The sequence below is a fragment of the Lampetra planeri genome, chromosome 82 (assembly GCF_965212315.1).
Source record: "Lampetra planeri chromosome 82, kcLamPlan1.2.h2, whole genome shotgun sequence".
Classification (NCBI taxonomy): domain Eukaryota; kingdom Metazoa; phylum Chordata; class Hyperoartia; order Petromyzontiformes; family Petromyzontidae; genus Lampetra; species Lampetra planeri.
Genome location: NC_136186.1, coordinates 1,609,100 through 1,897,457, shown reverse-complemented (window position 1 = coordinate 1,897,457; position 288,358 = coordinate 1,609,100). Strand labels below are relative to the sequence as shown.

General features: G+C 48.3%; 1 protein-coding gene, 2 long non-coding RNA genes and 2 other non-coding genes across 6 annotated transcripts; 3 read left to right on the top strand and 2 right to left on the bottom strand.

Annotated features, from left to right (window-relative positions):
• Nucleotides 1–1,293: 1,293 nt before the first annotated feature.
• LOC144738354 (uncharacterized) lies at nt 1,294–12,569 on the bottom strand. Of its 2 annotated transcripts, none has more exons than XR_013589229.1 (4): nt 12,432–12,569; nt 9,892–10,007; nt 5,257–5,421; nt 1,294–2,660 (listed from the first exon to the last, which is right to left on the bottom strand). It is a non-coding gene; the product is annotated as an uncharacterized LOC144738354 (long non-coding RNA). The 2 variants fall into 2 exon arrangements; XR_013589228.1 differs by lacking the exon at nt 1,294–2,660 and adding an exon at nt 3,465–4,206 and having other exon boundaries at nt 12,432–12,568.
• A 43,154-nt stretch (nt 12,570–55,723) lies between these two features.
• TRNAA-UGC (transfer RNA alanine (anticodon UGC)) lies at nt 55,724–55,795 on the top strand. Its single transcript has one exon. It is a non-coding gene; the product is annotated as a tRNA-Ala (tRNA).
• A 1,654-nt stretch (nt 55,796–57,449) lies between these two features.
• TRNAA-CGC (transfer RNA alanine (anticodon CGC)) lies at nt 57,450–57,521 on the top strand. Its single transcript has one exon. It is a non-coding gene; the product is annotated as a tRNA-Ala (tRNA).
• Nucleotides 57,522–94,385: 36,864 nt separating this feature from the next.
• On the top strand, nt 94,386–229,527 carry LOC144738384 (uncharacterized). Its single transcript, XM_078621423.1, has 11 exons — nt 94,386–94,391; nt 95,252–95,858; nt 137,198–137,799; nt 215,890–216,237; nt 222,748–222,915; nt 222,996–223,380; nt 224,877–224,905; nt 225,681–225,803; nt 227,340–227,536; nt 228,865–228,973; nt 229,480–229,527. Exons 1-11 carry the CDS (start codon nt 94,386–94,388, stop codon nt 229,525–229,527), a joined length of 2,622 nt encoding a protein of 873 aa, XP_078477549.1.
• Nucleotides 229,528–230,368: 841 nt separating this feature from the next.
• Nucleotides 230,369–237,854, bottom strand: LOC144738355 (uncharacterized). Its single transcript, XR_013589230.1, has 3 exons — nt 237,717–237,854; nt 234,012–234,127; nt 230,369–230,521 (listed from the first exon to the last, which is right to left on the bottom strand). It is a non-coding gene; the product is annotated as an uncharacterized LOC144738355 (long non-coding RNA).
• Between the last annotated feature and the right edge of the window lie 50,504 nt (nt 237,855–288,358).

Genomic DNA, 288,358 nt, shown 5'->3' with positions numbered 1-288,358 from the left:
AAGGTTAAATTATAATGGAAAGATTAGCTAAGCTATGTTGCTATATATGCGGATTGTTAATGTAAAAAAATTAACAATTGAATGCAAAGTCCATGATAGGCCAAGACGAGAACAAAGGATTTGGATGCTAGAGGGGAGTTATAAGGGGCTTAAAATCAGACCTCAAGACCATTTCGAGAGGGATTTCACTGAGGATAGACGTTCGACTCCTCGCTCTGCAGATTACCCTGTGATCATAACTTTGCTCAAAAACAAAATCATTTCCCTCATTGTTTAATAAAAAACTACTGCAGATGATCGGTTTCAGGATGTACATGGATTTCACGTTCGTTGTTCCTGTGTTTGATGGCTTTCACTTCAGGATGAATAACTTCAATCGATAAGGACGTCAATGGGGAATGATAAATCGACCTTTACTTGTTGATTTTGAGAATACTTTTTAACTATTAAATTCCTGAAAGTAAAATAATTTGTCTCGTTCCAAGATCTGAGTTTCAGCCATATTTGTTTAAATGGGGGTCTCAATTCTAGATTTGAAGCTTTCGTGACTGCAAGGATTCATACTCTTAGGTTTTTTCGGGAAAGTCACGTAGGTAAAAAAAAATTAAATTAATAAAAGTAAAATAAAAATCACGACGTTTCGGAGGCAACACAAGCTTCCGTCTTCAGGTGGAACCGTCACAGCACGCTTGCTGTATCAAGTAAAAGTCATTTACTTAATACAGCAAGCGTGACTTTACCGAAAAAAACCTAAGAGTATGGGGGTCTCAAGTTTATGGAGTTGATGATCTCAACATGCTTACAAAAATACGACGCGTAAAGTTTTACTGCCATGTGATGAATATTTCTCAATAGCAGGTCCTGTTGTGTGGTCAGAGGTAATTACAGGGACCTCAGAATTAGTTCTGTGAATCTTCATGTGCTTCGTTCTCCAATTCATTACTCGTCCTTTGAATGCATTTTCTGTTCTCCATAAACCGGGAGTCGTGGCGCCAGTCGACCACGTGGGGGGACATTATGGATGAAGTGGACCCTTTCCCAGGCCAAAGCTACGAGCATCGCTCCCCAAAGGTGGGTATGGGATATATGGGGGTCAAACACACCATATTCACTCCACACTCGCACACCATTTCACCACACCATTGCACCAAAACATCACTACACCATCACACCACCACCAACTCAATAGACCATCATAGATCCTCAAAATGCGTCTATACAGTGAGGGAAAAAAGTATTTGATCCCCTGCTGATTTTGTACGTTTGCCCACTGACAAAGGAAATATCAGTCTATAATTTTAATGGTAGGTTTATTTGAACAGTGAGAGACAGAATAACAACAAAAAAATCCAGAAAAACGCATGTCAAAATTTTTATGAATTGATTTGCATTTTAATGAGGGAAATAAGTATTAAGGCCATTATGTCCAAGGGATCAATTAGAATACACATAAAAAGATACATTTACTACAAATGATTCGGCTAAATTGACACAGCAAGGTCACCCACTACTGTGAAACCACAACAGTCTGTGTGAGACACAGCTGAACCTATCTCAAGGATAGCCTTGCCCCATGAGAATGACAGCACCAATGTTAAGCACACTCACTGGCCATGCCAATACTAAGCACACTCACTGGCCATGTTGTTACTGCTGTTCATATTAAGCTTGAATGAATCCGCCACACATTCCACCCACGGACGATGGAGAGATGGCGATGTCTGCCGTAGTAAGAATGTGGAACGGTGTCGTGTTTGTCTCTTCACAGATCTGAGCAAGCGCAGCACTCCTCACTCCTCCAGGCCTTTGAAGCGAAGTCAGAGGTTGTGGAGAAGGAGACGAAGGAAGAGGTGAAGGAGATGGAGGATGAGGTAGAGACGGAGGAAGAGAAGGCAAAGGAGGACAAGATTGTGATGGTGACAATGGAGGAGAGCACGGAGGGAGAGGATAAAGACAATACGGAGATGGAGGACAAGGAGACAACAAAGGATGAACAGATGGTCGTGGTGGAGGAGATGGAGACTACGGACAAAGCGGAAACAATGGCAGTGGTGGAGGAGGAAGAGAAGAGGGTGGAGATGGTGGTGCAGGAGGGTGAGGAGGAGAAGATGGAGGAGGAAGAGATGGTGCTAGTGGAGGAAGAGAATATGGAGAAGACAGAAGACAGAGGTGGCACAGGAAGAGGAGGAGGATGAAGAAGAGGGGATGGAGGAGGATGAGACAGAGGAGAAGATGGAGGAGGTGCAGGTGGAGATGCACGAAAAGAAGAGGAAGCGAGGGAGCTTCGCTCGCATGGCGAGAGTGTTCACCTCACTCCTCCGCCACATGCTACTTTGTGGAGGCAGGTCCACCGCCCAGTAGGGGTGGTGGACGTGGATGGGTGCCAACCGTGACTGCTATCACCACACGACCCACAGTGCCACTGGGACCACAGCTGGGGAATGAAACTGAGCAGCAGATGCCAGCACTGCAGCGGAGAATGTCTGCTGCCAGGAGAACTCACATCACACACACATGGGGCTATTCCATTAGCATAGCCGGCCCCACACTGGGCCCCTTCCATGCTGGTTTTCATCCAGGCGGTCCTCATGCGATGACCTTGCCATGGTGTCCAGGACATGGAAGAGGCAGCTGACCCAGAATGAGACAGCTGCAGGGGTCTGGTGCAGACAATGAACAAAACCTGCACGTGACAAGACTTAAGGCCACCCGGTTAAGAATTAGGATCAATATTTTTGTTGCTGTTGTCACTATAAACTTTGTGAAATCAACCCATGAGGACACAACGTAACGTTGCATTGCTTGCGAGTGCTACCTGGGTTGGTTAAATGTGCCTTGGCTCGTGTGTGCGGTGTCCCGGCTGTGTGTGTGGCGGGACAAGGATATAGATAGAGACGTTTTGGGAAATGGTTCTTCTTCAGAGCACATATTCAGGTGATTCGCCTTCTTCACGACAAATCCACCCCTCATCTGCCCCACTGATCCACTGCTCCAATGCCCCACTGCTCCTTTGCTGCACTGCCTCATTGCTCCATTGCTCCTCTGCTCTATTGCCCCACGTCTCCACTGCGCTCTGCTTCACTGTCTTGCTCCACTGCCAATCTGCTCCACTGCCCCTCTGCTCCACCATCTGCCACAGCAGTTGAAACAAGTGTAAAAATGGGTGCACCACAATCGAGCAGCAAGTTGCATTTGGTGGATTAAAGAGAAAGCAAATGCAGAACTGTGCCACTGCTCCACAATCCCAATTGCTTTGGAAAATATTCAAAGAATGCTGCTGCTGCTCACTAAACAGGTTGCTGCTTATGTCTTTAACGTGGGGGGTGTTTAGAGGTGGCCCATGGACCTTGCGGTCATAGCACTGAATTGGCACCACGGAGTACCTGGGATTGAATCCAGGCAGTCACCTGTGATCAAAGCAGATTCTCAAGTCTAGCGAGTCACTGGTCTCAGCCCGGTCATCATTCACTGCACAACATCAACTATCACATGGCTGCAATGTGGTTCTCCATGTACTTAGGATAAATTCCAGCTGTAAGAAGTAACAATATTGTTGTGACCAACGTTGCTCTTAAATAAAGAAGAGGGGGGAAAGTCCTGCCCTTTACAATGTGGACCAGACAGCACTTGAAGGGTACTCAGAAGTAGCTACGTGATATTAGTTTCAGTGTGCCATTCTCGAGCACAAGGCATGCATCATCATCACCCATCAACATTGCCAGCCATCTAACACACCCACCCACACACTCACCATGATACTCACACACCCACACACTCACCATGATACCCACACACCCCTACCATCCTACTCTCACACACGTCATGAAAGTCACACACGCACCATTACTCACACACAAGCCTACAAACTCACAACGACAACAGCCGTAATTCGCCACTACATGACGGTGATATCATCACAACAACCCAGGTGCCACGGGTTGACTGCTGTGCCAGGCTAGGTGCAGGAGGAGGTCACGGGACAGAGCCAGGTGTCATGGGTTGACTGCTGTGCCAGGCTAGGTGCAGGAGGAGGTCACGGGACAGAGCCAGGTGTCATGGGTTGACTGCTGTGCCAGGCTAGGTGCAGGAGGAGGTCATGGAACAGATACTGATGCTATGGCTTGACTGCTGTGCGACAATCCCACTTGGGCGACAGCCAAGGCCAAAGGTCGGAGTGCAGCCAGTAAACTCCTGAACCTGCCCCACCTAGAGAGAAGGGGACATGGAGACATGGGGAGAGAGAGAGGATGGAGACACGGGGAGAGAGAGGAGGGAGACACGGGGAGAGAAGAGGGAGACACGGGGAGAGAGAGGAGGGAGACACGGGGAGAGAGAGGAGGGAGACACGGGGGGAGAGAGGAGGGAGACACGGGGAGAGAGAGGAGGGAGACACGGGGAGAGAGAGGAGGGAGACACGGGGAGAGAGAGGAGGGAGACACGGGGAGAGAGAGGAGGGAGACACGGGGAGAGAGAAGAGGGAGACACGGGGAGAGAGAGGAGGGAGACACGGGGAGAGAGAGGAGGGAGACACGGGGAGAGAGAGGAGGGAGACACGGGGAGAGAGAGGAGGGAGACACGGGGAGAGAGAGGATGGAGACACGGGGAGAGAGAGGATGGAGACACGGGGAGAGAGAGGAGGGAGACACGGGGAGAGAGAAGAGGGAGACACGGGGAGAGAGAGGAGGGAGACACGGGGAGAGAGAAGAGGGAGACACGGGGAGAGAGAGGAGGGAGACACGGGGAGAGAGAGGAGGGAGACACGGGGAGAGAGAGGATGGAGACACGGGGAGAGAGAGGAGGGAGACACGGGGAGAGAGAAGAGGGAGACACGGGGAGAGAGAGGAGGGAGACACGGGGAGAGAGAGGAGGGAGACACGGGGAGAGAGAGGAGGGAGACACGGGGGGAGAGAGGAGGGAGACACGGGGAGAGAGAGGAGGGAGACACGGGGAGAGAGAGGAGGGAGACACGGGGAGAGAGAGGAGGGAGACACGGGGAGAGAGAGGAGGGAGACACGGGGAGAGAGAGGAGGGAGACACGGGGAGAGAGAGGAGGGAGACGGGGAGAGAGAGGAGGGAGACACGGGGAGAGAGAGGAGGGAGACACGGGAGAGAGAGGATGGAGACACGGGGAGAGAGGAGGGAGACACGGGGAGAGAGACGAGTGAGACAAAGCAGGCACCTGTGGGCCAGGTGCCTCCTTTGTCTCCCCCCCACCACCGCCACTTCTGATGTGTCAACACCGCGCTGGGTGCTCACCTTCTTCTGGCTGAGTCGACGTAGAGGAGGCCCAGCCAGCGAGCCGCCACTTCAGAAGGTCGCGAGCCACCGACGGTGGCCGTGAGAGGGAATCCAAATCAGCCTCTCGCCACCCACAATGCACAGCGCCGCCTCCACTCGCCCCGGCCTCAGCAGAAGTAGCAGCTGAGGGAGGCGAGGGGGGAGAGGGGGGTGAGGGGGGTGAGGGGGGACATGGGGGGTGGCGCAGGGGGAGTTATGGGGTTGAGGGGTTATTCATAATAAAGGTTAATTTGGGTTAGTCTCCAACACAGCGATGTGCTAAAGTAGAAACTAATTGGCACTTTTTGTTCACGTGACAAACTTTATTAATTGGCTGTGTCGGTGTGGTGACGGGTTTTAAGACACATTTATATTTACACGATTTTACCGCAAAAAAAAACCCTTTATTATGGGATTGGAGAAAGTTAGGGGTTCAAAGGGTTAGTGAGTTGGATTTAGAGGCATAGGGGTTTAGAGGGTGAGGGGTTTAGAGGGTGAGGGATTTAAGGGTTAAGGGGATTAAAAGGTTAGGGTGTTAGGGTGAAGGGGATTAGAGGGTTATAGTTTTCGGAGTATAGCGGTTTAGAGGGTTAGGGGTATAGAGGCTTAGGTGTTTATAGGGTCAGGGTTTTAGGAATCTATGGGTCTGTGATTAACAATGAACCCTATGGGAGACCCAATGATTAACACTGAACCCTATGGGAGACTCAGTGTGTAACACTGAATCCTATGGGAGCCCCAGTGATTAACACTCAACCCTATGGGAGCCCCAGTGATTAACACTCAACCCTATGGGAGCCCCAGTGATTAACAACGAAATCACGACGTTTCGGAGGCAACACAAGCTTCCGTCTTCAGGTGGCACCGTCAGCAAAATTACTGCTGTGACGGTGCCACCTGAAGATGGAAGCTCTTGTTGCCTCCGAAACGTCGTGATTTAATTTATTTTTATTTTATTTTGTAACCTACGTGACTTTACCGAAAAAAACAAAGAGTATGGACCCTTGCAGTCACGAAAACTTCAAATCTATAATTAACAACGAACTCTATGGGAGCCCCAGTGAGTAACATTAACCCCAAGGGAGCCCTAGTAATTAACACTGAACCCTATGGGAGACCAAGTGGTTAACATACTCTTAGTACTTTCGGTAAAGTCACGTAGGTAAAATTTTTAATTTCATTTTTTACCTACGTGACTTTACCGAAAGAACTAAGAGTATGAATCCTTGCAGTCACGAAAGCTTCAAATCTATAAGTGATTAACACTCAACCCTATGGGAGACCAAGTGATTAACATTTCGATTTAAAGCTTTCGTGACTGCAGGGATTCATCTTCTTGGTTCTTTCGGTAAAGTCACGTAGAAGGGAAGTAAGCAAGCCATCTGGCTATCATGAGAGATTCGTACATGAGGCGATCCACATTTACAAACACAGAGACAATTTTAACCGAGAAGATGGATTCTGGCTTAGCAATCACTGGAAGGACGTAATAAACCATTTTGATACACATTAGGGTGGGTAGAATAATACATAGTGTTATATTAAAAATGTATAAGGTATAGGGTGGTTTATAGCAATACAGTATGTAATTTAATGTTGGTTTTGCCTATGGAAGTATATAGTACGGTATAGACGCGTGTGATGTAAGAGAATAAAGTTTAGATGGAAGCATATTATATAATTTTTTACAACGTAGAATTTTTCATGTATTACTTACTGTTAGTAACTCAGCTTATTGTAGAGTATAGTAAGTTTACTGATGATGCTATGTAGTTTATACTTTAGTGTGTCATGCAGTTTATACTGTAGTTTTTTACGTGGTTGTTTAGTAACTACAGCTACATACTATTAACATTCCTTTCCTTTGTTAATGCTCCCCCACTTCCCCCCCCCCCTTTGATGCTGCTAATCCTGCATAATGCACGGGCATAGTATTGATTTGGAACCCCCCCCGCCCACCTCCTACGCATTTTCCATATGCTGAATTCCTCTTGATATGCAAATTATTTTGTTTAGGCGCTCTTCTTCCCACCTCCCCCCCCTCTAACCCAGCTTAAATATACGCTCCAAGCTTGGGGTGTTTCATTCTTCGCCTGAGGATGGCTGCTTGCGTTGTGGCCGAAACGTCGTGAGAATTGTTTTATTGTGTTTTATTTTTATTATTTTATTACTTCCCTTCTACGTGACTTTACCGAAAGAACCAAGAAGATGAAGTGATTAACACTCAACACCATGGGAGCCCCAGTGATTAACACCGAACCCTATGGAAGTCCCAGTTATTAACATTAACCCTAAGGGAGCCCCAATGATTAACACAGAACTCTATGGAAGCCCCAGTGATTAACACTCAACCCTATGGGAGCCCCAGTGATTAACACTCAACCCTATGGGAGCCCCAGTGATTACACCGAACCCTATGGGTGCCCCAGTGATTAACACTGAACCCTATGGGAGCCCCATTTATTAACATTGAACCCTATGGGTGCCCCAGTGATTAACACTGAACCCGATGGGAGCCTCAGTGATTAACACCGAACCCTATGGGAGACCCAGTGATTAACACTGAACCCGATGGGAGCCCAAAGTGAGTCACACTGAACTCTATGGGAGACCCATTTATTAACACTCAACCCTATGGGAGACCCAATGAGCAACACTGAATCCTATGGGAGTCCCAATGATTAACATTGAACTCTAAAACCACCCACTCCCGAGTGTAAGTGGGTGAGTGAGTGTGTGGGTGAGTAGGTGAATGAGTTTCTGATTGAGTGGGTGAGAAAGTGGGCGAGTAGGTGATTTATTCAATGAGTGGATGAGTGGGTGAATGAGTGAGTAGCTGAGTGAGTTTCTGAGTGGGTTAGTGGGTGAGTGAGTGGAGGATGAGTGAGCGAGTGAGTCTCCGAGTGAATGGGTGAGTGATTGAATTAGATAATGATTGACCGAGTTGCTCAATGAGTGAGTGACTTAAGGAATTATTTTGGAAACGAGTGAATTGGTGAGGAAGTGGGTGAGTAAATAAGAAAGTGAGCGAGAGAGTAGATGAGTGAGTTTTTGAGCGAGTGGGTCAGTGGTTGTAGGAGTTTCTAAGTGAGTGGATGAGTGATTTTCTGAGTGCATGAGTGAGCGAGTTAGTGAGTAAACGTGGCCGATTGAGTAAATGAGTAGATAGGTTAGTGAGTGAGTGCGGATGAGTAAAGGAGTTTTTGAGTAGGTGGTTTGGTGGTTGACTGAGTTTCTGAATAGGTTAGTGGGTGAATGAGCTTCTTCGTGTGTCTGTGAGCGAGTGAGTCTGAGAGTGAATGGTTGAGTGAATGGGTGAATGAATGGGTGAGTGAGTCAGTGGGTGAATGCTTGGGTGAGTGAGTTTCTGAGTCAGTCTGTGAGTGAGTGGATGAGTGAGTGGGTGAGCGAGTGGGTGGGCGAGTGGGTGAGCGAGTGGGTGAGCGAGTGGGTGAGAGATTGAATGAGCGAGTGGATGAGTGAATGGATGAGTGAGTGGATAAGCAAGTGAGTCCACGAGTGAGAAAGTTGTTGAATGAGTGGGTGAGCGAGTGGGTGAGTAAATGGTTGAGTGAGTGGAGGAGTGATATTCTGAGTTGGTGGTTGAGGGAGTGGGTTCTTAAGTGAGTGGAGGAGTGGGTGAGTGAGCGGGTGAGTGAGTTTCTGAATGAGTGGCTAATAGACTGGGCGAGTAGGTGAGTCAGTGGGTGGGTGAGTCTCCAAGTGAGTGGGTGAGTGAGTGGGTTGTTGAATGAGTGGTTGAGTGAGTGGATGAGGGGATGAATGAAATTATTGAGTGGATGAGTTAATGGTTGCGAGTGAGTCGGTGGGTGGATGAATGAGTTTCGGAGTGACTGGATGAGTGAGCGACTGAGTCTATGAGTGAGTGAGTTAGTCAGTGAGTGGCTGAGCGAGTGGATGAGTAAGTAGGTCAGTGAGTGGGTGCGGATAAGTGAGGTAGTTTTTAAGTAAGTGGGTCGGTGGTTGAGTGAGTTTCTGAATAAGTTAGTGGGTGAGAGCTTCTGAGTGAGTCTGTGAGTGATTGAGTGTGAGCGAGTGAGTCTATGATCGAGTCTATCAGAGAGGGAGTCTGTGAGCGAGTAAGTTGGTCAATCTGTGCGCGCATGGGTAAGTGGGCGAGTGAGTGCACGAGTGAGTGGATTCATTCTTTTGTGAGTCAGTTTCTGAGGTGTGAGTGGGTGAGTTTACGAGTTATTCTGTGAGTGGATGCACGAGTGGGTGAGCAAGTGGGTGGGTAAATGGGTGAGCGAGTTCTTGAGTGAGTTTCTGAGTGAGTGGCTGAGTGAGTAGGTGAGGGATTGGGTGGGCGAGTAAGCCTGTGAGTCGTTGAGTGTGTGGGTGCACGAGTGGATGAGTCTGTGTGAGTCTATGTGTCTTTTTGTAAGTATGTTGTCCGTGTTTTGGACGGGTCTTTGTTTGAGTTAATTGGTTTCTGTGTGAGTCAATGGGTCTGTGTGAGTCTATGGATCTATGTGCGAGTCTTTGGGTCTCTGTGTGGTGCACATAGCCTGGCATGTGAGTGGGGGGTACCGTACCCCTGTGCGTATGTGTAGCGGGGGGCACCGTAACCCCGTGTGTATGTGGGTGGGGTACCGTAACCCTGTGCGAGGGGATCTCCCCACCCGGGGCAGAGGGAGGATCCTGAAGGTGGACCCGGAAGCGCTCGGCTTGGGAGACAAACCATCCTCCTCCTGCTTCTTGTTGTTGTGCTGGGGGGGGAGGGGTGTGGAGAGGGAGGAAGGGAGGAGGAAAAGAGGAAACTAAACTATTTCAATTTTTCCAGGTAATGCCCACCGAGCTACACAGCTCTTCTTCGGAAGGGAAAATGCCACAAATGATAGGTCAACGAAGTTGCCTATCATCACGTCGACATTTATAGAAACCAAACACTCTGAACGCGACCACGGGGAGAGAGGGAGACACGCAAACTCGAAATATATAGCAGGTGTGAGGGTAGGGATCGAACCCACGACCTCCTGTATAACAGGCGAGGTAGTTATGGGAGAAAGGAGAGGGATAGATAGTTCCATAATTCTTTAGAAGTAACCACTCGGCCACGCCGAGAGGGATAGAGGCAGGGAAGGTGAGGGAGTTAGAGTGGGTGGGGGAGAGTGGGGGGAGACAGGGAGAGGGAGGAAGAGTGGGTAAAGGGAGGGGGGGGAAATAAGTCAAGCTCACAGTATTGCTTGCACTCACCATGATACAATCACCATCAAACTCACACTGTCACATACCATCACTCACATACTCACCATAATACTCACACATCCACACACACTCACCCTCATAAACACACCCCTACCATCCAACTCACATAGACACGACATGATAGTCACACACTCAATCACCATTACTCACACACAAGCACACAAACTCACAACGTCAATGGCCGTCATTCACCACTACGTGGCGGTAATGTCATCACAACAAACCAGGTGCCATGGGTTGACTGCTGTGCCATACTAGGTGCAGGAGGAGTTCATGGGACAGACCCAGGTGCCATGGGTTTACTGCTGTGCCAGGCTAGGTGCAGCAGGAGGTCACGGGACAGATCCGGGTGCCACAGGTTGACTGCTTTTCCAGGCTAGGTATAGGAGGAGGTCACGGGACAGATCCTGATACTATGGGTTGACTGCTTTTAGATAATCCCACTCGGGTGACAGCCAAGGTCAAAGGTCAGAGTGCAGCCAGTCAACTCCTGACCCCTGAACCTTCCAGAAAGAAGAGGGGGGATGGAGACACGGGGAGAGAGAGCAGAGGTAGGAGGAGAGTGCGTGGAGGAAGTGAGAGCTCCTAGAGATGCAGGAGGTAAAGATGGCCCAGAATCAATGACGACTGCAAGGTATGCTGGGAGGCAAGGTCATGTGACCACAGGGGCGGCAATGCTGGCTGGAGCAATCGTTGTTGGAGCCGCATGGGCAGAGGACACGGAACACATCCTTCATCCCAGCACCTGCACCAACCACAATCACCACCACAACTAAAACCAAAACAACCATAAAATAACCACAACGATAACCACACCTCCAATTAGCACGGTCGGCTGGGTAGGGTGCGATTGAAGTTCAAAATAATACAACTACCATAACAACCATTATAACCACCTACACCACAACTATGACCACTACAACCACAACCTACACAATTATAACAAATATAACCACAAACACCACAACCGCACATATAACCACAACCTACACAACCACAATTATAACCACAACCTAAACCACCACAACCAGAGCCACAACTACCATAACAACCAACATAACCACCTACACCATACATGTAACCTCCACCACCACTACAACCACCTATAAAACCAAAACTAAAGCCATTATCATAACCACAACCACCACAACCACCACCATCACAACCACCACCATCACCACCATAACCACCACCATAACCACCACCATAACCACCACCATAACCACCACCATAACCACCACCATAACCACCACCATAACCAAACAACAAAAACATTGACGCAGATACTACACAACCACTGCATGAAGGGTCGTTATCCCTCTGTGGGTGAGTGAGTGGCTGAGTGGGTGAGTGAGTGAGTGGCTGAGTGGGTGAGTGAGTGGCTGAGTGAGTGGCTAAGTGGGTGAGTGGCTGAGTGAGTGGGTGAGTGAGTGGCTGAGTGGGTGGGTGAGTGACTGAGTGGGTGAGTGTGTGGGTGGGTGAGTGGGTGAGTGGCTGAGTGGGTGAGTGAATGACAGAGTGGCTGAGTGGGTGAGTGAGTGGCGGAGTGGGTGAGTGGCTGAGTGGCCGAGTGACTGAGTGTGAAATGGACTCGAACCTGCACCTCTGCATTGCAAGCCCAGTGAGCTCACGCCCCGCGTGTGTATCGGGGTAAAGTGTGGGCACGCCCAGCGTGGGAGAGTAGACCAAACACTCCACATCGCGGCCTCTAGTCGAGGCCATTACTGCCACGACAACAAATCCGCCCCTCCAGAGACACAAACAACTAAATGTAACTCATCCCATCAGCCACAATCTGGCAGTGCCTCTCATCATCAGCAGCAGCAGCAGGGGCCGTGAACTCAACAGGCGCCTCCTCTGCCCCCCCCCCCCACCACCACCGCCACTGCTGCTGCTGCTGCGTCCACAGCGTGCAAGGTGCTCGCCTTGTTCGGGCTGAGTCGACGTAGAGGAGGCCCAGCCAGCGAGCCGCCGCTTCAGAAGCTCGCGAGCCACCGACGGTGGCCGCGAGCGGGAATCCAAATCGTCCGCTCGCCACCCACAATGCACAGCGCCGCCTCCACTCGCCCCGGCCTCAGCGGAAGTAGCAGCGGGGGGAGGGGCGGGGTGAGGGGGGTGAAGGGGCGGGGCGAGGGGTTGGGCATGGGGGGGTAGGAGCTCCGGTGGGGGGGAGGAGCTCCGGTGGGGGGGGAGGAGCTCCGGTGGGGGGGAGGAGCTCCGGTGGGGGGGAGGAGCTCCGGTGGGGGGGAGGAGCTCCGGTGGGGGGGAGGAGCTCCGGTGGGGGGGAGGAGCTCCGGTGGGGGGGAGGAGCTCCGGTGGGGGGGAGGAGCTCCGGTGGGGGGGAGGAGCTCCGGTCTGCGACGTCACGATGGGCGTGGTCACTTGGTACCGCCCCCTCGTGTCTCCCTCAGGCAGTTTGTCCGTTAGAGAGTCGGGGGGAGCATCTGGCGAAGGTGAGAAATGGTGTGAGTCTGTGTGTGTGTGAGTCTGTGTGAGTCTGTGTGTGTGTGAGTCTGTGTGAGTCTGTGTGTGAGTCTGTGTGTGTGTGAGTCTGTGTGTGTGTGAGTCTGTGTGTGTGTAAACACAAAGACGGCCGGGCGTGGTGCTGGCCACCCACCCCCTCGTGTGCCGTTCTGCCCTTCATAGGTGCTGCTGGCAAACAGCACTTGCCCCAACAGTCTATTTCAGCTATAAGGGGGATCTTTATCTTTGTTGTTAGTGGTGGTGGTGTTGGTGGTGTTGATGGTGGTGGTATTGTTGGTGTTGGTGGTGGTCTTGGTGATGTTGTTGATTGTGGTGTTGCAGTTTCTTTTGGTTGCATAAAGGGGGCTAAACGGGCACGACATGGGCTGTCAAAAATATGGACTGATGCTGTATGGGAGGATGTGGAGCTGAGTGGACTTGCAGAAGACTGGTATCAGCGGTGTGGATAGCATCCTTCACGAGGAAGCTCGTGAAGGATCCTACCGGGCAGTAGGAGGCAGTCGCCTTCCAACAACAACTGAGGACAGAGGAGTGACGCTCACAACGAGTAGCGGATAAAATTCAACAAGTTGGCACAGTTGGGGATACAGCTGGTGTATCTACCAGTCATCTCAGCCAACCTTTGGAACCTGGGTCTATCCCGTGACGTCTTGTCAGCCTTCGACACTTCACGTGGACTAAAAGTGCACCTGGCCCGGCACATGCGCCGTGGTGTCATCACCCCTACTTAGTGGCGAATGTCGGTTGTTGTTGTTTTTGTATTTCGTGTTGTGAGTGAGTGGTGATGATGTGAGTCTGTGTTGATGATGTGGGCTCATGGTGAGGATGTAAGCCCGCGTTGTGACTTGACTCATGTAGAGATCTGGGAGCACTCACGCCCCCTCGACTCTTTGTGATCATCGCCTTCGTCTCCTGCCCCGCACGCAGAGACCCGGACTGTACGAGAGACGCTGTGAGTTCTGTGCACCCTGCTCTGCAAGTTGCTGCCATGGAGGTACGTGTGGCTCTTCGACTCGTGTGGTGAAGTATTGATGGACGTGTGCTCTCCACTCTGCGTGTGGCTACCTGTTGCCTATCCATATACCTGAGTGTGCAACTACTTGCCTGCCTGAGTGTGTGTGCATCTATCAGAGTATCTCCCCTGAGATCCTGTCTGTGTACCTGCCTGTCTACATGTGAATAATCTACAGTACTGATAATTGGTTTTTTACCCTTCTATCTGGCAACAAAACTGACGCCTTTTTACAAGGAGTCATGTTTGCATAGACCGCAATACCTGCAGTCATAATACAAACAAAAGACATAACTCTGATAATGTGAAGTTTATTGTGGACCAATCAACTTCAAGGACAGTGCACATTATCAGAGTTATGTTCTTTTGTTTGTATTATGACTGCAGGTATTGCGGTCTATGCAAACATGACTCCTTGTAAAAAGGTGTCAGTTTTGTTGCCAGATAGAAGGGTAAAGAACCAATTATCATATTTTTACTGGTAAATGAGGTTCCCATAGAATCTACAGTACTTTTATCTATCCACTACTGGATGAAGGCCTCCTTCCCTGAGTTCCTGCTACCCCTCACGATCCTGCGATGGCATAATCCACCAAGCACCGATTTTGTCGCACCATCTTTCTGGAAGCTGTCCTCTCAAACGTCAAACGTGCTCCGATACTTGGCTGCAGCTCCGTTATTCTTCTTGACCATCGGCCATCGTTGTTCCTCCTGGCCGTGGCATGTCCTGGCCCAGCCCCTCTTCTCTTAACAGTTTGAAGGATGCCATTAACCTGTGTGTGTCCTCTAAATCCACACGTGTCTCATTGTAAATCCAAGTGTGACATCAGATATTGGCCAAATATCCCAACGCTGAGAACTGACACAACATCTTGGCAGGACCCTCCTGATTGTGGAGCCCAGGATCTCAGAGATCCTGGCTCAGTGCTCGCCTCCTGCCCTTTCCCCAACATCTTGCTAAAGTTTACATGGTGGACCTTTGTCTTTGTGTGTGTGTAGATGAGCCGAGCTGGAGAGGCGAGGAGTAAGGGCGAATCTTGCACCACGTGGAGTGCGCTGTCCTCAGAGGGCACCGCCTCCATCTGCAGCAAATCACCGCAAGGTAAGGACAGTAATGAGGGACGTCACAGAGGGCCATGGTGAATGGTGGAACATCACAATGGCCATGTTACATGGTGCATGTCACAGTGGCCGTGATGCATTGGAGATTTCATAGCGGCCATGATGCATGGGTGATATCCAGGTGGCCACGTTGCGTGAGGGACTTCATGTTGGCAGTGTTGCATGCGGGACTTAATGGTAGCCATGTTGCATGGGGGACTGCATCATGGTGGCCATGTTGCATGGGGATGATTATCTGTGCTCTGGCCTCAGCACATCACATGCTTTCAGATGCACTTCCGATATTAGGAAGCCACTGGAGCTATACACTTTTAAATCATCTAGATTGAAAACTACTTTCTTTAGAACTTTTCATGTTTAGAATAATTTTCCTTCCCCCGCGTATCCATTTGGCACCATTGCCTACGTACGGTGCAAAAGAAGTTCAACATACATACAGACATGACTGGTATTGGCCAAAACATCCCAATCCTGTAATATTTTCCTACAAATTGCTCAACTTTGGGATCACACAGATGTTGTTGTTATTCTCATGTCTGCAGAAATCATGGCTCTCTTTGGCCCTCACTTGACCCACCGTGAGAAGCTAGAACTCGCAGCCATGCAGGAAGTGTGGTACTTTGCACTCTACAACAAATCTGAGGGATGCAACAATGATGGATACGACGACCAAGAACGAAATTACATTCTGGTGAGGCTCGCAACAAAACACCGGCTGTGGGGGCGGTCACAGGCCCATCGGTAGCGGGGTTTGTGGCTTCTTGTCATTGCACCTGAAGTACCAACCAAGGCTATCACACACACCAATGCACTTCAGAATCAGGATTTTTTTTATCGCGAGTAAATCCCATTGAGGGGGTGACTCAGCCAGCAGACATCAGAACATTCCACAATGACAGATTTAAATAAAGGATTTAAAAACAAAGATTTTCACTATAAATCCTTGATATGCATGGCATCGGTTTTATTTTATTATTCATTTCTGTTTTTCTTGAGTAAGAGTTTCATTTTTATCACATTGGTATTTTCAATTAAATATGAAAAAAAAAATTCCCTAAAAAGTGGAAAATTTTGGAAAAAAATTTCACGAAAATAAATTGTCACGCACAACGAGTCTGTGTGCAACATGTCAGCTCGATTGGATCACGGCAAGTGGGTTAAAATACGACCGAAAGATTTGCATGGTTGTAAGCGCGCAAGCAAGCAAGTGAACTTAATATAAAGGATTTAAAAAACGTAATCATTACAGAAAATATATTAGAAAATTACATTCTCACTTAAATCTTGACTTAAAGCTTTCGTGACTGCAAGAATTAATATTTTTTGGGTCTTTCGGTAAAGTCAAGTAGATAGGTTCAAAGAAAATAACAAAAACTAAAACTACAACGTTTCATCTTCTTGGTTCTTTCGGTAAAGTCACGTAGAATGTAAACAATAAAAATAATAAAATAAAACATAATAAAAGAATTCTCAAGACGTTTCGGCTACAACGCAATCAGCCGTCTTGCGTTGTAGCCGAAACGTGAGAATAATTTTTTTATGTTTTATTTTATTATTTTTATTGTTTCCATTCTACGTAACTTTACCGAAAGAACCAAAAAGATGAATACCTGCAGTCACGAAAGCTTTAAATCGAAATACAACGTTTCAATCGCAACAAAATCGGTCGTCTTCAGGAAAAGGGGGGTTAGCTTCCAAAGGCAAACTGTTTATTAGGGTTTGAAATGGGCATAGCCCAAATGTCAGTAGCCAATATTAATGCAAGTGGTAGGCAGCCAACCCGACAGTTTCAGATCTGCCTTATGTTCGTGAACATAAGGCAGATCCGAAACTAGGTAGGATCTGAAACACGGTAGGACCAATACCTCAGCCGTGGCTGATCATTGTTTTAATGCGGTGGGCTCACACGAAATGTATTTCTCTAAGACGAAGGTACTTTGCAAACCCACTTGTCTATCAACAAAGATTCATTCATGAAGCCATCCATTTTTATCGACACAGACACAATTTAAACCGAGAAGATGGGTACAAACTGAGTAATCATTGGAAGGACGTTATCAACCAGTTTAAGTCATAACTGGCTATGATCTTCCCATCCTACCACCTTCTGATGATAGTCGTGCTTTATGCCCATTTCAAACTTGCGCTTTCACACTAACACAGCCACTTTGCGTGCCGACCCCTCGGTTGCGGCTATGCAATACCGTACCACGTCGTCGTCCACTCATTGACATGCAAATTTTTTCTCTGCCCCCTCCCTCTCTCCGCCCCCGCCCCCTCTCTATATTTAAGGCCTCGTCACAGAGACGATCCCTCTCTCTTTGTGCCGATACGTGTTCTCTCTCTCTGTGTGTCTGTGTGATGTTTGTCTGCTTATATGTCTGTCTATAGTTTTCTGGTTAGATTTTTGTTGCTATTTCTTTTATACCTGATGATGATTGCTTGTGTTGCAATCGGAACGTCGTAGTATGCTATTATTTAATTTATTATTTTATCTTTATACGTGACTTTACCGAAAGAAGCAAAGAATACTAATCTGTCATTAACATGATAATTTTCACCCGGAAACCCTTTGATTGTTTTTTGTTTTTTGTTATTTTCTTTCAATCTATGTACGTGTAGAAAGGAAATAATAAAATAATAAAAATAAAACATAATAAAATAATTCTCACGACGTTTCGGCCACAACGCAAGCAGCCGTCCTCAGGTGAAGAACAGGTCTGTCGGGGAGACAGCGTCTGAATGAACACCACCACGCTTGGCAGCGTATATTTAAGCTGGGTTGGAGGGGGAAGATCGCCTTGACAAAGGAATTTGCATATCCCAAAGAATATAAATTCTCACTTCTTAAACTTTGTGATTTTAATTATATTCACTTTAAACGATTGTACCTTTTGTGCAGTTCCGGCATGAGCACCTCCGCTATCGCTATGAGGTGCTGAAGAAGATTGGAGAAGGAGGTCAAGGCCAGGTGATCCAGTGCCTTGATCACAAAAGGAACATCCTGGTGGCCATCAAGATCCTGGTGTCACCATCGAGGTAAGAATTCAGAGCCGCGCCGTCACGAGGCCGATGTTGTTAAGTCCGTTGCCACGGGCAGCCGTGCGATGCAGTGATGACACTCGTGCATCAAAGCGAGAAGGGGGGCCTGGGTTCGACTCCTGATTCGGGTGCCCTCCTGTATGGAGTTTGCATGTTCTATTCCTGTTCTGCATCAGTTCCTTCTGGGTTCTCAGATTTTTCCTCCCTAAAGCTTAAAATACACACACACAGTGTAAACTAATATGGGGGCAAACATCCCATTGCTGAAAGATTACCTGCACATTACGGTAATTTCTCATTTAATGCTGTAGATACATTCCTGAAAAGTTCCGCGTTCAGTAAAAAAGTATTGAGCGAAAATAATTTTCCCATAAATAATGTAATAATAATGTTTGGCGAGATACAATGCACTCATACACCTTGAGATGACGAGATCAATAACTTTATCATTGCGAATAATGTATCATTGCAGCTCAAGAAAGTAGTCTGTTGTCGACTACTCACAGATCGTGTTATAACGGGCGGGTTCCGTGCTTTAACAGGCGTGTTCTACGTTATAACGAGAAGCGTTCCGTGTTGCAATGGGCGCGTTCGTGTTATTACGGGCACATTCCGCGTTATGCGAAAAGTGTGCCCGAATGGAAGAACCACATTGCAGTGAGAATGCGTTGTGTTAACATGCGTTTGCATTTAGATTTCTCAAATGACCAATCCGATTTGAATGGCTCTTCACTTCCAAATCCTGATAGACAGCCAGTTCTGTTTTAGCAGGTTTAGCTTTCTTTTTTCACACTTTTGTCATGTAGGCCAGGCTTAGTCACAAACCGAACCTCTCCATAATAAAGGCTCAGTCTTTTGTTATGTAGCCTATTACCATCTACATGGCAGAGGCTCGGTCTCATTTGCATCATTTTGTTATGTAGGCTAGGCGTTAGTCACAAACCGCACCTCTCCATAACAAAGGCTCAGTCATTTGTTCTGCAGTCTATTCTTAGTATTAAGCCTCACCTTACCATATTAATAAAAAGTGTGTCGTACTTGGCCCTTCCCCTCTTCAACCATTATATATACGGAGTGGTAGCTCTTGTAATCTCTCATTTACTTGATACAGCTGTCGTGGCTGTGACGGTTCCACCTGAAGACGGAGGCTTGTGTTGCCTCCGAAACGTCGTGATATTTATTTTATTTTTATTTTACTTTTATTAATTTTAATTTTTTACCTACGTGACTTTACCGAAAAAACCTAAGAATATGAATCCTTGCAGTCACGAAAGCTTCAAATCTAGAATTAATGCGTTGTGTTAACATGCGTTTGCATTTAGATTTCTCAAATGACCAATCCGATTTGAATGGTTCTTCACTTTCAAATCCTATTGGGTGCCCTACGCCGGCTCCTGCTCCCTCTGTGGGAGCTCCTCACCAATGTTAGTCGAGTGTGCTACTGGAACTCCTGGTGCTGTTAGACCTGGTGAATTCATATTTAATTATTTTATTGTGAGTATAATTTGGCTCTGGATATCCCTTAAGCAAATGTAGGCTCTTCATTTGTGGACTTCCTCTGTGCAGCTCCAAGCAGGAAACATACCAGAAGATGGAGCTCCAGATAGCTCTGGAACTTCAGGGCGAGGGCAGTGATGAAGATTTCAACGTCATCGAAGTCCTGAACAGATTTCATTTCAGAGGACACTACTGTATCGTCATGGAGCTGTTGAAGTATGTAGCTCATGCCCCCCCCCCTCCGCCAATAGCGTGGTCAACTAACTTAACATTCTTTCGTTATTTTTTAGAAGCGACCAGACCACAAATAAAAGCTTAACAAAGTAGCATTTTTCTTCTTGGTTCTTTCGGTAAAGTCACGTAGAATGGAAATAATAAAATAATAAAAATAAAACATCATCAAATAATTCTCACGACGTTTCGGCCACAACGCAAGTAGCCATCCTCAGGTGAAGAACAGGTCTGTCGGGGAGACAGAGTCTGTCTTCCCGACAGACCTGTTTTCCTGTCTTCCCGACAGACCTGTTCTTCACCCGAGGACGGCTACTTGCGTCGTGGCCGAAACGTCGTGAGAATTATTTTATTATGTTTTATTTTTATTATTTTATTATGTCCCTTCTACGTGACTTTACCGAAAGAACCAAGAAGATGAATCCCTGCAGTCACGAAAGCTTTAAATCTAAAAGTAGCATTTTGATTATAAATGTGGAGGGGAAAACCAGTGAACCCACAGAAAAATTCACATGCCCACGGGGAGAACATGCAATCTCCAAATCTACAGGCATCACGGTCGGGATCAAACCTAGGACCTCCTCCATACCAGGCAGGGGAGATGTCATCTCGCCACCGCGGCAAGCTGTTAATTTCATAATTGTGGAGCTTTCGTGACTGCAGGAATTACTATTTGGTTCTTTCGGTAAAGTCACGTATAAAGATAAAATAATAAATTAAATAATAGCATACGACGTTTCGATTGCAACACAAGCAATCATCATCAGGTATAAATGAAATAGCAACAAAAATCTAACCAGAAAACTATAGACAGACATATGTATCTTGGTGATATCTGTCTGCTTATATGTCTGTCTATAGTTTTCTGGTTAGATTTTTGTTGCTATTTCATTTATACCTGATGATGATTGCTTGTGTTGCAATCGAAACGTCGTATGCTATTATTTAATTTATAATTTTATCTTTATACGTGACTTTGCCGAAAGAACCAAAGAGTAAGCTGTTAATGTTGAGATGCCCACGCCACCACCCATGCATTGTAATCCTGTGGAGCTGCCATGTGCCACGGGTGCATTGGAGGCCACTAGTCTTTTCTCCATTAGCCCTGCCACTTTAACCAACCCACGCCTCCACTCAATCAGCAGGGTGGCTGCATGGCAGTGGTGATGCTCGTGCCTCTCGGCGAAAATCCCGAGCTTCTGTTCTGTGTGGAGTTTTTATCTTCTCCCAATGGATAACCCTCCACCATCCGGCAACAAAGCCAATGAAATCAAGTTGTCAAGTGGGCAGATATGCCAACTGATTTGGTTTATGGGTAAATTGACGACCACAACCCACACGGAACTATAACTCTTAATATTGGTCATAAATGTGCACGTGAACGTACAATATGAACATGATTATCGTTTACACCATGGGAACCTCATTTGCCAGTAAAAATATGATAATTGGTTTTTTACCCTTCTATCTGGCAATAAAACTGACACCTTTTTACAAGGAGTCATGTTTGCATAGACCGCAATACCTGCAGTCATAATACAAACAAAATACATAACTTTTGTTTGTATTATGACTGCAGCCAAAGACATAACTTTTGTTTGTATTATGACTGCAGGTATTGCGGTCTATGCAACCATGACTCCTTGTAAAAAGTTGTCAGTTTTGTTGCCAGATAGAAGGGTAAAAAACCAATTATCATGATTATCGTTATCAGAATCAGTGCAGCATTGTAGGGGATGGTACTGATGCCGTGTTTTTGTTGCTGCTTCTGCCTCTCTCACAGGGAGAGCCTTCATGAAGTGATTAGAAATGCGGGGCTCCGACGGTTGGACATGGCGATGGTGAAAACCTACACCAGGGGCATCCTCAAGTTCTTGCGCCACATACATTCCAGGAAAATCGTCCACGCGGACATCAAGCCAGTGAGTGGACACAGCGTTCAGCTTTCACTTTGGTGCAGAGGTGTATCACTCTTTGGTTCTTTAGGTAAAGTCACGTATAAAGATAAAATAATAAATTAAATAATAGCATACGACGACGTTTCGATTGCAACACAAGCAATCATCATCAGGTATAAAAGAAATAGCAACAAAAACCTAACCAGAAAACTATAGACAGACATATAAGCAGACAGATATCGCAAAGATACATAGAGAGAGAACACACATCGGCACACAGAGAGAGAACGTCTCTGTGACGAGGCCTTAAATAGAGAGAGGGGGGTGGGGGCGGAGAGAGGGAGGGGTTAGAGAAAAAATTTGCATGTCAATGAGTAGGACGACGGTTGACAAAGTACGCAAGCTTTATACGTGACTTTACCGAAAGAACCAAAGAGTAATTCCTGCAGTCACGAAAGCTACAAATTAAGATTGCAGAGGTGTATCTTTATTGGGGACTCGTTCCACAGAGAAAACCGGCCATGTTGGTCACAGGGTCGATATGTAAGCTCTGCCCATCTCACTGGAAGGAGGCAGGGCCATGCTCCTCTGGTGAATGTGATCTGGTATGAATTAAACTATCGTGTAGAGTCGTGTCGCTCTTGGGGACTCACCAGAGAGAAAACCGGCAACGTTGATCAGCGTTGCCCCAAACCCTGGGAGACATGAAACAGAGTCAAAAATACATTTTCTCAAAACGTGCGAAATGTGCATTTTGGCCTGACAACTGCTCGTTATCGAATTCCAATCTGCAAATTAAAAACGCCCAAAGACAAAGGTGCAGTGGAAAGCGTCACGGAATCCGTGCACTCTCTTGTGCGTGGCTTTTTGTCTCTAACTCGTTAACGGGCACTCATCCAGCTGTGAGCTCCATGCAGCTCTCCTGTTGGAGCAACGGCACTCGGTTGTCAATAGAGCCACCCCCCTTCACTTTGATGGTGCCTGAGAGTGCGTTGAACGTGACACGCCTCTACTCACATCTACAATTTTGACATATTTGAAAGGGGCAACGCCCAGTGACAGCTGTCAGAAAACAGTGAATATTGCACTTGACTGACGCTTGTCGACAGGGCTATGCCTCATCTAGTTCCCCTGTTTAGCGTGTGTCGTGGTATGTGATTGATCCACTGCTGGCTGAATGATATCGGCATAACCTCTGAGTTTGAATTCATTCTACCCCTCCTCCAGGAAAATGTTCTCGTCAAAGACACCGTGACTGGCACCGTGAGGATCACGGACTTTGGCACGAGCTTTTTCGTGGAAAGTCAACGTGAGTGACCTCACCTGGGTGTGTGAGTGTCTGCGTGTGGGTGTCTGTATGGCTGTCTTTATGCATGGGTCTCTCTGCGTCCGTGTGAGTGTCTATATGTCAGTGTCTGTCTGAGTGTGTCTGTGTGTGAGTATCTGAGTGTCTGCACATGTGACTGTTTATGTGTTTGATGATGATGCTGTTTAAGACACAGTGTGTACACACGCACACATGTTTGTTGTCCTTGTGATTTTTGTACAGCTATGAATGTTGGTGGCACCCTAGAATACTTGGCTCCGGAGCTGTTGCTGGGCTATAGCTTGACATGTGGAGTGGATATGTGGGCGCTGGGCTGCACGGTGGCGGAGTTGGCGACGGGCAGGGAATTATTCCGGTCCAACAGCCACGAAGATCACCTCCCGCGCTGCATAGAGGTATTTCCCACACGGCGTCTGTCCGCTTGTGATCCCCCTCTCTTTCCTTGGAGTCGTGGGCTATGGGGGTGGCAGGAGGGGGGGTGGCCACTTGGTGATCTGTGAATAACGGCCGTCGTATGTTGCGTGTAAACGTGTGTGTCTTGTATGTGTGGAGGAGCGGTAGTGTAGCGGTCAGCCTGCTGTGCTAGAAACTGAGTTTGATTCCAGCTCATGGGCAACACCAGTGACGATTGTCTGAACTGGTCCTGGGCCTCCTCTAGTTCGAGTCAGCCTCAACTGAGTACCTGGTGGAGTGTGTAAAGTACCTGGGTCAATTCTAGATTTGAATCTTTCGTGACTGCAAGGATTCATATTCTTAGGTTTTTACGGTAAAGTCACGTAGGTAAAAAATAAAAAAATAATAAAAGTAAAATAAAAATAAAATAAAAATCACGACGTTTCGGAGGCAACACAAGCCTCCGTCTTCAGGTGGAACCGTCACAGCCACGACAGCTATATCAAGTGAGAGAAATTCCAAGAAACAGTCCTTGTATATATACTGGTTGAGGGTGGGAGGAGCCAAGGTAGGCCCTGAATATTATTTGTGTGAGGTTCGGTGCGGCTGAAGCACGCTGTTAGGAATGAGCCTTTGTTGTGTAAACTAGGTGCTGATGAAGTAAAGGTGCGTGTAAAAGGGACTGAGCCTTTTTGTTATGTAGAGATGATGCGGCTGAAATCAGCCGCCACTCCTGTCTCTGTGTGCCACAGTGCTGGCCCTCAACAAACGCTGCTAATTTTGCTACTCGATCTAACAGCACTTGTCCCTACAGTGTGCCAAAGCTGTACGGGTGACCTTTGTCTTCATGTCAACCATGTGCAGATTCTGGGGATGCCTCCAAGGTACATGGTGAATGGAGCACCCGACAGAACGCAGTTCTTTGGTGAGTTGAAGCGTGGGGTGAATGACAGGCCGGATTCAGTTTTAGGGAGTGGCCTCAGGCTGTTGTTATTTTGTTTTGGAGGGGGCGTCTTTGTATTTTACATTACTTGGGTGTGTGGGTGGGTAAATTGGTGTGTGGGCAAGTGGATGGGTTTGTGGGTGAGTTGGCGAGTAGGTTGGTGGGTAATTGGGCGAATGGGTGAGTGGGTGGGTAGATGAGTGGGTGGGTGAGTGGGTAGGTTGATAGGTGAGTGAGCGATTGGGTAGGTGGAAGAGTGTATGGGTGGGTAGGTGGATGAGTGGGTTGATGAATCGGTCAGTAAGTGGGTAGATGGGCGATGTGGTGGTTGGTGACTTCATCTCTTCCGCTGTGTATGGCTCCTGCAGACCATCGGGGGAAGATGTTCTGCCCAGGCAAGAAAAGGGTTCCGGGGAGCTTCCCACTTCACAGGGTGCTCAAAAGCGATGACCCGGAGTTTGTCGAATTCATCAGCTCCTGTTTGCGGTAAGAACCACCCACCACTCCCACGCCCTCCCCACGAGGATTCCCCCCTCCAATTGATCGGCGACCGCTCTCCACCGATCACCAGGAAGATGTGGAGCTGAGTGGACCTGCCAATAAGCGGTACCACTGGCCCTCTGTGGAGTTAGCCCTCTGTGGAGGAGTGGGAGGTCTGTCCAAGCCACTGCTGGTCATCAGAGGACTGCCATTGCTACTGTGGCTTCCGCTGCTGCTGTGCGTTCCTGGACCCCGTGGGAGAAGGGAAGGAACATCAAAGCTCTCACCATGCCTCTCTCACCACGTGGCCGCGTGTGTCCCCCGTGCATCTCTCAACAGATGGGATCCGAATTGTCGTATGACGCCAGCGCAGGCGCTGGCTCATAACTGGCTCCGGACCGCGGCCACCAGCACCACCACGGCCAGCAAAGCCACCACCACCGTTGCTGCTCCTGGCAGTGTGAAGCGCTCTGGAGCTGCTGAGCGACGGTAAGCCACCATCTGCTTGTCCAGTGGTCAAGGCAGTCTATAGGGGGGTGCGGGGCCTGGGGCAAGTTACACGGTGTGGGCTTTCGAATCGTGGAGAAATCCTCCTCTTTCAGTCTTAAATAGAGCGATAAATGTGATGTCATCACTTGTGAGCCAATCCGGAGCGATAGCCTACGTGTTAAACGGAAGTATTACGTCTGACACCGTGACATCGAAGTGCAGGGCCCCCCAAAGCGCGGGGCCCGGGGTGGTCACCCCCCGTACACCGTACCCAGGGGACGACTCTGCTCCTGTGTGTGTGTGTGTGTGTTTAATATCGATTTATCTTCATTGCTACTACTTCTACGCTTATTTAGCCAGCATGAGCCTCACTCAGTCTCAAGACTTTGTTTCAGGAGGGTCCTGCCAAGTTTTTTGCAGTACAGAACAAATGTACTGCTCTTTCAACACTGGTGGAGATGTCCATCCAACACTGGTTGCACGGCGTGTTTGTGAGGCTTCAGTTGCCAAACCCCGAGGAATGGAAGTTACATTTTAATGTGCAATTTTATTGAAGGATCGTGTTGTCTTGGTGTGGTGTGAGGCTGTTTTTGTTGCTGTTTCGCTGCGTTGCCCAAGCTTGCATTTAGTGTTGAAAAACTGACAGGATTTTATTTACTTATGCCATTTGTATTTATACGCTTTATTTGTTTTTGTATACTTTGTACTCCTTTTGTTTTGTTTGTTGTTGTAACCTGCTGACCCTGTGACTTGACTGGACATCTGTGAAAGAAGAGCTTCATAGCTCATCAGACTCCTCTTCATCCAGTTTAAATAAAGATTCTGATTCTGGAAACCCATGCAGGGGGGGGCGGGGGGGGGGGGGGGGCGGGCATGGTAGGGTGGTTGGTAGAACACACTCCACACTCCACACAGAGAAAGTGGCCCACGTATGGGACTCAAACCCAGGTCCTCTCTGGCTGTGCGTTCCAGCCAAAGAGAACGTGTAGATTCGGTTATATACGGATTTATTTTTCCATAATTGGTTTCTGGGTGAGGACAGATAATGAAGCGGCAACATCTTTCCCAAGTTGCCCTTCATCCACTGAGACACCGCCAGACTAATGCCCATTTCGTAACCAGACTCACCGTGGGCAAAGGTATGCTGCATTATTGCGGCACTGTTAATTAGCTGGGTTAATCTTCTGCGGCACACAGTTAGTCCACCCATAGACGATGGGGGGGAGGGGGGGGGACTGATTTCTGCTGGAGCAGGAAGTTGTAACGGTGTCGTGCGCATCTCTTCACAGAGTGGAGCCGGCACAGCGCCCATCCTCCTTGCTCGCCCAGGCCTCTAAAGAGAAGTTGAAGGTTGTGGAGGAAGAGATCATGGTGGAGGAGCTGGTGGTGCTGGAGGAAGAGGAGACTCTCGTGGCGGAGTTGGTGGTACAGGAGGAGGAGGATACTCTGGTGGAGGAGTTGTTGGTACTTGAGGAGACCCTGGTGGAGGAGTTGGTGGTACAGGAGGAGACGCTGGTGGAGGAGTTGGTGGTACAGGAGACTCTGGTGGAGGAGTTGGTGGTACTTGAGGAGACGCTGGTGGAGGAGTTGGTGGTACAGGAGACTCTGGTGGAGGAGTTGGTGGTACTTGAGGAGACCCTGGTGGAGGAGTTGGTGGTACAAGAGGAGACCCTGGTGGAGGAGTTGGTGGTACAGGAGACCCTGGTAGAGGAGTTGGTGGTACAGGAGGAGACCCTGGTAGAGGAGTTGGTGGTACAGAAGACGCTGGTGGAGGAGTTGGAGGTACAGGAGGAGACCCTGGTGGAGGAGTTGGAGGTACAGGAGGAGACCCTGGTGGAGGAGTTGGTGGTACAGGAGACCCTGGTGGAGGAGTTGGTGGTACAGGAGACGCTGGTGGAGGAGTTGGTGGTACAGGAGGAGACCCTGGTAGAGGAGTTGGTGGTACAGGAGACCCTGGTGGAGGAGTTGGAGGTACAGGAGGAGACCCTGGTGGAGGAGTTGGAGGTACAGGAGGAGACCCTGGTGGAGGAGTTGGTGGTACAGGAGACCCTGGTGGAGGAGTTGGTGGTACAGGAGACCCTGGTGGAGGAGTTGGTGGTACAGGAGACGCTGGTGGAGGAGTTGGTGGTACAGGAGGAGACCCTGGTAGAGGAGTTGGTGGTACAGGAGACCCTGGTGGAGGAGTTGGTGGTACAGGAGGAGACCTTGGTGGAGGAGTTGGTGGTACAGGAGGAGACCTTGGTGGAGGAGTTGGTGGTACAGGAGGAGACCTTGGTAGAGGAGTTGGTGGTACAGGAGACCCTGGTGGAGGAGTTGGTGGTACAGGAGGAGACCTTGGTGGAGGAGTTGGTGGTACAGGAGGAGACCTTGGTGGAGGAGTTGGTGGTACAGGAGGAGACGCTGGTGGAGGAGTTGGTGGTACAGCAGGAGAAGAGGAAGCAAGGGAGCCTGGCCCGCATAGGGAGAGCCATCCGCTCACTCCTCCGACGTGTGCTGCTTTGTGGTGGCCGGTCCACTGCACAGTAGGGGTGGTGGAGGTGGTGGATCGGTGTGAACCCTGACGACTTTCACCACACTCACCACACTCACAACACTCACCCTGCACCCACCCACCCTGTGATACCCTCCACCCACCACCCACACCTTGCACCCACCCAGTCCTTGATACCCTGCACCCACCACACACACCCTGCATCCACCACACACACCCTGCACCCACCACACACACCCTGCACCCACCACACACACCCTGCACCCACCCAGTCCGTGATACCCTCCACCCACCACCCACACCCTACACCCACCCACCCTGTGATACCCTCCACCCACCACCCACACCCTGCACCCACCCAGTCCGTGATAACCCGCATCCACCACACACACCCTGCATCCACCACACTCACCCTGATCCCACCACCCACACCCTGCATCCCCCACCAACACCCTGCACCCACCACCCACACCCTGCACCCACCACACTCACCCTGCACCCACCACACACACCCTGCACCCACCACTCACACCGTGCATCAACCCACCCTGTGATACCCTGCACCCACCACACTCACCATGCACCCACCACACACACCCTGCACCCACCACACTCACCATGCACCCACCACCCACACCCTGCACCCACCACACTCACCATGCACCCACCACACACACCCTGCACCCACCACACTCACCCTGCACCCACCACACACACCCTGCACCCACCACCCACACCCTGCATCCACCACACTCACCCTGCACCCACCACACACACCCTGCACCCACCACACACACCCTGCACCCACCACACTCACCCTGCACCCACCACACTCACCCTGCACCCACCCACCCTGTGATACCCTCCACCCACACCCTGCACCCACCCTGTGAAACCCTCCACTCACCACACACACCCTGCACCCACCACACACACCCTGCACCCACCACACTCACCCTGCACCCACCACACACACCCTGCACCCACCACACACACCCTCCACCCACCACACACACCCTGCACCCACCACACACACCCTGCACCCACCACACTCACCCTGCACCCACCATACACACCCTGCACCCACCACACACACCCTCCACCCACCACACACACCCTGCACCCACCACACACACCCTGCACCCACCACACACACCCTGCACCCACCACACACACCCTGCACCCACCACCCACACCCTGCACCCACCACACTCACCCTGCACCCACCCACCCTGTGATACTCTCCACCCACCACCCACACCCTGCACCCACCACACACACCCTGCACCCACCACACTCACCCTGCACCCACCACACACACCCTCCACCCACCACACACACCCTGCACCCACCACACACACCCTGCACCCACCACACACACCCTGCACCCACCACCCACACCCTGCACCCACCACACTCACCCTGCACCCACCCACCCTGTGATACCCTCCACCCACCACACACACCCTGCACCCACCACACACACCCTGCACCCACCACACTCACCCTGCACCCACCACACACACCCTGCACCCACCACACACACCCTCCACCCACCACACACACCCTGCACCCACCACACACACCCTGCACCCACCACACACACCCTGCACCCACCACCCACACCCTGCACCCACCACACTCACCCTGCACCCACCCACCCTGTGAAACCCTCCACTCACCACACACACCCTGCACCCACCACACACACCCTGCATCCACCACACACACCCTGCATCCACCCAACCTGTGATACCCTCCACCCACCACACACACCCTGCACCCACCACACACACCCTGCACCCACCACACTCACCCTGCATCCACCCACCCTGTGATACCCTCCACCCACCACACACACCCTGCACCCACCACACACACCCTGCACCCACCACACTCACCCTGCACCCACCACACACACCCTGCACCCACCACACTCACCCTGCACCCACCCACCCTGTGATACCCACCACACACACCCTGCACCCACCACACACACCCTCCACCCACCACACTCACCCTGCACCCACCCACCCTGTGATACCCACCACACACACCCTGCACCCACCACACACACCCTGCATCCACCACACACACCCTGCATCCACCCACCCTGTGATACCCTGCACCCACCACACTCACCCTGCACCCACCACACACACCCTGCACCCACCACCCACACCCTGCACCCACCACACTCACCCTGCATCCACCCACCCTGTGATACCCTCCACCCACCACACACACCCTGCACCCACCACACACACCCTGCACCCACCACACTCACCCTGCACCCACCACACACACCCTGCACCCACCACACACACCCTGCACCCACCACACTCACCCTGCACCCACCACACACACCCTGCACCCACCACACACACCCTCCACCCACCACACACACCCTGCACCCACCACACACACCCTGCACCCACCACACTCACCCTGCACCCACCACACACACCCTGCACCCACCACCCACACCCTGCATCCACCCACCCTGTGATACCCTGCACTCACCACACACACCCTGCACCCACCACACACACCCTGCACCCACCACACTCACCCTGCACCCACCACACACACCCTGCACCCACCACACACACCCTCCACCCACCACACACACCCTGCACCCACCACACACACCCTGCACCCACCACACACACCCTGCACCCACCACCCACACCCTGCACCCACCACACTCACCCTGCACCCACCCACCCTGTGATACCCTCCACCCACCACCCACACCCTGCACCCACCACACACACCCTGCACCCACCACACTCACCCTGCACCCACCACACACACCCTCCACCCACCACACACACCCTGCACCCACCACCCACACCCTGCACCCACCACACTCACCCTGCACCCACCCACCCTGTGATACCCTCCACCCACCACCCACACCCTGCACCCACCACACACACCCTGCACCCACCACACTCACCCTGTACCCACCACACACACCCTCCACCCACCACACACACCCTGCACCCACCACACACACCCTGCACCCACCACACACACCCTGCACCCACCACCCACACCCTGCACCCACCACACTCACCCTGCACCCACCCACCCTGTGATACCCTCCACCCACCACACACACCCTGCACCCACCACACACACCCTGCACCCACCACACTCACCCTGCACCCACCACACACACCCTGCACCCACCACACACACCCTCCACCCACCACACACACCCTGCACCCACCACACACACCCTGCACCCACCACACACACCCTGCACCCACCACCCACACCCTGCACCCACCACACTCACCCTGCACCCACCCACCCTGTGAAACCCTCCACTCACCACACACACCCTGCACCCACCACACACACCCTGCATCCACCACACACACCCTGCATCCACCACACACACCCTGCATCCACCCAACCTGTGATACCCTCCACCCACCACACACACCCTGCACCCACCACACACACCCTGCACTCACCACACTCACCCTGCATCCACCCACCCTGTGATACCCTCCACCCACCACACACACCCTGCACCCACCACACACACCCTGCACCCACCACACTCACCCTGCACCCACCACACACACCCTGCACCCACCACACTCACCCTGCACCCACCCACCCTGTGATACCCACCACACACACCCTGCACCCACCACACTCACCCTGCACCCACCACACACACCCTGCACCCACCACCCACACCCTGCACCCACCACACTCACCCTGCATCCACCCACCCTGTGATACCCTCCACCCACCACACACACCCTGCACCCACCACACACACCCTGCACCCACCACACTCACCCTGCACCCACCACACACACCCTGCACCCACCACACACACCCTGCACCCACCACACTCACCCTGCACCCACCACACACACCCTGCACCCACCACACACACCCTCCACCCACCACACACACCCTGCACCCACCACACACACCCTGCACCCACCACACTCACCCTGCACCACCACACACACCCTGCACCCACCACCCACACCCTGCATCCACCCACCCTGTGATACCCTGCACCCACCACACACACCCTGCACCCACCACACACACCCTGCACCCACCACACACACCCTGCACCCACCACACACACCCTGCACCCACCCAGTCCGTGATACCCTCCACCCACCACCCACACCCTGCATCCACTCACCCTGTGATACCCTGCACCCACCACACACACCCTGCACCCACCCAGTCCATGATACCCTCCACCCACCACCCACACCCTGCACCCACCCACCCTGTGATACCCTGCACCCACCACACTCACCCTGCACCCACCACACACACCCTGCACCCACCACACTCACCCTGCACCCACCCACCCTGTTATACCCACCACACACACCCTGCACCCACCACACACACCCTGCATCCACCACACACACCCTGCATCCACCCACCCTGTGATACCCTCCACCCACCACACACACCCTGCACCCACCACACTCACCCTGCACCCACCCACCCTGTGATACCCACCACACACACCCTGCACCCACCACACACACCCTGCACCCACCACACACACCCTCCACCCACCACACTCACCCTGCACCCACCCACCCTGTGATACCCACCACACACACCCTGCACCCACCACACACACCCTGCATCCACCACACACACCCTGCATCCACCCACCCTGTGATACCCTCCACCCACCACACACACCCTGCACCCACCACACTCACCCTGCATCCACCCACCCTGTGATACCCTCCACCCACCACACACACCCTGCACCCACCACACACACCCTGCACCCACCACACTCACCCTGCACCCACCACACTCACCCTGCACCCACCACACACACCCTGCACCCACCACACTCACCCTGCACCCACCCACCCTGTGATACCCACCACACACACCCTGCACCCACCACACACACCCTGCACCCACCACACACACCCTCCACCCACCACACTCACCCTGCACCCACCCACCCTGTGATACCCACCACACACACCCTGCACCCACCACACACACCCTGCATCCACCACACACACCCTGCATCCACCCACCCTGTGATACCCTGCACCCACCACACACACCCTGCACCCACCACACACACCCTGCACCCACCACCCACACCCTGCATCCACCCACCCTGTGATACCCTGCACCCACCACACACACCCTGCACCCACCACACACACCGTGCATCCACCCACCCTGTGATACCCTGCACCCACCACACTCACCCTGCACCCACCACACTCACCCTGCACCCACCACACACACCCTGCACCCACCACACACACCCTGCACCCACCCAGTCCGTGATACCCTCCACCCACCACCCACACCCTGCACCCACCCACCCTGTGATACCCTGCACCCACCACACACACCCTGCACCCACCCAGTCCGTGATACCCTCCACCCACCACCCACACCCTGCACCCACCCACCCTGTGATACCCTGCACCCACCACACTCACCCTCCACCCACCACCCACACCCTGCACCCACCACACTCACCCTGCACCCACCCACCCTGTGATACCCTCCACCCACCACCCACACCCTCCACCCACCACCCACACCCTGCACCCACCACACTCACCCTGCACCCACCCACCCTGTGATACCCTCCACCCACCAACCACACCCTGCACCCACCCACCCTGTGATACCCTCCACCCACCACACACACCCTACACCCACCCACAGCGTGATACCCACTACCCAACATACTCCACACAGAGGGTTAGTGGCTTAAGAGGGTTAGGGGTTTAGGGGTAAAGGGATTTAGGGCTATAGGGGTTTAGAGGGTGATGGGTTTAGAGGGTTGGAAGTTTAGAGGGTTCGATATTTATTGGACTAAGAGTTTATGGGTTGACAGGTTTAGAGGATGATGGGTTTAAGGGTTTAGAGGGAGGGTTTTAAAGGGTAAGGGGTTTATAGGTTTAGGTGTTTAGATGGCTATTGTTTTAGGGGTTTAGGGACTTAAAGGGTTAGGGGTTCAGAGGGTTAGGGTTTTAGAAGGTTAGGGTTTAGAATATTATGGGTTAAGAGATTTAGATAGTTAGGTGTTTAGAGGTTTAGAGGCTTTATGGGTTTCGGTATGTAGTGGTTTAGAGGGTTAGAAGTTTATAAGGTTATAGATTTTAGAGTTTAGGGGGATTTTAGGGGTTTAGTTTAGGGGTTCAGAGGTTTAGGGTTTTTGGTATAGGTGCTTAGAGGGTGAGGGGTTTAGAGGGTTAGGAGTTCATTGGGTTAGGGTTTAGAAGATTATGAGTTTAGAGAGTTAGGTGTGTAAGAAGTTTAGAGAGTTTATGGGTTTTGATTGTTAGATGTTTATTGGTTTGGAGGGTTTGGATTTTAGAAGGTTATAAGTTTAGGGGTTTAGATGTTTGGGGTTTAGGAGATTTGGGTTTTCGAAGTTTAGAGGTTTTGAGGGTTAGAGATTTATAGGGTCATGAGGTTTAGGGGTTAGGAGTGTAGAGGATTTAACACCTAGACTTTCACAACTAATATTATCCATAATAAAGGTATTTTTGGGTTAGTCTCCAATACACCGGTGTGCTAAAGGAGAAACGAATTGGCACTTTTTGTTCATGTGACAAACTTTACTAATTGGTTTTTGATTCTTTTGGTAAAGTCACATAGTTAGAAATAAAACAAATCACGACGTTTCGATCGCAACACACGCGGTCGTCATCAAGCAAAGGGGTCAGCCTTTAAAGGCAAACAGTTTATAAGGGTTTGGGATGGGCGTAGCCCAAGTTTATCAACAGCACCAGGAGCATGGGCGGTGCACGAGTGCCAATGCAGCAACAATGCTCATGCAACAACAATGCCAATGGAGTGGGCGAGAGCTGCTGTGGCAAGAGGTTATATAGGTAAGAAAGAGGAGAGGAGCAAGGGGGGGGGGGGGGATGGGGGCATGAGGGGGCGCTGCGTGAGCACTAACGAGAGAGAGGACGTGAAGCTGGGGGGGAAGTGGGCGGGGCTGCAAGTGGGAGGCTGGGAACGCTGGGGATGCGGGGGGAAATTAACTCAGAAAAATAAACTAGTACCCGGCAGATATGATGGAACAACCATAAACAGTAAAGATTTTACCTGGTTAATAACATCCTTCCAATGATTGCTCAATTTGTATCCATCTTCTTGGTTAAAGTTATGTCTATGCTTATATATCTGGATGGCTTCATGAACAAACCTTTGATAGTAGCCCGAAGGTTTGCAGAGTACCTTGGTCTCGGAAGAAACAATATCATGGGAGCTCACAGCATTATAACAATGTTTCAGCCATTGCAGAGGTATTGGTTCTGCCGTGTTGCAGATCTCCCTTGTGTTCGCGAACACCGTCCGAGACATGTCGTTTCGTTTCCCCAATGTAACTGCTACCGCAGGTACAAATCAGTTTGTAGACTCCAGATGGGATTAGATCACGGATTTTGTGTACTGTATTGAATTGGACCTGGATCTTGTGTTTGTTTAAGATTTTGGAAATCTTTTTGGTAACACCTGCTATGTATGGTAACGTGATGGTTTTGATTGGCTTCTCAGGGGGTTGTTTCTCCATGGTTAGAGAAACAGCTTTGCGAATAATGCGGTCCGAGTACCCATTCATCTTGAGGGCCTGGTGTACGTGTTCCAGTTCACTGGCTAGGTGGTGTTGGTCGGAAATGCAGTGGGCCCTATGGTGTAGTATTTTGATGAGGGAATTGTTCTGTGCCGGATGGTGGTGGGAATCAGGTTTCAGAAAGGAATATGTGTGGGTGGCTTTCCTATAGACAGTGTCCCAACGAGCTGTCAGGTCTCTTCTCAAACAAAACATACAGGAATGGTAGCTTACCATCCTTCTCCACTGCCATGGTGAATTTGATGGATGGGTGTATGGAATTGATGTGGTTGAGAAATTGGTTCAATGCTGGCAGGCCATGTGGCCAAATGACGAAAGTGTCATCTACATATCTCTTCCACAAGGAAGGGTGGATGTCTGGATGGCATTTGTTTCTAATTTCTCCAGGAAAACATTCGCTATCACTGGTGATGATGGAGAACCAATGGGGGTACCTTCATTTTGTTTGTAGAAAGTACCATTTCAGGTGAAGTAAGTGTTGGTAAGGCAGTGCCTAACCAGAGTAGGTACATCAAGATTCAGTCCATGGTGGACTAAATCGTAAATTATTGCTAAAGTGTCAGGTACATGAACCTTGAACAACAGAGAAACATCAAAGCTGACAAGCAAATCATCTGGGGACAGTGAAATGCCCTTTATTAGAGAGACCAAGTGAGCTGAGTTACGTACTGCTGAGGTAGTCTTGCCCATGAATGGAAGCAAGGTATCAGACAGAAAACGGGCCAGTTTGTAGGTAGGTGAGTTGATAGTGGAAACGATTGGCCGAAGTGGATTACCTTCTTAATCCATGATCTAATCCCATCTGGAGTCTACAAACTGACTTGTACCTGCGGTAGCAGCTACAGTGAGGAAACGAAACGACATGTCTCGGACCGTGTTCGCGAACACAAGAGAGATCTGAAACACGGCAGAACCAATACCTTTGCCGTGGCTGACCATTGTTATAACGCTGTGGGCTCGCATGATATTGTTTCTTCCGAAACCAAGGTACTCTGCAAACCTTCGGGCTACTATCAAAGGTTTGTTCATGAAGCCATCCAGATTTATAAACAGACATAACTGCAACCGAGAAGATGGATACAAATTGAGCAATCATTGGAAGGATGTTATTAACCAGGTAAAACCTTTACTGTTCATGGTTCCATCATATCTGCCGGGTACTCGTCTATTTTTTCGAGTTAATTTCCCCCTGCATCACCAGCGTTCCCAGCCTCCCACTTGCAGCCCCGCCCACTTCCCCCCCGCCCCCCCCCCCCCCAGCTTCACGTCCTCTTTCCCCTTAGCGCTCACGCAGCACCCCCCCCTCATCCCCCTACCCCACTCCCCCCCCTCTCTCTCCCTCCTTGCTCCTCCCCCCCTTTCTTAGCTATATAACCTCTTGCCACGGCAGCTCTCTCACCCACTGCATTGACATTGTTGCTGCATTGGCACTTGTGCACCACCCATGCTCCCGGTGCTGTTGATACACTTGGGCTACGCCCATTCCAAACCCTTATAAACAGTTTGCCTTTAGAGGCTGACTCCTTTGCCTGATGACGACCGCTTGTGTTGCGATCGAAACGTCGTGATTTATTTTATTTCTAACTACGTGACTTTACCGAAAGAACCAAAGAGTATGGATTCCTGCAGTCACGAAAGCTTCAAATAAAGATTCACTAATTGTCGGATGGTGGCGGGTTTAACGACACATTTATATTTACACAATCTAACCCAACAAACCTTTATTATGGTATGAGAGGGTTAGGGTTGTAAAGGGTTATGGTTTTAGTGGTTTTGGGGTTTAGAGGGTGAGTGGTTAAGAGGAGCGGTCCTCAACCTTTTTGGTACCAGGGACCGGTTTCGTGGAAGACAATTTTTTCACGGACTGGAGGGGGGGGGGGGGTCACCATTGGGTCTTTCTCCCTTTTCAAAGAAGCTCTGCAGCGATGTTTGTTTTTTACTCATTTTGGCTAGGGTTCGCTTGTGAGCTTACCAAAACTGCGCAGTGCGGGAAAGAGGCGCAGACGGAAGTGGGCGGGCCATGCGCGGACAAAAACAAGTGTCGGATTCTGACTTCTCATAGGGAGTGTGCAACCTCGATCCCTCGCATGCGCAGTTTACAGTAGGGTTCGCGCTCCTATGATAATCTAATGCCGCCGCTGATCTGACAGGAGGCGGAGCTCAGACAGTAATGCGAGCGTTGAGCGGCTGTAAATACAGATGAAGCTTCGCTCGCTCGCCCACCGCTCACCTGCTCTGCTGCCCGGTTCCTAACATGCCACAGACTGATACCGGTCCGTGGCCCGGAGGTTGGGGACCTCTGGTTTAGAGGATTGGAGTTTAGATGGGATTTAGAAGGTTGGGGATTTAGCATTTTAGAAGGTTAGAGTTTGAGGTTAGGGGTTTGGATGGTTAGGTGTTTAGAGGGTTGCTTTTTAAAGGTTTAGAAGGTTAGGGGTTGAAATAGTTAGGGGTTTAGAGGGTTCGGGGTTTAGAGGGTTAGGGGTTTAGAGGGTTAGAGTTTTAAGGGTAAAGGGGTTTAGAGGGTTAGGTGTTATGAGGGTTCGTGTTTTAGATGGTGAGGGGTTTAGATGGTTAGGGGGTTTAGAAAGTTAGGTATTTAGAGGTGTCGAGGGTTTATGGATTTCGGTTGTTAGAGGTTTAGGAGTTTAGTCGTTTATAAGGTTATTGGTTTATGAGTTTAGATATTTCGGGGTGTTTAGGGAATTAGGGATTTAGAAGGTTATGGATTTGAGGATTTTCAAGGGTTAAGGGGTTAGAGGGCCAGGGATGAGAGGGTTTAACACCTACACTTAATATTATCTGTAATAAAAGGTTTTTTTTTTGTTAGTCTCCAACACAGCGGTGTTCTAAAGTAGAAACAAATTGTAATTTTTTGGTCACGTGATAAAATGTACTAATTGGCTGTCGGGTGGTGGTGGGTGTAATGACGCATTGACATTTACATGAACTTACCCCCAAAACCCTTTATTAAGGGGATTAGAGAGTTGAGGGTTTAAAGAGTTAGATGTTGAGAGGGTTAGTATTTTAGGGTAATACGGGTTTAGAGAAGGTTAGGTGTTTCAGAGGGTTGGGGTTTTGATGGTTTGGGATTTAGGTTAGGGATTGAGAGTTTTAGAAAGTTACGGTTTTGAGGATGAGAGGGTTAAGGGTAGAGTTTTATGGTTTAGAAGGTTATGGGTTTAGAGGGTTATAGGTTTAGAGGGTTAGGTGTTTCGAGGTTTAGCCGTGGTAAGATAAAAAAATTGTTTAGTTTCATTTGTATATTTGTAAATAATTTGTTTACCTCTCCTGTCGTGTTTTGTATTCTATTTTTGTTGTTACATTTTGACCCGCCTGACTGCTCATCTGTGAAAAAGATCTTTATTGCTCGTTAGATTCCTTCAGTACAAAATAAATACTTTTTTATTTTTATTCTTATTGGCCTCTGTACGAATCTATGGATTTCGGTGTGAGTTTTTGGGTCTCTTTGAATGTATGGATCTCTGTATCTCTGTGTGAGGCTATGGGTCTCTGTATGAGTCTATGTGTGTGTGTGTTGGAGTCTATTGATGTCTGTTGGAATCTATGGGTCTCTGAGTATGGATGTTTGTGTGAGTAATTCTGAAACCTATGGGAGCTCCAGTGAGTCACACTGAACTATATGGGAGCATCAGTAAGTAACACCGAACCCTATTGGAGTACAGTGAGGAACACTGAACTCTAGGTGATTTCTAACAGCACTTACCCATACAGTTTCTTCAGGCTATACGGTAAATCCCATACACGGAATGTATGTCTTTGTGTGTGAGTTTGTGAGAGTGAGCTTGTGTAAATGTGAATGAGTCATTGAGTGTGAGAAAGTTTGCAAGAGTTTGTGAGAGTGTGTGTGTGAGTTTGTGAGAGTAAGTTTGTGCGAGTGAGTGTGTAGTGTAGTCTCAAATGAGTACCTATAATGGTGTGAAAACATGGCCACTAGTGAGACCAAGGCGGCCGTGCGTGGTGCTGGCCACCCACCCTCTCGTGTTTTGTGCTGGTATTCATACTGTAGGTGCTCATGAACAGCACTTGCCCCCAACAATCTGTTAAGGCTATACGGGGGGGTCTTTGTTTTTGTATGTGTGTTTACGTGTTCGTGTTGTTTTTTTTTGCGTGCGTTTGTGAGTGAGTGAGTCTGTGAGTTAATTATTGAGTAGATAAATGGGTGAATGAGTGATGATGGGTGGATGAGAGAGTGTGAGTGAGTGGTTGAGCGAGTGGCTGCGTGAGTATGAGTGAGTAGGTGAGGGAGTGGGTGAGTGGGTACATCTGTGCATGAGTGGGTGAGTAGGTGAGAAATTGAATGAGTGGGTTGGTCAGTGAATTTCTGAGTGAGTCGGTGCGTGAGTGAATAGATCAGTGAGTGGATGATTGAGTTGGTAAGTTAGTTTTTTGTGATTGGGTGGATGGATGCATGTGTAAAGACAGTACAGGGGACTAGCTGTCACAGGGTGTAATGACAGGTTAATGAACAGGGTGAACGATCTGCGGTCTACGAGAAGGATCGAGAATAAGGCTGTGGCCAAGTGACAAAAGGGAGCAGGTGTGGATCAGGGACCAAGAGCCATCGAGAAGGTTCTAGAGAGGGGGCGTGGTCACAGTTGAAGGGATGGCCACGCATAGGATAAAACGTGTTGAAAACGAGAGGCTCGGGGCTGCTGAAGCCGGGGTCTTCGCCTGTCAAGTGTTCGTGCCTTCAATGAAGATCAATGACAAGAAACGTGTCTCCTGGGGTCAATACAACTGGTGTCAGAAGTGGGGTACCATCATGTCACGGTATAACCGAGGGAAGAACCCACCTGAGACGACCTTTGACGAAGGAGAGGACGAGGGGAGACCCGCCTTCAGTCAGCCCCGGGAGGCGGGGTCCTGGTCAACAACCCCGTAGGTGAAGAGGAAGCTGCGGCGGCAACGAGGGGGGGGGGGGGGGGTGACCGACAGCAGCTACAAATCATGGAGGGGTGGAGCGAGGTGATGGGATGGCTGACCAACTACTGGCAGCAGTCGCACAGCTCACCTTGCGGTTGGGCAAGGCTGTGGTGAGAGGGGGAGCCACGGACAGCGTGGAGGGGATCGTCGCGGTGGGAGCTGCGCGATCAACAGTTGCAGTCGTTCGCGTGGTGTAAACCAAGCAGGAGAGCCTTACTGAGTCTCAATACATTATCAGGAGGCTCCTGCTACATTGGAATGTTTGGCCAATTGCATTGAGTGGTGCATGTGGGAGGAAACGGTACCAAGTAGAACGTCATGAATACGACGAGGATGCACCTCAATGACAAGGATAGATGGAATCAAGAATCCATCCATGTACGCCTTCGACTAGTCACCTTGTGGCCTAAGCCCACAACACCCGGTATTCCCAGGGAGTCTCCCATCTAAGCACTAATCTCAGGTCTGCTTACTCTCTCAGAGCCAATGAGATTGTGTGGTGTATTCAAAGCCATTGGGTTGAAGGCAATCGACAGGCAGGCAGAGCGAGTGGTGGGTGCATGGGTGGCAGTACAAGCGGCCGATGTAGACCGCTCTGATTGGATAGAGGTGGTCGAGCCAGATGATTGTGTAAGCAGTAGCGGAGTGGTGCATCGTGGCCGTGATCGGACATCAAGTGGTCAAGCGGGTATTGTGTGCAATGCAGTAGAAACCAGTTCTGAGCCGTCACACCGGTGGTGAGAGGCTGCTGACTTGGAGACGTTTGCCCCATCTCGGGGCGCTGGCGCTGCGAGTCGGCCACGGCGAGGGTCTGGAAGTAAGGGGACGTCCGCTTGCGGGCGGCCGCCAGACGAGATGCCGGGTCTCTGAGCGGTAACAACAATTTCGATTGAAAGCTTTCGTGACTGCAGAGATTCATCTTCTTGGTTCTTTCGGTAAAGTCACGTAGAAGGGAAAGAATAAAAAAATAAACGTAATAAAATAATTCTCACGACGTTTCGGCCACAACGCACGCAGCCGTCCTCAGGTGAAGAACAGGTCTGTCGGGGAGACAGCGTCTGAATGAAACAGCACCATGCTTGGAGCGTATATTTAAGCTGGGTTGGAAAGGGGGGAAGGGCGCCTTGACAAAATAATTTGCAAATCAAGAGGAATTTAGCATATTTAGGGGAAATGCAGGTATGTGATTAGTATTACTTATGCCCGTGCATTATGCAGGATTAGCAGCATCAAAGGGAGGGGATATGGGAAATGCAGGTATGTGATTAGTACTACTTATGCCCATGCATTATGCAGGATTAGCAGCATCAAAGTGAGGGGATATGGGAAATGCAGGTATGTGATTAGTACTACTCATGCCCATGCATTATGCAGGATTAGCAGCATCAAAGGGAGGGGATATGGGAAATGCAGGTATGTGATTAGTACTACTTATGCCCATGCATTATGCAGGATTAGCAGCATCAAAGTGAGGGGATATGGGAAATGCAGGTATGTGATTAGTACTACTCATGCCCATGCATTATGCAGGATTAGCAGCATCAAAGGGAGGGGATATGGGAAATGCAGGTGTGTGATTAGTACTACTTATGCCCATGCATTATGCAGGATTAGCAGCATCAAAGGGAGGGGATAGGGGTAGCAATAAATAAATAATTCCAAGCGTTTGCAGTTGAAACAGAAACTTAATTAGAATTGCATGCTTTTCTGTCATTAGAATAACGTACTTCAGTGTTGTGGGGCATCTAAGATTCATATCGTCAGCTTAAACTGTGAAAATAATCACAAAATTCTGCTATCCAAGTATACTACTGTTTTTATACGTACACTGCTGTGTATGTACACTCGTGTGTGTATGCGCACTTGTATGCATGTGCACCCGTGTGTATGTGTAGTGACAGAGAAAGGTCACTACTGTGTCGGCCCGTACGAAGGCTGGGGGCCCCAAGGGGGTGCCTGGGGGGTCACGTGGTGGAGGGATCCGGACCCTCCCAGAGGTGGGGGAAGTGAGGCGTGTCCTGGGAAGGGAGGCGTGGCCTGAAGAGAGCCAGCCACGCCAAACCAAATATAAGCGTGGTGTGAACGCAGAGCGAGGCTGCTGTTGTACTGTACTCCAAGGTGAAGACATCTTCGGTCGTCAAGTCCCGAGTCGTCGTCCTGGGCCAGGCAGGCCGTTGCCTGCCTGGTCCAGTCTGTGTCGTGTTCCAGAGTGTTAGTGAGTTGAGGAAGGTGGTCACCACCTCATGTAGAGTGTTATATTATTTACCGTTTAATAAATAGTGTTGCCTCCAAGTTGCGTGTGTGTGCACCTAATTCGAACCTACTACATTTGGTGTAGAAGTGGTCATCGAACTTTCGCTGATTAATTTGAAGAAGCTGTACCCTTCGCTGCCATGGTGTAAAAGCTGGCAGCGAAGTGCAAGACCCAACCGGAGGTGCGGATGGACGGTGTGGGTTGCACCTGGCCTCTCCCTGCGACGACCACGGAGTCTGGGGCCTCGGTGATGTGCCCGGGGGATGGGCGACTGCAGCCTGCATGGGAGGAGGCTGCGAGCCCGGGCTGGTCGCCATCGACGGCGAGTTGGAGCGACGTCGCTCGTCAACTCGACCAGCTGCTGGTGGCAAGGGAGTGGCCGGGTGTTGGTGAGTGGCGAAATTGCAAGATGACGCAGCTGTGGCGTTCGCGCCGTTTCGGCGGTGCCGGCGTTCCTGCATTTCACTGCGGCGGCGTTCCCGCCATTTGCACCATGCCGGGGGTTTCCCGCCACTTCAACGTGCCGGCGTTTCCCGCCACTTCAACGTGGCGGCGTTCCCGCCATTTCAACGTGTGGGCGTTCCCGCACTTCCCACAGCGGCGTTCCCGCCATTTTCACCGCGGCAGTGTTTTCGCGATGGCGGCGTTCCCGCCTTTTGCGCCTTGTGTGTTGCGCCGGCCTGGCGGCGCGCCGCTGCAGCCCTGTGATTACGGGCCTCCCTCCCCACATTGAAGTAAGAAGAGCGGGGGAGGGCATCGGTGGTGAGAGCGAGAGGGGCCCGTGATTGAAGAGAGGGTTTCGACGTTGGAGACACTGCTGGGAGGGACTTTTTCAGTTTGACTCTCCGGTTTTGTGTTCCTCGCGGACGGTTAAATACGGCGTCGAGATCGGTATCTTCTGGGTGTAGTTAATGATTAATTCGTTGTTGGTGTCCCGAGCTCCGTTGATATGCTGTAGGTTGCCGTGTTAACGACTCGTGTTGTTACATCGTTTTGTTGCGAAATCGCCATTGTTATTGTGTATACTGTATGGAGTTTCGCTCGTGATTGTCACGTGTAACTGTAAGAAACTTTGATCGTCATTGTTGCCAAGGTACAGACCGTATGGAGCTTTGCTTGGAATTGTTAACAGTGTAGGGACTGTTGGGTACTTGCTTGTGATTATTTACTATGTACGGATTGTCTGGAGTATTGATTGTGTGTGTTGCCATGTGGGGACTGGATGGAGCATTGCGCCAAATGATTCACTGTACGAATTTCATATACTGCATATACTGTATTAATCAATTTGGCGATTCTTGGGGTTTGTGTATAGTTTTATTGCTCTCAAAATTCGAATGCCCTGAGTCCCATGGTTAATGTTGAAGGAGATTTTGAAATGACAGGTTCGATTCGTTTCAAACTCACTGGTTGGTTCCTGTCCGTTGTTGCACAGATGATGTCTTTTGTGCGAGAATGCTCCTTGTGTTCTACATGGATCGGGGGTCCGTTTCCGTTAATTGCCGTCAAATTGCGTTGCTCTCCACTCGGTTGGTACAGCTGCATGCTGCAATGCGAGTCTCGGAGATGATGTGTACGGATACGGGATGTGAGGTGTATTGTTGTGACCCATTGAATATTCGGGATCGTCACAAATTGTGCGTACCTGTTCGGCATTGGATCAGTTCTGTGGGGGATCATAATTCAAATTGTATGTGTTGTGATGGTGTTAAATTGCGATGGTGACATGCGGCCAGGGATTTGGAATTGTGCTGCTGGCTGTCACCTATCTTGGGGCGCAGGTCCTGACCAGGATGGCCCAGTGAGTGTTGCGTGTCTAACATGAACGTTGTGGTCCCGTCATGCAATGGCTGACGGCTTGACCTGACAGCCCGGAGATTGAAACACTCCGTGGTATGTCTAGCCTAGTGGGCTGTGTGCGCTCACAGGGCTCGGAGAGTGTGGTCCCGTCATGCAATGGCTGACGGCTTGACCTGACAGCCCGGAGATTGAAACACTCCGTGGCATGTCTAGCCTAGTGGGCTGTGCGCTCACAGGGCTCGGAGAGTGTGGTCCCGTCATGCAATGGCTGACGGCTTGACCTGACAGCCCGGAGATTGAAACACTCCGTGGTATGTCTAGCCTAGTGGGCTGTGCGCTCACATGGCTCTGAGAGTGTGGTCCCGTCATGCAATGGCTGACGGCTTGACCTGACAGCCCGGAGATCGAGACACTCCGTGGCTTGTCTAGCCTAGTGGGCTGTGCGCTCACATGGCTCAGAGAGTGTGGTCCCGTCATGCTGTCTGACAGCTTGACCTGACAGCCCGGAGATCGAGACACTCCGTGGCTTGTCTAGCCTAGTGGGCTGTGCGCTCACATGGCTCAGAGAGTGTGGTCCCGTCATGCTGTCTGACAGCTTGACCTGACAGCCCGGAGATCGAGACACTCCGTGGCTTGTCTAGCCAAGTGGGCTGTGCGCTCACATGGCTCAGAGAGTGTGGTCCCATCATGCTGTGTCTGATGGCTTGACCTGACGGCCCGGAGAGTGAGACACTCCGAGGTGCGTTGAAACAGTGGGCTGGAGATTCGTAAGGTTCAGGTGGAGTTGTCCTGTTACGTTGGGACTGTATCCCTCAGTTGTTAGGGTGCATGTTGTGCAATGAGTGAACGTTGGGTCGTCTCAGCTCGGTCGGTACAGTTATATGCTGCGATGCGAGTCTTCGAGAGAGACTGGCTCGTCTCAGCTCGGTCGGTACAGCTATATGCTGCGATGCGAGTCTTGGAGAGAGACTGGGTCGTCTCAGCTCGGTCGGTACAGCTATATGCTGCGATGCGAGTCTTGGAGAGAGACTGGGTTAAAATCCCACCGATATGGCCGACGCGTGCTGCTGGTTGTGACGCCGCGTCGGAAAGGCGGTGGGGTGGTAACATGGAAATTCTCCCCCCGATATGGCCGACGTGTGTTACTGGTTGTGACGCCGCGTCGGAAAGGCGGTGGGGTGGTAACATGGAAATTCCCCCCCGATATGGCCGACGCGTGCTGCTGGTTGTGACGCCGCGTCGGAAAGGCGGTGGGGTGGTAACATGGAAATTCCCCCCCGATATGGCCGACGCGTGCTACTGGTTGTGACGCCACGTCGGAAAGGCGGGGGGGTGCTAACGGGTGACTGTCATTGCATGCGTGATTCTAACGGGTGGGGGGGCTGTGCTGGAGCGTAAGTGGGTTAGCCAGTTTTCATGTATAATTGTTGTTAATTCCCCGTTTTCTATGCGGTTCCCTTTTACCCTCGTCGATTCTGTATATATTACGTGATTGTATTTCTTATCGGTCGCCGGTCATTTATTGATGTTGTTGGTTCGGAGGCACACCTTTTCGATGTTTCACAGTTGTGTTACAGCCGGGGACGGCTGTGTGTTTATACAGGGGGGGGTGATGTAGTGACAGAGAAAGGTCACTACTGTGTCGGCCCGTACGAAGGCTGGGGGCCCCAAGGGGGTGCCTGGGGGGTCACGTGGTGGAGGGATCCGGACCCTCCCAGAGGTGGGGGAAGTGAGGCGTGTCCTGGGAAGGGAGGCGTGGCCTGAAGAGAGCCAGCCACGCCAAACCAAATATAAGCGTGGTGTGAACGCAGAGCGAGGCTGCTGTTGTACTGTACTCCAAGGTGAAGACATCTTCGGTCGTCAAGTCCCGAGTCGTCGTCCTGGGCCAGGCAGGCCGTTGCCTGCCTGGTCCAGTCTGTGTCGTGCTCCAGAGTGTTAGTGAGTTGAGGAAGGTGGTCACCACCTCATGTAGAGTGTTATATTATTTACCGTTTAATAAATAGTGTTGCCTCCAAGTTGCGTGTGTGTGCACCTAATTCGAACCTACTACATATGTATGAAGCAGTGTGTATGCACATTCGTGTATGTTTCTACCGCGCTGTGTATGTCCACTCGTGTGTGGGTGTGTACATGGGGGTGTATATGTGTACTCGTGTATGATTATGTATTGGAACAAACACATTATTTTTATATTGTGTCGTACAAAGAATTGAGGGGCAACGTGGTAGGAATGCGCCAACACAACAGGGAACTACAGGGATGAGACTCCCCGCTCGTGGTGCTAAATGAATGAAAACAGCGCCACTGAGCAGACAGAGCCCCGCCCCTACAGCTCGTGAGTGTGACGTAGTGAGTGTGACCAGCGGACTGCCACGATGCTGCCAGGTAAGGGTAAACTTGTGTGATGGAGATGCTTCACCTGAAACTCGCCTCCACACGTGTTCGCTATGAACATTGTAGCAATAAGGGACGATCAGTCATTTTTAACATAGCAGTTCTTTATTGTTTTGCAAGTATATCAACGTTAAAACTCGTAGAAACACATGCACACTCGTGTGTGAATGCACACCGCTGTATATACAGTCGTGTTTGGATGCACACTCGTGTGTGTATGTCTTCTCGTCCGTGTTTTTTTAAGGAAAGATGTGAGAGCAATAACGTGCGATCAGTCATCTTTAAAAACAAATCAGGTCTTTATTAATCTGCAAGAAAACTCACGTTAATACTCGTATCGAAATCTTTATTAATACGCATGATCAAACAGTTAAAATATATTCTTAAAATCAAACACGTAAACGTCGATTTCCCCTTTGACGTCCTTTTCGCTTGAAGCCATTCGTCCATAGTTTAAAATTGTTGTGAGAAGATGACAACACATGCCACCTTCTACAATATGATGATGCCTGTGAAATGTTGCTGACCGTGAAAATGCTTCCAACACACAGGGCAATCAAATTGTTTTTATTAAAATAATTACACTATCTTGGAGTAGTGCTGGAAATCACTGATATAATCAATTGCACCTAATAAATTGATCTAACAGAGACACAAACGTGCACATGCCAGGACTTTAACAGAAGTACTCAATACTTTGATTATCCAGCCACTCCAGCAGCCATTTCTCATTATCAACATGCATGCGGTCGAAATAAGAATTGTCGTCAGGGCTCAGTACATCCAGCCATCTCGCAGGATCCAAATGCATGGGGTCGAAGTAGGAATTGTCGTCAGGACTCGTTACATCCACTACATCCACGCAACTCTATGGATCCACCTGCATAGGTTCAAAAGATGCATTTTTTTCGGGACTCATTGCAGCACTTTGTTTCTCACCTTTTGATTTCACTTCCCTATCATTGCTGATCTTCTCATGCTTGTTTCGGGGTGATGACCGTGTTCTCTCCAACGGAGAACAATTGAATGGCTTCTCGCCCGTGTGTGTTTTCTGGTGACTGTGAAGATGTGATTTCTGTACAAATGCCTTCCCACACACAGCGCAATTGAATGGCTTCTCACCCGAGTTTGTTTTCTGGTGCCTGTGAAGATGTGATTTCCATGCAAATTCCTTCACACACGCAGAGAAATTGAATGGCTTCTTAACCGTGTGTGCGTGGCGCTGTGGAGAGTTTATCTGCTCCATGTGATTGATTCTTCAGAGCAGAGGAACAGTCGCGGGTGTTGTTGAGAGTTAAAGGTACCCTTTAAGCTGCGTGGATGTCTGGCTCCAATCGCCAAAAAGCAACTCTCACTAACGTCTAACCGAGACACAGTAACGTCTCCTCCTGTCAGCGGGCATTCAACAATTCACGTGGCCTCAAGGTGCACATGGCCTGGCACAAGCGTCGTGGTGACGTCACCGCCACTTAGTGGCGAATGGCGGTTGTTGTTATTTACACTCGTTTATGTGGATATGTACATGCGTGAATGTGTGTATAGGTATGTACAATAATTTGTTTGCACATTTGTTCGTGTAGTAGAACGCAATCCCTTTGTACGTCTACTGCTGTATATGCACACTCATGTGTGTATGCGCACTTGTATGCATGTGCACCCGTGTGTGGATGTATGAAGCGGTGTGTTTGCACATTCGTGTATGTTTCTACAGCGCTGTGTAAGTCCACTCGTGTGTGGGTGTGTGTACATGGGAGTGTATATGTGTACTCGTGTATGATTATGTATTGGAACAAACAAATTATTTTATATTGTGTCGTACAAAGAATTTAGGGGAACGTGGTAGGAATGCGCCACCACAACAGGGAACTACAGGGATGAGACTCCCCGCTCGTGGTGCTAAATGAATGAAAACAGCGCCACTGAGCAGACAGAGCCCCGCCCCTACAGCTCGTGAGTGTGACGTAGTGAGTGTGACCAGCGGACTGCCACGATGCTGCCAGGTAAGGGTAAACTTGTGTGACGGAGATGCTTCACCTGAAACTCGCCTCCACACGTGTTCGCTATGAACATTGTAGCAATAAGGAACGATCAGTCATCTTTAACATAGCAGGTCTTTATTGTTCTGCAAGTATATTAACGTTAAAACTCGTAGAAACACATGCACACTCGTGTGTGAATGCACACCTCTGTATATACAGTCGTGTTTGGATGCACACTCGTGTTCGTATGTCTTCTCATCAGTCGTTTTTTTAAGGAAAGATATGGTATAACACGTAGGCTTTCGCGACCAATGTTATTCATAATCAACGTTTTTGGGTTTAGATCGCGTTATTTATAAATGTGTCGTAACCCTCCACCACCCGACACGGCCAATCAGTAAAAATGTGTCACGTTGACAAAAGTCGTACTCAAATTGTAAATGTTGTGGCTTCAACACACCGGTGGGCTAAAGCAGTGAACTATTTGTCTTTTGTCAACGTGACACATTTTTACTGATTGGCCGTGTCGGGTGGTGGAGGGTTACGACACATTTATAAATAACGCGATCTAAACCCAAAAACGTTGATTATGAAAGATATGGTAGCAATAACGTACGATCAGCCATCTTTAAAAACAAATCAGGTCTTTATTAATCTGCAAGAAAACTCACGTTGATACTCGTATCGAAATCTTTATTAATACGCATGCTCAAACAGTTAAAATATATTCTTAAAATCAAACACGTAAACGTCGATTTCCCCTTTGACGTCCTTTTCGCTTGAAGCCATTCGTCCAAAGTATAAAATTGTTGTGAGAAGATGACAACACACCTTCTACAATAAACAACACACATTTAACAGCCCCGATGATCCAACGACGAGACGAGGCAATGTATCTATCGAAGTATAAAATAGTTGTCATTCTGAAATCAGTGAACTCTTCTGGAACTTCAAAGGAAGACATTCATCTGAACACATTATAGTGCATTCACAACATCACTCTCCCTTGAAGTCCTAGAAATCACCGACATATATATATAAGAGACACGAATATGACTCTCCAGGCACTCCACTACATCAAGCAATCTCTCAGGATGCAACTGCATGGGGTCGAAAGAGGAATTTTGTTTAGGACTCATGACAACATTTTTACTCTTTGTTTGATGATGCCTGTGAAGTGTTGCTGACTGTGAAACTGCTTCCAACACACAGAGCAATCAAACAGTTTTGTTAAAATAATTACACTAGCTTGGAGTAGTGCTGGAAATCACTGATATAATCAATTGCAACTAATACATTGATCTAACAGAGACACAAACGTGCACATTCCAGGACTTTAACAGAAGTACTCAATACTTTGATTATCCAGCCACTCCAGCAGCCATTTCTCATTATCAACCTGCATGGGGTCGAAATAAGAATTGGCGTCAGGGCTCAGTACATCCAGCCATCTCGCAGGATCCAACTGCATGGGGTCTAAAGAGGAATTGTCGTCTGGACTCATTACATCCACTACATCCACGCATCTCTCAGGATCCACCATGCATAGGTTCCAAAGATGGATTTTTTTCAGGACTTTTGTTTTTCACCTTTTGATTTCACTTCCCTATCATTGCGGATCTTCTCATGCTTGTTTCGGGGTGATGACCGTGTGAGGATCTGACTTCCTTGAAAATGCCTTCCCACACACAGAGCAATTGAACGGCTTCACGCCCGTGTGTGTTTTCTGGTGACGATGAAGATTTTGTTTCAGTGAAAATGCCTTCCTACACACAGAACAATTGAACGGATTCATGCCCGTGTGTGTTTTCTGGTGATTGCGAAGAGTTGATGAATCTGCAAATGCCTTCCTACACACAGAACAATTGAACGGCTTCATGCCCGTGTGTGTTTTCTGGTGATTGCGAAGAGTTGATGAATCTGCAAATGCCTTCCCACACACAGAACAATTGAACGGCTTTTCACCCGTGTGTGTGTTCTGGTGAGTGTGAAGATTTTGTTTCAGTGAAAATGTCTTCCCACACACGGAGCAATTGAACCGCTTCTTGCCAGTGTGTGCGTGCCGCTGTGGAGAGTTTTTCTGCTCCATGTGACTGATTCTTCAGAGCAGAGTAACAGTCGCGGGCGTTGTTGAGAGTTAAATGCACCCTCTAAGCTGCGTGGATGTCTGGCTCAAATCGCCAAAAAGCAACTCTCACTAACGTCTAACCGCGACACAGTAAGTCGGACTACACACGCGATTACCAGTTTATCCACTAACAAAGACACTTACTTGTGGATGCACGGCGTATCGATGTCCCTGTAACCCGACTGAAGAGATTGCCACGAACTCTCCCGAAGCGAAGTCGCCAACCAGTCGCCAAGCAATCGTGCTCGCCAGGCTGGTCTCGTGGAAGAAGGGTTATCTGCAGAGCGGTGAGTAGAGCGTCTATCCTCAGCAAAATCCCTCTCGAAATGACTTTGAGGTCTGATTTTAAGCCCCTTATAACTTCGCTCTAGCATCAAAATCCTTTGTTCTCGACTTGGCCTATTATGGACTTTGCATTCAATTGTTAATTTTTACATTAACTATCCGCATATCTAGCAACATAATACGTATGTACATCTCACTGCACAATTGTACACTTCCGTTTGAATAAGGATGTGCATCTCCCTGCATAATTCCATGATTCGTGTTAATTTTCTAATATTCATCCCTCAATGTCCTCAAAACTGCTGCAAGTTTAGAGGATTATAAAGCGACATGCAGCCTGAAATATCAAAATTGGTGATCTTGAGATTGATTTAGAATAAGATGTGCAAGTTTATACTGTACTGACTTTGTTTCATAAATATATTTAAGGAGAATCGTGATGAGCGGGGTGCTTTTAGAAAAGAGCATCTTATATTATAATTTCTGCCATGAACTTTAAATGATCATCTGAATGGTTTAGCTTGTAAGCGTGGTTTATTATCATGTGCATATTAAAGGTTTTGTGTGTTAGATCGCTTAAATATATAAATGTGTCGTTGAAACCCGCCACCACCCGACAAAGCCAACTAGTTAGGGTTGTCACGTAAACAGAACATGCAAATTTGCCACTAGTACAGCATACCGGTGTGTTGGAGAGCCAAACCACAATATTTACAATCTGAGTACGACGTTTCGTCCGTAATTAAAACTAGCTTCATCAGTCGACAGCCAGATTTGGGAAGTCTCACTGTTTCGTTCTTTAAATAGAAGCATATATGTGTTGACCACGCAGCTGCGCTCTTGAACAATGTGGGGGTGGGCGTGGGATTACTGAGGCAATGTACATTAAGCGTGTGCATTATGCGAGCCCTTTGAACGTGTCCTTCCTGTCTTTTGTGTTTAATTTAATAGCCCTACCAACGGTAATCTCTATTGAAGTATGCTGCCCATTGTCGGCATGCATTTATTTAATGTTTTATTTTAAAGACACATTTATATACTTCCGCGATCTAACCTAACAACCTCTATTATGGATGATATTGGTCCCGAAATCCTACGTGTTAAACTCGTGTGTATGTGTTTAATATTTTGGATGTTTTTTTAAATGATAATTGCATTGAATATGGAGATGTTACCAGCGCCTCGCACCCGTCAAGAGACCTCGTGGGCCTCTGTGGTGGCTACGAGCCTTCCTTCCAGGACATTGCTCACATCCACCGCAGCGTTAACGTCCGGCACCGCCGATGAGGTAGCGGATTGTTTTTACAGAACTTTACTCGTGGCTGGAGAATGCCAAACAACAGCGGGCTCTTCTTCTGAGAAAAAAACGAATCAAGGGGGCGTGGGAGCGTGGCGTAAGGTGTGGAAAGCTCTCAGCCTCAGGCTACCGTGGGCACACCTCCCAATCAACGGGAGGCGAGGAGTGGTGGTTGCTCATGCATCCACCGAAGATGAATATCAGTCGAGGGATGAAAGCAAGGCAAATGAGTTAGATTCATTCTATGACCTCCTACATAATAATCCCATGATACTCGTATGTATGGATGTCATATGTTTACATATGCGAACCTAGAGACGGAAATGCGAACTGGGGGTGAGGGATTTGAATTGCACTATAATTATTAGAATCGCATTGTGGCCGCATTAGAATTTGCCGAATGTGCAATCTCAATGAATTTGAATAGCTATTTACAGTATTTAACCACACAATCCAAATCAAAACTCGATGAGCATATTTATTGTTTCAGTTGTAACGTGTTCATTCGTTTATTTGTTAGATCTAGTAATATGTTATTCATCATCATCACGATCAATGGGCTAAGGGTGCATAGGTGTGAACTGCACATTTTGTACTTCTGCATTTAAGTATACCAAAAACCACAACATAGGAAACACCACAACCAGATGAGCACTCGAGTGTGTACGTACACGTATGTGTGTGCATATGTATGTACAATCGTGCGTGTTCGCAGTGGAACGCAACCCTTGTGTGCGTACACTGCTGTGTATGTACACTGCGTTGTATGTCTGTATGTACACCCTGTATATGCACACTCGTGTGTGTATGCACTCCGCTTTTTAAATGCAGCAGTGTTTGGATGCACACTCGTGTGTGCATGTCTACTCGTCCGTGTTTTTTTAATGAAGGATATGGTAGCAATAACGTACGATCAGCCATGTTCAAAAACAAATCAGGTCTGTATTGATTTGCAAGAATATTAACAGTAAAACTCGCATTAAATGTTGTTATCAATTCGCTTGGTCAAACGGTTAACACACTAGGAAATTTATATCACTTTCAGGAATGCAACAGTTATAAAATATTCTCAAATCAAACACGTAAACATCGATTAATCATCTTCTTGGTTCTTTCGGTAAAGTCACGTTTAAGGGAAATAATACAAATAAAACATAATAAAATAATTCTCACGACGTTTCGGCCACAACGCACACAGCCGTCCTCAGGTGAAGACCAGGTCTGTCGGGGAGACAGTGTCTGAATGAAACACCACCACGCTTGGAGCGTATATTTAAGCTGGGTTGTAAGGGGAAGAGCGCCTTGACAAAATAATTTGCATATCAAGAGGAATTTAGCATATGCAAGTTAGTGATTAGTACTACTTGTGAAATGCGTAGAAGGTGGGCGGGGGGTTTCAAAGTCATATTATGCCCGTGCATTTATGCAGGAATAGCAGCATCAAAGGGAGGGGATAGGGGTAGCATTAATAAAGGGAAGGAATGTTAATAGTATGTAGCTGCAGTAACTAAACAACCGCGTAAAAAACTAAAGTATAAACTACATAGTATCATCAGTATACTAAATATACTCTCCAATAAGCTCAGCTACTAACAGTAAGTAATACATTACAATTCTCTGTCGCAAAAAATATAATATGCTTTCAGCTAAACTTTTTTTCCCTTACATCACACGGGTCTACCCCGTTGTATATGCTGCCATCGACAAATCCCAACATTAAATTATATACTGTTCAGATAATCGTCGCTGGTGTTGGCCGTGAGCATGAATTTAACTTGAGGGAGAATTGAGCTGTGCGCTAACCACTACACTACCTCTACACACACGCGAGTGTGCATGCACAGCAATATTAACGTCAATATTTTTTTGCAGATTAATAAAAATCGGATTTTTTTAAAGTTATCTGAGCGTCCGTTAACTGTACAATGCTTACAACAAACACGTACACACACGAGTCAAAGTCAAGTGTACTTACACAGCAGTGTAAATACACGCACGCTTACAGGCAATACCATGTCGATTATCATTAAAAGTGTATGACAGCAATCGTAATAATTTTCGTGGATTAAATGAAATAAATCACCTTGATTGTTCTGTCGCGCTCATATCAACACAAGTACTTCAATATATTTATAAAACAAAGTCAGCACGGTATAAACTTGCACCTCAAAGTCCAAATCACAATTTTAATTCTTCAGTCTGCATTTCCCTGGTAACGCATTTGAACTGGCAGCATTTTGCAGCATATTACAGGGCGAATATTAGCAAATGAATGCAAATTATGCGGTGAGATGAATATACGTATTCAGGCTTAAGCTCAATGGCAAGATTAGCGAAGCTCTGTTGCTAGATTTGCAGATTGTAATTTCCAAAAATAACAATTGAATGTAAAGTTCATGAAATGCAACGTCGAGAACTTAATCTTTCATCAATGCAACGTCATTCCAAACGACCCCACCATTCGTGTGCTGGTGTCATTGACCCAATTCGAATGATACCTGTGACTTACAGCTTTCCACACCTTACACCACGCTCCCACGCCCCCTTAATTCGTTTTACAGGTAGGAACAATGTTCCACACTGCCCACCAGGGATTTATTGTCTGTCTGACTGTCTGTCTGTCGTGCATAAATAAATATATAACATAAACAGCTCTTTGATTGGTGGAGACCTACTGCCGGGTACGGAGAGGGGAGGAGCCTAAGGGAGGAGGGTCAGGGGAGGGGTCTAAGGAAGGGGGGGTAAGGGGAGGGGCCTGAGGGGGGTGGGGGTTCAGGGGAGGGGCCTGAGGGAGGGGGAGTAAGGGGAGGGGCCTAAGGGGGGGTCAGGGGAGGGGCCTAAGGATATGGGGGGGGGTGTTCAGGGGAGGGGCCTAAGGGAAGGGGGGTCAGGGGAGGGGCTTAAGGGAGGGGGGGTCATGGGAGGGGCCTAAGGGAAGGGGGTTCAGGGGAGGGGCCTAAGGGAGGGGGGGTCAGGGGAGGGGCTTAAGGGGGGAAGTGTTCAGGGGAGGGGCCTAAGGAAGGGGGGGTAAGGGGAGGGGCCGATAGTTCAGGGGGCTGGCTACCTGGCTGGCTGCCAGCGTGGTGGGGATGTAGCGCAGTGGAAGAGCGCACACTTTGCATGTGTGAGGCCCTGGGTTCAATCCCCGGCATCTCCATCTCGGAAGCTTTTATTTAAATATTTTTTCCAACAAAGTTTGAATTCCAAAATCAATTGGCTGTGTCAATGTCCCTGTAATAGGGGTGCACATGAACTCTCGTAAATATTACCCTATATGAACGATACCTTCGGATGAATTTGTGTTGATTTCAGGAACTTGCTATTTCTATAACTAGCGATGCACACAGTGATCAAATGGTTTATTTAAACATTTGTAGATGAAAGCCAGTGATTAAAAGTATCCAGAACACTTTTATTTCCGAATTAAAGATTTCCAAGAATAAATTAATTAGGACAGCATTATAGTATCCATCCACATGTATTCTTGTTATTTCTTTTGTTTCAAAAAAATACATTTTGCTTGGACTCTGTGCAGACTCGATGTGTCCAGGATCTAAGGCCAACAGGAGAGTGAGTGGGGTGACAAGGGAAAGGAAGAAGCTGATGACGAAGTTTCACCCCGCACCGAGGTGGAACTGCGCCCCGGTAGAACCAGAATGGAGATGTAGCTCAGAGGTCGAGTGCACGCTTCGCATGTGTGAGGCCCTGGGGTCAATCCCCGGAATCTCCATGTTGGATCTGGAATCCATTATTCTTTGGTTCTTTCGGTTAAGTCACGTCTAAAGATAAAATAATAAATTAAAATAATAGCGACGTTTCGATTGCAACACAAGCAATCATCATCAGGCATAAAAAAAGAAATAGCAACAAAAATCTAACTAGAAAACTATAGACAGACATACAAGCAGACAGACATCACAAGGACACAGAGAGAGGACACATATCGGCACAGAGAGAGGGGTCGTTTCTGTGACGGTCCCTTAAATATAGAGAGGGGGGCGGGGACGGAGAGAGGGAGGGGGCAGAGAAAATTAGCATATCTGGAATCCATGTTGGAAGTTTATTTATTTATTTATGTTTCCAACAAAGGTTGATTTTCAAAATCAATTGGCTGTGTCCATGTCCCTGTAATCGGGGTGCACATGAACTCTCGTAAACAGATTCCTGCAGAGGGAGCTGGAAGGAACGTTGGTTTACTCGGTCAATGGCCAGGGTCAACGGCGGCGTGGTGTATTTCGCAAATATGGCCAACAGTGAGGTTGGGCACAAGCCGGCGTGAGTCGGTTAAACGTTGAGTTTTATAAGGGCACCACGGGGTGACCAGACCTTCCCCACCCCACCTTCCCCCACCCAGCCCCTCACCACCCTCCCCTCTCCACACAATAATCCCCTGTGGGCTGGTGGAACCAGGTGCTTCCTACCAGTATAATCCTATATGAACGATACCTGAGGGTGAATTTGTGTTGATTTCAGGAACTTGCTATTTGTATAACTAGCGATGCAAATGGTTTACTTAAAATTTCGGAGCTGAAAACCAGTGCTTAAAAGCATCCAAAACACTTTTGTATTTCCGAATTAAATATTTCCAATAATAAATAAATTGGGAAAGCATCATAGTATCGATCCACATGTATGCTTGTTATTTCTATTTCTTTCAAAGAAATACATTTTGCTTGGACTCTGTGCAGACTCGAAGTGTACAGGGTCCAGGGCCAACAGGAGAGTGAGTGGGGTGACGAGGGAGAGGAAGAAGCTGATGACGACGTTTCACCCCGTAACGAGGTGGAACTGAGCCCAGGTAGAGCCACCATGGGGATGTAGCTCAGTGGTAGAGCGCACGCTTCGCATGTGTGAGGCCCCGGGTTCAATCCCCGGCATCTCCACGAGGTGATATTTTGCCAGTAAACAATTTTGCTCGAAGGAATATGCGTGGCCTGCACAAAACGTCTGCTTGTTTTCATTCGTTATGGTTGCTGAGCATAGATCCAGAAGACCAACATGTCATACGGTCAGCAATGAACAGCACGACAATCAAAGTTGTAGTACATAAGAGTTAACATGTTTATGGCATTCATATTATTGTTTTTTTCGGGCAAAGTCACGTAGAAGGGAAATAATAAAATAATAAAAATATCAAACAAAATTATCACGACGTTTCGACTGCAACACAAGCAATCATCATCAAGTGTGAAATCAAAATATTTATAGAAATTAGCAAGATAATTAGAATTAAAACCGTAAGATGGACTTCCAAATTTGAACAGTGCGTGGAGGAAGCCGAGAGAAAATTGCTGTGACCTGCCGAGTGGTGGTCGAACGGAGTGGGTGAGAAGAAAATCGGTATGGAGTCCTCATCGCTGAAGGATAACTCAACGAGTGCAATTATACAGGTAGGAGCAACAGTTTCACACTGCCCACCAGGGATTATTTGTCTGTCGTGCATCGCCCCTCCCGAACATGTACGTTCAGGGATTGGTTGAAGTGCATCACGTGACCGCGAGCTTTCTGTCGTGCACGAATGTGCTGTCCAACCAAGTTCCTACCTGCCCACTCCGACGGAACGTGTTTAGAATCGCATTGTGGCCGCATTAGAATTTGCTGAATGTGCAATCTCAATGAATTTGAATAGCTATTTACAGTATTTAACCGCACAATCCAAATCAAAACTCGATGAGCATATTTATTGTTTTAGTTGTAACGTGTACATTCGTTTATTTGTTAGATCTAGTAATATGTTATTCATCATCATCACAATCAATGGGCTAAGGGTGCATAGGTGTGAACTGCACATTTTGTACTTCTGCGTTTAAGTATACCATAAACCACAACATAGGAAACACCACAACAAGACGAGCACTCGAGTGTGTACGTACACGTATGTGTGCATATGTATGTACAATCGTGCGTGTTCGCAGTGGAACGCAATCCTTGTGTGCGTACACTGCTGTGTATGTACACTGCGTTGTATATCTGTATATACACCCTGTATATGCACACTCGTGTGTGTATGTGTAATGTAGTAACTCGGCGGGAGACGACTTCACGGGTAACACACTCTTTATTTTATCAAACTCGTTCACAGGTGACTAACACCTACTTTGTATCTCGGGTGACAAACACCCACTTAGTATCTCGGGTGACAAACACCCACTTAGTATCTCGGGTGACAAACACCCACTTAGCTACTTGGCGACTAACGCCCACTGAGCTACTCGGATGACCAACATCCACTTAGTATCTCGGGTGACAAACACCCACTTAGCTACTCGGCGACTAACGCCACTGAGCTACTCGGATGACCAACATCCACTTAGCTACTCGGCGACTAACGCCACTGAGCTACTCGGGACACTCCCTGCCCGGGGTATCCGTCTCGACTGTGGGTCCCCAGCCCGACCCACGGGGGCGTCGGACCCCGGGTCCCACAGCCTCGCCTCCGAGCCACACAGGGCCCCGGTCCCCACAAGGACGGCGGGACTAGGGGTCTCGGGGCACTAGGTCTTCAGCTCCGTCTTCGGGTCTTCAACTGGGTAACTCTCCCCGAGTGCTCTCGCGCGTCCCCCTTTATACCCCACCTGCGGACGTCGCTGCGAGCACCCACTTATTCGACCAATCGCTGGGCGCTGGCTACGATCCTCTTTTCCCACATCTCATCGTGCCTCACCACCCACGCCGCGCCGCCCCGTCATCTGTCACTCCCGGCGCGCGCGTCCACACCACGCCCACAACGCGTGCCCAACCCCGCACCCCGCGCCGCCCCGTGATCCATCACTGTCACAGTCGGCGCACGTCAATACCACCACTACATATGCACTCCGCTTTTTAAATGCAGCAGTGTTTGGATGCACACTCGTGTGTACATGTCTACTCGTCCGTGTTTTTTTAAGGAAGGATATGGTAGCAATAACGTACGATCAGCCATGTTTAAAAACAAATCAGGTCTGTATTGATTTGCAAGAATATTAACAGTAAAACTCGCATTAAATGTTTTTATCAATTCGCTTGGTCAAACGGTTAACAAACTAGGAAATTTATATCACTTTCAGGAATGCAACAGTTATAAAATATTCTCAAATCAAACACGTAAGCATCGATTAATCATCTTCTTAGTTCTTTCGGTAAAGTCACTTATAAGGGAAATAATAAAAATAAAACACAATAAAATAATTCTCACGACGTTTCGGCCACAACGCACACAGCCGTCCTCAGGTGAAGACCAGGTCTGTCGGGGAGACAGTGTCTGAATGAAACACCACCACGCTTGGAGCGTATATTTAAGCTGGGTTGTAAGGGGAAGAGCGCCTTGACAAATTAATTTGCATATCAAGAGGAATTTAGCATATGCAAGTTAGTGATTAGTACTACTTGTGAAATGCGTAGGAGGTGGGCGGGGGGTTTCAAAGTCATATTATGCCCGTGCATTTATGCAGGATTAGCAGCATCAAAGGGAGGGGATAGGGGTAGCATTAATAAAGGGAAGGAATGTTAATAGTATCTAGCTGCAGTAACTAAACAACCACGTAAAAAACTAAAGTATAAACTACATAGTATCATCAGTATACTAAATATACTCTCCAATAAGCTAAGCTACATACAGTAAGTAATACATTACAATTCTCTGTCGCAAAAAATATAATATGCTTCCAGTCAAACTTTTCCCCCTTACATCACACGGGTCTACCCCGTTCTATATGCTGCCATCGACAAACCCAACATTAAATTACATACTGTTCAGATAATCGTCGCTGGTGTTGGCCGTGAGCATGAATTTAACGTGAGCGAAAATTGAGCTGTGCGCTAACCACTACACTACCTCTACACACACGCGAGTGTGCATGTACAGCAATATTAACGTCAATATTTTTTTGCAGATTAATAAAAATCGGATTTTTTAAAGTTATCTGAGCGTCCGTTAACTGTACAATGCTTACAACAAACACGTACACACACGAGTCAAAGTCAAGTGTACTTACACAGCAGTGTAAATACACACACGCTTACAGGCAATACCATGTCGATTATCATTAAAAGTGTATGACAGCAATCGTAATAATTTGCGTGGATTAAATTAAACAAATCACCTTGATTGTTCTGTAGCGCTCATATCAACACAAGAACTTCAATATATTTATAAAAGTCAGCACGGTATAAACTTGCACCTCAAAGTCCAAATCACAATTTTAATGCTTCAGTCTGCATTTCCCTCGTAACGCATTTAAACTGGCAGCATTTTGCAGCATATTGCAGGGTGAATATTAGCAAATGAATGTGAATTATGGGTGAGATGAATATATATGTATTCAGGCTTAAGCTCAATGGCAAGATTAGCGAAGCTCTGTTGCTAGATATGCAGATTGTAAATTCTTAAAACAAAAATTTAATTTAAAGATGATGAAATAAAACGTCGAGAAATTCATATTTCATTAATGCAACATCATTCCAAACGACCCCACCATTTGTGTGCTGGTGTCATTGACCCAATTCGAATGATACCTGTGACTTACAGCTTTCCACACCTTACGCCACGCTCCCACGCCCCCTTAATTTGTTTTTTGTTGATTAGAAGGAGGCACTCCCTATTTTTTGCCATTCCCCTGCCACGAGTAAAGTTTTGCAAAAACAACTCCCTTCCTTCATTGACGGTGCCGGACGGTAACGCTGCGGTGGATGTGAGCAATGTCCCGGAGGGAAGGCTCGTAGCCACCACAGCTGCCCACGAGGTATTTGGACGGGTGCGAGAGGCTGGTAACCCCTCAATATTCAATGGAATTACCGTAAAAACACGTCCAAAATATTAAACACGCGCAAAATTTTGAACACAAACACACTGGTGTATATACACACCGAAGGTCGTATGTTACAGACCAAAAGGTGACAATTGTTTTTTTTTTTTGCGTAACTTTATTATAATCCACGCTAAACCATTCGGATGATTGTTCAAAGTTTTTGACAAAAATTATAACAAAACAACCTCGTTTTCTAGAAGCACCCCGCTCATCACGAGTGTCCTTAAATGTATTTATAAAACAAAGTCAGTAAAGTATAAATTTGCACCTCTTAGTCCAAATTAAACTGGACAACATCATTTTGATTCTTCAGACTGTAAGTTGTTGTTTAATCCTCCAAACTTGTGTAGAGGTGTAATTGTGTATGGGAGCGGATTGCCAACAAACACAAGGGGCGTGGTTAGGGCCGTACACATAGGAGGTGCTCACACCGACGTCCGCACCTGCATCCCCCACGGGCCCCTCCCGGGGGTCGAGTACTATAAAAGGTGGTGAGCCGGAGGGCTCGAGGTCGGGGGGTATCAGCTTTAACCAGCGAAGACGGAAGACCAGCTAGCATAGGCCCCAGAGCTCCCCTGGCTCGCTGTCCTTATCAGGGCCGACCAGGGCAAGCCGGTGGCGTGGCCCCGAGAGCCCAGACTGACGAGCCGGTCTGGAGACTCAGGGTGCCGGGATCCCAGCTTGACCAGGGCTGGGATAGGTAGCCTCCCCTAGCTCCGTAGTGGAGGACTTGGGCATAGGTTAGCGGGGTTAGAAGTTGTGTATCCCTGTAGCCGAGTGAAGGGGACGATACCCCCTTAAGTATTGTGTGTACCCATTACTGTGCACAAGTTGGTGTCAATAAATAAGTGTGCCTCCGACCCCGTCGTCAAGCCTCCTGATACTTACTACATCTGGGGTCAGAAGTAAAACGTTCAACGATGGACACACGAGGGACGACACGTACCAGGGAGTCGGAGATGGAGGACACCGCGGCCGAATCGCCACCAGAGATGGCCGAGGTCGGATCGGAGCAGCCGGGGCCGAGTACACCCGCGCTGCTACGACAGGAAGGGGGGGATGCGTCGGCCGAGAGACTTCGGCTGGCTCACTCCCGCCTGGCGGAGCTGCTCTACGCTGCGGCCGCCGCGTTGGAAGAGATCACGCGGCTGGGGGCTGGAGGGGCTGCGCGGGACGACGACAGCAGCCGACGCGCGGTGACATTTCCTGCCACCCCGACGCGGCTCGCGGTTAAATTTCCCGCCATCACTACAGTGCGGGCAGAGGGCGGGGCCGGCCCGCGTCAGGTGACTGCTGAGGGCCAAGCACAAGCCGTGACATCATCAGCACCGGCCAGCGCGTCAACATAAGAGCGACCGGCGATGCCATGCTCGCAGCCCGCCCACACTGTAACATCTGCTGGGAGCGACGGAGCGCGATCCGCAGCCACGGACGTCGCATTACAGCAGCGACTGCCGCCTCTCAAAGAATTCGTGGGTGCGGACGGAGACTGGGACGGCTTCAAAAGGCGGTTCATCGCTCATCAAGAGATGGCGAACTGGACGGACGCCGAGGCACTACGCGCGCTGCCGGCGATGCTGGACAACGACGCCCTGGCATCTGCTGTCAGCCGTCTATGGGCCGCCTTCGGACTGCAGGCAGCTGTTCCACGATCGGCATCGGGGCGCCAACGAATCGCCCCTGGCCTTCCGGATGGCTCTCCTGGCCCTGGCAAAGGCAGCTTTTCCGCGGATGGACGAGGAGGGAGTGGACGCCATGGTGGCTGAAAAGCTGCTGCTACTCGCTGATGAGCTGGACGTCGCCGTCTTGGCTCAAGACGACGCAGAGATGTCGTCCCTGCTGGTCGCGCGCCACATCCACGGGGGCTTGCGGTCCCTGCGTCGCAAGGCCGCCAAGGGGGTGGCCGGCCATGCCATGGCGGCCACCACCCTCCCATCGGAGGAGGTCTGCGGGGTGGAGCGGCGGGAGGAATGGAGATCGGCGGCACCACAGGCTCGGAATGGACCGAGCCGCCAGGAGCAGCCCAGGCCATCTGGGGCGCTCACACGCTGCTACAACTGTGGCCTGCAAGGCCACGTTGCTTCAGGATGCCGGGCTCCCCGTCAGCGTGGGGCGACACCTCGTCAGGACGCCGCGCCGTCTCCACCCAAGCTCCAGCAGAGAAATACGGCGAGTCGTGGCACCTCACACGTTTGGCCCATGCACACATCCGACACACACTCACGCGCTCAACTGAACAGGGCTCGAAAATCGCCGGCCGTTGCGCCCGTTTGTTCTGAAATGCGGCGAGCGCTCCAACCGGGTCAGTGGTCGGAGCTCGCCCATCGTGTCGTTGCAGCGTCGGCGGGATCGTCGGTTGTGGTCGGTCATATTGATGGGGTAGAGGTGCGGATTTTAATTGACACAGGGGCATCGGCGACCATTATATCTGATTTGATTTATAACATCCTTCCCGTTCAAAGTCGTCCCTTGCTCCCCGTTGACGTGCCATGCTATGCTGCTAACGGGGGCTCGCTGGGCATTATTGGGCAAATCCGCGCCAAAATTTGCATTGGAGACATTAAATTATCCGGGCCTGTTTTGGTTTCCTCCTCACTCGCGGTTCCGTGCCTGTTGGGGACGGATTTCTTGGCCAAAATGCCCATTCGTATCTTGATTGACCAGGGGTGCATCGAGCTCCCGTCGGGCCGACGTGTTACATTTTTGTCTTCCCCCACCACGGAGCGTCGGGCGTTTGCCACCGTGCAGGCGCTCGTGACAAAAACTGTGCGCGTACCCCCGGGGGCGCAGATGCTCGTCCCTCTTAGGTTGCGTCGGCCGTTTGCTGAAGGAGTTGCGGATCGGGGGGTCTTGTTGGGACCATCTCGGGCCGGGGTCAATGGACCCGATTTGCTAGCGGCTCAGACCATGGTGAAAGGGGATGGGGACCCCTTCATTGCAGTCCTTAATGTAGGATCGCGAACGGCCGTGGTTCCTCAAGGGACCGTGCTTGCACACGCAACGCCGGTACCCTATGAGGAACCACTCGTGGGTCAGGTAAACACCGATCCTCCGTCGTGACCGCATTCGGACTGTGATGACGGATGGCTGGATGCGCTTTGCGCGGGATCAGTGGACCTGTCCGACTCGCAGCGTGCGCAGCTGCGAGTTCTCCTGAACGAATTTGCCGACGTTTTTAGTCAACACAAATTTGATATTGGTTGTACTAAATTGCTGCGACACCAAATTGACACGGGTGACAGCGCGCCAATCCGCCAAAATCCCTTTCGGTTGAGCCCCGCCGAAAAGGATCATGTCAAATCGGCTGTTGATGACATGCTAGCCGCCGATATCATTTCCCCTTCCAACAGCCCGTGGGGCGCGTCGATCGTTTTGGTGAAAAAACACGATGGCTCACTGCGGTTTTGTGTCGACTTTCGGCGATTGAACAAAATTTCTGTGGCAGATGCGTACCCGCTTCCTCGAATGGATGAGTCGCTCGATGCCTTGGCGGGGGCGCGATTCTTTTCCACCCTCGATTTACTATCTGGATTCTGGCAGCTTCCTCTGGATGACGAATCAAAACCTAAGACTGCTTTTCGTACACAGCAAGGTCTCTTCCAATTTAACCGCTTGCCGATGGGCTTACGTTCTGCGCCGGCAACTTTTCAGCGGTTAATGGAACTGGTCTTGGCAGGCTTGCAATGGGATTCGTGTTTAATTTACTTGGACGATGTCATCGTCTTTAGCAAATCCTTCGAGGAACACCTCCAGAGGTTGCGTGCTGTTTTTCTCAAAATGCGGGCTGCCAATTTGAAATTTAAACCGCAGAAGTGCCATTTGCTCCGCGAATCGGTGCGGTATTTGGGTCACATTGTTGGGCGCTCGGGGATATCCACTGATCCCGCCAAAACGGAATGCGTCAGCTCCTGGCCGACTCCCACCTCGGTGGGAGAGGTCAGGAGTTTCATTGGGTTCGCGTCGTACTATTGGCGGTTTGTGGCTGACTTCGCTACGATCGCGAAACCATTGCATGCCTTGACGTCCAAGGGAGTCAGGTTTCATTGGGGGCCGGAGGAGGAGGCTGCTTTTCACGCCCTCCGGAATGCCCTGGTGGAGGCTCCGCCGTTGAATTACCCCGATTTCTCACAACCCTTCTTGCTCGATACAGACGCAAGTAACACGGGCATTGGGGGCGTGCTGTCCCAGCTCGTTGGGGGCGTAGAGCATGTGGTGGCTTACGGTAGTCGGGTACTGTCTCCAGCAGAACAACGGTACTGCGTTACCCGTCGGGAATTATTGGCAATTGTTTATTTCATTCAGCAGTACCGCCCGTATCTGTACGGTCGGCGTTTCACCGTCCGTACAGATCATGCGGCTCTACAGTATGCTCTGTGGGTTCAACAACCATCGGGCCAGTTGTCTCGATGGTTGGAGATTCTCCAAGACTACGACTTTGTCACCACATATCGTAAGGGCGTCCGCCACACGAACGCTGATGCCCTGTCGCGGTTGCCACCCACTTCGGAGTGCGCTTGCCTCTTGGGTTCGGGGCGTTGTAGGCCCCCGAACGTCTCCACCGATTCGGTCCTCGTGGCCGCCGCCGATGCGCCTTCGGCTTCGGGTCCTATCGAGCAAGAAGTGAGGGATTTGTTGCTGGGGTTGTCGGTCGTGGAATGGGGACGCCTCCAAATGGAGGACAACTCCCTCCTCGCTCTGCGCCGTCGCACTGGGGGGGTTGGTCAGGGGGTAGCGAACGTTGACTCGTGGGGGTTGTTCCAGGGTCTTTTAATGCACTGGGACGGAAAATCCCGCCGCCAACGGCTCGTGGTGCCTGCAGCATTAAGGGGTAAGGTGGTATGGGCTGTTCATGAGCGGCTTCTGCACTTGGGGGTTCACAAGACCTTTGCCACGCTCCAGCTCGATTTCTTCTGGCTGGGCATGGCAAAGGACATGGGGGATCTCCTGGGGTCGTGCACGCAATGCGCGCAGCAGAAGCCACCTGCAAGGGGGTCCAACCCTCCGCTGTAGTCCATAAAGGTTTCCCGGGTTAACGAGCTCGTTGCTCTAGACATTCTCGGGCCATTTCCCGCTACACCCAGGGGGAATAGGTATTTATTGACAGGGGTCGAATACTTCACGAGATGGCCTATGGTCTGGCCCCTGGCCAACCAGTCGGCGGCAGCCATCGCGGAGGCCTTTGTCCAGGGCTATGTCCTCGACAAGGGTGCTCCGGAACGGCTGCTTACTGACCAGGGTAAGAATTTTTCGGGGAAACTCCTCCGCGAGGTGTGCGACCTCTTGATTACGGAGAAAATTCGGACCTCCCCGTATCACCCACAAACTGACGGGATGGTGGAACGGCTGCATCGGACCATCACGTCCATGCTGTCCCAGCAGGTATCAGAATCCCAGACAGATTGGGACCTTCGCATTGCCGGTTTGTTGCAAGCCTACAGGATGGCTCCCCATGCGGCCACCGGATTTTCCCCTTTCTTTTTAATGTATGGCCGCGAGGCTAACCCCCCTGTGACGACCCAGCTGAAGCTCTCGGCGCCTCAGGCAAAGTCTACATTGTCCGAACACGTTAAATTTAATATCGGCAAATTATCTGAGGTGCGGGAAGCGGCCGTGCAAAATTCTGAACTCCGCCAGCAGGCGAACGAGAGGCTTCGGCTGGGGCGGGTACATGTGTTCAAATGGAAACCAGGGGACAGGGCATGGTTGCACTGTCCCCAGGTGCCGCTGGCGACCTCGTCAAAGTTGGTACGGCCGTGGCGGGGGCCCGTGGAGGTCGTACAGGTCTTGCGGCCGCAATGTGTACGCGTCAAATGGGGGAGGCGTCGGTGGTACGTGCACCCCTCAAGGTTGAAACCGTTCATTGCGCCGCCCCGTGGTTCGCACACACGCACGCATGGCCAAACGTGTGAGGGGTCCGCCGACTCCCCGACGTCGCTGCTCTCGCCTAACCTGACATCAACTGTGCCATCTCCAGGTGCAACTGGAGTGACGGCTCCGCGACCGCCAACCCCCCCCGGGGGGGTCGGGGGTCGCTCGGCAGCGGCACCAGACTCTCTCCCACCCGGACCGTCAACAACCGCCACTGAGCAGGCCGAGACGGGCCCTTGTGACGGGCCCGCCGCGAGAACGCGCGCCAAAACGCGCAGACTATTGTGAGGTCAGCCGTTGGGGGGCCATTGCGGACGAGGGGGGAGAGGCGCCTGGGGCGCATGTATATATATGGTGGTTTTACGGAATGGGGTATTTATTCGGGAGGGTGCGCCGGGTTATATTTTTTCTTTTCTTTCTTCTTCTACCTGTTTCTTGTTGTTGTTGTTGTTGTTATGGTTGTCATTGTTCTTGTTAAAATTACGCGAGGCACACACGGGTTTGAGGAGGGATGCACCTTTATTCTGATTTTGTTGCAGCCGGGGACGGCTGCGAGCTGTACAGGGGGGAGGGTGATGTAGAGGTGTAATTGTGTATGGGAGCAGATGGCCAACAAACACAAGGGGCGTGGTTAGGGCCGTACACATAGGAGGTGCTCACACCGACGTCCGCACCTGCATCCCCCACGGGCCCCTCCCGGGGGCCGAGTACTATAAAAGGTGGTGAGCCGGAGGGCTCGAGGTCGGGGGGTATCAGCTTTAACCAGCGAAGACGGAAGACCAGCTAGCATAGGCCCCAGAGCTCCCCTGGCTCGCTGTCCTTATCAGGGCCGACCAGGGCAAGCCGGTGGCGTGGCCCCGAGAGCCCAGACTGACGAGCCGGTCTGGAGACTCAGGGTGCCGGGATCCCAGCTTGACCAGGGCTGGGATAGGTAGCCTCCCCTAGCTCCGTAGTGGAGGATTTGGGCATAGGTTAGCGGGGTTAGAAGTTGTGTATCCCTGTAGCCGAGTGAAGGGGACGATACCCCCTTAAGTATTGTGTGTACCCATTACTGTGCACAAGTTGGTGTCAATAAATAAGTGTGCCTCCGACCCTGTCGTCAAGCCTCCTGATACTTACTACACTTGCAGCAGTTTAGAGGACATTGTCGGGTGAATATTAGCAAATTCACAGGAAGCACGGACTTATGCATGGAGATGTAGATCTTTATTCAAACGGAAGCGTACAATTATGCAGTGGGATGTACATACATATTAAGATTTAATTACAATGGGCAGATTAGATAAACTATGTTGATTGATATGTGGATTGTAAATGTAAAAAAATATTACAATTGAACGCAAAATCCTTGATAGGCCAAGTCGTGAACAAAGGTTTTGTGCTTGCTAACAGCACTTGTTCCAAAAGTCTCACGAAGGCTATATGGGTTTTTTTGGTCTTTGTGTGTGTGTCGACATGCTTCTGGTTGAGTGTCTGTGTGAGAGACACTGATCTATCAACGCTGCGATCCTTAATGCTCCCCCCAGATTTGACGATCTCACGTTGTTCGTAATGACATTGTTGGACACTTGGACAATTCCATGCAATGGGTGTGTTTTATATTTAATCTTAATTTTGGAGCTTTCGTGACTGCAGGAATTATTCTTCGGTTCTTTCGGTAAAGTCACGTATAAAGATAAAATAATAAATTAAATAATAGCATACTACGACGTTTCGATTGCAACACAAGCAATCATCATCAGGTATAAAAGAAATAGCAACAAAAATCTAACCAGAAAACTATAGACAGACATATAAGCAGACAGACATCATAAAGATACACAGAGAGAGAACACGTATCGGCACAAATAGAGAGGTCGTCGCTGTGACGGGGCCTTAAATATAGAGAGGGGGCGGGGGCGGAGAGAGGGAGGGGGCAGAGAAAAAAATTAGCATGTCAATGAGTGGACAACGACGTGGTACGGTACACAAGCTTACTATCCACATACATATTTGTATGTGGATAGTAACGATAGTGGATGTACATCCACTCTGAATCTTTACTTTGTCGTTAAAAAGGACGGGTACACAATGTTATTAAACTTCACATCTACCCTACCTACATGCCGAAAAACCACTGGAGTGATAATACAACTGCAACGTATGTGATTCATAAACCCGCATGTTCGAATTTTTCCCAAATTTTAACCCGGGTTGGGATGTCGCCATCCTGCCATGGAACCAATTATCCATTAGTGTCTCTAGCAGACCATTGCAAGCCTAGTGTTGGAAAATGGCCCACTGAAGCTGATATCACAGAGCTAATTCTGAGTACACTGCAAGTGCCCTCTGGTCCGCATAGTACAAAGCAGGACTTTCCCACCTGTTCTTTAAGTAGGAGTAACGTTGGTCGAAACAATGTTCTTCTTATAGATGGAAATTATCCAAATTAAGTGTAGAACCACATTACAGCCATGTGATGGGTTATTTTGTGCAGATGTAGTGACTAACTCGGAGACGATAAGACTTGGAAGGACTTATTTATTAACGAGCACCGACGGAATTAACACACTTAATACTTCGACCATCTATTATATGGCGACGCTACTCAGCCAGGAAAGACGGTAGGCTGCCTGACTAGCGGCGCTCCGAGATGGTGGAGACGGAGATGACGATGAGAAGAATGGCGACGATGGACTACAGCAGCACAACGGGGTTCACATTCCAAACACAGCCCCAAGGTGCCCCACAGGGGCCTCTCTTACACTGTCACGTGGACTCGCTCCACCCCAGCCACGCCCCCTTTCTGGAACCTACTAGCGGGTTCTGGTGGGCCCCTCTGTGACATTTCCCCGAGATCCTCCTCGTGCACATCCTGGCTTGCTGACGACAGGACTGCCGTACGCCACAGATCTTCTTTTCTGCCAGCAGCAAATGCTTTGCCACTACAGAGTCAATGCCAACTGGGCTGAGATCCTTAACTTGCTAGACTAGAGAACCCGCTTTGATCACTGGCGGGTGCCAGGTTTCAAACCCTGGTTATCCAGCAGCAGCCTGTATCGTGAGCAGCAGCATTCTTTGAATATTCTGTCAAAACAATTTCGATATTTGAGTGGTGGCACAATTCTGCAATTGCTTTTTAATAACTCTGGTGGCAGGAAGAATTTCTACAAGACCAAGTTCTAGAGAGTCCCTTTAGACGATATTTTGGTCTACTCTTCCACATTGGGCAGGTGTTTTAGAAGAGGAAGGAGTACCCAAACTTTAACCCACCACACACACCTTGCTGCTCGATTGTGGCATACCCATTTCTACTGCTAGGTGGACAGAGGCAGGGGGGTTTAAGAAACTCAACTATTTGTTTCAACTGCTGTGGCAGAAGGGGGGCAGAGGTGCAGTGGAGCAGAAGGGCAGTGGAGCATTGGACCTGAGGAGAAGTGGGACAGTGGAGCAGAGGGAGCAGTGCGGCAAAGGGGCAGAGGGAAATAGGTCATTGGGGCAGTGGGGTAGTGGAGTAGAGTGGCAGTGTTGTGCAGGAGGCGATTCACCTGAATATATTTTCCCACCACTATTTGTATTTGCTCTGAAGAAGGACCATTTCCCAAAACGTATCTCAAATGTGTGTCCTTGTGTAATGATAGGGTTACACCTGTCGACATGACAAAGTGACACGTGCTGTCCTGGGAAGGCATTTACGGGTACAGGCACAGAAGTAACAGCCAATCAGGGAAGGAGGCGTATCTGGGGCAAAGGAAACAGGTGGGGTTAGTCGAAATGCTCTGGGAACCTGCTTGAAGGTTCCACAAGAGGGCGTGGCTGGATGCGGGGCTTAGCTACGTCACGAGAAGGCGTGGCTGGAGGCGGGGCTTAGCCACACCTGGGGGAATATAATGGGGAGCGGACCCGGAGCTCGGGGCTCGTGTGGGGTCCTGGGTCCTGGCTGTGTCGCTGTTCACCGAAATCTCTCTCCGTCGTCTGGCCACGTGGAAGATCTCCTGAATGGTTCCATCGCCGTCATTATCATGCCGCCAGCCAGCGGCGAGACGAGTGAGGGCGAGGGGACCACGCTGAGTGATCGGCTCTGCGTGAAGCCACTAGAGGTGTTATTCCCGAGAGTTCTATTCAGTGAGAGGAAGAACCAGTGTTGGCCTGTATTGTGCCCACTGTGAGAAAAAAAGAAGTACCCTCTATGTGACGTTTCGTGGAAGTCGCTAATTACACTTGTACTGCCACACACACAGCTGGGACACCTCGCATCCGAGCCAAGGCACATTTACCCAACACAGACAGCACTTGCAAGCAATTCAACGTTATGTTGTGTCATCATGGGTTTATTTAACAAAGTTTTTATAGTACCAGCAACAACAAGTGTATTGAATCTTATTCTTTACATGAGTGGCCCTGGGGCTTGCCACGTGGCAGGTTTCGTTTATTGTCTGTACCAGACCCCTCTAGCTCTCTCATCCTGGGTCAGCTGCCCCTTCCATGTCCTGGAAACCATGGCAAGGTCACCCCATGAGGACTGCCTGGATGAAAACCAGCATGGAAGGGGCCCAGGATGGGGACGGCTATGTTTTTTGGCTAGTCCCGTGTGTGTTTGTTGTGTGAGGTGTCTTGATAGCAGTCGTTCTCCACTGTAGTCCTGGCATCTGCTGCTCAGATTCCTTCCACAGCTGTGGTCCGTGGCCCCGTCTCTCCAGGAAACAATGTGGTGTGTGTGTGACGAGTATCACGGGGTGTGTGGGTGGGTGGCATGTATCACGGGGTGGGTGGGTAGTCTGGTGGTAGTGGTCATGGTTGGCAGCGATCCACGACCACAACAACCACCCCTACTGTGTGGTGGACATGCCACCACAAAGCTGCACGCGGCGGAGGAGGGAGGTGATCGCTCTCGCCACGCGAGCAAGGCCCCCTCGCTTCCTCTTCTTTCTCTGCATCACCACCTCCACCACCTGCACCTCCTCCACCTCCTGCTTTGTCTCGTCCTCCATCTCCTCCTCTTCATCCTCCACCACCATCTTTTCTCCATTCTCTGTCTTCTCCATTCTCTGCTCCTGTTCCTCCTCAACCTCTTCCACCACCTCCACCTCCGCCTTCTCCTCTTCCTGTTCCACCTCTGTCTTCTTCTCCATCTTCTCTGCTTGGAAGCACTCTTTTCCAAAGCTTGGAGCAATCAGGCCCTGCACAGGAGTGTCAGAGGTGGATGCGGTGGCGGTGGTGGCAGCGGTGGTGGTGGTGGATGCGGTGGTGGCGGCAGCGGTGGCAGTGGTGGTTACTGCGGTGGAGGCCATGGTGGCGTTGGCGGTGGTGGTGGCGGCGGTGGTGGCGTTGGCGGTGGTGGTGGTGGCGGTGGTGGCGATGGTGGTGGTGGTGACGGCGGTCGTGGCGGTGGTAATGGCGGTCGTGGCAGTGGCGGCGGTGGTGGCGGCGGTGGTGGCGGCGGTGATGGCAGTGGTGGCGGTGGCGGTGGTGACGGCGGTCGTGGCGGTGGTGGTGGCAGTGATGGCGATGGATGCGGTGGCGGCGGCAGCAGTAGCGGTGGTGGTTACTGCGGTGGTGGTGGTGGCGGAGGTGGCGGTGGTGGTGGTGGCGGCGGTGGCGGCGGTGGTGGCAGTGGTGGTGGCGGGTTTTGTGGCAGTGGCGGAAACAGCGTCAGTGGCAGTGGTGGCGGTGGTGGTGGCAGTGGTAGTGGTGATGGCGGTGGCGGCGGTGGTGGTGGCAGGAGTGGGGGTGGAGGTGCCGGCGGTGGCGGTGGTGGTTATGGTAGCAATGCTGGCGAGGCGCTGCTCCTGCTCAAGGCGCTTCTCCTCCTCGACGCGTTTCACGTTGGCGAGACACTTCTCCTCCTCTTCCTCCTCCAGATTATTCTCCTCAGCACACTTCATCTCGAGATGATGCTTCTCATCAATGAAGTACTTCACTTTAATGAGGCGCTTTTTGAGGAGATAGTCTCGGAAGCATTTCTCCTCTGTGCGGCACTTCGCCCTGGCAATGCGCTGCACTTCAAAGAGGCGCTCCTCTTCCATGGTGCATCTTTCTTTGCCAAGGTTCTTTTCCTGGAGATGCTTCACCCCGCTGACGTCCTTCAACTCCCCAATTATCCTCTGATCAAGCAAAGATAAGCAAAGGAACATTCAGACATGCACATGCAAGCAGACATTCATACCCACAGGCATGCAAACGTGGACGTGCACATGAACCCAAACAAAAAAACAAACTCACACATGTAGGTACAGATGCAGCCATCCACATTCAGTCATTCAAACCTGCTTAGTACACACTTGAATATACACTATCACCTGATGTTAACACAATGTCTTATCCATCAATACTTGTATCACATTGTACGTGTAGTACTAACCCCTAAATATCCCAACTCCTATAGAATGAAAATACATCTCACATCCTCATATATCCTCATAAACCCCATGCATGCACTCAAGACTTTGCTCGATTGTGACGGTTTCATAGCAATTGTTGGCAATAATCATCACTGGCAATAGTTTTCACAGAATGTCTCATTATAAATATCTGGAAGCCCATACTCTGGACAAACTTCACTGCAGCGCCAATAGTGGGGAACTGTAATGGCAACTTCCAATCAACTCACAGACATAATTCATGTGACTGCCTGATATCATTCTGTCTTCATTGGTAATAAATGGCCACTTCAAGTGCCTGCATGAGTGGGACGGTGAAGAGATGCGGTGATGGTGTTGGGACATGGTGTTGTGATATGGAGAGGAGAAGTAGTGGAATGTTCTCGAGAGATGGTGTATTGTGATGGTATAGAGGCATGATGAGGCTCTAATATGGTGTATTGAATTGGTGGTCGTGTAGTGTGATGAGAAAGGTGATGGGGAGAATTGGTGTCGTGATATTTTGGTGTGATGGTGTGGTGACATGGTGTGCTAGTTTTCGAGACAATGTCATGTGTTTTAACCCTACAGACCCCATACACATCGTGCTCTCTTTTAGCCCCGCCCCCTCCCAATACGTTCCATTCATTGGCTACCACATTCTGATAAGCTCCTCCCCCCTCCTCCCTCCTTAACTTGTATTTAAGAACTTGCATCTTAGAATCCCTGCCTCACTTGATACAGCAAATTCAGCTGTGACGGTCCCACCTGGGATGGAGACTTGTGTTGCCTCCGAAACGTCGTGATTTTTATTATTTTATTTTTTATAAATTTTTATTTCATTTTATACCTACGTGACTTTACCGAAATAACTAAGAGTATGAATCCTTGCAGTCACGAAAGCTTCAAATCTAGAACCCATACACACCTTTGGGGAGCGATTCTTGTAACTTTGGCCTGGGAAAGGGTCCACCTTATCCATAACGTCCCCCCACGTGGTTGACTGGCACGCCGACTCCCGGGCTATGAAGAACAGAAAATTCATTCAAGGGACGAGTAATTAATTAGAGAACGAAAAACATGGAAACTTACAGAACTAATTTTGAGATGCCAGTAATTACCTCTTACCACACAACAGGACCTGCTATTGAGAAATAGTCATCACATGGCAGTAAAACTTTACAAGTCATGTTTTTGTCGGCATTTTGAGACCGTAAATTACGTAAGCTTGAGACCCGAGTTTGAACAAAGATGACAGAAACTCAAATCTAAACCCATCCTCTTTGCCACACTCGATCATTATGTCTTCCCATTACCACCAAGCTATGTCTACGAAAAGTAATTCATCAAGGAGCCTCCTCCTCCGCATATAATCCATGTGATGCAGGTATCTGGGACTTACCCTCATAGTCATCCAAGATCTCAGCCCACGTGATTTGTCCGTCCATGTTGTTGGGAAGGAGTAGATTTTGTTTGAAGTTGGATGGCCTGTGGAGGTTGGAACAACGCTCAGATTTAGCAATCTTTTGAATTCTAGATTTGAAGCTTTCGTGACTGCAATGATTCATATTCTCAGGTTTTTTCGGTAAAGTCACGTAGGTAAAAACATTAAAATTAATGAAAGTAAAATAAAACAAAACAAAATAAAATTCACGACGTTTCGGAGGCAACACAAGTCTCCGTCATCAGGTGGGACCGTCACAGCCGAATTAGCTGCATCAAGTGAAGCAATGATTCAAGATGTAATCCCTTATAAGCAAGTTGAAGGGAGGTGGAGAGGGGGGGGGGAGAGCTTATCAGGCTGTGGTAGCCAATGAATGGAAACGTATCGGGAGGGAGGAGGAGCGGTGATCAAAGACTGCACACAGTGCTCAACACAATGAATGGAGACGTGTCGGGACGGAGGGCGAGCGGCGATCAAAGACTGCACGCAGTGCTCAACACAATGAATGGAGACGCGCCGGGACGGAGGGCGAGCGGTGATCAAAGACATCACGTAGTGCTCAACACAATGAATGGAAACGTGGCGAGCGGTGATCAAAGAACAATGAAGAGATTACTGTTAAACACTGTGGATGTTAACACTCGGTGAAGTAAATTAAAATAGTGCCTGTCAGATAAGATGGTCCAAAAAGTGTAATTAAGTCTTTTTTGCGTGGTTAATAACATTTTTCCAGTGATTACTGAGTTTGTACCCATCATCACGGTTGAAATTATGTCTGTGTTTGTATATTTGTATGGCTTCGTGTACAAATCTTTTGAATCACTCATCCTCCTAATTAATACATATTTGACCACTCATTGTACCAATCCAATCACTATCATGACTATACTCTTAGGTTTATTTTCAGTAAAGTCACGTCGGTAAAAATAGATAATAAATAATAAATAATAAAAATAATAGCAATAATAATAGAAATAAAATAATAACTCACGACGTTTCGGATGCAACACAAGCTTCCTTCATCAGGTGTAAAAAGGCACCGCAAAATAACTGTAGTTAGGTGTAAAAAGGCAAACTAACTACAGTTATTTTACAGTTATTCTACAGTTATTTTGCTGTGCCTTTTTACACCTGATGAAGGAAGCTTGTGTTGCCTCCGAAACGTCGTGAGTTATTTTTTATTTATATTATTATAAATAAAGTAAAAGATAATTATTTATTTATATTATTATAAATATTGTAAACGCTTTTTATTTATTTATTTCCCCCTACGTGACTTTTCCCGAAAAAAACCTAAGAGTATGAATCCTTGCAGTCATGAAAGCTTCAAATCTAAAACACTATCGTGACTTTTTTGTTGTTGCTGCTAATCCTACATAATGCACGGGCATAATATGACTTTGAGACCCCCCCCCCCCCACCTCCTACGCATTTCACAAGTAGTGACTAATCCCATATCTGCATTTTCAATAAATATGTTAAATTCATCTGTTTATATGCAAATTCCTTTGTCAATGCGCCCTTCCCCCTCTAACCCAGCTTAAATATATGCTGCCAAGCTTGGTGGTGTTCTTTTCGACAGCCCTGTTCTTCACCTGAGGACGGCTGCTTGCGTTGTGGCCGAAACGTCGTGAGAATTATTTTATTATGTTTTATTTTTATTATTTTATTATTTCCATTCTACGTGACTTTACCGAAAGAACCAAGAAGACTATCGTGACTGTTGCTTTAAAAGCCCACTCACTCGCTTGTTTGCCCACTCCTGTGTGCGCCCGATCACTCACTCATCCACCCACACGAACATGTTTATTCCAACTGCCTATTCCATTAAACATAATCACCAGACTTAACAATGATATTTCACCTCTAATCCCGACATGCATGTTCATGTACAGCCCATTTGTATTAATCGACTGCTTGATAAAAGACCCATATGCCTTGTGGGTCATTAGGGTCATATGACCATACTTAAATAATTTTTTATTACTGCCACATGTGATTCATATTGTATGAGATTTAAACGGGTTAGTTATGCTCGTTTTAAATTCTGACTCGCCTGGGGTCTAAACAACGACAGTAACAGCAACATTTCAGGGCATGTCAAGTAACCCATCTAACCTCGTTGAGGATTCGCTCTCAAAAAGCTTCTTCTGCTGCTCCCTCGTGTGCATTCCTCTCGACTGTGGGCGGAGGCGTGGCTGTGACGTAACAGAGGTGACGTCACTAGCGCGAAGCTCCGCCCCCCCTGATCCCGGATGGCGCATCACGTGGTGCAGTGCTGGATAGCGGGGTTTTGTGATTATTTTCACAGGTTAAGCTGACGATATTAATCTTAGATGCCCCACAACACTGAAGTACGTTATGCTAATGACAGAAAAGCGTTCGATTCTAATGCCTTTGTTTCCACTCCAAACGCTTGGAATTATTAACAATATTCGGAATATTAGTCTCATATTTAACAAGTGTATTGAAGTCATAGGGTTAGGTTATTTGCATGAAGTCTTTTTCAAGTTCATACTTCCATTTGCTTGCCATTGCTACGGCACACTGGTTCGGATTATTCTTCCCATTTATGAAATCTCGCTAGAATCATTTGCATTTTCTTCTTGAACCTTAATCCACCACACACACCTTGCTGCTCGATTGTGGCATACCCATTTCTACTGCTAGGTGGACAGAGGCAGGGGGGTTTAAGAAACTCAACTATTTGTTTCAACTGCTGTGGCAGAAGGGGGGCAGAGGTGCAGTGGAGCAGAAGGGCAGTGGAGCATTGTACCTGAGGAGACGTGGGACAGTGGAGCAGAGGGGGCAGTGCGGAAAAGGGGCAGAGGGAAAGAGGTCATTGGGGCAGTGGTGTAGAGTGGCAGTGTTGTGCAGGAGGCGATTCACCTGAATATATTTTCCCACCACTATTTTTATTTGCTCTGAAGAAGGGCCATTTTCCAAAACGTCACTCAAATGTGTGTCCTTGTGTAATGACAGGATTACACCTGTTGACATTACAAAGTGACACGTGCTGTCCTGGGAAGGCATTTACGGGTACAGGCACATAAGTAACAGCCAATCAGGGAAGGAGGCGTATCTGTGGCAAAGGAAACAGGTGGGGTTAGTCGAAATGCTCTGGGAACCTGCTCGAATGTTCCACGAGAAGTGGTGGCTGGAGGCGGGGCTTAGCCACACCTGGGCGAATATAATGGGGAGCGGACCCGGTGCTCGGGGCTCGTGTGGGGTCCTGGGTCCTGGCTGTGTCGCTGTTCATCGAAATCTCTCTCCGTTGTCCGGCCACGTGGAAGATCTCCTGAATGGTTACATCGCCGTCATCATCATGCCGCCAGCCAACGGCGAGACGAGTGAGGGCGAGGGGACCACGCCAAGTGATCGGCTCTGCGTGCAGCCACTAGAGGTGTTATTGCCGAGAGTTCTAGTCAGTGAGAGGAAGAACCAGTGTTGGCCTGTATTGTGCCCACTGTGAGAAATAAAGAAGTAACCTCTATGTGACGTGTCGTGGAAGTCGATCATTACACTTGTACTGCCACACACACAGCTGGGACACCTTACATCCGAGCCAAGGCACATTTACCCAACACAGACAGCACTTGCAAGCAATTCAACGTTATGTTGTGTCATCATGGGTTTATTTCACAAAGTTTATATAGTACCAGCAACAACAATGGTATTGAATCTTATTCTTTACAGGAGTGGCTCTGGGGCTTGCCACGTGGTAGGTTTCGTCAATTGTCTGTACCAGACATGCCACCACAAAGCAGCACGCGGCGGAGGAGTAAGATGATCGCTCTCGCCACGTGAGCAAGGCCCCCTCGCTTCCTCTTCTTTCCCTGCATCACCACCTCCACCACCTGCACTTCCTCCACCTCCTCCTTTGTCTCGTCCTCCATCTCCTCCTCTTCATCCTCCACCACCATCTTTTCTCCATTCTCTGTCTTCTCCATTCTCTCCTCCTGTTCCTCCTCAACCTCCTCCACCACCTTCTCCTCTTCCTGTTCCACCTCTGTCTTGTTCTCCATCTTCTCTGCTTTGAAGCACTCTTTTCCAAAGCTTGGAGCAATCGGGCCCTGCACAGGAGTGGCAGAGGTGGATGCGGTGGCGGTAGCCGTGGTGGCGGTGATGGCGGTGAATGCAGTGGCGGCGGCAGCGGTGGCAGTGGTGGTGGTGGCGGTGATGGCGGTGGATGCGGTGGCGGCAGTGGTGGTGGTGGTGGCGGTGGCAGTGGTGGTGGCGGCGGTCGTGACGATGGTGGTGATGGCGGCGGCAGTGGTGGCGGTGGTGGCCGTGGTGGCGGTGATGGAGGTGGTGGCGTTGGTGGCAGTGGTGGTGGCGGTGGTGGCCGTGGTGGAGGTGATGGCGGTGGTGGTGGCGGCGGTGGTGGTGGTGGTGGCGACGGTGGTGGCAGTGGCGGCGGTGTTGGCGGTCGTGACGGTGGTGGCGGTGGCAATGGCAGTGGTGGCGGCGGGTTTTGTGGCAGTGGCGACAACGGCGTCGGTGTCAGTGGTGGCGGTGGTGGTGGCGGTGGTGGCGGTGGTGGCGGTGGTGGCGAGGCGCTGCTCCTGCTCAAGGCGCTTCTCATCCTCGACGCGTTTCACGTTGGCGAGACACTTCTCCTCCTCCTTCTCCTCCAGATTGTTCTCCTCAGGACACTTCATCTCGAGATGATGCTTGTCATCAATGAAGTACTTCACTTTAATGAGGCGCTTCTTGAGGAGATAGTCTCGGAAGTACTCCTCCTCTGTGCGGCACTTCGCCCTGGCAATGCGCTGCACCTCAAAGAGGCGCTCCTCTTCCATGGTGCATCTTTCTTTGCCAAGGTTCTTTTCCTGGAGATGCTTCACCCCGCTGACGTCCTTCAACTCCACAATTATCCTCTGATCAAGCAAAGATAAGCAAAGGAACATTCAGACATGCACATGCAAGCAGACATTCATACCCACAGGCATGCAAACGTGGACGTGCACATGAACCCAAACAAAAAAACAAACTCACACATGTAGGTACAGATGCAGCCATCCACATTCAGTCATTCAAACTTGCTTAGTGCACACAGACATAATTCATGTGACTGCCTGATATCATTCTGTCTTCATTGGTAACAAATGGCCACTTCAAGTGCCTGCATGAGTGGGACGGTGAAGAGATGCGGTGATGGTGTCGGGACATGATGTTGTGATATGGAGAGGAGAAGTAGTGGAATGTTCTCGAGAGATGGTGTATTGTGAAGGTATAGAGGCATGATGAGGCTCTAATATGGTGTATTGAATTGGTGGTCGTGTAGTGTGATGAGAAATGTGATGGTGAGAGTTGGTGTCGTGATATTTTGGTGTGGATGGTGTGGTGACATGGTGTGCTAGTTTTCGAGACAATGTCGTGTGTTTTAACCCTACAGACCCCATACACATCGTGCTCTCTTTTAGCCCCGCCCCCCCTCCCAATACGTTCCATTCATTGGCTACCACATTCTGATAAGCTCCTCCCCCCTCCTTAACTTGTATTTAAGAACTTGCATCTTGGAATCCCTGCCTCACTTGATACAGCAAATTCAGCTGTGACGGTCCCACCTGGGATGGAGACTTGTGTTGCCTCCGAAACGTCGTGATTTTAATTTTTTTATTTGTATTAATTTTTATTTTATTTTATACCTACGTGACTTTACCGAAATAACTAAGAGTATGAATCCTTGCAGTCACGAAAGCTTCAAATCTAGAACCCATACACACCTTTGGGGAGCGATTCTTGTAACTTTGGCCTGGGAAAGGGTCCACCTTATCCATAACGTCCCCCCACGTGGTCGACTGGCACGCCGACTCCCGGGCTATGAAGAACAGAAAATTCATTCCAAGGACGAGTAATGAATTAGAGAACGAAGGACATGGAGTTTCACAGAACTCATTTTGAGATCCCAGTAATTACCTCTTACCACCAACAGGACCTGCTATTGAGAAATATTCATCACATGGCAGTAAAACTTTACAAGTCATGTTTTTGTCGGCATTTTGAGACCGTAAATTACATAAGCTTGAGACCCCAGTTTGAACAAAGATGGCAGAAACTCAAATCTAAACCCATCCTCTTTGCCACACTTGATCATTACGTCTTCCCATTACCACCAAGCTATGTCTACGAAAAATCATTTATCAAGGAGCCTCCTCCTCCGCATATAATTTATGTGATGCAGGTATCTGGGACTTACCCTCATAGTCATCCAAGATCTCAGCCCACGTGATTTGTCCGTCCATGTTGTTGGGAAGGAGTAGATTTTGTTTGAAGTTGGATGGCCTGTGGAGGTTGGAACAACGCTCAGATTTTGCAACCTTTTGAATCACTCATCCTCTTAATTAATACATATTTGAACACTCATTGTACCAATCTAATCACTATCGTGACTATACTCTTGGGTTTTGTAGGTAAAAATAGATAAATAATAAAAATAAATAACAAATATTTATCGAAATAATAATAGAAATAAAATATCACGACGTTTCGGAGGCAACACAAGCTTCATTCATCAGGTGTAAAAAGGCACAGCTAAATAGCTGACTTAACAATGATATTTCACCTCTAATCCAGACATGCATGTTTATGTACAGCCCATTTGTATTAATCGACTGCTTGATAAATGACCCATATGCATTGTAGGTCATTAGGGTCATATGACCATACTTAAATGATTTGTTATAATACGAGCATGACGTCGTAGGTCACTTGATGTCAGAGGTACCACCCATGTGGGTGTGACATCACAGATTGGAGGCAACTATGGCAGCGTCTTGGGTCTGAACTTAAAGGCAGATTCCTCCCCAATTGTTGAATAACATTCAGTACATATAATGTAGGGCACAATTGTACCAGCAATCAGAACACAATAATTGTAGACATGTTATTAATATTCTATGAGATTTAAACGGATTAGTTATACTCGTTTTAAATGCTGACTCGCTTGGGGTCTAAACAACGACAGTAACAGCAACATTTCAGGGAATGCCAAGTATCCTAACAGTTCTACATTGAATTTTTATTTAAAGCATTCGTGACTGCAGGGATTCATATTCTTGGTTCTTTCGGTGAAGTCACATAGAAGGGAAACAATAAAATAATATTAATATAAAACAATACAATTATCACGACGTTTCGACTGCAACACAAGCAATCATCGTTAGGTGTGAAATCCACAGCAAGATTGCTGAAAATTGAATTGTGAACATATAAAAATAATGAAGCTTTAGTTTGTAGTCGAAATGTAAAATAAAAAGAAACCACATTCATCGTCAACAGGGTCGCTCACCTCGTTGAGGATTCGCTCTCAAAAGGCTTCTTCTGCTGCTCCCTCGTGTGCATTCCTCTCGACTGTGGGTGGAGGCGTGGCTGTGACGTAACAGAGGTGACGTCACTAGCGCGAGGCTCCGCCCCCCACGATCCCGGCTGGCGCATCACGTGGTGCAGTGCTGGTTGTGCGCGGGACCGGAAACAGTTTTTTATGTAGTTTATACTTTAGTTTTCTACGTGGTTGTTTAGTAACTGCAGCTACATATCATTAACATTCCTTTCCTTTGTTAATGCTACTTCCTGCACCCCCCTTGGTGCTGCTGATCCTGCATAATGCATGGGCATAATATGACTTTGAAACCCCCCTGCCCACCTCCTACGCATTTTCCATGAATATGCTAAATTCCTCTTCATATGCACATTCCTTTGTTAAGGCTCTCTTCTTCTTCCACCTCCAACTCAGCTTATATATAAGCCCCTAGCTTGGCATTGTCTCATTCTTCACCTGAAGACGGCTGCTTGCGTTGTAGCCGAAACGTCGTGAGAATTATTTTATTTTATTATGTTTTATTTTTATTATTTTTTTACTTCCCTTCTACGTTACTTTACCGAAAGAACCAAGAAGATGAATCCCTGCAGTCACGAAAGCTTTAAATCGAAATTTAACCCTCACCCCCAGTTCGCATTTCCGTCCCTAGGTTCGCATATATATATACATATGACATCCATACATACGAGTATCATGGGATTATTATGTAGGAGGTCATAGAATGAATCTAACTCATTTGCCTTGCTTTCATCCCTCGACTGATATTCATCTTCGGTGGATGCATGAGCAACGACCACTCCTCGTCTCCCGTTGATTGGGAGGTGTGCCCACGGTAGCCTGGGGCTTAGAGCTTTCCACACCTTACGCCACGCTCCCACGCCCCCTTGATTCGTTTTTTTTCTCAGAAGAAGAGCCCCCTGTTGTTTGGAATTCCCCAGCCACAAGTAAAGTTCTGTAAAAACAATCTGCTACCTCATCGGCGGTGCCGGACGTTAACGCTGCAGTGGATGTGAGCAATGTCCTGGAGGGAATATTCTTAGGTTTTTTCGGTAAAGTCACGTAGGTAAAACATTAAAATTAATGAAAGTAAAATAAAAATAAAAATCACGACGTTTCGGAGGCAACACAAGTCTCCGTCATCAGGTGGGACCGTCACAGCCAGATTTGCTGCATCAAGTGAGGCAATGATTCAAGATGTAATCCCTTAAGAGCAAGTTGAGGGGGGAGGAGAGGGGGGGCGGAGCTCATCAGAATGTGGTAGCCAATGAATGGAACGTATCGGGAGGGAGGGGGGCGGGGCTCAAAAGAATGCACAACGTGGTACAGGTCGGCGGCTTGGACGTTGTGCATTCTGTAAACTAATATTAATATATCGGCCATAACTGTGAAATACCATCTAAAATATCACAATGTTGATCGTGGTATACTTAAGTTAAGAGGTGCATGTGTTGACGTGGTTTAATGAAAATATTTAAGGACCACTGTGTGTCTAGACAACGAAAGTGAATTGTTATATTTGATCAATTTAAATGGTTAGAATTGCTATGGATACCCATCTGGATGGTGTAGTTTGTAAGTGTTGTTTATCATTATAACCATTATTAGTCTATAGCAGAAAGTCTCGTGTGTTTTTACACTGCTGTGTATGTACAGTGCTTTGTGTACGTATGTGTTTTAATTTTCCACGTGTTTTCACGGTAATTGCATTGAATGTGGAGCAGTTACCTATCGGATTACTTGTTGATGTGGTGTGATGTGCAGTGGTTGTGAGGTGGTTCAATTCCTGATTTTACTCTCGTAGTTAAGTGGTCTTGTGGAGCCAAAGTTTGAGAAAGACTGTGATCATATCTTTGCTCAATATTAAAAAATATATATTTCATTTTCCTCATTGTTTAATAATTACTGCAGATGATCGGTTCCAGGATGTATACGTGGATTTCATGTTCGTTGTTCCTGTGTTTGATGGCTTTCACTTCTGGATGGATAGCTTCTATCGATAAGGACGTCAATGGGGAATGACAAATAGACGTTTACGTGTTTGATTTTGAGAAGATTTTTTAACTATTGAATTCCTGAAAGTAAAATAATTGTCTCGTTCCTTAACTGTTTGACCAAAAAAAGATTGATTAATATTTTGATACGAGTGTTAACATCAATATTCTTGCAGATTAATAAAGACCTGATTTGTTTTTAAAGATAACTGATCGTTCGTTATATCCTTCCTTAAAAAGAACATGGACGAGTAGACATGCACACACGAGTGTGCTTCCAAACACGACTGTATACATATATATATACAGCAGCGTGCATTCACACACTAGTTGTAATATACAGGGGTGTACATACAGACAAAGCAGTAGACGTACACACACGAATGCTTCTCTTGTTGTAGTGTTTCTACTGTTATGGTTTATCGTATACGTAAAGTTATCTAATAGTTTGTTAACTGTACAATGCTTATATCACACACATGTCCACACACACACGAGCCAAAGACAAGTGAACATACACAGCAATGCAAATGCACACAGCCTTACAAGCTATACCATTTAGATGAGTATTAAAAGTTGATGACAGTAATTGTGATCTTGATTTGAAGCTGTCGTGACTGCAGGAATCCATACCCTTGGTTCTTTCGGCAAAGTCACGTAGATAGAAAAATTATCAAATAAAACAAAAAATAATGAATCGCGGAAAATATAATCCAGCTGGATAATTTTAATAATATATCACAACGAAACCTCGTGATATATATGTTTTTGTTAAATTTTTTATGTTTCTACCTACGTGACTTTACCTAAAGAACCAAAGAGTATGGATCCCTCCAGTCATGAAAACTTCAAATCTAGATTGAGTGTAGTAAAGTAATCAGTTTTGTTTATTTGCTTCCATTTGTTTACTTCTGATACGGCACACTGGTTCGGATTATTCTTCCCATTTATGATATATCTCTAGAATCATTTGCATTATCTTCATTAACTTCCTTGCATTCAATTGTTTTTCTCGGAAGTAACGCTCCTCATATCTAGCAACATACCTAAACGGCCAAACCATACACAGCAAGGCATCGGTGTCTGTTTGTGGAGCCGGCCACGCCGGAGCGGTTATATGCGGGGTGTGAACACATGATTATACATACCTATACACGCACATGCACGCATGTACATATCCACATCAAAGAGTGTAAATAAACACACGAGTGGACATACACAGCAGTACATATCCATGGACATACACACAGTAGCAGACTCGGATAGCTGGGTTTTGTTATTATTTTCACAAGTTAAACTGACGATATGAATCTTAGATGCCCCACAACACTGAACGTTATGCGAATGACACAAACGCATGCGATTCTAATTCCACTCCAAACGCTTGGCCTCATGTTTAATGCGTGTTGTGAAGTTATTATTTTAGTTTATTTGCATGAAGTATGTTTAAAGATCATACTTCCATTTGTTTGTCTTTGCTACGGCACACTGGTTTGGATTATTCATCCCATTAATGAAATCTCTCTAGAATCATTTGCATTTTCTTCATAAACTTCCTTGCATTCAATTGTTATTCTTGAAAGTAATGCTCTCCATATCTAGCAACACACCTAAGCTCATGTAGACATTGTGCTTAAACCTAAATATTAATGTGCATTTCACTGCATTATTGCTGGCTTCTGTTTGAATACAGATGGGCATAATTATGTGCATGTTGTTTGTTTGCATATTTATAATGGTCTGTAAACTGCTATCAATTTATCGGACTTACCTCTGAAATACATCCATAATAGAGGTGTTTGGGTTAGATTGCATAAATATATAAATGTGTCGTTCAAACCCGCCACCACCCGACACATCCAACTAGTAAGGGTTGTCACCTAAACAAAACATGCCAATTCGTCACTAGTACAGCACACCGGTGTGTTGGAGAGCCAAGCCACAACCTTTACAATCTGAGTACGACGATTCGGCAGTAATTACAACTAGCTTGATCAGGCGACAGCCAGATTTGTGAAGTCTTACTGTTTCGTTCCTTATATTGAAGCGAAAATGTGTTGACCACGCAGCTGCGCTCTTGCACAATGTGGGGGGGGGGGGGGTTACTGTAGCAATGTACATTAAGCGTGTGCATTATGTGAACCCTTTGGACTTGTTCTTCCTGTCTATTGTGTTTATTACTTCAGGACGAATGGCTTCAATCGATAAGGACGTCAATTGGGAATGATTTATCGATGTTTACGTGTTTTATTTGAGAAGATTTTATAACTGTTGAATTCCTGAAAGTGAAATGATTTTCCAAGTTTCTAAACCGTTTGACCAAGCGAATTGATGAAAAAATGTAATGCGAGTTTTAATGTCAATATTCTTGCAAATCAATAAAGACCTGATTGGTTTTTTAAAAAACACAGACGAGTAGACATGCACACGCGAGTGTGCATCCAAACACTGCTGCATTTATAAATCGGAGTGCATGCCGACAAAGGGCAGCGGACTTCAATAGAGCGCAGCTGCGTGGTCAACATATCAATGCTTCTATATAAGGAACGAAACAGTGAGACTTCCCAAATCTGACTGTCGACTGATGAAGCTAGTTTTAATTACAGGAGAAACGTCGTACTCAGATTGTAAATGTTGTGGCTTGGCTCTCCAACACACCGGTGTGCTGTACTAGTGACAAATATGCATGTTCTGTTTACGTGACAACCCTTACTATTTAGCTTTGTCAGGTGGTGGCGGGTTTCAACGACACATTTGTATATTTAAGCGATCTAACCCAAAAAACCTTTAATATGGACATTATAATAAACCACTTACAAGCTAAACCATTCAGATGATTATTCAAAGTTCATGGCAGAGTTTTTAATATAAAACACTCGTTTTCTAGAAGCACCCCGCTCAACACGATTGTCATTAAATATATTTATAAAACAAAGTCAGTACAGTATAAACTTGCACATTTTATTCCAAATCAAGCTTGAGATCACCAATTTTTATATTTCAGACTGTATGTCGCTTTATAATCCTCTAAACTTGCAGCAGTTTAGAAGACATTGGGGAGTGAATATTTTCAAATTAACACGAAGCACGGAATTATGCATGGAGATGCACTTCCTTATTCAAACGGAAGTGTACAATTATGCAGTGAGATGTACATACGTATTATGTTGCTAGATATGCGAATTGTTAATGTAAAAATTAACAATTGAATGCAAAGTCCATGATAGGCCAAGTCGAGAACAAAGGATTTGGATGCTAGAGCGAAGTTATAAGGGGCTTAAAATCAGACCTCAAGGTCATTTCGAGAGGGATTTTGCTGAGGATAGACGCTCGACTCCTAGCTCTGCAGATCACCCTTCTTCCACGAGACCCAGCCTGGCGAGAACGATTGCTTGGCGACTGGTTGGCGACTTCGCTTCGGGAGAGTTCGTGGCGATCTCTTCAGACGGGTTACAGGGACATCGATACGCGGTGCATCAACAAGTAAGTGTCTTTGTTAGTGGATAAACTGGTAATCGCGTGTGTAGTCCGACTTACGAGACGTTACTGTGTCTCGGTTAGACGTTGGTAAGAGTTTGCTTCTTGGCGATTTGAGCCAGACATCCACGCAGCTTAAAGGGTGCATTTTACTCTAAAAAACACCCGCAACTGTCACTGAAGAATCAGTCACATGGAGCAGATAACCTTTACACAGCGCCACACACACACGGGTGAGAAGCCATTCAATTGCTCTGTTTGTGTGAAGGCATTTGCACGTAAAGGATATCTTCACAGGCACCAGAAAACACACTCGGGTGAGAAGCCATTCAATTGCTCTCTTTGTGGGAAGGCATTTTCACTGAAACAAAATCTTCACACTCATCAGAACACACACACGGGCGTGAAGCCGTTCAATTGCGCTGTGTGCGGGAAGGCATTTGCAAGGAAGTCAGATCTTCACACGGTCATCACCCCGAAACAAGCATGAGAAGATCCGCAATGATAGGGAAGTGAAATCAAAAGGTGAAAAACAAAATGCTGCATTGAGTCCTGAAAAAATGCATCTTTCGAACCTATGCAGGTGGAACCTGAGAGATGCGTGGATGTAATGAGTCCTGACGACAATTCCTCTTTAGACCCCATGCGGGTTGATAATGAGAAATGGCTGCTGGAGTTGCTGGATAATCAAAGTATTGAATACTTCTGGTAAAGTCCTGGAATGTGCACGTTTGTGTCTCTGTTAGATCAATTTATTAGGTGCAATTGATTATATCAGTGATTTCCAGCACTACTCCAAGCTAGTGTTATTATTATAACAAAACCGTTTGATTGCTCTGTGTGTTGGAAGCATTTTCACGGTCAGCAACACTTCACAGGCATCATCAGTTCGGATGAATGTCTTCCTTTTAAGTTCCGGAAGTGTTCACTGATTTCAGAATGACAACAATTTTATACTTTGAACGAATGGCTTCAGTCGAAAAGGACGTCAAAGGGGAAATCGACGTTTACGTGTTTGATTTTAACAATATCCTTTAACTGTTGAATTCCTATTGGGAAAGAATTTGCCTAGTTCCTTTCCTGTTTGAGCATGCGTATTAATAAAGATTTCGATACGAGTATTAACGTGAGTTTTCATGACTGATCGTACGTTATTGCTACCATAGTTTTCCTTTAAAAAACACGGACGAGTAGACATACACACACGAGTGTGCATCCAAACACGACTATATATACAGCGGTGTGCATTCACACACGAGTGTGCATTTGTTTCTTTAATATTCTTGCAGAACAATAAGACCTGATAGGTGAAAGATGACTGATCGTCCCTTATTGCTACAATGTTCATAGCGAACACGTGTGGAGGCGAGTTTCAAGTGAAGCATCTTAATCACACAAGTTTACCCTTACCTGGCAGCATCGTGGCAGTCCGCTGGTCACACTCACTACGTCACACTCACGAGCTGTAGGGGCGGGGCTCTGTCTGCTCAGTGGCGCTGTTTTCATTCATTTAGCACCACGAGCGGGGAGTCTCATCCCTGTAGTTCCCTGTTGTGGTGGCGCATTCCTAATACGTTGCCCCTCATTTCTTTGTATGACACAATATAAAAATAATTTGTTTGTTCCAATACATAATCACACACGAGTACACATACACTCCCATGTACACACACCCACACACGAGTGGACATACACAGCACTGTTGAAACATACACGAATGTGCATACACACTACTTCATACATACACACATGCATACAAGTGCGCATACACACACGAGTGTACATACACAGCAGTTTACGTACAAAGGGATTGAGTTCTACTACACGAACAAATGTGCGAACAAATGATTGTACATACCTATACACACACATTCACGCATGTACATATCCACATCAACGAGTGTAAATTAACATAGGAGTGGACACAGAAGTACAGATCCATGTACATACAAACAGTAGTATACTTGGAAAGTGGGGTTTTGTGATTATTTTCACAGGTTAAGCTGACGATATGAATCTTAGATGCCCCACAACATTGAAGTACGTTACGCTAATGACAGAAAAGCATGCGATTCTAATTAATTTTCTGTTTCCACTGCAAACGCTTGGAATTATTAACAATTTCGATGTATTGAATGCTTCCCCTATCCCCTCATTTTGATGCTGCTAATCCTGCATAATGCACGGACATAAGTAGTACTAATCACATACCTGCATTTCCCATATCCCCTCCCTTTGATGCTGCTAATCCTGCATAATGCACGGGCATAAGTAGTACTAATCACATACCTGCATCTCCCATATCCCCTCTCTTTGATGCTGCTAATCCCGCATAATTCACGGCCTTGCTTTCATCCCTCAACTGATATTCATCTTTTTTGGATGCATGAGCAACCACCACCGCTCGCCTCCCGTTGATTGGGAGGTGAGCCCACGGTAGCCTGGGGCTTAGAGCTTTCCACACCTTGCGCCACGCTCCCACGCCCCCTTTATTCGTTTTTTTTCTCAGAAGACGAGCCCCCTGTTGTTTGGCATTACCCAGCCACGAGTAAAGTTCGGAAAAAAGAATCCGCTACCTCATCGGCGGTGCCGGACGGTAACGCTGGATGTGAGCAATGTCCTGGAGGGAAGGCTCGTAGCCACCACAGAGGCCCACGAGGTCTCTGGACGGGTGCGAGGCGCTGGTAACATCTCCATTTTTAATGCAATTATCATTAAAAAAAACATCCAAAATATTAAACACATACACACGAGTTTAACACGTAGGATTTCGGGACCAATAGCATCCATAATAGAGGTTGTTAGGTTAGATCGCTGAAGTATATAAATGTGTCTTTAAAATAAAACATTAAATAAATGCATGCCGACGAAGGGCAGCGTACTTCAATAGAGCGGAGCTGCGTGGTCAACACATCTATGCTTCTATATAAGGAACAAAAACAGTGAGACTTCCCAAATCTGGCTGTCGACTGATGAAGCTAGTTTTAAATACAGGAGAAACGTCGTACTCAGATTGTAAATGTTGTGGCTTGGCTCTCCAACACACCGGTGTGCTGTACTAGTGACAAATTTGCATGTTCTGTTTACGTGACAACCCTAACTAGTTGGCTTTGTCGGGTGGTGGCGGGTTTCAACGACACATTTATATATTTAAGCGATCTAACTCAAAAAACCTTTAATATGGACATCATAATAAACCACGCTTACAAGCTAAACCATTCAGATGATCATTCAAAGTTGATGGCAGAAATTATAATATAAAACACTCGTTTTCTAGAGTCACCCCGCTCAACACGATTGTTCTTAAATATAATTATAAAACAAAGTCAGTACAGTATAAACTTGCACATCGTATAATGGTAGGTTTTTACCCTTTTAACTGGTACAAAACTGACACCTTTATTCAAGGCATCATGTTTGCAATGACCACAACACAAGTAGTCAATAAAGCAAACAAAAAGAAGCAACTCTGATAAGGATAATAATATGCACTGTCATTGAAGTTGATTGGCCCACACCTATTATCCTTATCAGAGTTGCTTCTTTTTGTTTGCTTTATTGACTACTTGTGTTGTGGTCATTGCAAACATGATGCCTTGAATAAAGGTGTCAGTTTTGTACCAGTTAAAAGGGTAAAAACCTACCATTATATTTTGCCACTGGTAAAAGAGATCTCATATTGCACATCGTATTCCAATTCAAGCTCGAGATCACCAATTTTGATACTTCAGACTCTATGTCGCCTTATCATCCTCGAAACTTGCATCAGTTTAGAGGACATTGGGGGGTGAATATTAGCAAATTAACACGAATCATGGAATTATGCAGGGAGATGCACATCCTTATTCAAACGGAAGTGTACAATTATGCAGTGATATGTACGTACGTATTATGTTGCTAGATATGCGGATTGTAAATGTAAACATTTACAATTGAATGCAAAGTCCATTATAGGCGAAGTCGAGAACAAAGGATTTGAATGCGAGAGCGAAGTTATAAGGGGCTTAAAATCAGACCTCAAGGTCATTTCGAGAGGGATTTTGCTGAGGATAGACGCTCGACTCCTCACTCTGCAGATAACCTTTCTTCCACGAGACCCAGCCTGGCGAGCACGATTGCTTGGCGACTGGTTGGCGACTTCGCTTCGGGAGAGTTCGTGGCAATCTTTTCAGACGGTTACAGGGACATTGATCCGCCGTGCATCCACAAGTAAGTGTCTTTGTTAGTGGATATACTGGTAATCGCGTGTGTAGTCCGACTTACGAGACGTTACTGTGTCTCGGTTAGACGTTGGTAAGAGTTTGCTTCTCGGCGATTTCAGAATGACAACAATTTTATACTTTGGACGAATGGCTTCAGTCGACAAGGACGTCAAAGGGGAAATCGACGTTGACGTGTTTGATTATAAGAATATCTTTTAACTGTTGAATTCCTATTGGGAAATAATTTGCCTAGTTCCTTTCCTGTTTGAGCATGCGTATTAATAAAGATTTCGATACGAGTATTAACGTGAATTTTCTTGCAGATTAATAAAGACATGACATGTTAAAGATGACTGATCGTCCCTTATTGCTACAATGTTCATAGCGAACACGTGTGGAGGCGAGTTTCAGGTGAAGCATCTCTATCACACAAGTTTACCCTTACCTGGCAGCATCGTGGCAGTCCGCTGGTCACACTCACTACGTCACACTCACGAGCTGTAGGGGCGGGGCTCTGTCTGCTCAGTGGCGCTGTTTTCATTCATTTAGCACCACGAGCGGGGAGTCTCATTCCTATCACATTGCCCCTAAATTCTTTGTACCACACAATATAAGAATAATTAGTTTTTTCCAATACATAATCATATACAAGTACAGATATAAACCCCCATGTACACACACCCACACACGAGTCGGCATAGCGCTGTAGAAACATACACGAATGTGCATACACACTGCTTCATACATTCACACACGGGTGCATATGCATACAAGTGCGCATACACACACGAGTGTACATACACAGCAGTGTACGTACAAAGGGATTGCGTTCTACTACACGAACAAATGTGCGAACACATCATTGTACATACCCATACAGTTGGCTGTGTCGGGTGGTGGCGGGTTTCAACGACACATGTATATATTTAAGCGATCTAACCCAAAACACCTCTAATATGGACATCATAATAAACCACGCTTACATTCAGATGATTATTCAAAGTTCATGGCAGAAATTATAATATAAAACACTCGTTTCTAGAAGCACCCCGCTCAACACGATTGTCCTTAAATATATTTATTAAACAAAGTCAGTACAGTATAAACTTGCACATTTTATTCCAAATTAAGCTCGAAATCACCAATTTTGATATTTCAGACTGTATGTCGCTTTATAATCCTCTAAACTTGTAGCAGTTTAGAGGACATTGGGGGGTGAATATTTGCAAATTAACACGAAGTACGGAATTATGCATGGAGATGCACATCCTTATTCAAACGGAAGAGTACAATTATGCAGTGAGAAGTACATACGTATTATGTTGCTAGATATGCGGATTGTTAATGTAAAAATTAACAATTGAATGCAAAGTCCATGATAAGCCAAGTCGAGAACAAAGGATTTGGATGCGAGAGCGAAGTTATAAGGGGCTTAAAATCAGACCTCAAGGTCATTTCGAGAGGGATTTTGCTGAGGATAGACGCTCGACTCCTCCCTCTGCAGATAACCCTTCTTCCACGAGATCCAGCCTGGCGAGCACGATTGCTTGGCGACTGGTTGGCGACGTCGCTTCGGGACAGTTCGTGGCAATCTCTTCAGACGGGTTACAGGGAAATCGATACGCCGTGCATCCACAAGTAAGTGTCTTTGTTAGTGGATAAACTGGTAATCGCGTGTGTAGTCCGACTTCCGAGACGTTACTGTGTCTTGGTTAGACGGTAGTGAGAGTTTGCTTTTTGGCGATTTGAGCCAGACATCCACCTTTAACTCTCAACAACACCCGCGACTGTTCCTCTGCTCTGAAGAATCAGTCACATGGAGCAGATAAACTCTCCACAGCGCCACGCACACACGGTTAAGAAGCCATTCAATTTCTCTGCGTGTGGGAAGGCATTTGCAGAGAAATCAACTCTAAACAGTCACCAGAAAACACACACGGGCGAGAAGCCGTTCAATTGCTCTGTTTGTGAGAAGTCATTTTCACGGAAATCAAATCTTCACAGTCACCAGAAAACACACACGGGCGAGAAGCCATTCAAGTGTTCTCCGTTGGAAAGGACACGGTCATCACCCCGAAACAAGCATGAGAAGATCCGCAATGATAGGGAAGTGAAATCAAAAGGTGAAATACAAAGTGCTGCAATGAGTCCTGAAAAAAATGCATCTTTCGAACCTGTGCAGGTGGATCCTGAGAGATGCGTGGATGTAGTGGATGTAATGAGTCCTGACGACAATTCCTCTTTAGACCCCATGCAGTTGGATCCTGCTAGATGGCTGGATGTACTGAGCCCTGACGCCAATTCTTATTTCGACCCCATGCAGGTTGATAATGAGAAATGGCTGCTGGAGTGGCTGGATAATCAAAGTAATGAGTACTTCTGTTAAAGTCCTGGAATGTGCACGTTTGTGTCTCTGTTAGATCAATTTATTAGGTGCAATTGATTATATCAGTGATTTCCAGCACTACTCCAAGCTAGTGTAATTATTTCAACAAAACCGTTTGATTGTTCTGTGTGTTGGAAGCATTTTCACAGTCAGCAACACTTCAAAGGCATCATCAAGCAAAGAGTAAAAATGTTGTCATGAGTCCTAAACGAAATTCCTCTTTCGACCCCATGCAGTTGCATCCTGAGAGATGGCTTGATGTAGTGGAGTGGCTGGAGAGTCATATTCGTGTCTCTTATATATATATATATATTTCGGTGATTTCTAGGACTTCAAGGGAGAGTGATGTTGTGAATGCTCTATAATGTGTTCAGATGAATGTCTTCCTTTGAAGTTCCAGAAGAGTTCACTGATTTCAGAATGACAACTATTTTATACTTCGATAGATTCATAGCCTCGTCTCGTCGTTGGATCATCGGGGCTGTTAAATGTGTGCTGTTTATTGTAGAAGGTGTGTTGTCATCTTCTCACAACAATTTTATCATTTGGACGAATGGCTTCAAGCGAAAAGGACGTCAAAGGGAAAATCGACGTTTACGTGTTTGATTTTAAGAATATATTTTAACTGTTTGAGCATGCGTATTAATAAAGATTTCGATACGAGTATCAACGTGAGTTTTCTTGCAGATTAATAAAGACCTGATTTGTTTTTAAAGATGGCTGATCGTACGTTATTGCTACCATATCTTTCATAATCAACGGTTAAGAAGCCATTCAATTTCTCTGCGTGTGTGAAGTCATTTTCACTGAAATCAATTCTTAACCGTCACCAGAAAACACACACGAGTGAGAAGCCGTTCAATTGCTCTGTGTGTGGGAAGTCATTTTCACGGAAATCAACTCTTAACAGTCACCATAAAACACACACGGGCGAGAAGCCGTTCAAGTGCTCTGTGTGTGGGAAGGCATTTGCAGATTTATCAACTCGTCGCAATCACCAGAAAACACACACGGGCGAGAAGCCGTTCAATTGGTCTGTGTGTGGGAAGTCATTTTCACTGAAATCAACTCTTAACCGTCACCAGAAAACACACACGGGCGAGAAGCCATTCAATTGCTCTGTGTGTGGGAAGTCATTTTCACGGAAATCAACTCTTAACGGTCACCATAAAACACACACGGGCGAGAAGCCGTTCAAGTGCTCTGTGTGTGGGAAGGCATTTGCAGATTTATCAACTCGTCGCAATCACCAGAAAACACACACGGGCGAGAAGCCATTCAAGTGCTCTGAGTGTGGGAAGTCATTTTCACAGAAATCAACTCTTAACAGTCACCAAGAAACACACACGGGCGAGAAGCCATTCAATTGCGCTGTGTGCGGGAAGGCATTTGCAAGGAAGTCAGATCTTCACACGGTCATCACCCCGAAACAAGCATGAGAAGATCAGCAATGATAGGGAAGTGAAATCAAAAGGTGAAATACAAAGTGCTGCAATTAGTCCTGAAAAAAATGAATCTTTCGAACCTGTGCAGGTGGATCCTGAGAGATGCGTTGATGTAGCGGATGTAATGAGTCCTGACGACAATTCCTATTTCGACCCCATGCGGGTTGATAATGAGAAATGGCTGCTGGAATGGCTGGATAATCAAAGTATTGAGTACTTCTGTTAAAGTCCTGGAATGTGCACGTGTGGCTCTGTTAGATCAATTTATAAGGTGAAATTGATTATATCAGTGATTTCCAGCACAACTCCAAGCTAATGTAATCAATTTAATAAAACCATTCGATTGCTCTGTGTGTTGGAAGCATTTTCACAGTCAGCAACACTTCACAGGAATCATCAAGCAAAGAGTACAAATGTTGTCATGAGTCCCAAACGAAATTCCTCTTTCGAGCCCATGCAGTTGCAACCTGAGAGATGGATTTATGTATTGGAGTGGCTGGAGAGTCATATTTCTGTCTCTTATATATTTTTTGTCAGTGATTTCTAGGATTTCAAGCGAGAGTGATGTTGTTAATGCTCTACATTGTGTTCAGATAAAAGTGTTCCTGATAAGTTCCAGAAGTGTTCACTCATTTCAGGATGACAACAATTTTATACTTCGATAGATACATTGCTTCGTCTCGTAGTTGGATCATCGGCTCTGTTAAATGTGTGGTGTTTATGGTAGAAGTTGCCATGTGTTGTCATCTTCTCACAGCTACTGATCTGGGTGTGCCGTCTTCTTTTAAGATTTGCCCATTCCTGTTATTCATTTTGTCGTAGTGTTTGTGTTGAATTCCGTGTCTTGAGTGTTGAGGTTTATTCTAGACTTCGTCACGTTAAGGTGGTGCTTTGTCGTCCGATCGGATTACTTGTTGATGTGGTGTGATGCGCAGTGGTTGTGAGGTGGTTCAATTCCTGATTTTACTCTCGTGGTTAAGTGGTCTTGTTGAGCTAAAGTTGGAGAAAGTCAGTGATCACAACTTTGCTCAATATTTTAAACATGTTCATTAATTTTCATCATTGTGTAATAAATTAATTCACTTCAAATAATAGGTTTTAGAGTGTGCGTGGAATGCACGTTCGTTGTTCCTGTGTTTGATGGCTTGGACTTCTGGACGAATAGCTTCAGTGGAAAAGAATGTCAAAGGGGAAATCGACGTTTACGTTTTTGATTTTAAGAATCTGTTTTAACTGTTTAATTCCAAATTGAGAAATAATTTGCCTAGTTCCTTTCCTGTTTGAGCATGCGTGTTAATAAAGATTTCTATACGAGTATTAACGTGAGTTTTCTTGCAGATGAATAAAGACCTGTTTTTAAAGATGACTGATTGTACCTTATTGCTACAATGTTCATAGCGAACACGTGTCGAGGCGAGTTTCAGGTGAAGCATCTCCATCACACAAGTTTACCCTTACCTGGCAGCATCGTGGCAGTCCGCTGGTCACACTCACTACGTCACACTCACGAGCTGTAGGGGCGGGGCTCTGTCTGCTCAGTGGCGCTGTTTTCATTCATTTAGCACCACGAGCGGGGAGTCTCATCCCTGTAGTTCCCTGTTGTGTTGGCGCATTCCTACCACGTTGCCCCTAAATTCTTTGTACGACACAATATAAAAATAATTTGTTTGTTCCAATACATAATCACACACGAGTACACATATACACCCCATGTCCACACACCCACACACGAGTGGACATACACAGCGCTGTCGAAACATTCACGAATGTGCATACACACTGCTTCATACATACACACACGGGTGCACATGCATACAAGTGCGCATACACACACGAGTGTACATATTGAAGTCATGGGCTTAGTTTATTTGCATGAAGTCTTTCTCACGTTCATACTTCCATTTGCTTGCCATTGCTACGGCACACTGGTTCGGATTATTCTTCCCATTTATGAAATCTCGCTAGAATCATTTGCATTTTCTTCATTAACTTATTTGCATTCAATTGCTATTCACGGTACTAAAGCTCCTCATATCTAGCAACATACCTAAGCTCATGTGGCCATTGTGCTTAAGCCTAAGTAGGAATATGCTGAATCATCGTTCGCTTCAGTTTGAATAGGGATGGGCATCTCCTTGAATAAGTATGTGCATGTTGTTAGTTTGCACATTTACAATGGCCTGTAAACTGTGATCAATTTATCGGCTTTATCTGTGAAAATAAATGTAAAATGTTGCAATGCTGATGGAGATATACTAAGAGGTGCATGCTTTATAGCGCGGTGACTTGATTTTATGGATATTTTTAAGGACTCTTGTTGATGGTGTGTCTAAACAACGAAGGTTATTTGTTATATTCGATCAATTAAAATGGTTACAATTGCTCTGGATACCCATCTGGATGGTATAGTTTGTAAGTGTTGTTTATTATTATAACCATTATCAGTCTATAGCAGTGTGTATTTACACTGATGTGTATGTACAGTGATGTGTGTGTTTTTATTTACCACGTGTTCTCACGGTAAGTGCATTGAATGTGGAGGGGTTACCAGCCCCTCGCAACAGTCCGGAGACCTCGTGGGCCTCTGTGATGTCTATGAGCCTTCCCTCTCGGACATTGACCACAGCGTTACCGATCTTTACCGCTGATGAGGTAGGGGGTTGTTTTTACATAACTTTACTCGTGGGCAGCGGAATGCCAAACAACAGGAAGAGTGGCTCTTCTTCTGAACAAAATAATGAAGGAGCATGGGATCGTGGCGGTGAGCTGTAGGAAGCTGTATGCCCCACGCGTGGAATGGTGATTGTTCCTGCCTGCAATGAAGGTGAACTTCAGTGTAGGAATGCAGGCAAGGCTGATTAGTCATATGCCTTTCATAATATCCCATATTAGAACCATACTGCTCGAATGAATACGAACTGCGGGCTGCGGGATTTGAATTGCATTATAATCACTCGTATCACATTGTGGTCGTTATTAGATTCACACAATCCACTGCTGGATCTGCCTCCTCAATGGATTCGAGAGTAGGATGGCGACAGCGCCGCAGCAGGCTGCAGTCCCGGATCGCTCTCACAATTTATCAACCGTAACTACACCTCGTACCTTACCCACTTCTTTACTCACCACCGCTCTTCTTACTTTCATCTTCCATCATATAATTTATTTTATTATTTTCATTATTACTTTGGCGGCAGATCCCTGCACCCAACCCCGCCAGCCTCCGTGTTCACTGCACGCGCCCCGCGGCGCTACAACAGCTGACAAATGCCGGCTGCTGCAGTGTCACACAACCCGCTTAAACTGCCGAATCGCACAGAAGATTGTATGATAATAAATAGTATAAAAGTGTAATGTTTAATATAATGTATAAGGTAATATATAGTATCGTAATTGAATAGTGAATATACAGCAGTGTGGTATACAGTAGGGTGGGTAGAATAATACATACTGTAATATTATAATGTATAGTCTAAGGTGGTGTATAGCAGAGGTGTGGACTCGAGTCATGTGACTTGGACTCGAGTCAGACTCGAGTCATGAATTTGATGACTTGCGACTCGACTTGGACTTGCATAACAATGACTTTGTCCCACCTATGAGATGTGGACTCGAGTCATGTGACTTGGACTCGAGTCAGACTCGAGTCATGAATTTGATGACTTGCGACTCGACTTGGACTTGCATAACAATGACTTTGTCCCACCTCTGGTGTATAGTAATACAGTATATATTTTAATGTTGGGTTTGTCTATGGCAGTATATAGTACGGGGTAGATTCGTGTGATGTAAGAGAAAAAAGTGTAGCTGGAGGCATATTCTATTTTTTGCGACGTAAAATTGTAACGTATGAATTACTGTTAGTAGCTCAGCTTATTGGAGAGTATATTTAGTATACTGATGATACTGATGTAGTTTATATTTTAGTTTTTTAAGTGGTGGTTTAGTTACTGCAGCTTCATACTATTAACATTCCTTCCCTTTATTAATGCTAACCCTACTCCCTCCCTTTGATGCTGCTAATCCTGCATAATGCACGGGCATAATATGACTTTGAAACCCCCCGTCCACCTCCTACGCATTCCACAAGTAGTGACTAATCCCATATTTGCATTTCAACATAATACGTATGTACATCTCACTGCATAATTGTACACTTCCGTTTGAATAAGGATGTGCATCTCCATGCATAATTCCGTGCTTCGTGTTAATTTGCTATTATTGACCCCCCAATGTCCTCTAAACTGCTGCAAGTTTAGAGGATTATAAAGCGACATGCAGCCTGAAATATCAAAATTGGTGATCTCGAGCTTGATTTGGAATAAAATGTGCAAGTTTATACTGTACTGACATTGTTTTATAAATATATTTAATGACAATCGTGTTGAGCGGGGTGCTTCTAGAAAGCGAGTGTTTTATATTATAATTTCTGCCATGAACTTTAAACAATGATCTGAATGGTTTAGCTTGTAAGCGTGGTTTATTATAATGTCCATATTAAAGGTTTTTTGGGTTAGATCGCTTAAATATATAAATGTGTCGTTGAAACCCGCCACCACCCGACAAAGCCAACTTGTTAGGGTTGTCACGTAAACAGAACATGCAAATGTGTCACTAGTACAGCACACCGGTGTGTTGGAGAGCCAAGCCACAACATTTACAATGTGAGTACGACGTTTCTCCTGTAATTAAAACTAGCTTCATCAGTCGACAGCCAGATTTGGGAAGTCTCACTGTTTTGTTTCTTATATAGAAGCATAGATGTTGTGACCACTCAGCGGGGCATCTAAGATTCATATCGTCAGCCTAACCTGTGAAAATAATGACAAAACCCCGCTATACAAGTATACTACTGTTTGTATGTACATGGATCTGTACTTCTGTGTATGTCCACTCGTGTGTGGGTGTGTGTACATGGGAGTGTATATGTGTACTCGTGTATGATTATGTATTGGAACAAACAAATTGTTTTTATATTGTGTCGTACAAATCATTTAAGGGAAACGTGGTAGGAATGCGCCACCACAACAGGGAACTACAGGGATGAGACTCCCCGCTCGTGGTGCTAAATGAATGAAAACAGCGCCACTGAGCAGACAGAGCCCCGCCCCTACAGCTCGTGAGTGTGACGTAGTGAGTGTGACCAGCGGACTGCCACGATGCTGCCAGGTAAGGGTAAACTTGTGTGATGGAGATGCTTCACCTGATACTCGCCTCCACACGTGTTCGCTATGAACATTGTAGCAATAAGGGACGATCAGTCATCTTTAACATAGCAGGTCTTTATTGTTCTGCAAGTATATTAACGTTAAAACTCGTACAAACACATGCACACTCGTGTGTGAATGCACACCGCTGTATATACAGTCGCGTTTGGATGCACACTCGTGTGTGTATGTCTACTCGTCCGTCTTTTAAGGAAGGATATGGTAGCAATAACGTACAATCAGTCATCTTTAAAAACAGTCTTTATTAATCTGCAAGAAAACTCACGTTAATACTCGTATAGAAATCTTTATTAACACGCAAGCTCAAACAGGAAAGGAACTAGGCAAATTATTTCTCAATTTGGAATCAAACAGTTAAAACAGATTCTTAAAATCAAAAACGTAAACGTCGATTTCCCCTTTGACATTCTTTTCCACTGAAGCTATTCGTCCAGAAGTCCAAGCCATCAAACACAGGAACAACGAACGTGCAATCCACGCACACTCTTAAACCTATTATTTTAAGTGAATTAATTTATTACACAATGATGAAAATTAATGAAAATGTTTAAAATATTGAGCAAAGTTGTGATCACTGACTTTCTCCAACTTTAGCTCAACAAGACCACTTAACCACGAGAGTAAAATCAGGAATTGAACCACCTCACAACCACTGCGCATCACACCACATCAACAAGTAATCCGATCGGACGACAAAGCACCACCTTAACGTGACGAAGTCTAGAATAAACCTCAACACTCAAGACACGGAATTCAACACAAACACTACGACAAAATGAATAACAGGAATGGGCAAATCTTAAAAGAAGACGGCACACCCAGATCAGTAGCTGTGAGAAGATGACAACACATGGCAACTTCTACCATAAACACCACACATTTAACAGAGCCGATGATCCAACTACGAGACGAAGCAATGTATCTATCGAAGTATAAAATTGTTGTCATCCTGAAATGAGTGAACACTTCTGGAACTTATCAGGAACACTTTTATCTGAACACAATGTAGAGCATTAACAACATCACTCTCGCTTGAAATCCTAGAAATCACTGAAAAAAATATATAAGAGACAGAAATATGACTCTCCAGCCACTCCAATACATAAATCCATCTCTCAGGTTGCAACTGCATGGGCTCGAAAGAGGAATTTCGTTTAGGACTCATGACAACATTTGTACTCTTTGCTTGATGATTCCTGTGAAGTGTTGCTGACTGTGAAAATGCTTCCAACACACAGAGCAATCGAATGGATTTATTACATTGATTACATTAGCTTGGAGTTGTGCTGGAAATCACTGATATAATCAATTTCACCTTATAAATTGATCTAACAGAGACACAAACGTGCACATTCCAGGACTTTAACAGAAGTACTCAATACTTTGATTATCCAGGTTCGAAAGATTCATTTTTTTCAGGACTAATTGCAGCACTTTGTATTGCACCTTTTGATTTCACTTCCCTATCATTGCTGATCTTCTCATGCTTGTTTCGGGGTGATGACCGTGTGAAGATCTGACTTCCTTGCAAATGCCTTCCCGCACACAGCGCAATTGAATGGCTTCTCGCCCGTGTGTGTTTCTTGGTGACTGTTAAGAGTTGATTTCTGTGAAAATGACTTCCCACACTCAGAGCACTTGAATGGCTTCTCGCCCGTGTGTGTTTTCTGGTGACTGTTAAGAGTTGATTTCCGTGAAAATGACTTCCCACACACAGAGCAATTGAACGGCTTTTCGCCCGTGTGTGTTTTCTGGTGACGGTTAAGAGTTGATTTCAGTGAAAATGACTTCACACACGCAGAGAAATTGAATGGCTTCTTAACCGTGTGTGCGTGGCGCTGTGGAGAGTTTATCTGCTCCATGTGACTGATTCTTCAGAGCAGAGGAACAGTCGCGGGTGTTGTTGAGAGTTAAAGGTACCCTTTAAGCTGCGTGGATGTCTGGCTCAAATCGCCAAAAAGCAAACTCTCACTACCGTCTAACTGAGACACAGTAACGTCTCGTAAGTCGGACGACACACGATTACCAGTGTATCCACTAGCAAAGTCACTTACTTGTTGATGCACGGCGTATCGATGTCCCTGTAACCCGTCTGAAGAGATCGCCACAAACTCTCCCAGTCGCCACGCAATCGTGCTCGCCAAGGCTGGGTCTAGCAGAAGGGTAATCTGCAGAGCGAGGAGTCGAGCCTCTTTCCTCAGTGAAATTCCTCTCCAAATGGTCTTGAGGTCTGATTTTAAGCTCCTTATAACTCCCCTCTAGCATCCAAATCCTTTGTTCTCGTCTTGGCCTATCATGGACCTTGCATTAAATTTATTTTTTTACATTAACAAACTGCATATCAAACAACATAGCTTAGCTAATCTGGCCATTGTTATTAAACCTTAATATGTATGTGCATCTCACTGCATAATTGTATGCATAATTCAGTGTTTCCTGTGAATTTGCTAATATTCGCCCGGCTATGTCCTGTAAACTGCTGCAGGTTTAGAAGATCTAACAGCCACATACAGTTCGAAATATAGAAATGAAGATGTCGAGTTTGATTTGGACTAAGAGGTGCAAGTTTATACTGTGATGAACCTGTTTAATAAACATATTTAAGGACACTCGTGTTGAACGTGGTGCTTCTAGCAAACAAGTGTGTTATATTATAATTTACGTCATAAACTTTAAATAATCATCTGAATGGTTTAGCTTGTAAGCGTGGTCTTTAATAAAGTAATGCAACAAGAACAATCAACCACCTTTTAGTCTGTAACATACGACCTTCGGTGTGTATATACACCAGTGTGTTTGTGTTCAATATTTTGCACGTGTTTAATATTTTGGACGTGTTTTTACGGTAATTGCATTGAATATTGAGGGGTTACCAGCCTCTCGCACCCGTCCAAATACCTCGTGGGCAGCTGTGGTGGCTACGAGCCTTCCCTCCGGGACATTGCTCACATCCACCACAGCGTTACCGTCTGACACGGTCAATGAAGGAAGGGGGTTGTTTTTGCAAAACTTTACTCGTGGCAGGGGAATGGCAAAGAACAGGGAGTGCCTCTTTCTGATTAACAAAAAACGAATGAAGGGGGCGTGGGAGCGTGGCGTAAGGTGTGGAAAGCTGTAAGTCACAGGTATCATTCGAATTGGGTCAATGACACCAGCACACAAATGGTGGGGTCGTTTGGAATGATGTTGCATTGATGAAATATGAATTTCTCGACGTTGTATTTCATGATCTTTAAATTAAATTTTTGCTTTTAGAATTTACAATCTGCATATCTAGCAACAGAGCTTCGCTAATCTTGCCATTGAGCTTAAGCCTGAATACGTATATTCATCTCACCGCATAATTTGCATTCATTTGCTACTATATTCACCCTGCAATATGCTGCAAAATGCTGCCAGTTCAAATGCGTTACCAGGGAAATGCAGACTGAAGTATTAAAATTGTGATTTTGGAATTTGAGGTGCAAGTTTATACCGTGCTGACTTTGTTTTATAAATATATTGAAGTACTTGTGTTGATATGAGCGCTACAGAACAATCAAGGTGATTTGTTTAATTTAATCCACGCAAATTATTACGATTGCTGTCATACACTTTTAACGATAATCGACATGGTATTGCCTGTAAGCGTGTGTGTATTTACACTGCTGTGTAAGTACACTTGACTTTGACTCGTGTGTGTACGTGTTTGTTGTAAGCATTGTACAGTTAACGGACGCTCAGATAACTTTAAAAAATCCGATTTTTATTAATCTGCAAAAAAATATTGACGTTAATATTGCTGTGCATGCACACTCGCGCGTGTGTAGAGGTAGTGTAGTGGTTAGCGCACAGCTCACTTCTCGCTCACGTTAAATTCATGCTCACGGCCAACACCAGCGACGATTATCTGAACAGTATGTAATTTAATGTTGGGTTTGTCGATGGCAGCATATAGAACGGGGTAGACCCGTGTGATGTAAGGGAAAAAAGTTTAGCTGGAATGTATTACTTACTGTTAGTAGCTCAGCTTATTGGAGAGTATATTTAATATACTGATGATACTATGTAGTTTATACTTTAGTTTTTTACGTGGTTGTTTAGTTACTGCAGCTACATACTATTAACATTCCTTCCCTTTATTAATGCTACCCCTATCCCCTCCCTTTGATGCTGCTATTCCTGCATAAATGCACGGGCATAATATGACTTTGAAACCCCCCGCCCACCTCCTACGCATTTCACAAGTAGTACTAATCACATATCTGCATATGCTAAATTCCTCTTGATTTGCAAATTAATTTGTAAAGGCGCTCTTCCCCTTACAACCCAGCTTAAATATACGCTCCAAGCGTGGTGGTGTTTCATTCAGACGCTGTCTCCCCGACAGACCTGTTCTTCACCTGAGGACGGCTGTGTGCGTTGTGGCCGAAACGTCGTGAGAATTATTTTATTATGTTTTATTTTTATTATTTCCCTTATACGTAACTTTACCGAAAGAACCAAGAAGATTATTAATCGATATTTACGTGTTTGATTTGAGAATATTTTATAACTGTTGCATTCCTGAAAGTGATATAAATTTCCTAGTTTGTTAACCGTTTGACCAAGCGAATTGATAAAAACATTTAATGCGAGTTTTACTGTTAATATTCTTGCAAATCAATACAGACCTGATTTGTTTTTAAACATGACTGATCGTACGTTATTGCTACCATATCCTTCATTAAAAAAACACGGACGAGTAGACATGCACACACGAGTGTGCATCCAAACACTGCTGCATTTAAAAAGCGGAGTGCATACACACACCAGTGTGCATATACAGGGTGTACATACAGACATACAACGCAGTGTACATACACAGCAGTGTATGCACACAAGGATTGCGTTCCACTGCGAACACGCACGATTGTACATACATGTGCAGTTCACACCTATGCACCCTTAGCCCATTGATCGTGATGATTATGAATAACATATTACTAGATCTAACAACTGAAACAATAAATATGCTCATCGAGTTTTGATTTGGATTGTGTGGTTAAATACTGTAAATAGCTATTCAAATTCATTGAGATTGCACATTCAGCAAATTCTAATGCGGCCACATTGCGATTCTAATAATTATAGTGCAATTCTAATCCCTCACCCCCAGTTCGCATTTCCGTCCCTAGGTTCGCATATATAAACATATGACATCCATACATATGAGTATCATGGGATTATTAGGTAGGAGGTCATAGAATGAATCTAACTCATTTGCCTTGCTTTCATCCCTCGACTGATATTCATCTTCGGTGGATGCATGAGCAACCACCACTCCCCACGGTAGCCTGGGGCTGAGAGCTTTCCACACCTTACGCCACTCTCCCACGCCCCCTTGATCCGTTTTTTTTCTCAGAAGAAGAGCCCCCTGTTGTTTGGCATTACCCAGCCTCGAGTAAAGATCGGAAAAAAGAATCCGCTACCGCATCCGCGGTGCCGGACGGTAACGCTTGGATGTGAGCAATGTCCTGGAGGGAAGGCGCGGAGCCACCACAGAGGCCCACGAGGTCTCTGGACGGGTTCGAGGCGCTGGTAACATCTCCATTTTTAATGCAATTATCATTAAAAAAAACATCCAAAATATTAAACACATACACACGAGTTTAACATGTAGGATTTCGGGACCAATAGCATCCATAATAGAGGTTGTTAGGTCAGATCGCTGAAGTATAGAAATGTGTCTTTAAAATAAAACATTACATAAATGCATGCCGACAAAGGGCAGCGTACTTCAATAGAGCTCAGCTGCGTGGTCAACACATGAGACTTCCCAAAGCTGACTGTCGACTGATGAGGCTAGTTTTAATTACAGGCGAAACGTCGTACTCAGATTGTAAATGTTGTGGCTTGGCTCTTCAACAAACCGGTGTGCTGTACTAGTGACAAATTTGCATGTTCTGTTTACGTGACAACCCTTACTAGTTGGCTTTGTCGGGTGGTGGCGGGTTTCAACGACACATGTATATATTTAAGCGATCTAACCCAAAACACCTCTAATATGGACATCATAATAAACCACGCTTACATTCAGATGATTATTCAAAGTTCATGGCAGAAATTATAATATAAAACACTCCTTTCTAGAAGCACCCCGCTCAACACGATTGTCCTTAAATATATTTATTAAACAAAGTCAGTACAGTATAAACTTGCACATCTTATTCCAAATCAAGCTCGAGATCACCAATTTTGATATTTCAGGCTGCATGTCGCTTTATAATCCTCTAAACTTGCAGCAGTTTAGAGGACATTGGGGGGTCAATATTAGCAAATTAACATGAAGCACGGAATTATGCATGGAGATGCACATCCTTATTCAAACGGAAGTGTACAATTATGCAGTGAGATGTACATACGTATTATGTGGAATGCGTAGGAGGTGGGCGGGGGGTTTCAAAGTCATATTATGCCCATGCATTATGCAGGATTAGCAGCATCAAAGGGAGGGAGTAGGGTTAGCATTAATAAAGGGAAGGAATGTTAATAGTATGAAGCTGCAGTAACTAAACCACCACGTAAAAAACTAAAATATAAACTACATCAGTATCATCAGTATACTAAATATACTCTCCAATAAGCTGAGCTACTAACAGTAATTCATACGTTACAATTTAAGTCGCAAAAAATAGAATATGCCTCCAGCTACACTTTTTTCTCTTACATCACACGAATCTACCCCGTACTATATACTGCCATAGACAAACCCAACATTAAAATACATACTGTATTACTATACACCACCTTAGACTATACATTATAATATTACACTATGTATTATTCTAACCACCCTACTGTATACCACACTGCTGTATATTCACTATACAATTACGATACTATATATTACCTTATACATTATATTAAACATTACACTTTTATTCTATTTATTATCATACAATCTTCTGTGCGATTCGGCAGTTTAAGCGGGTTGTGTGACACTGCAGCAGCCGGCATTTGTCAGCTGTTGTAGCGCCGCGGGGCGTGTGCAGTGAACACGGAGGCTGGCGGGGTTGGGTGCAGGGATCTGCCGCCAAAGTAATAATGAAAATAATAAAATAAATTATATGATGGAAGATGAAAGTAAGAAGAGCGGTGGTGAGTAAAGAAGTGGGTAAGGTACGAGGTGTAGTTACGGTTGATAAATTGTGAGAGCGATCCGGGACTGCAGCCAGCTGCGGCGCTGTCGCCATCCTACTCTCGAATCCATTGAGGAGGCAGATCCAGCAGTGGATTGTGTGAATCTAATAACGACCACAATGTGATACGAGTGATTATAATGCAATTCAAATCCCGCAGCCCGCAGTTCGCATTCATTCGAGCAGTATGGTTCTAATATGGGATATTATGAAAGGCATATGACTAATCAGCCTTGCCTGCATTCCTACACTGATGTTCACCTTCAGTGCAGGCAGGAACAATCACCATTCCACGCGTGGGGCATACAGCTTCCTACAGCTCACCGCCACGATCCCATGCTGCTTCATTATTTTGTTCAGAAGAAGAGCCACTCTTCCTGTTGTTTGGCATTCCGCTGCCCACGAGTAAAGTTACGTAAAAACAACACCCTACCTCATCAGCGGTAAAGATCGGTAACGCTGTGGTCAATGTGAGCAATGTCCGAGAGGGAAGGCTCATAGACATCACAGAGGCCCACGAGGTCTCCGGACTGTTGCGAGGGGCTGGTAACCCCTCGACATGCAATGCACTTACCGTGAGAACACGTGGTAAATAAAAACACACACATCACTGTACATACACATCAGTGTAAATACACACTGCTATAGACTGATAATGGTTATAATAATAAACAACACTTACAAACTATACCATCCAGATGGGTATCCAGAGCAATTGTAACCATTTTAATTGATCGAATATAACAAATAACCTTCGTTGTTTAGACACACCATCAACAAGAGTCCTTAAAAATATCCATAAAATCAAGTCACCGCGCTATAAAGCATGCACCTCTTAGTATATCTCCATCAGCATTGCAACATTTTATATTTATTTTCACAGATAAAGCCGATAAATTGATCACAGTTTACAGGCCATTGTAAATGTGCAAACTAACAACATGCACATACTTATTCAAGGAGATGCCCATCCCTATTCAAACTGAAGCGAACGATGATTCAGCATATTCCTACTTAGGCTTAAGCACAATGGCCACATGAGCTTAGGTATGTTGCTAGATATGAGGAGCTTTAGTACCGTGAATAGCAATTGAATGCAAATAAGTTAATGAAGAAAATGCAAATGATTCTAGCGAGATTTCATAAATGGGAAGAATAATCCGAACCAGTGTGCCGTAGCAATGGCAGGCAAATGGAAGTATGAACGTGAAAAAGACTTCATGCAAATAAACGAAGCCCATGACTTCAATATGTACACTCGTGTGTGTATGCGCACTTGTATGCATGTGCACCCGTGTGTGTATGTATGAAGCAGTGTGTATGCACATTCGTGAATGTTTCGACAGCGCTGTGTATGTCCACTCGTGTGTGGGTGTGTGGACATGGGGTGTATATGTGTACTCGTGTGTGATTATGTATTGGAACAAACAAATTATTTTTTATATTTTGTCGTACAAAGAATTTAGGGGCAATGTGGTAGGAATGCGCCAACACAACAGGGAACTACAGGGATGAGACTCCCCGCTCGTGGTGCTAAATGAATGAAAACAGCGTCACTGAGCAGACAGAGCCCCGCCCCTACAGCTCGTGAGTGTGACGTAGTGAGTGTGACCAGCGGACTGCCACGATGCTGCCAGGTAAGGGTAAACTTGTGTGATGGAGATGCTTCACCTGAAACTCGCCTCCACACGTGTTCGCTATGAACATTGTAGCAATAAGGGACGATCAGTCATTTTTAACATAGCAGGTCTTTATTGTTCTGCAAGTATATTAACGTTAAAACTCGTAGAAACACATGCACACTCGTGTGTGAATGCACACCGCTGTATATACAGTCGCGTTTGGATGCACACTCGTGTGTGTATGTCTACTCGTCCGTCTTTTAAGGAAGGATATGGTAGCAATAACGTACAATCAGTCATCTTTAAAAACAGGTCTTTATTAATCTGCAAGAAAACTCACGTTAATACTCGTATAGAAATCTTTATTAACACGCAAGCTCAAACAGGAAAGGAACTAGGCAAATTATTTCTCAATTTGGAATTAAACAGTTAAAACAGAATCTTAAAATCAAAAACGTAAACGTCGATTTCCCCTTTGACATTCTTTTCCACTGAAGCTATTCGTCCAGAAGTCCAAGCCATCAAACACAGGAACAACGAACGTGCAATCCACGCACACTCTTAAACCTATTATTTTAAGTGAATTAATTTATTACACAATGATGAAAATTAATGAACATGTTTAAAATATTGAGCAAAGTTGTGATCACTGACTTTCTCCAACTTTAGCTCAACAAGACCACTTAACCACGAGAGTAAAATCAGGAATTGAACCACCTCACAACCACTGCGCATCACACCACATCAACAAGTAATCCGATCGGACGACAAAGCACCACCTTAACGTGACGAAGTCTAGAATAAACCTCAACACTCAAGACATGGAATTCAACACAAACACTACGACAAAATGAATAACAGGAATGGGCAAATCTTAAAAGAAGACGGCACACCCAGATCAGTAGCTGTGAGAAGATGACAACACATGGCAACTTCTACCATAAACACCACACATTTAACAGAGCCGATGATCCAACTACGAGACGAAGCAATGTATCTATCGAAGTATAAAATTGTTGTCATCCTGAAATGAGTGAACACTTCTGGAACTTATCAGATCACCCTTCTTCCACGAGACCCAGCCTGGCGAGAACGATTGCTTGGCGACTGGTTGGCTACTTCGCTTCGGGAGAGTACGTGGCGATCTCTTCAGACGGGTTACAGGGACATCGATACGCGGTGCATCAACAAGTAAGTATCTTTGTTAGTGGATAAACTGGTAATCGCGTGTGTAGTCCGACTTACGAGACGTTACTGTGTCTCGGTTAGACGTTGGTAAGAGTTTGCTTCTTGGCGATTTGAGCCAGACATCCACGCAGCTTAAAGGGTGCATTTTACTCTAAAAAACACCCGCAACTGTCACTGAAGAATCAGTCACATGGAGCAGATAACCTTTACACAGCGCCACACACACACGGTTGGCGGGGTTGGGTGCAGGGATCTGCCGCCACCCAAAACTCGGGCGACGCCAAAGTAATAATGAAAATAATAAAATAAATTATATGATGGAAGATGAAAGTAAGAAGAGCGGTGGTGAGTAAAGAAGTGGGTAAGGTACGAGGTGTAGTTACGGTTGATAAATTGTGAGAGCGATCCGGGACTGCAGCCAGCTGCGGCGCTGTCGCCATCCTACTCTCGAATCCATTGAGGAGGCAGATCCAGCAGTGGATTGTGTGAATCTAATAACGACCACAATGTGATACGAGTGATTATAATGCAATTCAAATCCCGCAGCCCGCAGTTCGTATTCATTCGAGCAGTATGGTTCTAATATGGGATATTATGAAAGGCATATGACTAATCAGCCTTGGCTGCATTCCTACACTGATGTTCACCTTCAGTGCAGGCAGGAACAATCACCATTCTGTTGTATCCTAAGCCTTCTTCCAAACTTGATATTTTTATATATTATCTTTTTACTTGATATATAATGAATGAAAACACCCCAAAAAGCAGCAGGCTGCAAAAACCAGGTGTTGTTAAGTAATGAACTGGAGGAGGGCTAGGATGACAGAATTTGCAACCTTGCTTCAAGGAAGGAGGGGGCCTGATGAACGGGCATATGTCACCCGTGCAGGCGGCAGAGACAGTGGGAGAGTCAGCCAGACATAATTAAGGCAAAAAGCCAACCATCCTGCATGGTTTTAAGGAATTAAATTATTAAATCCAGGGTGAGTGGTCAAATGAAGTGGGTCAGCAACGCTGTGTGCACAGGGGAGGGAGCTGATTAACAACCCTGCGCGTCTGAACGTGAGGGGGCCTTTGACCTGAAATTAAGAATAACACTCCCAGAGCAGAAGGTTGGATGACCACAGTGAGACGAATAAGAGCGTTGTATATCAAGGATGCAGACTCAGCTGAATAACAAGGCTGCGGAGGTCACCAAAAGTTCGCGTTCGCCTAGTTAAGTCGAAAAGCTCAATTATTCTGTATTGCTATTAAAGTAACGTTAAAGTCAGAATTTAACAACAGGGTAGGCTAAAGTTATTGATATTCACACCCACTCCAATTAAACCAGGCCACAAGTTACGCCTACTGAACCATCACCATCATTAAGTCAATATGAAATGTTATTTCCATACTTTAAAATACAACTCGACCCAAAGCATATGACAATCAGAACCTTCCTAAGTCAAAATTGAAGCGCACCCAGACAGGAGCGAATAGTCGATATAAGGTTGAAGAGGGAAGGAAATTAAGAGCACGGCGAACTGCAAACGTAAGCAAAAAGCCGGGAACAACACACCAGCCAGCAACAGCAAGTCGGGCTTCGACAGGCCATAAAAGTAGGAATGATAACTCCCGGGGTCAGGGGACATCAGAAAAAGCAAGCAGACAAAAACCAGAACTGACTCCAAGGTTCAACCGCCCTCACCTACAAGGAGTGACGGAAATTAATGAGGCCTTGAGTTAACGGCGTCAGCTGGACAGCAACAACAACGGCGAGCAGAGACAGAGTGAGGCAAAAACCTGCGAGGCTATGAAATGCAACTTCATGTCAGTGAAGCCTGACCAACAAGTTAAGTTAATGACATCACAATACATAATATCGTACATAACATCAATGTTAACGCTATTCACCGTCAACTATATTCCGCTTATATAACCATGCAGACACCAAGGAATACGAATTCCTAGGATCAAGAAACTTACCCCTTAACCTAAGATATCGGAAATAAATTAATAATAATAAGCCTATGCATGAAAGACAAAAGTAAAACTTATGAAAAGCCAGGATAGCGGGATAAATCACCACCAGGTCGAAATAAAATACATAATAAAAGAGCGATGTTAAACCCAGGGTCGGAGAGAAAGGGAGATCCCGGCCGTCTTTGTATCCCCGCAGCGCGGGATGGGAGTGTGTATGTGCTCGGGGAGGCACCTCCACTTGGGTCAAGCACCACGATGGGAAACGACACACCTTAGGCTACATACAGAATCATAACTGGGAAATGGTAAGGGACAAATGTTAATTTAAAACTTTTTAACCATGTCTGTGTGCGTCTGTGAGGGTCGGAGGGAGTGTGCCCCTCCCTCCAGGTCGTGCACCCAGACAGAGAGACGACTTCGAGGCAATTTGTAACATCTGATTGTTTGCTCATGGATTTTATGGAGGGAGTATGACAACGGAAAATACCATGGGTGATGCACACAAGGACACACGGACGTACGGACACACACATGAACACACCTACACACGGACAAATCCTGACACAGTAAATCAAAAGAAAACCCCGCCTTGTGGGCAGGACCCAAAGGGATTTTTCGGCATAAAAGAAAGGACCCTGAGCATTGGAAACCAGTTCGACCAGGGGAGTCAACTCATCACGAGTTCGACCAGCGGGTCGGCTCCGGAGCGAGCTCGACCGAGCGGGTCGGCTCGACTCATCTTCAGCTCGACCGAGCGGGTCGACTCAAGGGCGAGATGCGACTAACGGGTCGGCTCGACTCTTCAGCTTCTGGGACTCAGCCGAGTTCAGACGGCTCTCGGGGCTCGACTCAAGCGGCTCCCCGTCTCCTCTGCAGGCGGGCAAGACCCGCTTGACAGCTCAACTCGGCCGCGACAGGCCAACCTCTGCCGAGTCGGTTTCCCTGCTGCCGCGAGAATCGCGGTTTGGCGACGACGCTGCGAGCGAGCTGTGGGCGCCACCTACCGACCGGGTTCCGAACTACGACAGCGTATCAACAGGCATCCAACCAATTCACCACGGTGACAGAGGAGCGACTAATACGTATGACGCGCACCGCCCCCTCACCACACGAACCCCAGGCGTCTGTTTGACATAAAGAACAGACTCCGAACATTGACTATTCAAGACCACTCTTACCACTCAAACACACTCGAACCCATAAGCCGTCCGTGGCTGTGAAGGCATCCCAACGACCGAGTGATGGCCATCCGTCATTTATAAGAGTATTCGTAATTTTTATCTTTAATATTTAGTGGGCTGTACTCTTAATCGCATAAATTCCCAACAGATCCATCAATACGAATTGATTCTTGGCACCTCCTTCCGCCGAGCAACGCTCACGTGGGGAGTGGTGGCCCACCAGATCCTTATCAGGTGATCTGGTCCCCAATTAGTAAACTCTGTATAAGATAACGATCTTCGGAAAAGGAGCGCCGTCGCAGGTCCTTACTCCGAGCCATTCTGTTGTCAGATAACCTGCCGATGTATCTGTTGAGATTGGTGCCTTTAAGAATAATAACTGTTTTTGATTGTGTTTTTATCGCCGTATAATCTTTCAAGTATAATCATTCATTAACGTTAAGGTTTTCTTAGCATAGTATTTGCATGTTTTAACGACTCTCTCTCACTAACAACCATCGCGTTACGCGGGATCCATGTGCCGTTGTCAAGTGAAATCAGACAATCATTGATGATACTGTATTGATGCCGTGTTGACGTTCCGGGATTGAGAGTTCGCATACTATATCATAGTTAAGGTTGAATTAGTAATAAATTGATTAATACAGAAGTGGTTGTGTGATTCTTTCCTGAAGTCTATGCATAAGATCTGCTTCTGCGTTGAGATCTGAACTTGGTGACCTTAATAAACACACTAACACATACTCAATAAATGTTAAAGCGATAACGGGGTGAACCGGGGACCTAAAGATAAGCGAGAATAAGACGAACCTAGACAACGATGCCGAGTTAATCTAAGTTAATCTTGTATACTTACACCACACCTGCATAACTGCATACGATTAATTGCCTTATTCCGATCGATAACCCACCCTCGTCACCGAGGCGGGGTCTGGTTATCATAACGACTTGCATTATCATAATTACACCCACTCGCATAATTACTACGATTACCTCTCGAATTGGCATAATTAAATGTGCATAATTACATAAATTAATATATTTCCGGATAATTACACATTTGGCCAAATTTCATTTGATTACTATTATTTTCACTGAATATTCATAACCCACATATACAACATAATAATTTCACCCACGCACGCATACAACATATCAAAATTTTCACACCCAACATATACAACATAATGGGGGCTCGGGTCCGGGATTTCTCGCAGACAGTTTGTGCATGAATTCAGGAACGAATCACTGTTGTGTTAATCAAAGTGGTGTGAACTAACGTTGCCTTGTGATTATAAACGGGGGTATACACGCGCTCTGAAGGGAAATACCAGAGTAGCAGAGTATAACAAAGACAGCTGGGCTGAAATTATTTGCTCGAGTTGAACTGACGCATCCTGTGATACAATTGTTTATATGTGCGCTGAAGGGGAATTCTAGAGTAACTCACGCCGCACATGAGATGTTAGAATTAAGATACACTCTTAAGTCTGTTAACCACACTACGTAATAGAGATGGCGCAGGATCCACAACATTCTGAGGTTGACACACCAACGCATAACACTGATACAGAGTGGACCTCTGAGGAGGAGATGGAATCTATGGAAAAACAATATCGGGAATTTGTGTTAAAAGTACTGGACGGACTGCTAGCCAGCAGACGGAGCAGAGAGATATATGGGAGGGGTGCCATACAGAAGATGTTAAAGCCCATAGAAGGAAACTACTTAAGGACGTGATGAAATGTGGCAAAGCCAAACGTGACGTAAAAATTGCAGAAATAGCGAGGGTAGACTCGTATCTCCTCGCACAGACAGACAGAGAAAGATTATGGAATGAGGAAAAATTTGAAAGGGAAAGACAAGAGAAACTGTCCTTAATGGTGCAGGTAGAGCGTCTGCACGCCCTCATGAGAGAGAAAGAATCCGCACTAAATGCACCAGTGAAACACCCAGACGCTGATACACAGAACACATACGGGAGTAACAATTTACCACACTCCGAGCCACGTGGACGTAGCCCAGGGCCAGATCCCACAATGAGTATGGCTACTGTGCAAAGCAATTTTGATGAAGTAACACCCTCGCAAATCGAGGAGAGAGAAGAGGAAATAGTAATACAAACGGGAAAACATGAGGCCGACCACCCCAACGTTAGAGAGAGACAAATAATTAACCTTAAGTCATCAGGATACACTGTAATGATAGGGCGGAAAAGGGCGGAGCTGGTGCAAGACGGGAAACATGACCTAAACAGCACACCAGGCAGACGCACGCTACGCAAGTATGACCGACATGATGCAGATGACAGGGACAGCTCACCAGAGAAACGCACCTCGCACAAACACGACCAACATGACACAGATGACAGACACAGCTCACCAGAGAGACACACCTCACGCAAACATGACAGACACAGCTCACCAGAGAGACGCACCTCACGTAAACATGACAGACACAGCTCACCAGAGAGACGCACCTCACGTAAACATTATCAACACGACAGGGGTAACAGAGAGAGCTCACCAGAGGAACACACCTCACGCAAACATGACCGACATGATGCAGATGACAGACACAGCTCACCAGAGAGACGCACCTCACGTAAACATTATCAACACGACAGGGGTAACAGAGAAAGCTCACCAGAGGGACGCATGACCCGTGAAAATCACCCACGCAAAACCACCCGCACCACAGATGACAGAGACAGGAATCCCGATAACCATGAAGCACGAGACAAACGTAAATACAACACCTCACCTAGCAGGCACTACACACGTAGTAGGCAGCATGAAGGTCAAGGACAAAAACACTCACCACATAGACACCGCTCAAGGAGATCACGCACACCAACCCACAAACACGAATCACAAGACCCACATAAGGAAAACAAGAGACACAGACACGGGAAACATGACAACAGGGATAGTGGAGACAAGGGTAGCTCAAGTGAGCACTCCTCAGGAACCGACACCACTGATGACGAACAACACACTTTTAACAGTAAGACACTAAAACTAATGGACAAAGCACTCGTGAGAATTCCCTACTTCGATCCACATAACAAGAACAGGGACATACACACTTACATAGCTACGGTAGAACAGGAGGCTAAGATCCGGGGTCTGGGTAAATCAGCAGAAAAGGCATGTTTATTATCAAGGAGCCTACATGAACCCGCCAGACCATGGGTAGCCTCCCTGCCAAATAGGGTGAAGAGTGACTTTAAACAATTGAGCCGAGCAGTAGTTAAGAGATTTGGGGAATACTTCACACTATCCGAAGGATTGAACGCGGCAAAGTTGATGACCCAGCGAGTAGACGAAGACCCACGAGATTATCTCCTACGCCTTAAGAAAGCATATTACGCAGGAGACGGGGACAATGCCCAGGGAGATAAGACAGTTTTAAAAGTGATGTTCTTTCAATCATTGAGACCTGAAATAGTGAGAATAGTAGGAATGATGTTGGACCCCGAGACTGCCTCCCTACGCCAGATTGAAAGCAAGGCCCACACGGCCTGGGTGAACGGACGGAAAACCACTAGCATAGCCAAAACCCACATCGTCACCAGAGATAAAGAATGCCTCGATCTGGAGGGAAGCGAATCTCCAAGGAATAATATTAGCGCCACACGGGGTGGACATGAATTCCCCCAGGAGAGGGCGCCTAACCCAATAGAATCAACACCCGTCTACAACACGCTGAACCACGTTCCACGTGGGGGGAGGGACGAGTCAAGGGGAACCTGGCACCCACAGCCGCCACCACCATGGAATGCAGGAGAGGGCGGAGGCTGGAATTATGGAGGAGGAAGAGCGAGTGACGGGCCATACCTACCCCGCGGAGGCCGACGCCCATTAAACCAGTCACCATATCGTCCCCCACTGCCGCCTCCACTAACAATAGAGCATAGACCACCGTTAGCTAACAGGAATCGATATGCTCACCACATTAGGATGGAAAAAGAGCTCCTAGGGAGTATGAAGACTCCCATGCAAATAGCAAAGGGAAGAATACCAACTATACCCACACAGGAGGAGGACACACCCAGCGCAAAGGTAGCCCAAGTGAACGTAGGGAAGACAAGAAGCCCCGAAGCAATCACCGAAGTGGTACCAGAGGGAAAAGGGTACCATCTGGGGGAATTGATTCCCGTAGGACCAGTCGGACGAGTCCACGTGGAAGTAATACTGCAAGATACCCTGACCAGCCAGGGCCTTTGTGATACTGGAGCAGAAATATCCATGATATCCAGAGAATTATTTGACGAACTCCAGACTGCCCTCCAGAGGAAGAATGAAACACTACAGATGATGCCAAGTAACCTTACCTACTCAGGATGTGAAGGGACCCACATGCGACCATTGGGCAAAGTTATGACGAAGTTGACGTTCAACAAAATCAACATGAACCATCCCCTATATATCGTACGGAGCCCCGGAAAAGAGTTGATCATTGGGATAGAACTACTGAATCGCCTGAAACCCATTATGAACCTTGAATCCCGACAAATTTGGGCACAGTCAATGCCGGAGCAACAGAGGGACTCAGAAGATGAAGACGTTATGAGAGACTCCACGGGAATCCAAGTGATAACACAAGAGCTCAACGACCTATCAACGACAACCAGGAACGAAGACGAGCTCCCAGCAGGAGTTCGGATCACTCAGCTAATGACTAACAGACTGAGAGAAGACCGAAAGGAAGCCGACTTAGAGTCAGTATCACCAAATGACCGTCCCCTCATGGAGTATATACCGCCCCCTGGAGGCCAAACCGACGAACTGCAAACTGATGAAGGAGAACACGAGGGCAAGAGCGTATTGCCCTCGGATGAAGCCAAGGCAACTCAACCGATAGTAACGCAAAAGGAACTTTCAACCGAGCCGCCCGAAACCACGAAGGCCTTGGACCCAGACCCAGGACAAGGAGTCTCCTTAATAGAAGAACAAATCGAACAAATTGAAGCAGCAGACGCCCTCGAGAACGACACTCAACGAAATGAGCTTCGTCAACTGCTCCACAAATACCACTCCCTGTTCTCAGAAGACCCCTATGATTGCGGCAAAACCGACCTACACGTGGTATCTATTCCCACACTGGAAGGAGCGCCAGCGGTATATGTGAAACAATACAAGGTTCCACTGGCTGCCTACGAATCAATCCAAGAAACCTTGGAGAACCTACTCAAGAAGAATATAATTCGAGAATGCAACTCAACCTACAACTCACCGATTTGGCCTGTATTGAAACCCACAGGCAAGTGGCGACTCACCATCGACTATAGGCAACTCAACAAAACGGTTCCCCTATCTCGATGGCCAATGGCAGAGATCGACCAGAATCTCAACCAAATAAAAGGCGCAAAAATTCTCACCACCATGGATCTATCAAATGGCTTCTGGACCATGCCCGTGAAAGAAGCGGATCAATACAAGTTGGCATTTACATTCAATGGAATACAGTATACTTGGAACCGATGTCCATTTGGATACTCAAATTCACCTGCGGACTTTAACATATTCCTACACAAGGCAATGGACGACGCAAAAGAGCGAGGTACCATCGTCTATGTCGACGATATACTGGTCAAGGACTCCTCATGGGAAGAACACCTCGAGAGCCTCCAGCATACCCTCGAGCAGTTAAAGGAAGCAGGCGCAAAGATTTCAATACAAAAAGGACAGTTGGCACGCAAAAGGGTGGACTACCTCGGGCTCCAGGTCGGCACTGAGGGAATGTTACCCCAAACCAAAAGACTTGGAGCCCTCCTCACACTCAAATCGCCCACCACAGTCACGACCCTTCGGAGCTTCTTAGGGATTTGCAACTACCTTCGACAGTTCGTGGACGACTACGCAGGAATCGTTCGACCCTTAGTCAAACTACTGCAAAAAGACGAACCATGGGAGTGGGGACAGGAACAGGAAGCCGCAGAAAAAGAATTAAAACGACAGATCACAGAGGCATCCTGCCTAGCATACCCAGAGAAAGGGAAAGAATACTACCTGGAGACCGCATACTCAGATCATAGTATCAGCTCGGTACTGTGCCAGAGACAGGAAGCAGAGAAACGAGTTATTGCCTATGCCAGCAAAGCCCTCCGGGGAGTGGAGATGAAGTTCTCCGAGTGTGAGAAGGCGATATTTGGAAACATCTGGGCCATACAACATTTTCGGAACTTGTTGCACGGAGAGAAGATCATCCTGGAAACGAATCATGCATCCTTGGCATACCTCAACAGTAAGAAGATTCGAGAGGGCCGCGTAACCAGCAGCCGAATAGCCAGCTGGGCACTGACACTCCAAGGCCTACCAATCACAGTGAAATACGCAAAAAACAAGAAAAGTCCAATGGCCCAAGGTCTTGCCGATTTACATGATTGTACCTTTGACAGCGTAGAAGCAGAGGACGAAAAGATACCTCCGGAGGACAACAGGTACCTGCCCTTCAGGAAGGAGACATGTGCCGACCTACCAGTGGTATACATCGATGGATGCTCCCAGATGAGGGAGAACAAGCTTCACGCTGGGTCAGGAGTCATTTGGGAAACTGGCCCACTCACAGGGATTCAAGAGGGATTTCAGCTGGGACCAAAGTCAAACCAGTATGCAGAGTTGGTCGGGGTACACATCGCTGTCCAAATGGCATCCGATAACCAAATACGGACCATGGTGGTGTGCACTGATTCCAACTACGTACAGCACAGCTTCCTGCACCACCTACCCATATGGAAAAAAAACGAGATGAAGAACCATAGGAATAAACCAATTCACCATCGAGAACTATTCGAGGCCATAGATAAGATGGTTCAGAACAAGGATATGAAGATATTTTGGAAGAAAGTCAAAGGGCACTCCAAGATACCTGGTCAAGAGAAAACTGGGAACGACCAAGCAGATGCCATAGCAAAAGTGGGAAGCCTGGAAGGCACCCCGTGGAAGCTAGAAGACCAAACCGACAGACGGACAACAAGAGTCGACGAACCAAGACATCGCCGTGATAAGACTGGTCACAAGAAGTGGGAAGAACCCGGCAGAAGCTGGAACCAGAGCCCAATTGAACAGTGCCCAGCCTTCCGAAGACCTGATCAGAATGCAACAAGAGGACGAAACACTAAAGACACTCGCCGATCATATCCAAGATCCATCAGGAAAACCAATCACTACTGACAACTTGAATGACAACAAAGAGCTCGAGATCATGCATAGCCAAATCAAAAGGTTCTCAATGTGGAAAGGGCTACTGGTATACACAAACGAAAAAGACGGTCGACCTAGATGGGTAGTCCCCTCTCAATATCGGGAAATAATGTTACAACACGCCCACAATGAACCGTGCAGCGGCCACCGATGCGAGGTGAATACGGGACAGATGCTGCGACAGGTGGCCTACTGGCCAAAAATGGGGGAAGACATACACAAACATGTGTCCAACTGTCTCGTGTGTTGTAAGTACCAGCCAACGACCTCACAGCATAGGGCACCCCTACAGAGGAGGGGAACAGATTATCCTTGGTCCAACCTACAAATCGACTGGATAGGACCTGTCAACCGATCAACCAAAGGGAACAAGTACATGCTAACTGTGACCTGTGCATTCTCTAAATGGACAGAGTGTTTACCAGCACCCAACAACACCGCGGAAACGACCGCTATCCTACTGATCAACCAAATATTCAGTAGATGGGGCCTACCGTCAACGATCGATTCAGACAAAGGAAGCCACTTCACAGCCGAGGTCATCACAGAAGTGTGGAAGATGTTGGGAGTAAAAAGACAATTACATGTCGCATACCATCCACAATCCTCAGGACAGGTGGAAAGAGCCAACAGGACCATCGTCAGCCTCCTAAAGAAATATGTGTCTACCACGGGCCGCGACTGGGATACGAAACTACCCCTAGTCTTGATGGCCATGCGAGCCACACCCAACCGAGCTACAGGCAGGACACCCTTCGAGATCATGGCAGGGAGGCTAATGACCCTCCCAGTACACCTGTTATATGTCCCAGCGGAGGACGAGACCCTGACGGCAATGACGCCAACTGAATACCTGACGGGACTTAATAGTCACCTACAGAGCACATTCGCTATGGTCAGGGACCAGTTGCAAGTAGAGGCTCAGGGGAGCAAAGCATACTATGACCAAAAAGCCAGCCACGCAGAATACCAGCTAGGAGACCAGGTGTGGTACCTCAATTACGAGAAAAGAAAACAGAAGTGCAGGAAATTCCTGCCTTCCTGGACAGGACCACACGAGGTTGTTGACAAAATGTCCCCAGTAGTATATCAGCTAAAAATCACAAAGACAGGAAGAGAGCAGCAATACAAGTGGGTGCACATCAACCAAATCAAACCGTACCCTGTGCTGGTGGAGCAAGATGAGGAATAAAGGTGGAAAAAGGGGGGGGGGGAACTAAACTAATGGGCATATCACACTACAATAATGTGTAACATGTTTTCCAGGAAATGGCAGCCCTCCTGCTCACGCTCCTGCTAACGTACCTTGCCAAGCTAGAAGGGAGCCAAGGCCTGATGATGCCACCCAAGAATAACCGTAGAAACTATCTTTTTAACGATATCTCCTATAACACGTAGTCAATAGAATAATTTCTCCCTCCCTTATCGTTTTACCTTCCTTTAGAATATTTTTTTTTCCTCTCTCTTGTCACATATAACCATGTTAAGTTGTGACACGTACGCGCGCGTTGTAAGGAAATAGCAGCAAAACTTGAGGACAATCGATGGTTCATGATGGAAGAAGGGTATACATTTTTTTTTTAAAATAACCCGTGGCCATTTGACCACTGGTCATTTTTAAAAGGGCGGAATGTTGTATACTATCCCTTCTTCCAAAATTGATATATAATGAATGAAAACACACCAAAGCGCAGCAAACTGCAAAACACCAGGGGTTGTTAAGTAATGAACTGGAGGGAGCAAAGATACCCAAAAAGGCCAAGGAATTAAATTATTAAATAAGTGGGTCAGCTCAAGGCTGTGTGCACAGGGGAGGGAGCTGATTTAAACAACCCTGCACGTCTGAACGTGAGGGGGCCTTTGACCTGAAATTAAGAATAACACTCCCAGAGCAGAAGGTTGGGTGGCCACAGTGAGACGAATAAGAGTGTTGTATATCTCTCAAGGATGCAGACTCAGCAACAACAAGGCTGCGGGGGTCACCAGAAGTTCGCGTTCGCCTAGTTAAGACAAAAAGCTCAATTATTCTGTATTGCTATTAAAGTAACGTTAAAGTCGGAATTTAACAACAGGGTAGGCTAAAGTTATTGATATTCACACCCACTCCAATTAAACCAGGCCACAAGTTACGCCTACTGAACCATCACCATCATTAAGTCAATATGAAATGTTATTTCCATACTTTAATACTTTTTATACAACTCGACCCGAAGCATATGACAATCAGAACCTTCCTAAGTCAAAATTGAATCGCACCCAGACAGGAGCGAATAGTCGATATAAGGTTGAAGAGGGAAGGAAATTAAGAGCACGGCGAACTGCAAACGTAAGCAAAAAGCCAGGAACGACACCAACCCAGCGACCCACCAGCCCAGCAACAGCGAGTCGGGCTTCGACAGGCCATAAAAGTAGAAATAATAACTCCCGGGGTCAGGGGACACAAGAAGAAGCAGGCAGACAAAAACCAGAACTGACTCCAAGGTTCAACCGCCCTCACCTACAAGGAGTGACGGAAATTAATGAGGCCTTGAGTTAACGGCGTCAGCTGGACAGCAACAACAACGGCGAGCAGAGACAGGGTGGGGCAAAGACTGCGGGGCTATGAAATGCAACTTCATGTCAGTAAAGCCCTGATAAACAAGTTAAGTTAAAGACATCACAATACATAATATCGTACATAACATCAATGTTAACGCTATTCACCGTAAACTATATTCCGCTTATATAACCATGCAGACACCAAGGAATACGAATTCCTAGGATCAAGAAACTTACCCCTTAACCTAAGATATCGGAAATAAATTAATAATAAGCATATGCATGAAAAGACAAAAGTAAAACTTATGAAAAGCCAGGATAACGGGATGAATCACCACCAGGTCGAATATAAAATACATAATAAAAGAGCGATGTTAAACCCAGGGTCGGAGAGAAAGGGAGATCCCGGCCGTCTTTGTATCCCCGCAGCGCGGGATAGGAGTGTGTATACGCTCAGGGAAACACCTCCACTTGAGTCAAGCACCACGATGGGAAACGACAGACCTTAGGTTACATACCGAATCATAACTGTGAAATGGTAAGGGACAAATGTTAACTTAAAACTTTTTAACCATTTCTTTGTGCATCGGTGAGGGTCGGAGGGAGTGTTGCCCCTCCCTCCAGGTCGTGCAACACGGACAAAAACGCCTATGAGACGATTTGTAACGTCTGTGTTTTGGTTCATGAAGAAGGCCAGACAAGAGATAATATCGCACCCAGACAGAGAGACGACTTCGAGGCAATTTGTAACATCTGATTGTTTGCTCGTGGATTTTATGGAGGGAGTATGACAACGGAATATACCGTGGGTGATGCACACAAGGACATACGGACGTACGGACACACACATGGACACACCTACCTACGGACAGATCCTGACACAGCAAAAATCGAAAGAAACCCCGCCTTGTGGGCAGGACCCAAAGGGATTTTTCGGCATAAAAGAAAGGACCCTGAGCATTGGAAACCAGCTCGACCGGGAGGGTCGACTCAGGAGCGAGCTGCGACCAGCGGGTCGGCTCGACTCATCTTCAGCTCGACCGGGAGGGTCGACTCAGGGGCTCGACCGGGAGGGTCGACTCAGGAGCGAGCTGCGACCAGCGGGTCGGCTCGACTCTTCAGCTCATCTGGGACTCAGCCGAGTTCGATCGGCTCACCGGAGCCGGCTCTCGGAGCTCGACTCAAGCGGCTCCCCATCTCCTCTGCAGGCGGGCAAGACCCGCTTGACAGCTCAACTCGGCCTGCGTGGGTCAACCTCTGCCGAGTCGGAGGTCTCTGCTGCCGCCGGAGTGGTGAGAATCGCGGTTTGGCGACGAGGCTTCGTGCTCACCCTGGTCGACGACCCAACACTGCACGCTGCGAGCGAGCTGTGGGCGCCACCTACCGACCGGGTTCCGAGCTGCGACAGCGTATCAACGGGCATCCACCAGTTCACCACGGTGACAGGGGAGCGACTGATACGTATGACGCGCACCGCCCCCTCACCACACGACCACCAGGCGTCTGTTTGACATAAAGAACCGACTCCGAACACTGACTATTCAAGACAACTCTTACCACTCAAACACACTCGAACCCATAAGCCATCCGTGGCTGTGAAGGCATCACAACGAGACCGAGTGATGGCCATCCGTCGTTTATAAGTGTATTCGTAATTTTTATCTTTAATATTTAGTGGGCTGTACTCTTAATCGCATAAATTCCCAACAGATCCATCAATACGAATTGATTCTTGGCACCTCCTTCCGCCGAGCCACGCTCACGTGGGGAGTGGTGGCCCACCAGATCCTTATCAGGTGATCTGGTCCCCAATTAGTAAACTTGGTATAAGATAACGATCTTCGGAAAAGGAGCACCGTCGCAGGCCCTTACTCCGAGCCATTCTGTTGTCAGATAACCTGCCGATGTATCTGTTGAGATTGGTGCCTTTAAGAATAATAACTGTTTTTGATTGTGTTTTTTTTATCACCGTATAATCTTTCAAGTATCTTTCAGTCATAATCGCCGCACGTACTCGCATCCTCTACAGAATATTCAACTGTCCCGTGACCCAAGGTGCTAACAACGTGATAAGGGTTGCGTATGATCGATAAGGAGTGCGGTACTGCGTGAACAATATTGAGTATAATCATTCATTAACGTTAAGGTTTTTTTTAGCATAGTATTTGCATATTTTAACGACTCTCTCTCTCACTAACAACCATCGCGTTATGCGGGATCCATGTGCCGTTGTCAAAGTGAAATCAGACAATCGTTGATGATACTGTATTGATGCCGTGTTGACGTTCCGGGATGGAGAGTTCGCATACTATATCATAGTTGAGGTTGAATTAGTAATAAATTGATTAATACAGAAGTGGTTGTGTGATTCTTTCCTGAAATCTATGCATAAGATCTGCTTCTGCGTTGAGATCTGAACTTGGTGACCTTAATAAACACACTAATACATACTCAGTTAATGTTAAAGCGATAACGGGGTGAACCGGGGACCTAAAATATAACCACGAATACCCACTCTGGGAATGTTAAAGCGAGAATGAGACGAACCTAGACAACGATGCCGAGTTAATCTAAGTTAATCTTGCATACTTACACCACACCTGCATAACTGCATACGATTAATTGCCTTATTCCAATCGATAACCCACCCTCGTCACCGAGGCGGGGTCTGGTTATCATAACGACTTGCATTATCATAATTACACCCACTCGCGTAATTACTACGATTACCTCTCGAATTGGCATAATTAAATGTGCATAATTCCATAATTAACATATTTCCGGATAATTACACATTTGGCCAAATTTAATTTGATTATTATTTTCACTGAATATTCATAACCCACATATACAACATAATAATTTCACCCACGCACGCATACAACATAACAAATTTTGATAACCAACATATACAACACAAGCTAGTGTAATTATTTCAACAAAACCGCTTGATTGCTCTGTGTGTTGGAAGCATTCTCACGGTCAGCAACACTTCACAGGCATCATCAAGAAAAGAGTAAAAATGTTGTCATGAGTCCTAAACGAAATTCCTCTTTCAACCCCGTACAGTTGCATCCTGAGAGATGGCTTGATGTAGTGGAGTGGCTGGAGAGTCATATTCGTGTCTCTTATATATATATTTCGGTGATTTCTAGGACTTCAAGGGAGAGTGATGTTGTGAATACTCTATAATGTGTTCAGATGAATGTCTTCCTTTTAAGTTCCAGAAGAGTTCACTGATTTCAGAATGACAACAATTTTATACTTCGATAGATACATAGCCTCGTCTCGTCGGTGGATCATCGGGGCTGTTAAATGTGTGCTGTTTATTGTAGAAGGTGGCATGTGTTGTCATCTTCTCACAACAATTTTAAACTATGGACGAATGGCTTCAAGCGAAAAGGACGTCAAAGGGGAAATCGACGTTTACGTGTTTGATTTTAAGAATATATTTTAACTGTTTGAGCATGCGTATTAATAAAGATTTCGATACGAGTATCAACGTGAGTTTTCTTGCAGATTTAATAAAGACCTGATTTGTTTTTAAAGATGACTGATCGTACGTTATTGCTACCATATCTTTCCTTAAAAAAAAGACGGACGAGAAGACATACACACACGAGTGTGCATCCAAACACGACTGTATATACAGCGTTGTGCATTCACACACGAGTGTGCATGTGTTTTTACAAGTCTTAACGTTAACATACTTGCAGAACAATAAAGACCTCATATGTTAAAGATGACTGATCGTCCCTTATTGCGACAATGTTCATAGCGAACACGTGTGGAGGCGAGTTTCAGGTGAAGCATCTCCATCACACAAGTTTATCCTTACCTGGCAGCATCGTGGCAGTCCGCTGGTCACACTCACTACGTGACACTCACGAGCTGTAGGGGCGGGGCTCTGTCTGCTCAGTGGCGCTGTTTTCATTCATTTAGCACCACGAGCGGGGAGTCTCATCCCTGTAGTTCCCTGTTGAGGTGGCGCATTCCTACCACGTTGCCCCTAAATTATTTGTACGACACAATATAAAAATAATTAGTTTGTTCCAATACATAATCATACACGAGTACACATATACACCCCATGTACACACACCCACACACGAGTGGACATATACAGCGCTGTAGAAACATACACGAATGTGCATACACACTGCTTCATACATATGTAGAGGTGTAATTGTGTATGGGAGCGGATGGCAAACAAACACAAGGGGCGTGGTTAGGGCCGTACACATAGGAGGTGGCCACACCGACGTCCGCACCTGCATCCCCCACGGGCCCCTCCCGGGGGGGCCGCGGACTATAAGAGGGGGTGAGCCGGAGGGCTCGAGGTCGAGGTATCAGCTTTAACCAGCGAAGACGGAAGACCAGCTAGAATAGGCCCCGGAGCTCCCCTGGCTCGCTGTCCTTATCAGGGCCGACCAGGGCAAGCCGGTGGCGTGGCCCCGAGAGCCCAGACTGACGAGCAGGTCTGGGAACTCAGGGGGTCGGATCCCAGCTTGACCAGGGCTGGGACAGGTAGCCTCCCCTAGCTCCCTAGTGGAGGACTTGGGCTTAGGTTAGCGGGGCTTAGATGTTGTGTCTCCCTGTTAGCCGAGTAAGGGGACGTTACCCCTTAGGTCCTGTGTATACTCGCTAACTGTATACAAGTTGTGTTAATAAATAAGTGTGCCTCCGATCCCGTCGTCAAGCCTCCTGAGTAATTACTACATCTGGTGTCAGAAGTAAAACGTCCAAAGATGGACACACGAGGGACGACACGTACCAGGGAGTCGGAGAGGGAGGACACCGCGGCCGAATCACCACCAGAGATGGCCGAGGTCGGATCGGAGCAGCCGGGGCCGAGTACACCCGCGCCGCTACGACAGGAGGGGGGGGATGCGTCGGCCGAGGGACTTCGGCTGGCTCACTCCCGCCTGGCGGAGCTGCTCTACGCCGCGGCCGCCGTGTTGGAGGAGATCACGCGGCTGGGAGCTGGAGGGGCTGCGCGGGAAGACGGCAGCAGCCGACGCACGCCGGCAATTCCCGCCACCCCGACGCGGCTCGCGGTTAAATTTCCCGCCATCACTACAGTGCGAGCAGAGGGCGGGGCCGGCCTGCGTCAGGTGACTGCTGAGGGCCAAGCACGAGCCGTGACATCATCAACGCCGGCCAGCGCGTCAACAACGGAGCGACCGGCGATGCCATGCTCACAGCCCGCCCACACTGTAACGTCGGCTGGGAACGAGGGAGCGAGATCCGCAGCCACGGACGTCGCCTTACAACAGCGACTGCCGCCTCTCAAGGAGTTCGTGGGAGCGGCTGGAGATTGGGGCGGCTTCAAAAGGCGGTTCATCGCTCATCAAGAGATGGCGAACTGGACGGACGCCGAGGCACTATGCGCGCTGCCGGCGATGCTGGACGACGACGCCCTGGCTACCCTCACCTCGGCGCCTAAGGAAAAGCGCGCCACGCTGCACCTGGCGCTGCAGCTGCTGTCAGCCGTCTATGGGCCACCTTCGGACTGCAGGCAGCTGTTCCACGATCGGCATCGGGGCGCCAACGAATCGCCCCTGGCCTTCCGAACGGCTCTCCTGGCCCTGGCAAAGGCAGCTTTCCCGCGGATGGACGAGGAGGGAGTGGACGCCATGGTGGCTGAAAAGCTGCTGCTACTCGCCGATGAGCTGGACATCGCCGTCTTGGCTCAAGACGACGGAGAGATGTCGTCCCTGCTGGTCGCGCGCCACATCCACGGGGGCTTGCGGTCCCTGCGTCGCAAGGCTGCCAAGGGGGTGGCCGGCCATGCCATGGCGGCCACCGCCCTCCCATCAGAGGAGGTCTGCGGGGTGGAGCGGCGGGGGGAATGGAGATCGGCGGCACCGCAGGCTCGGAATGGACCGAGCCGCCAGGAGCAGCCCAGGCCATCTGGGGCGCTCACACGCTGCTACAACTGTGGCCTGCAAGGCCACGTTGCGTCAGGATGCCGGGCTCCCCGTCAGCGCGGAGCGACACCTCGTCAGGACGCCACGCCGTCTCCACCCAAGCTCCAGCAGAGAAATACGGCGAGTCGTGGCACCTCACACGTTTGGCCCATGCACACATCCGACACACACTCACGCGCTCAACTGAACAGGGTTCGAAAATCGCCGCCCATCGCGCGCGATTGTTCTGAAATGCGGCGAGCGCTCCAACCGGGTCAGTGGTCGGAGCTCGCCCATCGTGTCGTTGCTGCGTCGGCGGGATCATCGGTTGCGGTCGGTCATATTGATGGGGTAGAGGTGCGGATTTTAATTGACACAGGGGCATCGGCGACCATTATATCTGATTTGATTTATAACATCCTTCCCGTTCAAAGTCGTCCCTTACTCCCTGTTGACGTGCCATGCTATGCTGCTAACGGGGGCTCGCTGGGCATTATTGGGCAAATCCGCGCCAAAATTTGCATTGGAGACATTAAATTATCCGGGCCTGTTTTGGTTTCCTCCTCACTCGCGGTTCCGTGCCTGTTGGGGACGGATTTCTTGGCCAAAATGCCCATCCGTATCTTGATTGACCAGGGGTGCATCGAGCTCCCATCGGGCCGACGTGTTACATTTTTGTCTTCCCCCACCACGGAGCGTCGGGCGTTTGCCACCGTGCAGGCGCTCGTGACAAAAACTGTGCGCGTACCCCCGGGGGCTCAGATGCTCGTCCCTCTTAGGTTGCGTCGGCCGTTTGCTAAAGGGGTTGCGGATCGGGGGGTCTTGTTGGGACCATCTCGGGCCGGGGTCAATGGACCCGATTTGCTAGCGGCTCAGACCATGGTGAAAGGGGATGGGGACCCCTTCATTGCAGTCCTTAATGTAGGATCGCGAACGGCCGTGGTTCCTCAAGGGACCGTGCTTGCACACGCAACGCCGGCGCCCTATGAGGAACCACTCGTGGGTCAGGTAACCACCGATCCTCCGTCGCGACCGCATTCGGACTGTGATGACGGATGGCTGGATGCACTTTGCGCGGGATCTGTGGATCTGTCCGACACGCAGCGTGCGCAGCTGCGAGTTCTCCTGAAAGAATTTGCCGACGTTTTTAGTAAACACAAATTTGATATTGGTTGTACTAAATTGCTGCGACACCATATTGACACGGGTGACAGCGCGCCAATCCGCCAAAATCCCTTTCGGCTCAGTCCCGCCGAAAAGGATCATGTCAAATCGGCTGTTGATGACATGCTAGCCGCCGATATCATTTCCCCTTCCAACAGCCCGTGGGGCGCACCGATCGTTTTGGTGAAAAAACACGACGGCTCACTGCGGTTTTGTGTCGACTTTCGGCGATTGAACAAAATTTCTGTGGCAGATGCGTACCCGCTTCCTCGAATGGATGAGTCGCTCGATGCCTTGGCGGGGGCGCGATTCTTTTCCACCCTCGATTTACTATCTGGATTCTGGCAGCTTCCTCTGGATGACGAATCAAAACCTAAAACTGCTTTTCGGACACCGCAAGGTCTCTTCCAATTTAACCGCTTGCCGATGGGCTTACATTCTGCGCCGGCAACTTTTCAGCGGTTAATGGAACTGGTCTTGGCAGGCTTACAATGGGATTCGTGTTTAATTTACTTGGACAATGTCATCGTCTTTAGCAAATCCTTCGAGGAACACCTCCAGAGGCTGCGTGCTGTTTTTCTCAAAATGCTGGCTGCCAATTTAAAATTTAAACTGCAGAAGTGCCATTTGCTCCGCGAATCGGTGCGGTATTTGGGTCACATTGTTGGGCGCTCGGGGATATCCACTGATCCCGCCAAAACGGAATGCGTCAGCTCCTGGCCGACTCCCACCTCGGTGGGAGAGGTCAGGAGTTTCATTGGGTTCGCGTCGTACTATCGACGGTTTGTGGCTGACTTCGCTACGATCGCGAAACCATTGCATGCCTTGACGTCCAAGGGAGTCAGGTTTCATTGGGGGCTGGAGGAGGAGGCTGCTTTTCACGCCCTCCGGAATGCCCTGGTGGGGGCTCCGCCGTTGAATTACCCCGACTTCTCACAACCCTTCTTGCTCGATACAGATGCAAGTAACACGGGCATCGGGGGCGTGCTGTCCCAACTCATTGGGGGCGTAGAGCATGTGGTGGCTTACGGTAGTCGGGTACTGTCTCCAGCGGAACAACGGTACTGCGTTACCCGTCGGGAATTATTGGCAATTGTTTATTTCATTCAGCAGTACCGCCCATATCTGTACGGTCGGCGTTTCACCGTCCGTACAGATCATGCGGCCCTACAGTACGCTCTGCGGGTTCAACAACCATCGGGCCAGTTGTCTCGATGGTTGGAGATTCTCCAGGACTACGACTTTGTCACCACATATCGTAAGGGCGTCCACCACACGAACGCTGACGCCCTGTCACGGTTGCCACCCACTTCGGAGTGCGCTTGCCTCCTGGGTTCGGGGCGTTGTAGGCCCCCGAACGTCACCACCGATTCGGTCCTCGTGGCCGCCGCCGATGCGCCTTTGGCTTCGGGTCCTATCGAGCAAGAAGGGAGGGATTCGTTGCTGGGGTTGTCGGTCGCGGAATGGGGACGCCTCCAAATGGAGGACACCTCCCTCCTCGCTCTGCGCCGTCGCGCAGGGGGGGTTGGGCAGGGGGTGGCGAACATTGACTCGTGGGGGTTGTTCCAGGGTCTTTTAATGCACTGGGACGGAAAAATCCGCCGCCAGCAGCTCGTGGTGCCTGCAGCATTGAGGGGTAAGGTGGTATGGGCTGTTCATGAGCGGCTTCTGCACTTGGGGGTTCACAAGACCTTTGCCACGCTCCAGCTCGATTTCTTCTGGCCGGGCATGGCAAAGGACGTGGGGGATCTCCTGGGGTCGTGCACGCAATGCGCGCAGCGAAAGCCACCAGCTAGGGGGTCCAACCCTCCGCTGCAGTCCATAAAGGTTTCCCGGGTTAACGAGCTCGTTGCGCTAGACATACTCGGGCCATTTCCCGCTACACCCAGGGGGAATAGGTATTTATTGACAGGGGTCGAATACTTCACGAGATGGCCTATGGCCTGGCCCCTGGCCAACCAGTCGGCAGCAGCCATCGCGGAGGCCTTTGTCCAGGGCTATGTCCTCGACAAAGGTGCTCCGGAACGGCTGCTTACTGACCAGGGTAAGAATTTTTCGGGAAAACTCCTCTGCGAGGTGTGCGACCTCTTGGGTACGGAGAAAATTCGGACCTCCCCGTATCACCCTCAAACTGACGGGATGGTGGAACGGCTACATCGGACCATCACGTCTATGCTGTCCCAACAGGTGTCCGAATCCCAGACAGATTGGGACCTTCGCATAGCCGGTGTGTTGCAGGCCTACAGGATGGCTCCCCATGCGGCCACCGGATTTTCCCCTTTCTTTTTAATGTATGGCCGCGAGGCTAACCCCCCTGTGACGACCCAGCTGAAGCTCTCGGCGCCTCAGGCGAAGTCTACCTTGTCCGAACACGTTAAATTTAACATCAGCAAATTGTCTGAGGCGCGGGAAGCGGCCGTGCAAAATTCTGAACTCCGCCAGAAGGCGAACGAGAGGCTTCGGCTGGGGCGGGTACATGTGTTCAAATGGAAACCAGGGGACAGGGCATGGTTGCACTGTCCCCAGGTGCCACTGGCAACCTCGTCAAAGTTGGTACGGCCGTGGCGGGGGCCAGTGGAGGTCGTACAGGTCTTACGGCCGCAATGTGTTCGCGTCAAATGGGGGAGGCGTCGGTGGTACGTGCACCCCTCAAGGTTGAAACCGTTCATTGCGCCGGCCCGTGGTTCACACACACACACGCATGGCCAAACGTGTGAGGGGTCCGCCGACTCCCCGACGTCGCTGCTCTCGCCTAACATGACATCAACTGTTCCATCTCCAGGTGCAACAGGAGTGACGGGTCCACGCCCGCCAACCCCTCCCGGAGGGGTCGGGGGTCACTCGGCAGCGACGCCAGACTCTCTTGCACCCGGACCGTCACCAACCACCACTGAGCGTGCCGGGTCGAGCCCTTGTGACGGGCCCGCCGCGAGAACGCGCGCCAAAACGCGCAGACTATTGTGAGGTCGGCCGTTGGGGGGCCCTTGCGGACAGTGGGGGAGGGGCATCCGGAGCGCGTGTATATATGTTGGGTTTGCGGAATGGGGTATTTATTCGGGAGGGTGCGCCGGGTTATTTTTTTTCTCTTTCTTCTTCTACCTGTTCCTGTTGTTGTTGTTGTTATGACTGTTATCGTTCTTGTTAAATTTACGCGAGGCACACACGGTTTTGGGGAGGCATGCACCTTTATTCTGGTTTTGTTGCAGCCGGGGACGGCTGCGAGCTGTACAGGGGGGGGTGATGTAGAGGTGTAATTGTGTATGGGAGCGGATGGCAAACAAACACAAGGGGCGTGGTTAGGGCCGTACACATAGGAGGTGGCCACACCGACGTCCGCACCATCATCCCCCACGGGCCCCTCCCGGGGGGGCCGCGGACTATAAGAGGGGGTGAGCCGGAGGGCTCGAGGTCGAGGTATCAGCTTTAACCAGCGAAGACGGAAGACCAGCTAGAATAGGCCCCGGAGCTCCCCTGGCTCGCTGTCCTTATCAGGGCCGACCAGGGCAAGCCGGTGGCGTGGCCCCGAGAGCCCAGACTGACGAGCAGGTCTGGGAACTCAGGGGGTCGGATCCCAGCTTGACCAGGGCTGGGACAGGTAGCCTCCCCTAGCTCCCTAGTGGAGGACTTGGGCTTAGGTTAGCGGGGCTTAGATGTTGTGTCTCCCTGTTAGCCGAGTAAGGGGACGTTACCCCTTAGGTCCTGTGTATACTCGCTAACTGTATACAAGTTGTGTTAATAAATAAGTGTGCCTCCGATCCCGTCGTCAAGCCTCCTGAGTAATTACTACACATACACACACGGGTGCACGTATACAAGTGCGCATACACACACGAGTGTACATACACAGCAGTGTACGTACAAAGGGATTGCGTTCTACTACACGAACAAATGTGCGAACAAATGATTGTACATACCTAAACACACACATTCACGCATGTACATATCCACATCAACGAGTGTAAATAAACACACGAGTGGACATACACAGAAGTACAGATCCATGTACATACAAACTGTAGTATACTTGGAAAGTGGGGTTTTGTGATTATTTTCACAGGTTAAGCTGACGATATGAATCTTAGATGCCCCACAACATTGAAGTACGTTATGCTAATGACAGAAAAGCATGCGATTCTAATTAATTTTCTGTTTCCACTGCAAACGCTTGGAATTATTAACAATTTCGATGTATTGAATGCTTCCCCTATCCCCTCATTTTGATGCTGCTAATCCTGCATAATGCACGGACATAAGTAGTACTAATCACATACCTGCATTTCCCATATCCCCTCCCTTTGATGCTGCTAATCCTGCATAATGCACGGGCATAAGTATTACTAATCACATACCTGCATCTCCCATATCCCCTCTCTTTGATGCTGCTAATCCTGCATAATTCACGGCCTTGCTTTCATCCCTCAACTGATATTCATCTTTTTTGGATGCATGAGCAACCACCACCGCTCGCCTCACGTTGATTGGGAGGTGAGCCACCGGTAGCCTGGGTCTTAGAGCTTTCCACACCTTACGCCACGCTCCCACGCCCCCTTGATTAGTTTTTTTTCTCAGAAGATGAGCCCCCTGTTGTTTGGCATTACCCAGCCACGAGTAAAGTTCGGAAAAAAGAATCCGCTACCTAATCCGCGGTGCCGGACGGTAACGCTGGATGTGAGCAATGTCCTGGAGGGAAGGCTCGTAGCCACCACAGAGGCCCACGAGGTCTCTGGACGGGTTCGAGGCGCTGGTAACATCTCCATTTTTAATGCAATTATCATTAAAAAAAACATCCAAAATATTAAACACATACACACGAGTTTAACATGTAGGATTTCGGGACCAATAACATCCATAATAGAGGTTGTTAGGTTAGATCGCTGAAGTATATGAATGTGTCTTTAAAATAAAACATTCAATAAATGCATGCCGACAAAGGGCTGCGTACTTCATAAGAGGGCAGCTGCGTGGTCAACACATCTATCTTATATATAAGGAACGAAACAGTGAGACTTCCCAAATCTGGCTGTCGACTGATGAAGCTAGTTTAAATTACAGGCGAAACGTCGTACTCAGATTGTAAATATTGTGGCTTGGCTCTCAAACACACCGGTGTGCTGTACTAGTGACAAATATGCATGTCCTGTTTACGTGACAACCCTAACTAGTTGGCTTTGTCGGGTGGTGGCGGGTTTCAACGACACATTTATATATTTAAGCGATCTAACCCAAAAAACTGTTTAAAATGGACATTATAATAAACCACTCTTACAAGCTAAACCATTCAGATGATTATTCAAAGTTCATGGCAGAATGTTTAATATAAAACACTCGTTTCTATGAGCACCCCGCTCAACACGATTGTCCTTAAATATATTTATTAAACAAAGTCAGTACAGTATAAACTTGCACATCTTATTCCAAATCAAGCTCGAGATCACCAATTTTGATACTTCAGACTGTATGTCACTTTATCATCCTCTAAACTTGCAGCAGTTTAGAGGACATTAGGGGGTGAATATTAGAAAATTAACACGAAACACGGAATTATGCATGGAGATGCACATCCTTATTCAAACGGAGGTGTACAATTATGCAGTGATATGTATTATGTTGCTAGATAGGCGGATTGTTAATGTTAAAATTAACAATTGAATGCAAAGTCCATGATAGGCCAAGTCGAGAACAAAGGATTTGAATGCGAGAGCGAAGATATAAGGGGCTTAAAATCAGACCTCAAGGTTATTTCGAGAGGGATTTTGCTGAGGATAGACGCTCGACTCCTCGCTCTGCAGATAACCCTTCTTCCACGAGACCCAGCCTGGCGAGCACGATTGCTTGGCGACTGGTTGGCGACTTTGCTTCGGGAGAGTTCGTGGCGATCTCTTCAGACGGGTTCCAGGGACATCGATCAGCCGTGCATCAACAAGTGTATTTGTTAGTGGATAAACTGGTAATCGCGTGTGTAGTCCGACTTACTGTGTATCGGTTGGACGTTGGAAAGAGTTTGCTTCTTGGCGACAGTTTCTCTGCTCTGAAGAATCAGTCACATGGAGCAGAAAAACTCTCCACAGCGTTACGCACACACGGGTAAGAAGCCATTCAATTGCTCTGTGTGTGGTAAGGAATTTGCACGGAAATCACATTTTCACAGTCACCAGAAAACACACTCGGGCGAAAAGCCGTTCAATTGCTCTGTGTGTGAGAAGTCATTTTCACAGAAATCAAATCTTCACACTCACCAGAAAACACACTCGGGTGAGAAGCCATTCAATTGCGCTGTGTGTGGGAAGGCATTTTCACTGAAACAAAATCTTCACACTCACCAGAAAACACACTCGGGTGAGAAGCCATTCAATTGCGCTGTGTGCGGGAAGACATTTGCACAGAAATCAGATCTTCACAGGCACCAGAAAACACACTCGGGTGAGAAGCCATTCAATTGCGCTGTGTGTGGGAAGGCATTTTCACTGAAACAAAATCTTCACACTCACCAGAAAACACACTCGGGTGAGAAGCCATTCAATTGCGCTGTGTGCGGGAAGGCATTTGCACAGACATCAGATCTTCACAAGCACCAAAAAACGCACTCGGGTGAGAAGCCATTCAATTGCGCTGTGTGCTGGAAGGCATTTGCACGGAAATCACATCTTCACAGGCACCAGAAAACACACAAGAGCGAGAATCCATTCAATTGTTCTCCGTTGGAGAGGACACGGTCATCACCCCGAAACAAACATGAGAAGATTCGCAATGAAAGAGAAGTGAAATCAAAAGGTGAAACACAAAGTGCTGCAATGAGTCCTGAAAAAAATGCATCTTTCGAACCTATGCAGGTGGATCCTGAGAGATGCGTGGATGTAGTGGATGTAATAAGTCCTGACGACAATTCCTCTTTCGACCCCATGCAGTTGGATCCTGCGAGATGGCTGGATGTACTGAGCCCTGACGCCAATTCTTTTTTTGACCCCATGCAGGTTGATAATGAGAAATGGCTGCTGGAGTGGCTGGATAGTCAAAGTATGGAGTACTTCTGTTAATTGTTGAAGTCTTGAAATGTGCATGTTTGTGTATCAATTTATTAGGTGCAATTGTATATCAGTGATTTCCAGCACTACTCCAAGCTAGTGTCATTATTTTAACAAAACCGTTCGATTGCTCTGTGTTGGGAGCATTTTCACGTTTAGCAACACTTCACAGGCATCAGGAAACAAAAGGTGAAATCGACAGTGCTGTAATGAGGGCCTAAAGTAAATTCCTCTTTCGACCCCATACAGTTAGAGATGGCTGGATGTAGTGGAGTGGCTTTAGAGTACATCTGTTAACTGTTACATTGTGTATATTCATATCTCTGTTCCATCCTAGATAGAGTGATGTTGTTAATGCTCTACAATGTGTTTAGATAAAAGTGTTCCTGATAAGTTCCAGAAGTGTTCACAGGATGACAATAATTTTATACTTCGATAGATACCTTGCTTCGTCTCGTCGTTAGATCATCGGGGCTGTTAAATATGTGGTGTTTATGGTAGAAGTTGCCATGTGTTGTCATCTTCTCACAGCTATTGGTCTTGGTGTGCCGTCTTGTTTTATGATTTGCCCATTCCTGTTATTCATTTTGTCGTGGTGTTTGTGTTGAATTCCGCGTCTTGAGTGTTGAGGTTTATTCACGTTAAGATGGTGCTTTGTCGTCCGATCGGATTATTGTTGATGTGGTATGATGCGCAGTGGTTGTGAGGTGGTTCAATTCCTGATTTTACTCTCGTGGTTAAGTGGTCTTGTTGAGCTAAAGTTGGAGAAAGTCAGTGATCACAACTTTGCTCAATATTTTAAACATGTTCATAAATTTTCATCATTGTGTAATAAATTAATTCACTTCAAATAATAGGTTTAAGAGTGTGCGTAGATGGCACGTTCGTTGTTCCTGTGTTTGATGGCTTGGACTTCTGGACGAATAGCTTCAGTGGAAAAGAATGTCAAAGGGGAAATCGACGTTTACGTTTTTGATTTTAAGAATCTGTTTTAACTGTTTAATTCCAAATTGAGAAATAATTTGCCTAGTTCCTTTCCTGTTTGAGCATGCGTGTTAATAAAGATTTCTATACGAGTATTAACGTGAGTTTTCTTGCAGATTAATAAAGACCTGTTTTTAAAGATGACTGATTGTACGTTATTGCTACCATATCCTTCCTTAAAAGACGGACGAGTAGACATACACACACGAGTGTGCATCCAAACGCGACTGTATATACAGCGGTGTGCATTCACACACGAGTGTGCATGTGTTTCTACGAGTTTTAACGTTAATATACTTGCAGAACAATAAAGACCTGCTTTGTTAAAAATGACTGATCGTCCCTTATTGCTACAATGTTCATAGCGAACACGTGTGGAGGCGAGTTTCAGGTGAAGCATCTCCATCACACAAGTTTACCCTTACCTGGCAGCATCGTGGCAGTCCGCTGGTCACACTCACTACGTCACACTCGAGCTGTAGGGGCGGGGCTCTGTCTGCTCAGTGGCGCTGTTTTCATTCATTTAGCACCACGAGCGGGGAGTCTCATCCCTGTAGTTCCCTGTTGTGTTGGCGCATTCCTACCACATTGCCCCTAAATTCTTTATACGACAAAATATAAAAATAATTTGTTTGTTCCAATACATAATCATTCACGAGTACACATATACACCCTCATGTACACACGAGTATAGTATGTATTGGAACAGCGGTAGTGTAGCTAAACGCTAAACGCTACACTACCGCGCTTCATAATAAATACACACACGAGTGTACATATACAGCAGTGTACGTACAAAGGGATTGCGTTCGACTACACGAACAAATGTGCGAACAAATGATTGTACATACCTATATACACACGTTCACGCATGTACATATCCACATCAACGAGTGTAAATTAACACACGAGTGGACATACACAGAAGTACAGATCCATGTACATACAAACAGTAGTATACTTGGGTAGCGGGGTTTTGTGATTATTTTCACATGTTAAGCTGACGACAGGAATATTAGATGCCCCACAACACTGAAGTACGTCATGCTAATGACAGAAAAGCATGCGATTCTAATTCCTTCTCTGTTTCCACTCCAAACGCTTGGAATTATTAACAATATTAGGAATATTGGCCTCATATTTAATGAGTGTATTGAAGTCATGGGTTTAGTTTATTTGCATGAAGTCGTTTTCAATTTCATACTTCCATTTGCTTGCCATTGCTATGGCACAATGGTTCGGATTATTCTTCCCATTAATGAAATCTCGCTAGAATCATTTGCATTTTTTTCATGAACTTATTTGCATTCAATTGCTATTCACGGTACTAAAGCTCCTCATATCTAGCAACATACCTAAGCTCACCTAGTGTAGAAATGCAGGCAACGCTGATTAGTCATATGCCTTTCATAATATCCTGTATTTGAATTACACTAGGCTCGAATACATACATTTTGTATGTATCTATAATGGTACCAGATATGCGAGCTGCGGGATTTAAATTGCATTATAATCATTAGTATCACATTGTATTCGTATTAGAATGACACTATCCACTGCTGGATCTGCCCTCGCAATGGATTCGTATATACATATATACAGACTATGATTATTTTGACGTATTGATTCTTTAAATGTTGAATTCCTGAAATCTTCCAGCTGTAAGTAGCAGCTCGGCAGGACTGTGGGGTTAGAGCGGGGATATGCCAACTTTTGCAGGCTCAATTTATCGCCGCCACAAATATATTTTTTAATCGGCCAAAACTGAGTCATTTCAAGAGGGGTTGGTTTGTTTAGAATATTTTAGATCACCCACCCTGCGTCTCTCTGGGACCACCCGATTCGCACGCGATACACCGCAGGATGACCCCTTCATCCCGACATTCACACCTGAGCCTACGTGTTCCCGAACACTCGCACACCCTGAAGGCACTTGTAGCCTTGCGTGGCGTCTGCCACCCACTGTTGGGCCACATTCCCTAGAAAGCCGACTTCAAGGTGAAGCTCGACGCCGAGCGTCGTGGGCCACCGCCGGCCTGACACCGTCGTCGTCAGGGGAGAGGAAGCGAGACGGCGCCTCCTGGCTCCTTTCCACCGTAGGGAGGTGTCAGAGGCAGCCTCATTGAGGCCCACGACCGGTTCACATAATCGTCGCTGATGTTGAGCAAGAATTTAACGTGAGCGAGAATTGAGCTGCGTGCTAACCACTACGCTACCACTACGCTACCACTACGCTACAACTATGCTACCACTACACTACCAGTACACTACAACTACACTGCGCATGTTCATACGCACAGCTGTGTAATAGGTTTTGTGATCATTTTCACTGGTTAAACAGAAGAACGCTGAATTATCTTCTTGGTTATTTCGGTAAAGTCACGTAGAAGGGAAATAATAAAATAATAAAAATAAAACAAAATAAAATTATTCTCACGACGTTTTGGCCACAACGCAAGCAGCCAGCCTCAGGTGAAGAACAGGTCTGTCGGAAAGACAGCGTCTGAATGAACACCACCAGGTTTGGCAGCGTATATTTAAGCTGGGTTGGAGGGGGTAGAGCGCCTTGACAAATGAATTTTCATATCAAGAGGAATTTAGCATATTTATGGGAATGCGTAGGAGGTGGACGGGGGGTTTCAAAGTCATATTATACCCGTGCATTATGCAGGATTAGCAGCATCAAAGGGAAGGAATGTTAATAGTATGGAGCGGCAGTAACTAAACCACCACGTAAAAAACTAAAATATAGAATATGCCTCCAGCTACACTTTTTTCTCTTACATCACACGAATCTACCCCGTACTATATACTGCCATAGACAAACCCAACATTAAAATATATACTGTATTACTATACACCACCTTAGACTATACATTATAATATTACACTATGTATTATTCTACCCACCCTACTGTATACCACACTGCTGTATATTCACTATACAATTACGATACTATATATTACCTTATACATTATATTAAACATTACACGTTTATACTATTTATTATCATACAATCTTCTGTGCGATTCGGCAGTTTAAGCGGGTTGTGTGACACTGCAGCAGCCGGCATTTGTCAGCTGTTGTAGCGCCGCGGGGCGTGTGCAGTGAACACGGAGGCTGGCGGGGTTGGGTGCAGGGATCTGCCGCCACCCAAAACTCGGGCGACGCCAAAGTAATAATGAAAATAATAAAATAAATTAGATGATGGAAGATGAAAGTAAGAAGAGCCGTGGTGAGTAAAGAAGTGGGTAAGGTACGAGGTGTAGTTACGGTTGATAAATTGTGAGAGCGATCCGGGACTGCAGCCAGCTGCGGCGCTGTCGCCATCCTACTCTCGAATCCATTGAGGAGGCAAATCCAGCAGTGGATTGTGTGAATCTAATAACGACCACAATGTGATACGAGTGATTATAATGCAATTCAAATCCCGCAGCCCGCAGTTCGTATTCATTCGAGCAGTATGGTTCTAATATGGGATATTATGAAAGGCATATGACTAATCAGCCTTGCCTGCATTCCTACACTGATGTTCACCTTCAGTGCAGTCAGGAACAATCACCATTCCACGCGTGGGGCATACAGCTTCCTACAGCTCACCGCCACGATCCCATGCTCCTTCATTATTTTGTTCAGAAGAAGAGCCACTCTTCCTGTTGTTTGGCATTCCGCTGCCCACGAGTAAAGTTATGTAAAAACAACCCCCTACCTCATCAGCGGTAAAGATCGGTAACGCTGTGGTCAATGTGAGCAATGTCCGAGAGGGAAGGCTCATAGACATCACAGAGGCCCACGAGGTCTCCGGGCTGTTGCGAGGGGCTGGTAACCCCTCCACATTCAATGCACTTACCGTGAGAACACGTAGTAAATAAAAACACACACATCACTGTACATACACATCAGTGTAAATACACACTGCTATAGACTGATAATGGTTATAATAATAAACAACACTTACAAACTATACCATCCAGATGGGTATCCAGAGCAATTGTAACCATTTTAATTGATCGAATATAACAAATAACCCTCGTTGTTTAGACACACCATCAACAAGAGTCCTTAAAAATATCCATAAAATCAAGTCACCGCGCTATAAAGCATGCACCTCTTAGTATATCTCCATCAGCATTGCAACATTTTATATTTATTTTCACAGATAAAGCCGATAAATTGATCACAGTTTACAGGCCATTGTAAATGTGCAAACTAACAACATGCACATACTTATTCAAGGAGATGCCCATCCCTATTCAAACTGAAGCGATCGATGATTCAGCATATTCCTACTTAGGCTTAAGCACAATGGCCACATGAGCTTAGGTATGTTGCTAGATATGAGGAGTGTTTTCTGGTGCCTGTGAAGATATGCTTTATGTGCAAACGCCTTCACACAAACAGAGCAATTGAATGGCTTCTCACCCGTGTGTGTGTGGCGCTGTGTAAAGGTTATCTGCTCCATGTGACTGATTCTTCAGTGACAGTCGCGGGTGTTTTTTAGAGTAAAATGCACCCTCTAAGCTGCGTGGATGTCTGGCTCAAATCGCCAAGAAGCAAACTCTTACCAACGTCTAACCGAGACACAGTAACGTCTCGTAAGTCGAACTACACACGCGATTACCAGTTTATCCATTAACAAAGACACTTACTTGTTGATGCACGACGTATCGATGTCCCTGGAACCCGTCTGAAGAGATCGCCACGAACTGTCCCGAAACAAAGTCGCCAACCAGTCGCCAAGCAATCGTGCTCGCCAGGCTGGGTCTCGTGGAAGAAGGGTTATCTGCAGAGCGAGGAGTCGAGCGTCTATCCTCAGCAAAATCCCTCTCGAAATAACCTTGAGGTCTGATTTTAAGCCCCTTATATCTTCGCTCTCGCATTCAATCCTTTGTTCTCGACTTGGCCTATCATGGACTTTGCATTCAATTGTTAATTTTAACATTAACAATCCGCCTATCTAGCAACATAATACATATCACTGCATAATTGTACACCTCCGTTTGAATAAGGATGTGCATCTCCATGCATAATTCCGTGTTTCGTGTTAATTTTCTAATATTCACCCCCTAATGTCCTCTAAACTGCTGCAAGTTTAGAGGATGATAAAGTGACATACAGTCTGAAGTATCAAAATTGGTGATCTCGAGCTTGATTTGGAATAAGATGTGCAAGTTTATACTTTACTGACTTTGTTTAATAAATATATTTAAGGACAATCGTGTTGAGCGGGGTGCTTCTAGAAACGAGTGTTTTATATTAAACATTCTGCCATGAACTTTGAATAATCATCTGAATGGTTTAGCTTGTAAGAGTGGTTTATTATAATGTCCATATTAAAAGTTTTTTGGGTTAGATCGCTTAAATATATAAATGTGTCGTTGAAACCCGCCACCACCCGACAAAGCCAACTAGTTAGGGTTGTCACGTAAACAGGACATGCATATTTGCCACTAGTACAGCACACCGGTGTGTTTGAGAGCCAAGCCACAATATTTACAATCTGAGTACGACGTTTCGCCTGTAATTAAAACTAGCTTCATCAGTCGACAGCCAGATTTGGGAAGTCTCATTGTTTCGTTCCTTATATATAAGCATAGATGTGTTGACCACGAAGCTGCGCTCTTATGAAGTACGCAGCCCTTTGTCGGCATGCATTTATTTAATGTTTTATTTTAAAGACACATTTATATACTTCAGCGATCTAACCTAACAACCTCTATTATGGATGTTATTGGTCCCGAAATCCTAAATGTTAAACTCGTGTGTATGTGTTTAATATTTTGGATGTTTTTTTTAATAATTGCATTAAAAATGGAAAGGTTACCAGCGCCTCGCACCCGTCCAGAGACCTCGTGGGCCTCTGTGGTGGCTACGAGCCTTCCCTCCAGGACATTGCTCACATCCAGCGTTACCGTCCGGCACCGCGGATGCGGTAGCGGATTCTTTTTTCCGAACTTTACTCGTGGCTGGGTAATGCCAAACAACAGGGGGCTCATCTTCTGAGAAAAAAAACTAATCAAGGGGGCGTGGGAGCATGGCGTAAGGTGTGGAAAGCTCTAAGCCCCAGGCTACCGTGGGCTCACCTCCCAATCAACGGGTTGCTCATGCATCCAAAAAAGATGAATATCAGTTGAGGGATGAAAGCAAGGCCGTGAATTATGCAGGATTAGCAGCATCAAAGAGAGGGGATATGGGAGATGCAGGTATGTGATTAGTAATACTTATGCCCGTGCATTATGCAGGATTAGCAGCATCAAAGAGAGGGGGTATGGGAGATGCAGGTATGTGATTAGTAATACTTATGCCCGTGCATTATGCAGGATTAGCAGCATCAAAGGGAGGGGATATGGGAAATGCAGGTATGTGATTAGTACTACTTATGTCCGTGCATTATGCAGGATTAGCAGCATCAAAATGAGGGGATAGGGGAAGCATTCAATACATCGAAATTGTTAATAATTCCAAGCGTTTGCAGTGGAAACAGAAAATTAATTAGAATCGCATGCTTTTCTGTCATTAGCGTAACGTACTTCAATGTTGTGGGGCATCTAAGATTCATATCGTCAGCTTAACCTGTGAAAATAATCACAAAACCCCACTTTCAAAGTATACTACTGTTTGTATGTACATGGATCTGTACTTCTGTGTCCACTCCTATGTTAATTTACACTCGTTGATGTGGATATGTACATGCGTGAATGTGTGTGTATAGGTATGTACAATCATTTGTTCGCACATTTGTTCGCACATTTGTTCGTGTAGTAGAACTCAATCCCTTTGTACGTAAACTGCTGTGTATGTACACTCGTGTGTGTATGCGCACTTGTATGCATGTGTGAATGTATGAAGTAGTGTGTATGCACATTCGTGTATGTTTCAACAGTGCTGTGTATGTCCACTCGTGTGTGGGTGTGTGTACATGGGAGTGTATGTGTACTCGTGTGTGATTATGTATTGGAACAAACAAATTATTTTTATATTGTGTCATACAAAGAAATGAGGGGCAACGTATTAGGAATGCGCCACCACAACAGGGAACTACAGGGATGAGACTCCCCGCTCGTGGTGCTAAATGAATGAAAACAGCGCCACTGAGCAGACAGAGCCCCGCCCCTACAGCTCGTGAGTGTGACGTAGTGAGTGTGACCAGCGGACTGCCACGATGCTACCAGGTAAGGGTAAACTTGTGTGATGGAGATGCTTCACCTGAAACTCGCCTCCACACGTGTTCGCTATGAACATTGTAGCAATAAGGGACGATCAGTCATTTTTAACATAGCAGGTCTTTATTGTTCTGCAAGTATATTGACGTTTAAACTCGTAGAAACACATGCACACTCGTGTGTGAATGTCTCCTCGTCCGTGTTTTTTGAAGGAAGGATATGGTTACAATAACGTACGATCAGTCATCTTTAAAAACAAATCAGATCTTTATTAATCTTCAAGCATCTTAACGTTAAAACTCGCACCTAACCATCACCACCACCCATCATAAATTAACACACAGACAGCTACAAACATAGATATGTAAACTGACACAAACATAACAGACACACAAATAAACAATCTCTTTCACGACTTAATAATAACAAAGTCCATTTTACCCGTGACAGGCTAGGTGCACACAGACAAACCATTGCACAATAATTTACATGTAACTCAAATTCACACTTAGTACTACCACCTTACTCACTTAAACATAACTACATAGATTAAGAAAACCATGAATTTAATAGTGAATAAACCAACAAGATGGTGTTTATACGCTTGCAATTAAATGAATGAAATACAAGTTAATAATTCAAATAAATAATAATGAATATGAAGCCTGAGGCCGAGGTGTATGGCAGGCCTAACGGCCAGGCCTCCCTTCTGTCCTCGTCGCAGGAATGGCGACATCAAAGAGCACAAAGCAAGGGGGCAAATGTTTAATTTCTGTAGCGTAATTTAGACTAATTAGAGACTACAAACACTATGTACACGATGTACACACAGCTACACAACGCACACACACATTCTATCACACTCACTGACTCACTCTGCCACTCTCACTCAAGCTCTAACGCACTCAATCTCTCATCCACTTATTCACTCACATCCACTCACTCAATCTCTCACCCACTCGCAAATCTCTCACCCACTCACTCATTCACTCAATCTCTTACCCACTCACCCACCCGCTCACTCAAACTCTCACCCACTCACCCACCCACTCGCTAATCTCTCATCCACTCACTCACCCACCCACTCGCTAATCTCTCACCCTCTCACCCATTCACTCAATCTCTTACCCACTCACCCATTCACTCAATCTCTTACCCACTCACCCACCCACTCACTCAATCACCCACCCACTCACTCAATCTCTCACCCACTCACTCAATCTCTCACCTACCCACCCACCCCCCCCACCCACTCACCCACCCCCCCCACCCACTCACCCACCCCCCCCACCCACTCACCCACCCCCCCCACCCACTCACCCACCCCCCCCACCCACTCACCCACCCCCCCCACCCACTCACCCACCCCCCCCACCCACTCACCCACCCCCCCCACCCACTCACCCACCCACCCACCCACTCACCCACCCACCCACCCACCCACTCACCCACCCACCCACTCACCCACCCACCCACTCACCCACCAACTCACCCACTCACCCACCCACTCACCCACCAACTCACCCACCCACTCACCCACCAACTCACCCACTCACCCACCCACCCACCCACCCACCCACTCACTCACTCACTCACCCACTCACTCACTCACTCACCCACTCACTCACTCACCCACCCACTCACCCACCCACCCACTCACTCAATAACCCACCCACCCACTCACCCACCCACCCACTCACCCACCCACTCACCCACCCACTCACCCACCCACCCACTCACTCACCCACCCACCCACTCACTCACCCACCCACCCACCCACTCACCCACCCACTCACCCACCCACCCACCCACTCACCCACCCACTCACTCACCCACTCACTCACCCACCCACCCACCCACCCACTCACCCACCCACCCACTCACTCACTCACCCACCCACCCACTCACTCACCCACTCACCCACCCACCCACCCACCCACTCACTCACCCACCCACTCACCCACTCACCCACCCACCCATTCACTCACTCACCCACTCACCCACTCAATCACTCACTCACCCACCCACTCACTCACCCACTCACTCACTCACCCACCCACCCACTCACTCACTCACTCACCCACCCACCCACTCACTCACTCACTCACCCACCCACCCACTCACCCACCCACCCACTCACTCACTCACCCACTCACCCACTCACCCACTCAATCTCTCACAACACCCACTCACTCACCCACCCACTCACTCAATCTCTCACAACACCCACCCACTCACCCACTCACTCACCCACTCATTCAATCTCTCACCCACTCACTCAATCTCTCACCCACTCACCCATTCACTCACCCTCGCTGTGTAGACCACGGAGTCTGAAGTCGAACCCAGGACCTGCTGTTTCCGGTCCAGCGCACAACCAGCACTGCACCACGTGATGCGCCAGCCGGGATCGTGGGGGGCGGAGCCTCGCGCTAGTGACGTCACCTCTGTTACGTCACAGCCACGCCTCCACCCACAGTCGAGAGGAATGCACACGAGGGAGCAGCAGAAGAAGCCTTTTGAGAGCGAATCCTCAACGAGGTGAGCGACCCTGTTGATTTTACATTTCGACCACAAACTAAAGCTTCATTATTTTTATATGTTCATAATTCAATTTTTAGCAATCAAATTAGAAAAAAACGCCACTTTTTTCCAAATTTTCTTGCTGTGGATTTAACACCTGATGACGATTGCGTGTGTTGCACTCGAAACGTCGTGATAATTTAATTGTTTTATGTTTTATTCTTTTATTGTTTCCCTTCTATGTGACTTCACCGAAAGAACCAAGAATATGAATCCCTGCAGTCACGAAAGCTTTAAATAAAAACTTCAAATTAGAACTGTTAGATAGGATACTTGGCATGCCCTGAAATGTTGCTGTTACTATCGTTGTTTAGACCCCAGGCGAGTCAGCATTTAAGACGAGCATAACTAACCCGTTTAAATATAATAGAATATGAATAACATGTCGACAATTATTGTTTCTAGATTTGAAGCTTTCGTGACTGCAAGGATTCATACTCTTAGGTTTTTTCGATAAAGTCACATAGGTGATTTATTATATTATTATTATGTTATTCTTTTATTTCTATCATTAATTATATTATTATTATTATCTTATTATTATTTATTTTTACCTACGTGACTTTACCAAACAAACCTAAAAGTACAATTATAATGTTCTTATTGCTGGTACAATTGTGTCCTACATTATATGTATTGAATGTTATTCAACATTTGGAGAGGAGTCTGCCTTTAAGTTCAGACCCGAGCCGCTGCCATAGTTGCCTCCAATCTGTGATGTCACAGCCACATGGGTGGTACCTCTGACATCAAGTGACCTACGACGTCATGCTCGTATTATAACAAATCATTAAAGTATGGTCATATGACCCTAATTTCCCACAAGGCATATGGGTCCTTTATCAAGCAGTCGATTAATACAAATGGGCTGTACATGAACATGCATGTCGGGATTAGAGGTGAAATATCATTGTTAAGTCTGGTGATTATGTTTAATGGAATAGGCAGTTGGAATAAACATATTCGTGTGGGTGGATGAGTGAGTGATCGGGCGCACACATGAGTGGGCAAACAACCGAGTGAGTAGGCTTTTAAAGCAACAGTCACGATAGTCTTCTTGGTTCTTTCGGTAAAGTCACGTAGAAGGGAAATAATAAAATGAAAAAAAATAAAACATAATAAAATACAATTCTCACGACGTTTCGGCCAAAACGCAGGCAGCCGTCCTCAGGTGAAGAACAGGGCTGACGACAAGACAGCGTCTGAATGAGCACCAACTAAGCTTAGCAGCATATATTTAAGCTGGGTTAGAGGGGGAAGGGCGCATTGACACAGGAATTTGCATATCAACAGATGAATTTAGCGTTTTTATGGCAAATATAGATATGGGATTAGTCACTACTTGTCAAATGCGTAAGAGGTGGAGGGGGGGTCTCAAAGTCATATTATGCCCGTGCATTATGTAGGATTAGCAGCAACAACAAAAAAAGTCACGATAGTGTTTTAGATTTAAAGCTTTCGTGACTGCAAGGAATCATACTCTTAGGTTTTTATCGGTAAAGTCACGTAGGGAAAAATAAATAAATAATACATTTTGATAATATTATTAATATAAATAATAATAAAAATTAACTAATAAATCACGACGTTTCGGAGTCAACACAAGGTTCATCAGGTGATAAAAGGCACAGTAAAATAACTACAGTTATTACAGTTATTAACTACAGTTATTTTGCTGTGCCTTTTTACACCTGATGAAGGAAGCTTTTGTTGCCTCCGAAAAGTCGTGATTTATTATTTTATTTCTATTATTATTTCTATTTTGTTTATTATTCATTTTTATTATTTATCTATTTTTACCTACGTGACTTTACCCAAAAAAAAACTAAGAGTATAGTCACGATAGTGATTGGATTGGTACAATGAGTGGTCAAATATGTGTAATGCGGGCGTAAGCGACCTTCCGGATGTGACGTCACGGGGGGTGGAGTCATGTGACGTGGGTGGAAGGTTCGGGTCCTTAAGCGGGTAAACCGGAAGGGGAAGTCAGTCGGGGTGTGAGCGGAAAAGAGTGAGGCCACGCGGGCGAGTGTGGAGAGGGGGGCACCGACGGCCATCGGGAGCCAACCCCGAAGACAAGAGGAAGCTGCGGAGTGGTGTGCAGCTGCAGAGGAGACAGCCAGAAGGGCTGCGTGTTAGAGGCAGCGGTGTGGCTGCCAGGAGGAGCTGCGGAGAGAGAGAGAGACAGCACGAGGCTGTCAGAGCTGCGGAGGGAGAGAGGGAGACAGCACGAGGCTGTCAGAGCGGTGGAGAGAGAGGAGTTGCAGCGAGTACAGCCAAGGGGGGCTGTGTGAGAGAAACAGCAGCGGGGCTGCTGTTGTGGATCGGGCCGACATTGGAGTCAGCACCGTGGAGAAGCTACAGAGTAAAGACAGCCGTGTGGGTGTACAGCACGAACCGAATAAAGGACACTGAGCCAGACATCGTGGTCCAGTCGTTTATTACACTGGTGTCGGAAGTGCAACGGCATGTCGAAACAAGTGAGGAAGAAAGATAATCCGGCGCCTGCATCGGCTTCTTCGTCCGACGACGACGAACTCCCTCCAACCACGGATCCTGTTGGGGTGGTGGAGGAGAGCCCGGCTGAGGCGACCACGGGAACGGGAGTGGAGGATGTTGGCGCGGTGGCGGGTCCGTCGACATCATCAGACGCGGATCAACGATGGCAAGCGATGGCGGTACAGCTGGAGGCACTTAAGGACGTCCTGGCGCATCTATGCCATCTCGTCGCGCCAGGGACGATGGATGATGCAATTGGTGCTCCGCGGGCCGCCACGTTGCCTGTCCTGCCGCCGCCATTGCCCACGCGGCAAGAGGCCGCCATTTTGCGCGCTCCGTGGCGCCAAACCGCCATCTTGGCCACGCCGCGGGCCGACGCCATTTTGAATTTGCCATCACAACCACCACCATTGGAAGACGGCGGGAAGAGGAGTCGGAGTCGCCACCTTACAACGGTTAAAGAATTTTCCGTCGGTGGGGACTGGAGCGCGTTCGCCTGCCGCTTCTTGGCGGCGGTACGCACAGCAAGATGGACCGATGCGGAGGCTTTGGAGGTGTTGCCGACTCTCCTGGACGACGAATCTGTCCGATTCTTCCGTTCCATAACGACCGATAAGAAGGCAACTTTATGTGGTGTTTTTCAAGAAATGGCCGATGCTTATGAGCCACCAGATGATGCGCATCGGCGATTCGCTCAACGGCAACGAGCACCAGAGGAGTCGCCCGTGGCGTTCAGGGGTGCGGTGCTGGAGCTGGCCATGGCAGCTTATCCTGAGACGCCACAGGACCTGCTCGAGCCTCTCATATTAGGGAAAATGTTGGAGCTGTCTCGGGATCTAGGGATCCCCATGCCTGTGTGTGGGCATGAGAAGCTAACTTCCCGGACGGCTGCTAAGTGTCTCGATGCGCAATTCAACCTCCGTCGCTGGAAACAAGTGACGGCGTGGACGGGGGGGCCCGTCAAAGAAGGGGATGCGCTGGGGTGGAACCCTGCGCAGGCTGTCTATGTTCCGGATGACCGGGGCCCTCAACAACTGACGGCCGCCTCCGCTCCATGGACGGGACGCGGCGGGCCGAGACCGCGCGCGGCGCTACCAGAACGGGGCCGTCAGGAGGCGAGGCCTGCGCTTCGGCGCAACGAGGCCGAATGTTTCCGCTGCGGGCGTAGGGGCCACTACGCCAGAGACTGCTGGGCCCGCTTCCCGGCTCCGCCGCAGCAGGAGGCCTCGGCACCGGTCAAGTCGGCTAAAGATCCTCCGAAACAGGCATGTCGGCACGCACCAGACACTCGGCAAGGCTTTACACCTCACCCATCACCGTCGTTGCGCCATCCTAACGTTGTGGTTAAAGCATGCCCTTCGACGGGGCCTTGTCGCTCGGTCACGCAGTGGCGCAAGTTGGCACGGAGAGTCGTCGCGGCCGCTACGGGCTCGTCCACTGTACCGGGGTCTATACAAGGGGTGGACGTACGCATTTTGGTCGACTCCGGCGCGTCTGCGACTATTATTTCGGATGTCATTTTCCATCTGTTGGGCATCCCGCCGGGGGCTGTGCGTCCGGTTTATGGGTCGTGCGTCGCTGCGAACGGGGGTAGCATGGGTATCGTGGGTCAGGTGGATGCTAAGATATCTATTGGGGATGTGTCGGCCTCGGGTGTTGTGTTGATATCGAGATCTTTGGCGGTTCCTTGTTTGTTAGGCACCGATTTTTTGGCTAAGATGCCCATTTTGATCAAAATCAATGAGAATTGTATTGAACTGCCGGGGGGCCGTCAAATCTCGTTTCTGCCGTCGCCCTGGGGGCGACCTGCTTCGGCCGTACAAGTGCAGGCGCTGTCCGTCGCATCTGTGGACATCCCACCTGGTACACAGATGCTTATACCCTTGCGGTATCGGAAGCCCCTGCCTGATCGGCTAGGAGCAGTAGGGGTCTTGTTGTCACCGTCCGCCACGATAACAACCGGGTTGGCGTTAGTGGGGGCACAGACCATCGTCCGGCCGGATCAATTACCGTTTTTACAGGTGCTTAATGCGGGGGGAGAAAACGTCCGTGTCCCGGCCGGTACGGTTGTGGCACATGCCACTACGGCGTTTGCGACCCATGATTGTCCACATAGCCGGGGAGTTGTTGCTGGGGTTTCCGAGCCAAGGAGTTCGGATGATCGTTGGGTTGCTCATTTATGTGACGGAAATTCTTCCCTGTCCATGGAGCAACGTGGTGCGCTGCGTAAATTGTTGTTGACATATTCCGATGTGTTCAGCTCCGATGATTTGGATTTGGGCCGCACTTCGTTGCTTTACCATCACATTGAGACGGGCGATGCTGCCCCTATTCGATTAAATTCGCATCGGATGAGTCCTGCGGAGCGAGAACACGTACGGGGGGCAGTGGAAGACATGTTGGCTGCGGACATTATATCGCCATCTAACAGCCCATGGGGCGCTCCAGTCGTCTTGGTTAAGAAGAAGGATGGCAAATTGCGATTTTGTGTTGATTTCCGCAAATTGAATAAGATATCGGTGGCAGATGCGTACCCCCTGCCGCGTATGGATGACTCCCTCGACGCATTGTCGGGGGCTAAGTTCTTTTCCACACTGGACCTCTCTTCGGGATTTTGGCAGCTTCCCCTTGTCGAGTCCTCACGGGAGAAAACCGCATTCCGTACGCCGCAGGGGTTATTTCAATTCAACTGTCTCCCGATGGGATTGAATGCGGCCCCTGCTACATTTCAAAGATTGATGGAGCTCGTTTTGACGGGGTTGCAGTGGGAGACGTGTCTTATATATTTGGACGATATTATTGTCTTCAGCCGCACATTTGATGAACATTTGACGCGGCTGGAGACAGTGTTCACGAGGATGCGTTCTGCCAAATTGAAATTCAAACCAAAGAAATGTCACCTACTGCAACGGTCCGTCCGCTATTTGGGGCACATTGTGAGTGCTGAGGGAGTGTCCACGGATCCGGAAAAGACGGCGTGCGTCCGGGATTGGCCGACTCCGGCCACCGTGGGGGATGTTCGGCGGTTTTTGGGATTTGCCTCGTATTACCGAAGATTTGTGCCGGGTTTTGCGACGATTGCGAGGCCCTTGCATCTCCTTACGGGTAAAGGACGGAAGTTTGTTTGGGGACAGCCGGAGGAGGCGGCCTTTCGGAGTCTGCGTGATCTATTGGCCACGGCCCCAACATTGGATTATCCCGATTTCGATCACCCATTCATTCTTGATACGGACGCGAGTGACACAGGTATTGGGGCGGTGTTATCACAGTCTAAAGGGGGTGTAGAGCGTGTCGTGGCGTATGGTAGCCGAGTCTTGTCTCCTGCGGAAACCCGCTACTGTGTCACTCGCAGAGAACTATTGGCGGTTGTTTTTTTCCTACGGCAATTTCGACCATACCTCTACGGTCGTTCTTTTATTGTGCGTACGGATCATGCGGCCTTGCAATATGCCCTTAAAATTGACCAGCCATCCGGACAGTTGGCACGTTGGTTGGACACGCTACAGGAATTTTCCTTCCAAATTCAACATCGGAAGGGAGTGCGCCATGCGAACGCTGACGCACTCTCCAGATTACCGCGGCGCGCCCCTTGTAAATGTGAGTCGGGGACGCATAGGTGTTCGCCGATTCCAAACCCCCCTCAGCCGCTTACGTTGGCCGTCGAGAAGTCGGACACTCCGATGGAACCGGGACCGGCTGACGGGGTTTTGAATCTGCCGCGGTCTGTCTGGATCCGGGAACAGATGATGGATGAGTCATTGGTGTCCTTGCGGAAGCGGTCTGCTAGGGACAATGGGAGTCCGAGTACGGCTATGGGGCCGCAAACCGCTCTCCGAGATGGTCTGCTTATGTGGCGGGAGGGGTTCCAGGAACGTTGGCGCCTGGTGGTTCCAACGTCCTTGCGATTCGAGTTGATTAGAACCCTCCATTGTGACACTCTCTTACATTTAGGGGTGCAGAAGACCTTGTTGACGTTGCAACGTCATTATTTTTGGCACGGCATGGCGACAGATGTCGTAGGGCACGTGCGCGCGTGCCCTGCGTGTGCACGACGTAAGCCGCCGAAACATCCTTACGTGCCGCCTCTCCAGTCGATTCAGGTGTCTCGAGTCAATGAATTGGTGGCACTGGACATATTGGGACCTTTTCCACCATCGGCGAGGGGTAATAAATATTTGCTGGTAGGGGTCGAGTACCTCTCCCGTTGGCCGATGGCCTGGCCGTTGCCCGATCAGTCGGCCGCGGCCATTACCGACGCCTTTTTGTTTGGGTATATTATGGATAAGGGGGCGCCTGAGAGACTCCTCACGGACCAGGGCAGGAATTTCTCTTCTAAATTATTGGCGGAAGTGTGCGCGGGCCTTGGGACTAAGAAAGTACGGACATCCCCATACCATCCGCAGACGGATGGTATGGTTGAACGGCTGAACAGGACATTGTCTGCCATGCTTTGCCATACCGTGAGTGAACAACAATCAGATTGGGATCTGCACATCCCCGGGGTGCTTTCGGCGTACAGGATGACGCCTCATGCGGCTACAGGATATTCGCCGTTTTACCTTATGTATGGTCGGGAAAACGTGCCGCCGGTGGATGTGCAATTGGGAACTGGGGTGAAGGGACCTCGTAAACCACTTCCTGAATACATTCAGGACACGGTTCGCCGAGTCACGGAGGCGCGGGAGAATGCCCGCGTGGCTACGGCCAAAGCCCAGGCCCGGAACGAGCGATATGCGCGACGGTCTGAGGGGGAGTGCCCTTGGAAGGTTGGGGACCTAGCCTGGCTTCATTGTCCACAGGTACGTCCGGGGACCTCGCCGAAATTGCACAAACCCTGGCATGGTCCCGTACGCCTCATTGCGGTTCCCAACCCACAGTCAGCACGCGTCCAGATTGGGTCTCGTCGCTGGGTTGTGCATACGTCGCGCTTGAAACCATATGTTGCTCCCTTACATGATGCGTCATCCCCCAATGTTGCCTTGCCGGGGTCTGTTGCTGCTGACTCCCCCCTGCCTGCGTCCATTGATCTTGCTAGAGCGCCTGTCGTACCTGTTCCAGACAGGCCGGCCGTGACATTGCGGGGGACGAGGGGCCCTGCTCGGAGGACGCCTGCCAGGTCTGCGGGACCTTCGAGCCCTGCAGCCCTTCCGACCCAGCTGCGGGCACGGTCACAGGACAAGCCCAAGACTAACTCTTTAGGGACACGGGACGGCGGTGGACTTCCAGCTGCGACAGGGGGATTACCCCCTGTCATTCCTCGACTTTCATCGCGTTCCCGTTCTGCGAGTGGGCCGCCGACCGTCCGGGACGGGCCGGCGACCCGCACACGTTCCAAATCGCTTACGTTTCGTTGATTGTTGCTGTCTTGTTATTTTTTTTTTTTTCTTACAGTTGTATTTATTGCATGCTTTTTGTACGTTCGTTGATGTTAATTGCGTTGTTGTTGTTGTTCTTGCTGTTACATTGTATGCTTAGTGTCCTTTAGGGGGGGAAGCTCGGTTCGCCGCATTACGATTTGCTATTGGTCAGCCGAGGTCGGCTGGGATTTTTCTACGGGGGAGGGTGGTGTAATGCGGGCGTAAGCGACCTTCCGGATGTGACGTCACGGGGGGTGGAGTCATGTGACGTGGGTGGAAGGTTCGGGTCCTTAAGCGGGTAAACCGGAAGGGGAAGTCAGTCGGGGTGTGAGCGGAAAAGAGTGAGGCCACGCGGGCGAGTGTGGAGAGGGGGGCACCGACGGCCATCGGGAGCCAACCCCGAAGACAAGAGGAAGCTGCGGAGTGGTGTGCAGCTGCAGAGGAGACAGCCAGAAGGGCTGCGTGTTAGAGGCAGCGGTGTGGCTGCCAGGAGGAGCTGCGGAGAGAGAGAGAGACAGCACGAGGCTGTCAGAGCTGCGGAGGGAGAGAGGGAGACAGCACGAGGCTGTCAGAGCGGTGGAGAGAGAGGAGTTGCAGCGAGTACAGCCAAGGGGGGCTGTGTGAGAGAAACAGCAGCGGGGCTGCTGTTGTGGATCGGGCCGACATTGGAGTCAGCACCGTGGAGAAGCTACAGAGTAAAGACAGCCGTGTGGGTGTACAGCACGAACCGAATAAAGGACACTGAGCCAGACATCGTGGTCCAGTCGTTTATTACATATGTATTAATTAGGAGGATGAGTGATTCTAAAGGTTGCTAAATCTGAGCGTTGTTCCAACCTCCCCAGGCCATCCAACTTCAAACAAAATCTACTCCTTCCCAACAACATGGACAGACAAATCACGTGGGCTGAGATCTTGGATTACTATGAGGGTAAGTCCCAGATACCTGCATCACATGGATTATATGCGGAGGAGGAGGCTCCTTGATAAATAACTTTTCGTAGACATGGCTTGGTGGTAATGGGAAGACGTAATGATCGAATGTGGCAAAGAGGATGGGTTTAGATTTGAGTTTCTGCCATCTTTGTTCAAACTGGTGTCTCAAGCTTATGGAATTTACGGTCTCAAAATGCCGACAAAAACATGACTTGTAAAGTTTAAATGCCGTGTGATGACTATTTCTCAATAGCAGGTCCTGTTGTGTCGTAAGAGGTAATTACTGGGATCTCAAAATTAGTTCTGTGAGACTCCATGTCCTTCATTCTCTAATTCATTACTCGTACTTTGAATGAATTTTCTGTTCTTCATAGCCCGGGAGTCGGCGTGCCAGTCAACCACGTGGGGTGACGTTATGGATAAGGTGGACCCTTTCCCAGGCCAAAGTTACAAGAATCGCTCCCCAAAGGTGTGTATGGGTTCTAGATTTGAAGCTTTCGTGACTGCAAGGATTCATACTCTTAGTTATTTCGGTAAAGTCATTTAGGTACAAAATGAAATAAAAATTAATAAAAATAAAATAATAAAAATCACGACGTTTCGGAGGCAACACAAGTGTCCATCCCAGGTGGGACCGTCACAGCTGAATTTGCTGTATCAAGTGAGGCAGGGATTCCAAGATGCAAGTTCTTAAATACAAGTTAAGGATGGGGGAGGAGCTTATGAGAATGTGGTAGCCAATGAATGGAACGTATTGGGAGGGGGGGCGGGGCTAAAAGAGAGCACAATGTGTATGGGGTCTGTGGGGTTAAAATACACGACATTCTCTCGAAAACTAGCACACCATGTCACCACACCATCCACACCAAAATATCACGACACCAACTCTCACCATCACATTTCTCATCACACTACACGACCACCAATTCAATACACCATATTAGAGCCTCATCATGCCTCTATACCTTCACAATACACCATCTCTCGAGAACATTCCACTACTTCTCCTCTCCATATCACAACATCATGTCCCGACACCATCACCGCATCTCTTCACCGTCCCACTCATGCAGGCACTTGAAGTGGCCATTTATTACCAATGAAGACAGAATGATATCAGGCAGTCACATGAATTATGTCTGTGTGTACTAAGCAAGTTTGAATGACTGAATGTGGATGGCTGCATCTGTACATACATGTGTGAGTATGTTTTTTTGTTTGGGTTCATGTGCACGTCCATGTTTGCGTGCCTGTGGGTATGAATGTCTGCTTGCATGTGCATGTCTGAATGTTCCTTTGCTTATCTTTGCTTGATCAGAGGATAATTGGGGAGTTGAAGGACGTCAGCGGGGTGAAGCATCTCCAGGAAAAGAACCTTGGCAAAGAAAGATGCACCATGGAAGAGGAGCGCCTCTTTGAGGTGCAGCGCATTGCCAGGGCGAAGTGTCGCACAGAGGAGGAGTACTTCCGAGACTATCTCCTCAAGAAGCGCCTCATTAAAGTGAAGTACTTCATTGATGGGAAGCATCATCTCGAGATGAAGTGTCCTGAGGAGAAGAATATGGAGGAGGAAGAGGAGTGTCTCGCCAACGTGAAATGCGTCGAGGAGGATAAGCGCCTTGAGCAGGAGCAGCACCTCGCCAGCAATGCTACCACCGCCACCACCGCCATCACCGCCACCACTGCCAACACCACCGCCATCACCGCCGTCACCACCACCGCCACCGCCGCCACCACCGCCGTCACCACTGCCACCACCACTGCCACCACCGCCACAACCTCCCCTGCCAACGCCACCATCGCCAACGCCACCACCGCCACCACCACCGCCGCCACCACCACCACCGCCACCGCTGCCGCCGCCACCACCGCCACCACCACAGTAACCACCACCGCAACCGCTGCTGCCGCCACCGCATCCACCGCCATCACTGCCACCACCACCGCCACCACTGCCACCGCCACTGCCACCGCCACTGCCACCGCCACCACCACCGCCGCCGCCGCCACCACCGCCGCCGCCACCACCACCGCCACCACTTCCGCCACCACAACCACCGCAGTAACCACCACCGCCACCGCTGCCGCCGCCACGACCGCCACGACCGCCACGACCGCTACCGCCACCACCGCCATGACCGCCACCACCACCGCTGCCATCACCACCGCCCCCGCATCCACCTCTGACATTCCTGTGCAGGGCCTGATTGCTCCAAGCTTTGGAGAAGAGTGCTTCCAAACAGAGAAGATAGAGAAGAAGACAGAGGTGGAACAGGAAGAGGAGAAGGTGGAGGTGGTGGAGGACGAGGAGGTTGAGGAGGAACAAGAGGAGAGAATGGAGAAGACAGAGAATGGAAAGAAGATGGTGGTGGAGGACGAGACAGAGGAGGAGATGGAGGACGAGACAGAGGAGGAGATGGAGGACGAGATAAAGCAGGAGGTGGAGGAGGTGCAGGTGGTGGAGGTGGTGATGCAGGGAAAGAAGAGGAAGCGAGGGGGCCTTGCTCGCGTGGCGAGAGCGATCACCTCCCTCCTCCGCCGCGTGCTGCTTTGTGGTGGCATGTCCACCACACAGTAGGGGTGGATCGCTGCCAACCATGACCACTATCACCAGACTACCCACCCACCCAGTGATACATGCCACCCACCCACCCACACACCCTGTGATACTCGTCACACACACACCACATGGTTCGCCGGAGAGACGGTGCCACTGGGACCACAGCTGTGGAAGGAATCTGAGCAGCAGATGCCAGGACTACAGTGGAGAACGACTGCTATCAAGACACCTCACACAACAAACACACACGGGACTAGCCAAAAAACATAGCCGTCCCTATCCTGGGCCCCTTCCATGCTGGTTTTCATCCAGGCAGTCCTCATGGGGTGACCTTGCCATGGTTTCCAGGACATGGAAGGGGCAGCTGACCCAGGATTAGAGAGCTAGAGGGGTCTGGTACAGACAATTGACGAAACCTGCCACGTGGCAAGCCCCAGGGCCACTCATGTAAAGAATAAGATTCAATACCATTGTTGTTGCTGGTACTATATAAACTTTGTGAAATAAACCCATGATGACACAACATAACGTTGAATTGCTTGCAAGTGCTGTCTGTGTTGGGTAAATGTGTCTTGGCTCGGATGTGAGGTGTCCCAGCTGTGTGTGTGGCAGTACAAGTGTAATGAGCGATTTCTTCGACACGTCACGTAGAGGGTACTTCTTCTTTATTTCTCACAGTGGGCACAATTCAGGCCAACACTGGTTCTTCCTCTCACTGAATATAACTCTAGGCAATAACACCTCTACTGGCTGCACGCAGAGCCAATCACTCAGCGTGGTCCCCTCTCCCTCACTCATCTCGCCGCTGGCTGGCGGCATGATGATGACGGCGATGGAACCATTCAGGAGATCTTCCACGTGGCCAGACGACGGAGAGAGTTTTCGGTGAACAGCGACACAGCCAGGACCCCACACGAGCCCTGAACTCCGGGTCCGCTCCCCATTATATTCCCCCAGGTGTGGCTAAGCCCCGCCTCCAGCCACGCCCTCTCGTGGAACCTTCAAGCAGGTTCCCGGAGCATTTTGGCTAACCCCACCTGTTTCCTTTGCCCCAGATACGCCTCCTTCCCTGATTGGCTGTTACTTCTGTGCCTGTACCCGTAAATGCCTTCCCAGGACAGCACGTGTCACTTTGTCATGTCAACAGGTGTAACTCTGTCATTACACAAGGACAAACATATGAGAGACGTTTTGGGAAATGGTCCTTCTTCAGAGCAAATACAAATAGTGGTGGGAAAATATATTTAGGTGAATCGCCTCCTGCACAACACTGCCACTCTATCTTCTTGGTTCTTTCGGTAAAGTCACTTAGAAGTGAAATAATAGAATAATAAAAATAAAACATAATAAAATACAATTCTCGCGACGTTTCGGCCACAACGCAAGCAGCCGTCCTCAGGTGAAGAACAGGTCTGTCGGAAAGACAGTGTCTGAATGCCACTCTACTCCACTACCCCACTGCCCCATTGACCTCTTTCCCTCTGCCCCTTTGCCGCACTGCCCCCTCTGCTCCACTGTCCCTCTGCTCCACTGTCCAACTTCTCCTCAGGTCCAATGCTCCACTGCCCTTCTTCTCCACTGCACCTCTGCCCCTCTGTTCCCCTTCTGCCACAGTAGTTGAAACAAATAGTTGAGTTTCTTAAACCCCCCTGCCTCTGTCCACCTAGCAGTAGAAATGGGTACGCCACAATCGAACAGCAAGGTGCGTGTGGAGGGTTTAGGTTTGGGTACTCCTTCCTCTTCTAAAACAACTGCCCAATGTGGAAGAGTAGACCAAAATATCGTCTAAAGGGGCTCTCTAGAACTCGGTCTTGTAGAAATTATTCCTGCTACCAGAGGTATGATAAAGCAATTGAAGAATTGTGGCACCACTCAAAAATCTATTTTTTTTACAGAGTATTCAAAGTATGCTGCTGCTCACGATATAGGCTGCTGCTTATGTACAGTGAGGAAAAAAGTATTTGATCCCCTGCTGATTTTGTACATTTGCCCACTGACAAAGAAATAATCAGTCTATAATTTTAATGGTAGGTTTATTTGAACCGTGAGAGACAGAACAGCAACAAAAAAATCCAGAAAAACGCATGTCAAAAATGTTATAAATTGATTTGCATTTTAATGAGGGAATTAAGTATTTGACCCCCTCTCAATCACAAAGATTTCTGGCTCCCAGGTGTCTTTTATACAGGTAACGAGCTGAGATTAGGAGCACACTCTTAAAGGGAGTGCTCCTAATCTCAGCGTATTACCTGTATAAAAGACACCTGTTCACAGAAGGAATAAATCAGATTCCAAACTCTCCACCATGGCCAAGACCAAAGAGCTCTCCAAGGATGTCAGGGACAAGATTGTAGACCTACACAAGGCTGGAATGAACTACAAGACCATCGCCAAGCAGCTTGTGAGAAGGTGACAAAAGTTGGTGCGATTATTCGCAAATGGAAGAAACACAAACGAACTGTCAATCTCCCTCGGCCTGGGGCTTCATGCAAGATCTCACCTCGTGGAGTTGCAATGATCATGAGAACGGTGAGGAATCAGCCCAGAACTACACGGGAGGATCTTGTCAATGATTTCAGGGCAGCTGGGACCATAGTCACCAAAAAAACTGTTGGTAACACACTACGCCGTGAAGGACTGAAATCCTGCAGCGCCCGTAAAGTCCCCCTGCTCAAAAAAGCACATATACATGCCCGTCTGAAGTTTGCCAATGAACATCTGAATGATTCAGAAGACAACTGGGTGAAAGTGTTGTGGTCAGATGAGACCAAAATGGAGCTCTTTGGCTTCAACTCAACTCGCCGTGTTTGGAGGAAGAGGAATGCTGCCTATGACCCCAAGAACACCATCCCCACCGTCAAACATGGAGGTGGAAACATTATGCTTTGGGGGTGTTTTTCTGCTAAGGGGACATGACAACTTCACCGCATCAAAGGGACGATGGATGGGGCCATGTACTGTCAAATCTTGGGTGAGAACCTCCTTCGCTCAGCCAGGGCATTGAAAATGGGTCTTGGATGGGTATTCCAGCATGACAATGACCCAAAACACACGGCCAAGGCAACAAAGGAGTGGCTCAAGATGAAGCACATTAAGGTCGTGGAGTGGCCTAGCCAGTCTCCAGACCTTAATCCCATAGAAAATCTGTGGAGGGAGCTGAAGGTTCGAGTTGCCAAACGTCAGCCTCGAAACCTTAATGACTTGGAGAAGATCTGCAAAGAGGAGTGGGGCAAAATCCCTCCTGAGATGTGTGCAAACCTGGTGGCCAACTACAAGAAACGTCTGACCTCTGTGATTGCCAACAAGGGTTTTGCCACCAAGTACTAAGTCATGTTTTGCAGAGGGGTCAAATACTTATTTCCCTCATTAAAATGCAAATCAATTTATAACATTTTTGACATGCGTTTTTCTGGATTTTTTTTGTTATTCTGTCTCTCCATGTTCAAATAAAGCTACCAATAAAATTATAGACTGATCATTTCTTTTTCAGTGGGCAAACGTACACAATCAGCAGGGGATCAAATACTTTTTTCCCTCAGTTTAACACGTAGGCTTTCGCGACCAATATTATTCATAATCAACGTTTTTGGGTTTAGATCGCGTTATTTATAAATGTGTCGTAACCCTCCACCACCCGACACGGCCAATCAGTAAAAAAGTGTCACGTTGACAAAAGACAAATAGTTCACTGCTTTAGCCCACCGGTGTGTTGAAGCGTGAAACCACAACATTTACAATTACCAGAGAAACGTCGTACTCAAATTGTAAATGTTGTGGTTTCACGCTTCAACACACCGGTGGGCTAAAGCAGTGAACTATTTGTCTTTTGTCAACGTGACACTTTTTTACTGATTGGCCGTGTCGGGTGGTGGAGGGTTACGACACATTTATAAATAACGCGATCTAAACCCAAAAACGTTGATTATGACTTTTTCCCCTCACTGTACCATCACAAGACACCATTTCTCCAGAACATTCCACAATTTCACCTCCATATCACAACACCATCTCCAGACACCATCACTCCATCTCTCCATCACGTCCTGCCATTTCCACTCGTGCAAGCACTTCACGTTGCCATTTATTTTGCCAATGAAGACAGAATGATATCATGCAATCTCATGAATTCCGTCTGTGAGCTGATTGGAAGTTGCCATTCCAGTTGCCTACTATGGATGCTGCAGTAAAATTTGTCCAGATTATGGGCTTCCAGATCTTTACAATCGAACGTTGTGGAGATTTTTTTGCCCGTAATGATTGTTGCCAACAATGGCCATGAACTCGTCGCAGACTATCACAGCATTAAGTACATTTATGGAACTTGTGAGAATATATGATGTAACATGTATTTTTGATAACATTAGGTGGTGTATATTCACGTGTTCTAGCATGTTTGCACGAGTAAATGTTCATGTTTGCATTCGTACATAGATGTGCGAGTATGCATTTTTGTTCGTGTACGTGCCCGTCCATGTTTGCGTGCCTGGGAGTATGAATTTTGTCCTGCGTGTGCATGTCTGAACGGTCCTGTGCTTTTCTTCGCGTGAACAGAGGAGCATTGGGGAGGTGAAGAACTTCAGCGGGGTGAAGCGTCTCCAGGAGAACAAGCATCTTGCGAAGGAGAAACGCACCATGGAAGAGGACCGCCTCATTGAGATGAAGCGCTTTGCCAGGGTGACGCGCATCCCAGAGGAGAAATGCCTTCGAGACAATCTCCTCAAGAACCGCCTCATGGAGAAGCGCTTCATGGAGGAAAAGCGCTTCATGGAGAAGCGCTCCATGGAGGAGAAGCGCTCCATGGAGGAGAAGCGCTTCATGGAGGAGAAGCGCTTCATGGAGGAGAAGCGCTTCATGGAGGAGAAGCGCTTCATGGAGGAGAAGCGCTTCATGGAGGAGAAGCGCTTCATGGAGGAAAAGCGCTTCATGGAGGAGAAGCGCTTCATGGAGGAGAAGCGCTTCATGGAGGAGAAGCGCTTCATGGAGGAGAAGCGCTTCATGGAGGAGAAGCGCTTCATGGAGGAGAAGCGCTTCATGGAGGAGAAGCGCTTCATGGAGGAGAAGCGCTCCATGGAGGAGAAGCGCTTCATGGAGGAGAAGCGCTTCATGGCGGAGAAGCGCTTCATGGAGGAGAAGCGCTTCATGGAGGAGAAGCGCTTCATGGAGGAGAAGCGCTCCATGGAGGAGAAGCGCTTCATGGAGAAGCGCTCCATGGAGGAGAAGCGCTTCATGGAGGAGAAGCGCTTCATGGAGGAGAAGCGCTTCATGGAGGAGAAGCGCTCCATGGAGGAGAAGCGCTTCATGGAGGAGAAGCGCTTCATGGAGGAGAAGCGCTTCATGGAGGAGAAGCGCTCCATGAAGGAGAAGCGCTTCATGGAGGAGAAGCGCTTCATGGAGGAGAAGCGCTTCATGGAGGAGAAGCGCTTCATGGAGGAGAAGCGCTTCATGGAGGAGAAGCGCTTCATGGAGGAGAAGCGCTTCATGGAGGAGAAGCGCTTCATGGAGAAGCGCTCCATGGAGGAGAAGCGGCTCCGTGAGGTGAAGTGTCTCGAGGAGAAGCATATGGAGAAGCGTCTCTCCAGAGTGAAGTACCTCGCAGAAGTGAAGCGTCTCCAGGAGGAGAAGCACCTCAAGGAGAAGCGCTTTGCGGAGGAGCGCATCATGGAAGAGAAGCGCCCCATTGAAGTGAAGCGCCTCGCCAAGCTGAAGCACCTCGCGGAGCAGAAGTGCCTTAGAAACAAGATCCTCAATGACGTGAAACGCGTCATGGAAAAGCGCCTCCTTGAGGAAACGCGCTTCATGGAGGAAAAGCGCCTTCGTGAGGTGAAGCGTCTCGAGGAGAAGCATCTGGTGGAGAAGCGTCTCGCCATTGTGAAGTGTGTCGATGAAGAGAAGCGCCTCAGAAGCTAAGCGTGTCAACGAAGACAAGCGCCTCATGGAGGAGAAACGCCTCATAGAGGAGAAGCGGGTGGAGGAAGAGAAGTGCCTCAGAGGAGAAGTGTCTCAGAGGAGAGGCGGGTGTAGGAACACAATCGCCTCTTTGAGGTGAAGCGTCTCGTAGAGCTGAAGCATCTCGAGAAGAAGCATCTTGAGAGTCGCCTTTGCAAGGTGAAGCTTGTCGAGGAGAAACGTCTCATGCAGGAGAAGCGCCTCATTGAGGTGAAACTTCAGGAGAAGCACTTGATGGAGGAGAAGCGTCTAGTGGAGCAAAAGTGCCTCATGGAGGAAAAGCGCCTCGCCAAGATCGAGCAACACTGGCTCCAGACCGCTACCACCAGCAGCACCACCACCAACACCACCTCCGCCAACACCGCCAGCGCCACCACTCCTGTGCAGGGCCCGATTGCTCCGAGCTTTGGAGAAGAGGGCTTCCAAGAAGAGAAAGTAAACTCTGGAGCCGCTGAGCAACGGTAAACCACTCTGCATGTGTTTATTTTCATTTATTTATTATCATGCTTGTTTACGCAGGATGAGCCTCACTAAGTCTCAATACTTTTTTTCAGGAGGGTCCTGTCAAGTTTGCTCGCAGTTGGTAACAAAGTTGCTGCTGTTTGTGATCCAAATTGAGCGATTTGCATTGTGTGGGTTCAGTTACAGGGAGAAAGCTGCAGAATCCTCCCAGAACAGGGGGAAGCACATTCCACACAGATAACGTGGCCCAACGTGGAAATCAAACCCAGGTCCCTTCTGCTGCTGAGGCACAGGTGCTCCAGCCCTGCTGCACTCACAAAATATACAGACACTGCAAACCCCACGTGTACATTCCGCTATACTGTGGACAGATTTACTTTCCATAATTGGTTTCTGAGTGAGACCAGATAACGATGCGGCCATATTTCACCATTTAACCCTCCATCCACCGTGATAATTTCGCACTCTCATGCCTGTTTCCAGGCCAGCTGACAAGTTGCCTTGTAATGCACAGAGACAGCGACCACTGGGAGGGGTGTCCAATTTCAAATGGGTTGAGATGCGAGATGTGAGATGTGAGTGGCTCATCGCGCTCAATGCACTCCGAGATGCCTTCGACGTCAAGGGAGGCGGCTCTGTCGACCTCAAATCACTGTCGGATATTTGATAGAAATCGTGGATCGGTTGAAGCAGCCAAAGGGTCGCACACTCATCGCTCACCACTTACAGTTCAGATCTTGCTTCCTGCCCTGGTTATTACTGCCGCTGCATTGACCACAAAGATACACACCCATTCCATCACAGTGGACATTCATGATCTCCACCGATGTCATTTTTAATGTGTAGACCATTATGTCCAAGGGATCAATTAGAATACACGTAAAAATGTCACTAAAAATGATTCGGCTAAATTGACACAGCAACGCCACCCACTACTGTGAAACCACAACAGTCTGTGTGAGACACAGCTGAACCTATCTCAAGGATAGCCTTGCCCCATGAGAATAACAGTGCCAATATGAAGCACACTCACTGGCCATGTCGTTATTGCTGTTCATATTAAGCTCGAATAAATCCGCCACACATTCCACCCCCGGACGTTGAGTAGATGGCGATGTCTGCCGTAGCAGGAAAGTGGAACGGTGTCGTGTTTGTCTCTTAACAGATCTGAGCTAAAGCAGCCCTCCTCCTCACTTCTCCAGGCCTTTGAAGCGAAGTCAGAGGTTGTGGAGAAGGAGACGAAGGAAGAGGTGAAGGAGATGAAGGAGGATGAAGTAGAGACGGAGGAGGAGAAATCAGAGGAAGAGAAGGCAAAGGAGGATGAGATTGTGATGGTGACAATGGAGGAGAGCACGGAGGGAGAGGATAAAGACAATACGGAGATGGAGAACAAGAAGACAACAAAGGATGAACAGATGGTCGTGGTGGAGGAGATGGAGACGATGGACAAAGGGGAAACAATGGTAGTGGCGGAGGAGGAAGAGAAGAGGGTGGAGGAGATGGTGGTGCAGGAGGGTGAGGAGGAGAAGATGGAGGAGGAAGAGATGGTGCTAGTGGAGGAGGAGATGGAGAAGACAGAGATGGCACAGGAAGAGGAGGTAGAGGAGAAGATGGTGGTAGAGGATGAAGAAGAGGGGATGGAAGAGGATGAGACAGAGGAGGAGAAGATGGAGGAGGTGCAGGTGGAGATGCACGAAAAGAAGAGGAAGCGAGGGGGCTTCGCTCGCATGGCGAGAGCGTTCACCTCACTCCTCCGCCACATGCTACTTTGTGGAGGCAGGTCCACCGCCCAGTAGGGGTGGTGGCCGTGGATCGGTGCCAACCGTGACCGCTATCACCGCACTACCCACGGTGCCACTGGGACCACAGCTGGGGAATGAAACTGAGCAGCAGATGCCAGCACTGCAGCGGAGAATGACTGCTGCCAGGAGACCTCACATCACACACACATGGGGCTATTCCATTAGCATAGCCGGCCCCACACTGGGCCCCTTCCATGCTGGTTTTCATCCAGGCGGTCCTCATGCGATGACCTTGCCATGGTTTCCAGGACATGTAAGGGGCAGCTGACCCAGAATGAGACAGCTGCAGGGGTCTGGTGCAGACAATGAACAAAACCTGCACGTGACAAGTCTCAAGGCCACCCGGTTAAGAATTAGGATCAATATTTTGTTGCTGTTGTTACTATAAACTTCGTGAAATCAACTCATGAGGACACAACGTAACGTTGCATTGCTTGCGAGTGCTGCCTGGGTTGGTTAAATGTGCCTTGGCTCGTGTGTGCGGTGTCCCGGCTGTGTGTGCGGTGGGACAAGGATATAGATAAAAAGAGACGTTTTGGGAAATGGTTCTTCAGAGCACATATTCAGGTGATTCGCCTTCACGACAAATCCACCCCTCATCTGCCCCACTGCTCATTTGCTGCACTGCCTCATTGCTCCATTGCTCCTCTGCTCTATTGCCCCACGTCTCCACTGCGCTCTGCTCCACTGTGGATTAAAGAGAAAGGAAATGCAGGACTGTGCCACTGCTCCACAATCCCAATTGCTTTGGAACAATATTCAAAGAATGCTGCTGCTCACTAAACAGGTTGCTGCTTATGTCTTTAACGTGGGGGGTGTTTAGAGGTGGCCGATGGACCTTGTGGTCATAGCACTGAATTGGCACCACGGAGTACCTGGGATTGAATCCAGGCAGTCACCTGTGATCAAAGCAGATTCTCAAGTCTAGCGAGTCAATGGTCTCAGCCCGGTCATCATTTACTGCACAACATCAACTATCACATGGCTGCAATGTGGTTCTCCATGTACTTAGGATAAATTCCAGCTGTAAGAAGTAACAACATTGTTGTGACCAACGTTGCTCTTAAATAAAGAACAGGTGGAAAAATCCTGCCCTTTACAATGTGGACCAGACAGCACTTGAAGGGTACTCAGAGTTCAGTGTGCCATTCTCGAGCACAAGGCATCATCATCACCACCCATCAACATTGCCAGCCATCTCACAAACCCCACACTCACCATAATACTCACACACCCACACTCACCATAATACTCACACACCCACACACTCACCATAATACTCACACACCCACACACTCACCATAATACTCACACACCCACAAACTCACCATAATACTCACACACCCACACACTCACCATGATACTCACACACCCACACACTCACCATGATACACACCCCTACCATCCTACTCTCACACACGTCATGAAAGTCACACACGCACCATTACTCACACACAAACCTACAAACTCACAACGACAACAGCCGTATTTGCAACTACATGATGGTGATATCACAACAACCCAGGTGCCATGGGTTGACTGCTGTGCCAGGCTAGGTGCAGGAGGAGGTCACGGGACAGAGCCAGGTGTCATGGGTTGACTGCTGTGCCAGGCTAGGTGCAGGAGGAGGTCATGGGACAGATACTGATGCTGTGGGTTGACTGCTATGCGACAATCCCACTTGGGCGACAGCCAAAGGTCGGAGTGCAGCCAGTAAACTCCTGAACCTGCACCACCTAGAGAGAAGGGGACATGGAGACATGGGAGAGAGAGGAAGGAGACACGGGGAGAGAGAGGAGGGAGACACGGGGAGAGAGAGGAGGGAGACACGGGGAGAGAGAGGAGGGAGACACGGGGAGAGAGAGGAGTGAGACACGGGGAGAGAGAGGAGTGAGACACGGGGAGAGAGAGGAGGGAGACACGGGGAGAGAGAGGAGGGAGACACGGGGAGAGAGAGGATGGAAACACGGGGAGAGAGAGGAGTGAGACACGGGGAGAGAGAGGAGTGAGACACGGGGAGAGAGAGGAGGGAGACACGGGGAGAGAGAGGATGGAAACACGGGGAGAGAGAGGAGTGAGACACGGGGAGAGAGAGGAGGGAGACACGGGGAGAGAGAGGAGTGAGACACGGGGAGAGAGAGGAGGGAGACACGGGGAGAGAGAGGAGGGAGACACGGGGAGAGAGAGGAGGGAGACACGGGGAGAGAGAGGAGGGAGACACGGGGAGAGAGAGGAGGGAGACACGGGGAGAGAGAGGAGTGAGACACGGGGAGAGAGAGGAGGGAGACACGGGGAGAGAGAGGAGGGAGACACGGGGAGAGAGAGGAGGGAGACACGGGGAGAGAGAGGAGGGAGACACGGGGAGAGAGAGGAGGGAGACACGGGGAGAGAGAGGAGGGAGACACGGGGAGAGTGAGGAGGGAGACACGGGAGAGAGAGGAGGGAGACACGGGGAGAGAGAGGAGTGAGACACGGGGAGAGAGAGGAGTGAGACACGGGGAGAGAGAGGAGGGAGACACGGGGAGAGAGAGGAGGGAGACACGGGGAGAGAGAGGAGGGAGACACCGGGAGAGAGAGGAGGGAGACACGGGGAGAGAGAGGAGGGAGAGAGACACGGGGAGAGAGAGGAGTGAGACACGGGGAGAGAGAGGAGGGAGACACGGGGAGAGAGAGGAGGGAGACACGGGGAGAGAGAGGAGGGAGACACGGGGAGAGAGAGGAGTGAGACACGGGGAGAGAGAGGAGGGAGACACGGGGAGAGGAGGGAGTGAGACACGGGGAGAGAGAGGAGGGAGACACGGGGAGAGAGAGGAGGGAGACACGGGGAGAGAGAGGAGGGAGACACGGGGAGAGAGAGGAGGGAGACACGGGGAGAGAGAGGAGTGAGACAAAGCAGGCACCTGTGGGCCAGGCGCCTCCTTTGTCTCCCCCCCACCACCGCCACTGCTGATGTGTCCACACCGCGCTTGGTTCTCACATTCTTCTGGCTGAGTCGACGTAGAGGAGGCCCAGCCAGCGAGCCGCCACGAGCCACCGACGGTGGCCGTGAGAGGGAATCCAAATCAGCCTCTCGCCACCACAATGCACAGCGCCGCCTCCACTCGCCCCGGCCTCAACGGAAGTAGCAGCTGGGGGGGGTGAGGGGGGACATGGGGGGTGGCGCAGGGGGAGTTATGGGGTTGAGGGGTTATTCATAATAAAGGTTAATTTGGGTTAGTCTCCAACACACCGATGTGCTAAAGTAGAAACTAATTGGCACTTTTTGTTCACGTGACAAACTTTATTAATTGGCTGTGTCGGGTGGTGACGGGTTTTAAGATACATTTATATTTACACGATCTTACCGCAAAAAAAACCTTTATTATGGGATTGTAGAAAGTTAGGGGTTCAAAGGGTTAGGGGGTTGGATTTAGAGGCATAGGGGTTTAGAGGGTGAGGGGTTTAGAGGGTGAGGGGTATAGAGGCTTACGTGTTTATAGGGTTAGGGTTTTAGGAATATATGGGTCTGTGATTAACACTGAACCCTATGGGAGACCCAGTGATTAACACTGAACTCTATGGGAGACCCAGTGATTAACACTCAACCCTATGGGAGATCCAGTAATTAACACTGAACCCGATGGGAGACCCAGTGATTAACACTGAACCCTATGGGTGCCCCAGTGATTAACACTGAGCCCGATGGGAGACCCAGTGATTAACACTGAACCCGATGGGAGACCTAGTGATTAACACTGAATCCTATGGGAGCCCCAGTGATTAACATCGAAATCACGACGTTTCGGAAGCAACACAAGCTTCCGTCTTCAGGTGGCACAGCAAAATTACTGCTGTGACGGTGCCACCTGAAGACGGAAGCTTGTGTTGCCTCCGAAACGTCGTGGTTTAATTTATTTTTTATTTTATTTTGTAACCTACGTGACTTTAACGAAAAAACCAAAGAATATGGACCCTTGCAGTCACGAAAACTTAACAACGAACCCTATGGGAGCCCCAGTGAGTAACACTGAACCCTATGGGAGACCCAGTGATTAACACTGAACCCTATGGGAGACCCAGTGATTAACACTCAACCCTATGGAAGACCCAGTGAGTAACATTGAACTCTATGGGAGACCCAGTAATTAACACTGAACCCTATGGGAGCCCCAGTGATTACACTGAACCTTATGGGTGGCCCAGTGATTAACACTCAACCCTATGGGAGCCCCAGTGATTACACCGAACCCTGTGGGTGGCCCAGTGATTAACACTGAACCCGATGGGAGACCCAGTGATTAACACTGAACCCGATGAGAGCCCAAGTGAGTCACACTTAACTCTATGGGAGACCCATTGATTAACACTCAACCTTATGGGAGACCCAGTGAGCAACACTGAACCCTATGGGAGTCCCAATGATGAACACTGAACTCTAAAACCACCCACTCCCGAGTGTAAGCGGGTGAGTGAGTTTCTGATCGAGTGGCTGAGAAAGTGGGTGAGTAGGTGATTTATTCAATGAGTGGATGAGTGGGTGAATGAGTGGTGAGTGAGTAGCTGAGTGAGTTTCTGAGTGGGTTAGTGGGTGAGTGAGTGGAGGATGAGTGAGCGAGTGAGTCTCCGAGTGAATGGGTGAGTGATTGAATTAGATAATGATTGACCGAGTTGCTGAATGAGTGAGTGACTGAAGGAATGAGTGGGGAAACGAGTGAATTGGTGAGGGAGTGGGTGAGTAAATAAGAAAGTGAGCGAGAGAGTAGATGAGTGAGTTTTTGAGCGAGTGGGTCAGTGATTGTAGGAGTTTCTAAGTGAGTGAATGAGTGATTTTCTGAGTGCATGAGTGAGCGAGTTAGTGAGTAAGCGTGGCTGATTGAGTAAATCAGTAGATAGGTTAGTGAGTGAGTGCGGATGAGTAAAGGAGTTTTTGAGTAGGTGATTTGGTGGTTGACTGAATTTCTGAATCGGTTAGTGGGTTAGTGAGCTTCTTCGTGCATCTGTGAGTGAGTGAGTCTGTGAGCGAGTGAGTCTGAGTGAGTCTGTGAGTGAATGGTTAAATGAATGGGTGAGTGAGTCAGTGAGTGAATGCTTGGATGAGTGAGTTTCTGAGTCAGTCTGTGAGTGAGTAGATGAGTGGGTGAGCGAGTGGGTGAGCGAGTGGGTGAGCGAGTGGGTGAGCGAGTGGGTGAGCGAGTGGGTGAGCGAGTGGGTGAGCGAGTGGGTGAGCGAGTGGGTGAGCGAGTGGGTGAGCGAGTGGGTGAGCGAGTGGGTGAGCGAGTGGGTGAGCGAGTGGGTGAGCGAGTGGGTGAGCGAGTGGGTGAGCGAGTGGGTGAGCGAGTGGATGAGTGAATGGATGAGTGAGTGGATAAGCGAGTGAGTCCACGAGTGAGAAAGTTGTTGAATGAGTGGGTGAGCGAGTGGGTGAGTAAATGGGTGAGTGAGTGGAGGAGTGATATTCTGAGTTGGTGGTTGAGGGAGTGGGTTCTTAAGTGAGTAGAAGAGTGGATGAGTGAGTGGGTGAGTGAGTGATTGATCGATTGTGTGGGTGAGTGAGTAGGTAAGTGAGTTTCTGAATGAGTGGCTAATAGACTGGGCGAGTAGGTGAGTGAGTGGGTGAGAGAGAGTCTCCAAGTGAGTGGGTGAGTGAGTGGGTTGTTGAATGAGTGAATGGTTGAGTGAGTGGATGAGTGAATGAATGAAATTATTGAGTGGATGAGTTAATGGTTGCGAGTGAGTCGGTGGGTGGATGAATGAGTTTCGGAGTGAGTGGATGAGTGAGCGACTGAGTTTGTGAGTGAGTGAGTTGGTCAGTGAGTGGCTGAGCGAGTGGATGAGTAAGTAGGTCAGTGAATGGGTGCGGATAAGTGAGGTAGTTTTTAAGTAAGTGGGTCGGTGGTTGAGTGAGTTTCTGAATAAGTTAGTGGGTGAGAGCTTGAGTGAGTCTGTGAGTGATTGAGTCTGTGAGCGAGTGAGTCTATGAGTGAGTCTATCAGAGAGGGAGTCTGTGACCGAGTAAGTAAGTGGGTGAATCTGTGCACGCATGGGTAAGTGGGCGAGTGAGTGCACGAGTGAGTGGATTAATTATTTTGTGAGTCAGTTTCTGAGGTGTGAGTGGGTGAGTTTACGAGTGATTCTGTGAGTGGATTCACGAGTGGGTGAGCAAGTGGGTGGGTAAATGGGTGAGCAAGTTCTTGAGTGAGTTTTTGAGTGAGCGGCTGAGTGAGTATGTGAGGGATTGGGTGAGCGCATAAGCCTGTGAGTCGTTGAGTGGGTGGGTGCACGAATGGATGAGTCTGTGTGAGTCTATGTGTCTTTGTGTAAGTATATTGTCCGTGTTTCGACGGGTCTTTGTTTGAGTTAATTGGTTTCTGTGTGAGTCAATGGGTCTATGCGAGTCTATGGATCTATGTGCGAGTCTTTGGGTCTCTGTGTGGTGCACATAGCCTGGCATGTGAGTGGGGGGTACCGTACCCCTGTGCGTATGTGTGGCGGGGGCACCGTAACCCCGTGTGTATGTGGGTGGGGTACCGTAACCCTGTCTGTGTGAGGGGATCTTCCCCCCCCCCCCCGGAGCAGAGGGAGGATCATGAAGGTGGACCCGGAAGCGCTCGGCTTGTGAGACAAACCATCCTCCTCCTGCTTCTTGTTGTTGTGCTGGGGGCGAGGGGTGTGGAGAGGGAGGAAGGGAGGAGGAAAAGAGGAAACTAAACTATTTACATTTTTCCAGGTAATGCCCACCGAGCTACACAGCTCTTCTTCAGAAGGGAAAATGCCACAAATGATAGGTCAACGAAGTGGCCTTTCATCGCGTCGACATTTATAGAAACAAAACACTCTGAACGCGACCACGGGGAGAGAGGGAGAGAGACACGCAAACTCTAAATATATAGCAGGTGCGAGGGTAGGGATCGAACCCACGACCTCCTTTATAACAGGCGAGGTAATTACGGGAGAAAGGAGAGAGATAGAGAGGCAGGGAAGGTGAGGGAGGTAGAGTGGGTGGGGGAGAGTGGGGGGAGACAGGGAGAGGGGGGAAGAGTGGGTAAAGGGAGGGGGGGAAATAAGTCAAGCTCAGTATTGCTTGCACTCACCATGATACAATCACCATCAAACTCACAGTCACATACCATCACTCACATACTCACCATGATACTCACACATCCACACACACTCACCCTCATAAACACACCCCTACCATCCAACTCACACAGACACGACATGATAGTCACACACTCAATCACCATTACTCACACACAAGCACACAAACTCACAATGACAATGGCCGCCATTCGCCACTACGTGGCGGTAATGTCATCACAACAAACCAGGTGCCATGGGTTGACTGCTGTGCCATACTAGGTGCAGGAGGTCATGGGACAGACCCAGGTGCCATGGGTTTACTGCTGTGCCAGGCTAGGTGCAGCAGGAGGTCACGGGACAGATCCGGGTGCCACAGGTTGACTGCTTTTCCAGGCTAGGTATAGGAGGAGGTCACGGGACAGATCCTGATACTATGGGTTAACTGCTGTTAGATAATCCCATTCGGGTGACAGCCAAGGTCAAAGGTCGGAGTGCAGCCAGTCAACTCCTGACCCCTGAACCTTCCAGAAAGAAGAGGGGGGATGGAGACACGGGGAGAGAGAGCAGAGGTAAGAGGAGTGTGTGTGGAGGAAGCGAGAGCTCCTATAAAGATGCAGCAGGTAAAGATGGCCCAGAATCAATGACGACTGCAAGGTATGCTGGGAGGCAAGGTCATGTGACCACAGGGGGCGGCAGTGCTGGCTGGAGCAATCGTTGTTGGAGCCGCATGGGCAGAGGACACGGAACGCATCCTTCATCCCAGCACCTGCACCAACCACAATCAACACCACAACTAAAACCAAAACAACCATAAAATAACCACAACGATAATCATACCTCCAATTAGCACGGTCGGCTGGGTAGGGTGCAATTGAAGTTCAAAATAATACAACTACCATAACAACCATCATAACCACCTACACCACAACTATGACCACTACAACCACAACCTACACAATTATAACAAATATAACCACAAACACACATATAACCACAACTTACACAACCACAATAATAACCACAACATAAACCACCACAACCAAAGTCACAACTACCATAACAACCAACATAACCACCTGTAACCTCCACCACAACCACCTATAAAACCAAAACTAAAGCCATGATCATAACCACAACCACCACCACCACAACCACCACCACCACAACCACCACCACCACAACCACCACCACCACAACCACCACAACCACCACCACCACAACCACCACCACCACAACCACCACCACCACCACAACCACCACCACCACCACAACCACCACCACCACAACCACCACCACCACAACCACCACCACAACCACCACCATAACCACCACCATAACCACCACCATAACCACCACCATAACCACCACCATAACCACCACCATAACCACCACCATAACCAAACAACAAAAACATTGACGCAGATACTACAATGCCACTGCATAAAGGGTCTTTATCCCTCTGTGGGTGAGTGGCTGAGTGGGTGGCTGAGTGGGTGGCTGAGTGGGTGGCTGAGTGGGTGGCTGAGTGACTGAGTGGGTGTGTGGGTGAGTGGGTGGGTGAGTGGCTGAGTGGGTGAGTGAGTGGCTGAGTGGCTGAGTGGGTGGGTGAGTGACTGAGTGGGTGAGTGAGTGGGTGGCTGAGTGGCTGAGTGAGTGACTGAGTGAGTGGCTGAGTGGGTGGCTGAGTGGGTGGCTGAGTGGGTGGCTGAGTGGGTGACTGAGTGAGTGGCTGAGTGGGTGAGTGAGTGGCTGAGTGGGTGGGCGAGTGACTGAGTGAGTGGCCGAGTGGCTGAGTGTGAAATGGACTCGAACCTGCACCTCTGCATTGCAAGCCCAGTGAGCTCACGCCCCGCGTGTGTATCGGGGTAAAGTGTGGGCACGCCCAGCGTGGAAGAGTAGACCAAACACTCCACATCGCGGCCTCTAGTCGAGGCCATTTCTGCCACGACAACAAATCCGCCCCTCCAGAGACACAAACAACTAAATGTAACTCTTACCATCAGCCACAATCTGGCAGTGCCTCTCATCATCATCAGCAGCAGCAGGGGCCGTGAACGCAGCAGGCGCCTCCTCTGCCCCCCCCACCACCGCCACTGCTGCTGCTGCTGCGTCCACAGCGTGCAAGGTGCTCGCCTTGTTCGGGCTGAGTCGACGTAGAGGAGGCCCAGCCAGCGAGCCGCCGCTTCAGACGCTCGCGAGCCACCGACGGTGGCCGCGAGCGGGAATCCAAATCGTCCGCTCGCCACCCACAATGCACAGCGCCGCCTCCACTCGCCCCGGCCTCAGCGGAAGTAGCAGCGGGGGGAGGGGCGGGGCGAGGGGGGTGAAGGGGCGGGGCGAGGGGTTGGGCATGGGGGGGAGGAGCTCCGGTGGGGGGAGGGGCTCCGGTGGGGGGGAGGGGCTCAGGTCTGCGACGTCATAGTGGGCGTGGTCACTTGGTACCGCCCCCTCGTGTCTCCCTCAGGCAGTTTGTCCGTTAGAGTCGGGGGGAGCATCTGGCGAAGGTGAGAAATGGTGTGAGTCTGTGTGTGTGTAAGTATGTGTGTGTGTGAGTCTGTGTGTGTGTGTGAGTCTGTGTGTGTGAGTCTGTGTGTGAGTCTGTGTGTGTGTGAGTCTGTGTGTGTGTGAGTCTGTGTGTGTGTGAGTCTCTGTGTGTGTGAGTCTGTGTGTGTGTAAACACAAAGGCGGCCGGGCGTGGTGCTGGCCACCCACCCCCTCGTGTGCCGTTCTGCCCTTCATAGGTGCTGCTGGCTAACAGCACTTGCCCCAGCAGTCTATTTCAGCTATAAGGGGGATCTTTATCTTTGTTGTTAGTGGTGGTGGTGCTGATGATGTTGATGGTGGTGGTATTGGTGGTGTTGGTGGTGTTGATGGTGGTGGTCTTGGTGGTGTTGTTTGTGATGGTGGTGTTGTTGATGGTTGTGGTGGTCGTGTTGGTGTTGTCTGTGATGGTGGTGGTGTTGGTGGTGGTTTTGGTGTGTTTGTGATGGTGGTGTTGTTGGTGGTGGTGTTGGTGTTCTTGGTGGTGGTCTTGGTGGTGTTGTTTGTGATGGTGGTGTTGTTGGTGGTTGTGGTGGTCGTGTTGGTGTGTTTGTGATGGTGGTGTTGGTGGTGATGGTGGTGTTCTTGGTGGTGGTGTTTGGCGTGGTGTTGGTGATGTTGATGGTGGTTTTATTGTTAGTGTTGGTGGTGTTGATGGTGGTGTTGATGGTGGTGTTGTTGATTGTGGTGTTGGTGGTTGTTGTGTTGGTGGTGGTCTTAGTGGTGGTGTTGGTGGTGTTGATGGTGGTGTTGTTGATTGTGGTGTTGTTGGTGGTCGTGTTGGTGGTGGTGGTCTTGGTGATGGTGTTGGTTGTGGTGGTGGTGTTAGTGGTGTTGATGGAGGTGATGTTGATGGGGGTGGTGTTGGTGATGTTTTTGGTTATGGTGTTGATGGTGGTGATAGTCTTGTTTGTGGTGGTGTTGCTGGTGGTATTGGTGTTGATGGTGGTGTTGATGGTGGTGTTGTTGATTGTACGATCCATCCTGGGTTTAACCAGGCTGGATTGTGTGAGGGGCTCACAAATGCTTGAAAGATCTGGAGACATTCCCACCAGTAAGCTCCTCCGGCAGGCAAGGCTGCATTGACTGGGTCTTGTAGACCGCATACCCAAGCAGTTTCTTTTAGTTGCATAAAGGGGGATAAACGGGCACGACATGGGCTGTCAAAAATATGGACTGATGCTGTATGGGAGGATGTGGAGCTGAGTGGACTTGCAGAAGACTGGTATCAGCGGTGTGGATAGCATCCTTAACGAGGAAGCTCGTGAAGGATCCTACCGGGCAGTAGGAGGCAGTCGCCTTCCAACAACAACTGAGGACAGAGGAGTGACGCTCACAACGAGTAGCGGATAAAATTCAACAAGTTGGCACAGTTGGGGATACAGCTGGTGTATCTACCAGTCATCTCAGCCAACCTTTGGAACCTGGGTCTATAACGTGACGTCTTGTCAGCCTTCGACACTTCACGTGGACTAAAAGTGCACCTGGCCTGGCACATGCGCCGTGGTGTCATCACCCCTACTTAGTGGCGAATGTCGGTTGTTGTTGTTTTTGTATTTCGTGTTGTGAGTGAGTGGTGATGATGTGAGTCTGTGTTGATGATGTGGGCTCATGGTGAGGGTGTAAGCCCGCATTGTGAGTGAGTGGTGATGATGTGAGTCTGTGTTGACGATGTGGGTTCATGGTGATGATGTAAGCCCGCGTTGTGAGTGAGTGGTAATGATGTGAGTCTGTTGTGAGTGAGTGGTGATGATGTGAGTCTGTGTTGATGATGTGAGTTCATGGTGAGGGTGTAAGCCCGCGTTGTGAGTGAGTGGTGATGATGTGAGTCTGTGTTGTGAGTGAGTGGTGATGATGTGAGTCTGTGTTGATTATGTGGGTTCATGGTGAGGTTGTAAGCCCGCGTTGTGAGTGAGTGGTGATGATGTGAGTCTGTGTTGATGATGTGGGTTCATGGTGAGGGTGTAAGCCCGCGTTGTGAGTGAGTGGTGATGATGTGAGTCTGTGTTGATGATGTGGGTTCATGGTGAGGGTGTAAGCCCGCGTTGTGAGTGAGTGGTGATGATGTGAGTCTGTGTTGACGATGTGGGTTCATGGTGATGATGTAAGCCCGCGTTGTGAGTGAGTGGTGATGATGTGAGTCTGTGTTGATGATGTGGGTTCATGGTGAGGATGTAAGCCCGCGTTGTGAGTGAGTGGTGATGATGTGAGTCTGTGTTGACGATGTGGGTTCATGGTGATGATGTAAGCCCGCGTTGTGAGTGAGTGGTAATGATGTGAGTCTGTTGTGAGTGAGTGGTGATGATGTGAGTCTGTGTTGATGATGTGAGTTCATGGTGAGGGTGTAAGCCCGCGTTGTGAGTGAGTGGTGATGATGTGAGTCTGTGTTGTGAGTGAGTGGTGATGATGTGAGTCTGTGTTGATTATGTGGGTTCATGGTGAGGTTGTAAGCCCGCGTTGTGAGTGAGTGGTGATGATGTGAGTCTGTGTTGATGATGTGGGTTCATGGTGAGGGTGTAAGCCCGCGTTGTGAGTGAGTGGTGATGATGTGAGTCTGTGTTGATGATGTGGGTTCATGGTGAGGTTGTAAGCCCGCGTTGTGAGTGAGTGGTGATGATGTGAGTCTGTGTTGACGATGTGGGTTCATGGTGATGATGTAAGCCCGCGTTGTGAGTGAGTGGTGATGATGTGAGTCTGTGTTGATGATGTGGGTTCATGGTGAGGATGTAAGCCCGCGTTGTGAGTGAGTGGTGATGATGTGAGTCTGTGTTGATGATGTGGGTTCATGGTGAGGATGTAAGCCCGCGTTGTGAGTGAGTGAGTGGTGATGATGTGAGTCTGTGTTGACGATGTGGGTTCATGGTGAGGATGTAAGGCCGCGTTGTGACTCGTGTTGAGATCTGGGAGCCCTCACTTCCCCTCGACTCTTTGTGATCCTCGCCTTCGTCTCCTGCCCCGCACGCAGATACCCGGACTGTGCGAGAGACGCTGTGAGATCTGTGCACCCTGCTCTGCAAGTTGCTGCCATGGAGGTACGTGTGGCTCTTCGACTCGTGTGGTGAAGTATTGATGGACGTGTGCTCTCCACTCTGCGTGTGGCTACCTGTCGCCTATCCATATACCTGAGTGTGCATCTACTTGCCTGCCTGAGTGTGTGTGCATCTATCAGAGTATCTCCCCTGAGATCCTGTCTGTGTACCTGCCTGTCTACACGTGAATAATCTACAGTACTGATAATTGTTTTTTTACCCTTCTATCTGGCAACAAAACTGACACCTTTTTACAAGGAGTCATGTTTGCATAGACCGCAATACCTGCGGTCATAATACAAACAAAAGACATAACTCTGATAATGTGAAGTTGATTGTGGACCAATCAACTTCAAGGACAGTGCACATTATCAGAGTTATGTCTTTTGTTTGTATTATGACTGCAGGTATTGCGGTCTATGCAAACATGACTCCTTGTAAAACTGTGTCAGTTTTGTTGCCAGATAGAAGGGTAAAAAACCAATTATCATATTTTTACTGGCAAATGAGGTTCCCATAGAATCTACAGTACTTTTATCTATCCATTACTGGATGAAGGCCTCCTTCCCTGAGTTCCTGCTACCCCTCACGATCCTGCGATGGCATAATCCACCAAGCACCGATTTTGTCGCTCCATCTCTCTGGAAGCTGTCTTCTCAAACGTGCTCCGATACTTGGCTGCAGCTCCGTTATTCTTCTTGACCATCGGCCATCGTTGTTCCTCCTGGCCGTGGCATGTCCTGGCCCAGCCCCACTTCTCTTATCAGTTTGAAGGATGCCTTTAACCTGTGTCCTCTAAATCCACACGTGTCTCATTGTAATATCCAAGTGTGACATCAGATATTGACCAAATATCACAACGCTTAGAACTGACACAACATCTTGGCAGGACCCTCCTGATTGTGGAGCCCAGGATCTCAGAGAACCTGGCTCAGTGCTCGCCTCCTGCGCTTTCCCCAACATCTTGCTGAAGTTTACGTGGTGGATCTTTGTCTTTGTGTGTGTGTAGATGAGCCGAGCTGGAGAGGCGAGGAGTAAGGGCGAATCTTGCACCATGTGGAGTGCGCTGTCCTCAGAGGGCAATGCCTCCATCTGCAGCAAATCACCGCAAGGTAAGAACAGTAATGAGGGATGTCACAGAGGGCCATGGTGAATGGTGGAACATCACAATGGCCATGATGCATGGTGCATGTCACAGTGACCGTGATGCATTGAAGATTTCATAGCGGCCATGATGCATGGTGGATGTCACAGTGACCGTGATGCATTGGAGATTTCATAGCGGCCATGTTGCATGGTGGATGTCACAGTGACCGTGATGCATTGGAGATTTCATAGCCACCATGTTGCATGGTGGATGTCACAGTGGCCGTGATGCATTGGAGATTTCATAGCGGCCATGATGCATGGTGGATGTCACAGTGACCGTGATGCATTGGAGATTTCATAGCCACCATGTTGCATGGTGGATGTCACAGTGACCGTGATGCATTGGAGATTTCATAGCGGCCATGTTGCATGGTGGATGTCACAGTGACCGTGATGCATTGGAGATTTCATAGCGGCCATGATGCATGGTGCATGTCACAGTGACCGTGATGCATTGGAGATTTCATAGCGGCCATGTTGCATGGTGGATGTCACAGTGACCGTGATGCATTGGAGATTTCATAGCGGCCATGATGCATGGTGCATGTCACAGTGACCGTGATGCATTGGAGATTTCATAGCGGCCATGTTGCATGGTGGATGTCACAGTGACCGTGATGCATTGGAGATTTCATAGCGGCCATGATGCATGGTGCATGTCACAGTGACCGTGATGCATTGGAGATTTCATAGCGGCCATGTTGCATGGTGGATGTCACAATGACCGTGATGCATTGGAGATTTCATAGCGGCCATGCTGCATGGTGGATGTCACAGTGACCGTGATGCATTGGGGATTTCATAGCGGCCATGTTACATGGTGCATGTCACAGTGACCGTGATGCATTGGAGATTTCATAGCCACCATGTTGCATGGTGGATGTCACAGTGACCGTGATACATTGGAGATTTCATAGCGGCCATGTTACATGGTGGATGTCACAGTGACCGTGATGCATTGGAGATTTCATAGCGGCCATGATGCATGGTGGATGTCACAGTGACCGTGATGCATTGGGGATTTAATAGCAGCCATGTTACATGGTGGATGTCACAGTGGCCGTGATGCATTGGAGATTTCATAGCGGCCATGATGCATGGTGGATGTCACAGTGACCGTGATGCATTGGAGATTTCATCGCGGCCATGTTACATGGTGGATGTCACAGTGGCCGTGATGCATTGGAGATTTCATAGCAGCCATGATGCATGGTGGATGTCACAGTGACCGTGATGCATTGGAGATTTCATAGCGGCCATGTTACATGGTGGATGTCACAGTGACCGTGATGCATTGGAGATTTCATAGCGGCCATGATGCATGGGTGATATCCAGGTGGCCAAGTTGCATGAGGGACTTCATGTTGGCAGTGTTGCATGCGGGACTTAATGGTAGCCGTGTTGCATGGGGGACTGTATCATGGTGGCCATGTTGCATGGGGATGATTATATGTGCTCTGGCTTCAGCACATCACACGCTTTCAGATGCACTTCCGATATTAGGAAGCCAAATTTCGATTTAAAGCTTTCGTAACTGCAGGGATTCATCTTCTTGGTTCTTTCGGTTTTATTATGTTTTATTTTTATTATTTTATTACTTCCCTTCTATGTGACTTTACCGAAAGAACCAAGAAGATGATTAGGAAGCCACTGGAGCTATACACTTTTAAATCATCTAAATTGAAAACTACTTTCTTTAGAACTTTTCATGTTTAGTTTATTGTCCTTCCCCCGCGTATCCATTTGGCACCATTGGCTACGTACGGTGCAAAAGAAGTTCAACATACATACAGACATAACTGGTATTGGCCAAAACATCCCAATCCTGTAATTGTTTCCTACAAATTGCTCAACTTTGGGATCACACAGCTGTTGTCGTTATTCTCATGTCTGCAGAAATCATGGCTCTCTTTGGCCCTCACTTGACCCACCGTGAGAAGCTAGAACTCGCAGCCATGCAGGAAGTGTGGTACTTTGCACTTTTCAACAAATCTGAGGGATGCAACAATGATGGATACGACGACCAAGAACGAAATTACATTCTGGTGAGGCTCGCAACAAAACACCAGCTGTGGGGGCGGTCACAGGGCCCATCGGTAGCGGGGTTTTTGGCTTCTTGTTATTGCACCTGAAGTACCAACCAGGGCTATCACACACACCAATGCACTTCAGAATCAGGATTTTTTATCGCGAGTAAAGCCCATTGAGCTAAGAAGCTCTTTTTTAAGGGTGACTTAGCCAGCAGACATCAGAACATTCCACAATGACAGATTTAAAACAACGTAATCATTACAGAAAATACATTAGAAAATTACATTCTCACTTAAATCCTTGACTTAAAGCTTTCGTGACTGCAAGAATTCATATTTTTTGGGTATTTCGGTAAAGTCAAGTAGATAGGTTCAAAGAAAATAACAAAAAGTAAAACTACAACGTTTCAATCGCAACACAATCGGTCGTCTTCAGGAAAAGGGGGGTTAGCTTCCAAAGGCAAACTGTTTATTAGGGTTTGAAATGGGCATAGCCCAAATGTCAGCAGCCAATATTAATGCAAGTGCTGGGCAGCCAACCCGACAGTTTCAGATCTGCCTGATGTTCGTGAATATAAGACCAATCCAAAACTAGGTAGGATCTGAAACACGGTAGGACCAATACCTCAGCCGTGGCTGATCATTGTTTTAATGCGGTGGGCTCACACGAAATTAATTTCTCTATGACGAAGGTACTTTGCAAGCCCACTGGCTATCAACAAAGATTCATTCATGAAGCCATCCATTTTTATCGACACAGACACAATTTAAACCGAGAAGATGGGTACAAACTGAGTAATCATTGGAAGGACGTTATCAACCAGTTTAAGTCATAACTGGCTATGATCTTCCCATCCTACCACCTTCTGATGATAGTCGTGCTTTATGCCCATTTCAAACTTGCGCTTTCACACTAACACAGCCACTTTGCATGCCGACCCCTCGGTTGCGGCTCTGCGATATTCCATTAACATACTAATCTGTCATTAACATGATAATTTTCACCCGGCAACCCTTGATTGTTTTTAGTTTTTTGTTATTTTCTTTCAATCTATGTACGTGACTTTACCGAAAGATCTTCTTGGTTCTTTCGGTAAAGTCACGTAGAATGGAAATAATAAAATAATAAAAATAAAACATAATAAAATAATAAAAATAAAACATAATAAAATAAAACATAATAAAATAATAAAAATAAAACATAATAAAATACAATTCTCACGACGTTTCGGCCACAACGCAAGCAGCCGTCCTCAGGTGAAGAACAGGTCTGTTAGAAAGACAGCGTCTGAATGACGCAGGAAATCCGATGGGCTGTGAAGCTCTTTGTTAACACGTGTCCAGTAGAATCAGAAGTATTTATACTGCAGGAAATCCAATGGGCTGTTAAGCTGTTTCATCTTCTTGGTTCTTTCGGGAAAAGTCACGTAGAATGGAAATAATAAAATAATAAAAATAAAACATAATAAAATAATTCTCACGACGTTTCGGCCACAACGCAAGCAGCCGTCCTCAGGTGAAGAACAGGTCTGTCGGGAAGACAGCGTCTGAATGAACACCACCAGGCTTGGCAGCGTATATTTAAGCTGGGTTGGAGGGGGAAGAGCGCCTTGACAAAGGAATTTGCATATCCCAAAGAATATACATTCTCACTTCTTAAACTTTGGGATTTTAATTATATTCACTTTAAATGATTGCACCTTTTGTGCAGTTCCGGCATGAGCACCTCCGCTATCGCTATGAGGTGCTGAAGAAGATTGGAGAAGGAGGTCAAGGCCAGGTGATCCAGTGCCTTGATCACAAAAGGAACATCCTGGTGGCCATCAAGATCCTGGTGTCACCATCGAGGTAAGACTTCAGAGCCGCGCCGTCACGAGGCCGATGTTGTTAAGTCCGTTGCCACGGGCAGCCGTGCGATGCAGTGATGACATTATTCTTTGGTTCTTTCGGTAAAGTCACGTATAAAGATAAAATAATAAATTAAATAATAGCATACTACGACGTTTCGATTGCAACACAAGCAATCTTCATCAGGTATAAAAGAAATAGCAACAAAAATCTAACTAGAAAACTATAGACAGACACACAAGCAGACCGACATCACAAAGACACACAGAGAGAGAACACGTATCGGCAGAAAGAGAGAGGTCGTTTCTGTGACGAGGCCTTAAATATAGAGAGGGGGCGGGGGCGGAGAGAGGGAGGGGGCAGAGAAAAAATTAGCATGTCAATGAGTGGACGACGACGTGGTACGGTACGCAAGCTTGAAAATTAGGAGAAAGACACACTAAAATTAAATAACCTAGTAAAATATCGAAATGTAATGTATTATTTTCATTATTTTATCTTTATACGTGACTTAACCGAAAGAACCAAAGAATAATTCCTGCAGTCACGAAAGCTCCAAAATTGGCAGTGATGACACTCGTGCATCAAAGCGAGAAGGGGGGCCTGGGTTCGACTCCTGATTCGGGTACCCTCCTGTATGGAGTTTGCATGTTCTACCCCTGTTCTGCATCAGTTCCTTCTGGGTTCTCAGATTTTTCCTCCCTAAAGCTTAAAATACACACACACAGTGTAAACTAATATTGGGGCAAAACATCCCATTGCTGAAAGATTACCTGCACATTACGGTAATTCCTCATTTAATGCTGTAGATACATTCCTGAAAAGTTCCGCGTTCAGCAAAAAGATATTGAGCGAAAATAATTTTCCCATAAATAATGTAATAATAATGTTTGGCGAGATACAATGCACTCATACACCTTGAGATGACGAGACCAATAACTGAGGGTATGCCGTCACGTTACTTTATCATTGCGAGTAATGTATCATTGCAGCTCAAGAAAGTAGTTTGTTGTCGACTACTCACAGATTGTGTTATAACGGGCGTGTTCTGTGCTTTAACAGGCGTGTTCTATGTTATAACGAGAAGCGTTCCGTGTTGCAATGGGCGCGTTCGTGTTATTACGGGCACATTCTGCGTTATGCGAAAAGTGTGCCCGAATGTAAGAGGCACATTGAAGTGAAAATGCGTTGTGTTAACATGCATTTGCATTTAGATTTCTCAAATGACCAATCCGATTTGAATGGCTCTTCACTTCCGAATCCTGATAGACAGCCAGTTCTGTTTTAGCAGGTTTAGCTTTCTTTTTTCACACTTTTGTCATGTAGGCCAGGCTTAGTCACAAACCGAACCTCTCCATAATGAAGGCTCAGTCTTTTGTTATGTAGCCTATTACCATCTACATGGCAGAGGCTCGGTCTCATTTGCAGCATTTTATTATGTAGGCTAGGCATTAGTCACAAACCGAACCTCTCTCCATAACAAAGGCTCATTCATTTGTTATGCAGTCTATTCTTAGTCTTAAGCCTTACCTTACCATATTAATAAAAAGTGTGCCGTACTTGGCCCTTCCCCCCTCTCCAACCATTATATATACGGAGTGGTAGCTCTTGTAATCTCTCATTTACTTGATACAGCTGTCGTGGCTGTGACGGTTCCACCTGAAGACGGAGGCTTATGTTGCCTCCGAAACGTCGTGATTTTTATTTTATTTTTATTTTACTTTTATTAATTTAATTTTTTTACCTACATGACTTTACCGAAAAAACCTAAGAATATGAATCCTTGCAGTTACGAAAGCTTCAAATCTAGAATTAATGCGTTGTGTTAACATGCGTTTGCATTTAGATTTCTCAAATGACCAATCCGATTTGAATGGTTCTTCACTTTCAAATCTTATTGGGTGCCCTACGCCGGCTCCTGCTCCCTCTGTGGGAGCTCCTCACCAATGATAGTCAAGTGTGCTACTGGAACTCCTGGTGCTGTTAGACCTGGTGAATTCATATTGAATTATTTTATTCTGAGTAGAATTTGGCTCTGGATATCCCTACAGCAAATGTAGGCTCTTCATTTGTGGACTTCCTCTGTGCAGCTCCAAGCAGGAAACATACCAGAAGATGGAGCTCCAGATAGCTCTGGAACTTCAGGGCGAGGGCAGTGATGAAGATTTCAACGTCATCGAAGTCCTGAACAGATTTCATTTCAGAGGACACTACTGTATCGTCATGGAGCTGTTGAAGTATGTAGCTCATGCCCCCCCCCCTCTGTAAATAGCGTGGTCAACTAACTTAACAAACTTTCGTTATTTTTTAGAAGCGACCAGACCACAAATAAAAGCTTAACAAAGTAGCATTTTTCTTCTTGGTTCTTTCGGTAAAGTCACGTAGAATGGAAATAATAAAAATAAAACATAATAAAATAATTCTCACGACGTTTCGGCCACAACGCAAGTAGCCATCCTCAGGTGAAGAACAGGTCTGTCGGGGAGACAGAGTCTGTCTTCCCGACAGACCTGTTCTTCTGTCTTCCCGACAGACCTGTTCTTCACCTGAGGACGGCTACTTGCGTTGTGGCCGAAACGTCGTGAGAATTATTTTATTATGTTTTATTTTTATTATTTTATTACTTCCCTTCTACGTGACTTTACCGAAAGAACCAAGAAGATGAATCCCTGCAGTCACGAAAGCTTTAAATCTAAAAGTAGCATTTTGATTATAAATGTGGAGGGGAAAACCAGTGGACCCACAGAAAAATTCACATGCCCACGGGGAGAACATGCAATCTCCAAATCTACAGGCATCACGGTCGGGATCAAACCTAGGACCTCCTCCATACCAGGCGGGGGAGATGTCATCTCGCCCCCGCGGCAAGCTGTTAATTCTTAATTGTGGAGCTTTCGTGACTGCAGGAATTACTCTTTGGTTCTTTCGGTAGTCACGTATATAGATAAAATAATAAATTAAATAATAGCATACGACGTTTCGATTGCAACACAAGCAATCATCATCAGGTATAAATGAAATAGCAACAAAAATCTAACCAGAAAACTATAGACAGACATATGTATCTTGGTGATATCTGTCTGCTTATATGTCTGTCTATAGTTTTCTGGTTAGATTTGTGTTGCTATTTCATTTCATTTATACCTGATGATGATTGCTTGTGTTGCAATCGAAACGTCGTATGCTATTATTTAATTTATTATTTTATCTTTATACGTGACTTTACCGAAAGAACCAAAGAGTAAGCTGTTAATGTTGAGATGCCCACGCCACCCATGCATTGTAATCCTGTGGAGCTGCCATGTGCCACGGGTGCATTGGAGGCCACTTGTCTTTTCTCCATTAGCCCTGCCAGTTTCACCAACCCACGCCTCCACTCAATCAGCAGGATGGCTGCATGGCAGTGGTGATGCTCGTGCCTCTCGGCGAAAATCCCGAGCTTCTGTTCTGTGTGGAGTTTTTATCTTCTCCCAATGGATAACCCTCCACCACCCGGCAACAAAGCCAATGAAATCAAGTTGTCAAGTGGGCAGATATGCCAACTGATTTGGTTTATGGGTAAATTGACGACCTCAACCCACACGGAACTATAACTCTTAATATTGGTCATAAATGTGCACGTGAACGTACAATATGAACATGATTATCGTTTACACCATGGGAACCTCATTTGCCAGTAAAAATATGATAATTGGTTTTTTACCCTTCTATCTGGCAATAAAACTGACACCTTTTACAAGGAGTCATGTTTGCATAGACCGCAATACCTGCAGTCATAATACAAACAAAAGACGTAACTTTTGTTTGTATTATGACTGCAGCCAAAGACGTAACTTTTGTTTGTATTATGACTGCAGGTATTGCGGTCTATGCAACCATGACTCCTTGTAAAAAGTTGTCAGTTTTGTTGCCAGATAGAAGGGTAAAAAACCAATTATCATGATTATCGTTATCAGAATCAGTGCAGCATTGTAGGGGATGGTACTGATGCCGTGTTTTTGTTGCTGCTTCTGCCTCTCTCACAGGGAGAGCCTTCATGAAGTGATTAGAAATGCGGGGCTCCGACGGTTGGACATGGCGATGGTGAAAACCTACACCAGGGGCATCCTCAAGTTCTTGCGCCACATACATTCCAGGAAAATCGTCCACGCGGACATCAAGCCAGTGAGTGGACACAGCGTTCAGCTTTCACTTTGGTGCAGAGGTGTATCACTCTTTGGTTCTTTCGGTAAAGTCACGTATAAAGATAAAATAATAAATTAAATAATAGCATACGACGACGTTTCGATTGCAACACAAGCAATCATCATCAGGTATAAAAGAAATAGCAACAAAAATCTAACCAGAAAACTATAGACAGACATATAAGCAGACAGATATCGCAAAGATACATAGAGAGAGAACACACATCGGCACACAGAGAGAGAACGTCTCTGTGACGAGGCCTTAAATAGAGAGAGGGGGGTGGGGGCGGAGAGAGGGAGGGGTTAGAGAAAAAAATTGCATGTCAATGAGTAGGACGACGGTTGACAAAGTACGCAAGCTTTATACGTGACTTTACCGAAAGAACCAAAGAGTAATTCCTGCAGTCACGAAAGCTACAAATTAAGATTGCAGAGGTGTATCTTTATTGGGGACTCGTTGCACAGAGAAAACCGGCCATGTTGGTCACAGGGTCGATATGTAAGCTCTGCCCATCTCACTGGAAGGAGGCAGGGCCATGCTCCTCTGGTGAATGTGATCTGGTATGAATTAAACTATCGTGTAGAGTCGTGTCGCTCTTGGGGACTCACCAGAGAGAAAACCGGCAACGTTGATCAGCGTTGCCCCAAACCCTGGGAGACATGAAACAGTCAAAAAGAATTTTTTTTAAAACGTGCGAAATGTGCATTTTGGCCTGACAACTGCTCGTTATCGAATTCCAATCTGCAAATTGAAAACGTCCATAGACAAAGGTGCAGTGGAAAGCGTCACAGAATCCGTGCACTCTCTTGTGCGTGGCTTTTTGTCTCTAACTCGTTAACGGGCACTCATCGAGCTGTGAGCTCCATGCAGCTCTCCTGTTGGAGCAACGGCACTCGGTTGTCAATAGAGCCAACCCCCTTCACTTTGATGGTGCCTGAGAGTGCTTTGAACGTGACACGCCTCTACTCACATCTACAATTTTGACTCATCTTCTTGGTTCTTTCGGTAAAGTCACGTAGAAGGGAAGTAATAAAATAATAAAAATAAAACTTAATAAAAGATAAAAAAACATAATAAAAATAAAACATAATAAAATGATCGTATTGTTTTTCGATTTAAAGCTTTCGCGACTGCAGGGATTCATCTTCTTGGTTCTTTCGGTAAAGTCACGTAGAAGGGAAGTAATAAAATAATAAAAATAAAACAATTCTCACGACGTTTCGGCCACAACGCAAGCAGCCGTCCTCAGTTGACCTGGTTTTCACCTTTTTTTATGTTTTTTATTATGTTTTATTTTTATTTTTGTATTACTTCCCTTCTACGTGATGACTTTACCGAAAGAACCAAGAAGATGAATCCCTGCAGTCACGAAAGCTTTAAATCGAAATTTAATTTTGACACATTTGAAAGGGGCACCGCCGAGTGACAGCTGTCAGAAAACAGCGAATATTGCTCTTGACTGACGCTTGTCGACAGCGCTATGCCTCATCTAGTTCCCCTGTTTAGCGTGTGTCGTGGTATGTGATTGATCCACTGCTGGCTGAATGATATCGGCATAACCTCTGAGTTTGAATTCATTCTACCCCTCCTCCAGGAAAATGTTCTCGTCAAAGACACCGTGACTGGCACCGTGAGGATCACGGACTTTGGCACGAGCTTTTTCGTGGAAAGTCAACGTGAGTGACCTCACCTGGGCGTGTGAGTGTCTGCGTGTGGGTGTCTGTATGGCTGTCATTATGCATGGGTCTCTCTGCGTCCGTGTGAGTGTCTATATGTCAGTGTCTGTCTGAGTGTGTCTGTGTGTGAGTATCTGAGTGTCTGTACATGTGACTGTTTATGTGTTTGATGATGATGATGCTGTTTAAGACACAGTGTGTACACACGCACATATGTTTGTTGTCCTTGTGATTTTTGTACAGCTATGAATGTTGGTGGGACCCTAGAATACTTGGCTCCGGAGCTGTTGCTGGGCTATAGCTTGACATGTGGAGTGGATATGTGGGCGCTGGGCTGCACGGTGGCGGAGTTGGCGACTGGCAGGGAATTATTCCGGTCCAACAGCCACGAAGATCACCTCCCGCGCTGCATAGAGGTATTTCCCACACGGCGTCTGTCCGCTCGTGATCCCCCTCTCTCTCCTTGGAGTCGTGGGCTATGGGGGTGGCAGGAGGGAGGGTGGCCACTTGGTGATCTGTGAATAACGGCCGTCGTATGTTGCGTGTACACGTGTGTGTCTTGTTTGTGTGGGGGAGCGGTAGTGTAGCAGTCAGCCTGCTGTGCTAGAAACTGAGTTTGATTCCAGCTCATGGGCAACACCAGTGACGATTGTCTGAACTGGTCCTGGGCCTCCTCTAGTTCGAGACAGCTTCAACTGAGTACCTGTTGGAGTGTGTAAAGTACCTGGGTCAATTCTAGATTTGAAGCTTTCATGACTTGCAAGGATTCATATTCTTAGGTTTTTTCGGTAAAGTCACGTAGGTAAAAAATAAAAAAATAATAAAAGTAAAATAAAAATAAAAATCACGACGTTTCGGAGGCAACACAAGCTTCCGTCTTCAGGTGGAACATTCACAGCACGATAGCTGTATCAAGTGAGAGAAATTCCAAGAAACAGTCCTTGTATATATACTGGTTGAGGGTGGGAGGAGCCAAGGTAGGCCCTGAATATTATTTTTGTGAGGTTCGGTGCGGCTGAAGCACGCTGTTAGGAATGAGCCTTTGTTGTGTAAACTAGTTGCGGATGATGTTAAGGTGCGTGTAAAAGGGACTGAGCCTTTTTGTTATGTAGAGATGATGCGGCTGTAATCAGCCGCCACTCCTGTCTCTGTGTGCCACAGTGCTGGCCCTCAACAAACGCTGCTAATTTTGCTACTCGATCTGACAGCACTTGTCCCTACAGTGTGCCGAAGCTGTACAGGTGACCTTTGTCTTCATGTCAACCATGTGCAGATTCTGGGGATGCCTCCAAGGTACATGGTGAATGGAGCACCCGACAGAACGCAGTTCTTTGGTGAGTTGAAGCGTGGGGTGAATGACAGACCGGATTCAGTTTTAGGGAGTGGCCTCAGGCTGTTGTTATTTTCTTTTGGAGGGGGCGTCTTTGGTATTTTACATTACTTGGGTGTGTGGGTGGGTAAATGGGTGTGTGGGCAAGTGGATGGGTATGTGGGTGAGTAGGCGAGTAGGTTGGTGGGTAATTGGGCGAATGGGTGAGTGGGTGGGTGAGTGTGTCAGTGAGAGGGTGAGTGGGTGGGTGAGTGGGTAGATGAGCGGGTGGGTGAGTGGGTAAGTGGATAGGTGAGTGAGCGATTGGGTAGGTGGAAGAGTGTATGGGTGGGTAGGTGGATGAGTGGGTTGATGAATCGGTCAGTGAGTGGGTTGATGAATCGGTCAGTAAGTGGGTAGATGGGCGATGTGGTGGTTGGTGACTTCGTCTCTTCCGCTGTGCATGGCTCCTGCAGACCATCGGGGGAAGATGTTCTGCCCAGGCAAGAAAAGGGTTCCGGGGAGCTTCCCACTTCACAGGGTGCTCAAAAGCGATGACCCGGAGTTTGTCGAATTCATCAGCTCCTGTTTGCGGTAAGAACCACCCACCACTCCCACCCCCTCCCCACGAGGATTCCCCCCTCCAATTGATTGGCGACCGCTCTCCACCGATCACCAGGGAGATGTGGAGCTGAGTGGACCTGCCAATAAGCGGTACCACTGGCCCTCTGTGGAGTTAGCCCTCTTATGGAGGAGTGGGAGGTCTGTCCAAGCCGCTGCTGGTCATCAGAGGACTGCCACTGCTACTGTGGCGTCCGCTGCTGCTGTGCGTTCCTGGACCTCGTGGGAGAAGGGAAGGAACATCAAAGCTCTCACCATGCCTCTCTCACCACGTGGCCGCGTGTGTCCCCCGTGCATCTCTCAACAGATGGGATCCGGATTGTCGTATGACGTCAGCGCAGGCGCTGGCTCATAACTGGCTCCGGACCGCGGCCACCAGCACCACCACGGCCAGCAAAGCCACCACCGCTGCTGCTCCTGGCAGTGTGAAGCGCCCTGGCGCTGCTGAGCGACGGTAAGCCACCATCTGCTTGTCCAGTGGTCAAGGCAGTCTATAGGGGGGTGCGGGGCCTGGGGCAAGTTACACGGTGTGGGCTTTCGAATCGTGGAGAAATCCTCCTCTTTCAGTCTTAAATAGAGCGATAAATGTGATGTCATCACTTGTGAGCCAATCCGGAGCGATAGCCTACGTGTTAAACGGAAGTATTACGTCTGACACCGTGACATCAAAGCGCAGGGCCCCCCAAAGCGCAGGGCTCGGGGTGGTCACCCCCCGTACACCGTACCCGGGGGACGACTCTGCTCCTGTGTGTGTTTAATATTGATTTATCCTTATTGCTACTACTACGCTTGTTTAGCCAGCATGAGCCTCACTCAGTCTCAAGACTTTTTTCAGGAGGGTCCTGCCAAGTATTTTGCAGTACAGAACAAATGTACTGCTACTGCTGCTGTACGATCCCAATTGAGTTATTTGGAGGTTCAATTTACAACATTGGCGGAGATGTCCATCCAACACTGGTTGCACGGCGTGTTTGTGAGCGTTCAGTTGCCAAATCCAGAGGAATGGAAGTGAAATTTTAATGTGCAATTTTATTGAAGGATCGTGTTGTCTTGGTGTGGTGTGAGGCTGTTTTTGTTGCTGTTTCGCTGCCTTGCCCAAGCTTGCATTTAGTGTTGAAAAACTGACAGGATTTTATTTACTTATGCCATTTGTATTTATACGCTTCATTCTATTTTTTTGTGACTCTTCTATACTTTGTTTTGTTTTTTGTTGTAACCTGCTGACCCTGTTACTTGACTGGACATCTGTGAAAGAAGAGCTTCATAGCTCAGACTCCTCTTCATCCAGTTAAAATAAAGATTCTGATTCTGGATACCCATGCAGAGGGGGGGGGGGGGGGGGGCAGGGTAGGGGGGTTGGTAGAACACACTCCACATTCCACACAGAGAAAGTGGCCCCTGTATGGGACTCAATCCCAGGTCCTCTCTGGCTGTGAGTTCCAGCCAAAGAGAATGTGTAGATTCGGTTATATACGGATTTATTTTTCCATAATTGGTTTCTGGGTGAGGACAGATAATGAAGCGGCAATATCTTTCCCAAGTTGCCCTGCATCCACTGAGACACCGCCAGACTAATGCCCATTTCGTAACCAGACTCACGGTGGGCAAAGGTATGCTGGATTATTGCGGCACTGTTAATTAGCTGGGTTAATCTTCTGCGGCACACACTTAGTCCACCCATGGACAATGGGCGGAGGGGGGGGGACTGATCTCTGCTGAAGCAGGAAGTTGGAACGGTGTCGTGCGCATTTCCTTAACAGAATGGAGCCGACACAGCGCCCATCCTCCTTGCTCGCCCAGGCCTCTAAAGAGAAGTTGAAGGTTGTGGAGGAAGAGACCATGGTGGAGGAACTGGTGGTGCTGGAGGAGGAGACTCTCGTGGAGGAGCTGGTGGTACTCGAGGAGACCCTGGTAGAGGAGTTGGTGGTACGTGAGGAGACCCTGGTGGAAGAGTTGGTGGTACAGGAGGAGACCTTGGTGGAGGAGTTGGTGGTACTTGAGGAGACCTTGGTGGAGGAGTTGGTGGTACAGGAGGAGACCCTGGTGGAGGAGTTGGTGGTACAGAATACTCTGGTAGAGGAGTTGGTGGTACAGGAGGAGACCTTGGTGGAGGAGTTGGTGGTACAGGAGACCCTGGTGGAGGAGTTGGTGGTACAGGAGGAGACCTTGGTGGAGGAGTTGGTGGTACTTGAGGAGACCTTGGTGGAGGAGTTGGTGGTACAGGAGGAGACCCTGGTGGAGGAGTTGGTGGTACAGAAGACTCTGGTAGAGGAGTTGGTGGTACAGGAGGAGACCTTGGTGGAGGAGTTGGTGGTACAGGAGACCCTGGTGGAGGAGTTTGTGGTACTTGAGGAGACGCTGGTGGAGGAGTTGGTGGTACAGGAGGAGACTCTGGTAGAGGAGTTGGTGGTACAGCAGGAGAAGAGGAAGCAAGGGAGCCTGGCCCGCATAGGGAGAGCCATCCGCTCACTCCTCCGACGTGTGCTGCTTTGTGGTGGCCGGTCCACTGCACAGTAGGGGTGGTGGAGGTGGTGGATCAGTGTGAACCCTGATCACTTTTACCACACTCACAACACTCACCCTCCACCCACCACCCACACCCTGCACCCACCCACCCTGTGATATCCTCCACCCACCACCCACACCCTGCACCCACCCAGTCCGTGATACCCCGCACCCACCACACTCACCCTGCACCCGCCACACTCACCCTGCACCCACCACACTCACCCTGCACCCACCACACTCACCCTGCACCCACCACACTCACCCTGCACCCACCACACTCACCCTGCACCCACCACACTCACCCTGCACCCACCACACTCACCCTGCACCCACCACACACACCCTGCACCCACCCAGTCCGTAATACCCCGCATCCACCACACACACCCTGCACCCACCACACACACCCTGCACCCACCCACACACACCCTGCACCCACCCACAGCGTGATACCCACTACCCAACATACTCCACACAGAGGGTTAGTGGCTTAAGAGGGTTAGGGGTTTAGGGGTATAGGGATTTAGGGCTATAGGGGTTGAGGGTGATGGGTTTAGAGGGTTGGAAGTTTAGAGGGTTCGATATTTATTGGACTAAGAGTTCGTGGGTTGACAGGTTTAGAGGATGATGGGTTTAAGGGTTTAGAAGGAGGATTTTAAAGGGTAAGGGGTTTAGAGGGTTAGGTGTTTATAGATGGTTATTGTTTTAGGGGTTTAGGGACTTAAAGGGTTAGGGGTTCAGAGGGTTAGGGTTTTAGAAGGTTAGGGTTTCGAATATTATGTATTAGGAGATTTAGATAGTTAGGTGTTTGGAGGTTTAGAGGCTGTATGGGTTTTGATATGTAGAGGTTTAGTGGTTTAGAGGGTTAGAAGTTTAGAAGGTTATAGGTTTAAGAGTTAAAGGTTTTTTTAGGGGTTTATACGGTTAGGGGTTTAGAGGTTTAGGGTTTTATGGTATAGGTGCTTAGAGGGTGAGGGGTTTAGTGGGTTAGGGGTTCATTGGATTAGGGTTATTAGTTTTGAGAGTTAGGTCTTTACCGAAAAAACCTAAGAATATGAATCCTTGCAGTCACGAAAGCTTCAAATCTAGAAGTAGAGAGGTTATGGGTTTTGATTGTTAGATGTTTATTGGTTTAGAGGGTTTGGAGTTTAGAAGGTTATACGTTTAGGGGTTTAGAAGTTTTGGGGTTTAGGAGATTTGGGTTTTCGAAGTTTAGGGGTTTTGAGGGTTAGAGGTTTATATGGTCATGAGGTTTAGGGGTTAGGAGTGTAGAGGATTAACACCTAGATTTTCACAACTAATATTATCCATAACAAAGGTTTTTTTGGGTTAGTCTCCAACACACCGGTGTGCTAAAGGAGAAACGAATTGTCACTCTTTGTTCATGTGACAAACTTTACTAATTGGTCTTTGGTTTTTTGGTAAAGTCACATAATTAGAAATAAAATAAATCACAACGTTTTGATCGCAACATAAGCGGTCGTCATCAGGCAAAGGAGTCAGCCTCTAAACGCAAACAGTTTATAAGGGTTTGGGGATGGGCGTAGCCCAAGTGTATCAACAGCACCAGGAGCATGGGCGGTGCACGAGTGCCAATGCAGCAACAATGCCCATGCAGCAATAATGCTCATGCAGCAACAATGCCAATGTAGCAACAATGCCAATGCAGCAACAATGCCAATGCAGTGGGTGAGAGAGCTGCTGTGGCAAGATGTTATATAGGTAAGAAAGAGGAGAGGAACAAGGGGGGAGAGAGAGAGGGGGGGGGGGTATGGGGTAGGGGGATGAGGGGGCGCTGCATGAGCGCTAAGGGGAGAGAGGACGTGAAGCTTGGGGGAAGTGGGTGGGGCTGCAAGTGGGAGGCTGGGAACGCTGGGGATGCGGGGGGAAATAACTCGGAAAAATAGACTAGTACCCGGCAGATATAATAGAACAATCATGAACAATTAAGGTTTTACCTGGTTAATAACATCCTTCCAATGATTGCTCAATTTGTATCCATCTTCTCGGTTAAAGTTATGTCTATGTTTATATATCTGGATGGCTTCATGAACATCCTTTGATAGTAGCCCGAAGGTTTGCAGAGTACCTTGGTCTCGGAAAAAAACAATATCATGCGAGCCCACAACGTTATAACAATGTTCAGCCACGGCAGAGGTATTGGTTCTGCCGTGTTTCAGATCTGCCTTGTGTTCGCGAACACGGTCCGAGACATGTCGTTTCGTTTCCTCAATGTAACTGCTACCGCAGGTACAACTCAGTTTCTAGACTCCAGATGGGATTAGATCACGGATTTTGTGTACTGTATTGAATCGGACCTGGATCTTGTGTTTAAGATTTTGGAAATCTTTTTGGTAATACCTGCTATGTATGGTAACGTGATGGTTTTGATTGGCTTCTCAGGGGGTTGTTTCTCCATAGTTGGATAAACAGCTTTGCGAATAATGCGGTCCGAGTACCCTTTCATCTTGAGGGCCTGGTGTACGTGTTCCAGTTCACTGGCTAGGTGGTGTTGGTCGGAAATGCAGTGGGCCTTATGGTGTAATGTTTTGATGAGGGAATTCTTCTGTGCCGGATGGTGGTGGGAATCAAGTTTCAGATCGGAATATGTGTGGGTGGCTTTCCTGTAGACAGTGTCCCAACGAGCCATCAGGTCTCTTCTCAAACAAAACATACAGGAATGGTAGCTTCCCATCCTTCTCCACTGCCATGGTGAATTTGATGGATGGGTGTATGGAATTGATGTGGTTGAGAAATTGATTCAATGCTGGCAGGCCATGTGGCCGAATGAAGAAAGTGTCATCTACATATCTCTTCCACAAGGAAGGACGTAGGGTGGATGTCTGGATGGCATCTGTTTCAAATTTCTCCATGAAAACATTCGCTATCACTGGTGATGAGGGGGAACCCATGGGGGTACCTTCATTTTGTTTGTAGAAAGTACCATTCCAGGTGAAGTAAGTGTTGGTAGGGCAGTGCCTAACCAGAGTAGGTACATCAAGATTCAGTCCATGTTGGACTAAATCGTAAATTATTGCTAAAGTGTCAGGTACATGAACCTTGAACAACAGAGAAACTACATCAAAGCTGATGAGCAAATCATCTGGGGACAGTGAATTGCCCTTGATTAGAGAGACCAAGTGAGCTGAGTTATGTACTGCTGAGGTAGTCTTGTCCATGAATGGAAGCAAGGTATCAGACAGAAAACGGGCCAGTTTGTAGGTAGGCGAGTTGATAGTGGAAACGATTGGCCGAAGTGGAGTACCTTCTTAATCCGTGATCTAATCCCATCTGGAGTCTACAAACTGATTTGTACCTGCGGTAGCAGCTACAGTGAGGAAACGAAACGACATGTCTCGGACCGTGTTCGCGAACACAAGAGAGATCTGAAACACGGCAGAACCAATACCTCTGCCGTGGCTGACCATTGTTATAACGCTGTGGGCTCGCATGATATTGTTTTTTCCGAAACCAAGGTACTCTGCAAACCTTCGGGCTACTATCAAAGGTTTGTTCATGAAGCCATCCAGATTTATAAACAGACATAACTGCAACCGAGAAGATGGATACAAATTGAGCAATCATTGGAAGGATGTTATTAACCAGGTAAAACCTTTACTGTTTATGGTTCCATCATATCTGCCGGTACTCGTCTATTTTTTCGAGTTAATTTCCCCCTGCATCCCCAGCGTTCCCAGCCTCCCACTTGCATCCCCGCCCACTCCCCCCCTCCCAGGCTTCACGTCCTCTATTCCCTTAGCGCTCACGCAGCCCCATCCCCCTACCCCACTCCCCCCCCTCTCTCTCTCCCCCCTTGCTCCTCCCCCCCTTTCTTACCTATATAACCTCTTGCCACGGCAGCTCTCTCACCCACTGCATTGACATTGTTGCTGCATTGGCACTTGTGCACCACCCATGCTCCCGGTGCTGTTGATACACTTGGGCTACGCCCATTCCAAACCCTTATAAACAGTTTGCCTTTAGAGGCCGACTCCTTTGCCTGATGACGACCGCTTGTGTTGCGATCGAAACGTCGTGATTTATTTTATTTCTAACTACGTGACTTTACCGAAAGAACCAAAGAGTATGGATTCCTGCAGTCACGAAAGCTTCAAATAAAGATTCATTAATTGTCGGATGGTGGCGGGTTTAACGACACATTTATCTTTACAAAATCTAACCCAACAAACCTTTATTATGGTATGAGAGGGTTAGGGTTGTAAAGGGTTATGGTTTTAGTGGTTTTGGGGTTTAGAGGGTGAGTGGTTAAGAGGAGCGGTCCTCAACCTTTTTGGTACCAGGGACCGGTTTCGTGGAAGACAATTTTTTCACGGACTGGAGGGGGGGGGGGTCACCATTGGGCCTTTCCCCTTTTTCAAAGAAGCTCTGCAGCGATGTTTGTTTTTTACTCATTTTGGCTAGGGTTCGCTTGTGAGCTTACCAAAACTGCACAGTGTGGGAAAGAGGCGCAGACGGAAGTGGGTGGGCCATGCGCGGACAAAAACAAGTGTCGGATTCTGACTTCTCATAAGGAGTGTGCAACCTAGATCCCTCGCATGCGCAGTTTACAGTAGGGTTCGCGCTCCTATGATAATCTAATGCCGCCGCTGATCTGACAGGAGGCAGAGCTCAGACAGTAATGCGAGCGTTGAGCGGCTGTAAATACAGATGAAGCTTCGCTCGCTCACCGCTCACCTGCTGTGCTGCCCGGTTCCTAACATGCCACAGACTGATACCGGTCCGTGGCCCGGAGGTTGGGGACCTCTGGTTTAGAGGATTGGAGTTTAGATGGGATTTAGAAGGTTGGGGATTTAGCATTTTAGAAGGTTAGAGTTTGAGGTTAGGGGTTTGGATGGTTAGGTGTTTAGAGGGTTGCTTTTTAAAGGTTTAGAAGGTTAGGGGTTGAAATAGTTAGGGGTTTAGAGGGTTCGAGGTTTAGAGGGTTAGGGGTTTAGAGGGTTAGAGTTTTAAGGGTAAAGGGGTTTAGAGGGTTAGAGGGTTAGGTGTTTTGAGGGTTCGTGTTTTAGATGGCGAGGGCTTTAGATGGTTAGGAGGTTTAGAAAGTTAGGTATTTAGAGGTGTCGAGGGTTTATGGATTCCCATTGTTAGAGGTTTAGGAGTTTAGTCGTTAATAAGGTTATTGGTTTATGAGTTTAGATATTTCGGGGTGTTTAGGGAATTAGGGATTTAGAAGGTTATGGATTTGAGGATTTTCAAGGGTTAAGGGGTTAGAGGGCCAGGGATGAGAGGGTTTAACACCTACACTTAATATTATCTGTTATAAAAGGTTTTTTTTTTGTTAGTCTCCAACATAGCGGTGTTCTAAAGTAGAAACAAATTGGCATTTTTTGGTCACGTGATAAAATGTACTAATTGGCTGTCGGGTGGTGGTGGGTGTATTGACATTTACATGAACTTACCCCCAAAACCCTTTATTAAGGCGATTAGAGAGTTGAGGGTTTAAAGAGTTAGATGTTGAGAGGGTTAGTATTTTAGGGTAATACGGGTTTAGAGAAGGTTAGGTGTTTCAGAGGGTTGGGGTTTTGATGGTTTGGGATTTAGGTTAGGGATTGAGAGTTTTAGAAAGTTACGGTTTTGAGGATGAGAGGGTTAAGGGTAGAGTTTTATGGTTTAGAAGGTTATGGGTTTAGAGGGTTATAGGTTTAGAGGGTTAGGTGTTTCGAGGTTTAGCCGTGGTAAGATAAACTAAATTGTTTAGTTTCATTTGTATATTTGTAAATAATTTGTTTACCTCTCCTGTCGTGTTTTGTATTCTATTTTTGTTGTTAAATTTTGACCCGCCTGACTGCTCATCTGTGAAAAATATGTTTACTGCTGGTTAGATTCCTTCCGTACAAAATAAATACTTTTTTATTTTTATTCTTATTGGCCTCTGTACGAATCTATGGATTTCGGTGTGAGTTTTTGGGTCTCTTTGAATGTATGGATCTCTGTATCTCTGTGTGAGGCTATGGGTCTCTGTGTGAGTCTATGTGTGTGTGTGTTGGAGTCTATGGATGTCTGTTGGAATCTATGGGTCTCTGAGTATGGATGTTTGTGTAATTCTGAAACCTATGGGAGCTCCAGTGAGTCACACTGAACTATATGGGAGCGTCAGTAACACCGAACCCTATTGGAGTGTCAGTGAGGAACACTGAACTCTACGGGAGCGTCAGTGAGTAACACTGAACCCTAGGTGATTTCTAACAGCACTTACCCATACAGTTTCTTCAGGCTATACGGTAAATCCCATACACGGAATGTATGTCTTTGTGTGTGAGTTTGTGAGTGAGCTTGTGTAAATTTGAATGAGTCATTGAGTGTGAGAGTGTGTGTGTGTGAGTTTGTGAGAGTAAGTTTGTGCGAGTGAGTGTGTAGTGTAGTCTCAAATGAGTACCTAGAATGGTGTGAAAACATGGCCACTAGTGAGACCAAGGCGGCCGTGCGTGGTGCTGGCCACCCACCCTCTCGTGTTTTGTGCTGGTATTCATACTGTAGGTGCTCATGAACAGCACTTGCCCCCAACAATCTGTAAAGGCTATACGGGGGGTCTTTGTTTTTGTATGTGTGTTTACGTGTTCGTGTGCGTGTTGTTGTTTTTTGCGTGCGTTTGTGAGTGAGTGAGTCTGTGAGTTAATTATTGAGTAGATAAATGGGTGAATGAGTGATGATGGGTGGATGAGAGAGTGTGAGTGAGTGGTTGAGCGAGTGGCTGCGTGAGTATGAGTGAGTAGGTGAGGGAGTGGGTGAGTGGGTACATCTGTGCATGAGTGGGTGAGTAGGTGAGAAATTGAATGAGTGGGTTGGTCAGTGAATTTCTGAGTGAGTCGGTGCGTGAGTGAATAGATCAGTGAGTGGATGATTGAGTTGGTAAGTTAGTTTTTTTGTGATTGGGTGGATGGATGCATGTGTAAAGACAGTACAGGGGACTAGCGGTCACAGGGTTTAATGACAGGTTAATGAACAGAGTGAACGATCTGCGGTCTACGAGAAGGATCGAGAATAAGGCTGTGGCCAAGTGACAGAAGGGAGCAGGTGTGGATCAGGGACCAAGAGCCATCGAGAAGGTTCTAGAGAGGGGGCGTGGTCACAGTTTAAGGGATGGCCACGCATAGGATAAAACGTGTTGAAAACGAGAGGCTCGGGGCTGCTGAAGCCGGGGTCTTCGCCTGTCAAGTGTTCGTGCCTTCAATGAAGATCACCGACAAGAAACGTGTCTCCTGGGGTCATTACAACTGGTGTCAGAAGTGGGGTACCATCATGTCACGGTATAACCGAGGGAAGAACCCACCTGAGACGACCTTTGACGAAGGAGAGGACGAGGGGGAGACCCACCTTCAGTCAGCCCCGGGAGGCGGGGTCCCGGTCAACAACCCCGTAGGTGAAGAGGAAGCTGCGGTGGCAACGAGGGGGGGGGGGGGGGCGACCGACAGCAGCTACAAATCATGGAGGGGTGGAGCGAGGTGATGGGATGGCTGACCAACTACTGGCAGCAGTCGCACAGCTCACCTTGCGGTTGGGCAAGGCTGCGGTGAGAGGGGGAGCCACGGACAGCGTGGAGGGGATCGTCGCGGTGGGAGCTGCGCGATCGACAGCCGCAGTCGTTCGCGTGGTGTAAACCAAGCAGGAGAGCCTTACTGAGTCTCAAGACATTATCAGGAGGCTCCTGCTACATTGGAATGTTTGGCCAATTGCATTGAGTGGTGCATGTGGGAGTAAACGGTACCAAGTAGAACGTCATGAATACGACGAGGATGCACCTCAATGACAAGGATAGATGGAATCAAGAATCCATCGATGCACGCCTTCGACTAGTCACCTTGTGACCTAAGCCCACAACACCCGGTATTCCCAGGGAGTCTCCCATCTAAGCACAAAGCCCAGGCCTGCTTACTCTCTCAGAGCCAATGAAATTGTGTGGTGTATTCAAAGCCATAAGGGTTGAAGGCAATCGACAGGCAGGAAGAGGTGGGCACATGGGTGGCAGTTCAAGCGGCCGATGTAGACTGCTCTGATTGGATAGAGGTGGTCGAGCCAGATGATTGCATAAGCAGTAGCGGAGTGGTGCATCGTGGCCGTGATCGGACATCGAGTGGTCAAGCGGGTATTGTGTGCAATGCAGTAGAAACCAGTTCTGAACCGTCACACCGGTGGTGAGAGGCTGCTGACTTGGAGACGTTTGCCCCAGCTCCAATTCCGAGTTGGCCAACTGTAATAAGGTCGAGATCCTCCCGCGAGCTCAGGGAGGCCGGCTCGGGGTGCTGGCGCTGCGAGTCGGCCACGGCGAGGGTCTGGAAGTAAGGGGACGTCCGCTGTGGGCGGCCGCCAGACGGGATGCCGGGTCTCTGCACGGTAACAACGACGGCGGGGAGGACGATGATGAGGGCGACGGGTACGAGCAGTAGCGGCAACAACTGTGACAGAAACTGACGCGGCATCACGTAGCGGATAGCGCACCTCGCTACTGACCCGGCGAGCCAAGTTGGAGTCAAACTCGCGGTTAAGAATGGCGATAGCAAACATCAGAACCGATTACCATCTCCCTGTGCGCTCCTCGTGACCACCTGGCTTATAATAGTTGCGCATTTACAAATTTACCAACTTAGATTCAGATGAATACGAGAACCTGGTGTGGCGTGTAGTGAAAGTCAGCACAGGGGAGACGAAGGCGGCCGGCCATGGCGCTGGTCACACCACCTCCCTTATGTGCAGTGCCCTCCTTGATAGGTGCGCACTTGACCTAATATTCTGTGTAGGCTATAAGACCTTTGTCTTTACGTGTGTACATGTGTGCGAGTGTGCACTGCACGTGTGCAATTGTGCACGTGTGTGTGGCCTCAAGGTGCACATAGCCTGGCACAAGCGTCGTGGTGACGTCACCGCCACTTAGTGGCGAATGGTGGTTGTTGTGTTTTATACAATGGAGCATTTGTAGAGTGGAAAGTGGAGAGTTTTTCTATATCTGGGCAGTGTGCTCATGACCAGCTCCGGTTTGACAGCTGAGGCGGCATTATCTATTCATCGGCTGTCTAATGCTGTGTGGAAGCTACTGTCACTCCACATGAAGCTTTGGATCGTCTCAATCAGTCATGCCCTTCCTTATCTATACTTGTGAAATGTTGACCCCTCATGGAACATCTGCGCTGGTGAGATTTAGGCTGGCCTGCTTACGATCCATCCTTGGTTTAACCAGGATGGATTGTGTGAGGAGCTCACAAATCCGTGAAAGACCGCGACAGTCCCATCAATGAGCTCCTCCAGCAGGCAACGCTGCATTCACTAGGTCATGTAGCCCTCATGCCAAACCACCTCATGCCCAAGCTGTTTCTGTTTGTCCAGTTAGAGAGGTTAAAAGGTGCAAGAAGCGGGCTGGAGTAGAGATGGACTGATGCAGTACGGGAGGATGTGGAGCTGAGTGGACTTGCTGAAGATCGGTACCAGCGGTGTCAAGATCGACCTCTATGGAGGAGGCTTGTCAAAGACGCTACTGGGCAGTTGGAGGCAGTCGCACTCCAAAAACAACTCAGGGCAGAGGAGTGGCGCTCACAACAATGAACGGAGTGCTGGGTGGCTAAAATGCAGCAAGTTGGCGCAGTATAGGACACAGCTGGAGCATCCACCAGGCATCTCAGTCAACCCATGGCATCTGGGTATGTCCCATGACCTCGTGTCAGTGAACCTTCGACACTTCACGTGGCCTCAAGTGCACCTAGCCTGGCACCTTGGTGACGTCACCGCCACTTAGTGGGGTATGGCGGCTGTTGTTGTTGAGTGTACACGTGTATACGAGTATATACGTGAGTGTACACGTGTGATGCGGCTAAGCGGTAGTGCTGTACTAACAGTAGTAATAATAGCACTGCGGTGTTAGTAACAGCAGTAGTTATACTAGTTATAATAATACTACAGTGGTAGTAACAGTAGTTATACTAGTTATAATAATACTACAGTGGTAGTAACAGTAGTTATACTAGTTATAATAATACTACAGTGGTAGTAACAGTAGTTATACTAGTTATAATAACACTACGATGTGGTAGTAACAGCAGTAGTTATACTAGTTATAATAACACTAGTGTGGTAGTAACAGTAGTTATATTAGTTATAATAATACTACAGTGGTAGTAACAGTAGTTATACTAGTTATAACACTATAGTGTGGTAGCAACAGTAGTAGTTGTACTAGGTATAACACTACAATGTGGTAGTAACAGTAGTAGTTGTACTAGTTATAACACTACAATGTGGTAGTAACAGTAGTAGTTGTACTAGTTATAATAACACTAGTGTGGTAGTAACAGCAGTAGTTATACTACTACTAGTGTGGTAGTAACAGTAGTAGTTGTACTAGTTATAACACTACAATGTGGTAGTAGCAGTAGTAGTTGTACTAGTTATAATATTTGTTTGTGTTTCTCCCATCTGCTGGGACTTTGTGGGTCCCAACGGGCCCGCGATGAGGTGGGGCACTGCTAAGGGGTTGACGGCTCTGCCCACACACTCCCACCGATTGCGTTCAAGGCGAAAGTTGACTGCGACCGCGGGGCCACGGAGGGCAGAGTTCGTCTCCTCCTCAGCAGCCGTCCGCGTCTCTGGGGAGGAGGTTTGGAGCGCCGCGTTCCCACAGCAGCCATCGCAGCAGCAGCAGCAGCGGCGGCGGCAGTCGTCAACTTATTTCCCCTCAGGAGGAGGAGGACGAAGCCAACCCCAGCTGCTAGCGAAGTTGATATCCCTGCCTGCGGCGAGCAGAGACTCGGCCACTGCGGGTTGGAGCGGGGTGCTGGGTAGGCGGCCACCACCGCAGTGGAAGAACGGATCAGTGGAGGTGCGACAAAGAGCTTCACGGCTCATCGGATTCCTACAGGATGGATACAGATCGTGAACCCTTACACAGACTCGCACGCAGATAGAGAGAGAGGCAGACAGAGAGGAGTCGTGAGGCGGTGGACTGATCGCGCTGACAGAGGCGAGGGAGTCGCTCTCACCGCCGTCTCCTCAGGGCTCCCCCTCACCGCCTTCTCCTCCTCCCTCTCCCCTCCGTGCGCCGCCATTGCGGCTGCGAATTTCCCGCCCTTTTTGTCCCTCCCCCCCACGAACGCCCGCGTCGCGTGACGTCACTCGTTCGCCGATGACGTCATGTACCCGTGACGTCATTTGAAACAAGACGAGCGCGGCACGTGACGTCATACAACGCCACACAGCGAATACAAACGTCGAGGATGTCTCAGCCATCCCGTAGCTGTCAGCCCGTCGCGGTTCACTCCGCGCGTCTTCGCGTCTGTGACTTTCACATTTCACACTTCACTTCAGATTTAGCATTCTCTGGAAGAACGTCATCAACCAGGTAGGGTGTTGACTGTTGTGTTAGCCGACTCTCTGTGTTGTATTGCATTATATTTCTAAGTATACCAGGTTTGTTTTCTCTTTCATTTACACCCGACGATGATTGCTCGTGTTGCAATCGAAAAGTCGTATGCACGTTCGTTGTTCCTGTGTTTGATTGCTTGGACTTCTGGACGAATGGCTTCAGTGGAAAGGACGTCAAAGGGGAAATCGACGTTTACGTTTTTGATTTTAAGAATATCTTTTAACTGCTGAATTCCTATTGGGAAATAGCATGTGTAGTGGTGCTGTTGACGTGCAACCGACTGTGACAGTGATGGATCACGTGGCGGCACGGGGTGCGGGGTTGGGCACGCGTTGTGGGCGTGGTATGGACGCGCGCGCCGGGAGTGACAGATGACGGGCGGCGCGGCGTGGGTGTTGAGGCGCGCTGACACGAGATGGGGAAAAGAGGATCGTAGCCAGCGCCCGGTGATTGGTCGAAGGGGAGGTGCTCGCAGCGACGTCCGCAGGAGGGGTATAAAGGGTTACGCGCAAGAGCACTCGGGGCAGTTAGCCAGTTAGAGATTACAGACGGAGTGGAAGGGGTAGGGCCCGTGTGGCTCGAAGGCGAGACCGTGGGAAACCGAGGTCCGACGCCCATGTGGGTCGGGACTGTGGGACCCAGGGTCGAGACGGACACCCCAGCTGGGTGTGTTCCAAGAGGCTACGGGGCGTTAGTCGCCGGGTAGCTAAGTGGCGTTAGTCGCCGAGTAGATAGTCGAGTAGCTAAGTGGGCGTTAGTCGCCCGGGTAGCTAATTGGCGTTAGTCGCCCGAGGAGATAGTCGAGTAGCTAAGTGGGCGTTAGTCGCCCGGGTAGCTAAGTGGCGTTAGTCGCCCGAGTAGAGAGTCGAGTAGCTAAGTGGGCGTTAGTCGCCCGGGTAGCTAAGTGGCGTTAGTCGCCCGAGTAGCTAAGTGGGCGTTAGTCGCCCGGGTAGCTAAGTGGCGTTAGTCGCTCGTGTAGCTAAGTGGGTGTTGGTCACCCGTGTAGCTAAGTGGGTGTTGATCACCCGTGTAAATACAGTTGGTTCAATAAAAGAGTGTGCTACCCGTGAAGTCGTCTCCCGCCGAGTTACTACATTACAACTGGCGTCAGAAGTAAACCTGTCTTCAAGAAGAATGGACACTAGGAAGACTACCCGTACCCACGAGCGAGGTCGGGAAGACGACGGCGTACCGGGGACACCAACCTCGGGGGGAGAGGACGAGGAGTTGCCGCCGATGCAGCCCTTCGCAGAGATGGCCGACGCTCCGCTCGCCTCCGACACCAGCCTGCAAGACGCGTACTCCCGGTTGGCGGAGTTGCTGCTCGCCGCCGCTGCAATCTTGGCGGAGATCTCCGTTCCGGCGGGCGAGAAAACGGCTGCGGGGTTGGAGGAAGGAGCGAGGATGGCGGGATCCCGCCAAAAGGCGCTTCGCGCCAAAAGTTTGGAAGTTGGCGCCGTTTTTGAGGGTCCGCCATCGTTTGGCGGGAAACATGGACACCACGTGGTCGGAGACCTCCACTCAGCGCAGCCCACGTCATCAGCGCGCGCCGGAGCTCTCCATTTTGCGCCTGCAGCCGGAGCCGACATTTTCTACAACCACAGCGGGGCGCGGGAAAATCTCCCCGACATCGACGACGATCGGGTCCTCCAGCAAAGATTGCCCGCGCTGTCGGCGTTCAAGGCGGATGGGGGCGACTGGGGAGCCTTCCAACGAAGATTCCTCGCACATCAGGAAATGTCGGGGTGGTCCGACACCACTGCCCTGCGTGCGCTGCCGGCGATGCTCGACGACGACGCGCTTGCAGCCTTCACATCTGCTGCGAGGTCGTCCCGCTCAACGCTCCAGGCCGCACTACACCTGATGGCGAAGGTGTTCGGGCCGCCCTCTACCTGTCGCCACCAGTTCTACGATCGGCGAAAGGCGGTTGGAGAAACGACGCTCGCCTATCGTACGGCGCTGCTCGCGTTGGCGGATGCCGCTTTTCCCCGCATGGACAAGGAGGGGAAGGACGCCATGGTGACGGAGCAGCTGCTGGCGTTGGCTCACAATTTGGGAGTCCCCATTAATGTGGCGGATGAGATGGACATTTGTTCCCTGGGGATCGCCACGAGCATTCACGCCTACGAAGTCCTCAAGCGAAAGTCGACGGTCATCTGTGCATCGGCGGGGAACGAGGCACCGGCCGCCACGGTCACCGAGCCTCAGCCTGCTGCGGCTCAGGAGGAGGCTTTCACCGTATCGAGACCGGGGGACTGGAGAACGGGAGGTCGTTCGCCCACACGCTCATCCCGCAAGCTGGAGCAACCGAAACCTACGACGTCCCTCATCGTCTGCTACAACTGCGGGCTTCGGGGTCACGTCGCGTCCGGGTGCCGGGCTCGGCGTCAGCGCGCCGCGGGACCACGTCCGGACGAGGACCAGGGCCACAAGCAGTCCCAGCTAAACCCGGCAAGTCGCGGCACCTCACACACTCGGTCCGCGCACGGGGCACGTTCGGGTCGCCGCTTGGGGGTGGGGGACCCGCGTAGGGGCACCGGGGGTTCGGTCCGGCGAGGGGGGTTCGTACACGGCCCGAATGCAGTTCAATGGTCCGAATTGGCCCATAGGATGGTGGCTGCGTCGGCCGGGTCGTCCGTGGTAACGGGGTTTATTGACGGGGTTGAGGTCCGGGTGCTTGTGGATACGGGTGCGTCGGCCACTATCATTTCGGACCTTATTTATAACATTCTTCCCGTCCAATGTCGACCCCTTCTGCCTGTAGACGTGCCATTTTACGCGGCGAACGGGGGTTCCTTGGGGATTATCGGACAGATTCGGGCGTCTATTTGTATTGGCGATATCAAATTGGCGGGTCCTATTTTTGCTCTTTTTTTTTTTATTGTTCTTGTTGCTGTAGTGGCATTTGCAGATCCTTGCGGACTGCGGCGTTCGTGTTGTGTTATGTTGTGTGGTTATGGTTGTTGTTGTGTTACGGGGCACACATGGGGGATAAGGGAGTGTTGTTATTTTGTAGCAGCCGGGTCGGCTGCGAGCTATGTGGTAGGGGGTGATGTAGTGGTGCTGTTGACGTGCGCCGACTGTGACAGTGATGGATCACGTGGCGGCACGGGGTGCGGGGTTGGGCACGCGTTGTGGGCGTGGTATGGACGCGCGCGCTGGGAGTGACAGATGACGGGCGGCGCGGCGTGGGTGTTGAGGCGCGCTGACACGAGATGGGGAAAAGAGGATCGTAGCCAGCGCCCGGTGATTGGTCGAAGGGGAGGTGCTCGCAGCGACGTCCGCAGGAGGGGTATAAAGGGTTACGCGCAAGAGCACTCGGGGCAGTTAGCCAGTTAGAGATTACAGACGGAGTGGAAGGGGTAGGGCCCGTGTGGCTCGAAGGCGAGACCGTGGGAAACCGAGGTCCGACGCCCATGTGGGTCGGGACTGTGGGACCCAGGGTCGAGACGGACACCCCAGCTGGGTGTGTTCCAAGAGGCTACGGGGCGTTAGTCGCCGGGTAGCTAAGTGGCGTTAGTCGCCGAGTAGATAGTCGAGTAGCTAAGTGGGCGTTAGTCGCCCGGGTAGCTAATTGGCGTTAGTCGCCCGAGGAGATAGTCGAGTAGCTAAGTGGGCGTTAGTCGCCCGGGTAGCTAATTGGCGTTAGTCGCCCGAGGAGATAGTCGAGTAGCTAAGTGGGCGTTAGTCGCCCGGGTAGCTAAGTGGCGTTAGTCGCCCGAGTAGAGAGTCGAGTAGCTAAGTGGGCGTTAGTCGCCCGGGTAGCTAAGTGGCGTTAGTCGCCCGAGTAGCTAAGTGGGCGTTAGTCGCCCGGGTAGCTAAGTGGCGTTAGTCGCTCGTGTAGCTAAGTGGGTGTTGGTCACCCGTGTAGCTAAGTGGGTGTTGATCACCCGTGTAAATACAGTTGGTTCAATAAAAGAGTGTGCTACCCGTGAAGTCGTCTCCCGCCGAGTTACTACATTACACATGCGTATTAATAAAGATTTCGATACGAGTATTAAAGTGTTTTTTCTTGCAGATTAATAAAGACCTGATTTGTTTTTAAAGATGACTGATCGTACGTTATTGCTACCATATCCTTCCTTAAAAAAACGGACGAGTAGACATACACACACGAGTGTGCATCCAAACACGACTGTATATACAGCGGTGTACATTCACACACGAGTGTGCATGTGTTTCTACAAGTCTTAACGTTAATATACTTGCAGAACAATAAAGACCTGATGTGTTAAAAATGACAGATCGTCCCTTATTGCTACAATGTTCATAGAGAACACGTGTGGGGGCGAGTTTCAGGTGAAGCATCTCCATCACACAAGTTTACCCTTACCTGGCAGCATCGTGGCAGTCCGCTGGTCACACTCACTACGTCACACTCACGAGCTGTAGGGGCGGGGCTCTGTCTGCTCAGTGGCGCTGTTTTCATTCATTTAGCACCACGAGCGGGGAGTCTCATCCCTGTAGTTCCCTGTTGTGGTGGCGCATTCCTACCACGTTGCCCCTCATTTCTTTGTATGACACAATATAAAAATAATTTGTTCCAATACATAATCATACACGAGTACACATACACTCCCATGTACACACACCCACACACGAGTGGACATACACAGCACTGTTGAAACATACACGAATGTGCATACACACTGCTTCATACATACACACACGGGTGCACATGCATACAAGTGCGCATACACACACGAGTGTACATACACATCAGTTTACGTACAAAGGGATTGCGTTCTACTACACGAACAAATGTGCGAACAAATTATTGTACATACCTATACACACACATTCACGCATATACATATCCACATCAACGAGTGTAAATAAACACACGAGTGGACATACACAGAAGTACAGATCCATGTACATACAAACAGTAGTATACTTGGAAAGCGGGATTTTGTGATTATTTTCACAGGTTAAGCTGACGATATGAATCTTAGATGCCCCACAACATTGAAGTACGTGACGCTAATGACAGAAAGCATGCGATTCTAATTAATTTTCTGTTTCCACTGCAGACGCTTGGAATTATTAACAATTTCGATGTATTGAATGCTTCCCCTATCCCCTCATTTTGATGCTGCTAATCCTGCATAATGCACGGGCATAAGTAGTACTAATAACATACCTGCATTTCCCATATCCCCTCCCTTTGATGCTGCTAATCCTGCATAATGCACGGGCAGAAGTAGTACTAATCACATACCTGCATTTCCCATAAATATGCTAAATTCCTCTTGATATGCAAATTATTTTGTCAAGGCGCCCTCTCCCCCCTTCCAACCCAGCTTAAATATACGCTCCAAGCATGGTGCTGTTTCATTCAGACGCTGTCTCCCCGACAGACCTGTTCTTCACCTGAGGACGGCTGCGTGCGTTGTGGCCGAAACGTCGTGAGAATTATTTTATTCCGTTTATTTTTTTATTCTTTTCCTTATACGTGACTTTACCGAAAGAACCAAGAAGAGTTACCATTTCTTATTTGTTGGTCAGCTGGCGGTACTGGTACTCGTAATCGCGAGCCAATTCGTCGTAGAATTTATCCCAGAGAGCCTTCGTATCTGCTGGCATGGAATACAGCAGAATCGTAGCGAAGAGTTGACGAAGCTGGTACGGCATCTGAAAGAGCGAGGCTTCTTCCAGACACGCAACCCATTCGCGATCGCTCTCAAGGTAGCCTGCTCGCATGGCTGCTTCCAGCGGTTTCTTTTATTTTATTCGTAACGCACCATCCATATGCGCTCCACCATCCACCATGCCCTTGCATCGCATGTGCGCCATCCACAGTGACATTGGTCAGCAATTGCACCGTTCCGATCGCACACAGGTTAACCCCTGCATCCTCCGTCTGTATGTACACACACAGACAAATCCGTGATGGGGCCACCTATTTTTTTCTTATAAAAAATATTTTGTTGGTGTTTTTACGTTTACGTATTCCCATTGTGGGTGTTTTACGCATGCATCAGATTTTTGGGTTCCTCACATATGGTATCAGAGGTATGGGTCACTCCATTTCTCAATCGAACAATAACGGGGATCGTTTCAGTTATGACAGCTTGCAGATAGAAACATTGCATGATCGTATACTAATAATGACAGAATTTGCACCCCAGTGGAGGGCATCCCCCACCCGGCGCTTCTTACCGGTACTGTGAGACTTACAAATCCAGACTTCTCCTCCTCCTGAACCGTTCACAATACCCTGTGGTAGTACCATAATCATCTCAATAAAGCGATCACTTTCCAATGCCCATTTTGATCCCGGGAGTTACCCGGGTGGTGTCACACTGTACTCATTGTTTCAGCATGTCGCAAATTCCGATATGGCTTGTGCAACGGCCAGAGAGTGACAGCGGCGGGGACCGGGCTGCAACCTTTTTTTACAGTTTATTACATTTCAAAGTGCATGGGATTGGCACTCCAAAACATGATAAATGTACAGTAACGCCAACTGCATCCGTGCTAAACATGATACGCGGACACATGCTGCATATTATGCAACACATGCCCTTACCACTACCAGCATGCACAACATCTCAATTACACAACCGAAGTAGACAGCAAGCCGTGCATGGAGACGTGATCAACGTCAATACATAATAATGGTAATAAGCCATCAAACAGTCAGCTCGGTTGCCCCATGGGGGTATTGAGCCATGGGCGGAACTCCCGAAACTGTAGGGGGCGCTACGCAACTGGCCGTGGTCCCGGCAGGTGAAGCTGCCAGCTCAGTCCGCTAAGACTCACTGTATAGCGACCCCTGCCTACTCGTAAGGTAAAGTTGTTTGGGGACTCCACTAATCGCAGCACGCAGCACCCATTTTTTACATAAATATACGTAATATTACGGTAACTACCATTCGCACACTTACATACACACGATACTCACACAGCGCAGGGTCTGCGCCCACAGTGCACTGCACCATTGCGGCGCAGACCTTGCCAGACCTATGCTATCACACACGGCTTACCTTCTGTGTGCTTCTGCTTGTTTGGAAATCGACGACTGACTGACTGGCGCGTGCTGCCGCCAAAAAGCACACAGCCCACTTTCAGCGAATTCAATGTAAGGGATCATTTATTTGTCCAATCAGATTGAAGGCGACACCGACAGAATTTCTCGAGCGCTGGTTTGATATGTAGGGCCGGGAACTGTGCAGGGCCACTTTGCACACACTTGTTTCGGCCCAATGAAAGATTAAGCACAGTGGTTTCAAGGGAATGGGCGCAATATTGATGGAGCTGCATACGAAAGAGTGGTCAGTTTTGGCCACTGGGCCGTCGAACCGAACGCCACCAATAATTAACAGATTTTATTGAAAGTTCTGGAATAGAAAATGTATGTGGCTATCTGATTAGTGGAGGGTTCTTGTTTGCACCCGCGGACGTTCTTCGTTGCCGAGATATCGCCACCAGGACGCAGTGTTCGGCGGGTGCAACAGCAACACTGTACCTACAGTAGATTATCCGTTGCGACCATCACTCTGAATATGCACATCTTATTCCAAATCAAGCTCGAGATCACCAATTTTGATATTTCAGGCTGTATGTCGCTTTATAATCCTCTAAACTTGCAGCAGTTTAGAGGACATTGGGGGGTGAATATTAGCAAATTAACACGAAACACGGAATTATGCATGGAGATGCACATCCTTATTCAAACGGAAGTGTACAATTATGCAGTGAGATGTACATACGTATTATGTTGCTAGATATGCGGATTGTTAATGCCTAAAATTTACAATTGAATGCAAAGTCCATGATAGGCCAAGTCGAGAACAAAGGATTTGGATGCTACAGGGGAATTATAAAGGGCTTAAAATCAGACCTCAAGGACATTTCGAGAGGGATTTTGCTGAGGATAGAGGCTCGACTCCTCGCTCTGCAGATAACCCTTCTTCCACGAGACCCAGCCTGGCGAGCACGATTGCTTGGCTACTTTGCTTCAGGAGAGTTCGTGGTGATCTCTTCAGACGGGTTCCAGGGACATCGATACGCCGTGCATCAACAAGTAAGTGTCTTCGTTAGTGGATAAACTGGTAATCGTGTGTGTAGTCCGACTTCCGAGACGTTACTGTGACTCGGTTAGACGTTAGTGAGAGTTGCTTTTTGGCGATTTGAGCCAGACATCCACGAAGTTTCACATGGAGCAGAAAAACTCTCCACAGCGGCACGCACACACGGGTAAGAAGCCATTCAATTGCTCTCTTTGTGGGAAGGCATTTGCAGATTCATCAACTCTTCGCAGTCACCAGAAAACACACTCGGGTGAGAAGCCATTCAATTGCTCTGTTTGTGTGAAGGCATTTGCCCGTAAAGCAGATCTTCACACTCACCAAAAAACACACACGGGCGAGAAGCTGTTCAATTGCTCTGTATGTGGGAAGCCATTTTCACGGAAATCAAATCTTCATCGTCACCAGGAAACACACAAGGGCGAGAAGCCATTCAATTGTTCTCCGTTGGAGAGGACACGGTCATCACCCCGAAACAAGCATGAGAAGATCCGCAATGATAGGAAAGTGAAATCAAAAGGAGAAATACAGAGTGCTGCAATGAGTCCTGAAAAAAATGCATCTTTCGAACCTATGCAGGTGGATCCTGAGAGATGCGTGGATGTAATGAGTCCTGACGACAATTCCTATTTCGACCCCATGCAGTTGGATCCTGCGAGATGGCTGGATGTACTGAGCCCTGACGACAATTCCTATTTCGACCCCGTGCAGGTTGATAATGAGAAATGGCTGCTGGAGTGGCTGGATAATCAAAGTACTGAGTACTTTTGTTAAAGTCCTGGAATGTGCACGTTTGTTTCTCTGTTAGATCAATGTATTAGGTGCAATTGATTATATCAGTGATTTCCAGCACTACTCCAAGCTAGTGTAATTATTTTAACAAAACCGTTTGATTGCTCTGTGTGTTGGAATCATTTTCACAGTCAGTAACACTTCACAGGCATCATCAAACAAAGAGTAAAAATGTTGTCATGAGTCCTCAACGAAATTCCTCTTTCGACCCCATGCAGTTGCATCCTGAAAGATGGCTTGATGTAGTGGAGTATTCGTGTCTCATATATATTTTTCGGTGATTTCTAGGACTTCAAGCTAGAGTGATGTTGTGAATGCTCTATAATGTGTTCGGATGAATGTCTTCCTTTTAAGTTCCAGAAGTGTTCACGGATTTCAGAATGACAACAATTTTATACTTAGGACGAATGGCTTCAGTCGAAAAGGACGTCAAAGGGGAAATCGACGTTTACGTGTTTGATTTTAAGAATATATTTTAACTGTTGAATTCCTATTGGGAAATAATTTGCCTAGTTCCTTTCCTGTTTGAGCATACGTATTAATAAAGATTTCGATACGAGTATTAACGTGAGATTTCTTGCAGATTAATAAAGACCTGTATTAATAAAGATTTCGATACGAGTATTAACGTGAGATTTCTTGCAGATTAATAAAGACCTGTTTTTAAAGATGACTGATCGTACGTTATTGCTACCATATCTTTCCTTTAAAAAAAACACGGACGAGTAGACATACACACACGAGTGTGCATCCAAACACGACTGTATATACAGCGTTGTGCATTCACACACGAGTGTGCATGTGTTTCTACAAGTATTAACGTTAATACTTGCAGAACAATAAAGACCTGATAGGTGAAAGATGACTGATCGTCCCTTATTGCTAAAATGTTCATAGCGAACACGTGTGGAGGCGAGTATCAGGTGAAGCATCTCCATCACACAAGTTTACCCTTACCTGGCAGCATCGTGGCAGTCCGCTGGTCACACTCACTACGTCACACTCACGAGCTGTAGGGGCGGGGCTCTGTCTGCTCAGTGGCGCTGTTTTCATTCATTTAGCACCACGAGCGGGGAGTCTCATCCCTGTAGTTCCCTGTTGTGGTGCCGCGCCGCATTCATTACCACGTTGCCCCTCAATTATTTGTACGATACAATATTATAACAATAATACACGAGTACACATATACACTCCCATGTACACACACCCACACACGAATATACATACACAGCAGTGTACGTACACAGGGATTGCGTTTGACATCACAAATAAATGGGCGAACAAATGATTGTACATACCTATACACACATACATACACGCTTGTACATATCCACATAAACAAGTGTAAATATACACACGAGTGACGTACACATCAGTACAGATCCATGTACATACACACAGTAGCAGACTAGGATAGCGAGGTTTTGTGATTATTTTCACAGGTTAAACTGACGATATAAATATTAGATGCCCCACAACACTGAAGTACGTTATACTTTTGAAAAAAACCCGCATTCAATTCTAATTCCTTCTCTGTTTCCACTCCAAACGCTTGGAATTATTAATATTATTTAAAATAGTGGCCACATGTTTAATGAGTGTAGTGAAGACATTAGTTTACTTTATTTCATTCCATGTGTTTGCATTTGCTACGGCACACTGGTTGAAATTATTCTTCCCATTTATGAAATCTCTCTAGAATCATTTACATTTTCTTCATAAACTTCCTTGCATTCAATTGTTATTCTCGCATGTAACGCTCCTCATATATAACAAACCTAATCTCATGTGGCCATTGTGCTTAAGCCTAAGTAGGATTTTGCACATTTCCAATGGCCTGTAAACTGTGATCAAGTTACCGGCCTTACCTGTGAAATACAGTATAATATATTGTTGATCGAGATATACTCATGCTAAGAGGTGCATGTTTCATATCGTGTTGATGTGGTTTTATGAATATGTTTAAGGACCTTTGTTGATCAGGGTGTGTCTAGACAACGAAGGTGAATTGTTATATTTGATCAATTAAAATTGTTACAATTGCCGTGGATACCCATTTGGATGGTATCGTTTGTATGCGTTGTTTATCATATTGTAACGCAGCCATGATCGCATTTCAGTCTATAGCAGAAAGTCTCCTGTGTATTTAGACCTTTGTGTATTACAGTGCTGTGTGTACGAATGTGTTGACACATTTTCCACGTGTTTTCACGGTAAGTGCATTGCATGTGGAGGGGTTACCAGCCCATTGCAACAGTCCGGAGACCTCGTGGGCCTCTGTGATGTCTATGAGCCTTCCCTCTAGGACATTGCTCACATTTACCACAGCTTTACCGCCCTGCATCGATGATGAGGTAGGGGTTGTTTTTACAGAACTTCACTCGTGGGCAGGATAATGCCAAACAACAGGGAGAGTGGCTCCTATTTTGAATAAAATAATGAAGGGCCAACCGTGGCGGTGAGCTGTAGGAAGCTGTATACCCCACGCGTGGAGTGGTGATTGTTCCTGCCTGCACTGAAGGTGAACATCAGTGTAGGGATGCGGGCAAGGCCGAATAGTCATATGCCTCTCAAAATATCCCATATTAGAATCACACTCGAATGAATAATTGTTGTATGTATATATGCGAACTGCGGGATTTGAATTGCATTATAATCACTATCATCACATTGTGGTCGTTATTAGATTCACACTATCCACTGCTGGATCTGCCCTCTCAATGGATTAATATATATGCATATATATACAGAGTATGATTACTTGACATTTACGTATTGATTTTTAACTGTTGAATTCCTGAAAGCTTCCAGCTGTAAGTAGCAGCTCGGCAGGACTGTGGGGTTATGCGGCGCTTTTGGTTCGTGCCTACTTTCCCAGGCTCACTTTATCGCCGCCACTATTAAATTTTTTACCAGCCAAAACTTGAGGCATTTCAAGAGGGGTTGGTGTGTTTTGAATATTTTAGATCAGCCACCCTGCGTATCTCTGGGACCACCCGATACGCACGCGATACACCGCAGGATGACCCCTTCATCCCGACATTCACGCCAGAGCCTCAGCGTTCGCGAACACTCGCACACCCTGAAGGCACTTGTAGCCTTGCGTGGCGTCTGCCACCCACTGTTGGGCCACATTCCCTAGAAAGCCGACTTCAAGGTGAAGCTCGACGCTGAGCGTCGTGGACCACCGCCGGCCTGACACCGTCGTCGTCAGGGGAGAGGACGCGAGACGGCGCCTCCTGGCTCCTTTCCACCATAGGGAGGTGTCAGAGGCAGCCTCCTTGAGGCCCACGACCGGTTCAGATAATCGTCGCTGATGTTGAGCAAGAATTTAACGTGAGCGAGAATTGAGCTGCGTGCTAACCACTACACTACCACTCCGCTACAACTACGCTACCACTACACTACCACTACACTACCAGTACACTACCACTACACTGCGCATGTTCATACGCACAGCTGTGTAATAGGTTTTGTGATCATTTTCACTGGTTAAACAGAAGAACGCTGAATTATCTTCTTGGTTCTTTCGGTAAAGTCACGTAGAAGGGAAATAATAAAATAATAAAAATAAAACAAAATAAAATTATTCTCACGACGTTTCGGCCACAACGCAAGCAGCCATCCTCAGGTGAAGAACAGGTCTGTCGGAAAGACAGCGTCTGAAAGAACACCACCAGGTTTGGCAGCGTATATTTAAGCTGGGTTGGAGGAGGTAGAGCGCCTTGACAAATGAATTTTCATATCAAGAGGAATTTAGCATATTTATGGGAATGCGTAGGAGGTGGACGGGGGGTTTCAAAGTCATATTATGCCCGTGCATTATGCAGGATTAGCAGCATCAAAGGGAGGGAGTAGGGTTAGCATTAATAAAGGGAAGGAATGTTAATAGTATGGAGCGGCAGTAACTAAACCACCACGTAAAAAACTAAAATATAAACTACATCAGTATCATCAGTATACTAAATATACTCTCCAATAAGCTGAGCTTCTAACAGTAATTCATACAATACAATTCTATGTCGCAAAAAATATAATATGCCTCCAGCTAAACTTTTTCTCTTACATCACACGGTTCTACCCCGTACTATATACTGCCATAGACAAACCCAACATTAAATAATATACTGTATTACTATACACCACCTTAGACTATACATTATAATATTACACTATGTATTATTCTACCCACCCTATACTGTATACCACACTGCTGTATATTCACTATACAATTACGATACTATATATTACCTTATACATTATATTAAACATTACACTTTTATACTATTTATTATTATACAATCTGCTATACAACCTATCTCCGGTTGTAGCCAACGTTTTCATGGAGAAATTTGAGACTGACGCCATCCAGACTGCCAAACTACGAAATGCAACGTTGAGAACTTAATCTTTCATCAATGCAACATCATTCCAAACGACCCCACCATTTGTGTGCTGGTGTCATTGACCCAATTCGAATGATACCTGTGACTTACAGCTTTCCACACCTTACGCCACGCTCCCATGCCCCCTTCATTCGTTTTTTGTTTATCAGAAGGAGGCACTCCCTGTTTTTTGCCAATCCCCTGCCACGAGTAAAGTTTTGCAAAAACAACCCCCTTCCTTCATTGACAGTGTCAGACGGTAACGCTGTGGTGGATGTGAGCAATGTCCCGGAGGGAAGGCTCGTAGCCATCACAGCGGCCCACGAGGTCTTTGGACGGGTGCGAGGGGCTGGTAACCCCTCAATAGTCAATGCAATTACCAAAAACTCGTCACAAATCTTAAACACGTGCAAAATATTGAACACAAACACACTGGTGTATATACACACCGAAGGTCGTATGTTACAGACTAAAAGGTGACGATTGTTTTTTTGTTGCGTTACTTTATTATAAACCACGCTTATAAGCTAAACCATTCAAATGATTGTTCAAAGTTTACGACAGAAATTGGAAATAAAACACCCTCGTTTTCTCAAAGCACCCTGTTCAACAAGAGTGTTCTAAATATATTTATAAAACAAGGTCAGCACAGCATAAACCTGCACCTCTTAGTCCAAATTAAACTCGACATCATAATGTTGATACTTTAGACTGTATGTCGCTAATAAATCCTCTAAACCTGCAGCAGATAACAGGACATTGCGGGGTGAATATTGGCAAATTAACACGAAACACAGAATTATGCAGGGAGATGCACATCCTTATTCAAACGGAAGCGTACAATTATGCAGATGTGCATACTTAGTAAAGTTTAAGTACAATGGCCAGATTAGCTAAGCTATGTTGCTAGATATGCGGATTGTTAATGTAAAAAATTCTAATTGAATGCAAAGTCCATGATAGGCCAAGTCGAGAACAAAGGATTTGGATGCTAGATGGAAGTTAGAAGGGGCGTTAAATCAGACCTCAAGATCATTTCGGGAGGGATTTTACTGAGGATAGACACTCGACTCCTCGCTCTGCAGATAACCCTTCTTCTACGAGACCCAGCCTGGCGAGCACGATTGCTTGGCGACTGGTTGGCGACTTCGCTTGGGAGAGTTCGTGGCGATCTCTTCAGACGGGTTACAGGGACATCGATACGCCGTGCATCAACAAGTAAGTGTCTTTGATAATTGGTTTTTTACCCTTCTATCTGGCAACAAAACTGACACCTTTTTACAAGGAGTCATGTTTGCATAGACCGCAATACCTGCAGTCACAATACAAACAAAAGACATAACTCTGATAATGTATGTGCACTGTCCTTGAAGTTGATTGGTCCACACCCGAGACAGCTTTCCTTAGAGCCTAGTCTCACATGGGTTGAACCAGATGACGCCAAAAGGCGCACAACTCAAAGACAATGCACCATCAGAGTATGAGAGCTCGAGGCAAGTATCTACACTATGGGAACCTCATTTGCCAGTAAAAATATAATTGTTTTTTTTACCCTTCTATCTGGCAACAAAACTGACAGTCATAATTAGTGGATAAACTGGTAATCGTGTGTGTAGTCCGACTTACGAGACGTTACTGTGTCTCGGTTAGACGTTAGTGAGAGTTGCTTTTTGGCGATTTGAGCCAGACATCCAGGCAGCTTAGAGGGCGCCTTTAACTCGCAACAACACCCGCGACTGTTACTCTGCTCTGACGAATAAGTCAAATGGAGCAGTTAAACTCTCCACAGCGCCACACACACTAGGGTGCGAAGCCATTCAATTGCTCTGTTTCTGTGAAGGCATTTGCACATAAAGCAGATCTTCACACTCACCAGAAAACACACACAGGCGAGAATCAATTCAAGTGCTCTCTTTGTGGGAAGGCATTTTCACTAAAACAAAATCTTCACACTCACCAGAAAACACACTCGGGTGAGAAGCCATTCACTTGCCCTGTGTGTGGGAAGGCATTTTCACTGAAACGAAATCGTCAGTCACCAGAAAACACACGGACGAGAAGCCATTCAATTGCTCTGTTGGTGTGAAGGCATTTGCACGTAAAGCAGATCTTCACACTCACCAGAAAACACAAACGGGCGAGAAACCATTCAATTGCGCTGTCTGCGGGAAGGCATTTGTACAGAAATCAAATCTTTACACTCACCAGAAAACACACTCGGGTGAAAAGCCATTCAATTGCGCTGTGTGCGGGAATGCATTTGCATGGAAATCAAATCTTTACACTCACCAGAAAACACACTCGGGTGAGAAGCCATTCAATTGCTCTATTTGTGGGAAGGCATTTTCACTGAAATCAAATCTTCACACTCACCAGAAAACACACACGGGCGAGAAGCCATTCAATTGCGCTGTGTGCGGGAAGGCATTTGTACTGAAATCACATCTTCAAAGGCACCAGAAAACACACTTGGGTGAGAAGCCATTCAATTGCTCTACGAGGGAGAGGACAAGTTCACGGTCATCACCCCGAAACAAGCATCAGAAGATCCGCAATGATAGGGAAGTGAAATCAAAAGGTGAAATGCAAAGTGCTGAAATGAGTCCTGAAAAAAATTCACTTTTCGAACCGATGCAGGTGGATCCTGAGAGATGGCTGAATGTATTGGATGTAATGAGTCCTGACAATTCTTCTTTTGACCCCATGCAGTTGGATCCTGAGAGATGGCTGGATGTAGTGGAGTGGCTGGAGAGTCAAATGTATTGAGTACTGTTGCAGTGTATATTCGTGTATCTTAAATATTTTTCCAGTGATTTCCAGTAACCCCTGCTAGAGTGATGTTGTGAATGCTTTTTAACGTGTTCCAATGAAAGCATTCCTTTTATGTTGTAGTAATTGGATCATCGGGGCTGTTAAATGGCTGGTGCTCATGGTAGAAGGTGGCATGTGTTGTAATTTTCTCACAGCAAATGATGTGAGCGTGCTGTCTTGTTCATTCCAGACTCCGTCACGTTAAGGTGGTGCTTCGTAGTCCTATCGGATTACTTGTTGATGTGGTGTGATGTGCAGTGGTTGTGAGGTGGTTCAATTCCTGATTTTACTCTCGTGGTTTTGTCGAGCTAAAGTTGGAGAAAGACTGTGATCACATCTTTGCTCAATATTTTTTCAAAAAATCTTTCATTTTCCTCATTTTTTTTATAACTACTGCAGATGATCGGTTTCGGGATGTACGTGGATTTCACTTTCGTTGTTCCTGTGTTTGATGGCTTTCACTTCAGGATGGATAGCTTCAATAGATAAAGATGTCAATGAAGAATGATAAATCGACCTTTACTTGTTTGATTTTGAGAATATTTTTTAACTATTAAATTCCTGAAAGTAAAATCATTTGTCTCGTTCCAGATCTGAGTTTCAGCCATATTTGTTTAAATGGGGGTCTCAATTCTAGATTTGAAGCTTTCGTGACTGCAAGGATTCATACTCTTAGGTTTTTTCGGGAAAGTCACGTAGGTAAAAAAAATAAAAACATGTTTAATTAATAACAGTAAAATAAAAATCACGACGTTTCGGAGGCAACACAAGCTTCCGTCTCCAGGTGGAACCGTCACAGCACGCTCGCTGTATCAAGTAAAGGTAATTTACTTAATACAGCAAGCGTGACTTTACCGAAAAAAACCTAAGAGTATGGGGGGTCTCAAGTTTATGGAGTTGATGATCTCAACATGTTTACAAAAATACGACGCGTAAAGTTTTACTGCCATGTGATGAATATTTCTCAATAGCAGGTCCTGTTGTGTGGTAAGAGGTAATTACAGGGACCTCCGAATTAGTTCTGTGAATCTTCATGTGCTTCGTTCTCTAATTCATTACTCGTCCTTTGAATGCATTTTCTGTTCTCCATAGACCGGGAATCGTGGCGCCAGTCAACCACGTGGGGGGACATTATGGATGAAGTGGACCCTTTCCCAGGCCAAAGCTACGAGCATCGCTTCCCAAAGGTGGGTATGGGATATATTGGGGTCAAACACACCATATTCACTCCACACTAGCACACCATTTCACCACGCCATTGCACCAAAACATCACCACACCATCTCTCCACGTCACCTTTCTCATCACACCACCAACTCAATAGACCATCATAGAGCCTCATAATGCGTCTATACCATCACAAGACACTATCTCTCCAGAACATTCCACAATTTCACCTCCATATCACAACACCATCTCCCGACACGATCACTCCATCTCTCCACCATCACGTCCTGCCATATCCCACTCGTGCAAGCACTTCAAGTTGCCATTTATTTTGCCAATGAAGACAGAATGATATTATGCAATCTCATGAATTCCGTCTGTGAGCTGATTGGAAGTTGCCATTCCAGTTGCCTACTTTGGATGCTGCAGTAAAATTTGTCCAGATTATGGGCTTCCAGATCTTTACAATCGAACATTGTGGAAATGTTTTGCCCGTAATGATTGTTGCCAATAATGGTCATGAAATCGTCGCAGACTATCACAGCCTTGAGTACGTTTATGGAACTTGTGAGAATATATGATGTAACATGTATTTTTGATAACATTAGGTGGTGTATATTCACGTGTTCTAGCATGTTTGCACGAGTAAATGTTCATGTTTGCATTCGTACATAGATGTGCGAGTATGCATTTTTGTTCGTGTACGTGCCCGTCCATGTTTGCGTGCCTGGGAGTATAAATTTTGTCCTGCGTGTGCATGTCTGAACGGTCCTGTGCTTTTCTTCGCGTGAACAGAGTAGCATTGGGGAGGTGAAGAACTTCAGCGGGGTGAAGCGTCTCCAGGAGAACAAGCATCTTGCGAAAGAGAAACGCACCATGGAAGAGGACCGCCTCATTGAGATGAAGCGCTTTGCCAGGGTGACGCGCATCCCAGAGGAGAAATGCCTTCGAGACAATCTCCTCAAGAACCGCCTCATGGAGAAGCGCTTCATGGAGGAGAAGCGCTTCATGGAGAAGCGCTCCATGGAGGAGAAGCGCTCCATGGAGGAGAAGCGCTCCATGGAGGAGAAGCGCTCCATGGAGGAGAAGCGCTTCATGGAGGAGAAGCGCTTCATGGAGGAGAAGCGCTTCATGGAGGAGAAGCGCTTCATGGAGGAGAAGCGCTTCATGGAGGAGAAGCGCTTCATGGAGGAGAAGCGCTTCATGGAGGAGAAGCGCTTCATGGAGGAGAAGCGCTTCATGGAGGAGAAGCGCTTCATGGAGAAGCGCTTCATGGAGGAGAAGCGCTTCATGGAGGAGAAGCGCTTCATGGAGGAGAAGCGCTTCATGGAGGAGAAGCGCTCCATGGAGGAGAAGCGCTTCATGGAGAAGCGCTCCATGGAGGAGAAGCGCTTCATGGAAGAGAAGCGCTCCATGGAGGAGAAGCGCTCCATGGAGGAGAAGCGCTCCATGGAGGAGAAGCGCTCCATGGAGGAGAAGCGCTTCATGGAGAAGCGCTTCATGGAGGAGAAGCGCTTCATGGAGGAGAAGCGCTTCATGGAGGAGAAGCGCTCCATGGAGGAGAAGCGCTTCATGGAGGAGAAGCGCTTCATGGAGGAGAAGCGCTTCATGGAGGAGAAGCGCTTCATGGAGGAGAAGCGCTTCATGGAGAAGCGCTTCATAGAGGAGAAGCGCTTCATGGAGGAGAAGCGCTTCATGGAGAAGCAGCGCTTCATGGAGAAGCGCTTCATGGAGGAGAAGCGCTTCATGGAGGAGAAGCGCTTCATGGAGGAGAAGCGCTCCATGGAGGAGAAGCGCTTCATGGAAAAGCGCTCCATGGAGGAGAAGCGCTTCATGGAAGAGAAGCGCTCCATGGAGAAGCGCTCCATGGAGGAGAAGCGCTCCATGGAGGAGAAGCGCTTCATAGAGGAGAAGCGCTTCATGGAGAAGCGCTTCATGGAGGAGAAGCGCTTCATGGAGGAGAAGCGCTTCATGGAGGAGAAGCGCTTCATGGAGGAGAAGCGCTCCATGAAGGAGAAGTGCTTCATGGAGGAGAAGTGCTTCATGGAGAAGCGCTTCATGAAGGAGAAGTGCTTCATGGAGGAGAAGCGCTTCATGGAGAAGAAGCGCTTCATGGAGAAGCGCTTCATGGAGGAGAAGCGCTTCATGGAGGAGAAGCGCTTCATGGAGGAGAAGCGCTTCATGGAGGAAACGCGCTTCATGGAGGAAAAGCGCCTTCGTGAGGTGAAGCGTCTCGAGGAGAAGCATCTGGAGGTGGAGAAGCGTCTCGCCATTGTGAAGTGTGTCGATGACGAGAAGCGCCTCAGAAGCTAAGTGTGTCAAGGAAGACAAGCGCCTCATGGAGGAGAAACGCCTCATAGAGGAGAAGCGGGTGGAGGAAGAGAAGTGCCTCAGAGGAGAAGTGTCTCAGAGGAGAGGCGGGTGGAGGAAGACAATCGCCTCTTTGAGGTGAAGCGTCTCGTAGAGCTGAAGCATCTCGAGAAGAAGCATCTTGAGAGTCACCTTTGCAAGGTGAAGCTTGTCGAGGAGAAACGTCTCATGCAGGAGAAGCGCCTCGTTGAGGTGAAACTTCAGGAGAAGCACTTGATGGAGGAGAAGCGTCTAGTGGAGCAAAAGTGCCTCATGGAGGAAAAGCGCCTCGCCAAGATCGAGCAACACTGGCTCCAGACCGCTACCACCAGCAGCACCACCACCAACACCACCTCCGCCAACACCGCCAGCGCCACCACTCCTGTGCAGGGCCCGATTGCTCCGAGCTTTGGAGAAGAGGGCTTCCAAGAAGAGAAAGTAAACTCTGGAGCCGCTGAGCAACGGTAAACTACTCTGCATGTGTTTATTTTCATTTATTTATTATCATGCTTGTTTACGCAGGATGAGCCTCACTAAGTCTCAATACTTTTTTTCAGGAGGGTCCTGTCAAGTTTGCTCGCAGTTGGTAACAAAGTTGCTGCTGTTTGTGATCCAAATTGAGCGATTTGCATTGTGTGGGTTCAGTTACAGGGAGAAAGCTGCAGAATCCTCCCAGAACAGGGGGAAGCACATTCCACACAGATAACGTGGCCCAACGTGGAAATCAAACCCAGGTCCCTTCTGCTGCTGAGGCACAGGTGCTCCAGCCCTGCTGCACTCACAAAATATACAGACACTGCAAACCCCACGTGTACATTCCGCTATACTGTGGACAGATTTACTTTCCATAATTGGTTTCTGAGTGAGACCAGATAACGATGCGGCCATATTTCACCATTTAACCCTCCATCCACCGTGATAATTTCGCACTCTCATGCCTGTTTCCAGGCCAGCTGACAAGTTGCCTTGTAATGCACAGAGACAGCGACCACTGGGAGGGGTGTCCAATTTCAAATGCGTTGAGATGCGAGATGTGAGATGTGAGTGGCTCATCGCGCTCAATGCACTCTGAGATGCCTTCGACGTCAAGGGAGGCGGCTCTGTCGACCTCAAATCACTGTCGGATATTTGATAGAAATCGTGGATCGGTTGAAGCAGCCAAAGGGTCGCACACTCATCGCTCACCACTTACAGTTCAGATCTTGCTTCCTGCCCTGGTTATTACTGCCGCTGCATTGACCACAAAGATACACACCCATTCCATCACAGTGGACATTCATGATCTCCACCGATGTCATTTTTAATGTGTAGACCATTATGTCCAAGGGATCAATTAGAATACACCTAAAAATGTCACTAAAAATGATTCGGCTAAATTGACACAGCAACGCCACCCACTACTGTGAAACCACAACAGTCTGTGTGAGACACAGTTGAACCTATCTCAAGGATAGCCTTGCCCCATGAGAATAACAGTGCCAATATGAAGCACACTCACTGGCCATGTCGTTATTGCTGTTCATATTAAGCTCGAATGAATCCGCCACACATTCCACCCCCGGACGTTGAGTAGATGGCGATGTCTGCCGTAGCAGGAAAGTGGAACGGTGTCGTGTTTGTCTCTTAACAGATCTGAGCTAAAGCAGCCCTCCTCCTCACTCCTCCAGGCCTTTGAAGCGAAGTCAGAGGTTGTGGAGAAGGAGACGAAGGAAGAGGTGAAGGAGATGAAGGAGGATGAAGTAGAGACGGAGGAGGAGAAATCAGAGGAAGAGAAGGCAAAGGAGGACGAGATTGTGATGGTGACAATGGAGGAGAGCACGGAGGGAGAGGATAAAGACAATACGGAGATGGAGAACAAGAAGACAACAAAGGATGAACAGATGGTCGTGGTGGAGGAGATGGAGACGATGGACAAAGGGGAAACAATGGTAGTGGCGGAGGAGGAAGAGAAGAGGGTGGAGGAGATGGTGGTGCAGGAGGGTGAGGAGGAGAAGATGAAGGAGGAAGAGATGGTGCTAGTGGAGGAGGAGATGGAGAAGACAGAGATGGCACAGGAAGAAGAGGTAGAGGAGAAGATGGCGGTGGAGGATGAAGAAGAGGGGATGGAGGAGGATGAGACAGAGGAGGAGAAGATGGAGGAGGTGCAGGTGGAGATGCACGAAAAGAAGAGGAAGTGAGGGGGCTTCGCTCGCATGGCGAGAGCGTTCACCTCACTCCTCCGCCACATGCTACTTTGTGGAGGCAGGTCCACCGCCCAGTAGGGGTGGTGGCCGTGGATCGGTGCCAACCGTGACCGCTATCACCGCACTACCCACGGTGCCACTGGGACCACAGCTGGGGAATGAAACTGAGCAGCAGATGCCAGCACTGCAGCGGAGAATGACTGCTGCCAGGAGACCTCACATCACACACACACACGGGACTATTCCATTAGCATAGCTAATGGAATAGGGAGACACGGGGAGAGAGAGGAGGGAGACACGGGGAGCGAGAGGAGAGAGACACGGGGAGAGAGAGGAGGGAGACACGGGGAGAGAGAGGAGGGAGACACGGGGAGAGAGAGGAGGGAGACACGGGGAGAGAGAGGAGGGAGACACGGGGAGAGAGAGGAGGGAGACACGGGGAGAGAGAGGAGGGAGACACGGGGAGAGAGAGGAGGGAGACACGGGGAGAGAGAGGAGGGAGACACGGGGAGAGAGAGGAGTGAGACACGGGGAGAGAGAGGAGTGAGACACGGGGAGAGAGAGGAGTGAGACACGGGGAGAGAGAGAGGAGGGAGACACGGGGAGAGAGAGAGGAGGGAGACACGGGGAGAGAGAGAGGAGTGAGACACGGGGAGAGAGAGGGAGACACGGGGAGAGAGAGAGGAGGGAGACACGGGGAGAGAGAGGAGGGAGACACGGGGAGAGAGAGGATGGAGACACGGGGAGAGAGAGGAGGGAGACACGGGGAGAGAGAGGATGGAGACACGGGGAGAGAGAGGATGGAGACACGGGGAGAGAGAGGATGGAGACACGGGGAGAGAGAGTGAGACAAAGCAGGCACCTGTAGGCCAGGTGCCTCCTTTGTCTCCCCCCCACCACCGCCACTTCTGATGTGTCGACACCGCGCTTGGTGCTCACCTTCTCCTGGCTGAGTCGACGTAGAGGAGGCCCAGCCAGCGAGCCGCCACTTCAGAAGGTCGCGAGCCACCGACGGTGGCCGTGAGAGGGAATCCAAATCAGCCTCTCGCCACCCACAATGCACAGCGCCGCCTCCACTCGCCCCGGCCTCAGCAGAAGTAGCAGCTGAGGGAGGCGAGGGGGGAGAGGGGGGTGAGGGGGGTGAGGGGGGACATGGGGGGTGGCGCAGGGGGAGTTATGGGGTTGAGGGGTTATTCATAATAAAGGTTAATTTGGGTTAGTCTCCAACACAGCGATGTGCTAAAGTAGAAACTAATTGGCACTTTTTGTTCACGTGACAAACTTTATTAATTGGCTGTGTCGGTGTGGTGACGGGTTTTAAGACACATTTATATTTACACGATTTTACCGCAAAAAAAACCCCTTTATTATGGGATTGGAGAAAGTTAGGGGTTCAAAGGGTTAGTGAGTTGGATTTAGAGGCATAGGGGTTTAGAGGGTGAGGGGTTTAGAGGGTGAGGGGTTTAAGGGTTAAGGGGATTAAAAGGTGAGGGTGTTAGGGTGAAGGGGATTAGAGGGTTATAGTTTTCGGAGTATAGCGGTTTAGAGGGTTAGGGGTATAGAGGCTTAGGTGTTTATAGGGTCAGGGTTTTAGGAATCTATGGGTCTGTGATTAACAATGAACCCTATGGGAAACCCAATGATTAACACTGAACCCTATGGGAGACTCAGTGTGTAACACTGAATCCTATGGGAGCCCCAGTAATTAACAATGAACCCTATGGGAGCCCCAGTGATTAACAACGAAATCACGACGTTTCGGAGGCAACACAAGCTTCCGTCTTCAGGTGGCACCGTCAGCAAAATTACTGCTGTGACGGTGCCACCTGAAGATGGAAGCTCTTGTTGCCTCCGAAACGTCGTGATTTAATCTATTTTTATTTTATTTTGTAACCTACGTGACTTTACCGAAAAAAACAAAGAGTATGGACCCTTGCAGTCACGAAAACTTCAAATCTATAATTAACAACGAACTCTATGGGAGCCCCAGTGAGTAACATTAACCCCAAGGGAGCCCTAGTAATTAACACTGAACCCTATGGGAGACCAAGTGATTAACATACTCTTAGTACTTTTGGTAAAGTCACGTAGGTAAAATTTTTAATTTCATTTTTTACCTACGTGACTTTACCGAAAGAACTAAGAGTATGAATCCTTGCAGTCACGAAAGCTTCAAATCTATAAGTGATTAACACTCAACCCTATGGGAGACCAAGTGATTAACACTCAAATCATGGGAGCCCCAGTGATTAACACTGAACCCTATGGAAGTCCCAATTATTAACATTAACCCTAAGGGAGCCCCAATGATTAACACAGAACTCTATGGAAGCCCCAGTGATTAACACTCAACCCTATGGGAGCCCCAGTGATTAACACTCAACCCTATGGGAGCCCCAGTGATTACACCGAACCCTATGGGTGCCCCAGTGATTAACACTGAACCCTATGGGAGCCCCATTTATTAACATTGAACCCTATGGGTGCCCCAGTGATTAACACTGAACCCGATGGGAGCCTCAGTGATTAACACCGAACCCTATGGGAGACCCAGTGATTAACACTGAACCCGATGGGAGCCCAAAGTGAGGCACACTGAACTCTATGGGAGACCCATTTATTAACACTCAACCCTATGGGAGACCCAGTGAGCAACACTGAATCCTATGGGAGTCCCAATGATTAACATTGAACTCTAAAACCACCCACTCCCGAGTGTAAGTGGGTGAGTGAGTGTGTGGGTGAGTAGGTGAATGAGTTTCTGATTGAGTGGGTGAGAAAGTGGGCGAGTAGGTGATTTATTCAATGAGTGGATGAGTGGGTGAATGAGTGATGAGTGAGTAGCTGAGTGAGTTTCTGAGTGGGTTAGTGGGTGAGTGAGTGGAGGATGAGTGAGCGAGTGAGTCTCCGAGTGAATGGGTGAGTGATTGAATTAGATAATGATTGACCGAGTTGCACAATGAGTGAGTGACTTAAGGAATTATTTGGGAAACGAGTGAATTGGTGAGGGAGTGGGTGAGTAAATAAGAAAGTGAGCGAGAGAGTAGATGAGTGAGTTTTTGAGCGAGTGGGTCAGTGGTTGTAGGCGTTTCTAAGTGAGTGGATGAGTGATTTTCTGAGTGCATGAGTGAGCGAGTTAGTGAGTAAACGTGGCCGATTGAGTAAATGAGTAGATAGGTTAGTGAGTGAGTGCGGATGAGTAAAGGTGTTTTTGAGTAGGTGGTTTGGTGGTTGACTGAGTTTCTGAATAGGTTAGTGGGTGAATGAGCTTCTTCGTGTGTCTGTGAGCGAGTGAGTCTGAGAGTGAATGGTTGAGTGAATGGGTGAATGAATGGGTGAGTGAGTCAGTGGGTGAATGCTTGGGTGAGTGAGTTTCTGAGTCAGTCTGTGAGTGAGTGGATGAGTGAGTGGGTGAGCGAGTGGGTGGGCGAGTGGGTGAGCGAGTGGGTGAGCGAGTGGGTGAGAGATTGAATGAGCGAGTGGATGAGTGAATGGATGAGTGAGTGGATAAGCAAGTGAGTCCACGAGTGAGAAAGTTGTTGAATGAGTGGGTGAGCGAGTGGGTGAGTAAATGGTTGAGTGAGTGGAGGAGTGATATTCTGAGTTGGTGGTTGAGGGAGTGGGTTCTTAAGTGAGTGGAGGAGTGGGTGAGTGAGCGGGTGAGTGAGTTTCTGAATGAGTGGCTAATAGACTGGGCGAGTAGGTGAGTGAGTGGGGTGGGTGAGTCTCCAAGTGAGTGGGTGAGTGAGTGGGTTGTTGAATGAGTGGTTGAGTGAGTGGATGAGGGGATGGATGAAATTATTGAGTGGATGAGTTAATGGTTGCGAGTGAGTCGGTGGGTGGATGAATGAGTTTCGGAGTGACTGGATGAGTGAGCGACTGAGTCTATGAGTGAGTGAGTTGGTCAGCGAGTGGCTGAGCGAGTGGATGAGTAAGTAGGTCAGTGAGTGGGTGCGGATAAGTGAGGTAGTTTTTAAGTAAGTGGGTCGGTGGTTGAGTGAGTTTCTGAATAAGTTAGTGGGTGAGAGCTTCTGAGTGAGTCTGTGAGTGATTGAGTGTGAGCGAGTGAGTCTATGATCGAGTCTATCAGAGAGGGAGTCTGTGAGCGAGTAAGTTGGTCAATCTGTGCGCGCATGGGTAAGTGGGCGAGTGAGTGCACGAGTGAGTGGATTCATTCTTTTGTGAGTCAGTTTCTGAGGTGTGAGTGGGTGAGTTTACGAGTTATTCTGTGAGTGGATGCACGAGTGGGTGAGCGAGTTCTTGAGTGAGTTTCTGAGTGAGTGGCTGAGTGAGTAGGTGAGGGATTGGGTGGGCGAGTAAGCCTGTGAGTCGTTGAGTGGGTGCACGAGTGGATGAGTCTGTGTGAGTCTATGTGTCTTTTTGTAAGTATGTTGTCCGTGTTTTGGACGGGTCTTTGTTTGAGTTAATTGGTTTCTGTGTGAGTCAATGGGTCTGTGTGAGTCTATGGATCTATGTGCGAGTCTTTGGGTCTCTGTGTGGTGCACATAGCCTGGCATGTGAGTGGGGGGTACAGTACCCCTGTGCGTATGTGAGGCGGGGGCACCGTAACCCCGTGTGTATGTGGGTGGGGTACCGTAACCCTGTGCGAGGGGATCTCCCCACCCGGGGCAGAGGGAGGATCCTGAAGGTGGACCCGGAAGCGCTCGGCTTGGGAGACAAACCATCCTCCTCCTGCTTCTTGTTGTTGTGCTGGGGGGGGGGAGGGGTGTGGAGAGGGAGGAAGGGAGGAGGAAAAGAGGAAACTAAACTATTTCAATTTTTCCAGGTAATGCCCACCGAGCTACACAGCTCTTCTTCGGAAGGGAAAATGCCACAAATGATAGGTCAACGAAGTGGCCTATCATCACGTCGACATTTATAGAAACCAAACACTCTGAACGCGACCACGGGGAGAGAGGGAGACACGCAAACTCGAAATATATAGCAGGTGTGAGGGTAGGGATCGAACTCACGACCTCCTGTATAACAGGCGAGGTAGTTATGGGAGAAAGGAGAGGGATAGATAGTTCCATAATTCTTTAGAATTAACCACTCGGCCACGCCGAGAGGGATAGAGGCAGGGAAGGTGAGGGAGTTAGAGTGGGTGGGGGAGAGTGGGGGGAGACAGGGAGAGGGAGGAAGAGTGGGTAAAGGGAGGGGGGGGAAATAAGTCAAGCTCACAGTATTGCTTGCACTCACCATGATACAATCACCATCAAACTCACACTGTCACATACCATCACTCACATACTCACCATAATACTCACACATCCACACACACTCACCCTCATAAACACACCCCTACCATCCAACTCACACAGACACGACATGATAGTCACACACTCAATCACCATTACTCACACACAAGCACACAAACTCACAACGTCAATGGCCGTCATTCACCACTACGTGGCGGTAATGTCATCACAACAAACCAGGTGCCATGGGTTGACTGCTGTGCCATACTAGGTGCAGGAGGAGTTCATGGGACAGACCCAGGTGCCATGGGTTTACTGCTGTGCCAGGCTAGGTGCAGCAGGAGGTCACGGGACAGATCCGGGTGCCACAGGTTGACTGCTTTTCCAGGCTAGGTATAGGACAGGGGTCGGCAACCTGCGGCTCCGGAGCCGCATGCGGCTCTTTTGAACCTTGACCGCGGCTCCGGGGCGGATGCTAGCGAGGGGAGGAGGCGCACTGTGACACCTGCTCTGGCGTTGCCGCTGCTGACAGGTCGCCGCTCAGCTCCACACTGCCCGCCCGGTGACAGGCAATAACGTTGCCGTTGCTTTGTCACATGTTTGGAAGAAGTAAAAACCTTCCTGGGCAGCAAAGAGCTCACCTTTGCTGAGCTGGAACAGCCAGAGTGGCTGGAAAAATTACATTTTAAGGTAGACATGACAGCACATCTAAACACGCTAAATACAACCCTTCAGGGGAAAGGAGGCACAGCCCTGCACATGCTGGAGGAGGTTTTGGCATTCGAGCGCAAGTTGACAGTGTTTGTCAAAGATTTACAGAGAGGTACACTGTCTCACTTTCCCTCTTTGAGAGAGTTCAAACAAAGTCATGATACGATAAATTTGGAATATTTCAAGTCTGCAATCACCACAATGCAAAGTTCGTTTGGGAAACGATTCTGTGAGTTCAGAGAGGAAAAAACGACATTATCCTTCCCTGTCACTCCCCTGGCGATCGATCCATCCCTACTGAATATGACTGCATTTGCAGGTGTAAGTCAACCTGATCTTGAGATGGAACTGGCCGATATAGCCGACAAAGATATATGGGTGTCCAAGTTCAAATGCTTGACCGCTACTCTTGAGGATGTTGCCCGTCAGAAGGCCATTCTGGCTCAGAATCATAAATGGAGTGATATTGAAAACCTTCCCAAACAGGACAAACTTGTATTCGAAACATGGAATGCCATCCCCAACACTTATATAAACATGAAAAAGTATGCATTTGGAGTCCTGTCGATCTTCGGCTCCACATATGTATGTGAGCAGGTCTTCTCCAACATGAACTATATTAAAAACAAACATCGATCACGCCTCACAGATGACAGCTTGCAAGCCTGTGTGAAAATTAAGGTGACGTCTTACAGCCCTGATGTGCAGACACTGTGCACTGAGGTTCAGGAGCAAAAATCCCATTAACCAGGTAATTTAGCTATTAATTTGCAAAAATATATTTTACATTGTTAAGTGAAAAAGTCCTTTTTTTATTCAGATTGACAGCTGACTGCACGATCCTGTATATAGCAATAAGGTAAGAAACAATATATGCAGTGTTATATTTGTTTTAATAGTTGCAATGGTTTTGTGGCTCCCAGTTTATTTTTTCCTTCGGAAACGGGTCCAAGTGGCTCTTTATGTCTTAAAGGTTGCAGACCCCTGGTATAGGAGGAGGTCACGGGTTGACTGCTGTTAGATAATCCCACTCGGGTGACAGCCAAGGTCAAAGGTCAGAGTGCAGCCAGTCAACTCCTGACCCCTGAACCTTCCAGAAAGAAGAGGGGGGATGGAGACACGGGGAGAGAGAGCAGAGGTAGGAGGAGAGTGCGTGGAGGAAGTGAGAGCTCCTAGAGATGCAGGAGGTAAAGATGGCCCAGAATCAATGACGACTGCAAGGTATGCTGGGAGGCAAGGTCATGTGACCACAGGGGCGGCAATGCTGGCTGGAGCAATCGTTGTTGGAGCCGCATGGGCAGAGGACACGGAACACATCCTTCATCCCAGCACCTGCACCAACCACAATCACCACCACAACTAAAACCAAAACAACCATAAAATAACCACAACGATAACCACACCTCCAATTAGCACGGTCGGCTGGGTAGGGTGCGATTGAAGTTCAAAATAATACAACTACCATAACAACCATCATAACCACCTACACCACAACTATGACCACTACAACCACAACCTACACAATTATAACAAATATAACCACAAACACACATATAACCACAACTTACACAACCACAATAATAACCACAACATAAACCACCACAACCAAAGTCACAACTACCATAACAACCAACATAACCACCTGTAACCTCCACCACAACCACCTATAAAACCAAAACTAAAGCCATGATCATAACCACAACCACCACCATCATCACAACCACCACCATCATCACAACCACCACCATCATCACAACCACCACCATCATCACAACCACCACCACCATAACCACCACCATAACCACCACCATAACCAAACAACAAAAAATTGACGCAGATACTAAAATACCACTGCATAAAGGGTCTTTATCCCTCTGTGGGTGAGTGGCTGAGTGGGTGGCTGAGTGGGTGGCTGAGTGGGTGGCTGAGTGGGTGGGTGAGTGACTGAGTGGGTGTGTGGGTGAGTGGGTGGGTGAGTGGCTGAGTGGGTGAGTGAGTGGCTGAGTGGGTGAGTGAGTGGCGGAGTGGCTGAGTGGGTGAGTGGCCGAGTGACTGAGTGTGAAATGAACTCGAACCTGCACCTCTGCATTGCAAGCCCAGTGAGCTCACGCCCCGCGTGTGTATCGGGGTAAAGTGCGGGCACGCCCAGCGTGGAAGAGTAGACCAAATACTCCACATCGCGGCCTCTAGTCGAGGCCATTTCTGCCACGACAACAAATCCGCCCCTCCAGAGATACAAACAACTAAATGTAACTCATCCCATCAGCCACAATCTGTCAGTGCCTCTCATCATCATCATCAGCAGCAGGGCCGTGACCTCAACAGGCGCCTCCTCTGCCCCCCCCCACCACCGCCGCTGCTGCTGCGTCCACAGCGTGCAAGGTGCTCGCCTTGTTCGGGCTGAGTCGACGTAGAGGAGGCCCAGCCAGCGAGCCGCCGCTTCAGAAGCTCGCGAGCCACCGACGGTGGCCGCGAGCGGGAATCCAAATCGTCCGCTCGCCACCCACAATGCACAGCGCCGCCTCCACTCGCCCCGGCCTCAGCGGAAGTAGCAGCGGGGGGAGGGGCGGGGCGAGGGGGGTGAAGGGGCGGGGCGAGGGGTTGGGCATGGGGGGGAGGAGCTCCGGTGGGGGGAGGAGCTCCGGTGGGGGGAGGAGCTCCGGTGGGGGGGAGGGGCTCCGGTGGGGGGGAGGAGCTCCGGTGGGGGGAGGAGCTCCGGTGGGGGGAGGAGCTCCGGTGGGGGAGAGGGGCTCCGGTGGGGGGGAGGAGCTCCGGTGGGGGGGAGGAGCTCCGGTCTGCGACGTCACGGTGGGCGTGGTCACTTGGTACCGCCCCCTCGTGTCTCCCTCAGGCAGTTTGTCCGTTAGAGAGTCGGGGGGAGCATCTGGCGAAGGTGAGAAATGGTGTGAGTCTGTGTGTGTGTGAGTCTGTGTGTGTGTGAGTCTGTGTGTGTGTGTGAGTCTGTGTGTGTGTGTGAGTCTGTGTGTGTGTAAGTATGTGTGAGTCTGTGTGTGTGAGTCTGTGTGTGTCTGTGTGTGTGTGAGTCTGTGTGTGTGTGAGTCTGTGTGTGTGTGAGTCTGTGTGTGTCTGTGTGTGTGAGTCTGTGTGTGTGTGAGTCTGTGTGTGTGTAAGTATGTGTGTGTGTGAGTCTGTGTGTGTGTAAACACAAAGACGGCCGGGCGTGGTGCTAGCCACCCACCCCCTCGTGTGCCGTTCTGCCCTTCATAGGTGCTGCTGGCTAACAGCACTTGCCCCAACAGTCTATTTCAGCTATAAGGGGGATCTTTATCTTTGTTGTTAGTGGTGGTGGTGCTGATGATGTTGATGGTGGTGGTATTGGTGGTGTTGATGGTGGTGGTCTTGGTGGTGTTGTTTGTGATGGTGGTGTTGTTGATGGTTGTGGTGGTCGTGTTGGTGTTGTCTGTGATGGTGGTGGTGTTGGTGGTGGTGTTGGTGTGTTTGTGATGGTGGTGTTGTTGGTGGTGGTGTTGGTGTTCTTGGTGGTGGTCTTGGTGGTGTTGTTTGTGATGGTGGTGTTGTTGGTGGTTGTGGTGGTCGTGTTGGTGTGTTTGTGATGGTGGTGTTGGTGGTGATGCTGGTGTTCTTGGTGGTGGTGTTTGGCGTGGTGTTGGTGATGTTGATGGTGGTTTTATTGTTAGTGTTGGTGGTGTTGATGGTGGTGTTGATGGTGGTGTTGTTGATTGTGGTGTTGGTGGTTGTTGTGTTGGTGGTGGTCTTAGTGGTGGTGTTGGTGGTGTTGATGGTGGTGGTATTGTTGGTGGTGTTGATAGTGGTGTTGTTGATTGTGGTGTTGTTGGTGGTCGTGTTGGTGGTGGTGGTCTTGGTGATGGTGTTGGTTGTGGTGGTGGTGTTAGTGGTGTTGATGGAGGTGATGTTGATGGGGGTGGTGTTGGTGATGTTTTTGGTTATGGTGTTGATGGTGGTGATAGTCTTGTTTGTGGTGGTGTTGCTGGTGGTATTGGTGTTGATGGTGGTGTTGATGGTGGTGTTGTTGATTGTACGATCCATCCTGGGTTTAACCAGGCTGGATTGTGTGAGGGGCTCACAAATGCTTGAAAGATCTGGAGACATTCCCACCAGTAAGCTCCTCCGGCAGGCAAGGCTGCATTGGCTGGGTCTTGTAGACCGCATACCCAAGCAGTTTCTTTTAGTTGCATAAAGGGGGATAAACGGGCACGACATGGGCTGTCAAAAATATGGACTGATGCTGTATGGGAGGATGTGGAGCTGAGTGGACTTGCAGAAGACTGGTATCAGCGGTGTGGATAGCATCCTTAACGAGGAAGCTCGTGAAGGATCCTACCGGGCAGTAGGAGGCAGTCGCCTTCCAACAACAACTGAGGACAGAGGAGTGACGCTCACAACGAGTAGCGGATAAAATTCAACAAGTTGGCACAGTTGGGGATACAGCTGGTGTATCTACCAGTCATCTCAGCCAACCTTTGAAACCTGGGTCTATCCCGTGACGTCTTGTCAGCCTTCGACACTTCACGTGGACTAAAAGTGCACCTGGCCCGGCACATGCGCCGTGGTGTCATCACCCCTACTTAGTGGCGAATGTCGGTTGTTTTTGTATTTCGTGTTGTGAGTGAGTGGTGATGATGTGAGTCTGTGTTGATGATGTGGGCTCATGGTGAGGATGTAAGCCCGCGTTGTGACTTGACTCATGTTGAGATCTGGGAGCACTCACGCCCCCTCGACTCTTTGTGATCATCGCCTTCGTCTCCTGCCCCGCACGCAGAGACCCGGACTGTACGAGAGACGCTGTGAGTTCTGTGCACCCTGCTCTGCAAGTTGCTGCCATGGAGGTACGTGTGGCTCTTCGACTCGTGTGGTGAAGTATTGATGGACGTGTGCTCTCCACTCTGCGTGTGGCTACCTGTTGCCTATCCATTTACCTGAGTGTGCATCTACTTGCCTGCCTGAGTGTGTGTGCATCTATCAGAGTATCTCCCCTGAGATCCTGTCTGTGTACCTGCCTGTCTACATGTGAATAATCTACAGTACTGATAATTGGTTTTTTACCCTTCTATCTGGCACCAAAACTGACACCTTTTTACAAGGAGTCATGTTTGCATAGACCGCAATACCTGCAGTCATAATACAAACAAAAGACATAGCTCTGATAATGTGAAGTTTATTGTGGACCAATCAACTTCAAGGACAGTGCACATTATCAGAGTTATGTTTTTTTGTTTGTATTATGACTGCAGGTATTGTGCAAACATGACTCCTTGTAAAAAGGTGTCAGTTTTGTTGCCAGATAGAAGGGTAAAAAACCAATTATCATATTTTTACTGGTAAATGAGGTTCCCATAGAATCTACAGTACTTTTATCTATCCACTACTGGATGAAGGCCTCCTTCCCTGAGTTCCTGCTACCCCTCACGATCCTGCGATGGCATAATCCACCAAGCACCGATTTTGTCGCACCATCTTTCTGGAAGCTGTCCTCTCAAACGTCAAACGTACTCCGATACTTGGCTGCAGCTCCGTTATTCTTCTTGACCATCGGCCATCGTTGTTCCTCCTGGCCGTGGCATGTCCTGGCCCAGCCCCTCTTCTCTTAACAGTTTGAAGGATGCCATTAACCTGTGTGTGTCCTCTAAATCCACACGTGTCTCATTGTAAATCCAAGTGTGACATCAGATATTGGCCAAATATCCCAACGCTGAGAACTGACACAACATCTTGGCAGGACCCTCCTGATTGTGGAGCCCAGGATCTCAGAGATCCTGGCTCAGTGCTCGCTCTGCCCTTTCCCCAACATCTTGCTAAAGTTTACATGGTGGACCTTTGTCTTTGTGTGTGTGTAGATGAGCCGAGCTGGAGAGGCGAGGAGTAAGGGCGAATCTTGCACCACGTGGAGTGCGCTGTCCTCAGAGGGCAACGCCTCCATCTGCAGCAAATCACCGCAAGGTAAAGACAGTAATGAGGGACATCACAGAGGGCCATGGTGAATGGTGGAACATCACAATGGCCATGTTACATGGTGCATGTCACAGTGGCCGTGATGCATTGGAGATTTCATAGCCACCATGTTGCATGGTGGATGTCACAGTGACCGTGATGCATTGGAGATTCCATAGCGGCCATGTTACATGGTGCATGTCACAGTGACCGTGATGCATTGGAGATTTCATAGCGGCCATGTTACATGGTGCATGTCACAGTGACCGTGATGCATTGGAGATTTCATAGCGGCCATGTTACATGGTGGATGTCACAGTGACCGTGATGCATTGGAGATTTTATAGCGGCCATGTTACATGGTGGATGTCACAGTGACCGTGATGCATTGGAGATTTCATAGCGGCCATGTTACATGGTGGATGTCACAGTGACCGTGATGCATTGGAGATTTTATAGCAGCCTTGTTACATGGTGCATGTCACAGTGGCCATGATGCATTGGAGATTTCATAGCGGCCATGATGCATGGGTGATATCCAGGTGGCCAAGTTGCATGGAGGACTTCATGTTGGCAGTGTTGCATGCAGGACTTAATGGTAGCCATGTTGCATGGGGGACTGCATCATGGTGGCCATGTTGCATGGGGATGATTATCTGTGCTCTGGCCTCAGCACATCACACGCTTTCAGATGCACTTCCGATATTAGGAAGCCAAATTTCGATTTAGAGCTTTCGTGACTGCAGGGATTCATCTTCTTGGTTCTTTCGGTTTTATTATGTTTTATTTTTATTATTTTATTACTTCCCTTCTACGTGACTTTACCGAAAGAACCAAGAAGATGATTAGGAAGCCACTGGAGCTATACACTTTTAAATCATCTCGATTGAAAACTACTTTCTTTAGAACTTTTCATGTTTAGTTTATTGTCCTTCCCCCGCGTATTCATTTGGCACCATTGGCTACATACGGTGCAAAAGAAGTTCAACATACATACAGACATAACTGGTATTGGCCAAAACATCCCAATCCTCTAATTGTTTCCTACAAATTGCTCAACTTTGGGATCACACAGCTGTTGTCGTTATTCTCATGTCTGCAGAAATCATGGCTCTCTTTGGCCCTCACTTGACCCACCGTGAGAAGCTAGAACTCGCAGCCATGCAGGAAGTGTGGTACTTTGCACTTTTCAACAAATCTGAGGGATGCAACAATGATGGATACGACGACCAAGAACGAAATTACATTCTGGTGAGGCTCGCAACAAAACACCAGCTGTGGGGGCAGTCACAGGGCCCATCGGTAGCGGGGTTTTTGGCTTCTTGTTATTGCACCTGAAGTACCAACCAGGGCTATCACACACACCAATGTACTTCAGAATCAGGATTTTTTATCGCGAGTAAAGCCCATTGAGCTAAGAAGCTCTTTTTTAAGGGTGACTGAGCCAGCAGACATCAGAACATTCCACAATGACAGATTTAAAACAACGTAATCATTACAGAAAATACATTAGAAAATTACATTCTCACTTAAATCCTTGACTTAAAGCTTTCGTGACTGCAAGAATTCATATTTTTTGGGTCTTTCGGTAAAGTCAAGTAGATAGGTTCAAAGAAAATAACAAAAACTAAAACTACAACGTTTCAATCGCAACACAATCGGTCGTCTTCAGGAAAAGGGGGGTTAGCTTCCAAAGGCAAACTGTTTATTAGGGTTTTAAATGGGCATAGCCCAAATGTCAGCAGCCAATATTAATGCAAGTGCTGGGCAGCCAACCCGACAGTTTCAGATCTGCCTTACGTTCGTGAATATAAGACCGATCCGAAACTAGGTCGGATCTGAAACACGTTAGGACCAATACCTCAGCCGTGGCTGATCATTGTTTTAATGCGGTGGGCTCACAAAATTTATTTCTCTAAGACGAAGGTACTTTGCAAACCCACTTGTCTATCAACAAAGATTCATTCATGAAGCCATCCATTTTTATCGACACAGACACAATTTAAACCGAGAAGATGGGTACAAACTGAGTAATCATTGGAAGGACGTATCAACCAGTTTAAGTCATAATTGGCTATGATCTTCCCATCCTACCACCTTCTGATGATAGTCGTGATTTATGCCCATTTCAAACTTGCGCTTTCACACTAACACAGCCACGTTGCGTGCCGACCCCTCGGTTGCGGCTCTGCGATATTCCATTAACATACTAATCTGTCATTAACATGATAATTTTCACCCAGCAACACTTGATTGTTTTTAGTTTTTTGTTATTTTCTTTCAATCTATGTACGTGACTTTACCGAAAGATCTTCTTGGTTCTTTCGGTAAAGTCACGTAGAATGGAAATAATAAAATAATAAAAATAAAACATAATAAAATAATAAAAATAACACATAATAAAATAATAAAATAAAACATAATAAAATAATAAAAATGAAACATAATAAAATACAATTCTCACGACGTTTCGGCCACAACGCAAGTAGCCGTCCTCAGGTGAATAACAGGTCTGTCAGAAAGACAGCGTCTGAATGACACAGGAAATCCGATGGGCTGTGAAGCTCTTTGTTAACACGTGCCCAGTAGAATCAGAAGTATTTATACTGCAGGAAATCCAATGGGCTGTTAAGCTGTTTCATCTTCTTGGTTCTTTCGGTAAAGTCACGTAGAATGGAAATAATAAAATAATAAAAATAAAACATAATAAAATAATTCTCACGACGTTTTGGCCACAACGCAAGCAGCCGTCCTCAGGTGAAGAACAGGTCTGTCGGGAAGACAGCGTCTGAATGACACACCACCACGCTTGGCAGCGTATATTTAAGCTGGGTTGGAGGGGGAAGGGCGCCTTGACAAAGGAATTTGCATATCCCAAAGAATATACATTCTCACTTCTTAAACTTTGTGATTTTAATTATATTCACTTTAAATGATTGCACCTTTTGTGCAGTTCCGGCATGAGCACCTCCGCTATCGCTATGAGGTGCTGAAGAAGATTGGAGAAGGAGGTCAAGGCCAGGTGATCCAGTGCCTTGATCACAAAAGGAACATCCTGGTGGCCATCAAGATCCTGGTGTCACCATCGAGGTAAGACTTCAGAGCCGCGCCGTCACGAGGCCGATGTTGTTAAGTCCGTTGCCACGGGCAGCCGTGCGATGCAGTGATGACATTATTCTTTGGTTCTTTCGGTAAAGTCACGTATAAAGATAAAATAATAAATTAAATAATAGCATACTACGACGTTTCGATTGCAACACAAGCAATCTTCATCAGGTATAAAAGAAATAGCAACAAAAATCTAACTAGAAAACTATAGACAGACACACAAGCAGACCGACATCACAAAGACACACAGAGAGAGAACACGTATCGGCAGAAAGAGAGAGGTCGTTTCTGTGACGAGGCCTTAAATATAGAGAGGGGGCGGGGGCGGAGAGAGGGAGGGGGCAGAGAAAAAATTAGCATGTCAATGAGTGGACGACGACGTGGTACGGTACGCAAGCTTGAAAATTAGGAGAAAGACACACTAAAATTAAATAACCTAGTAAAATATCGAAATGTAATGTATTATTTTCATTATTTTATCTTTATACGTGACTTAACCGAAAGAACCAAAGAATAATTCCTGCAGTCACGAAAGCTCCAAAATTGGCAGTGATGACACTCGTGCATCAAAGCGAGAAGGGGGGCCTGGGTTCGACTCCTGATTCGGGTACCCTCCTGTATGGAGTTTGCACGTTTTACCCCTGTTCTACATCAGTTCCTTCTGGGTTCTCAGATTTTACCTCCCTAAAGCTTAAAATACACACACACAGTGTAAACTAATATTGGGGCAAAACATCCCATTGCTAAAAAATTACCTGCACATTACGGTAATTCCTCATTTAATGCTGTAGATACATTCCTGAAAAGTTCCGCGTTCAGCAAAAAGATATTGAGCGAAAATAATTTTCCCATAAATAATGTAATAATAATGTTTGGCGAGATACAATGCACTCATACACCTTGAGATGACGAGACCAATAACTGAGGGTATGCCGTCACGTTACTTTATCATTGCGAGTAATGTATCATTGCAGCTCAAGAAAGTAGTTTGTTGTCGACTACTCACAGATCGTGTTATAACAGGCGTGTTCCGTGCTTTAACAGGCGTGTTCTACGTTATAACGAGAAGCGTTCCGTGTTGCAATGGGCGCGTTCGTGTTATTACGGGCACATTCCGCGTTATGCAAAAAGTGTTCCCGAATGGAAGAGGCACATTGAAGTGAAAATGCGTTGTGTTCATATTCTTAGGTTTTTTCGGTAAAGTCACGTCTATTCTTAGTCTTAAGTCTCACCTTACCATATTAATAAAAAGAGTGCCATACTTGGCCCTTCCCCTCTTCAACCATTATATATACGGAGTGGTAGCTCTTGTAATCTCTCATTTACTTGATACAGCTGTCGTGGCTGTGACGGTTCCACCTGAAGACGGAGGCTTGTGTTGCCTCCGAAACGTCGTGATTTTTATTTTATTTTTATTTTACTTTTATTAATTTAATTTTTTTACCTACATGACTTTACCGAAAAAACCTACGAATATGAATCCTTGCAGTTACGAAAGCTTCAAATCTAGAATTAATGCGTTGTGTTAACATGCGTTTGCATTTAGATTTCTCAAATGACCAATCCGATTTGAATGGTTCTTCACTTTCAAATCTTATTGGGTGCCCTACGCCGGCTCCTGCTCCCTCTGTGGGAGCTCCTCACCAATGATAGTCAAGTTTGCTACTGGAACTCCTGGTGCTGTTAGACCTGGTGAATTCATATTGAATTATTTTATTCTGAGTAGAATTTGGCTCTGGATATCCCTACAGCAAATGTAGGCTCTTCATTTGTGGACTTCCTCTGTGCAGCTCCAAGCAGGAAACATACCAGAAGATGGAGCTCCAGATAGCTCTGGAACTTCAGGGCGAGGGCAGTGATGAAGATTTCAACGTCATCGAAGTCCTGAACAGATTTCATTTCAGAGGACACTACTGTATCGTCATGGAGCTGTTGAAGTATGTAGCTCATGCCCCCCCCTCTGCCAATAGCGTGGTCAACTAACTTAACAAACTTTCGTTATTTTTTAGAAGCGACCAGACCACAAATAAAAGCTTAACAAAGTAGCATTTTTCTTCTTGGTTCTTTCGGTAAAGTCACGTAGAATGGAAATAATAAAATAATAAAAATTAAACATTATAAAATAATTCTCACGACGTTTCGGCCACAACGCAAGTAGCCATCCTCAGGTGAAGAACAGGTCTGTCGGGGAGACAGAGTCTGTCTTCCCGACAGACCTGTTCTTCTGTCAATTGGCGGGGGAGATGTCATCTCGCCACCGCGGTTAAGCTGTTAATTCTTAATTGTGGAGCTTTCGTGACTGCAGGAATTACTCTTTGGTTCTTTCGGTAAAGTCACGTATAAAGATAAAATAATAAATTAAATAATAGCATACGACATTTCGATTGCAACACAAGCAATCATCATCAGGTATAAATGAAATAGCAACAAAAATCTAACCAGAAAACTATAGACAGACATATAAGCAGACAGATATCACCAAGATACATATGTCTGTCTATAGTTTTCTGGTTAGATTTTTGTTGCTATTTCATTTATACCTGATGATGATTGCTTGTGTTGCAATCGAAACGTCGTATGCTATTATTTAATTTATTATTTTATCTTTATACGTGACTTTACCGAAAGAACCAAAGAGTAAGCTGTTAATGTTGAGATGCCCACGCCACCCATGCATTGTAATCCTGTGGAGCTGCCATGTGCCACGGGTGCATTGGAGGCCACTTGTCTTTTCTCCATTAGCCCTGCCACTTTCACCAACCCACGCCTCCACTCAATCAGCAGGGTGGCTGCATGGCAGTGGTGATGCTCGTGCCTCTCGGCGAAAATCCCGAGCTTCTGTTCTGTGTGGAGTTTTTATCTTCTCCCAATGGATAACCCTCCACCACCCGGCAACACAGCCAATGAAATCAAGTTGTCAAGTGGGCAGATATGCCAACTGATTTGGTTTATGGGTAAATTGACGACCTCAACCCACACGGAACTATAACTCTTAATATTGGTCATAAATGTGCACGTGAACGTACAATATGAACATGATTATCGTTTACACCATGGGAACCTCATTTGCCAGTAAAAATATGATAATTGGTTTTTTACCCTTCTATCTGGCAATAAAACTGACACCTTTTTACAAGGAGTCATGTTTGCATAGACCGCAATACCTGCAGTCATAATACAAACAAAAGACATAACTTTTGTTTGTATTATGACTGCAGCCAAAGACATAACTTTTGTTTGTATTATGACTGCAGGTATTGCGGTCTATGCAACCATGACTCCTTGTAAAAAGTTGTCAGTTTTGTTGCCAGATAGAAGGGTAAAAAACCAATTATCATGATTATCGTTATCAGAATCAGTGCAGCATTGTAGGGGATGGTACTGATGCCGTGTTTTTGTTGCTGCTTCTGCCTCTCTCACAGGGAGAGCCTTCATGAAGTGATTAGAAATGCGGGGCTCCGACGGTTGGACATGGCGATGGTGAAAACCTACACCAGGGGCATCCTCAAGTTCTTGCGCCACATACATTCCAGGAAAATCGTCCACGCGGACATCAAGCCAGTGAGTGGACACAGCGTTCAGCTTTCACTTTGGTGCAGAGGTGTATCACTCTTTGGTTCTTTCGGTAAAGTCACGTATAAAGATAAAATAATAAATTAAATAATAGCATACGACGACGTTTCAATTGCAACACAAGCAATCATCATCAGGTATAAAAGAAATAGCAACAAAAATCTAACCAGAAAACTATAGACAGACATATAAGCAGACAGATATCGCAAAGATACATAGAGAGAGAACGCACATCGGCACACAGAGAGAGAACGTCTCTGTGACGAGGCCTTAAATAGAGAGAGGGGGGTGGGGGCGGAGAGAGGGAGGGGTTAGAGAAAAAAATTGCATGTCAATGAGTAGGACGACGGTTGACAAAGTACGCAAGCTTTATACGTGACTTTACCGAAAGAACCAAATAGTAATTCCTGCAGTCACGAAAGCTACAAATTAAGATTGCAGAGGTGTATCTTTATTGGGGACTCGTTGCACAGAGAAAACCGGCCATGTTGGTCACAGGGTCGATACGTTAGCTCTGCCCATCTCACTGGAAGGAGGCAGGGCCATGCTCCTCTGGTGAATGTGATCTGGTATGAATTAAACTATAGTGTAGAGTCGTGTCGCTCTTGGGGACTCACCAGGGAGAGAACCGGCAACGTTGATCAGCGTTGCCCCAAACCCTGGGAGACATGAAACGGAGTAAAAAATTTAACCCGTAAAAACAAAGATTTTTCACTATAAATCCTTTATATGCGTGGCATCGGTTTTATTTTATTATTCATTTCTGTTTTTCTTGAGTAAGAGTTTCATTTTTATCACATTGGTATTTTAAATTAAATATGAAAAAATTTTTCCTAAAAAGTGGAAAATTTTGGAGAAAAATTTTTTTCACGAAAATAAATTGTCACGCACAACGAGTCTGTGTGCAAAATGTTCAGCTCGATTGGATCACGGGAAGTGGGTTAAAAAACGACCGAAAGATTTGCACGGTCGCAAGCACGCAAGCAAGCAAGTGAACTTAATATAAAGGATTTAAAAATAACAATTTTCAAAACGTGCGAAATGTGCATTTTGGCCTGACAACTGCTCGTTATCGAATTCCAATCTGCAAATTGAAAACGTTCAAAGACAAAGGTGCAGTCGAAAGCGTCACGGAATCTGTGCACTCTCTTGTGCGTGGCTTTTTGTCTGTAACTCGTTAACGGGCACTCATCGAGCTGTGAGCTCCATGCAGCTCTCCTGTTGGAGCAACGGCAATCGGTTGTCAATAGAGCCACCCCCCTTCACTTTGATGGTGTCTGAGAGTGCTTTGAACGTGACACGCCTCTACTCACATCTACAATTTTGACACATCTTCTTGGTTCTTTCGGTAAAGTCACGTAGAAGGGAAGTAATAAAATAATAAAAATAAAACATAATAAAACAATTCTCACGACGTTTCGGCCACAACGCAAGCAGCCGTCCTCAGGTGAAATCCAGGTCACCTGAGGACGGCTGCTTGCGTTGTGGCCGAAACGTCGTGAGAATTGTTTCATTATGTTTTATTTTTATTATTTCCCTTCTACGTGACTTTACCGAAAGAACCAAGAAGATGAATCCCTGCAGTCACGAAAGCTTTAAATCGAAATTTAATTTTGACACATTTGAAAGGGGCACCGCCGAGTGACAGCTGTCAGAAAACAGCGAATAATGCACTTGACTGACGCTTGTCGACAGCGCTATGCCTCATCTAGTTCCCCTGTTTAGCGTGTCTCGTGGTATGTGATTGATCCACTGCTGGCTGAATGATATCGGCATAACCTCTGAGTTTGAATTCATTCTACCCCTCCTCCAGGAAAATGTTCTCGTCAAAGACACCGTGACTGGCACCGTGAGGATCACGGACTTTGGCACGAGCTTTTTCGTGGAAAGTCAACGTGAGTGACCTCACCTGGGTGTGTGTGTGTCTGCGTGTGGGTGTCTATATGGCTGTCTTTATTCATGGGTCTCTCTGTGTCCGTGTGAGTGTCTATATGTCAGTGTCTGTCTGAGTGTGTCTGTGTGTGAGTATCTGAGTGTCTATACATGTGACTTCTTCTTAAGTTTTTTCGGTAAAGTCACGTAGTAAATAAAATAAAAACAAAAATCACGACGTTTCGGAGGCAACACAAGTCTCTGTCATCAGGTGGGACCGTCACAGCCAGATTAGCTGTATCAAGTGAGGCAATGATTCAAGATGTAATCCCTTAAAAGCGAGTTGAGGGGGGAGGGAGAGGGAGGGGGGAGCTCATCAGACTATGGTAGCCAATGAAAGGAACGTATCGGGAGGGAGGGGGGGCGAGGCCAAAAGGGTGGGCGATGGACGTGGAAGCGCTTGTGCGCAAGAGGCCAATTACTGCACACGCCAACACAATGGAGCGATTGTGCGCAAGCGGCCAGCCACTGCACCCGCCAACACAATGGGCAGAGAGGAGGAGGGGAGGTCTAATACACATGATAGACAAAAGAACGAAAATGATGATGGGTACAAACTTAGGGGGAGCTCATCAGACTATGGTAGCCAATGAATGGAACGTATCGGGAGGGAGGGGGGGGGCGGGGGGGGGGCGAGGCCAAAAGGGTGGGCGACGGACGTGGAAGCGCTTGTGCGCAAGCGGCCAATTACTGCACACGCCAACACAATGGAGAGAGAGGGGGAGGGGGGGTCTAATACACATGATAGACAAAAGAACGAAAATGCCCATGTTTATACCAATGCTGGCTGAACAATGAAGAGAGTACTGTTAAAATAACTCGGGATGTTAACACTCGGTAAAGTACAGTAAAATAGTGCCTGTCAGATAAGATGGTCCAAAAAATTTGTGATTAAGTCTTTTTTGCGTGGTTGATAACATCTTTCCAATGATTACTAAGTTTGTACCCATCATCACGGTTGAAATTATGTCTGTGTTTGTATATTTGTATGGCTTCGTGTACAAACCTTTGATGGTAGCCGGGAGGTTTGCAGAGAACCTTGGTCTCGGAAAAGACAATTTCATGTACACGAAGCCATACAAATATACAAACACAGACATAATTTCAACCGTGATGATGGGTACAAACTTAGTAATCATTGGAAAGATGTTATCAACCACGCAAAAAAGACTTAATCACAACTTTTTTGGACCATCTTATCTGACAGGCACTATTTTACTGTACTTTACCGAGTGTTAACATCCCCAGTTATTTTAACAGTACTCTCTTCATTGTTCAGCCAGCATTGGTATAAACATGGGCATTTTCGTTCTTTTGTCTATCATGTGTATCAGACCCCCCCTCCCCCTCTCTCTCCATTGTGTTGGCGTGTGCAGTAATTGGCCGCTTGCGCACAAGCGCTTCCACGTCCGTCGCCCACCCTTTTGGCCTCGCCCCCCCCCCCCCGCCCCCCCCTCCCTCCCGATACGTTCCATTCATTGGCTACCATAGTCTGATGAGCTCCCCCTAAGTTTGTACCCATCATCATTTTCGTTCTTTTGTCTATCATGTGTATTAGACCTCCCCTCCTCCTCTCTGCCCATTGTGTTGGCGGGTGCAGTGGCTGGCCGCTTGCGCACAATCGCTCCATTGTGTTGGCGTGTGCAGTAATTGGCCTCTTGCGCACAAGCGCTTCCACGTCCATCGCCCACCCTTTTGGCCTCGCCCCCCCTCCCTCCCGATACGTTCCTTTCATTGGCTACCATAGTCTGATGAGCTCCCCCCTCCCTCTCCCTCCCCCCTCAACTCGCTTTTAAGGGATTACATCTTGAATCATTGCCTCACTTGATACAGCTAATCTGGCTGTGACGGTCCCACCTGATGACGGAGACTTGTGTTGCCTCCGAAACGTCGTGATTTTTGTTTTTATTCTATTTTACTTACTACGTGACTTTACCAAAAAAACTTAAGAAGATGATTCCTTGCAGTCACGAAAGCTTCAAATCTAGAATTATACATGTGACTGTTTATGTGTTTGATGATGATGCTGTTTAAGACACAGTGTGTACACACGCACATATGTTTGTTGTCCTTGTGATTTTTGTACAGCTATGAATGTTGGTGGCACCCTAGAATACTTGGCTCCGGAGCTGTTGCTGGGCTATAGCTTGACATGTGGAGTGGATATGTGGGCGCTGGGCTGCACGGTGGCTGAGTTGGCGACGGGCAGGGAATTATTCCGGTCCAACAGCCACGAAGATCACCTCCCGCGCTGCATAGAGGTATTTCCCACATGGCGTCTGTCCGCTCGTGATCCCCCTCTCTCTCCTTGGAGTCGTGGGCTATGGGGGTGGCAGGAGGAGGGGTGGCCACTTGGTGATCTGTGAATAACGGCCGTCGTATGTTGCGTGTACACGTGTGTGTCTTGTTTGTGTGGGGGAGCGGTAGTGTAGCGGTCAGCCTGCTGTGCTAGAAACTGAGTTTGATTGCAGCTCATGGGCAACACCAGTGACGATTGTCTGAACTGGTCCTGGGCCTCCTCTAGTTCGAGACAGCCTCAACTGAGTACCTGGTGGAGTGTGTAAAGTACCTGGGTCAATGTGGCCCGCCACTCCTGTCTCTGTGTGCCACAGTGCTGGCCCTCAACAAACGCTGCAAATTTTGCTACTCGATCTGACAGTACTTGTCCCTACAGTGTGCCGAAGCTATACGGGTGACCTTTGTCTTCATGTCAACCATGTGCAGATTCTGGGGATGCCTCCAAGGTACATGGTGAATGGAGCACCCGACAGAACGCAGTTCTTTGGTGAGTTGAAGCGTGGGGTGAATGACAGACCGGATTCAGTTTTAGGGAGTGGCCTCAGGCTGTTGTTATTTTGTTTTGGAGGGGGCGTCTTTGTATTTTACATTACTTGGGTGTGTGGGTGGGTAAATGGGTGTGTGGGCAAGTGGATGGGTATGTGGGTGAGTAGGCGAGTAGGTTGGTGGGTAATTGGGCGAATGGGTGAGTGGGTGGGTGAGCGGGTCAGTGAGAGGGTGGGTGGGTGGGTAGATTAGCGGGTTGGTGAGTGGGTAAGTGGATAGGTGAGTGAGCGATTGGGTAGGTGGAAGAGTGTATGGGTTGGTAGGTGGATGAGTGGGTTGATGAATCGGTCAGTAAGTGGGTAGATGGGCGATGTGGTGGTTGGTGACTTCGTCTATTCTGCTGTGCATGGCTCCTGCAGACCATCGGGGGAAGATGTTCTGCCCAGGCAAGAAAAGGGTTCCGGGGAGCTTCCCACTTCATAAAGTGCTCAAAAGCGATGACCCGGAGTTTGTCGAATTCATCAGCTCCTGTTTGCGGTAAGAACCACCCACCACTCCCACCCCCTCCCCACGAGGATTCCCCCCTCTAATTGATCTGCGACCGCTCTCCACCGATTACCAGGAAGATGTGGCGCTGAGTGGACCTGCCAATAAGCGGTACCACTGGCCCTCTGTGGAGTTAGCCCTCTGTGGAGGAGTGGGACGTCTGTCCAAGCCGCTGCTGGTCATCAGAGGACTGCCACTGCTACTGTGGCTTCCGCTGCTGCTGTGCGTTCCTGGACCTCGTGGGAGAAGGGAAGGAACATCAGAGTTCTCACCATGCCTCTCTCACCACGTGGCCGCGTGTGTCCCCCGTACGTCTCTCAACAGATGGGATCCGAATTGTCGTATGACGCCAGCGCAGGCGCTGGCTCATAACTGGCTCCGGACCGCGGCCACCAGCACCACCACGGCCAGCAAAACCACCACCACCGTTGCTGCTCCTGGCAGTGTGAAGCGCCCTGGAGCTGCTGAGCGACGGTAAGCCACCATCTGCTTGTCCAGTGGTCATGGCAGTCTATAGGGGGGTGCGGGGCCTGGAGCAAGTTACACGGTGTGGGCTTACGAATCGTGGAGAAATCCTCCTCTTTCGGTCTTAAATAGAGCGATAAATGTAATTATCATCACTTGTGAGCCAATCCGGAGCGATAGCCTACGTGTTAAACGGAAGTATTACGTCTGACACCGTGACATCGAAGCGCAGGGCCCCCCAAAGCGCGGGGCCCGGGGTGGTCACCCCCCGTACACCGTACCCAGGGGATGACTCTGCTCCTGTGTGCGTGTGTGTGTTTAATATCGATTTATCTTCATTGCTACTACTTCTACGCTTATTTAGCCAGCATGAGCCTCACTCAGTCTCAAGACTTTGTTTCAGGAGGGTCCTGCCAAGTTTTTTGCAGTACAGAACAAATGTACTGCTCTTTCAACACTGGTGGAGATGTCCATCCAACACTGGTTGCACGGCGTGTTTGTGAGGGTTCAGTTGCCAAACCCCGAGGAATGGAAGTTACATTTTAATGTGCAATTTTATTGAAGGATCGTGTTGTCTTGGTGTGGTGTGAGGCTGTTTTTGTTGCTGTTTCGCTGCGTTGCCCAAGCTTGCATTTAGTGTTGAAAAACTGACAGGATTTTATTTACTTATGCCATTTGTATTTATACGCTTTATTTGTTTTTGTATACTTTGTACTCCTTTTGTTTTGTTTGTTGTTGTAACCTGCTGACCCTGTGACTTGACTGGACATCTGTGAAAGAAGAGCTTCATAGCTCATCAGACTCCTCTTCATCCAGTTTAAATAAAGATTCTGATTCTGGAAACCCATGCAGGGGGGGGCGGGGGGGGGGGGGGGCGGGCATGGTAGGGTGGTTGGTAGAACACACTCCACATCCCACACAGAGAAAGTGGCCCACGTATGGGACTCAAACCCAGGTCCTCTCTGGCTGTGAGTTCCAGCCAAACAGAACGTGTAGATTCGGTTATATACGGATTTATTTTTCCATAATTGGTTTCTGGGTGAGGACAGATAATGAAGTGGCAACATCTTTCCCAAGTTGCCCTTCATCCACTGAGACACCGCCAGACTAATGCCCATTTCGTAACCAGACTCACCGTGGGCAAAGGTATGCTGCATTATTGCGGCACTGTTAATTATCTGGGTTAATCTTCTGCCGCACACAGTTAGTCCACCCATAGACGATGGGGGGGAGGGGGGGGGACTGATTTCTGCTGGAGCAGGAAGTTGTAACGGTGTCGTGCGCATCTCTTCACAGAGTGGAGCCGGCACAGCGCCCATCCTCCTTGCTCGCCCAGGCCTCTAAAGAGAAGTTGAAGGTTGTGGAGGAAGAAGAGACCATGGTGGAGGAGCTGGTGGTGCTGGAGGAAGAGGAGACGCTGGTGGAGGAGTTGGTGGTACAGGAGACCCTTGTGGAGGAGTTGGTGGTACAAGAGGAGACCCTGGTGGAGGAGTTGGTGGTACAGGAGACCCTGGTAGAGGAGATGGTGGTACAGAAGACGCTGGTGGAGGAGTTGGAGGTACAGGAGGAGACCCTGGTGGAGGAGTTGGAGGTACAGGAGGAGACCCTGGTGGAGGAGTTGGTGGTACAGGAGACCCTGGTGGAGGAGTTGGTGGTACTTGAGGAGACGCTGGTGGAGGAGTTGGTGGTACAGGAGACCCTGGTGGAAGAGTTGGTGGTACAGGAGACCCTGGTGGAGGAGTTGGTGGTACAGGAGGAGACCTTGGTGGAGGAGTTGGTGGTACAGGAGGAGACCTTGGTGGAGGAGTTGGTGGTACAGGAGGAGACCTTGGAGGAGTTGGTGGTACAGGAGGAGACGCTGGTGGAGGAGTTGGTGGTACAGCAGGAGAAGAGGAAGCAAGGGAGCCTGGCCCGCATAGGGAGAGCCATCCGCTCACTCCTCCGACGTGTGCTGCTTTGTGGTGGCCGGTCCACTGCACAGTAGGGGTGGTGGAGGTGGTGGATCGGTGTGAACCCTGACGACTTTCACCACACTCACCACACTCACAACACTCACCCTGCACCCACCCAGTCCTTGATACCCCGCACCCACCACACACACCCTGCACCCACCACACACACCCTGCATCCACCCACCCTGTGATACCCTCCACCCACCACACACACCCTGCACCCACCACACACACCCTGCACCCACCACACACACCCTGCATCCACCACACTCACCCTGCACCCACCACACACACCCTGCACCCACCACACTCACCCTGCATCCACCACACTCACCCTGCACCCACCACACACACCCTGCATCCACCACACACACCCTGCACCCACCACACACACCCTGCACCCACCCAGTCCGTGATAACCCGCATCCACCACACACACCCTGCACCCACCACACTCACCCTGCACCCACCACCCACACCCTGCATCCCCCACCAACACCCTGCATCCACCCTGTGAAACCCTCCACTCACCACACACACCCTGCACCCACCACCCACACCCTGCACCCACCACACACACCCTGCACCCACCACACACACCCTGCACCCACCACACACACCCTGCACCCACCACACACACCCTGCACCCACCACACACACCCTGCACCCACCACACTCACCCTGCACCCACCACCCACACCCTGCACCCACCACACACACCCTGCACCCACCACACACACCCTGCACCCACCACACACACCCTGCACCCACCACACACATCCTGCACCCACCACACACACCCTGCACCCACCACACACACCCTGCACCCACCACACACACCCTGCACCCACCACCCACACCCTGCACCCACCACACACACCCTGCACCCACCACCCACACCCTGCACCCACCACACACACCCTGCACCCACCACACACACCATGCACCCACCACACACACCCTGCACCCACCACACACACCCTGCACCCACCACCCACACCCTGCACCCACCACACACACCCTGCACCCACCACCCACACCCTGCACCCACCACACACACCCTGCACCCACCACACACACGCTGCACCCACCACACACACCCTGCACCCACCACCCACACCCTGCACCCACCACACACACCCTGCACCCACCACACACACCCTGCACCCACCACTCACACCCTGCACCCACCACACACACCCTGCACCCACCCACCCTGTGAAACCCTCCACTCACCACACACACCCTGCACCCACCACACACACCCTGCACCCACCACCCACACCCTGCACCCACCACACACACCCTGCACCCACCACACTCACCCTGCACCCACCCACCCTGTGATACCCTCCACCCACCACCCACACCCTGCACCCACCACACACACCCTGCACCCACCACACACACCCTGCACCCACCACACACACCCTGCACCCACCACCCTCACCCTGCACCCATCCACCCTGTGATACCCTCCACCCACCACCCACACCCTGCACCCACCACACACACCCTGCACCCACCACACACACCCTGCACCCACCACACACACCCTGCACCCACCACCCTCACCCTGCACCCACCCACCCTGTGATACCCTCCACCCACCACCCACACCCTGCACCCACCACACACACCCTGCACCCACCACACACACTCTGCACCCACCACACACACCCTCCACCCACCACACACACCCTGCACCCACCACACTCACCCTGCACCCACCACACTCACCCTGCACCCACCCACCCTGTGATACCCTCCACCCACCACACTCACCCTGCACCCACCACACTCACCCTGCACCCACCCACCCTGTGATACCCTCCACCCACCACACACACCCTGCACCCACCCACAGCGTGATACCCACTACCCAACATACTCCACACAGAGGGTTAGTGGTTTAAGAGGGTTAGGGGTTTAGGGGTATAGGGAATTAGGGCTATAGGGTTTTAGAGGGTGATGGGTTTAGAGGGTTGTAAGTTTAGAGGGTTCGATACTTATTGGACTAAGTTTATGGGTTGACAGGTTTAGAGGATGATGGGTTTAAGGGTTTAGAGGGAGGGTTTTAAAGGGTAAGGGGTTTAGAGGTTTAGGTGTTTAGATGGCTATTGTTTTAGGGGTTTAGGGACTTAAAGGGTTAGGGGTTCAGAGGGTTAGGGTTTTAGAAGGTTAGGGTTTAGAATATTATGGGTTAAGAGATTTAGATAGTTAGGTGTTTAAAGGTTTAGAGGCTTTATGGGTTTCGATATGTAGAGGTTTAGTGGTTTAGAGGGTTAGAAGTATAGAAGGTTATAGGTTTTAGAGTTTAGGGTTTTTTTAGGGGTTTAGTTTCGGGGTTCAGAGGTTTAGGGTTTTATGGTATAGGTGCTTCGAGGGTGAGGGGTTTAGAGGGTTAGGAGTTTAGAGAGTTAGGTGTTTAAGAAGTTTAGATAGTTTATGGGTTTTGATTGTTAGATGTTTATTGGTTTGGAGGGTTTAGAGTTTAGAAGGTTATAAGTTTAGGGTATTTAGATGTTTTGGGGTTTAGGAGATTTTAATAATTGGTCTTTGGTTCTTTTGGTAAAGTCACGTAGTTAGAAATAAAACAAATCACGACGTTTCGATCGCAACACAAGCGGTCGTCATCAAGCAAAGGGGTCACCCTTTAAAGGCAAACAGTTTATAAGGGTTTGGGGATGGGCGTAGCCCAAGTTTATCAACAGCACCAGGAGCATGGGCGGTGCACGAGTGCCAATGCAGCAACAATGCCAATGAAGCAACAATGCCAATGTAGCAGCAATGCCAATGCAGTGGGCGAGAGAGCTGCTGTGGCAAGATGTTATATAGGTAAGAAAGAGGAGAGGAGCAATGGGGGAGAGAGGGGGGGGGGGGATGAGGGGGCTGTGCATGAGCGCTAAGGGGAGAGAGGATGTAAAGCTGGGGGGGAAGTGGGCGGGGCTGCAAGTGGAAGGCTGGGAACGCTGGGGATGCGGGGGGAAATAACACGGAAAAATAGACCAGTACCCGGCAGATCTGATGGAACAACCATGAACAATTAAGGGTTTACCTGGTTAATAACATCCTTCCCATGATTGCTCAATTTGTATCCATCTTGTCGGTTAAAGTTACGTCTATTTTATATATCTGGATGGCTTCATGAACAAACCTTTGATAGTCCGAAGGTTTGCAGAGTACCTTGGTCTCGGAAGAAACAATATCATGCGAGCCCACAGCGTTATAACAATGTTCAGCCACGGCAGAGGTATTGGTTCTGACGTGTTTCAGATCTGCCTTGTGTTCGCGAACACGGTCCGAGACATGTCGTTTTGTTTCCCCAATGTAACTGCTAATGCAGGTACAACTCAGTTTGTAGACTCCAGATGGGATTAGATCACGGATTTTGTGTACTGTATTGAATCGGACCTGGATCTTGTGTTTGTTTAAGATTTTGGAATTCTTTTTGGCAACACCTGCTATGTATGGTAACGTGATGGCTTTGATTACCTTCTCAGGGGGTTGTTTTTTCATAGTTGGAGAAACAGCTTTGCGAATAATGCGGTCCGAGTACCCATTCATCTTGAGGGCCTGGTGTACGTGTTCCAGTTCACTGGCTAGGTGGTGTTGGTCGGAAATGCAGTGGGCCCAATGGTGTAGTGTTTTGATGAGGGAATATTCTGTGCCGGATGGTGGTGGGAATCAGGTTTCAGAAAGGAATATGTGTGGGTGGCTTTCCTTTAGACAGTGTCCCAACGAGCTGTCAGGTCTCTTCTCAAACAAAACATACAGGAATGGTAGCTTACCATCCTTCTCCACTGCCATGGTGAATTTGATGGATGGGTGTATGGAATTGATGTGGTTGAGAAATTGGTTCAATGCTGGCAGGCCATGTGGCCAAATGACGAAAGTGTCATCTACATATCTCTTCCACAAGGAAGGGTGGATGTCTGGATGGCATTTGTTTCAAATTTCTCCAGGAAAACATTCGCTATCACCGGTGATGAGGGAGAACCCATGGGGGTACCTTCATTTTGTTTGTAGAAAGTACCATTCCAGGTGAAGTAAGTGTTGGTAAGGCAGTGCCTAACCAGAGTAGGTACATCAAGATTCGGTCCATGTTGGACTAAATCTTCAATTATTGCTAAAGTGTCAGGTACAGGAACCTTGAACAACAGAGAAACTACATCAAAGCTGACGAGCAAATAATCTGGGGACAGTGAAATGTCCTTGATTAGAGAGACCAAGTGAGCTGTTATGTACTGCTAAGGTAGTCTTGCCCATGAATGAAAGCATGGTATCAGACATAAAACGGGCCAGTTTGTAAGTAGGTGAGTTGATAGTGGAAACGATTGGCCGAAGTGGAGTACCTTCTTAATCCATGATCTAATTCCATCTGGAGTCTACAAACTGACTTGTACCTGCGGTAGCAGCTACAGTGAGGAAACGAAACGACATGTCTCGGACCGTGTTCGTGAACACAAGAGAGATCTGAAACATGGCAGAACCAATACCTCTGCCGTGGCTGACCCTTGTTTTCACGTTGTGGGCTCGCATGATATTGTTTTTTCCGAAACCAAGGTACTCTGCAAACCTTCGGGTTACTACCAAAGTTTGTTCATGAAGCCATACAGATTTATAAATATAGACATAACTTCAACCGAGTAGATGGATACAAATTTAGCAATCATTGGAAGGATGTTATTAACCAGGTGAAACCTTAATTGTTCATGGTTGTCCCATCATATCTGCCGGGTACTGGTCTATTTTTCCGAGTTAATTTCCCCCTGCATCCCCAGCGTTCCCAGCCTCCCACTTGAATCCCCGCCCACTCACCCCCCCCCCCCCAGGCTCACATCCTCTATCCCCTTAGCACTCACGTAGCCCCCCCCCCCCCATCCCCTTACCCCACTCCCCCCTCTCTCTCTCCCCCCTTGCTCCTCCCCCCCTTTCTTACCTATATAACCTCTTGCCATGGCAGCTCTCTCACCCACTGCATTGGCATTGTTGCTGCATTCGCATTGCTGCTACATTCGCATTGCTGCTGCATTCGCATTGTTGCTGCATTGGCATTGTTGCTGCATTGGCTTTGTTGCGACATTGGCATTGTTGCTGCATTGGCACTTGTGCACCACCCATGCTCCTGGTGGTGTTGATACACTTGGGCTATGCCCATCCCAAACCCTTATAAACTGTTTGCCTTTAGAGGCTGACTCCTTTGCCTGATGACGACCGCTTGTGTTGCGATCGAAACGTGATTTATTTTATTTCTAACTACGTGACTTTACCGAAAGAATCAAAGAGTATGGATTCCTGCAGTCACGAAAGCTTCAAATCTTGATTCACTAATTGGCTGTCGGATGGTGGCGGGTTTAACGACACATTTATATTTACACAATCTAACCCAACAAACCTTTATTATGGTATGAGAGGGTTAGGGTTGTAAAGGGTTATGGTTTTAGTGGTTTTGGGGTTTAGAGGGTGAGTGGTTAAGAGGAGCGGTCCTCAACCTTTTTGTTACCAGGGACCGGTTTCGTGGAAGAAAATTTTTTCACGGACTGGAGGGGGGGGGGGGGTCACCATTGGGTCTTTCCCCCTTTTCAAAGAAGCTCTGCAGCGATGTTTGTTTTTTACTCATTTTGGCTAGGGTTAGCTTGTGAGCTTACCAAAACTGCGCAGTGCGGGAAAGAGGCGCAGACGGAAGTGGGCGGGCCACGCGCGAACTAAAATAAGTGTCGGATTCTGACTTCTCATAAGGAGTGTGCAACCTAGATCCCTCGCATGCGCAGTTTACAGTAGGGTTCTAATGCCGCTGCTGATCTGACAGGAGGCGGAGCTCAGACAGTAATGCGAGCGATGAGCGGCTGTAAATACAGATGAAGCTTCGCTCGCCCACCACTCACCTCCTGCTGTGCAGCCCGGTTCCTAACATGCCATGGACCGGTACCGGTCCGTGGCCCAGAGGTTGGGGACCCCTGGTTTAGAGGATTGGAGTTTAGATGGGTTGGGATTTAGGTTGGGGATTTAGCGTTTTAGAAGGTTAGAGTTTATAAGGTTAGGGGTTTAGATGGTTAGGTGTTTAGAGGGTTTAGAAGGTTGGTTTTAAAAGGTTTAGAAGGTTAGGGGTTGAAAGAATTAGGGGTTGAAAGAGTTAGGGGTTGAAGGGTAAAGGGGTTGAGAGGGTTTGGTGTTTTGAGGGTTCGTGTTTTAGATGGTGAGGGGTTTAGATGGTTAGGGGGTTTAGAAAGTTAGGTGTTTAGAGGTGTCGAGGGTTTATGGATTTCGATTGTTATAGGTTTAGGAGTTTAGTCGTTTATAAGGTTATTGGTTTATGAGTTTAGATATTTCGGGGCGTTTAGGGAATTAGGGATTTAGAAGGTTATGGATTTGAGGATTTTCAAGGGTTAAGGGGTTAGAGGGCCAGGGATGAGAGGGTTTAACACCTACACTTAATATTATCTGTAATAAAAGGGTTTTTTTTGTTAGTCTCCAACACAGCGGCGTTCTAAAGTAGAAACAAATTGGCATTTTTTGGTCACGTGATAAAATGTACTAATTGGCTGTCGGGTGGTGGTGGGTGTAATGACGCATTGACATTTACATGAACTTACCCCCAAAACCCTTTATTAAGGGGATTAGAGAGTTAGGTGTTTAGAGGGTTTAAAGAGTTAGATGTTGAGAGGGTTAGTATTTTAGGGTAATACGGGTTTAGAAAAGGTTAGGTGTTTCAGAGGGTTGGGGTTTTGATGGTTTGGGATTTAGGTTAGGGATTGAGAGTTTTTGAAAGTTACAGTTTTGAGGATGAGAGGGTTAAGGGTAGAGTTGTATGGTTAAGAAGGTTATGGGTTTAGAGGGTTATAGGTTTAGAGGGTTAGGTGTTTCGAGGTTTAGCCGTGGTGAGATAAAAACATTGTTTAGTTTCATTTGTATATTTGTAAATAATTTGTTTACCTCTCCTGTCGTGTTTTGTATTCTATTTTTGTTGTTACATTTTGACCAGCCTGACTGCACATCTGTGAAAAAGATCTGTATTGCTCGTTAGATTCCTTCAGTACAAAATAAATACTTTTTTATTTTTATTCTTATTGGCCTCTGTACGAATCTATGGATTTCGGTGTGAGTTTTTGGGTCTCTTTGAATGTATGGATCTTTGTGTGAGGCTATGGGTCTCTGTGTGAGTCTATGGATGTCTGTTGGAATCTATGGGTCTCTGAGTATGGATGTTTGTGTGAGTAATTCTGAAACCTATGGGAGCTCCAGTGAGTCACATTGAACTATATGGGAGCGTCAGTAAGTAACACCGAACCCTATTGGAGTGTCAGTGAGGAACACTGAACTCTACGGGAGCGTCAGTAACACTGAACCCTAGGTGATTTCTAACAGCACTTAGCCATACAGTTTCTTCAGGCTATACGGTAAATCCCATACACGGAATGTATGTCTTTGTGTGTGAGTTTGTGAGAGTGAGCTTGTGTAAATTTTAATGAGTCATGGAGTGTGAGAAAGTTTGCGAGAGTTTGTGAGAGTGTGTGTGTGTGAGTTTGTGAGAGTAAGTTTGTGCGAGTGAGTGTGTAGTGTAGTCTCAAATGAGTACCTGGAATGGTGTGAAAACATGGCCACTAGTGAGACCAAGGCGGCCGTGCGTGGTGCTGGCCACCCACCCTCTCGTGTTTTGTGCTGGTATTCATACTGTAGGTGCTCGTGAACAGCACTTGCCCCCAACAATCTGTTAAGGCTATACGGGGGGTCTTTGTTTTTGTATGTGTGTTTACGTGTTCATGTGCGTGTTGTTTTTTTTGCGTGCGTTTGTGAGTGAGTGAGTCTGTGAGTTAATTATTGAGTAGATAAATGGGTGAATGAGTGATGATGGGTGGATGAGAGAGTGTGAGTGAGTGGTTGAGCGAGTGGCTGAGTGAGTGTATGAGTGAGTAGGTGAGGGAGTGGGTGAGTGGGTACATCTGTGCATGAGTGGGTGAGTAGGTGAGAAATTGAATGAGTGGGTTGGTCAGTAAATTTCTGAGTGAGTCGGTGCGTGAGTGAATAGATCAGTGAGTGGATGATTGAGTTGGTAAGTTAGTTTTTTTGTGATTGGGTGGATGGATGCATGTGTAAAGACAGTACAGGGGACTAGCGGTCACAGGGTGTAATGACAGGTTAATGAATAGACAGGGTGAACGATCTGCGGTCTACGAGAAGGATCGAGAATAAGGCTGTGGCCAAGTGACAGAAGGGAGCAGGTGTGGATCAAGGACCAAGAGCCATCGAGAAGGTTCTAGAGAGGGGGCGTGCTCACGGGTTAAGGGATGGCCACGCATAGGATAAAACGTGTCGAAAACGAGAGGCTCGGGGCTGCTGAAGCCGGTGTTTTCGCCTGTCAAGTGTTCATGCCTTCAATGAAGATCACCGACAAGAAACGTGTCTCCTGGGATCAATACAACTGGTGTCAGAAGTGGGGTACCATCATGTCACGGTATAACCGAGGGAAGAACCCACCTGAGACGACCTTTGACGAAGGAGATGACGAGGGGGAGACCCACCTTCAGTCAGCCCCGGGAGGCGGGGTCCCGGTCAACAACCCCGTAGATGAAGAGGAAGCTGCGGCGGCAACGAGGGGGGGGGGGGTGCAGGCGACCGACAGCAGCTACAAATCATGGAGGGGTGGAGCGAGGTGATGAGATGGCTGACCAACTACTGGCAGCAGTCGCACAGCTCACCTTGCGGTTGGGCAAGGCTGCGGTGAAAGGGGGAGCCACGGACAGCGTGGAGGGGATCGTCGCGGGGGGAGCTGCGCGATCAACAGCTGCAGTCGTTCGCGTGGTGTAAACCAAGCAGGAGAGCCTTACTGAGTCTCAAGACATTATCAGGAGGCTCCTGCTACATTGGAATGTTTGGCCAATTGCATTGAGTGGTGCATGTGGGAGGAAACGGTACCAAGTAGAACGTCATGAATACGAAGAGGATGCACCTCAATGACAAGGATAGATGGAATCAAGAATCTATCGATGTACGCCTTCGACAAGTCACCTTGTGGCCTAAGCCCACAACACCCGGCATTCCCAGGGAGTCTCCCATCTAAGCACTAAGTCCAGGCCTGCTTACTCTCTCAGAGCCAATGATATTGTGTGGTGTATTCAAAGCCATTGGGTTGCAGGCGATCGCCAGGCAGGCAGAGCGAGTGGTGGGTGCATGGGTGGCAGTACAAGTGGCCGATGTAGACAGCTCTGATAGAGGTGGTCGAGCCAGATGATTGTGTAAGCAGTAGCGGAGTGGTGCATCGTGGCCATGATCGGACATCAAGTGGTCAAGCGGGTATTGTGTGCAATGCAGTAGAAACCAGTTCTGAACCGTCACACCGGTGGTGAGAGGCTGCTGACTTGGAGACGTTTGCTCCAGCTCCAATTCCGAGTTGGCCAACTGTAATAAGGTCGAGATCCTCCCGCGAGCTCAGGGAGGCCGGCTCGGGGCGCTGCGAGTCGGCCACGGCGAGGGTCTGGAAGTAAGAGGACGTCCGCTGTGGGCGGCCGCCAGATGGGACGCCGGGTCTCTGCACGGTAACAACGATTTTGATTTAAAGCTTTCGTGACTGCAGTGATTCATCTTGTTGGTTCTTTCGGTAAAGTCACGTAGAAGGGAAATAATTCAGACGCGGAAAGACAGCGTCATTCAGACGCTGTCTTTCCGACAGACCTGTTCTTCACCTGAGGACGGCTGTTTGCGTTGTGGCTGAAACGTCGTGAGAATTATTTTCTTATGTTTTATGTTTATTATTTTATTATTTCCCTTCTACGTGACTTTACCGAAAGAACCAAGAAGAGGTAACAACGATGACGAGGAGGACGATGATGAGGGACGACGGGTGCGAGCAGTAGCGGAAACAACTGCGACAGAAACAACTGACGCGGCATCACGTAGCGGACAGCGCACCGCGCTACTGACCCGGCGAGCCGAGTTCGAGTCAAACTCGAGGTTAAAAATAACGTGAGCAAACATCAGAACCGATTACCATCTCCCTGTGCGCTCCTCATGACCACCTGGCTTATAATAGTTGCGCATTTACAAATTTACCAACTTAGATTCAGATGAATACGAAAACCTGGTGTGGCGTGTAGTGAACGTCAGCATGGGGGAGACGAAGGCGTCTGGCCATGGCGCTGGTCACACCACCTTCCTTGTGTGCAGTGCCCTCCTTGATAGGTGCGCACTTGACCTAATATTCTGTGTAGGCTACAATACCTTTGTCTTTACGCGTGTACATGTGTGCGAGTGTGCACTGCACGTGTGTGCAAGTGTGCACGTGGTGTGGCCTCAAGGTGCACATAGCCTGGCACAAGCGTCGTGGTGACGTCACCGCCACATAGTGGCGAATGGCGGTTGTTGTTGTCTTATCTACAATGGAGCATTTGTAGAGTGGAAAGTGGAGAGTTTTCCCACATCTGGGCAGTGTGCTCATGACCAGCTCCGGTTTGACAGCTGAGGCGGCATTATCTATTCATCGGCTGTGTAATGCTGTGTGGAAGCTACCTGATGTCACTCCACATGAAGCTGTGGATCGTCTCAACCACAGTCATGCCCTTCCTTCTCTATACTTGTGAAATGTTGACCCCTCATGGAACATCTGCGCTGGTGAGAAAGATTTAGGCTGGCCTGCTTACGATCCATCCTTGGTTTAACCAGGATGGATTGTGTGAGGAGCTCACAAATCCGCGAAAGACCGCGACAGTCCCATCAATGAGCTCCTCCAGCAGGCAACGCTGCATTCACTAGGTCATGTAGCCCTCATGCCCCACCACCTCATGCCCAAGCTGTTACTGTTTGTCCAGTTGGAGAGGTCAAAAGGTGCAAGAAGTGGGCTGGAGTAGAGATGGACTGATGCAGTACGGGAGGATGTGGAGCTGAGTGGACTTGCTGAAGATCGGTACCAGCGGTGCCAAGATTGACCTCTATGGAGGAGGCTTGTCAAAGACGCTACTGGGCAGTTGGAGGCAGTCGCACTCCAACAACAACTCAGGGCAGAGGAGCGGTGCTCACAACAATGAACGGAGTGCTGGGTGGATAAAATACAGCAAGTTGGCGCAGTAAAGGACACAGCTGGTGCATCCACCAGGCATCTCAGTCAACCCAGGGCATCTGGGTGTGTCCCGTGACCTCGTGTCAGTGAACCTTCGACACTTCACGTGGTCTCAAGCGCACCTAGCCTGGCACCTTGGTGACATCACCGCCACTTAGTGGGGAATGGCGGCTGTTGTTGAGCGTACACGTGTGCACGAGTGTATACGTGAGTGAACACGTGTGATGCGGCTAAGCGGTAGTGTTGTACTAACAGTAGTAATAATAGCACTGCGGTGTTAGTAACAGTAGTAGTTATACTAGTTATACTACGGTGTGGTAGCAACAATAGTAGTTATACTAGTTATACTAGTGTGGTAGTAACAGTAGTTATACTAGTTATACTACCACTACGATGTGGTAGTAACAGTAGTAGTTATACTAGTTATAATAACACTACGATGTGGTAGTAACAGTAGTAGTTATACTAGTTATACTAGTTATACTAGTGTGGTAGTAACAGTAGTAGTTATACTAGTTATAATACTACAATGTGGTAGTAACAGTAGTAGTTGTACTAGTTATAATACTACAATGTGGTAGTAACAGTAGTAGTTGTACTAGTTATAACACTACGATGTGGTAGTAACAGTAGTTGTACTAGTTATAACACTACGATGTGGTAGTAACAGCAGTAGTTATACTAGTTATAATAACACTACGATGTGGTAGTAACAGTAGTAGTTATACTAGTTATAATAACACTACAATGTGGTAGTAACAGTAGTAGTTGTACTAGTTATACTAGTGTGGTAGTAACAGTAGTAGTTGTACTAGTTATACTATTTGTTTGTGTTTCTCCCATCTGCTGGGACTTTGTGGGTCCCAACTGGCCCGTGATGAGGTCGGGCACTGCTAAGGGGTTGACAGCTCTGCCCACACACTCCCACCGATTGCGAAAGCAAATATATTTAAGTTAAAACTCGTATCGAAATCTTTATTAATATTCGTTTGGTCAAACAGTTAAGGAACGAGACAAGTTATTATTATTTTCAGGAATGTAATAGTTTAAAATCTTCTCAAAATCAAACACGCAAACGTGGATTTATCATTCCCCATTGACGTCCTTATCGATTGAAGCTATTCATCCTGAAGTAAAAGGCATCAAACACAGGAACAAAGAACGTGAAATCCACGTACATCCTGAAACCGATCATCTGCAGTAGTTTTTATTAAACAATCAGGAAAAAGATTTTTTTTTTATATTGAGCAAAGTTATTTTCACAGTAATTTTCCAACTTTAGCTCAACAAGACCACTGAGCCACGAGAGTAAAATCAGGAATTGGACCACCTCACAACCACTGCGCATCACACCACATCAACAAGTAATCCGATATGACTACAAGGCACCACTTTAACGTGACGAAGTCTAGAATGAACTTCAACACGCAAGTAGCTGTGAGAAGATCACAACACATGGCGCCTTCTACCATAAACACCACACATTTAACAGTACCGATGATACAACCACCAGACGAAGCATCGCATCTATCGAAATATAAAATTGTTGTCATCCTGAAATAAGTGAACACTTCTAGAACTTTAAAGGAAGACGTTTTTTTCCGAACACATTATAGAGCATTCACAACATCACTCGAGCTTGGAGCACTGGAAATCACGCAAATAATAACTTGTACCTCATTGATTGATCTAACAGAGACACAAACATGCACATTCCAGGACTTCAAGAGTTAACAGAAGTACTCAATACTTTGACTCTCCAGCCATCATCATCATCATCACCAACCATCAAAATCACTATCCATCACCATTATAAACACCCATCCATTATCATCAACCACCTATCAACACCAACACCCATCATCACCAACACCCATCATCATCAGCACCCATCATCATCACCACCCATCATCACCACCACCCATCATAAATTAACACAGACAGCTACAAACATAGATATATAAACTGACACAAACATAACAGACACACAAATAAACAATCTCTTTCACGACTTAATAATAACAAAGTCCATATTACCCGTGCCAGGCTAGGTGCACACAGACAAATGCATTGCACAATAATTTACATGTAACTCAAATTCAGACTTAGCACTACCACCTCACTCACTTAAACATAACTACATAGATTAAGAAAACCATTAAATTAATAGTGAATAAACCAATACGATGGTGTTTATACGCTTGCAATTCAATGAATGAAATACAAGTTCATAATTCAAATTATACAAAAATAAAAAAAATAATGAATGTGAAGCCTGAGGCCGAGGTGTATGGCAGGCCTAACGGCCAGGCCTCCCTTCTGTCATCGTCGCATGAATGGCGACATCAAAGACGGCACAACGCAAGGGGGCAAATGTTTAATTTCTGTAGCGTAATTTTGACTAATTAGAGAATACAAACACTACGTACACGATGTACACACAGCTACACAACGCACACACACACACTCGCCACACTTCCTCGACAAAACACGAACTGCACACTCTCACTCACTCTGCCACACTCTCTCTTTCTCACTAACTCACTGTCTCTCACTAACTCACTGTCTCTCACTAACGCACTGTCTATCACTAACTCACTGTCTCATTCTATCACACTCACTGACTCACTCTGCCACACTCACTCACTCTGCCACACTCACTCAATCTCTCACCCACTCACTCACCCACTCGCTAATCTCTCACCCACTCGCTAATCTCTCACCCACTCGCTAATCTCTCACCCACTCGCTAACCTCTCACCCACTCACCCACCCATTAACTCAATCTCTTACCCACTCACCCACTCACTAATCTCTCACCCACTCACCCATTCACTCAATCTCTTGCCCACTCACTCACCCACTCAATCTATCACCTACTCAATCTCTCACCCACTCACCCACCCACTCACTCAATCTCTCACCCACTAACCCACCCACTCACGCACTCACTCAATCTCTCACCCACTCACTCAATCTCTCACCCACTCACCCACCCACTCACTCAATCTCTCACCCACTCACCCACGCACTCACTCAATCTCTCACCCACTCACCCATTCACTCAATCTCTTACCCACTCACCCACCCGCTCAATCTCTCACCTACTCACCCACCCACTCACTCAATCTCTCACCCACTCACCCATTCACTCAATCTCTCACCCATTCACTCACTCAATCTCTCACCCACTCACCCAATCTCTCACCCACTCACCCACCCGCTCACTCAATCTCTAACCCACTCACCCACCCACTCACTCAATCTCTCACCCACTAACCCACCCACTCACGCACTCACTCAATCTCTCACCCACTCACTCAATCTCTCACCCACTCGCTAATCTCTCACCCACTCACCCATTCACTCAATCTCTTACCCACTCACCCACCCGCTCAATCTCTCACCTACTCACCCACCCACTCACTCAATCTCTCACCCACTCACCCATTCACTCAATCTCTTACCCACTCACCCACCCGCTCAATCTCTCACCTACTCAATCTCTCAACCACTCACCCACCCACTCACTCAATCTCTCACCCACTCACCCACCCACTCACGCACTCACTCAATCTCTCACCCACTCACTCAATCTCTCACCCACTCACCCACTCACTCAATCTCTCACCCACTCACCCATTCACTCAATCTCTCACCCATTCACTCAATCAATCTCTCACCCACTCACCCAATCTCTCACCCACTCACCCACCCGCTCACTCAATCTCTAACCCACTCACCCACCCACTCACTCAATCTCTCACCCACTCACCCACCCACTCACTCAATCTCTCACCCACTCACCCACTCACCCACCCACTCACTCAATCTCTCACCCACTCACCCACCCACTCACTCAATCTCTCACCCACTCACCCACCCACTCACTCAATCTCTCACCCACTCACCCACTCACCCACCCACTCACTCAATCTCTCACCCACTCACCCACTCACCCACCCACTCACTCAATCTCTCACCCACTCACCCACCCACTCACTCAATCTCTCACCCACTCACCCACCCACCCACCCACTCACTCACCCACTCACTCACCCACCCACTCACCCAATCTCTCACCCAATCTCTCACCCACTCACCCATTCACTCACCCTCGCTGTGTAGAACACGGAGTCTGAAGTCGAACCCAGGGGCCTGCTGTTTCCGGTCCCACGCACAACCAGCACTTCACCACGTGATGCGCCAGCCGGCCTCGTGGGGGGCGGAGCCTCGCGCTAGTGACGTCACGTCTGTTACGTCACAGCCACGCCTCCACCCACAGTCGAGAGGAATGCACACGAGGGAGCAGCAGAAGAAGCCTTTTGAGAGCGAATCCTCAACGAGGTGAGCGACCCTGTTGACGATGAATGTGGTTTCTTTATATTTTACATTTCGACTACAAACTAAAGCTTCATTATTTTTATATGTTCATAATTCAATTTTCAGCAATCTTGCTGTGGATTTCACACCTAACGATGATTGCTTGTGTTGCAGTCGAAACGTCGTGATAATTGTATTTGTTTATTATTTTTATTATTTTATTCTTTCCCTTCGGTAAAGTCACATAGGTGATTTATTATATTATTATTATGTTATTATTTTATTTCTATTATTAATTATATTATTATTATTAATTTTATTTTTTATTATTTATTTTTACCTACGTGACTTTACCAAAAACAACTAAGAGTACAATTATTGTGTTCTGATTGCTGGTACAATTGTGCCCTACATTACGTGTATTGAATGTTATTCAACATTTGGGGAGGAGTCTGCCTTTAAGTTCATACCCTAGCCACTGCCATAGTTGCCTCCAATCTGTGATGTCACAGCCACATGGGTGGTACCTCTGACATCAATTGACCTACGACGTCATGCTCCTATTATAACAAATTATTTAGGTATGGTCATGTGACCCCAATGACCCACAAGGCATATGGGTCTTTTATCAAGCAATCGATTAATACAAATGGGCTGTACATGAACATGCATGTCTAGATTTGAGGTGAAATTTAAATGTTAAGTCTGGTGATTATGTTTAATGGAATAGGCAGTTGGAATAAACATGTTCGTGTGGGTGGATGAGTGAGTGATCGGGCGCACACATGAGTGGGCAAACAAGCGAGTGAGTGGGCTTTTAAAGCAACAGTCAAGATAGTCTTATTTCGATGAAGTCATGTAGAATGGAAATAATAAAATAATAAAAATGTAATATTATAAAATACAATTCTCACGACGTTTCGGCCACAACGCAAGCAGCCGTCCTCAGGTGAAGAACAGGGCTGTCGAACTGACAGCGTCTGAATGAACACCACTAAGCTTGGCAGCGTATATTTAAGCTGGGTTAGAGGGGGAAGGGCGCCTTGACAAAGGAATTTGCATATCAACAGATGAATTTAGCATATTTCTGGAAAATTCAGATATGGGATTAGTCACTACTTGTGGAATGCGTAGGAGGTGGGGGGGTCTCAAAGTCATATTATGCCCGTGCATTATGTAGGATTAGCAGCAACAACAAAAAAAGTCACGATAGTGTTTTAGATTTGAAGCTTTCGTGACTGCAAGGATTCATACTCTTAGGTTTTTTTCGGTAAAGTCACATAGGGAAAATAAATAATAAAATTGTATTACATAAATAATAATAGAAATAGAATAATAAATCACGACGTTTCGGAGGCAACACAAGCTTCCTTCATCAGGTGTAACAAGTACACCCGTAAAAACAAAGTTTTTCACTATAAATCCTTTATATGCGTGGCGGCTAGAGTCTTCTCGTCCTCTGGCTTGAGATGGCTGCCACCTATGGGTCAGATGATTGTCTGGCAGCATTAAGCGATTGGTAATTAAATATTTAATTTGTTTTCCCTAAACAGTGTAACATTTTGGGAATTTTTTTAACGAACATTATTGTCTCGCACAACGAGTCTGTGTGGAAAATGTCAGCTCGATTGGATCACGGGAAGTGGGTTAAAAAACGACCGAAAGATTTGCACGGTTGTAAGCAAGCAAGCAAGCACGCAAGCAAGCGAACTTAATATAAAGGATTTAAAAAGGCATAGCAAAATAACTGTAGAATAACTGTAAAATAACTAGTTATTTTGCCTTTTTACACCTAACTACAGTTATTTTGCTGTGCCATTTTACACCTGATGAAGGAAGCTTGTGTTGCCTCCGAAACGTCGTGATTTATTATTCTATTTCTATTATTATTTCTATTATTTTCATTATTTCGTTTTATTATTTTTCTTTTTACCGACGTGACTTTACCGAAAAAACCCAAAAAGTATAGTCACGACAGTGATTGGATTGGTACGATGAGAGGTCAAATATATATTACTTAGGAGGATGAGTGATTCAAAAGGTTGCTAAATCTGAGCGTTGTTCCAACCTCCCCAGGCCATCCAACTTCAAACAAAATCTACTCCTTCCCAACAACATGGACAGACAAATCACGTGGGCTGAGATCTTGGATGACTATGAGGGTAAGTCCCAGATACCTGCATCACATGGATTATATGCGGAGGAGGAGGCTCCTTCATGAATTACTTTTCGTAGACATGGCTTGGTGGTAATGGGAAGACGTAATGATCGAGTGTGGCAAAGAGGATGGGTTTAGATTTGAGTTTCTGCCATCTTTGTTCAAACTGGGGTCTCAAGCTTATGTAATTTATGGTCTCAAAATGCTGACAAAAACATGACTTGTAAAGTTTGACTGCCATGTGATGACTATTTCTCAATAGCAGGTCCTGTTGTGTGGTAAGAGGTAATTACTGGCATTTCAAAATTAGTTCTGTAAGTTTCCATGTCCTTCGTTCTCTAATTCATTACTCGTCCCTTGAATGAATTTTCTGTTCTTCATAGCCCGGGAGTCGGCGTGCCAGTCAACCACGTGGGAGGACGTTATGGATAAGGTGGACCCTTTCCCAGGCCAAAGTTACAAGAATCGCTCCCCAAAGGTGTGTATGGGTTCTAGATTTGAAGCTTTCGTGACTGCAAGGATTCATACTCTTAGTTATTTCGGTAAAGTCACGTAGGCATAAAATGAAATAAAATTTTATAAAAATAAAATAATAAAAATCACGACGTTTCGGAGCCAACACAAGTCTCCATCCCAGGTGGGACCGTCCCAGCTGAATTTGCTGTATCAAGTGAGGCAGGGATTCCAAGATGCAAGTTCTTAAATACAAGTTAAGGAGGGAGGAGGGGGGAGGAGCTTATCAGAATGTGGTAGCCAATGAATGGAACGTATTGGGAGGGGGCGGGGCTAAAAGAGAGCACGATGTGTATGGGGTCTGTAGGGTTAAAACACATGACATTGTCTCGAAAACTAGCACACCATGTCACCACACCATCACACCAAAATATCACGACACCAATTCTCCCCATCACCTTTCTCATCACACTACACGACCACCAATTCAATACACCATATTAGAGCCTCATCATGCCTCTATACCATCACAATACACCATCTCTCGAGAACATTCCACTACTTCTCCTCTCCATATCACAACACCATGTCCCAACACCATCACCGCATCTCTTCACCGTCCCACTCATGCACGCACTTGAAGTGGCCATTTCTTACCAATGAAGACAGAAGGATATCAGGCAGTCACATGAATTATGTCTGTGAGTTGATTGGAAGTTGCCATTACAGTTCCCCACTATTGGCGCTGCAGTGAAGTTTGTCCAGAGTATGGACTTCCAGATATTTATAATGGGACATTCTGTGAAAACTATTGCCAGTGATGATTATTGCCAACAATTGCTATGAAACCGTCACAATCGAGCAAAGTATTGAGTGCATGCATGGGGTTTATGGGGATATATGAGGATGTGACATGTATTTTCATTCTATAGGAGTTGGGATATTTAGGGGTTAGTACTACACGTACAATGTGATACAAGTATTGATGGATAAGACATTGTGTTAACATCAGGTGATAGTGTATATTCAAGTGTGTACTAAGCAGATTTGAATGACTGAATGTGGATGGCTGCATCTGTGTGAGTATGTTTTTTTGTTTGGGTTCATGTGCACGTCCACGTTTGCGTGCCTGTGGGTATGAATGTTTGCTTGCATGTGCATGTCTGAATGTTCCTTTTTTATCTTTGCTTGATCAGAGGATAATTGGGGAGTTGAAGGACGTCAGCGGGGTGAAGCATCTCCAGGAAAAGAACCTTGGCAAAGAAAGATGCACCATGGAAGAGGAGCGCCTCTTTGAAGTGCAGCGCATTGCCAGGGCGAAGTGCCGCACAGAGGAGAAATGCTTCCGAGACTATCTCCTCAAAAAGCGCCTCATTAAAGTGAAGTACTTCATTGATGAGAAGCATCATCTCGAGATGAAGTGTGCTGAGGAGAATAATCTGGAGGAGGAGGAGGCGAAGTGTCTCGCTAACGTGAAACGCGTCGAGGAGAAGAAGTGCCTTGAGCAGGAGCAGCGCCTCGCCAGCATTGCTACCATCACCACCACCGCCACCGCCGGCACCTCCACCCCCACTCCTGCCACCACCACCGCCGCCACCGCCATCACCACTACCACTGCCACCACCACCGCCACCACTGCCACTGATGCTGTTTCCGCCACTGCCACAAAACCCGCCACCACCACTGCCACCACCGCCGCCACCGCCGCCACCACCACCACCGCCACCTCCGCCACCACCACCACCGCAGTAACCACCACCGCTACCGCTGCCGCCGCCACCGCATCCACCGCCATCACTGCCACCACCACCGCCACGACCGCCGTCACCACCGCCACCGCCACCACCGCCACCACTGCCATCACCGCCGCCACCACCACCGCCGCCACCACCGCCGCCACTGCCACGACCGCCATTACCACCGCCACGACCGCCGTCACCACCACCACCATCGCCACCACCGCCACCACCACCGCCAACGCCACCACCGCCGCCACCACCACCGCCAACGCCACCATGGCCTCCACCGCAGTAACCACCACTGCCACCGCTGCCGCCACCACCGCATCCACCACCACCACCGCTGCCACCACCGCCACCGCATCCACCTCTGACACTCCTGTGCAGGGCCTGATTGCTCCAAGCTTTGGAGAAGAGTGCTTCCAAGCAGAGAAGATGGAGAAAAAGACAGAGGTGGAACAGGAAGAGGAGAAGGCGGAGGTGGAGGTGGTGGAAGAGGTTGAGGAGGAACAGGAGCAGAGAATGGAGAAGACAGAGAATGGAGAAAAGATGGTGGTGGAGGATGAAGAGGAGGAGATGGAGGACGAGACAAAGCAGGAGGTGGAGGAGGTGCAGGTGGTGGAGGTGGTGATGCAGGGAAAGAAGAGGAAGCGAGGGGGCCTTGCTCGCGTGGCGAGAGCGATCACCTCCCTCCTCCGCCGCGTGCTGCTTTGTGGTGGCATGTCCACCACACAGTAGGGGTGGTTGTTGTGGTCGTGGATCGCTGCCAACCATGACCACTACCACCAGACTACCCACCCACCCCGTGATACATGCCACCCACCCACACACCCCGTGATACTCGTCACACACACACCACATTGTTTCCTGGAGAGACGGGGCCACGGACCACAGCTGTGGAAGGAATCTGAGCAGCAGATGCCAGGACTACAGTGGAGAACGACTGCTATCAAGACACCTCACACAACAAACACACACGGGACTAGCCAAAAAACATAGCCGTCCCCATCCTGGGCCCCTTCCATGCTGGTTTTCATCCAGGCAGTCCTCATGGGGTGACCTTGCCATGGTTTCCAGGACATGGAAGGGGCAGCTGACCCAGGATGAGAGAGCTAGAGGGGTCTGGTACAGACAATAAACGAAACCTGCCACGTGGCAAGCCCCAGGGCCACTCATGTAAAGAATAAGATGCAATACCCTTGTTGTTGCTGGTACTATAAAAACTTTGTGAAATAAACCCATGATGACACAACATAACGTTGAATTGCTTGCAAGTGCTGTCTGTGTTGGGTAAATGTGCCTTGGCTCGGATGCGAGGTGTCCCAGCTGTGTGTGTGGCAGTACAAGTGTAATGAGCGACTTCCACGACACGTCACATAGAGGGTACTTCTTTATTTCTCACAGTGGGCACAATACAGGCCAACACTGGTTCTTCCTCTCACTGACTAGAACTCTCGGCAATAACACCTCTAGTGGCTGCACGCAGAGCCGATCACTCGGCGTGGTCTCCTCGCCCTCACTCGTCTCGCCGTTGGCTGGCGGCATGATGATGACGGCGATGTAACCATTCAGGAGATCTTCCACGTGGCCGGACAACGGAGAGAGATTTCAATGAACAGCGACACAGCCAGGACCCAGGACCCCACACGAGCCCCGAGCACCGGGTCCGCTCCCCATTATATTCGCCCAGGTGTGGCTAAGCCCCGCCTCCAGCCACCACTTCTCGTGGAACATTCGAGCAGGTTCCCAGAGCATTTCGACTAACCCCACCTGTTTCCTTTGCCACAGATACGCCTCCTTCCCTGATTGGCTGTTACTTATGTGCCTGTACCCGTAAATGCCTTCCCAGGACAGCACGTGTCACTTTGTAATGTCAACAGGTGTAATCCTGTCATTACACAAGGACACACATTTGAGAGACGTTTTGGAAAATGGCCCTTCTTCAGTGCAAATCTCTTAAACAACTACGCTGGTTTGGTCGTCTGCGTGCGTATCTGGACGTTAATTTATTTACGGACCCGCCCAAACAGCTCGCTCTGATTCGTCGATAAAAATTAATAAAACAGCCGGCAAAAAGCCACAGCTCACTTTCATTCGACAAATATAAATAAATAAACCTGCCGCACAACAGCGTCTCTTCGGTCAACAATTGCACCAACTTTCACGCAACACCATATTCACAGTGATGGTCGCAACGCAAAATCTACTGTAGGTACAGTGTTGCTGTTGCACCCGCCGAACACTGCGTTCTGCTGGCGATATCTCCCCAACGAAGAACGTCCGCGGGTGCAACCAAGAACCCTCTACTAATCAGATAGCCGCATACATTTTCAATTCCAGAACTTTCAATCAAATCTGTTCATTATAGGTGGGGTTCGGTTCGACGCCCCAGTGGCCAAAACTGACCACTCTTTCGTTTGCAGCTCCATCAATATTGCGCCCATTCCCTTGAAACCACTGTGCTTAATCTTTCATTGGGCCGAAACAAGTGTGTGCAAAGTGGCCCTGCACAGTTCCCCGCCCTACATATCAAACCAGCGCTCGAGAAATTCTGTCGGCTTCAATCTCATTGGACGAATTAATTATCCCTTACATTTAATTGCCTCAAAGTGGCCTGCGTGCTTTGTAGCGGCAGCACGCGTCAGTCAGTCAGTCGTCCATTTCCAAACATGCAGAAGCACACAGAAGGTAAGCGGTGTGTGATAGCATAGGTCTGCCAAGGTCAGCGCCGCAGTGCTGCAGTGCACTGTGGGCGCAGACCCTGCGCTGTGTGAGTGTGGTGTGTATGCAAGTGTGCGAATGGTAGTTACGCTAATATTACGTATATTTATGTAAAAAATGGGTGCTGCGTGCTGCGATTAGTGGAGTCCCCAAACAACTTTACCTTACGAGTAGGCAGGGGTCGCTATACAGTAAGTCTTAGCGGACTGAGCTGGCAGCTTCACCTGCCAGGACCACGGCCAGTTGCGTAGCGCCCCCTACAGTTTCGCCCATGGGTCAATACCCCCATGGGGAAACCCAGCTGACTGTTTGATGGGTAGAATGGGTACTTTTTGGTTTATCCGGCTTATTACCATTATTATGTATTGACGTTGATCACGTCTCCATTGACGGCTTGCTGTCTACTTCGGTTGTGTTATTGAGATGTTGTGCATGCTGCTGCTGCTAAGGGCATGTGTTGCATAATATGCAGCATGTGTCCGCGTAACATGTTTGGCACGGATGCAGTTGGCGTTAATGTACATTTATCATGTTTTGGAGTGCCAATCCCATGCACTTTGAAATGTATAAACTGTCTAAAAAGGTTGCAGCCCGGCCCCCGCCGCTGTCACTCTCTGGCCGTTGCACAAGCCATATCGGAATTTGCGACATGCTAAAACAATGAGTACAGTGTGACACCACCCGGGTAACTCCCGGGATCAAAATGGGCATTGGAAAGTGATCGCTTTATTGAGATGATTATGGTACTACCACAGGGTATTGTGAACGGTTCAGGAGGAGCAGAGGGTCTGGATTTGTAAGTCTCACAGTACCGGTAAGAAGCGCCGGGTGGGGGATGCCCTCCACTGGGGTACAAATTCTGTCATTATTAGTATACGATCATGCTATGTTTCTATCTGCAAGCTGTCATAACTGAAACGATCCCCGTTATTGTTCGATTGAGAAATGGAGTGACCCACACCTCTGATACCATATGTGAGGAACTCAAAAATCTGATGCATGTGTAATGTAGTAACTCCACGGGAGACGACTTCACGGGTAACACACTCTTTATTTTATCAAACTTGGTTACAGGTGACTAACACCTACTTTGTATCTCGGGTGACAACCACCCACTTCGCTACTTGGCGACTAACGCCCACTGAGTTACTCGGATGACCAACATCCACTTAGTACTCGGGTGACAAACACCCACTTAGCTACTTGGCGACCAACGCCCACTGAGTTACTCGGATGACCAACATCCACTTAGTACTCGGGTGACAAACACCCACTTAGCTACTTGGCGACTAACGCCCACTGAGCTACTCGGATGACCAACATCCTCTTAGCTACTTGGCGACTAACGCCACTGAGCTACTCGGATGACCAACATCCACTTAGTACTCGGGTGACAAACACCCACTTAGCTACTTGGCGACTAACGCCCACTGAACTACTCGGATGACCAACATCCACTTAGCTACTCGGCGACTAACGCCACTGAGCTACTCGGATGACCAACATCCACTTAGCTACTCGGCGACTAACGCCACTGAGCTACTCGGCTTCACTAGGTCTTCAGCTCCGTCTTCGGGTCTTCAACTGGGTAACTCTCCCCGAGTGCTCTCGCGCGTCCCCCTTTATACCCCACCTGCGGACGTCGCTGCGAGCACCCACTTATTCGACCAATCGCCGGGTGCTGGCTACGATCCTCTTTTCCCACATCTCATCGTGCCTCACCACTCACTCCGCGCCGCCTCGTCATCTGTCACTCCCGGCGCGCGCGTCCACACCACGCCCACAACGCGTGCCCAACCCCGCACCCCGCGCCGCCCCGTGATCCATCACTGTCACAGTCGGCGCACGTCAATACCACCACTACATCACCCCCTACCACATAGCTCGCAGCCGCCCCGGCTGCTACAAAAATTACAAACCCTCCCTGTGTGCCCCGTAACACAACACAACAACAAGAACAACAACTAAGCTAACAACACAACACGACGCGAACACCACCATCCGCAACCCTCAACCAATGCCACCGCGACAACAGAACAATATATACAAACCGGCGAGTGACAATAGCAATGTGTATACAAAAAAAATAAATGGAAAATTTTTTTTTTTTTCTTTCGACTCGTGCAGTGTCCCCTTTTCTTCCGAGCGTCCCTACAACGGGACATTATCCCGGCAGAGGGGAACACCGGGCGAGCTCGGTGTAGAGCATAAAAAAAAAACCCGTCCTCATGAAAATTGTTGAGACCTAGCCCGAGTCCGCCTTGCCGGTCCGTCGTACGGCACCAGACGCGGTTGAACGTCCGGTGGTGCCGGCGGTTCAGGAAGACATCGGCCAGGCATCGAGGACTCGTGCGTGCCCCGGGGTTCAGGCTCTCGATGGTCAGCAGCCGTCAAGCCCGAGGCACCTGGGGGTGGGTCAGGTGGAGACACGTGAGGATCGGCCTGCGACACCTCCCTCCCCGAGTCGACGGTCACATCACACGCCCGGTCGTCACGGCACAGAACGGGGTCACACGGTGCCGCATAGGGCTTCAGTCGGGAGGGGTGCACATACCAACGGCGTTTCCCCCATTTAATCTGTATACTCTGGGGCCGTGCAACCCGCACAATTTCCACCGGTCCCCTCCAAGGTCTCAACAACTTGGGGGACGTAGCCAACGGTGCATGTGGACAATGCAGCCAGGCCTTATCGCCTGGTTTCCAATCATGCGTATGCACCCTCCGCTCATGCAATTTCTCGTTTGCAATTTGCCGCGACCGCGAATTCAACCTTGCCCCCTCCCGCGCTTCAGTCAATTTGGCGATATTAAATTTGATGTGGTCTGCCAATTTAGATTTTGCACGTGGCTGGGAAATCCCCAGTTGGACGTCCATGGCCGGATCGGCCTCCCGCCCATACATAAGAAAAAATGGGGAAAACCCTGTCGCCGCATGAGGGGCCATTCGATAGGCCGCGAGTACCCCCGGCACCTGTAAGTCCCAATCAACCTGATCGTCGCAGACCTGTTGGCACAACATAGACGTAATCGTTCTGTTCAGACGCTCAACCATCCCGTCAGTCTGCGGGTGGTAGGGGGAAGTACGCACTTTCTTTGTACCCAACAGGTCGCACACCTCGCGCAACAAAACGCTCGAAAAATTCTTCCCTTGATCCGTCAGCAAGCGTTCGGGGGCGCCCTTGTCCAACACATAACCCTGGACAAAGGCGTCCGCCACCGCCGCAGCCGACTGGTTGGCGAGCGGCCATGCCATAGGCCATCGGGTGAAGTATTCCACGCCAACCAGCAGGAACCTATTTCCCCTTGGTGTAACCGGAAAGGGCCCCAAGATGTCCAACGCTACCAATTCGTTTATACGCGAAACCTGAATGGATTGCAGCGGTGGATTAGCCGCCAATGGTGGCGGTTTCCTTTTGGCGCACTCTACGCATCCCTTAAGAATATTCGCCACGTCGTTACCCATCCCCGGCCAATAATAGTCTCGCTGGATTAGGGCGAGCGTTTTGTGAAAACCCAGATGCATGAGCCGTTCATGAGCTGCCAGAACAATCCTACCCCGCATAGCAACAGGCACCACGAGCACGTGACGCCGGGACATGTTGTCCCACCTCATCAACAGGCCCTGTCTGCACACCCAGGAACCGACCCGCGCCTCCCCTTGTTCGGGAGCGCCAACTTTCCGACGCAGCGTAAGTAGGGAGCTGTCGGACATCTGGAGGCGGCCCCACTCAATGAGGGGCAACGACAACAGCGAATCCCTCCCCGTGGGGGCGTCCTCTCCCGGGGTGTCAGTGGCGGCGAGCGCAACTCCCGGGGCGCCGGCGACCGGGGGTTTGCACCGCGCTGATCCCAACAAACATGTGCAGTCCGTGCACGGCGGCAACCGCGACAAGGCGTCCGCGTTTGAGTGCCGCAACCCTTTTCGGTAAATCGTCGTGAATTGGTAGTCTTGAAGGACCTCCAACCATCGGGACAATTGGCCCGATGGCTGCGCCACGCGCATAGCGTATTGTAGAGCCGCATGGTCCGTCCGGACCGTAAAATGACGGCCGTAAAGATACGGCCTGAATTGCTGTGTAAAAAACACAATGGCTAACAATTCACGACGAGTTACGCAATAGCGTTGTTCCGCGGGGGAAAGAACCCTACTACCGTAGGCGACCACCCGTTCAACCCCCCCGACCAACTGTGAGAGCACCCCCCCGATACCCGTATTGCTGGCGTCCGTGTCAAGCAAAAACGGTTGTGTGAAATCGGGGTAACACAAGGGGGGAGCCTGCACCAAAGCGTCACGGAGGGAGCAGAACGCATCCTCCTCCTCTGCCCCCCAGTGAAACCTCACACCCTTAGCCGTCAAAGCGTGCAGGGGCTTGGCTATGGTGGCAAATTGCTTGACAAAACGACGGTAATAGGAGGCAAAACCAATGAAACTACGAACCTCCGTGACCGAGGTTGGCGTTGGCCATGAGCTGACGCAATGCGTCTTAGCAGGGTCCGTCGAGATCCCTGAACGACTCACGATATGGCCCAAATACCTGACAGATTCCCGAAGCAGAAAACATTTAGCCGGTTTAAATTTTAGCTTAGCGGAACGCATCCTGAGGAACACCGCTCTCAGTCGCTGGAGGTGCTCCTCGAAAGTCCGACTAAAGACGATAATATCGTCAAGATAAATCAAACAGGTATCCCATTGGAGGCCTGACAAAACCAATTCCATGAGTCTCTGGAACGTGGCGGGGGCGGAATGTAAGCCCATGGGCAAACGGTTGAATTCAAAAAGGCCCCCAGGTGTGCGGAAAGCAGTTTTAGGTTTAGACTCGTTATCGAGTGGCAATTGCCAAAATCCAGAAAGCAGATCGAGTGTGGAAAAAAACTGCGCTCCCGCCAAGGCATCCAGCGACTCATCCATCCTGGGGAGCGGATACGCATCCGCCATCGAGATTTTGTTTAAGCGGCGGAAATCGACACAAAACCGCAAGGACCCGTCCTGTTTCTTTACTAGGACAATAGGAGCACCCCACGGACTAGAAGAGGGCGAAATGATATCGGCCGCCAACATATCATTAACCGCCGATTGCACATGTTCCTTCTCGGCCGGGCTGAGCCGGAAAGGATTCTGACGAATAGGGGCCGCGTCCCCTGTAGCTATGTGGTGGCGCAACAGGTCAGTGCAGCCGATATCGTACTTATGTTTGCTGAACACGTCAGCAAACTCGATGAGCAAACCCCTCAATGCTCCCAATTGCACCCCGGACAAGTTAGCAGAACCCGCACACAGCGAGTCCAACCACTCAGTCCCCTCATCACTTTGAGGATGCGACTCGACAGTAAAATCTGCTTGAGCCACGAGCCGTTCCTCAACGGGCAGCGGCGCGGCGTGAGCCAGCACCGTTCCCTGCGCAATTACGGCCGGCCGCGACCCCGTATTCAGGACCATTACGAACGGCTCACTGTCCCCTCTCACCATGGTTTGAGCAACCGCTAAGTCGAGGCCCTTACTGGCTCTGTTTGACGGCCCCAACAGCACCCCCTGTGCCTCCGCACCCACCTCGAGTGGCTTCCTGAACCGAAGGGGTACTAACATTTGCGATCCCGGGGGTACCCGTACAGTGTGAGTCGCCAGCGCCTGCACCGTCGCACAAACCGTGCGCACTTTGATAGGGCTCGACAAGAAGGCAACCCGCCGACCTGACGGAAGCTCTATGCAGGCCTGATCAATAAGAATTTTGATGGGCATTTTTGACAAAAAGTCCGTACCTAGCAAACAGGGAACGGCCAGCGATGATGATACAAAAATAGGGCCCGCTAATTTAATGTCCCCAATGCAAATAGTCGCCCGAATCTGGCCGATGATCCCCAGGGATCCCCCATTCGCCGCATAAAATGGCACGTCTACCGGCAGAAGGGGTCTACTTTGGACGGGAAGGATGTTATAAATAAGGTCCGAGATGATGGTGGCCGACGCACCCGTGTCAACAAGCACCCGGACCTCAACCCCGTCAATGAACCCCGTTACCACGGACGACCCGGCTGACGCAGCCACGATCCTGTGGGCCAATTCGGACCACTCGACTGCTTGCGGGCCGCGTACGGACCCCCCCCGCCGAATTGAACCCCCGGCACCCAGCCGCGAACCCCCCACCGCGAAGCGGCGACCCGAATGTGCCGTGTTTGTGGACCGAACGTGTGAGGTGCCGCGACTTGCCGGGTTTTGTTGGGATGACTTGTGGCCCTGGTCGTCGTCCCGACGTGGTCCTGCGGTGCGCGGACGCGGGGCCCGGCACCCGGCTGCGACGTGACCCCGAAGGCCGCAGTTGTAGCAGACGACGGACGTCGTAGGTTTCGGTTGCTCCAGCTTGCGGGGCGAACGTGTGGGCGAACGACCTCCCGTTCTCCACTCCCCCGGACACGGTGCAGCGAAGGCCCGCTCCTGCACCGCAGCTGGCTGAGGTTCGGCGATCGTGGCGGCCAGTGCCGCATTCCCCGGCCATTTGCAGACGACCCCCGGCTTGCGTTTGAGGACCTCGTACGCGTGAATGCTCGTGGCGATCGCCAGGGAGCAGATCTCCATCTCGTCTGCCACGTTGATGGGGACCCCCAACTCGTGGGCCAACACCAGCAGCTGCTCCGTCACCATGGCGTCCTTCCCCTCCTTATCCATGCGGGGAAAAGCCGCGTCCGCCAAGGCGAGCAGTGCCGTGCGGTAGGCTAGCGTCGTTTCCCCAGCCACCTTCCGCCGATCGTAGAACTGGTGGCGGCACGTGGAGGGCGGCCCGAACACCTTCGCCATCAGGTGTAGTGCGGCCTGGAGCGTAGAGCGGGACGACCTTGCAGCAGATGTGAAGGCTGCAAGCGCGTCGTCGTCAAGCATCGCTGGCAACGCACGCAGGGCAGTGGTGTCGGACCACCCCGACATCTCCTGATGAGCGAGGAACCTTCGTTGGAAGGCTCCCCAGTCGCCCCCATCCGCCTTGAACGCCGACAGCGCGGGCAATCTTTGCTGGAGGACCCGATCGTCGTCGACGTCGGAGAGATTTTCCCGCGCTCCGCTGGAGTTGTGTAAAATGTCGGCTCGGTTGTCAGGCGCAAAATGGAGGGCTCCGGCGCGCGCTGATGACGTGGGCTGCGCTGCGCGGAGGTGTCCGGCCACGTGGCGTCCGTCTTTCCCGCCAATCAATGGCGGCCCCTCAAAAACGGCGGGAACTTCCAGACTTTTGGCGCGAAGCGCCTTTTGGCGGGATCCCGCCAGCCTCGCTCCTTCCTCCAACCCCGCAGCCGTTTTCTCGCCCGCTGGAACGGAGATCTCGGCCAAGATTGCAGCGGCGGCGAGCAGCAACTCCGCCAACCGGGAGTGTGCGTCTTGGAGGCTGGTGTCGGAGGCAAGCGGAGCGTCGGCCATCACCGCGAAGTGCTGCATCGGCGGCAACTCCTCGTCCTCTACTCCCGAGGTCGGTGTCCCCGGTACGCCGTCGTCATCCCGACCTCGCTCGTGGGTACGGGTAGTCTTCCTTGTGTCCATACTTCTTGAAGACAGGTTTACTTCTGACGCCAGTTGTAATGTAGTAACTCCACGGGAGACGACTTCACGGGTAACACACTCTTTATTTTATCAAACTTGGTTACAGGTGACTAACACCTACTTTGTATCTCGGGTGACAACCACCCACTTCGCTACTTGGCGACTAACGCCCACTGAGTTACTCGGATGACCAACATCCACTTAGTACTCGGGTGACAAACACCCACTTAGCTACTTGGCGACCAACGCCCACTGAGTTACTCGGATGACCAACATCCACTTAGTACTCGGGTGACAAACACCCACTTAGCTACTTGGCGACTAACGCCCACTGAGCTACTCGGATGACCAACATCCTCTTAGCTACTTGGCGACTAACGCCACTGAGCTACTCGGATGACCAACATCCACTTAGTACTCGGGTGACAAACACCCACTTAGCTACTTGGCGACTAACGCCCACTGAACTACTCGGATGACCAACATCCACTTAGCTACTCGGCGACTAACGCCACTGAGCTACTCGGATGACCAACATCCACTTAGCTACTCGGCGACTAACGCCACTGAGCTACTCGGCTTCACTAGGTCTTCAGCTCCGTCTTCGGGTCTTCAACTGGGTAACTCTCCCCGAGTGCTCTCGCGCGTCCCCCTTTATACCCCACCTGCGGACGTCGCTGCGAGCACCCACTTATTCGACCAATCGCCGGGTGCTGGCTACGATCCTCTTTTCCCACATCTCATCGTGCCTCACCACTCACTCCGCGCCGCCTCGTCATCTGTCACTCCCGGCGCGCGCGTCCACACCACGCCCACAACGCGTGCCCAACCCCGCACCCCGCGCCGCCCCGTGATCCATCACTGTCACAGTCGGCGCACGTCAATACCACCACTACACATGCGTAAAACACCCACAATGGGAATACGTAAACGTAAAAACACCAACAAAATACATTTTTTATACGAAAAAAATAGGTGGCCCCATAGCGGATCTGTCTGTGTGTGTAAATACAGACGGAGGATGCAGGGGCCAACCTGTGTGCGATCGGAACGGTGCAATTGCTGACCAATGTCACTGTGGATGGCGCACACGCTGACGCACACCGGAGCTGTGTCTTTGCGATGCAAGGGCATGGTGGATGGTGGAGCGCATATGGATGGTGCGTTACGAATAAAATAAAAGAAACCGCTGGAAGCAGCCATGCGAGCAGGCTACCTTGAGAGCAATCGCGAATGGGTTGCGTGTCTGGAAGAAGCCTTGCTCTTTCAGATGCCGTACCAGCTTCGTCAACTCTTCGCTACGATTCTGCTGTATTCCATGCCAGCAGATACGAAGGCTCTCTGGGATAAATTCTACGACGAATTGGCTCGCGATTACGAGTACCAGTACCGCCAGCTGACCAACAAAGAAGAAATGGTAAATCTTCTTGGTTCTTTCGGTAAAGTCACGAAGAAGGGAAGTAATAAAATAATAATAATAAAACATAATAAAACATTTCTCACGACGTGTTGGCCACAACGCAAGCAGCCGTCCTCAGGTGAAAACCAGGTCTGTCGAGGCGACAGTGTCTGAATGAAACAGCACACGTGCTTGGAGCATATATATAAGCTGGGTTGAAAGGGGGGGGAAAGGGCGCCTTGACAAAAGAATTTGCATATCAAGAGGAATTTAGCATATTCATGGTAAATGCAGGTATGTGATTAGTACTACTTATGCCCGTGCATTATGCAGGATTAGCAGCATCAAAGGGAGGGGATATGGGAAATGCAGGTATGTCATTAGAACTACTTATGCCCGTGCATTATGCAGGATTAGCAGCATCAAAGGGAGGGGATATGGGAAATGCAGGTATGTGATTAGTACTACTTATACCCGTGCATTATGCAGGATTAGCAGCATCAAAGAAAATAAAAGAAATGGTAAAGTTCAAGACCCTTCACAGCCTCCACGAGTTCCTCACGGCAGGTGGGATGGCTCTGTCGGACTTTGACGACCTCCCGCAGCTTTCCGAGTACCCACACTTGGTCTTGGACTCGCTGCTTGAGAACCATATCCGCCGCGAATTGGACACGAAGGACTTCCCATTTCGACTTCGGCGCAAACAGTTCCCCATTGTCCCAGCCTTCGCGATGACCATCAACAAGGCGCAAGGGCAAACTGTTCACAACCTGGGATTATATCTACCAACGCCATGCTTCTCGCACGGCCAATTGTACGTGGCACTATCGCGAGTCACGGCAAGATCCAACATCAAGGCGCTTATTGAGGGACCTGACGACGAGGAGGAAGACGGAGTGTACACGAACAATATCGTGTATCGCCAGATATTTGAATAAGTTGCATTCTATATTTCAATAACTTGCATTCTTTAATATTGTCGATTGAGCGTCTCATAAAAATGCATATAACCTCACAAAAATAAACATAAAACAATCACCAAAACATGTCTATTGTGTCCAGCCACTTTCAACTCCCCACCAACCAAGCATATACACACCGCCCGCGAAGCGGGCGGCGACTGCTAGTAAAATTAGTGGTGAGAAAATATATTCAGGTGAATCGCCTCCTGCACAACACTGCCACTCTACACCACTGCCCCAATGACCTCTTTTCCTCTGCCCCTTTGCCGCACTGCCCTCTCTGCTCCACTGTCCCACGTCTCCTCAGGTCCAATGCTCCACTGCCCTTCTGCTCCACTGCACCTCTGCCCCCCTTCTGCCACAGCAGTTGAAACAAATAGTTGAGTTTCTTAACCCCCCCTGCCTCTGTCCACCT

Excerpts from the sequence above, each read along its gene's own strand:
- LOC144738384 (XM_078621423.1), top strand. Across the intron at positions 222,916-222,995 it reads CTTGCCCTGTGTGTGGGAAG|GCATTTGCACGTAAAGCAGA; the intron begins GCATTTTCACTG and ends GTTGGTGTGAAG. Across the intron at positions 227,537-228,864 it reads AAGCGCCTCGCCAAGATCGA|ATCTGAGCTAAAGCAGCCCT; the intron begins GCAACACTGGCT and ends GTCTCTTAACAG.